Source organism: Python bivittatus, unplaced genomic scaffold (genome assembly GCF_059951505.1).
Source record: "Python bivittatus isolate LINGU-HERP-01145 unplaced genomic scaffold, Pbiv_v1 ctg000180_np1212, whole genome shotgun sequence".
NCBI classification, from domain to species: Eukaryota; Metazoa; Chordata; class Lepidosauria; order Squamata; family Pythonidae; genus Python; species Python bivittatus.
Window position 1 is genome coordinate 344109 of NW_028277047.1, and position 258140 is coordinate 602248.

Below are 258140 nucleotides of genomic sequence, written 5' to 3' on the forward strand. Positions count from 1 at the left end.
ATTCATCTCTGGCCAGGCGCTTTTGCTGGGGATGACACAGGGCACACAGACACCCAACACAATGGGCATATCAGTCATGGGGTCCTCTGAGGCGCCTGGGCACTTTGCATCCATCCAGGCAGAGCTCTGCTGGCTTCTCGGGGGTGTTCCCCCACCTCCCGACAACTTTTCTTGCAGGTCTGGCATGCCACAGCCAAAAGCATTTGGACATTTGGACAGCCGAGTCTGGAGTCCCTGGCGAAGGATGGGGCACAAGGGCCAACAGGGAGGGATCCCGAGGGGCCCCCAGGCAAAGGGTGGGCATGCTGAAGACCAAGTAGAAGCACCAGCGTGCCCCTTCGGCAGCCCTGGATATGGTGGGTTTAGCTTCGGGGAGGGTTGTGAGTTTCTCCAGAGGTGCCAGTTGGGCAAAGACGTTGCAGAGCTGATGGGATCCACTCTATCATCTGTCTGTCTGTCTGTCTGTCTGTCTATCTCTATCTAGTTATTTATTTCCTTGCTTCTCTGGTGCATGTGCTGCTCAGCTGGGAAACAGCCCCTGAAGTGACCCAGAAACATCCAAACCAAGGATTGCAAATTACAAGGGGGGAAAAGCAAAGCTGACTGTGAAAAAAGTGACATCCATAGAGACAGTGGAGATGCAAGGTGAACTTGCCTGGGAGGGCATTCCCTGCATGCAGCCCTCGCCCCAGAGGAGAGTCTTCCCCCACAAGCCAGAGCAGGCAGGAGCACCAGAGAAGGTCCCCTGACAATGGTTTTAATAACGGCCAGTCGCAAAGACGGACAGGAAGGAGTCTGATTTTCATCTGAGCAGGACGAGAGCCCCCATGTTCAGGGGCAGTGGGCTCTGCCATCCTCTGGTGGCCGAGAGGGGAACTGCAGGGGCCGCCGCCCTGACCTGGGGCCGCGCGTCTCTCTCAGCACCTTGGTGCGTTTCCAGGCCTCAACGGGCCCTTGCGCCCTCTGCCTGTGACGCAGGGAACTGCTGGGTGCGAAGGGCGGGCTGGGCGGCCGACCTTTTCTGGGGTGAAGTTACACGTTTTGTGGTTTCTCTTTTCACCAGGACTCAGGTGCTCTGCTCCGTGTTCTCGTTCTAGATAATGATTGCAATTAACCTCCACACGGTTCCTTTCTTCCCAAGGCTATATCCTGTTTCGGGCAAAGCCCTCCTCCTTTTAAAACCCTCTTGCTTCTAAGCTAAATCTACTTCGTGTTTCCTCCTCTGCTTTCTTTGTTTTCAGAGTATACTCGTACCTTCAGAACAGGATGCCGAGCTGTAAAAGAGGCCTGCTTGTTCTGCGTAAACCCCATCCCCGCTTTGGGCCCTGGGAACACCAGCAGTGTCACAGGAGAGCACCGCTGTGGCCGGAAGCGCAAGTCCTTCGACGTTCCGGCCTCCCTCTTCTCGAGCGGCTTTCCCTTGGGTGATGCGTCCCGGGTCCCCAGGAGCACAGGGCAGCCCTCATTCTAGCAGCAACCCTTTGCCCGGAGCAGGTTCTGTGACCCATACCTGACCATGATTCACGGCTTAACAAGCTGGGTCTTGGCTTGTTCATCAAGCCATGATTTAGCAGGCCTTGTGAACCAAGTCTCGGCCATCGGCACTTACAGCCATCTCCCTCAGCTTTGGTGTCGAAGCTTGAAAGCCGCACTGGATGTCCTGGACAGAGTGGCTCGGAAGACCCATCCTTAGCCACAGGGCCGAAAGTGCTGGAGAAAGAGATCCGGTGACCATGAAGCAGAGCAACTCTGCCTTTTTCTCCATGTGCTGCTAGCCCTTTGGGGGGTTTGCCCTGCCACGGCCTCTTGAAACCTGAGGCCCTTCCGGGGGCAGAGACGGAGCCAAAGAACTCCCCAGTGCCATGGGATTTCCTCGTGGTCTCCCATCCAACCATTAACCAGATCCAACCCTGCTTAGCTTTTTCAAGATCAGCCAGGGCTAACTGGGAGCTGCCACTGGCTTTAGGGAAGCACGTTGAGCAAGGACGCTCGAAGGGTCGTATCCCCCACAACTGGGGCTGTGGGCCCTGGAGGGGCTCAGGGGCTTGGCTGGGCTCTCACTGGTTTGGGTCAAAAGTTGGCTTTGCTTCACCATGGGCTGACCCTCCCTCTTTCGGGGAGGAAGAGATCCTCTCCCATTTCATCCAGGTCACCTGTCGGGGCAGGGTGTGGGCGAGAGGGAGTCCAGCCGGAAAAGCCCCCATGGCCCAGGGGCAGAGGCGCATCCATTTCTGGGGAGCGGGGGCATCTCTGGGGCCAAGCGCCCGGCCTCGCCTTCCCCAGAACCAACGGAACCCGAGGGAGGAGAATCTGCCGCCCTTCTGCCCCTTCAAGAGATGCCTCTTTCGCTCGCACTGGCTTGCCAGGGCTCTCAGGAGGCTGCGCAGCTGGGGATCAGGGCAGCTGTGACCCACCTGCCCCACAGGGACCCTGGCTGGGAAGCATTGGTCCGGAGGTGTGCCTAAGCCCATGAACCGCCAGCAAGGAGCCCGCTCCCCTGCGCTGGCTGCTGGTCAGGGGATCTGTGCGCCGCGGGTTTCCACGCACATCCCCGTGCAATTCAGCATCCCAGCCGGAGGACGTCCAGAGCAGTTGCCTTGGTGACGGTAGGGAAGAAAGGGTGCCTGGGAAGGGGGTAGATGACACACATCGGGAGGGAGCGAGAGAAAGAGCGATCCGGCTCGGAGCCGAGCTAAATTTAGGAGGAGGAGGAGGAGGAGGAGCGGGCCCGGGCGGCTGGGTCTGGGCTGCACCCCCGGCCAGGGATGTCCCGAGGGCTGCGGACGAGATGAGCGAGCGAGGCGGAGCGGCCGCAATCGCCGAGTCCGGAGCGCGGAGACGTTTCAGCACCACCAGGTGAGGACAGCGCCGGCCGCATTGCCGGCCCGGCGCGGCGCGGGGCGGGGCGGGGCGGCGCGGCGAGGCTGGGGTCCCTGGCAGAAAGGCGGCTCCGCCCGGGCGGGGGGCTGCGCGCTCGCCTTCCTGTTCCGGGGGCTTCTGAGTCCCCCCAGGTCGCTGGTGCCTTCTTTTCGCAACCCGGGCAGCGCCGGAGTTCTGGCGCCTTCTGGAGCGCCCCTCATTTGGAACGGCAATCCTGTCGGATAGGCCATCTTTGGTGGAATTCGGGGGAGGGGGTGGGGTTGGACCATAGGGGTGCTCCTCATGCTACGAACCTAAAACGTGTGTGGGGCTTGCAAAACAACCCCGTGGAGCAGGAACAGTAAAAGCAAAGGAGAGCTTCTACGGTACTTGAGAGAAACCTACGGCTTCCTCCTATGAACTTTACCGGCTCCCTTTCCCATACGTATGTCACCATGGCTAAACAGGGGCCGTTTCTCACGCACTTTGGGGGAGCCCTGAGCCAGCCTCCAGAGCCAAAGAGAACTGGGGCCTGGTAGGAGGCCGGAGGCAGTCGGGGCCTGACACACTAACGCTACGCCTGCAGGCCCAGCTCAGCTCCAGGGGTCATTTTATGGGCTTGAAAAAGGGCCACGGCCCTGTGGGCCCCTGGCACGAGGGTCGGGTGTGTGGGACCCTGCTGGCCAGCCTGACCTCCATCCAGGCCTCGTTCCCTACAAGAGGCGGAGAACAAGGAGCCCCAGCCACCCTCGGCCTGCTCATCCAGAATGCGACGGTGTGGATTGGCCCCAGGTGGGGGGGGGAGGCCAGTGGGCTACCACGCCTGCAGTGGTGCTGATGGTGGGAGTGGGGGGCCCAGCAGCGCATCCAAACTCTCCCCCCAGCTGTAGAAACACGCTTGATTCTTGGATGGTGTGGGGCCTCAGTGCCAGGACGGCGGGACTTCTGACCCTTTTCTCTCCCCTGACGTGATACGACAGAGCACTTGCCATGGAGGCTGAGCAGGGAGGCCCATCACTCGGCAAGTTTACACCTGCAGTTGCCAACTCACTCCCTATCCTCTAGGGAGAAAGGGGGAAACGAACGGGGGTTCATGAGAGTCCAGCCCTCCCCTCCCTTCCCGACCCCTCCCAGCCCTGGAAAATCGTAAGCGGGATACTAGGAGGAAAAAGGTCTTCGCTAGGGCAGAGCACAGGCCCCTCTTCCCACAGCAGCCAGTTCCTCGAGCAGCTTGTCTAAACGCAGGTGTTGATTCGCCCATCCAGACTCCGTGGCCCGGCCCAGTCACTGGATAACCCGAATTCTAGCATTCGAGGGGGGAGAGAAATCTCTTTTCCTCTGCCGCTGTTGCACACACTCGTTCTCCTCTCTACCCAAAGGAAAAGCTCTCGTGCCTCAAACTGGATCTTCCTCCAGCCACTGCCTGATCAAGGGTCACTTGCCTCCCAAAGAAAGACCCGGGAGAATATTTACAGAGGAGAACCTTTGCTCGTTTAAACCTTTGCGCAGCATCAGTCAATTTCACAGTGTGGGCACTGTTTAAAAATAGCACGCCAGTTAATTGGAGGAGGCCATCTGGGCATCTTCTCTGCTGCTTGGGGGTGCCCTCTGCCTTCACTTCTCCCACTTGCCTTGCAGGAAGTGTGGCGGTGAGGGCCAGTCCTGCAGAACAGCAGCCTAACAAGACAGGCTGTGGGGAGTGCAGAGACAGTGGGAAATCCAACTGTATCTTCCAGGGACGTTGCCCCACCCACCCAGTTCTCTGACCAGTCTTTGTTTGTGTGCAGCAAATATTCCCGCCAACTAAAACAGAGCCGTAAACCTTTGCCCATTTCTTAATGGGAGGATGATGCATCCTTTGGGAGGATGTTAAGTTTCTAGGCCTCATGGTACCAATATTAAATATTAAATATCTTAAAATATTAAATATGCATCGGGAGCAACAGGAGCAGTCTTCCTATTGCCCATTCTAAATACAAGAATACGTTCTGCCTTTGGTGAACGTGCTCTGTGACGTTTCATGGCTATTCCAGCGGGGATGAAGGGGAGCCATTAGTATAAAGTGGCTGCAAAAATTGCTAACACGATCCTAGCTGGCATTCCTAGAAACAGAGCTGCCACTGCGTTCAAGGCATCTCGTTTTTACAAAGGACTTTGGGAAGCTGGAGGCTGGACTGGATGTGAAGAGGCTGGAAACTAAGGCCCTTGAAGAACCAGCGAGAGCCAAGCGCAGAGGACTTGAGGAGATTCAAGGAAGAGGTGCCAGCGAGGCGCCCGCCTGCAGGCATCAGCAGGTCCAACGCACCTCCTGGAGGGTGACCACCTTAGCCAACTTTTTCCCCACGAGGCTCTTAGTCACCAGCAGGACATGCTCTTCCCAAGGCACAAGTTCCCAGTTTTTGAAATCCTTAGCAAAGATGCAAGATAGGAGAGAAATGGGTGCTTGTGAGTGATGGGGCGTGCACACATGCTGGGCTTGCTTGTAGTTGTGCAAAGCCAACCCTTATGGTCAGTGGATGATTCAGAGCTTGCACAAACCCAGAACCTGGGTTAAATCTGGGGCCTGAGCACCACAGGCCAATTCCGCTCCCCTGAGCATCTGCAGACATGCCACGGTCTCAAGCTTTCCTTTCTAGATCAGACTTCCCCTGCCAGCCCAGCCGTAGGCTTTAAGACAACTGCTCCAAAAAGCAGCTTGGTGCCGGAACGCTCTGTTTGCTCCGGGTTCCCCTGAAGAGACCATTACTTTCCAAAATCTGTACGGTTCCTTCGTGCCACCCGCCTCACCCTTTGCTCTGGCCTGTGTTTTCTTGCAGACCCGGAGGACACCCAGCGCTAGCATGGCAAAAGAGAACTCAGCTTTCTCCGCCGCCCCCAAGACCCCCGTCTCCGAGTGCAAAGCACCCCTCCCCTCCCACCCGGCCAAGTCGGCGGCCTTGCGGCGCCTGGGCGAAGGCCCCGAGAAGGCCGAGAAGAAGCGGGGGCGCCAGCGCTACGTGGAGAAGGACGGGAAGTGCAACGTCCAGCACGGGAACGTGCGGGAGACCTACCGCTACCTCACCGACATCTTCACCACGCTGGTGGACCTGAAGTGGCGCTTCAGCCTGCTGGTCTTCATTCTGGCCTACGCCGTCACGTGGCTCTTCTTCGGCCTCATCTGGTGGTTCATCGCGTACTGCCGCGGCGACCTGGACCACCTTGGGGATGACGCGTGGACGCCCTGCGTCAACAATCTCAATGGCTTTGTCTCTGCCTTCCTCTTTTCCATCGAGACCGAGACGACGATCGGCTACGGGCACCGGGTCATCACCGACAAGTGCCCCGAGGGCATTGTGCTGCTCCTGCTGCAGGCCATCCTGGGCTCCATGGTCAACGCCTTCATGGTGGGGTGCATGTTCGTCAAAATCTCCCAGCCCAACAAGCGGGCAGAGACGCTGGTGTTTTCCTCCCACGCTGTCATCTCGCTGCGGGACGACCACCTGTGCCTCATGTTCCGGGTCGGGGACCTGCGCAACTCCCACATCGTCGAGGCCTCGATCCGGGCCAAGCTGATCAAGTCAAAGCAGACCCAGGAAGGGGAGTTCATCCCCCTCAACCAGACGGACATCAGCGTGGGCTTCGAGACGGGCGACGACCGCCTCTTCCTCGTCTCCCCGCTGATCATCAGCCACGAGATCAACGAGCACAGCCCCTTCTGGGAGGTCTCCAAGGAACAGCTGCAGAAGGATGAGTTTGAGATCGTGGTCATCCTGGAAGGGATGGTGGAGGCCACAGGTAGGTGGGTGGGCGCCGAGGGCCCCTGCTGGGGAAGCAGAGCTGCCAAAAGAGCGGTGCCCTTCCCTGATGCTAACTGCTGGGGGGGAGAACCAGCTTTCTGAAGGTGGGCAGGCAGGCAGGCAGGCAGGCAGGCGGCTGCAAGGAGAACAGGTGGCTGGCCACGGAAAGCCACTTCTGCTCAGCTATCTCCCCATTTTTGAGGAAAATATGTTTGGCTTAGTCCCTTAGCCAATGCAGAGTGTGTGTGTGTGTGTGTGTGTGTGTGCGCGCGCACGCGTCCACATGCGCGCAGACTGACACCTTTTTCTGCTGAATTCATATTCCCCCAAAGGTGGCTAGGCTGCATCAAGATTGTTTTGGAAAGAGCCCCCCCCCGCCTTGTATGGGTGTGAGAAGCAGCCACTCAATCATCTCCCCCCAGCACCAAGAAAGAGAGCAGGGCAGGGAGGGCCTTGCTCCCCTCTCCCCCTTCCCCCATGGCAAGACGGGAGAGCAAAGGCGGGGGGCACCCCCTCCAGCTAAGCCAGGCCGTTCTGCAGAGCTCGTGTCTTGGGGCAGAGGCAGCTGACACGGCCTCCGTCTGCTCCCACCCACCCAATTTCCCCGTTTTCCACGCAGGTATGACGTGCCAAGCTCGGAGCTCCTACCTGGTGGACGAGGTCCTGTGGGGACATCGCTTTATGTCAGTCCTCACCTTGGAGGACGGGTTTTACGAGGTGGACTATAACAGCTTCCACCAGACCTTCGAGGTGCCCACCCCCAGCTGCAGTGCCCGGGAGCTGGCGGAGGCTGCGGCTCGCATGGACGCCCACCTGTACTGGTCCATCCCCAGCCGGCTGGACGAGAAAGTGGAGGAGGGGACGGAGAAGGGAGGGGGAGAAGGAGAAGAGGGGGACAAGGAGAGGAACGGGAACCTCACCAGCACCGAGAGCGAGAGCAAGGTTTAACGGGCAGCCGGACCGGGCAGAGCAAGCCAGAAAGCCTGGGCAGTGGCAGAAGATGCCCAGGGGGACGGGGGAGCCATCCGGGCCAATGAAGAACAGGCGCGTTTGGACCTTTGGTTACCAGCAAAGCCTGCACAAGAGAGTCTTCTCCAGGAAGCCGTTCCTAACAATGCTGGCACGTAGGGGACGTTGGCAAACTGAAGCCATCAGGAGGTGAGGTGGAATTCGAAAGAGTATCCAATGGGGGTCCAAACCCATTGCCAGGGAAGACAAGGGTTCCTGGAGGGCCACGGGGCTCCCGATGGCTCCGTAGACGTGCCCGTGCGGTTTTCTTGGCAGCAAGACTGAAGGGGCTTTCGCCCTTCCTGCTTCCTGTTTCTTGGACTTCCCAGCCCAGCCTAGAGTGCTAGCGGTCTCCCATCCAAGGCCTGACCAGGGCTGACCCTACTCAGCTTTCCAGCTCAGCCAAGGTCTGATGGGGAAAGAACAGCATGGGGGCAACCGGGGGACAAAGAGGCATCGAGGGAAGGTGTGAACAGGTGGTGTGCAAGAGGAAAGGAGCGATGACGGTCGAAATCTCCCCGCCCCACCAGCTAGGACCACGAAGGCTCTTTTCCTGTCGCTTCCCGACGTCTCTGCCAGACTTTCCCTGCACTTGCTCAGCTTCTCCCCCCAGCAGACCACGTTGCTTCCAAGTGGACAAATATTTGCATAATTTAGGCAAAGTTTTTTTTAAAAAACTGCACCGAACATTTTGGGCATGCCAAAGACCATCACGGTCCCTGGGGAGGATGCATGGAGAAATATGACCCCAACACAAAGTCCAGAGTGGCTTAAAAACAGCTTTGTCAAATTCACGGAAATGGCCCGCCAACGAGGCCTCTTCTATTAGCGAGTTCTCCCACCCAGCAGGCCCCAGTACGGCTGGCTGTTTCCCCCACAGGCCAAGAAAATAAGTGTGTGGTGGTGGGGTTGATCGATGATATTGACTAGGAGACGAAACGACATTCCGTATTTTGAAATAAACCTTATTAGATGAGTTGTGCAATTTTCCAGTGGTTAATCTAGGAATTATGTGTCTGCGTATATTTGCATGAGACTAAAAATCCCAAGTAGGGTTACGAAGCGGGTTTGATCTTTGGAGTGCACAGAACACATGCAAGAGTGGCGTATCGAGCATTTGGAGGCTCTCGGGGATCTTAAAGAGTCAGGGGAGCTGATGAAACCTGGAACAGATTTTACTTCCACATTATTACTCACCATCACACTCTCATTCCTTAGATATTTGTCCCTCTTCCTCTCCAGGAGCCGAAAGGGGTGGAGAGGGCTTTCCTTCCTCATCGCTTTCCCCACAAGAAGTCCGGGAGGCAGATCAGGCGGGGACACGCGATGCCTCCCCACCTGTGGCATGAACGGTTGCTGGTCCCTTCCCCTCCCCTAGCGGCTTATGCTCAAAACTTGGCAGACCCTTTTGGAAACCGGCCTTCTTTGGCAAGGGACGGTGGTTTACAGGATTGGCACTGAAAAACAGGGGAGGGGGGACTGCATTCCCTGAAACCCAGTTAAGCATCTTGGGCACCCCCCTTGCCCAGCTGGAGAAGAGCTGCAGGCAGTGCCTGGTGGCAGTTTTGCTGCCCTGCAGCGCCTTCACCCCCGGCCAGGGAAGGGTACTGCAGCTCCTCCCAGGGGCCCACAGCTTCTCTCTCAGGGGCAAGAGAGACACGGCCAAACAGCCATGATGGGGCCAAACCTTGGGGCCAAGGGCCCCCCAAGCCCCAAAGCCATTGCAATGAGATTCTAGGCCTGGAGGGTTTGGTCACTGGACGCCTGGTGAGCAAACGCAGCCTACGACAGCCCTGAGATGTTCTCTGCCTCGGGGCCCACCGCCTCTTTCTCGTTTGGAGGAACAGGTCTGCCACGTCGGACGGATCCGTCCCATCCTCTTCGGCATTTCTTCTCTGGGTGCCCTCTTGATGCACTGGGACTGCAACCCCCATAGTTCCCAGCCAGCCTGCTGAGAGAGACGCCTCCTCTCCCTGCAGTGCTGGCTCTTACCCCTCCAGCTTCTTGGTGGCTTCAGAAAACCTGACACATGCGGGGTGCAACTCTGTAGCTCACATTTTTATTTCGGCCCATTCAGGCCTTGCGAACATTACTTCCATAATCGCTCGCGACAGCTGACCGCTTCTCCCTTCCCCAAACTGGGAGGGGCCCCGGTCTTCCTTTAAGCACCATCAGCTACCAGCTGCCAAGCCTCCTGGGTGGGCGGATCTCACCCTCTCCCCTCTGAGCGGGACGCTGGGACAGCAAAAGGCAGAAGAGCCGATCCCAGGGCCTGGCTGCTCTGCAAGTCTGCCCGAGGCTGCTCTTCCGGGATGGGCGCGGGCGCTGCGGGCACAGCCTGGAGCGTTCCTTACTGGCAATGGAAATCTAAAGGGGAGCCAACCAAGGGTCTCCCCCTTGCATGCACACACTCACAGACGACACAAAAATGACTCGCTTCACTTGATGGCACGATGATCTTTCGCGGAGAAACCCAGGGATTCCTCCTCGGATGGTTTGGGAAGTTTGCAGAGTTGGGTGGAAACAAAGTGCGCTACCTGGAAACGGCCTGGCTGGTGGAAACAGCTGCTCTTCTTCTACAGCCAAAACGCAGACATTGGCCCCGCTCTTCCGCTCGGGCTCTCTGCTCTGGTGCTTGTGCCGGGCAGCCTCAATGGTGCTGGGGTGCGGGCCTGTTGCTATGGCATCTCCCTGTGCCCATCGGGGACTCCCGCAGGCAGCTTCCGCACCAGGAAACCAAGGCCAGGGCAAGGGGGTGGCTCAGATCCCCAGAGGGGGTGGCACAGGCGGAAAGTTCCCCAACCCCTAAGCGGGTTCATTTGGCACAATCAGAGTGTCAGAAGACGGCTGCTCCTGCTTTGGGGCTTCTGGTGGGTTTCCAAGGCAGGGCATTCATCTCAGTTCTTGAGCTTTTCTTGGAGGATGGCAAATAATCCTTCCAGCTGGCCTCCGCTGGACCCGCACTGGAGTACAGGACATCTGAAAGCCTCCAAGCTCAACGCTCCCTCTTCCCCGAGGCCAGCAATCTGTGGCAGAAGAGGGGGAGCTGTCTGCTCTCCAGGTCTAGATGGTAGACGTCCTTGGGAAAAAGCCTGCGCCCCATGCCAGCGGGGATCCCTTCCCGGCTCAGGTGCATGAGAGACCCGCGCCCTGTTTTGTGGAAGGGAGGTCCTTCAGAAGAGCTGAGGACCCAGCCAGAGCCCAGAGTCCGTTCCAGAGGGATAAAGACTGAAGTCGCTGCCTTGGTGGAGCACAAAGCAGGCCGCCGACGGTTTTAAGAAGACAGAACAGAGCAGCAGGAGGAGCCTGCAAATGGAGAGGGGGTCGGGGAGTGGGGGGTGAAAGACATCTGAGCCCATCCCCACCAGCCCTCAAGCAAATCGAACTGTGACAACCGACACAGGGCAGAAACCTTTGGCTTGGAAGGCGGCTTCCGGGTAACTGGCGAGATTGAAAAGATATGCAGTGAATTAGGCAAATGCCAAACGCCACCTTGCGCCCCCAGGAAAGCCACTCGGTCTCGCAGTCTCTGGAGCCCTCTTCAGAAACCACAAGCCGGGCGTTTGCTTTATATCCCCCTCAGCCAGGCGCTCATTCTGGCCATCCCTGCTCCTTGGAGCTGCATTCAGCCCCCGCCGCACTCGGCATTTTGGGCCCGCCCAGAATGGATGGGCGCCCCTCTTCTCCGGACCAGGCCCCCCGAGGAAGTTCTGCTCACCTCCGTCCTCCTGGCCCGCCGCGTTCACCTCTTGCGCAGCCTTGCCATGAAGCAACAGGTGACCGAGACGAGGATGGAGACCCCCAGGAGGAGGGCGCTGGAGAAGCCGACTGCCAGAGGGATGACGAGGGTGTCGATGGCTGAGGAAGCAAGCAGAGGGGCGGCGTCCAGCCTCAGGGGACAAAGGCAGCCTCTTTGCAGAAGGAGCAAGCAGACCCGTGGGATCTGCGAGGCCTTTCGCCCCTCCTTTCCTGCCACCCTCAAGCCCCCCTTTTATCACCATACAACTGGGGCTCCCGAGAGAGCAGCAAGACCTTCGGCCAGGCTGCTTAAGGAGTGTTACTGAGGTGACCCGATCCTGCCCAGGTTCCTGTCTGCAGCTGGGGGGTGCTGCAGAGTCCCCCGGGGGGAGCACTGAGAGGAAGGGCCAAGGAGGGGAAGACAGAAATGGCCCGTCGGGGCTCTACTCACGCAGCGTGTAGGGATACACGGTGACCATGTTGGACTTCACCGAAGCGGCTTGATACCAGCTGCGGTCAGGAGAGCGCACCCACGCCGTCACCGCGCAATAGTAATCCCCTTCATCGGACGGCTGGACCTCGTGGAGGCGCAGCCGGTGGCTCTGCGGCCCCACTTTGTCCACGCTCACCGCCCCGCCGGACGGCCGCTTCTGCAGCTGGGCCACCCCCTCGCGGTCCACAGTGGCCAGGACGGCACCAAGCGGGGCGGAGCCCTGCTGCGGCAGCTCTGCCCACCAGCTGAGCGCCAGGTGGACGTTCTGAGCCGACTCCACCGAGACGTTGCACCGGACGTCGGCCGTGCTCCCGCGGTAGAGGGTGGGGAACGGCAGCCAGGCAGTGGCCCCCAGCAGCACCGCTGTGGGGAGAAGGAGGCACCCTGAGAACGGGGCAGGAGCCCAAACGCCCCTCCCCCCGGTGCCAGGAGGGCCTCGCAAAGAGTTTCCTCTACAAACAGATTAACGGCACTAATGATCATGGACTTAATTATAGGATGCCAGGCAGCCCTGAGAGCAAGGCCTGTGGGGAGAGAAATGGCTGATGGGGAATAACATTTCCCATCTTCCGCTTCCCTTAACCAAAGCATGCCAACCCCGACTTTGTCACCCGGTTTTTTAAATCAGCTTAAACTGAAAGATGGCCCAATACGCTGCTTTGTTTTAGCTGAGCAAGCCTCAGGAAACCCAAGGACGATGGTGCAAAATGCAGAAGCTGGAACAAGGTCATTACAAGCCCCGGAAAACCGAACACCCTTTGAGCCCCCCCCAAACTGTGGTGAGCGGAGAGGGGTCTCTTCCTTGCCAAGAGCGTTTCTAAAACTCTTTCGGGTGGCTCCCACAGCACCCCACAGAGGCCTCTGAAGTTTAGCAGGTTATAATTATAATCCTGTCTCTCTTTTCTGACGGGGTGTACTCAAATGACGGCTAATTACTGTGGAGTTATTTAAGCGTTCTGCCGAGTTCCAAAGGTTCTGCAGACTCCGGGAAAATTTGATCGGCGCCTCTGGAGACCACAACCAAAGAGACAATCTGCATGGCTCACCCACTAAACCAAATCTGGCATCTTTGCAGACTTCCCAGGAAGGTCGTTTGACTGGACCCGCAGTGCAAAACAGTGTTTAAAGGGCGGAGGGAAGCCCTGCTTGCCCCTCACGCACATCTGCACGCAGACCGCGCGGCCCACAGGAGGGACCAGGGTTAGCCTCGCAGTAGAAGAGGGAGCGCTACCTTCGGACTTTATCTCCACGCTGACCGCCTCCGAGCTCACGGTGGCCAGCTGGCGCAACTCTGCGCTGGGCGAACGCGCAAAGGCCTGGACCCCGCAGCGATACAGGCCCACGTCCGCCGGCTGGGCCGACTCGATCCGCAGCAGATAAGCACCCAGAGGGGAGGCCAGCTTCTGCAGAGAGATGTGCCTCGTGCCCACGTTGCGGTTGGCGTAGTTCTTGCCCAGGACAAGCCCTCCGCTGGCCTCCAGCCGGGCGACAAGATGCGCTTCCCCAGCAGCATCGTTCCTCAGCTCCCAGCTGACCGCAAAGGCAGCGTGGGGCAAGAGGAGGACCGGGGCCCCAGAGATGTTGCAGAACAGCTGCAGGGCTTCTCCAGAGCTCAGGAGGAGTCTGGGGGGGCTTGCAGACACCGACAGCTGGCTCGCTGGAAGAAAGGACAAGGAGCAAAGCAAGTCACAGGGCCGGGGGGGAGCATCACAAGCCCCGTCTCTCCCCAGAGTTCAGAACACGTGAACACCCCAGATCCACACATGCCACGCCCCACTGCTTGGGCCCCCGAGTCCCTTTCAGCACCATCACACCCTGCCACAGGACAGCCTCAAGGGCCCAGCGGGAGACCGGAGTGTTTTGTGTCAAGAGCGAAGGGAGAGACCCCACCAGGATGGAGAAGGCTGGTGCCAAGTCTGGGAGAAAGTTGCCAACCAAGAGTTTGCGAGGGATGCCCAGCGCGTCCCCTTTAGAATGAGGGGCACAGCTCTGGAGTGCCCCCTTGGGAAACGAGGAACTGGGGGCTCCATGAGGCTCCTTCCCCCCAAAGCTACAAAGGGGTGCTTGAGGGAGGAGCAAACCCACCTACGCTTTGAACCAGGACGTGAGCCAGTGCTACCCGCTTCTCAGCGATCTGCTGCCAGCTGCCATCCGGATCCTGGATCCACTCCCCCGCGGCACAGTGATACGTCCCGGAGTCCTCTGGCCTGAGCCGGCCCAGCACCATCTGGTACTGCCGGTCGCCCAGCTTGACCAGCGAGAGCTCACGGGCTGAGCGCCGCGGGGCGAAACGTCCGGCTGCCTCCAGAGCGAAGTCCCGCCGCAGCCCGATCACCTCCTGCAGAAGCCGGGGGTTGCTGGGGGCCGCGAAGGCAAAGGAGGCCGAGAGGTGGGTGTGTTGCCACGTCCCACTGGCCACGGAGCACGTGAGCAGGAGGTCCTGGCTCTCCAGAAGTGCCAGCTGGGGAGGGGAAGCAGCCGTGGCCGCCCGGCCCTGGAAAGGGGGCTTCGCACCGGAGGGAGGGGCAGCAGAGACAGAGAGCTGGTCTGGGATCACTGAGGCAGAAACAAAAGGAGAGGAAGAGGAATTCTGTCAGTTTTTCTGACCCAGGAGCGGGGAGTCCCTTCCCACCACTTTCCTGACCCCCTTTGAAGATTAACCGGGATTCGGGCTACATCCTGGAGAAGAACAGCTCTAAAGTCTTGCAAGTTTACATCTTTCACAAACCCCCTTGATTTTCCTCCTGTTGTTCAACACCACTTTCCAGATGATTGCACATGTCATTTAAATTCAGACTTTTCACGGATCTACCCAGGGCTGCTGGCTACCCAGGCCAACTGAGATGAATAAAATACCCGTCCAAGGTGGAAATGTTGTTGCTGTTGGGCTTTCCGGTGCGCAACAGCATCGCCAACCAAAGGACGAGCGGTTTGCAACTCCAAGAGCATCTCCCAGCCCCCGGATCAAACCACCTCTGAGGCAGTGCGTAAGGGGCCGCAACTGCACCCCGTTAATGGCTGGGTGGCCGGAGGGCAACAGCAAACCCAACCCAAGGTCCCGGCCAGAACAGCAAGGGGTGCTCCCTCTTCCCAAATCTTGATCCCGTCCCAACGCGGCAGATCCACGGCCCTGGCTGGAGTTACTAGGGGCAGATCCCCGCCCCACGCAGCTTGTAATCGATAATCCGGCAGAGGGGTGACCGTGGAGGAAGGGGAGGCAGAGGAAGCAGACGGACGTGTTCTGGCCTTCCTCCAGCTGTGCTGAATGACCATTGCCAGCGTGCCAGCCAACCTGCCCGGGGAAGTCTAGACTACTGCATCCGGAAGGCGGGCATACCTCTGACCTCCACCTTGGCACTGTAGGTCCCGTGGTATCTGAGATCCGTGGTGGGGGTGTAGCACTCGTAGACACCGGTGTCCTCCACCCGGACCGCCCTCACGCGCAGCTCCACAGCATCACCCCGAACGCGCAGGATGGAGACGTTGCCGGCCTGCACCCGGGGCCCAAAAACGGCGTAAGGAAAGTTGGGGTCTCGTGTGCTGACCATGCCGATGGAGATGTCGGGCGCCGACGGGCGATACAGAAACCACTCGAACTGCTGCAGAGAAGGACCCTCGTACTCGGAGACCTCGCAGGGGATGGTAAGGGTCATGCCTTCCACGCGGTGCAAGGGCCCCGGAGGCAGGTGGACCTTCCTCGCGCTGCTGAGGGCTGGGCAGGCAAAGGAGGGCGGATTAGCAGACCGGTTCGGGCCCCTTTGTCTTAATGGCAAACAACTGCAGGCCCCGAGAGCAGCCATGCCAGTAAGAGGGAACAGCCGTTAATTCTGCTGGAGCACCGAAGGACCCGCAGGTCCGTCCGCACAAGAAAGCCCCCACAGCGAAGAGGGTGTGCGGCTCCTCTGCTTGCTCTGGGGAGAAAGGCCAAGAGTAACAGATGGTTCTGGGGAATGCGTGACCCGAGAGGCAGTTGAGCAGAGCAAAGGCGGCCCAGTGCCTTGTCTGAGAAAGGCTTTCACTGAGGAGGGTACCCATTCCCCATCCTGGTGCCCTTCCCAAATGGCCGGCTGGAGGGGCAGGGGCAGGGGCAGGGCCCTTTGCAAATTGCACGTCAACCTGAAAAGAGCCCAAAAAAGACATTCTTTGCAGGCTCTGCCGGGTTGGAGGCTCGAAGATGCAAAACCTTTCCCTGAAGGTAAAAAGCTTGAGGAAAACCATCCGGACTATTCTGCATTTGGCAGAACTGGAAAATCACCAGGAGGCTCAGCCCGGATCTGGCCAGCCGATCACCCCCCTCCGGCCAATCGAGACGAAAGGGCCTAATTCCACAACAGTCTCATTAAGCGAAATGAGTCCTCTGGGGACCCAGACGTGGAGAACAGCAGGTGCGAAGGGCTTGCCCTTCCCTGGAGCATCCCTTCCCTCCCCTGGCAACTGGGCAAGTGCTGGGAAATGGGGCCTTCATTCATTCATTTATTTATTTACTTGATTTTCACACCCCGACCTTGGCAACTCGGGCAGAGCCCCAGCCTGGCTCCTCGCCTGCTCCTGTCCAACCTCGCAGCAGGGAAGGAGAGTCGTGCACTGCAGGGCTGCAGAGAGCCTGGAGCAAAGGCACAGGCAGCTGGACTGTACCACGTAAGGACCCCCTTCCCAGCAGGCCGCTGCAAGCACGAATGCGTGCACACACGGGCCTCTGGGCAGCAGAGGGGCAGAGGCTTGTGGGAGAAACCCGGTCAGCGGACCCTGGTGGGGGTGGGGTGGGGCGAGGCGGGGCTGCCCACGTGACTGCAGAGCAGCGGATTTCAAGAGCCCCTAATCTCACCTGCGCAAGGCCAGTCTGCCAGGTGCCTTGCCAGAACCGTATGGGAGGCGGGGGTCCTTCCCCAGGGCCGGATCCCAACTCGCTAATCTACGCCCACAAGCTGCTGCGACATCTTTTGGACGTGCTACGGAAAGGACTGTTTTTGCATCATTCGGCCAGCTCAATTTCCAGGAACCCCAGTGGAAAAAGGTTCCGGAGCTTTGCAGCTCTGCTCCTTCTTGTTGTTGTTGTTCTCTGTCTCCAGTAAACAAAGAACATTTGGGGCCTTGCCGGCTGCACTCGCCCAGCCCTAGCGGCAGACAGCTCTGGGGACAGGAAGAGTGCCCCTGGGCCCAGCTGCAGGGCAGAAAGCAAAGGAGGGCCCTTTACCTGAGCTGGGTGAGTCTGCGTTCCCAAACACTTCCAAGCGGGTCCCAGCCCCTAAAATTCAGGGCTTCCTGGCCGCAGCCCAGCTGCTTCTCTGCCCCTAATTTACATCTTCCATGTTCAGGATTAAATCAATGCAAATTAATTATCTGATAAGCCCTTAGAAAGCTGCTATCTGTTCTCTCTTGCAGAGGATATTATTATTATTAGTATTGACATTGTTCTCCGCTCCCATCCAAGGAGTAAGAAAAACGTGAAGGGACCTGGCAAAATCACTTGACCCCCTGCCTGCCCCCCCCTCCCCCAGCCAAACCTCTTTGGAACAAGAGGTTGCTCCAAAACAGACCCCAGGCTGCAGTTTTCCAGCTGGGACTGGACACGCCAACTGCTGGAAACCACTTAGTCCCATGACTGAAATCACTTGGAAACACTTGAAATACATAGCAGAGAAGCCAGTCCACCCAGGGCCAGCCCACCTTTCGGCACTGTCTCCTATTCCCCTTAGCCAGAGGAACACAAAGTCAAGCCTCCAGGGACAGTCCAAATCTACCGTAGGGGCTTCTGATCCTCCAGGCGACAAGAGACTGGAATGGGCACTTCTTGGGCATGTCCAGCAAAGGAGGTGGGAGAGAGGAGGACCCCAGCACATCCGAAGAGAGGTCAACGGCCTTCGAAAGTGCTGGCAGGCCGCGGCTTACGGCTCTCCTCGGCGGCAGACTCGGTTTGAGCCCTGGGCTGCCCCCGCGGGAGGGAGACCGCTCTGGGCGTCCCATTTCTACCCCAAACCAAGAGGAGGGGCGCGGCCGGGCCGGGCCCCCCCGGAAGCCAAGATCCCCCACCCCCACCCGCCCCCGATGCCTCCCCAGCCGGGACCCTCTGCACGCCATGAAAACCCGCAGCCCAGGCAATTCCCAGGCCGGGAGGGGAGGCGGAAGGCGTCTCCGCGCACGCAGAGCCGGCGGCGCAGCTTGTACCGAGCGGGGGCCGGGGGCTGCGGAATCCCACGCCCCGCCCGGCCCGGCCCGGCCCGGCCCGCCTCGCCTGCAGGAGAGCGAGCCGAGGCTAGCTGCTGTCTCCCCGCCCGGCTCGGCCCGCCAGCCGGCCCGCCTCCCTTCCCCGCTTCCCGCCGCTACTGCCGGCCGCGGCCGCAGCCAAGCACATGCCCGCCCGCCTCGGCGCGCCTACGGAGGACCCCCCCCCCGCGCCCCGACCAGCCCCTTCCACGCACCGGCCAGCGGGAGGAGCAGGACGACGAGGAGGCGGAAGCGGCGGCGGCGGCGCAGCGCCCGCGCGGGACCATCCATGGCTGGCCGGGAAGGCGGCGAGACCCGCGAGGCGGCGCCGCCCTGCCGCACCCTCTCCTCGCCGCGGGATCGGGCTGCGCGCGGACCGGCTCTTGCCCGGCCTTGCGGGGCACCGGCTCGCTCAGCCGGCCCGGGCCCAGTGGATGCGGGGGCTCGGCCGACTAGCCACGCCTCCGCCGCTGTCGCGCGCCCGCCAGCTGTGCCTGCGAAGGGACCGGGCGCGCGCGCGCGCGCGCGCGGGGCTGACCAGAGACCCCGGCGCGGGCCGCCCGCGCGCGCTCAGGGACTGTTGCTCGCCTGCCCTCCTGCCGGGGCAAGCGCCGGGGCGGACGGTGGACTCCGGAACGAGCCGGCGAAGGCGGGGGGCAGACCAGAGCTCCGCGCGATGCCCTGTCCACGGAGCCCTCCCTGAGCGGGACCCCCGGCCGGCCGGTCGGCCGAAGCCGCGCGCCCCAGGGCCGGCGCGGTGCAGCGGGTCCCGCGGCCCCCGGGGGGCGCCAAACGCCCTCGCAAAGGGCGGACCGAGGCGGCTCAGCAAAAACACTCGGAAATCCAGCCAAAGACGGGAGGCGGCCCAGAAGGGCCGAAGCGGGGGAGGGGCCCGTCACGGGGCCCTTGAAGGACTGCCGAGCCGTGCTCCTCCCTTCTTCCCGGCACGGGACGTTTGTCTGTGGAACTCGTTGCCACCAGATGTGGCTGTGGACACCAGCTGAGCCGCAAACAGAGAAACGCACCTCCGTGTTCAAAGGCCTCTATCAAGAGGCCCGGCCCTGGGGAACCCGGCTTGGCTCCCCAAAAGATTGGGGAGACAGTGGACTGGACCGGCTGGCTGGTCTGAAAATCAGATCTGCCCAATGGGGACCTATGCTCAGAGCTTTTGAACACCTTCTTCCTTCACAACAGCCCTGCGAGAGGGGCAAGACTGAAGGTTGCCCAACAGTGAGCCTGCCTGGATCATAAGGACTAATGCTGCCCCTGGCTTGGGGGGGGGTCCTTCAGAATCACAGCCCTGCAGGGGTCCTCTGGGGAGGCCCTGGATCCTCCTGAAGGCAGGAGCCCCCCCCCCCCGCTCTCCTCTGCCAACTTGTGGCGTGCCCTCTTTGCAGGCCAGGCTTTTTCTGGAGAGGGAGGGGCTGCTGCCTCTCACAGGCTGGGGCTGAGCTCCCCCCCCAGACAAGCAGCCTGTAGGGCTGGGTCTCTGGGGCAAGTCTCCGAGAGGACTTGGCGCTCTTTCACACAGCGCCATTTATTTACACAGCTTGGGAAAGCGGGGGGGGGGGAGGACCAGCCCCTCTCACAACAGCATTCTTTCCCCTCCAGCTCTTTGGGAGCTGGGCTGTGTCTCTCCCCCTGCCCCCCCCGCTGCAATTTCCCCAGCCCAGCCTGCAGCCTCCTCCGTTTCCCAGGTTGCAGATGTGAAGGAACAAGACCGCTATGTACCCTTCATGATGGGAATCCTTTGCCTGCCAAATCTGGGGCCGCTGAGCGAGTTGCCCCACTTTGTTCCACAGAATGGAAAAGCTGAAGGGGCCCTGGGGGCCAGACTCAGCTTGGTGCCAGACTGCAGGAGAAAGCCGGCCAGGTGGGTGGCTGTCCAGCCCCACCTGAAGCCATCCAGCGAAGGGAGCCTGCTCTCCCCCTCGCCCCCCCCAGCACACAGGCTACCCCAGGCCGGGCCTTCCTTCCCAGGGAAAACCTTTCTGGATCCCCCGTTGTCTTGTCCCCCCAAGTTCCAAGAAGATGGGGCTCCCTAAGGGATTCGGGCGATTTCTGGATTTTGTGGCAAACGCCCCATTTTGAAACAGGAGGCTGGATCCCGCCCTGGTGCTTGCTTCTAACTCGGCGTCCTCTGCATGTGCTTGCGGGCAGAACGCCGTACTTGCGAGGGGTGCTTGAAATCAGAGCGTCTGTGGCTTTGGCTCCGACTCTCCAGCTCTGAAGCCGCAACCTGGAGACTCTCTTCCTCCATGCTCGGGAATCGGTGGGTTTGTTCGTTTCCTTGATCCAGGCCTCTTTTCATTCCGTCCCCATTTGGGAACATTGGCAAGAGACGGGCGAACGGCTTTCATTTTGTCTGACGCACTACGCGGCCCTGCCAGAAAACAGGTCTCTCACATACCCCCTCCTTGTCTTTTTTCCATTCAGATTCCACTGACTTCCTAGGAATTACAATGGAGGCCCAGATCCTCTCAGGCTGAGCCCTTCCTCCCTCTCCATGGGATCCCTTAGCGTTATATGGGTCAAGTGGAAGGAGAAACTCTTCTCACAAAAATAAACCTCGGAGAGAAATGTGAGTTTCCCAGAAACAAACATTTTGTCTTCCTTGACGTGATGTGGAAAGGTTTTTTTGAGGGGGCACCTCCCTCCCCCTCCATATTAACAGCAGTGTAAGGGGGCCCCGATCCTCCAGCTGGAAATGTCATTCAGGCCAAAGACAGCCGGGCTCAAGTTCTGGGTTCCTCACTTTAGGCTCCCAAAGGATATTTCAGCCCCAGAGCTCTTTCCGTGACCTGCCTGGCTTGCAGAAAGCTGTTCTTGCCTCTTTGAGGGAAATTGATACAGGACAGCTTATCGATAAAGCCGAAAAACATTTTTCCCTCTGCTACAATGCTGGAAACTTGGATTGCTGCGGACTTGGGACAGGGAGAAGGAAAGTCTATCGTACAACATGCTATTCAATTACAGAATGCATTGCTGCGAGATGCTCCCCGTTTCTGACCCTTTAAAAAAGATTAGGAAAATGCACGGGGGAGTCAAACGCATCAGCTGGGACTGAATGCCGCCTCTTTGTCCAAAGGCAGGGCCTTCTGAATACCAATTTGTGGGGGGGGGGGGCTGCCGTTACATTTGGACTCTGCTTCCCAAGGGGATCTCGGCAGACGTTCTGCCTCACTCACAGCCATTGCTCCTCTACCGCGCTCAGGGGGCCCGCCAGTCGTGCCCCCTTCTGTTCTCTTTGGCAGCTCGCCTAGCTGGACCACGCTCGATCCTCCATCTCAGGGATGTGCAAGCCTTTGATTTCACAGCTGCAGCACCAGCCCTGGATGCAGCTTTGCCCGCGGCTCTGATCTGCCCCACGCTGGGCTCTGGGCGGGCAGGTTCTGGCCGGAGGAGCGGGCCTTAAGAACGAGCGTCTCTGGAATGTTTTTCTGCTGACACCGCAGGCCGTTGCGGGACCTGGTTGCACAAACAATGACATTCAGGGCCTCCCGCAAGGAAAAAAGCCCGAAGCTGAGGGCAAGGTGCCCGCTGGTGTCCGTCCGGCATGACTGTCCAGTACAAATCAGCAGGCTTTTCCGTGACCAGGAGGCCTGGCCAAGTTTTGCAGAGTCTCAGTGGGAAGGCTACAGCAGCCAAAGGAGAGCCAGCTGCGTGCGGATTTCATACTCCCCCACCCCGCCCCGGACGACGTTTCCGCCTTTGGTCTTGAATCTCCTGCCCGGCCTTGATGCGCGCTGCTTCATCTCTCCCCCAGCCCCCACCGAGTTTTGTAATGTAGGAAACCAGATCCTGATTTGGGGGGGGCTGCCTTCTGTGCCCTCCCAGGCACATTTGCACAGGCGGAACGCAATACCCCCTTTCTGGTCCCTCACCCCCATGCCACCCAATTGCAGGAACTCCCCCACCCAGGAGCTTTGCCTCCTCCATGTGATCATCCTGCTGGGGCAACCCTGCTTGGCCCAGAGGGACACACACAAGACAGCAAAAACACCGCACTGACAACAGCACCCACGAGACACAGCCCGGCTGCTCTTTCGGTCTGGAGGCACGAGGGGCTTTGGTGAGGGAGCGAGGCTGTTTTCCTGCCGTTCGGACACCTGCTGACACGGCGCGCAGCAAGGGAGCATCACCTTACCGGAAACCGCCCGGGAGCAAGGTCACGAAGGGCAGCGCACCCACTCCTAGTTCATCAAGGGCCCCGAGCCCCTGGCGACCAGGGAAGCGCCCCCAAAATCCAACCCAGGCCTGGCTGGCTCGGGCTAAAAGGGCGGCATCCGCCCGCCGCAACTCTGCAGATCACAGCTACCAAGCAAGACCCCGAGGGCGGCCAGCTTTGGGGCTTCGCAGCCCTGAGAGTGAAAGGAGAGGAAGAGGAAGTCAGGTGGCAGTTGGCGAGGTTGTTTGGGTTCACTTGTATCCAGTGGAATATTTGTTTGCTGAACCCTTCATTTAAGCAATTAAGTTCCTCTTGGGCAAGAGAAAGGAAACAGATTTCTGAGAGCAGCAGAGCACACCTGACCTTCCCCTCCAGAGCCCAGCCTTGAAATAAAGGGGCTTCTGGAGATGCCAACAGAAATGCACTGCTTGGGACACACAGACGCCCGACGCACCCACAGGCCTCTCCGGGACGCAATGGGCACCCGAGTTTGGCTCCTGGCTCCAAAACGACATTTCAAGGTTTTTTTTCCTGTCCTCCAGAGGCATATTAAAAAGAGATTTGGAAATAAATAACCCAGCCTCGCAGTCCCTGGAGCTAAATCCTTCTGGAGCAGCAGGGAAGGTCAGATTTCATTAAAGTCAGGAAAATGTGGCTGGCTGGAAGTTTTCCAGCCTTTTCAGTTGCCTTCGCCTGCCTCTGGCTACGAGCCCCCTGCATCCCCCTCCGGGCTGGCAAGAAGGCCCCTGCGTGCCAGCTTGCTCACAGGTAGCCATTCCAAGAAGCTTTCTTTTAGGCCAGCATCCAGGAGTGCTCCGGGTCCCCCTTTTCCCATATAAGCGGCCTTGATTTCTATGATTTGGTCACCCCAAACCAGGGTCTCCGATGGGCAGCTCAAGATCTTGGAGGCCGGAGCGACCCTCGGCAGGTTCGGCCCCCTTCAGAACATTGCTGGAGTTTCCTTTCCTTCCCACAACCCTCATTAACGGGACAAAGATCACACTTCTGTGGGCACTGGCGTTCTGGTTTTGCTCCCATTTTCCTCCCAGACTGCACTAACTGAAAATGTGGTTCACCTTTTGGCTTATAACCACACACTGAGGCGTGTAAACTCTGGTTTAGCATAACGTAGAACAACCCAAGAGCTGTGGGCCAGCAGAAGAGCCAGTCCTGCTGGCGTTCGTTTGCAGGCGGCCCCTCTGTGCTCCATGGGGACTGGCCCCTGTGAAACGCAAGGGGGCTTCTTCCGCAACGGGGTCTGGATTGCTTCTGGCCTTGGGTGCCAGAGGCCTTTGGCCCAGCTGCTCCTCTGCCCCATCAGTTGTTGTCTGAAGGAAGGAGAAGAGACTGTGGGCAACACCTCCCCGCTCTCTGCCAAAGTGAGCCCCGGTCACCAGCTGTCTAGACGCTTGTCTTGCTGGGGGCTGGAGTTAAGCCCTCAAAGCCATTTCGAAGCAGACACAAGAAGCATCAGGGGAATCGTTCCACTTCCGTAGCGGAACAGAAGAAGAGCGAGCTGAGATGCGGAAAGGCCGCCAGAGCAAGGGAGGACTGAGCAAAGATGAAAAGAACGGCGGGGACGCTCGGCAGACGTGAGGATGCAACCAGTTGCCTATTGCTGCACCTTCGATAAGACAAAGAGGGGTTCAGAAACGCTGTCATTTCATCAGGAATCCCCCCCCCCCAATAGTCCCATGAAGCAGGCTAGAACGTAATGCAAGGGAAGAAAAGCGCAGCCTGAAACCTTTCTTCCCATAACCTGGTTAAAGAATGTATGGTTTGGACCTACGCAGAGAGGCAACCCGGATGCCGTTCTCTCAGAGCAAGGCTCAGCCCCAGCCCCAAGTAAGAAGACGCAAATCCTGCGGCTTCCTGAGGATTGCAGCTTGTGCTCTAAAAGCAGAGCAAGTTTCTAGCCCCTGGTGGTGGGGAAAAGGCTTGACAGCAGGGGGTCTCGTGCCAGCTCAGGTTTCAATGTTCTAAGCTGCATATGAAGGGAGGTGGGGAGAATCCATGGGTCGGGGAGACCGCTGGCAGAGGGCTGGGGTTTGGCTCTCTCGCAGGCCAGTTGAGGAGTTCTCGCTAGGCCGGGGTCCCATTTAATCCCCAGAGCGGGTTCTGCCAGCATGGGGCTTCCGTGGAAGGCCACTCAGGAAGAGCCAGGCCCCAGTTGGCACACAGGCCGTCAGCTTGTGATCTGCGACAGTGGCGCAGTCCTCTCTCTCTGTCTCTCTCCAGCCCCCCTCCTATGCAGCGAGGGGCTTTTCTGCAGCTGGTAGAGGGCTAGAGTGCCCAGAGAGTCTTCCTGTGCCAGGGGGGAGGGCTGAGCCAGGGGCCAGCCAGCTCTTCTCTGCCCAGAGAGTGGGCAGAACCAACTCCCCGGCTCTTGAAGGCAGCCTGGGGCGGGGGGGGGGGGGAGAAGAGGGAAGAGGCTGGGAAAGCCTGAGAAAAGGGGGAGGGTCCACGAGGGGAGGAGCCTTCTTCCTTCAAGATCCCCTTTCAACAAGTGCTTCTATCCAGAGAAGGAGCAGAGGAGAGAGGGACGAGTGCCTATTTAAAGAAAGGGGGACTCTGTGCCATCCAGTACCCGCTTGGCCCTCTCACTCCAGGGACGATGGGGAAAGGGGTAAGTAATCCTGGGGCAGTGGCAGAAATGCCAGGCAGGCACTGGTGGAGCTGGGCAGGCCAGGAAGTGGCCCAGAGCTGGTGTCCGCCCAAGAGGAAGGGCAGGGCACCTGGCTGGGCTGGGGGTGCAGCCGGGGGCCTGGGCAGAGTGGCCCCAAAGCTTCCCTCTCTTCTCTGGGAGTCGCCTGAGTATCCTGCCCACTCCTTCCAAACCTCTCTGTCTGCCAGCGTGATCGGATGTCACCAAACCCTGCTGGCAGGAGAGTCGCACTGACCCTCTCTGACAGGGTCGGGGGCAGAGATGCAAGCTGGAGGGGATGAGCAACCCTGGCTGCTGGACCCGTCCCCAGATCCAGGTCCTGGCCTCGCACGCAACCCGTCTCTCTGCAGGGCTCGGCTGCTGACGCTCTCCTAGCCAGCAGCTTCCTGCGCCCTTAGCAATTGGGAGGGGTGATGTTCGAAGCCCATCCAAGAGCACTTAGGGGTCTCCAGTCCGGGGCCATGGGACGGGACTCTCCCTCTCTGGACATGGGCACAGCTCCCTGGGGCAGAAAGTGCAAAAGGTGACCCGGAGCAGTTTCAGAGGAAAGGGGAAAGTGACGGTTGTGGCATGGAGGGTCTTTGGCTCTGTTCTCTTTTGATCGGTACCAGCTGGGAGGCAGCCTTGCCTTCGTGGGGAGGGGGCCCCACATCTTGTGCACGTGCCCAGGGTTGCAACATTTAAAAAAACAATTGAATCTTGATGCTGGGGAGGCTCTTAATTTCAAGCACTGTGATGGGGAGATTTTGAAATCTTCGCATCTTTCAAAAGCTGAACTTTTGGGCTAGGTGGACTTTTTCCCAAGCATTTCCCCCATAACCAGGTTTCAGAATTAGCCCCCCTTTTCTTACATGGGGCAAAAATCCTGATGACATCTGCTGGTGATGTTTGATCTCTGGTTTTGAAAGATTCCAGGGCCAGAAAAGAGGCTGAAAACCACAGTTGCGCATTGCCCCAATCTAGAGAAGAGCCCCACCCCTGGAGTGATGCCCCCGTTCTGGTCCCCCAAGCTCTACCTGGGAAGCGGTGGGGCTGGAGAAGGGGCAGAAAAGCAGCTGGGAAACAGCGAAGTAGCTGTGAGGAAAGTTTAAAAGTTTGGGAGTTTTCTGAGGAGAAGGATGAGGGAAAAAAGCCTGGTATGACAGGAATGGCAGAAAGGCTTCGCGCATGGAATTTGCTACCGCAGTGATGCTGGAATGCCCCCTAGATGGATGGCTTTACCGGAGGAGGAAACAGATTAACAGCACGTACATCTACCTGGAAAATGCCTCCATGCCAAGAGGCAGCCACTCCTCCGTGCAGATGGAGCTGAAAGGGGGCTCGGCGGGCAGACCTTGGTACAGGATAAGAAAGGGGCGCACCCAGCTCCCGCTGAGATGGGGAGGAAGTGCTGGGGCTTGGCAAACCAAGCTTGGCTGCCTGGACTGGCAAGGCCACGAAGCCGTTGGGGGCCCTGCACCACCTGGAAGGCGAGCGTCTTCCTCACCACAGAGGTGGCCCTACCTGCGCCCGGAGTCACGAAACGGGAGCAGCCCCACCCTTCGCTCCATCTCCGTGGGAGGAGGACCCAGGCAGGGTTGGGGGCTACATAAAATTGGTCACTGAACCTGATTTTTAGGAAAGGAGCAGCGAACAGACTTCCTTCGAGAGGAGCCAGCCATTGACGCTCAACAGCAGCTCCCCCAGCACAGGGCAGCACCAAATGTTCAGTCTGTGTGTTGATGTTTTCAGAAGTTTGGCAACATTGGGGGCATAGGGTTTCAGCCTCCAGATGCAGCTCCCGGCCCTTCCGGTGGTGTCCCTTAGAGTCAGAAATACCAGGACAATAATAGTCTGTCCCTGCAATCACGTTCCCAATCAGGGGTTGCCAAGCAGAACAAACTGTTCTGTTGCAACCATGGCGGAAAGGAGGCACGCCGAAGTGGCCGGGTGGGCACAGCTCAAGAGCAGAGAAGGCGCGTCCAGACCCCGGCCGTTCGCTCAGCCCCGCGTGCCTGTGTGTCTAGAGGTCCAGGGAAAGGGCCCCAAAGTTCTCATGCTTTGGGGCCCCTGAACCCCCACTGACTCAGGGCCCCCAAGGGTAAGCGGAGTCACCGCCCCACAGCAGGCAGGGGGGCCAGCAGGGTTTGCGCTCCCTGGCCCACCTTGTCAACAGCCTCTCCCCCTCCCAGACCGGGCGAGAGTCGGCACCCCCAGGGCCCACTGCCGAAAATGGCGGCGGGAAGAAGAAGCAGAAGGAGAAAGAACTGGATGAACTGAAGAAGGAAGTGAATCTGGTAAGGCCGGCCCTCACCAGCATCTCGGGGGGTACCTGGCTGCGGGGTCCCCGTGGCGGCCTCCCCGCTCAGACTCCAGGCAAGAGCTTCTGGGGAGACCGAAGTCTGGGGGAGGGCGGTCCCTCTGACTGAAGAGGGAATCCGGGGGTTCACTTCCTCTCCGAGATCCTTTGCTCTTCTGCCTTTGGGAGAAACAGTTTGTTTATCCTCCTCAACCAGGATGACCACAAACTATCCCTGGATGAGATCAGCCGGAAGTACCAAGTCGACCTCTCCAAGGTGAGTCCCGCCAAGCCTACTCTCGGCTCCTGGCCCGTCTTCCTGCGCCCGGGGATCCTTGGCAAGCCCCCCCCCCGCTACTAGCCCCCCTTCCTCCGTAAGGACGCTTGTGGCAGCCGCCAGAGCAAACTCGGGCCTGCGGGGCCTGGGTCTCTCTCCCCTCCCGTTAAACTCCAGGAGGGGATGCTGAAACAGCATTTTGGCTGAACCCCTGATGCTTTGCGCACTGTGGGAGGGGGATTTCCTCGTTTAGCCTATGATTGATTAAAAACATATTGGTGTTAATCTGCATTAAATAGTTAAACCATTTATTACTTCACCGGATGGTTTTTCATTTCACATGAACTCTATGTTTTGTTTGAATTAATTGAACTTCAAAACACTGGACTGGCCTTTGGCTTCACCCCGAAATTTGTCTCTCTCCCCTCCACTGCATTCGCCCCTTCCTTTGCTGCTCCTTCCCTTCTTCCTGGCCATGGCAGGGCCTGACCAGCGCCCGGGCAGCCGAGATCCTGGCCCAGGATGGCCCCAACGCCCTGACCCCCCCGCCCACCACCCCGGAGTGGGTCAAGTTCTGCCGGCAGCTCTTTGGGGGCTTCTCCATCCTCCTGTGGATCGGGGCCATCCTCTGCTTCCTGGCTTACAGCATCCAGGCAGCGATGGAGGACGAGCCTGCCAACGACAACGTGAGTCCCGTCGCCCCCGAAGAGCAGCCCTGCGGGGCGTGGGAAGCTCGCCTGAGCCGGAGCCACTGGTGCTGAAGCTTCGGGGCCTTTGCTGCGCGTGGAGGCAGGCAGCCCCAATGGGTGGGGCTGCTGCTTTAAAGTGGAGTCCTAAAAACTGCAGGGGGGCCTGCTGGATGCCCAAAGGTCTGAGCCTGGCTCTGATGAGAACCCTGAATTGCACCCTGAAAGGACTGGGGGCCGGGCAGGGAACGGGGGCCCGCAATGGGGCCCGGGCTCCTCCACTGGCTGCGTAACCCCCAAAGGCTTCCCCGCTTGGAAATGATGCAGCCTCTCCGCAACAAATCAGCGACTCCTGGTGAGCTGGGGAGGCAGAGAGACCCAGCGGTTCCTTCCCTGCCCGGCCTGCTAAAATAGCACAAAGCGTTTCATAAGCAGGTGCTGTGGAAATATGAGATCATTCGAACCCTGAGCTCCTGGGCTGGAAACCGGGAGCAGCCAGAACATGAGCTGCGGACGCCAGTTAACGGGGAGCAAAGCCCCACCCAGCACCCAGCTTGAAGCGGGCAAGGGCCAGAATAAAAGCCGGGGAGGGGGCCCAGCCAAGGAGGAGGCGCAGCGGGAGGGAGTTTTGCAGATGCAGCAGCATGTCCAGCTTTCCCCCCAGGGAAGGAGCGTTTCCTTTCACCCCCAGGTCCGCCCAATATTTCTAACTTTCTCATGGCTTTTTCCTCTGAAAGGGCTTTTAACAGCTGCCGCTGTTTGGGAACCTGATTACGGGTTGCAGATCAGCTCCAAACGAGCGAGCGCGGGGGGTGGCAGGGCCCTCAGCGGAGGCTGTTTACGGCAGGTTGGGGAAGAGCAGCAGCAGCAGCAGCAGATTCTCGGTGGCCGGGGAGGGGGCGGCCTGAGTGTTCGGGGTCTGTTCAAAGGCAAGGCGGGGGCGTCTACCGGGTTCTGCTCCCGGAGCAAAGGGCTGGTTGCAGAAAGAGCCCGTCTTGGCCAAAGGAGAGACTGCCTGTCCTGGACCCGGTTTGGGGTGTGTGTTTGAAGCAGACAGTCCTTGGCGGGGGGGGGGGACCCCTCTAAGAGGCATTATTCAGAAAATCAGTTCCAGCAGGGATCCCGGTCAGCAGCGAAGCCAGCTTCCTGCCCCTTCCCAAGCGTCTCTTTGTACAACGGGGAAGCCGACCACACGTCTGAGGAAAGTTCCCCGGACCAGCTTTTCAGAGGAGAAAGGAGGAACGGACGTGAAGGCCAAGCTTCAGAGGCTGTTTTGCCCGTTGCTGTAGACAAGCAAGCGAAGGCAGCCGAGGCCGTTTGCTCCCCGAAAGCCGTTCTTTTTCCCCTCCTTCTGAGAAAAGTTCCTGCTATAAATGGCTTGTCCTCCCAGCTGATTCCTTGCAGGGGAGGCTGCAGCTGTTCCGCCCTACTTTCCCCTTATTCGTTTTAAAGGCGACTTCTTCCCTCCCGCTTTCCAGGATGAGTCTGCAGAGAGTCTGCAGCTCAGCCCTTTGGGGGAGAGGGGAAAGACCCCCCCCCGTTCTCCTCCCACCCTCCGCAGCTCCCCCCGCTCGCCAGCATTTCCAGCAGTGGGCAGGGAGGAGAGACACTGGACCCCCAGGAGCAGCACCCCAGAAGCCCTGAGAGTTGCAGATGGCAATGCCTCCCCTGAAAGCTACAGTCAGCCCCTCGGCTCTTGCTTCTCAAGGGGAAAAGGCCTCTGTGTAAGCTCCTGTTCCTGCGTGGCTCCCCCACTCTCCTTCTCCTCTTACAAAGCTCTCTCCGCTTCCCCCCACCCTCCTCACCCACCCCCAGCAGACCCTTCCACGAAACCAGGTTTTCTGTGCTTCTGACAAGCCTTTTATAGGCAGCCAGGGGGCATCACATGACTCACCTTGGCCTATCAGGTGCAGGAGGGCTTTTCCATTGGTGTATTGGTCCAGCACAAAGCAGGTCCTTCAGGTGTGTGGCTGCACTACAGTTCCCAGCATCCCTCACTGTTGACCAAGCCGGCTGAGGAAGATGGGCGTTGGACCTCAACAACCCTCAGGGGAACCACCCCTGCCCTTTGCTGGTTCATTGCCATTATCGCAGGGTGGGTCGAACCCGTTCCTAACACCCCCGGCTTTGTTCTTTGCCCTGCTCAAAAGCAGCTTGACTCCCCAACAGAAGTACCAGAAACTCTGTGCTGTGGTTAGACTACAGCTCCCAGCAGCCTCAGCCACTGAGTTCGGCCAAGAGGAATGCTGGGAGTTGCGGTTCAGGGCCATCTCAGGGTACCAGTGTGCCCACCTGGTTGGAGGGGCACCATGGAAGGAAGTGTGTCCTTAAGAGCAAGCCGCTTGACCAGATTCCCCCTCTCTCCAACGTTTCTTCCCAGCTGTATCTGGGCGTGGTGCTGGCCGCAGTCGTCATTGTCACCGGCTGCTTCTCCTACTATCAGGAGGCCAAGAGCTCCAAAATTATGGACTCCTTCAAAAATATGGTGCCTCAGGTGAGCCTCGCTTCCTCTCGGGGCTCCCCTTTCTGGGATGAAATGAGGACCCCAAGGAAGGGGGCCAGGGCCGCTGTCTTATTTTTATTTATGCATCGTGCCTCGGCACTGCCAGTCCACAGCAGCGGGGAGGCGGGTCTGGCCTTGGCTCCTTAACCGACGCTGGGGGTGAGAAAAAGGCCTGGAAAACATAAGTGGTCGTAAGTGGAAGGCAGGGGAGCCTGGCCCGTGACGCTCGGTAGGTAGGGCCGTTGCAGAAGAAGAGCCCTCTCTTGGGACCCAGAATCCTTGCTGAGCCTGGGACCTCTGGGACTCCCACCCCCGCAACCTCCAGCCAAATCCAGACGTTCGTTTTTAACTGGAAAACTGCTTCCGAGACTGTGGGGTGAGCGAGAGGATTCCCAGCCAAACCCTGCTCCGTGCTCTGAGGATGGCGTGTCTCCCCCCAGAGTGACCCCCGGAGAGAAAAAGATAGGAAAAAGGGGACCCTACCCCCGGCTGCAGCCTCCCCTTCTGAGAGGTTGCGCAAAGCCAGAAAGATGGGACCGCATGCACAAAAGCCAGACCTGGAGGCTCAGGAACTCCCCACGTCCCCAACACCTGCCGACAGCGGGCACTCGGCCAATGCCAGCGGGCCTTTCATCCCTGGCAAGGGAGGGCAGCCGGTTGGAAGGGGAACGATGGTCCACTGGATGGTCTCTCCCCCCGCAGCAAGCCCTGGTGATCCGGGAAGGAGAGAAGATCCAGATCAACGCGGAAAACGTGGTGGTGGGGGATCTGGTGGAGGTGCGAGGCGGGGACCGGATTCCTGCGGACCTGCGGGTGATTTCCTCTCACGGGTGCAAGGTGAGTCCAGCCAGGAGGACCAGAAGGGACCGAGGGACACGCAGATGTCGGCCCGTGTCTTGAGGGCGGAAAGAGGTGGAAAATCCACTCCATCTTCCTAACTTTGCCTTTTCTCTTCCAATGGGATCCCTGCCTTCGGAGCAGCCCAGGAGTTAGAGCAGCTCTTCGGGTGCCTGAATGCACTGGAATCCACATTTACTTGATTTAAACACTGGGCTCCTGTTTTGGGAGCGGGTTGCCTTCCAAATATGCACAAGGCTGGGTTGTTTGGTAACCTATGGCTTTCCTTCGCTTGGGCTAACTCACTTGCAAAACAGCAGCCGGGTAAGTTGAGGCCACGAAAGGGCTCTCAGGTATTAAAATCCCTCCTTTTCAGCCTCGCGATCCAACATTAAAATAATGGTGGATGTCCGTGACAGGAGAGCAAATGGATCGTTCTGTTCTGGGCTCGGTCTGGCGTCTGGCGAGGGCTCCCACTGGGGCCATTACTTGGGGTGGGAGCCAAGGTCTTCTCTGCCCCGCTCCTTCTGGCTCGGCACAGTGCCTTTGCTCGTCTTGGGGGCTGTCCCTTCCAGGAGGACCCCCCCCAACCCTGGGGGCATTTGGTGGCCATTCCCTGCTCTTCTCTCCCGGGCAGGTGGACAACTCCTCCCTGACAGGCGAGTCGGAGCCTCAGACCCGGTCCCCGGAGTTCACGCACGAGAACCCCCTGGAGACGCGCAACATTTGCTTCTTCTCCACCAACTGCGTGGAAGGTGAAAGGTGGTCAGAGGGCAGCCAGGCCAGAGCAAGCCAAGAAGGCGGCTGCAGGACAGCCTCCGATGGGGCCCTCGGTTCACGCTGGACGGCCCCCGGGAGGCGAGGGCTTGTTAAGCAGGGCTGATGGCCCCGCCCTCACTGTCCCCTCTCCCCCACCAGGCACCGCACGGGGCATCGTCATCTCCACGGGGGACCGGACCGTGATGGGGCGCATCGCCTCCCTGGCTTCCGGGCTGGAGGTGGGCCGCACCCCCATCGCCATGGAGATCGAGCACTTCATCCGCATCATCACCGGGGTGGCCGTCTTCCTGGGCATGTCCTTCTTCATCCTCTCCCTCATCCTTGGCTACACCTGGCTGGAGGCAGTCATCTTCCTGATTGGCATCATCGTGGCCAATGTGCCCGAGGGGCTTTTGGCCACTGTCACGGTAAGCAGCGCCCGCTCCTGCAGGGTGAGTGCCTGGCATCAGGAGGAGGAGAGGTGCCCATTCTCAAGGAAGCTGGGTGGGGCCTCACCGTAGAGTAACATAAAGGGGGAGGCTCCTCCAAACAGGGGGCCGGTGGGGCAGGCAAGAAGGGGGTCGCCTGGAAAGGCAACCGGGCTTCAAGAGCTGAAGCCGAGCGGGCGGGACGCAGGGCATCTCCCAGCAGAGCAGGGCCGGGGGAGGCCAGTCGCGAGGCTGGAAAGGATGCCCCCGAAAGGATGGGTGGACGAGGCTGAAGACTCAGCCTTGGGAGGGCTCGATTCCTGCCTTCTGCGGCGAGCAGGTTCTGTGGACACGCAACTTCGTTCTTGCGATAAAGCGACTTACCTCGCGGCACCTGAAGGCAGGGTGGGGTTGCTGGAATAACAGAGATGTGTAGCCATGTCTGCCCCAGAGCCCCCACCCCGAGTGATCTCGCCTTCCCCGTCCTGGAACGGCAGGTCTGCCTGACCCTCACCGCCAAGCGCATGGCCCGGAAGAACTGCCTGGTGAAGAACCTGGAGGCCGTGGAGACGCTGGGGTCGACGTCCACCATCTGCTCGGACAAGACCGGCACCCTCACCCAGAACCGCATGACCGTGGCCCACATGTGGTTTGACAACCAGATCCACGAGGCGGACACCACCGAGGACCAGTCCGGTGAGGGCTGAGCGCCAGGGCCCCCTTCCATGGGCCCCGCCGCCTGCCCGGAGGGGTTCTCCGAGAGTGGCGGTGGGGCGGAGAAGCCGGGGCCTCCCAGGGCCAGGGCCGCGCGGCTTTGGGGGGAGCAACGGGGCTTCCCTTGGAGGGAGAATCAGAATCGGACCTGAGCGTGAGAGATGAAGAAGAGCATCTCGGGGAGGGCTTCTGAAATGCAGCCCTTTATTAAAATTGGAGGGTGCTTTAACGTTTGTAGACCGTCTTTCTCACCCTCCTGCAGAGTTTCCCTTTTGCTATTTTGAAGCTCCCGTTCATGCGTGGCTCTGCTCTTGTGGATAAGGGTTAGCATTTCATTGGGGGGGGGCGGGGGGGGCAGGTGCTGAGAGCATTGCCCAGAAGGTGCCATTTGGGGCAACGCTGCGGAGGGAACCGGCCTGGGAGCTGCAGTGTCTCTGGCGCTGCTCTGGGGCGCTCACTGGAAATCTGGCTGTCCTCTTCCCTCCCAGGAGCAACTTTTGACAAGCGCTCGCCCACCTGGACGGCTCTGGCCCGCATCGCAGCGCTGTGCAACAGGGCCGTCTTCAAGGCGGGGCAGGACAAGATCCCCATCTCCAAGGTACAGCGGGACGCCCGTCTGTCTTGGCCGCTAGAGGGCAGCACCTAGCCAGCCTCTCCTGGCCTTGAGACAGCTACCCAGGCCCAGGATTGGATAGAAGGCCACTAGGAAACCCCGAGAGCGGGAAGTGGAAGAGGTCCCCCGAAAGGGCAGTGCAAAAGCATCCATGTCCTTGCCAAGAAAGGCCACATGAGTGTTCGTGAAGTCAGCAGGAATCAAGCTTGAGCCGAGGGAGCGTCCGTCTTTCCCTTCCCTTGAAACGCAGCAGCCCTGAGTCGGGGGTGGCGGGGGGCGCTTGGCTGGCCTGAGTCCAGTAGCTCCTCTTCCCCGTTTTGCCAGAGAGACACGGCCGGGGATGCCTCGGAGTCCGCGCTCCTGAAGTGCATCGAGCTCTCTTGCGGCTCTGTCCAGAAGATGCGCGAAAAGAGCCCCAAAGTGACGGAGATTCCCTTCAACTCCACCAACAAATACCAGGTGAGGGAGGGAGGGAGGGAGGGAGGGAGGGAGGAAGGAAGGAAGGAAGGAAGGAAGGAAGGAAGGAAGGAAGGAAGGAAGGAAGGAAGGAAGGAAGGAAGGACGGACCTGGCAAACAACATGGATCACCGAGAGGGGGGCACATCTTTAACACTCAAGCATTCATCTTTGCAACGTCCCTGTTGGCAAAGACAGGGCAGGTGGGCCTCGGATCCACGGCAGATGGGCCGGGGGTTCCCCTTCTCCGTCAGCAGCTTCTCTCCCCCCCCCCGCAGCTCTCCATCCACGAGCCTGAAGACAAGCCGAACGGGCACATCCTGGTGATGAAGGGGGCCCCTGAGCGCATCCTGGACCGCTGCTCCACCATCCTCCTGCAAGGACAGGAGGTGCCCCTGGACGAGGAGATGCGCGACGCCTTCCAGAACGCTTACCTGGAGCTGGGCGGGCTGGGCGAGAGAGTGCTGGGTGAGGAGGCTGGCACGGCAGCCGGCATCCTTGCTTCCTTTGCGCCCTGGATTCTCTCGGCGGCCGTCTGCATTCAGGGCAGGCCGTCAACGGCTTAAGGAACGCCAGGACTTGTCATTACCCACAAATCGCCCTTTGCTTGTTAACTCAGAGGGGATGGCACGGGGGACTCCAGGCCTGGACCTCCATCCTCCGGCCCCACCCTCTTGGTAGCTATGTCGTGCCCAGAGATAAGCCTGTTCTCACTGGGTTGTCTGGGCTTTTAAAAGCATTTCCGACCTAGCCCTGCTCTGGCATCCAACACGCTTGCTGCCGTCTGCCCCTTGCCTGTGGTGGGCTATGTAAATATGCACGCTCAGCGGTTGTGCTCAGGATGGAGGGTTGAGCAAGAAGGGATCGGGGAGTTGCCTGACGCGGGTTGGTCGGAGGGAGCGGGGCCGCGTGTGCCCAGTCTCTCACGCCGACTTGTCTCCTCGCAGGGTTCTGCCAGTTCTACCTGCCCGAAGACCAATTTCCCCGTGGCTTTAAGTTTGACGCCGATGATGTCAACTTCCCGGTCACCAACCTCTGCTTTGTGGGGCTCATGTCCATGATTGACCCCCCTCGAGCAGCCGTGCCGGACGCTGTGGGGAAATGCCGAAGCGCTGGGATCAAGGTGAGGATTCCCTCAGCTCCACGCGGTCGAAGCACAGGCCCCGTGCCCTGGGGGGAGCACAGAAAAGGGCTGCGCTGGCACGACAGGCTCGCGGAAGATGTGCTGCGGCCCCACGGCGGGGATGAGATCCTAGGCTGCAGCGTTCGTTTGAAGAAAATCCTCAGGAGACGCTACAACTGTCTCCTGGCAGGTGATCATGGTGACGGGTGACCACCCCATCACAGCCAAGGCCATTGCCAAGGGTGTGGGCATCATCTCCGAGGGCAACGAGACCGTGGAAGACATCGCCGTCCGGCTGAACATCCCCATCAACCAGGTCAATCCTCGGTAGGTCAGCCTCTCTGCCCCCCGGTGGCCCCTGTCCCCCCGGCGGCCCCTGTCCCCCCGGCTGCTCACGCCCCCGTGGCTGTTCCCCCAGGGAAGCCAAAGCCTGCGTGGTCCATGGCTCCGACCTCAAAGACATGAGCCCCGAGCACCTGGACGAGATCCTGAAGAACCACACCGAGATCGTCTTTGCCCGCACGTCCCCGCAACAGAAGCTCATCATCGTGGAGGGCTGCCAGAGGCAGGTGGGACCGCTCAGCTCTTTGGGCCATGCACACAGCGGGCCAGCAGGGACCTGCCATCCAGAAACCCAGGGTGTGCCCAGCGGCTGTGTCCCCATAAGGAGCTTCACCAGGTCAATGAAAGACCAAGAGGCTGCTGAGACTCGATTACCATTGACCTGGGTGTCCCTGCCAGGGCTTAGTGCCTTGTGTGAAGCCAGAAACGGGGTTCAGTGCCCTGGAAGGAAGGTGTTGGGCCTCTCCCCCCCATTAACCACCTCGCCCCCGGCCTGCAGGGGGCCATCGTGGCTGTGACAGGGGATGGGGTGAACGATTCCCCTGCCCTCAAGAAAGCAGACATCGGGATCGCCATGGGCATCGCCGGCTCCGACGTCTCCAAGCAGGCTGCGGACATGATCCTGCTGGACGACAACTTTGCCTCCATAGTGACAGGGGTAGAGGAAGGTGTGTGCCCCACGGGAAACCAAAAGGAGGGGGCGACAGGGGATTCCCACTGGTGCCCCCCAACAGTCATGGCCTCCCTGCCTGACAGGTCGCCTGATCTTTGACAACCTGAAGAAATCTATCGCCTACACGCTCACCAGCAATATTCCAGAGATCACCCCATTCCTCTTGTTCATCATCGCCAACATCCCTCTGCCCTTGGGCACCGTCACCATCCTGTGCATCGACCTGGGCACAGACATGGTGAGTCTTGGCAGCTTCCCTCGATGGCTCCCAAGCCCTGACTGAACGCCATGTCCGAGGCTTACTGGGCGTCTCCTCCTCCTCCTCCTCCTCCTCCCCTGCTCAGGTGCCCGCCATCTCCCTCGCCTACGAGGCAGCCGAAAGCGACATCATGAAAAGGCAGCCGAGGAACCCGAAGACCGACAAGCTGGTGAACGAGCGCCTGATCAGCATGGCCTACGGGCAGATCGGTAGCCAGGCCTGCTTGGGCTGGGGGGGCCGTGGCCCAGCCCTGGAAGAGGGAGGCTCCGCCAGGAGCTAAGGGACCCCTGTGTGTCTCCCCAGGCATGATCCAGGCCCTCGGGGGCTTCTTCACCTATTTTGTCATCTTGGCCGAGAACGGCTTCCTTCCCACCACCTTGCTGGGCATCCGCCTGGACTGGGACGACCGTTCCAAAAATGACCTCGAGGACAGCTACGGCCAAGAGTGGGTGAGTTGGGCAGTGCCCGGAACCGCAGATGCCCGCAGGAGGGCGCCTGGCGAGAGTTGCTAGCAGCTGTGCTGTAATGGAGCCTCCACTGGCAGAAGCGGCCTCTCTCTGCTTCCCCAGCTGTCTGGCCGGCCACAGCTGGAAGCAGACAGTGGGGCCAGGTGGGCCGTGGCAGGGAGAGATCAGGGGGAGGCCCGCCTCTGCAGGAGGTCCACTCCGTCCTGCGCTTTCCTTCCGCAGACGTACGAGCAGCGGAAGGTGGTGGAGTTCACCTGCCACACCGCCTTCTTCGCCAGCATCGTGGTCGTGCAGTGGGCCGACCTGATCATCTGCAAGACCCGCAGGAACTCCGTCTTCCAGCAGGGCATGAAGTGAGCGCCCAGTTCCTTCCACAGCTAGATAGCCTTCAGGGCGCCCTCCCTCCTTCTCGGGGCCCCTTCGCAGGAGCCCCGTCTGTGCCTTAAGGCCATCCGAGTCAGAACGGCCCTCTCCCAGAGGTAGACTACCTCTGCCCGTGGAGGTTCCCTTCTCACTCCTCCACCGTGAAAACCCATAGATGCTGACTCTCCACTTCTCGCTCTCTTCCAGGAACAAAATCCTGATTTTTGGCCTCCTTGAGGAAACGGCGCTGGCTGCCTTCCTGTCGTATTGCCCTGGGATGGGGGTGGCCCTGCGGATGTACCCCCTCAAGTGAGTGAGGCCGCTCCTCCCTAGCCCTCGAGCATTGGGCTCCTTCCCGCAGACGAAGGGGGGGAATCGTGCCCCGCGCACCCACGCTCTCTCTCTCTCTCTCTCTCCCTCCCTCTCTCTCTCCCCCCCCCGCCTCGCAGGGTGACCTGGTGGTTCTGCGCCTTCCCCTACAGCCTGCTGATCTTCGTCTACGATGAAGTTCGGAAGCTGCTTCTGCGGCGCTACCCCGGGGGTGAGTGTCCCCCCACGGGCCTCCCCTCCAGCCCTTCTCCAGAGGGACCCTGCAAGGCTGCTTTTGGGTGGGGGGGCATTGTAGGACTGGGATTCTCCTTGGCTCACAAGCAAGGCAGCAGGGCAGGTCCAGACCCCTGCTCCCCCCAGGCAGCTGGTCTTCCAGTCACCCGAACGGGATGCTGCTCCCAACACCTTTACCGAACCATGGGCTTCTGAGTCCCGCCTCTGGAAGGAAGCAGGAGGGGCTGGCTATGGGCTGCCCTGGGGGGCAGACTTCCTGCTTCCAGGGCGCGCGCACACACAGACACACAGACACACACAGACACACACCCCCTCTGCCTCTTGACTGGCCTCTTTTCTCCTCCTTCCTTTGCCAGGTTGGGTAGAGAAGGAGACCTATTACTGAGCCCCCGGGCGAAGCCGAACAGCCTCTCGGATCCGCCCCCTGCAGCCTGTAGCCCAAATAGGTAGCGGAAAGATGCAATAAACGTAATCCAGCCATGTCTCCCCCACGCTGCTTCATTCAGAAAGAACACTCGGGTCTAGAAAAGGGGGCCTGCCCCCCCGGAAGCCGAAACCAGGGCTGGCAAGGGGGCTTGGTGGAAAATCGAGGCAAGAGGGGCAGAGGTGGGACGAAGGCACGCTCGGGGCTTGGGGACCCCAAAGGTAGGGAAGCGACAGGAGGCAGAAGAGTTGGCGGCGACTTGGACAGCGGGGTGAAAGCAGCGTCTCCTTCGGCCCCATCCCGGCCTCGGGGCCCTTCAGGGCCACGTCCAAGCCATTCTCCCGCCTCCGGATGGAAGAGGAGTCGTTCTCTTCAGGTGTTGGCCTGAAATATCAGGAATGAAGAAAAGACAACCATTATTTGGGGGGTGGGGGTGTTATCTGGGCGACCGCTTGAGGCTGGGAGGGCATAATTCCCTGGATGGCCTGCTGGGGGTCCACGTTGCTGCTCCACCCAGAAGCCTTCCCTCCACCCCAGAAGAGACCTTTTGGAGGCCTCTGCATGAGGGCTGAGCCTCCCTTTGCTGACCCCCGTGGGGGATGGTGTCCCCAGAGGCTATGGGCAGGTCCTCAGATCCCCCTGGCCATTTTGCTCTGCCTGGGTGAGCCCCGCCCCCCCCGCGAGGTGCCCTGGAGGCCCAGGGGCCTCTGGGAAAGAACAGGCAGCCGGCTGGATTAAAAAGAAGGTGGTGGTCAGCAGAAAGGGCCAAAATAGCCCTGGACTGACTTAAGCTCAGGCCACCGGCATTTGGCACGGATTAAAATAACGGGCAGCTGCCAGCCGGCCGGCTGGGGCTAAAAATAGCCTCCAGGGCATAGCTTGCCTTAAAGACAACCGATAGCCTAGCCTTGCCTCACAGCACCTGGCAGGTCCCCCCCCAGATCTCCATAGGGGCAGCTCTTTGCACAGAGCAGTGTCTCAACTTTGGGGGGCTTGTTCGGGGTGAGTCACAGACTTCCCAAGCCTTTGATGGTGTGACAGGAACGGGGGAAAACGTACACTGGAAAGCATTGCCTCCCCATTAAAGTTCAACGTGCGTAAAGTGATGACTCCATCTTCATGTTTTGAACCCTCTTCCCCTTTAGTCACACTAAAAGTGACCAGGGGTGGGGGGCGCTTGGGGCAGGACCCAAAGCCCCTGGGAGTCTGGCTGTGTTCTTCAGCACCCCCCCCAGAGAAAATTCTTGGGTTTTGCACCCAGGCAAAGGCTTTAAAAAAGAAAAAGGAAAAACTCTTCCATTTTCACGGGGAAGAGTTGGCCCTCTGGGCAGCTGGATCAGGGCAAGAGAGGCAGTGTTCGAGGAGTTGCCCAACAAAGGGGCAACACGCTTTGCGAGCCCCCCTCAATGACGACCAGCAACGGGTTTGAAGGGGTGGGAAAAAAAGCAGACGCCCTTCCGATTCGGCAGTTTCGCAGATTGCGCAGGACCGTCCAGCGCCCAGAGCTTGATTTAGAAGCTGGTCCACTTTCGTTCCCCGGCTGAAAGGCATCTCTCGATGACGAAATGTGCCACCCACTTTATGGCACAGGGGAAAAAGGATGTGCCAGGTCTGACCGCATCCAGCTAGAGATGTGGAGCGGAGACAGCAGGTCACCTCAACTTTGCTTTCACTCTTCCCAGGAGCAGCAGGCAAAGGAGGTTATAAATCACGAGTGACAGCTGTCTATTTGTACACACGGCCAGGGCACAGGCGCGCTGCCTCCCTCACGGGCGGAAGGGCTCACTAGCAGACCAGGGCAAGGCCAACTGGGCCAGCACAGCAACGAGGGGCAGGTTCAGCCCTGCCCTGGGCCAAGAACACGCTGCCCGCCCTCCTTTGCAACGGTGTCGTCCTCTGAGCATTCAGAGACTGGGCCTTTGGCAACGGGAACGCCAACCGGTCACCATTCGTGGGACTGGAGCCTCCGCTGTGATGTTAAAGAAAGATGGAGCCAGCTTTTCCTGCCCTCCTCGGTCTTGAGGGAGATAAATGGGTTAACTACTCCCATCCCCAGCCTTAACTCCCTGCCCATCCTCAACATTTAGGCCCACTGATCCATCATCTGGGTCCACGCCACAGGCTGAATCCAGGCAACTCCAGAGCGGTCTGCAAGAAGCTTGAAACGCACCCAGACCAGCTAACTAGCTACAAAAACCTAATCAGAGTCAAAAGGAAGGAAAGTTAGAAAGTGAGGGGGCTCATCACCCCGGAAAGGAAGGCGAGATTGGTCTTAAAGGGGGGTGGGGGCAGTGAAATGGCTGTTCTTGCAGAAGAAAATCTCCACCTGCCCCACAAACTGACCCCCCCCTTTGCAGGGAAGGGCATCTTCTGGAGGTGCTGACTCAAGTGAACCCAAAATAGTGTTGGGGGGGAGGCTGCAGCAGCAGGGGAGGACCAAAGCAGCCGGATGGAGGGGGGGGTCGGGTTTCACTCACTCACACTGGGGGTTTAAATATCTACCTGGGGTTAAAAATAAGGATGTCCAAACTCAAGGTCGCTTGAAAGCAGGCCTGTTCCTGGGGACACGAATGAAAGGGGGTCCAGGGAGGGGGCAGAGCTGCCAGTTGGGGGGTGGACATGGCGGGGGGGAAAGCCTTATCAAGGATGCTCTATTCCCCCCCCCCCGCTCCAAAGAAGCTGTCCTTGCTCTTGAACTGGGGGAGAGGAATATTCTGAGTGGCCTCCTTTCCTTCTCTTTTGGCCATAAAAACTTCTCGGGGCAGATGGGGAGGGTCTCTCTTGCCTGGCCATAAGGGGGAGCCCACAGCCACAGGCAAGGGCACTGTGCCCCTGAAGAGGGAAGCTCCATTTGGTACCAAAAGCTGTGCCCTTTTCCTTCACGCCTAACTCTTCTGACCCGTCCCAGCCACTGGCATTGCCAGCAGACAATTCCACAGTTCTTTCTACACAGGTTTTGTGGGGAGTCCCACAAAGCACCCCAGCATTGTTCTCTATCAACCAGTCTGCAGGATTAGCTTGCACTGGGGGCGTGCGGGGAGTGGGGTTGAGTGGCTCTCTGGCCAGGGATGTGGGACTGAAGAAAATGCCCTTAAAACCAACAGCCAATCACAGGTAAACCAGCTGCCTGCATTTAAGGTGGGGGGGGGGAAATCCTTCTGACAAGTGATCTTTAATGGGGGTGGAGGGTCTAGATCCCCAGGCAGCCGATTCCCTGAGTGGGCTGCTCCTGCCTTTGCCAGGCTGTGCCCGCCAGGATCCTCTGATGCCAACAGGGACGTCACCCTCCAGCATCAGCCTGGATGCCAGGAAGCCCTCAGCTCAGCACATGCAGACTTCATGGAACACCAAGTGCCCCTGAGGAGCCCTGAAACTGGGCATTGCGCTGCAGAGTCTCCAACGCCCTGAAAAAATTAAACTGAAGCGCAGAGGTTGATGGCGCCTGGTGCCCACGTGGTGACATCAGCTCCCTCACAGATCTGTGAAATGGGGGAACAGCATCTGCCCTGTGCCCGGATCCCTCAGACGAGGAGGAGGCAGAGGCCAACGCCCTGCCCTGTTAATCTCCTGGAAGGGGCGATCCGGTTTCTTTGGCATCGGCTGCGTGCCCGTTTCTCTAACTTCAAGGAGGAGGGCTTGGGCAGGGACGGGGGGGCAGAGGGATTGACTTTCCATTCTGGGCACATCCTGCAGGCCCTGGGTGTGAAGTGGAGATGCCCAGTCTTGCAAGAGGACAAGCCTCCTGTGCACCCCACGGCAGGCCCCAATGGATGGGGAAGCCCGTGGTGTCTTTGCAAGCGGGCCCCCGCCTCATTTGCTCTGCCTGTTCCCCAGGAGCAAAGCTGCTGCAGGGCCACGCGCCCGTGGCCAGGAGCAAGACACGGGAGGGCGGAAGCGAGAAGGCGGCCTCTCTGGCCGGAGCTTGCCAGGGCCTCAGTGGCCTCTTTTCCCAGGCTGAGGCTGCGCAGCACTGGTCCCCAGTCCCCTGACCTTAACAGGGGCCACCTTCCCAGCTTCTTCCCGGCAGCCAGCGGAGCCCTGGTGGGACAGCCCGGTTCCTTCCTCCCGGGAGGTCTCCTAGGATCAGCCTGCCCATGAGAAGGGACTGGGCCCCAGGGCAAGGGGGCCTCTGCCTAGGCTGCTCTCTGCCTCCCCCCCACACACAAAGGAGAGCTTCGCAGAGGCTCCTGCCGTGGCCGTGGCTCCGTCTCCTGAATCCAAGGCGATGACGTTGGCTGGCTGGAGCCCTGCCAGCAAGAGATGCTTGCAAGGGCGAAGGCGCTCAAAGGAATGACTCCCCGAGGGCCCCTCCTCGCTCACACACACTTACCTAACTGCCCCTTGTAACTCAAGAGCCCCCAGGAATCTGGCGTACAGTATCCAGGCCGCCCGCCCCTCTCTAATTTCCCTGCCATCCGCACAAGGCAGTCTTGATTTACCTCCGACTCATCTCCTCTTATTTTTAGCCTCCCGTCTTGCCCCTGGCCTCACATACCTCCTTCTCTGCCCCCCTTCCTTAATATGGCGATAAGAAGATGCCCTCCAATGTAGGCCAGGAGGAAGAGGGGAGAAAACCAGAGGGATCCACCTGCGGGGGGGGGGGGCAAAGGGAGCTCCTGGGCCCCGGCAGCCACAGGCGCAGGGGGGTCCGCAAGGGTCTTTCGGGGGGCTGGCATTCCCCATCAGGTGGCCCGGTCACTACCTTCTCCCCATCGACATATATAGGCAGGGAGCAAGAGGTGGCCGGCTGGGGACGGTGCCAAATATCTGTGGATAAGACAGCCCTCTGGCCCCAGCGCCCTCCCCCGCCCGAGGGTCTTTTATGCGCTGCTGAAGCTTTGCTCCTCCGCCTTTGAGCTTCGCGCCCTTCCTGTGGTTGTCGCCCTCCTCGGCCAGCTCCCGGGGCACCTGCCCGTGTCAGCAAAGAGCCAGCGAGCCCACCCTAGTGCGCGCCCCTGCCTGCCACCTTAAAGGGAGCAGGCGAGAGGGAGGGAAGGAAGGCGACTGAGCGGCCCAGAGGAAGCAAGGGCAGCTGTCTCTCCAGGCCCGTGCCTCGTCTTCAGGAGGACCACCGGAGCATCTTGGTGGCAGGATGAAGTGGCTTGGCCTGATCTTGGCCACCCTGCTGCTGGCCTTGGCTGGCCCTGGGGCCCGGGGCGAGGAGGGGCTGGATTTCCCCGAATATGATGGCATCGACCGGGTCATTGACGTCAACCTCAAGAACTACAAGGCGGTCCTGAAGAAGTTTGACATCCTGGCTCTGCTCTACCACGAGCCGGTGGGCGACGACAAGGCTTCGCAGAGGCAGTTCGAGCTGGAGGAGCTGATTCTGGAGGTAGCGACCGGGGGGGGGGGGCAAGGAAGGGGGGGGGCAACCTGGGACAGGGCTCTACAACGCTCAGGGGGGCCCCACAGATTCCCAGACCCAAGGAGCAGACCCCACAGGGTGCAGGAACACTGCTGGGAGGGGAAGCAGGTGGGGGGAAGGAAATACCCTCCATCCATCAAGGCCGCGTCCTCTGCTGGGGATTCTCCCACTGCCACCGCCATGTCCAGAAGGAAACCAGCCCCCTTCCACCCCATGCCCCCCTTAGCTCCTTCTTGAAGGTCCCCCAGAGTGAGGGTTCAGCGAAACCAGAGGCTGGTGGCTGCCTCCGGGTGACCTTCCTCCCCCCTCCCCCCACAGGCAGAGCGCAGGGGAAGGGGCTTCTGGGACCAGGGGAGGGGGAAAGATGTACCAGGCTTGGACTTGGTATGACTTACTACAGCAGTTGGGATGTGGGATATGCGGGGGTGGGGGGGAACGCCAAGCATTCTCTAACCTGCCAGGCAGGAGACAATATGTTGGCACCACAGCCCTCGTCTCCGGCAGGGCAAGGGGCATCAAGTAAGGCAGGGGTCTGACCTAGCCCCAAATCTGCCCAAACTGCCCCTTCTCTCTCCCAGACAGAGCGCCAGAGAAGTGGGAGGCCAGCAGGCTAAATTTGCCACCTCCAAAATTGGAGCCCCTTGGAAGAGGGGAGGGGGCCGGGCCCACTTCCTTGGGAATCTTGCCCAGAGGGGAGGGGGCAGAGAAGCCAGAGCAGCCTGGGGGCAGGAGATGTCCTGGCTGCAAACAGGATGACCCTAAAAATTGACCCGAGGGAGCAGGCAGCAGTTCAGGGATGGTCTCCTCAAGGTTGCAGCATGGAGGGCCAAAAGTGGGGGGGGAGAGGGGGCAGGCAGCTGATGGAAGGGATTCAGGGGGCTTTTCATGCACCATTTTGGCCCACAAGATTCAAAGTCTCAAGAGTGGTCATTCCCCCCCAAGACACGGTTTCTTGCAGCAGATAAACTCATCTTACCATTCTGCCTTCCTTACTTGTATGGTAAAATATATTTGGGGGGGGTGTCCATCCTCTGGAGGAGAATGTGAGCTAAGAACACAGGGAGGAAATTGCCACTGGACTGCGTCCTCAGGGCTGGCACTAACTGTGTCTGAAGGAAGGACTTTCATGCCACTAGTCCTCATGTCTGCAGCAATGTGGGTGAAGACGGGAGCCTCCGCTGAAGCCTCGCTGAGCCTTCCAGAGATCATGGTCACGCAACCAATGGCCCAGAAGTCCTTCTGAGATACCGGCTTTCTCCAGAATGAAGTGACATTCCCACTCTGGCTTGGGGCTGTCTAGGAGACAAGATCTGATGATCTGGAACCAGGAGGACTGGAAACTCCTGTTGCCTCACGGCCCCTGCTTGTCTGCAGGCGGATCCGCGTTCAGACTGGGCTGAGCATCTCCTGCTGCCAGTCCGTGCAGGAAAACCTCAGCCGGGGGGTGGGCGGGTGGGCAGGGGATGTGACCAGCCAGTGGAAAATCTGCTGCACCAGGAGAAAAGGCAGTTTTGGGAAAGTGGCGATGGTGCGCTGACCCATGCAGGAGAAGGATGCTTGACCCCAAAGATGCCGCTCTAGAAATAACCTCTTTCATTGGACTGGATGCGTTTGGGTGTCCTGCTTGTAAACCAGAGATGGCTCTTTGGGCCAATCAGCACTCAAGAGGATTTGATGCCCAGCAGACCACCATTCATGTTTCATCCCCTGCCTTCTTGGAGCTGGAGGTCCAGGGCCTGTCAGCATTGAGCTCTAAAGTCCCTGGATGGGCTTGATCTAAACGGTGCACGAACCACAAGCCATTCTGGTTAAAAACCAGGGTTTATGGCTCAGTGCTGTGTGGTGAGTCCAGTCAGTCACTGTCAGAATGTAGAAGCTTTGGGGGACCATCCGCTTCCCCATCTAAGACCTGACATAGACTTGCAGTAGCCGGAAGTAATATATCCTCTCTACCAGACTGGACAGATTCTGAAAGAAGGCCAACGTGTGACTTTTTAAAAGACAAAACCAGTTGAAAGTGGTCACCCAGCTTTGGAGACCTTCAGAGACTCAGCTTTCCTCTGCTTGCCACAGGTCTCCAACTCTCCTTCGGAAATTATTTTGTAGTCCTTCAAGGAAAGGAGGAATAAGATTCAACAAGAACCTTCCAGCCATCAACAGTTGGGTTGGGTTTCCCCTGGAGCGACGACATTCAACCGCTTTTATCCCTGACCGGATGGCCAAAGGCCTCTCTTCTCTTATTCTCCCTTGCAGTAATTCAAGGTTAAACCATTCAGAGGGAAAAGAGGACAGTGTCTATCTTTTTTAAAAGCTTTTGCAGAGTTTCGGAGGAACAAGGCGACATGAAGCTTTTACTGAACAGTTGCATTTGGCTATTGTTAAAAACACAGACGCAAGGGGTGTGGAAAGTCAGCAGTTTCATCTGCTGCATCCTCGGTTGATCTGAGTTGCTGGGAGTCAGAAACCCTTGAAGAAAGTCTCTGAAATGTGTTCATTCCCTCTCTTTTCTCTCTCTCTCTTTCTGCCTCTCTGCCTCTCCCTCCTCCGTCTGCCCGCGGGTCGTCTCTTTCTCCTAGTTAGCAGCCCAAGTCCTGGAAGAAAAAGGGGTCGGATTTGGTCTCGTGGACTCAGAGAAAGATGCTGCCGTGGCCAAAAAACTAGGTAATGCTTGATGTCCTTGGAGACCTTTCTTGGCTGATCAAGGTGGGGGTGGGTTCTAGTCTGAAGACCCAAGGTGTGGGTGGCATTTCTTTCTCGCCCAAGCTGAAAGCTAGATTGGGTGGGGATCCACCTTTTCTCCATCAAGGGCCAACCAAGGGACCTTTTCTGCTGGGGCTGGGCTGGAAACAGAGAACTTTGGAGGCCACGAGCCAGCAGAGGGCAGTGGAAACTGCCAGGCGGTGTGTCCATGCAATGCCATCTCCCTCTAGGGAACTTTTGGAATATCACCTAGACAAGTAGGTCTGTGCCCCAGAAGTCCCCCCTCAGGGCAGAATGTAGCCACTTTGAGCCTCTCTTCCAACTCACTGCCTGATTTCTGGGATATTTATAAAGAAGGAAAGGGACCGGCTGGAAAGCAAGTGACCTTTGTGAGACAGATCTGCCCTGGGGTGGGCTGCCCGTTTCCTCAGAAAGGCTGCCACCTCTTCATGCTCAGAGGTCCAAGCGCAACCTCTGGGTGCCTCTCACTGCTGTTTTTGATGCTCCCGCAGGGCTGGTTGAGGAAGACAGCGTGTACGTGTTTAAGGAGGATGAAGTCATTGAATACGATGGGGAATTTTCAGCGGACACCTTGGTGGAGTTTCTCCTTGATGTAAGCAGCCCCTTCACCATCTTCCTAGCTCCCCGCAGCCCCTCCCCCTTCTCCACAGGGGGTAAAGTCCCATAATGTAAAGGCAGGAGAATCCAAGAAGGGTCTCTCTCCAGCCCCACCCTGCTGATGGTCCTTGGGCACACTCCCACCCCTCAAGGGCCTTTTCTGGGCACCAACCTCCCTTGACCAGCTCTTCCAAGTTCTGCAGCTGAGCCAGCTCGGATCTTGTGCCTTCAGCCACGGCCCATCATAGTCATCTTCACCTCAGTTTCATCCAGGCCAGTGGGAAGCATGGCTGGTGTCAGGTTGAGGGTGGCCTTCCCATTTTGAGTTGGGTCACCCAATGAAGGGCTCCTGCAGCACCCTGGGTGGGGGTTGCTGGGAGTTACTCTTCTGCTACTCCCAGTTGGTTCTGAACTGCTGGGACTAAGAGGGGGCCAGAACAACCTGCTTCCAGTCCCTGTGCAAGGTGCTGATGGATGTCCTCTAAAGTGGGCAGAGCGCCTTTCTCCCATATGGATGGACTCCAAACGCAAACATGGAGACACCCCCCCCCCCATTTCCTCGCCGCAAAGGTGGGCCTGAAGCATGGAGACATTTCTGCCCTGGACCCAAGTCTCCTTCCCTTAGAAAGTCAACGATGCCTTGCGGAACAATCCCCTGGGGTGGCCAGGCAGAGATGGCCAGAGAGCAGAGTCTTGGTGCTCCAAAGCCAAGGGCTGACCCTCACCCTTTCCTGCAGGTCCTGGAGGACCCCGTGGAGTTTATTGACGGAGAAAACGAACTTGAAGCCTTTGAAAATATCGAGGATGAGCCCAAACTCATTGGGTACTTCAAGAATGAGGACTCTGAGCGTAAGCACAGCACTGGAGGAAGGGGGTCTCAAGGGAAATGGAGCACCCGAGATTGGGGAGCAAGGCTGACGATGATGAAATTTCAGGGCACCAGAAAATAGCCCACCAGGCCAAGGAAACCAGCACAAGGGGGGAGACCGTCTTCTGGGTCCAGCAGTCCAAGGAGTTGACGCTCTGCCTTCTCTTCCAGATTTCAAGGCCTACGAAGACGCTGCTGAAGAGTTCCATCCTTACATCCCTTTCTTTGCAACTTTTGACAGCAAGGTACCCAGGGCTGGCAGGGAGGGTCAAAAGGAACTTCCCCAAATGTTGTAGAGAGAACAGTCAGCAGGAGGAAAAGGCTGGGCGTCCACATAGACGAGCAGTTCCCTTTCTAGGGACGTAAACACCACATCGACTGGTCTTTTGTGCCAGTCCCGTTTGGAAGAACAGGACCAGGGGACAACTGGGCACGCTTCTATGCTCCTTATACCCCTGGAAGCAAAAAGGTCGGCGATTTCTTTTTTTTAAATAACTCACACGCTCTTAGGGGGGAAAGCCCTGCGTATCAACAGCACGGTGCCTTTCTTAGGGGCAATTAAAATGTAGCCAGTTTGGTTGTTGTTGTTTAGTCGTTAAGTCGTGTCCGACTCTTCGTGACCCCATGAACCATATTGCGCCAGGCCTTCCTGTCCTTCACTGCCTCCCTGAGTTTGCTCAGTTTCATGCTCATTGCTTCAGTGATGCTATCGAACCATCTCATCCTCTGCCGTCCTCTTCTCCTTTTGCCTTCAATCTTTCCCAACATCAGGGTCTTTTCCAAAGAGTCCTCTCTTCGCATTAGGTGACCAAAGTATCTGAGCTTGAGCTTCATTATCAATCCTTCCAATGAGCAGTCAGGGTTGATTTCCTTTAAGATTGACTGGTTTGGCCTCCTAGCAGTCCAGGGGACTCTCAAGAGTCTTCTCCAGCACCACAGTTCAAAGGCATCAATTCTTCGGCGCTCGGCCTTTTTTATGGTCCAGCTCTCACAGCCATACATTACTACTGGAAAAACCATAGCTTTGACTATGCGGATCTTTGTCGGCAAGGTGACGTCTCTGCTTTTTAATATGCTATCTAGGCTTGCCATGGCTTTCCTCCCAAGGAGCAAGCGTCTTTTAATTTCATGGCTGCTGTCTCCGTCTGCGGTGATCTTGGAGCTCAAATAAATGAAGTCTGTTACTGCTTCCATTTCTACCCCTTCTATTTGCCAGGAATTGATGGGTCCAGATGCCATGATCTTAGTTTTGGCTGGGCGATGAGCAAGAGTCAGAATTTTGCTGCTTGTAGGATGCAGGCCTGCAAGAGCGTGGGGCAGGACGTGGCCGAGTCAGCTTCCTCAGAAGTAAACCCCACTGAATTAAGGGGGCCTCTCTCCCTGGGAAGCGCTGCAGCCTTGGTTAGCTCAGGGTCACCCCTGGCAGACCCAGCCGCCACCTGCGTTGCCCCAGCCTGAAGAAGCGCTCTGTGGGAACTGGCGGCTTGCTCACTGCTCTGCAACGTTTTTGCTGGCCCTGCCAAAGAAATGAAAAAGCCTCCTCTTGGTTCTTATGAGGAATAAATAATTTAGAGTCGTGCATTTTCAGGGCAGGCCGGCAAAACCTCCACCCCGCCTTCCAGGAAGGTCTGACTGTCCAGCTTTGTTCTTCGCAGGTTGCAAAAAAGCTGTCTCTGAAGCTGAACGAAATTGACTACTATGAGCCCTTTATGGAGAAGCCGGTCACTATCCCGGACAAGCCGAACAGCGAGGAAGAGATTGTCCAGTTCATGGAGGAGCACAAGAGGTGAAGCCTCACTGCTGCCACCCCCCGGGGGAGCCCTTCCAGCAGGGACCTTCGCAAGCAGCTCACTGTGCCCGGTGCGATGGGGAGGCATTCATCAGTTTCCATGGCAGCCGTCTTAGCAGCAGCAGCAGCAGCACAAATGCCTTCTTCTCCTTCCAGCTGCCATGGAAACGGCACACATTTGGCCCCAACGGTCGGCCCCCCTCCCCAGAGCCCGGTGGCCTTGTGCTGGCGGCGAGCATCAGCCCAGACGTGCCCTGGCCCCGGGGGCAGCAGCAGCTCCTGGATTACTTTGCTGCAGAGTGGGATTAGATGCACCCCCAGGCCTGCCTTCATGGCCCCGAACGGACGCCGTCCGGACTGTTACCCTGGCTGAGCCCAGGGAGGACGGCGTTTCAAAGCCTCTTGCTTTTTACCCTCACCCGGCTGGGGAGCAGCCTCAAATGGGTCCTCCCTCTCCTCCCGTCCCCGAGCAGGGGGTCTCTAGCAGCTCCCCAAGGCCACTGAGTGAGCATCCCCCCAGCTCCCCAAAGGAGGGCCATCCAGGCCCTTCAGAGAGCATACCCAGGGCAACACCACGTACGGTCCCGAGTCTCACTGCCGCAGCTGCTCAAAAACACCAAAGGGAATGGACGCAGGCCCCCCGCCCCAGTCTTGCCCCCTGGAGATACCGCTATCCTTTCAAAGGGCTCTTTTGGAGACTGCAGCACTCACCGTAGACAAATTCAGCGGTGGCCAAAGGAGCTTCGGCCCGCTGGAAGCTGGGAACGCCAAGGGCCTGGCTGTAATTAAGGGGTTTTGTAATGACAGCGTGTGCGCGTTTACACAGGAGCACCTAGCTATTTGGAAAACGCTAAGCAGAGCCAGGGCTGGTTAATATTCGGGTGGGGGGGCACTAGGACGTCTTGGGCTTCCCCCGATGCCAGGGAAATGACATCCTCAGGGGTCTTTCCCCACATTGCCCTGCCCGAAAGGAACCCTCCTCTGATCTGCTGCATTTCCCACCCTCACACTGCTCTGTTACTCTCTCTCCATCTCTTGCAGGCCAACTCTGAGAAAACTCCACCCAGACAGCATGTATGAAACCTGGGTATGTTCACAGACCAGAAAAAGCGGGGAGGGCGAGGCACTGCAGGGCCACCCCCTCCCCATATCCCACTGGGTGCACAGTCGCAACTCCACGGGTTCCAGGCAGCATTTGGCATGTACCAGATTCACCAGCGGGGCCCTTTCTGGGACGAGATCCTTCTGAAAGGGCTGCCAGTCGACCTAACGCTGCTCTGTTATTAAGCAAAAATAATGAGAAAAGGCACTAATTAAATAATCCAGCTGCCTCCCCAGGGGAGAAGAGGGCGAGATGTGGCAATTCGGGGAGAAACAAGTCAAGGAGGAGACTGTTGAGCAACCCCAAAAGAAAAAGAAAGAAAACCTGGGTGCACGCTGGACACTAGATCGCGACTGATCTGGGCACAATTGCTTCGGGATTGACTTTCTTGTAGTGTTTTATCAGTGGGGATAGCAACATCGCTCATAGATGGACAGAATGCTGGAGGCTGGCTTATTTGACAGTTTTATCTCTTCCATCCCAGTCCCAAGTCTCAGGTTTATCAAGTGCGGGAAGAAATCCAACGTAAAAGGAAATAGGACATGGAGGGAGGAGGAACTGACCACCCGCCTGAGCCCTTGTTTTTAGTTACAAAGCCCTTTGGGGATGGAAGTGGTTCAAGGAGAGGAGGACCAAACACAGCCTCTTTCTCTCAGCTGAGCTGAGCTGAGCTGACATAGCATTTGTGCTGCCGGCCTGCTGACTTTTGCACATGAATAGAAGGAAAGATACATGGGTGATGTAAGCTGCAGACGGTTGGAACCAGAGCCAGGCGCAGCGCCGGGTGAATTTCCAGGACAATGAAAGGCATGAAATGGGGGGAGGGCGTTGTTCTGAAGCCCAAGCCCCAAAGGCACAGGAAGAACTGGTCCCGAAAGTCTGGGGAGGCCTCAGGCCTGCCCGAGCCCCCCCCCGGGAGTTTCACAGCTGAGCAGAAAGTGGAGCCCCAAACCAGAGTCCGCCCCCCGCTTCCCCCGATGTGTGGAAGCCCAGTGTCAACTTCCCATGAATAGTATAGAAACAGTACAAAGCCAGCATTTCTGGTGAAAGCAGATACTTCGTCCTGGGCAGATAGTAAATGGTAAATATATCCCCCCCTGGTTTACCTTTAAACATCCAGAGGCATCCACTTGCTCCTTCTGAAACCCTCCAAGACGTGGCAAGTCTGTCCGTGGAAAGGCTCCCTTGATGACCCATGCTGAGCAACTTTCCGTGCAAGGGCACAACCAGCTGGCTTCTCTGCAGCAGCCAGGAACCCGGCAGGATGCCCCCTGGGCGTGCCCGGCCAAAACACTGCTCACTTCTGAGCGGCGTTTAAAGCCTGATTACTAATTGACAAGCCACGGGAAGCTCTGAGCTGCCTTAGAGCAAACCCCTTTCTTCTGCTACAGCGCAGGCCCTGGTCGGGGGAATTGTGGGGTAGGACCGGAAGGGCCAGTCCTACGGCAGGGATCAGATGAGTCCAGAGGGGACCCTACTTTGCAGACGAAAGTCCCCTTGGAGACTCGCTGGCCTTACAGGCTGAGGCTCTCATGGCTGGGAAAAGCGGGCCTGTCAGGTTGCACGATTCTGGGTGCGGCGCTGTTGTGGATACTGAGCAGTTGAATGCTGTTGCTTGCACACCCTGGTTTGGTTGGCAAACCACCTTGTCACCCTTTACTGGGCGGCCTGCCAATAATAGCAAAGCAATGAGAGCAATAAAGCCACCAAGGGTAAGTCTGTCTTTCCCCTCTGTTTAGGAGGACGATATCGACGGCATTCACATTGTCGCTTTTGCAGAGGAGGACGATCCGGGTAAGTCATTCTAGATCGGGGCGGGAGCCTCTCCAGCTTGGCGGGTTGCCTGCATTGACTCCCAAATCCCTTGTCGGTCAGCATTTGTCCAGCTATACACCAGGCTAATACAAGACGGATGAAACAGCAAGGGCGTTCATCCAGGCCCTGGTCATCATAAAAACAAATGGCACGCAGGTCAAATCTGTCTCGCTTACAGTCAAGGTCCCCCTCCATGAGGAACGTTTGAAGATGTTCCGGGGCTGCCGGTTCCTGTCCACCGTGGGCTGTCGGGGGGCTGAGCCATTCCCGTAGAAAATGAGATTTCTGCAAACGGGAGCTGGGAGGAGGCGGGGGGCTTCATTCAGGGGCTCCAGGCTGCAAGGTGGACGTGACGTGTGGGGATCAGAACAAAGGCCGCCCCTCACTCCCCTCTGCTCTCTGTCTCTCGCCTCAGACGGTTACGAGTTCCTAGAGATCCTGAAAGAAGTTGCCCAAGAGAACACAGACAACCCAGACCTCAGTATCATCTGGATCGATCCTGAGGAATTCCCACTGGTGAAGAGTCCACTGCTCCCTTTAGAAGAGAGGGGGAGAGAAGGGGGCTTTTAGAGGCTAATCTGGGGACTGCGTGGGCGCCTTTTCCCCTCGGGCCTCGCCGTTTCTCCTCCCTGCCCGGCAAGGTCCAGGCTGCCCCGGGGGGGGCATCACTTTAACTGCCCCCGTGGAAAGCCTGCTGAGGTCTCAGGGGTGGGAGCCACGGGGCACGTGCTGGGGCTGGCGTTTGTGGGAGGCGGAAGTCTCAGGCATTTTGATCTGGCCGGAGGACGAGGCCAGAGAAGTTCGCAACGTGAAGCGCGGAAGGGAAGCGAGCAGCGTTGCGCAGGGTTCCCTCGGCGGAGGTGGCCTGGGTTGCCCCAAGTGCCCGCCTCCGGTTCTTTAAAAGTGCCAGTTAGCCTTCCAAGTGGTGGGCAATGTCTGAATGGTGCGCAAGACCGAAACCCCAAAGGAAAAGTAATTACGGGGGGAAAGCCGCCGTAATTCGCATTCTGTCCTAAGTTAGAAGAGGAAGCTCTTTACCCCACAGTTCAAATACTGCTTCACCCCCACCCACCCCCATTTCAGCCCCCCAACAAAACCACAGAAGGTGCGCTCTCCTAATGGGTTTTGCTCCCCTCTCTTTCCTTCCTTCTCAGCTGATCCCCTACTGGGAGAAAACCTTTGGCATCGACTTGTCCCGGCCTCAGATTGGCGTTGTCAACGTAACGGATGTGAGTACGGTCAAACACGTGGCTGCCCCTTTGGCTTCACACAGGCCAGATCCATCCATTGTATGCACCCGGGGAAAAAGGTAGCGGAAAACTTTTCCGCACTGCAGGGTGAAAACCAGCCGGCCAGGTTTGTGGAAACCACCCGATCACCACCCTGGATGCTCAACCTGCCTTTAAACAGCTAGTTTTAGAGAATAGCCCGGAGCTGTCACAGAGGCAGGGGGTGAAAGGTAACAGCAATGACAAAAAGTCCATGAAAGGGCCTGAAAGAGGCTCTTCGCTTGCAAGGTTCTCCCAAGACTCTTGCATTCTCTTGGGGAATGCAAAGCGGAAACTTTTTCAAGGATTGGAAATCACTAACTTTTCAAATTACGGAGCGGACCCAAGGAGCGGAGATCCTGCTGAGTAGGCCTGTGCTTTCCCACATGCATGAAATTGGGAAAAGTCTAGAGTATGACTTTACATCACCCATTAGGGACTTAAGGTCTTTCCTGACTTAATATGTGACTGAGACTTAAGAGGGGGGTGAGATGGACAAACGGAGGGGGAGAAGGCCCTCGAGGCCTCGATGCTGGGGGGCAAGAGGTAGGGAGGCCTCAGTCCCGGCCCAGCTGGACGTTTCGCCCACAGCTCATTCCTCTGATGTGCTCCTCACAGGCTGACAGCGTGTGGCTGGACATGGATGACGAGGAAGACCTTCCTTCTGCAGATGAGTTGGAAGACTGGATTGAGGATGTGCTGGAAGGAGAAATTAACACTGAAGACGACGATGACGATGACGACGACGACGACGACGACTAAGGGCTGGCCCTTCCCATTATTCGTGCAAGGCGGGCCCTGCCTGGGAGGCTCCACCCACGTCCCATCTTGTCCTAGCACATCACCCAGCTGACCACAACAGCAGCACATTTGGCCTGCACGAAAATGCCACGGGCCACCAGACCCTAGCGAGAAAATATTTTTATATTGATCTTATTTACGTCCAAGGCCCTCACCGCAGTCTGACCATTTCCCCTCCATGAATACCCCCTCTGGAAACTCCAATCTGCCCTTGACCAGCGCAGGGGGAGAACTGGATTTCTCCAAATTTTTTCCAAAGGTCCTCTCCTTCTGCCCTCGGGCTCCCTTCGTGAGAATGACCCCTTCCTGGGATGACTCCGACCCCTGCCAAATCCTTTTGAGACCCTAGAAAGGTTGCTCTGTTGCAGCCTTCGGGGGGGTGGATTCCCCCCTAGCATCACCAAAGGCGTGATTAGCCCTGTTTGGGGGCTAGATGAATTTCCCATCATGCACCTCAACCCTGAGACTTGGCGCTTGCCCTCCATCCTTGCATTTCTGCTTCGGAGCTCTTTGGGGGCTCTTAATTGGCAAGGCTGCTCTTATCAATGGAGTTCACCTAGGCGTCCCTCTATCCGGGGGGCACGCACAAGGTGGAATGCCAGAATTAAAGTGGCTGCCATCTTCACCAACACCCCCCTTCTGATCCTGCCTGGGTCTTTATGCTATAAGGCTGGGGACATGATGTCAGCATTTCTACTCCGGTTTTGGCTGTGAGGGGACTCTGGCAACCATGTTCTTGCCTTTTCAGGTACATAAACCCACATCACTAGAGGGCAGCAGTTTAATTTACAAAGATATTCAGCCATGCGCAAGGAACAGCAGAAACAGGAAAAGTGGTCAGCAAACTTGTTGTTAACATCCATTCAAAATTGTTCCCCGAGTGATTCTTCTCCTTACACACACACACACACAGACACCCTGAAGGGGATTTTGCTCTCATGCCTCTTACACATCACGAACCTCTCTTATGCCCAACTCTTTTCGGGTTCTGCTTTTTTAGGAAGAGAACTTCTGAGTCATTTGGCCAAATAAACTGAAGAAGGAAGAGATGTGCCCACAATAAAAATCAGATGCAAATTAACTTCTGAGCTTGGGGGCAAAGAGATTCGGGCTCCATGTTCCCGGTCTCTTTCAGGAAGGAGGGGAGCTGGCTCAGCAGGTGGTGGGGGGCGTAATGTACAATTTGTATATTTTTCAACACCTTTGTACAGATCAACCAAAAGCGATTAAAGAAATGAAACAATAAAAGGGTCTGGTGAGGTATTTCCCTCTCCCTCTTGCCCCTCTTTGGCAAACAGGTTTTTGGACCAGACAGTCTGGAATATTCTAAGTCTGGGGGTGGGGTGGGGGGCAGCAGAAGCAGCTGGTGAAAAAACGGGGGGCAGCAGCCAGCAGGGGAGCCGCAGAGAGCCGAGCTCCACTCTCAGGGAGCATCTCTGGATCCTGCGTCCCTCACAGTTTGGCGGGAGGGAGATCTTCAAGTTGGTTGGAACCTGACTCCCCCCAAACCCTGTTCCCCCACCCCCTTTGCGTCTTGTGTTGTCGAGGATACAACAACTCTGCCACAGAAACGGCCACACCGGGAAACCCGCGCATCCGGAGAGGGGCCAGTGCTCTGCGTGCCCCACCCCGCCAGGGAACCACACGAAGGGGTCCGGGGCCGGCATGGAGCTGCCTGGCTGATGGCGAGGCAGCCTCAGGTGACCCACCTCCTCCTCCCCCTCCCTCGAGCCAGCGGAGGCGCCCCGAAGATGAAAGGCCGGTTCTCACAAGTCACCTGCTGCTCCCCAACTCCACAAAAACCACAGAAGCCACCGAGCTCTGGTTGCTGCTGCTCTGACGGCTGTTGCTGCTGCTGTCATTCCACTGCGTGCAAAACGTGGGCTCTGCCCTGAGCTAGGCCCATCCGGACTTTCACTAAAAACGCCTCCGCTGGGGTGGGGGGAGCTTAACCCCCGGCTGGAGCTTTGCAGACATGGCTGTGAAAACGGTTTCAGCATCTTTGACCCAGTTCTGCCCTCCCCTCAGTCAAGAGTCACCCCTCTCCGCTGTCGGGGTTCACGCCAGGCCGGAGGACCTGATCCTTCCTCACCCCACCACAAGGGGCCCGTTCTCGTGTTTATTAGATTCATGTCCTGCTTGGACGGGCCCCAAGTCCCCCCCAGGGAGCTCCCGTGGGTCACCCCAGTCCTAGCCCGACCCTCTGACCGCTGCCCCACCGACTCTCAACCTGACTGGGCCATTCTCTGGCCTTGCTGCCCGGGGACGATGGGAGCTGGCATCCTTTGCGGCCCGTTCTCCCCTTGAAGGCCGCCTGCTTTCTTGGCCCCGGGATGCCAACGGGCGCTGGCTCTCCTTCCAGAGAAGCATGGAAAGACCACGCGACTCCTGCTGCAGGATGCCCAAATGGCCAAGGGCAATCAATTAAAGGCTCTCCTCAGTGGCCCCCGCCTTCGAGCACTGTTTGTGCTCCTTGATGGGTCTCTATGAATAATATATGCTAATAAAAAAGAATATTCAGCCTCTGTCCAAGTTTGCATCCCTGGCAACTGAAAAATGCTCCGTCCATCGATCATTCCCCCAGCACTTAGAAACCCGCTGGCTCTGCAATCCTTCCTGGACTGGCCTTGGCTGCCCCTTTGAGAAACAGGGCTGCGGTTGCTCCCATTTCGCAGAAGGGAGAAATGAGGCAGAGAGAAAGAAGCAGAAGAGGGATAGAAGCGGAGGAATTTGCCCTAGAGAAATAAGGCAGCCAAGCAACTTAAAGCAGCATTAGAGAAATCCATGGAGGAGGATCAACGCATTCTAGCGGCCTCTAATTAAACCTCCACGTTCAGAGGCAGTTTACCTGCATACAAGCTGCCAACGATGAGGAGAGAATTTTTGGTTTTCTATTGCTTAGTGAAAGCAGGGTGCTGAACTTGACTGGAAACCCTCATCTTCCAACCGATGCCAGCTCCCGGTGCAAGGAGACCTCTACTCCCTGCCTTCTGAATGCCGGCCACCCCTGCCCTGTCAGGTAATATTCCTGTTCCTCTGGAGAACCCTTCCTTTGCCCCATAAAGTGGCCGTGGTGGCTGGCAGGCAGAGCTGCCAAAGGCATTCGTTCGGCCAGGCTGGAAAGCCGGCTGGGCTCACGTTTGCATTTCGGTGCCACCAGCTTTTTCGTCCCTCCCCCCGTGCATCAAAAATGCATGAGGAACATTGCCAGTCTATTAATATCAACTCTGGTAAAAGCTTTTTATGCACCCGCTTTGTGGGTGATGGTGAGACATGAGCAACTGAGAGATCTATTCCTATCGTGGGAAAGAGGCAGAGAAGGCGCGTGGGGTCCTCTGGCTAAACTCGCTATGTGCTTTGAGGTGGAGAGGACCTTTGGGGTAGGGGGGCTGTCCAAAGGCAGGTGGACAGAGACTGGCAACAGCTGCTCCTGACCTTGGGTGCAGTCGCCTCGGGGTGCCCACCGTCTCCTCCCAAGAACAGGTCACAAAAAAGGACGGGAGAAAAGCCACGGCTGTCCCCGCCGGGGGGGTGGTGTATTTTAAAGAGCTTCTAGTACGTCTCCTTGCCCCAAAAGCTCTTGTTCCTCCCTCTCACGGCCTCAGCCACCCGAGCAACAGGGCCTGCCATCAACAAACACTCATTCATCTCTACAGTGGTATAAGGAATAAGGAAGCCACGGCACGCCCGACTTGTCCTTCCCTGGGGCTACCGATGGAGTGGCTGAACTCAAGCGTAAAGGAGGAACTTCCTCCAGGACTCAGGGCCAGCTGATCCAGAGATCCTGCGCTCACGCTACGGCATTCGCACAGCACGCTTAGCCTGGTTTCTGAGCTAGCCCGTTTTCTGGCTTTGCTAGCGATAAGCTAAGAAAAGGAGGCGAGGCCAGCAGCGGGCTAAGCCAAGAAGACCCCCCGCCAAGCCTTGGGAGCAGTGCCGGCGCTGCTCCTTCGAGCCAGGGTTGTCGGCCAGGTGTTGCCTCAGGGCTCCTGCCGGGCCCCCTGCCAGCCAAGATGCTGACGGGCCTCTTTTTAAGTGCCTCTCTGGCCGTGCTGGTGGGCAGTGGGGAAGGCCGAGCCCTCCCCAGCTGCTTCTTTCAGTCTCAACTCAGAGGAGACTTCCTGTTCCCTTCCTGGCAGAGCAGAAGAGGAAGAGGAAGCATGCCGCAGGAGCCGTGGATGGGGAAGGAAAAGTGGCCCTCCTCGGCCCACGGAGTCAAGAGGCCCACAGAGTTTTCTCTTGGGCGGTTGGGTTTCAAAATCTTTGGTTCGCATTGTGCTGCTCCTGTCCCTGGGTGTTTTTGGGTTGGGGAAGGAGGACAGGAGATCTATCAGATCTATTTTTAAAACACCCACCTTGGCTGCATTCAGAAGCCCACCCAGCCCCTCTCTTCAGCCATCCTCATGTGTGCCCCAGTCAGAGGAGGACGGTCAAAAGGAGACCCATCCCCCTGGGGGACTTAGTCTGGTTTCTGCAGGCACCCACAGGGAAAAGAGGAGCTGGCTCTTGGAATCTCCCCTCCGTGCACATTTCTTGTTCCCTTGCATGTCCCACAAGCAGTTTTAGGGACACCCAATGGCTCTCCGCCCGATATCAGCAGTGCATTTTTTGATACTTGTCCTGAATTTGTCCTTGAACAGCAGACTTGGCCAGCTCTTAGCTGGGAACCACTCGGAAATGGACTTCAGAGGGCCCCTGCACCGCAGGGGGGCTGCAGGAGAGGGCAGGCTCCCTGGCCTCCAAAGGCATGGCTGCCAATTCTGCCAGATGGCCGAGGCATTGGAGCCGCCTCGGTCCTCTGCTTCTCAAGCCCGGGCAGGGATGGCCTGCTCCCGGTCTTGCAGAATGCCCAAGTCAGCCTCTGGACGAAAGCGGATCCGTTGGCAGAGGAGCAGGAAGGGCCTTTCATCCAGGCTGCTCCATCAGGGGGCTGGGGCCAGCCACGCAATCAGGAGTGAGGGAAAGCCTCAGAGAGGGGGCAGACCATGGGTCTCTTCCCCCAGACCCATCCCCAGGGATGCAAGCTCAAGCAGAACAGCAGGTTGAGAAGCAGAGCATCGCTCGGGCACTGGCGCTGCGCCGGCGCTTCCGATCTGACCGGTCCGCCTCTGGGCAACCGAGGACTTTTCGGCACTGCCACAGAAGAGGGCACCTACGTTCCTCCATGTGGAGGGCGCGAGAGCAAGGACCACCGCGCGTTTGAAAAGGGCACAGAGCGGGGGGGGGGGAGGCAGCGGCGGAAAAGAGCGGCTGAATCCCCCCCCGTCTGCTAAGCTGGACGCCCCTTGGCCGCGCGCTCTCCTTTCTTTGGCCTTCTCCTCCTCCTCCTCCTCTCCTCCTCCTCCTCGGGCGTCACGTGTGAACGCGCGCCCTCTCTCCCGCTCCCTCTCCCGCTCGCTCGCTCACTCGCGGCTTCCTGCTCTCAGAGGCGATCCGGAGCCAGGCGCATCGGCACAAAAAGCCACCCAGCCGCCAGCGCTCTCTCCTCCAGCTCAGCCTCTCCCGCTGACATCACTCGGCACGGAGGAGGAGGAGGAGGAGGAGGAAGGGTGGGGTGAGCGGGAGAAGAGCCTGGGAGAGAGCCGGAGCCGCCCGCCCTGCGCCTGGGCAGCCGCGACGCCCAGCTAGAGGGTAGTCCCGTCCCGCCCCGCCCCGCCCCGGCAGGCGAAGCCAGGACGCCCTTCGCGCTCGGCCGGCGGTGCCGGAGTGCCGGTCTCCTTCTGCGTTCCCAGCCGTCGCTGTGCCGCGGGTAAGTCCGGCGGCGCCCCCCAGCCCAGGGCAGCTAGCCGGTAAACGCGAGCGCGCCCTCCCAGGCTCCGCGGAAGGGGGAAAGGGGAGGGGGCGGGCTCCAGTTGGCGGCGCCGGCGCCGGCCGCTCTGCACATGGGCAGAGGCGGCCGTGGCGCCCCAAGGCAGAGCAGCTGAGCCGGAGACGGGCGCCGAGGCGCCTTCTCCTGTTCCGTCCCAGGAGCCGCCAGGCGCGTCCGGGGACCCTGGCCGACGAGTCTTCTCGTGACGGTGACTCAAACGCGGAACCCGCGTGAATCACTGCCGCCGCCGCCGCCGCTTCCTCTTTGGCCCCTCGCCCGGCTGCTAGCCCGCCCAGCGGCTTGCTGGAGACCGCCGCCGCCGCCGCCCTCCTTCTGGCCCGCGCTGGCTTTGCTCCCGGCCGGCCACTCCAGGCAGCGTGCTCGCTTGCCCGCTTGCTTTCGGAGCCCAGCCGGGCCCGGCCCAGCCCGACCGAGGCAGAGGGAAGGGGGCGCGGCCACCTGCACGCTGCCCGGCGGGCGTCCCCTGGCTCTGCGCGGCAAGGGTGGCTGCGGCGCTCTGCCCTTACCGACGCCGCCCGCGGCGCGCGCCCTCGCCCCCTCCCCCACGGCCGGAGACCTCGCCCGCCCAACCACCCGCCGGCCCGGCCGGCCCTCCTGCGTCTGGGGGCCGCGCAGCCCGTGCGCCTCGCCGTCGTGGCCGCCCTTTGCCCGCCGTGCCTTCCCCGCGCGCTTCCCGGGACCGGCCCGCCCGCGCTCTTCCTTTCGCCTTCGCTGGCAGCGCTGCGCCTGGCCCGGCCTCGGGCTGCGGAAGCCGCCCAGGGCGCCTTCGCTCCGGCAGCAGGGAGCCGGTCGGAGAAGGTCTGGCCGGGGAGACGCGAGAAGCGAGCGCGCGGGCCGGAAGCGCGGTCGCCGGCGGGTTTCTTAGGCGCCTTTTCCCCCGACACGGTCTCCGGCTCAGGGGCACCGGGCCGACCCGCTGCCTCCGTGGGGAAGGGGAGGGCACGAGGGAGGCGGCCTGGAGAAGCGGGCAGGAGCCAGTCCCCATTCCAGCCGGGGCGCGCGGGACAGACAGGGGGGCTCTGAGCGGCCCAAAGCAAGCGAAATGAGCCGCGGAGCTCCTTCTCCAAGATCGGGACAGCCACGACCCGGGGTGGCCTTCAAAGAGGAAGAACTCCGGGCAGACAGGTCTGTCCAAGGTGGGTGGGAGAAACCAGATGCTGGACGAAGAGGGGGCTTGGACTGTCCTGACTCTTGACTTCAAATTCAGCTGTCCAGGGAGGACAGCAGAGAGTAAGCCAGCTGACCCCCACCTGGGCAGCAAGCCCCACCAACCAGCAGCCCCCCCCCCCCCCGAGTCACGGTCCAGGCTGGGGGTGCAGTCTAGGCAGCCCTTCCTCCTCCTTCCCACTACTTGTGGGGTGGCCCCTCTGGAGCAGGCTGCCTGAGCAAAGGAGTCTGGTGCGGCTGGTCCTCATGGGGTGTCCTCAGAGTCCACTTGCTAATGGGCCTCTTCAGCCTGTCCCGCTGGGCCTTCTTAGCCTTTACTTTGCGGGCTGCGTCACTCGAAAGAAGAAAGTAGGACGGACTCAGGAGGAAGTATGAATTCACTGGCAGAACGTTTTCCTCTTTTGCTGAGTTGGTTTTAGTGCTTTGGTCCTTGGTCTGCAACCCATCTGCCTATGGCTGGGACAGGTGGCCGGTGCTCCGTGTCCTGCCTGGGTTTCCCCTGAAGCCTCTGTCCTCTGTCGGAAGCTGATGTTGGGCAACCTGGACCTCAACTTTGCTCCCACCGCGTCCCTCTTTTGTTCTTAGGATACTCTTACAGTTTGGCATCGTTTCTTCGCTTCCCTTCCATTGATTTTTAATGGGCTCTTCCACATTGCTCGGCTTGTTTGGGGTTTCTCGTGAGCCTGGGAGGAGTCTTCTGCTGGCTGAATCCGTCCCTTTGCTGCTCTCTTCTCTCCTGCAATTCCCCTTAGTTTATTCTTCCCCCTGGTCAGCCTTCAGCCTCCGCAGGGCTGTCATTTCAAGGGCTGCCCCAAACTCCCCAAACAGTGAATATGGTTTGGTTTCTCCCGGCCAGGTCCTTTCGACGATCATTCTGGGCTCAGAACAGGGGATCTGAACCACCCTCACAGGTCCTTTCCATCTTCCGATGGAGTTGGTGGCAGTTCTCCTCTTTTTGTCAGCATTGCGTTTCTGCTCAGCTCCAGCACTCGTGGATTTCCTTTCCTCCCCAGTTCTGTCTCCGTAACTGTCTTCTGAGATAAGCTGGAGGAGGCAGGAAAGAGAGAGAGTGGCCGAAGGTCACCCAACATGCTTCCTGATTCAACAGCAGGAATTTGAACTCTAGTCTTCCTCATCCACCATCTGCCCATTATGCCTCAGGAGTTCCTGGGTGACATATTTGTTAAGTGCTGTGCCAAATCTTTAAAAGGAAAGATCTTGGGGTGTCACATAATGGCAGATTGAGCTGTCTTCTCTCCTCCACTGCCAGGACCAGTGAAAGCCAGGCAGTGGAAATGGCTTTTCCTCTTCTGTGCTCAATTTAAAATGTCAGCAGAGAACATTTCAGCCCGAGTCCTTGCAAGGAATGGAACATGGCTGGGCGGGGGAGGGTGGCGGTGGAGATCACTTCCCTCTGACACTTCCTTGGGAAAAGGCAGATTAATACACTCTTCCGCTGTCCAACTGAAACTATTTTTAGAGACCCGGCAGGCAAACATGGTCGCAGGAGTTGGACATCAGTAGCTTGCCGACCTTCTTCTGATCAGTGGCCTGCTCTGCTGTGACCCTGTATCTTATGCCAGTACAATGTTTCTCACACAGATAAGGGAGCTTCATACATTCCCACGAAATGTTTGCCTTCGCTTGTTCTGTGCAGCCCCACCAATGTGGAAGGCTCATTACAAAGCATGGGGAAACAGCTCTTTGTCTCAAGGGGCTTTCAGTCTAGAACTGAAGACGAGGGACACAGTACGATTCCCTCCTGGTGCACATACTTCTGCTTCATCACCCTGATGTATGGAAGTAAGGGCTGTGCCAAAGGCATTACAGAAAAAGGAGGAAGCAAGAGAGCTGGCATCTCGGGGCTGTGGGCCGGCGGGCCGGCAGCTCCTGGGAGAAGGGGGTGAGTTGGTATCTTTCATTCCAGGCTATGAGTGATTTGCTTCCAAGGTGGGCACCTCTGGCCCGTTACAAATTGCTCCTTCAGAACCAAGGAAGATCGGATCCAATTAACTGGCTTCTCCGAAGCAGTGCCACACATTTGCTCTTCCCGCCTGCCAGGCAGGGTGCAAAACAGGTTAACTATTCTCCTCGTGCCCTGAATGGCATCTGTCTCTGGGTGTCAGCATGGATCAGCCCGTCCCTTGTCATTGTCTCAGAGTTTGGGCGCCGGGGGAAGTGAACAAAAAGGCTATTGTTCCGGCATTGCATTGCTCCCCCCTTGCTTTGCCTCGCCTTTGTTTCCATGTCCTTCGATATTCCTCCCCACCACACAGCCCCCAACCGGACATTCCATTCCATTTCCGGGGGTGGGGGTGGGGGTGGGGAGGGAGGGGTGGTGCATCTTTTGGTGGGGCTCTTGCAGGAGATGTGAGAAACAGCTGCATTTTCTTGAAAAGGAGGAACATAAAACGAAACAATAGAAAAGGACGAGGGAGCAGGGAGGCTGGGGAAATAAAAACCAAGCAGAACCAGCCCCGTGCAATTCCCCTCTGTGCAAAGGAAGCTGAACTTGCCAGTCAGGGCAGAAGGCTGGAATTTCAGATTAAAGCATTCCACATCTGCTGGGAGAGGAATTCTAACTGCAGGAGGAGGAGGGACCATCTTTCCTGTTTGGGAAGCAGGGCATCCCTTCGCAGCCCGGCTGCATGAAGCTACAAAGGTTGCCTGGCATTCAGCCAGCCTCAGCAGGCAGAGGTGGGCTTCTTCTGTGGCCACAGCTTCTCTCAGCATTGCCTTGAGCGCAGCCGCCTCCCAGAAGCTCTTGGAGTTGCAAGTACATTGTGGGCCGGGCCGAGAGGAATCCCCGTCCCATCTTTTAGCCGAAACTGGGAACCAGGCACCAGGTGCATCTAAATTCTGCCCCATTTTGATCTGCGTACAGCTGTGAGGATTCTCTTAGAATGTACTTTCTGGCAAAGAGATGGAAGATAGGAGTGCTGCACGGCCTGCCTTGTAGGGCTGTGGTAACAGAGCCAAAGCAAGGTAGAAAGAAGGCAGTCTAAGCATTAAGGGATTGTATCTGTCAGTCTGCCATGGCGCCCCAGAGACACCACCATGCAGAATTTGGGAAAACAGCCCAAGGCCGAGAGGCACACCGTGCAGTGCAGTTGCCTCAAAGGAAATGTGCAAATGTGCAGAATGAATTCAGGCGTCTTCACAGAATGCCATAAATCAACCTTTGGAAACGGACTTGCAGTTATTGTGCTGCACATCGGATGCGGTTATTCGAAGGGGGTGGCCTCCATCTCCTTCCACTCGCCCCTCCAGTACATGTCCCCACTGTTACCTATGGGTCTCAGCAGAGGGGGGAGGGCTGTGGGAGAAAGAAGGGTAAGGCGGGAGGGAGGAAGCTGGGGAGGGAAGCAGCTGGAAGGCCATTTCCTGAGCCTACTGCTGCCCTGACCTCCTGGGGTAGAGTAGGAAGCCTGGGAGCACAACCACCTTCTTGCTCCAATCCTCCCGTCAGCCCCCACCAACGGAGGAATGCACGCCATCTGTCTTTCCAGAATAGGCTTCATCCCTTTGTGGAGCAATTGGCAACTGCAGATGTGGCTGGCAGGTGGCCTAGAAAGAAAGTCCATGGCTGGCTGGCATTTTCAAAAGTTGGAGAACTAAAAAGTTGCTTTATTCCAAACTGGGTCACGGCCCCTCCGGTTCCTAATGGACATTTTCTGTCCACGGGCCAGAGGAATCCCATTCAGTCCTCCCTGGAGGGACTTTCTCAGAATGGGACCTTCCCAGGGCAGTGGGAGAGACAGGCATGCTCTCAAAGCTTGAGGGGTTAGGGGATTTGCCTCCTGTTTTGGGTGAAGGAGGATCAGAAGCAGGGCACAAGTTTGCACATTCTTGCTTGGACAGTCAGCTCTGGCACTGAACGCTCCTGGTCAATCCATCAGTTAATCTTTGAGGGTGCCGCAAAGCCCTCATTCTTTCCTTGTAGCAGCGGCTCTTGTTCTGAACGCCGACTGTTGTTTTGAGTGATCCTTAGGAAAACTGTCCCTTGCTCAGCTGACCTTTCAGGAAAAACAGTCAATATTTAGCCACCAGCACCACCAACTCCAGACCTTGTCAAGTCCCTCCTCTCTATCAAAGAAAGGCCACTGTTTGATGAAAAAGCCTGAAGGGAGATCGCTGGGGTTAAAGGCCAGCTTGTTAACAGCCATATTGTGTCACAAATTAAATTACTGCTTTGCAGAAAAGGATCAAGGGTCTCAGCCTCCACATAAGCGAGAGAGGGACCTCCGCTCACAGCACAATGGCCAAGGACTCCGCCAAGTCGGGAGGGGTTCGGAAAGGAGCATTACTTTTCAGCATGGGGGTTGGATCCACTTCTAAAAATGCTCCTTTGGAAGTTTCTATTATACTGAAATGTGAGTTCACAGGTGGCATGGCAACGGGAAGAGGGCAAAACGCTTGCTGGTCTATGTACTCCATTCCGTGAGTTTTTCTGAGTTGTTTTCCTCCTGAAACTCATACAGACCCAGTTCTCCTTAGATATTAAAGGGATAAATCAAACATTGAAGGAGAATGAAAATCAGAAAGATCAGTGGCTTTTCTTCTCAAGTCCAATCTCTGCCTTTCAAACAAATCCACACACCTCCAAAGGATTTTAGAAATATGACACGGCTCGATTTTTTTCTGGGGAGCAAATCAAGCCAAGTTTGACCTCTAGACCCAAAAGAGAGGGGGCAGGATAGAGAGAAATGGCTCCTCTACCACAAGGAAAGGGCCACCAAAACAAAAGCAAACAAACGAACAAACAAACAAAAAAATAGCCTGGGCTCCATCTGCCTCTGCAGGTATTAAACAGCCCCTGCTTGTCAGGTGCGCCTCCTGGGAGAAATCTCTCCGTCGCAGCGGAAATCACGGCCACACCTGGACTGGGCTCGGATTGCACAGGGATCTTGCTGTAGCCACACCAGCGTGTCTCACCCAAAGAGCAAACACTTGCTGGGCAAAATGCTTTGCTGCCTGTGACACCTCCAGGGCTTCAGATTTAATGGGAAAGGCGATAGGTTTGAGGAGAGAGGAAGAAGGGGGGAAGGGGGAGAGTTTGAAAGGCATATCTTGCTTAGCAGTTGCCATGGCAATTTCTCTTGCTCCTGTAAACTCAAGCTGGATGGCTTTCATTCACCCCCTCCCATTACGCTCCGCTTCCCTCCCCTTTGTTACATGCACTCCTAATTGCTGGGCACACTCTGTCCTTTCTGTTCCGCAAGGGGCTGCCAGTTTTCGCCCTTGCGCTCTGAGCCACTAGAGAAGGGCCAAGAAGCAGGTGGGACCTGGGCACAGATGCCTCCATGCTTCAGGGCAAAAGAGGGAGCAATCCTGCTTCTTTGCGCAGACTGTTCTGCCTGGGCTCCAGAGCCACGGCAGTGAAATCCCATCCTGCTTGCACTTTCCCCTTCCAGGGTCTCCATCCCATTAGGATACAACACCAACTAAACCCTGACTCTCCTTTCGCCCCATTATCTTCTACTACTTCTCTTGCATTCACAAAGCTCCCATCGCTCTTGTCGTCCTTCCTACCCCCACAGCTGGTTCTGCCTGATCTTCTTTTCCAAACCTCCCTTTCGCCACCGGCTGGCTGCACAGTTCTCCTTGCGTGCCGAGTCCTCGTCTCCAACGTATGCTTTAATCTTCAGCTCCATGATGGGTGTTAGTTATAACTTTCACACACATGCAACCCTCAACTTTGGTGAGGATCACGTGGCGAGCTGCTCAGGAGCCAGACGGCCATTTAAGAGTAAGAAAAGAAGATGGCAAATCCACCTCTTACCATCCTGCGAAGCAGCCGGGGACAATTCAGAACCTGACTGGCAGAGAGATCCTCAAGCTAGAAAAAGAAGCCCTGCAGAGAGGTCCACTAGGTGCCTAGTCTTCCGGTCTCCCAAAATTTGCCTCCTACCGGACCCACTGCTTTAGCTCACTCTGAGCCTGCAGAGACAAGCGGCAAATACAGAAGAATACTGTACGAGATTTGCTCTGGCAGATTTCCTTTGGTTCGCTAGACCAGGTTGAGGGCCATCTTTCTGTTGCACAGATGCCTCCGGAAGTAGGTCAAAACCAGCAGACGCTCCTGCCCCAGCTTTCTGAAATGGACACAAGGAGACCCTGACACAGAGGATCCAGGAGACCCTATAAGGGTGTTTCTTGTAGCAGCCTCTTGTCCCAGAGAAGCAGATCTGGCCCTGTTCACAGAGGGTTTTTTGCTGATCTTGCTGCTGCTGCTGCCATTATCACCACTTCATACCACTTTTCCCAACTTTGGGGACATACCGCCGGTGCCTTCAGGGCTGCCCCTCATTATTTTTCTCTGCCTCCCCCCACTGCAGTGAGATTTGGGGACAGAGCCTTGCTTCCTGTTTGTTTGCCTGTGGTGTCCACAAAAAGCTAAATCGGTGCTCCAGCTGAAAGCTTCCAAGTTACCGGGAGGCCATTTTTAACTCTTGGCCAGTGCGGTGAGTTTGAAGGTGGCGCTGATTATCAGTTCAGGACGGAAAGACCTTTGTGTTCTCTCCGAGCTCAGAAACAAACCTCTTTCCCCAGCTCTTCCAGCCCAGCTTTATTTTTTCCCCCCAGGTCTGTGAGAAAATATTCTTGGCAGGACACAAGGAGGAATAATGGCTCTCATCACAGTTCTATTTTCTCCCCACGGGTCCTCCCTCCCTCCGGCAGGCTGCCACCCAGCTGCTGTGCCTGCAGAAGGGCTGATTTTCATGAATGAACTGCCTCATGCATATGGATGAGCCGCTTTGCATAGGAGCCATGAATGGAGACAAAAGACATTGCTCACAACCCCCTTCCGGTAACTGTGTTCCTGCTGTTTTTGTTAGCAGGGCTTGCCCTCTCTCCGGCCTATTCCAGAATAAGGAGATGCTGCACAACTTGTGTGTTTGGAACTGCTAGGAATGACGTTTCCATATCGCTGAGATAGGCTTTTCTTCCTTGCTTCAGCTCCCATAATGTACCAACAGGAGGGCCAGCTGCTGACTTCAATGGTTGCTGCAACCACTCACAGCCCCAAAGGCCTGGGCATCATCGCTTGGGCCATTTGCACAATCCCTTCAAGGCGTAGCAATAGTGCAAGGTGGGTGTGAAAGTGGTGACAACTGAAGCATGTGCACGAGGTGGCCACAACATCTTCACACATGGAGAGGCCCGCCAGGGGTCCAGTCGGGTGTGCAAGCCAGGCAAACAGCTGCTCCTCCTCCTCACCCACCCCTTTAATGCTGCATTGTCATCAACACAATTCCGTCCTTTGTGCAGGTCCAAGTTTAAGCACTTTGCTCAAGCTGTTTTCTTTTTTAAATGATGGGGCTTTGTGGCATATTCAATTAGTTTATCTTGGCAAAAGGTTCTTCCCCCACCTTTCCTGCTACAGCCTGTACAGTCAGGTTGCCACAACCCTGTGTTTCATCCTTTTGGAAGATCTGTGGCCATCGGAGTCATCTCCCTGGCCACCAGCTAGGAGCCCGAGAGAAACAGCAAGACAAGGATCATTAATCCTGTCAGATCCTCAGGGCTCTGCTCTGCATGACAATGGAAATTTCTAGGGTCACCAAGCTAGAAAGCTGATTCACACCTATTTTGTAAGGGAATGAGGCCCATCCTACGAATGAGCCCGAATGAGCCCGATGAAGAGGCAGAATTAACTCCACATTTTTTGGAATGTGCCCTGGAGTGATGCATCTTAAATATCCATCAATGAGTCATCGCAGGAAGCCTTAACCAAAGCGGCCCAATTCCTTACTCAAATCAAGCTTGCAGATTCGTTCTGGGTGCAAAAAGATCCTCTTCTCTCTGAAACGGCTTTGGATGTCCACACGCTTCTCCTCCAGCAAGCTTTTTGGCAATGATTAAAACCTTTTTAAGCCAACTCCTTATGGTGTCCATTACTTGAGTGAAGCCCAGGAACAGTAAAAGACCTCTCCTTTGGGCGTTTTCTCCATTTTCCTTCGGAGTTTACTATTTGACGACTACTGTGAAACCCACCCAATTTTCAGATAAAATCAAACAAAGGCTATTTACTTTAAATGGTGTTATTATATAATGTGAGCTCCTGTGTTTCCTGACTTGGGATGCCCCTCCTCCCACCACAGGTCTGGCTGGGGGCCCACTGAACTAAACAGATGTCAGCAGCTGGAAAGGAAGGATTTGTTCCAAACCCAAAGCAACATCCAGGGCTTTGTGATTAGGGCATGCTAACATGGCTGGATCCCAGCGCTCGGTTCCTCTTCCGATTTGCCGCTCCCGAGAGCAATTACAGACTGTCTCCGGCGCATGACCTGATGTCTGGCTGTGCCTTGCGCCGGGCTTTCCACTCCACCGCCTTCCTTGCTAGGGGCTGGTTGGTACTTCTATTAATTCATGACTTCTCCAGGGCCACAAGATCTGACAATGTGAGAAAATGGAGGAAGGTTGCTGAAGCTCTTTTAGATAGGTTTCTGTTCAGGAAGCTCAGCAGGGCCCTTGTGGCAGGGAAGGAGAGGAATGCATTCTTCATTTTCACTGTGCCCCCTCTGCAACTTTCCGAAAACTACAACTGAGGGGAAGGTAATTCTCTGAAATTCAAGTCCTGCCTGGTCTTGCCATCAGGCACCTAAGGAGTCATAAAATCCTTTCAGTGCCCAGTAAGACTGGGTTTGGCTTTGTTGTTTTGCAACTCACGCAGGAATCGGGCAAAATGCCGTGGCTGGCCAGCCCTCCTCCAGTCAAGAATTTTTTTCGATCTCCGTGTGCATGGCTGGAAGGGAAAGCTGGACCCATAGGCGGTGCGGGACCTCAGTGGCGCTGGAGGGGCTGTTCAGGGTGTCTGTGCTGAATGGAGACCCTGCCTCTGTCTTGCAGGCCGGAGTTCTCCCTCCACGTGGAAAGCAATGCAGTGGTGGTGGGTTTCTGAAATGCAACTGCTGCTCTGTAGGTGAGAGTGCCGAACTGTCTCCCCGAGTTTCAAATGCAAGGCACACCTTTTGCAGTGGAAAAGTGGGAGGTGTGGAGAGGGTTTTGATGGCCAGGAGCACCTGAGTCCAGTTGTCCTTCTGATGGTTTTTCTGAGTGTTTTAGGTTTTGTTTCTGTCCATGAAAGTCTCGGGTTCAAAGCCTTGATCCTTCCAGTCTTCAGTCTGATCCTTCAGGAAAGGAAATTCGTGTTTCCAGAGGGCTCTCCCACATCCACTGGGGCTTTGGCCATTCTCTAGTCTATTGCACAGTCCTTCATCAGCTTCTGCAGCCCCAGCCCATGGAAAAAAACCTGGGTTGCTTTTCCTGCTGATCTCAAACATGGGGCTTCTCTGGCCAGCATGGCCCCGTGAAACCAGTGGTACCACGGACTTGAGGCATGTTGTGTTTTGCAGTACAAGTTTCAATCACTTGGGGGTGACATGGCCAGGACTCTCTCTGGATTCAGCAGGGGGTAAAGCAAGCTTTGAAGGAACAATTGGGAGGAGAAAAGTCCCTCGAAAGGCAACCTTGTAGAAAATGCAGAGGGTCCCGGCTTTTCTTCCTCTTAATGCCTTCTTAATTCTGGATTTCAGCCAGATGCAATTTCATTTCCTACGCTGTTTTTGGACAGGATAACAGATCGCTTAGCTTTTGGGGTCACTCAGCCCAAACTGACTTGTTCCAACAACAAGGTTAAGCACACAAAGCGTGAACTATTGAAAAGGAGTTTGGAGAACACGTCAATGCCCATAGCATCTTTCACTTTTTGGAGCAGAATTCTCCTCCCAACCTTCTCATAAAAGCCATTTCTCTAGAAATTATGAGTTAAGATAGAAATTGAATAAGGAAGTGCGACTGGAAGGTTCCCTCAGAGTAAACTTGAGAGTTGTTTTGCAGACATAATCCTCTATTTATGATACGGCAGCGGTTTGGGGGCTTTAGCACATTGCGGGTAGAATTTATGTTTTATTACCATTGCTTTTTATTGCTTTTAATCATGTTTTGTATTTTTGCGGAGGTTGCGGTACCAGGAGAAGGAGGCCTAAAGTTAGATGTAATTAATTAACAAAACAAAACACATTAGGCAGGAGCTGTTGCTTGCCTCCTAAGTGAAGAACTACAGTATGTTTAAAAAATAAAAAGGTATAAAGCTGGGTTTTTTCCACTCCTGACAGAAGTCCACAGCCTGCCTCTTTTCCCTCCCCAGCTGATTTCTTCTAGAAATTAATCCATATTTAGTAATAGAACAAAGCTAAGTTGCTCCTGGCTAGCGTAGGAAATTGCCAAATGCCTGCATGTGTTTTTATACTTGTGTTTAAGGGATTCTTCCTCTCCTTTTGGAGGCCTGTCTGCGCTGAAGGGCAGCCATCTTGGGAACTGTGAAGGCAGCTGCGCTCCATTTCTTGTCTGAGAAATTTCCTCTTTTTTAATTCCTGTTTTCCTCTGAAGTGCATGCCTGCTTGAGAGACAAACTGGGGAGCAAAGCTGGATAAAGCTTTGTGACTGGAGATTACCCTTTCCTCAGGATCCATCTTGGAGCCGTTCTTGAATGAAGGGAAGTTAGGCTGCTCTAAGAAATAGCTTTCTTTGACGAAGGCTCTCCCCCACAATTTTCACCCCAAGGTGCCCTAAGCTGAGGGAAATTGCTCCAGAAATGTTCATTTTAATTCAGTGCAAAGCGAGGGCAACTTGCTGAAGAAATCCTAGAGCCCCGAGGAAAGGGTTGCTCATCCTTCTCAAAATGGCTTCCCTCACGCCACAAGAAGGCGCACGAGCGAGGGCAAACGGCAGGCCAGCCATTGGCGGGGAAACACGCATTCCCTTTTAGGGATAAAGAGAGCACTAAGCAAAGTATTTTTTTTCTGGCAGGAGCCCAAGCAATGTCTGCCTTTGTGGCGGTTCCTGAGGGCCTTCTAAATATTTCCCTAAAAATAAAGAGAAGCTAAAAATATGGCCTCCAAGGCAGAAACATTTGGGTCAGGGGGAAAATATATCTATTAACTGCATTGGGACTGCAGACCCCTTGGACTTCCCTCAGAAACCAAGGGGCCTTGTCAGCAAGCGCCATCTTGGAAAAAATAGCGTTGTTGTCCTCTGCTTGCGCTTTCCTGAGAAACTGACCTTTTGTATAAATAGAGCCCCCTTTTTCTGACCAAAGGCCGCTCAGCTTTGCATCGGTGAGGGAGAAACCCTAAGTGGCCATAAGTAAGTTGCCCTCAAGGCTTGTCCCCTCAGGAGCCATGTTGAACTGCTGGGATAAGGAGCAAAGCCTGGAAGAAAGCTGAATCCAGTTACCCCTTTTATCCCTTTTCCCCCCCCTTCTACTGAGGAAAACGACCTCCCCTCGGTGTTTGGGGCCTTCAGTGCGCTCTGACTGGAGGGCTGGGGCTTCCCTCAGGAGCCATCTTGCTCAGCCAGCAGGAGCCATCTTGGGACATCTCCAAGGGCCCAGATTCCTGGTCTGCCTGAGGAAAAAAGCACCCAGGCCAGGCCTTTCTGGGTGGAAATTCGCTTTTCCTCCAGATCTGCCTTGCCAGCGCTCCAAGGAAACAAAACCAAACTTAAGACCCCAGATCGGCAGGCGACGCAGCGTCTTGGAGAAGGGCTGTGCCTCAGAAGAAGGCCTGTCCTTTTGTAAAGCAGGAGGAGGAAAAAGAAAACCGCTTTTTCCCTGCTAAGAAACGCACAGGCTCCCTCCTGTCCTCCTGTAAAAATGCTTTCCCGGCCTGTCAGGCCTCCACAGCTGATCCCCGCAGCCATCAGCCATATCCAGCCCTTCCTGCTCTCGCATTCAGCTCACATGCGGCTAAAAGCCCGGCCATTTGTGTATTTAAAGGCACTTGCCCCCGTTTTTCGGGCTACCCTATGCTTGGCATAACTTACCTTCAGAACAAAGCAATCCTTGGCCTGCAGAGTTACAAGGGACCAGTCATAGCACAAAAGGAAAAAGGGGCGGGGAGGGAAGAAGGAAAACCAAGGCTAGCCAGGCTTCAGTTCTTAAAGGGACAGACCGGGATTTAGCCTTTGCAAAGGCAGTGCGGCACGCTTGACCTTGGCAGCTAGGGAGGATGGGGCTGGGGCCCAAGCGCTCTGGAGGGTGGGCAGCTTGTGGGAAAGCTGCCCTAGATCGCCCGGTAATTAAACCCCCCTCCCCGTGCTGCGGCGTGGGATTCAACGGCGGGCAAGCCTTCGGCCCCCAGACGGCCAAAGGCAGCTGGCATGGATCAGGCATTTCAGAAAATGTGCCGATATTGCGAATCTCTCTCTCGTTCCAAGCAAATCTAGGCCACAAATCCTCTTGCAACCCCCTTATGGACTAGTGGATTTAATCTGGGGAGATTGCTGAGGCAAGGGGGGGGCAACCTGGGTGGGAGCGCCGGGCGCAGGAGCCGTGGTGTGTTGCAACGCATGGATGGACTCCGTGGGTCTGCGCCCTCCGAGCTTCTCATCCCACCTGCTCGGCTGGGCCGGCCCCAAGCGCCCTCCCTCTGCCATGCCACACAGTCTCTCCTGCGGGCTCAGGGGCCTGCGAGGGCGCGAGCGCCGCCCATGCCAACTTGTTTTCTCCCGCCGTTATCTGCCGCAGCCCTTGTTTTCCTGCTCCAGCTGCCCGGCAGGCCTGAGAAATGGGCAGAAGGCCAGTGGAGGCCATTGTTGGGGGCCCAGGAAGGGCGAGGAAAGGAGGGCAAGCCCCCAAAAGAGGCAGGCATGGGGCGTGGAAAGGGCGCGCGAGGGCAGAGGGCTCCCGGGCCTCCCCCCTGCCCTCGGGAGCAGGGTACAGGGTCCGGAGGGCAGGGCAGGGCAGGCCCCCTCCCCGGGCAGTCGGCTGGGTGCACGGCTGCCCAGCTCCTGCGTGCCCGGAGGAGACGCGCCCCAGGGGCAGAGGGAGGCAAGAAACGCGGAACAGCCATTTGCCCTGGCTGGAGCCGGCTGGCCTCCCTCTCCCCCTCCGTGGCTCATTGCTCAGAAAAACAGCCATCTGGAAAGGGGGTTGCCTTTTGCAAACAGAGCAGGAATTTCCTCTTCCTAGGGAAGTCGGGAGAAGGCAGAGCAGGTGGGGCAGGCCGGCAGAGCAGAAGGCGGGCGGGGGGAAGAGGAGGCCGAGCGCACCCTGCGCCAAGCCCCTTCTTCCGGGCGCGCCGGCCCCTGCGTTTCCTGCTGGACTGGAACAACAGCTGGATCGGCCTCCCGCATCCCGCACTCAGGACAACAGCCGGCCCGCCGGCTGACGGTGGCCGAGCTGGGCTCTGCTGGCGGGAGGCCCTGGCTGGTCGAAAGGAGCTCTGTGGCCCAAGCCCCCTCTTGGCCATGTTTGTACAATGTTTGGTACCGAAACTGCGGTTTAGCAATTGCCATGGCCACGTGCCCACAGCTGCTGAGCCCAAACCCACACCGGCCCCATTATGGCTCTGTGGTGTCTGGAAGACCAGTTCCCTCTGCAACCTCTTCCGCCAAGGAGAAGTGGCTGAGAAGAGCAGCTGGAATCAACGAGAGCGAAGGGTCACAGGGCTGTTGGGGTCCTCTTGGGCCCCGGAGGGCAGCATTCCTTCCAGGGGTGCCACCAGACCCAGAGGGGGTCTTTAGGGACTCCCCGTTGGTCGGAGCGGCCTCGTCCGGCATCCTCCTCCTTGCAGGCTCTCCCGAGTGCCTCTCCGTGCCCAGTGTCCCCCGGGTGGCTTCGCCTGCCTCGCCCTCCAGCGGCACAGCCGACAGTGGCGAAGGCTTAGGGTCCTTGTGGCCCCCACAGCGGGCAGTCACGTGCAGGGAATGCCAGGAATTCCGTGGGAATCGCTCTGTAGGAGAGGCCACGCCAAGCAAGTGAAAAAGGGAGAAGGGAAGGGGGCAGGAGACCAGACCCTGGTTTTGCACACTTCTGGGTGCGCAACTGGGGCGTTTACCTTTGCCGACGGAAACAAGCACCCGCTGAAGCTGAATTTGTGTGGTTTCTTCTGGAGTCTCCGGGGGCTTCCCCCTCCCTCGGCATAGGCGTGGGTGGGGGGTATGCAAAGAAAGTCATGTGCACCAGAAGTGCAGAGAAGGAACGTGGCAATTTCACCTGGGGGGAAGCAGCCGCTCACGAACGTTGTGTCGAGAATGTGCTCCTGTTGAACCGCCGAGCCTTTTTGGTGAAGGGGGATTAGGAAACTGTGGCAGGTACTACAGAGATGTTGGAGCAGCGGAAATAAATGTTTTGGTGTGCGTGGGGAATGATAAGCGGCCGTGACCAGGGCACGAGAGTTATTGCACAGGAGAAGGTTAATTAAAGCGGGTGTTCTGGTCAGGGAGCATCCCGGAGATGAATGGCATCTGTTGGCTTGCAGGCAAAGACTTGTGGTTGAGGGGCTGGAGGTGGACAGACAGCCACTGTTTGAGGGGCTTCTGGTTCCCTGGTCTCTCTCTGGGCCTGAGTGCAGCCCCCCACCTGGCAGGAATGTGGGTCTTCAGGAGGGGGTGCCATGTGGGAAGCTGGGGATGTGCATGCGTGTGCTTCTGCTTTAAAGGGCACAGGAAGGCGGTCCATGGCACGCATAGGCAGAACTGCGGTGGCATTTATATTAGCGCACGTGAGCCTTTATTTCCTAGCTGGGCAAGAACACAATTGTCGTAAAGGGTGTGAGAGCTCATACAACTGCGTCGGTGCCCTGCGGTGCGTCTAGGCACGATACCTTGGGGCATACGGATCTAGATTTCCCACAACTTCACATTTTTCTTCTCCCGCTAAAGAACCGAGTCCCTAAGCAAGGGTTTCTTTTAAACAAGTACATTTTTCAAATGAAGAAGTAGGCTGGGTGGAATGAGAGCTCTTAACCGCTGTCTGGAAATCCAACTTTTTTATTTCCCATACCTCTGGATAATAAATCACTGGATTTTGCGCAGCATTAACAGGGAACAGCAACTGCAGTGAGATAGCAAACAACAGATTTAGGGCATGTTTCTGAGAGAGATGAAGAGAGGCAAGGTATGTTTGGCTCCACTGGTTGTTTCGGGAAAATAAATGCATTCGTGCCTCAAGAATATACCAGAATCTGCTCTCACGTTTGAGAAAACCGTGTGGGAAAGGAATTTGGATGGCCCCAGTTTCTTTCTTCTTGCGAAGGCAGATCTAAAGCCTGTCAGTTCTGCCCTGTCTCACATTCAGCCCACCCTGCCTTTCTGTCAAGCTCCCAGAGGAAAGAAAGGGCTACACACTTGGCAGGGAGGGGTTGAGCCCCCCCCCCCCCCCCCGCAGAAGCTAGCAACACGTTGAGATTTGATCAGGTCCTGCTTGGAAAGCAGCGATCAAACTCAGGAGCAAGTGCCAAGGAAGTGGGCGAGCTTGGGAGAACCCGCAGACTTCAGCTTCTGATGCAGGGCGAGAAAGACGGAGCACGTCCAGGGTTTTTAAGGATGTGGCACACCTCTTGAAGGATGGTGCCACAAGGAATCAGGGTCAGGTCCTCGGTGGCTGACAAAGCCTAGCGGAGACACAGCAGTGGGTGCAGTTGTGCTACCTTCCTCTTACAAAAAATAGCCACGTTCTCGTGATCCACAACTGACCCACCCCATCCCACCCAGATGGCACGTGGTCAGGGATTCTGGACTGCCCTAGAAAGCTGGGTGATGCCTCTGTCTGGAAATTATTTCCTGTTGTCTTCATTTTCAAATTAAAAGGCTCTAACCCTCATCACTAATCTGCTGGGCAGAGCTGAAACCAGACTTCTGTTGGGATGCAGAAAGTCTATTCTCCAGGGGGAAGCGGGAGACCAACACAGTCTGCGCACCGTTTTTAGTTGGGATTTTATTCTGTCCATTCGAAGGCACAACTTGCCATCTGTGTTTAAACCACCCAGGCAGCCTGCCTAGGTCCTCTGACTCCAGACTCAGCTAGGTGAGGAGCTACAGAAGAGGAAGGGAGGGCAGCCGCCGCCTGTGCCCGCAGAGCAGCAGAGTTAATGGGCCCTTCCCCAACCCCAACCGCCTGGCAGCAGCCGATGCCCAGCCTGACAAAGGCAGCACCGCCTTACCTGATGAGGGGTGGAGGGTGCACCGAAAGACCAGCGCCCAGGGTGTGGGGCCTTAGTCCATCCCTTGGGGCCTGACCCACCCCTTCTCCCTTGCAGAGATGGCAGAGTACAGCGCCCTGCTGGAGGAGCTAGCCGAGAACATCACCAATGAAGACCTGGACCAGCTGAAGTCTGCCTGCAAGGAGGACATCCCCAGCGAGAAGCATGACGAAATAGCCACCGGCAAGGACTGGTTTGGGTTCCTTGAGAAGCACAAGAAACTGGACAAAGGTGGGGAGGAGCAGAAGGGGAGGGAGGATCTTGGGGTGAGAGCGCAGCGGCGCCCTTGCCCATGTGCCGCCTGGGAGGCAGAGTGCCTGCTTAGAAACTGGGGGGGGGGTGAATGTCACTGGGGCTGTGGGTGCGTGTGAACCAGGTGTATGAAACCACTTGTCAGACGTGCCTCAGAACTAGGCTCCCCTGGGGCAAAATGCACAGGGCGAAGGGAGATTTCCTCCCCCAGCAGCAGCAGCAGCAGCAGCAGCAGCGCGAGATTCTCAAAGGCTCTGCTGGGTCCAAAGGCTCTGTTGGGCTCCCAGGTGATGCCAGTCACCTTCTGGGCTACTCACCCCTGAGAGGGCCAGCAATGCCGAGGAGAGGAGCTCAAGCGCTGCGAGAGGGACGAAGGGCAGCCGGGTGGCCGGGGTCTTTGGGAACTGACAAAGGGGGACAGGGAGGTGCGAGGAGCCCCCGAAACAGCCACAGGCTCTAGGACGGGCTGGGATTAGCGCCCTGATGCTTTTGTCCCCCAGGCGCACCTGCCGGGGTCTCTGCCTCCCTCGGGCAGGCGTGGGCCGTATCCAGCCTCCCCGGTTGGACAGCTGAGCCCTTCCCAGCGTTCTCCTGCTCTGCGGGAAGGAAGAGGAAGGTACAGATGGTGCTCTGGTGTTAGTGATGTCATTTGTTTTTGAGCAGAAGAGGGCTGTTTTCGCAGGGCTGTGGGCTGGTTCCCTTCGCCTCCTGGATGCATTCAGCAAGAGTTTGCACATCACCCACCCACCCTCCCCACCTTTGCACCAGCATTGGCCACCCACACACCAGCGCCGTGAGCAGCCTCACACTGCCATGCGACACCCACACAAGCCCGTCATATGACTCCAGAAGCGGCTCTGCCAGGAGGCGCACGCACCTGGAGGTCTGCCGCCGCAGCAGCAGCAACACACACAACCTGTTGCCCGCGATTGCCCAGGGCCGCGTGGAGGGAGCCCCCCCAATGCATCCAGCCTTGAGGCAGCTATTTGCCTGTTCCCACCGGCGATGCAGCCTCCCTCCCTCTCTCTTCCTCGTCCCCTAATTGCCCACCTGTGTCCCCTCTGCACAGACAACCTTTCCTACATAGAGCACATCTTTGAGATCTCCCGTCGCCCGGACTTGCTGACAAGGGTGGTGGAGTACCGTACACAAGTGCTGAAGATCTCGGAAGAGGACGAGGTGGACACGAAACTGACCCGCATCCCCAGTGCCAAAAAATACAAAGGTCAGGAGCTTCTCCACACGGGAGGGCAGGAGGGCCGGCACTGGGACAGCTCCGTGTACCTCTTGGGCCCCTATCTGGAGGCCCTGGAGGGGGGCTGGGCGGGCTGGGCGGGCTGAAAGGGGGCTACCTGAATTCCTCCTCCCCCCCCCGGGACCTGCCATTGCAGGAGCCAGACCTGGCGCTGACCTCGAGCCCGTCTTTCTCTCCACAGACATCATCCGGCAGCCCTCAGAAGAAGAGATCATCAAACTGGCTCCCCCACCCAAAAAAGCCTAAAGCCAACGGGGGGGGGGATGGAGGGGCACAGCCCCAAGGACCACTGCCACCCCGCCCCTCCGCTCCCCCCGGCTCAGGCACTTTGCAGCTTCCCCTTCGCCCCCTCTGCTTACGCTCCTCTCTGCCTTGTCCAAGCCAGAGGACCGGGGAAGGGGGGACGTAGGGGGCAGCCAGCCGCTGGGCCCCTGCCTCCCCCTCCCCATGTTTCCCCCCTCAGCCACTGTCTGGTACACGTTTTAGGAGGTTGCTGAGGCCTGTTTGGGGCGGGGGCTGGAAGGCTGTGGCTTGGGAAGCCCTCCCCGCCGCTGCTGCTGCTCCAACACAGCCACCCCCCACCCACTGGGCAGGAGCAGACCCCCGAGTGGAACAGGATCGCAGGCCAAATTCGCAAGGGAAGAAGGAGAGAGGAAGTGGGACAGAGAGAGAGAGAGAGAGAGAAGGCAGCAGGTGGGGGTGTGTGGAGAGGGCCCCTGGGTAGTGCCAGAGGAACGCCGGGCAGTCTGCCCCCAAGCAAGTTCCCCATCACCTCTGCCACAAGGGTGCGGGGGGAAGCAAAGGGGAAGGAGGAGCTGAAGGGGGGATATTGCTCCTCTAGCAGGCTTTGTCACCATCCCTTGCCAGGGACCCCAGGATTTTCTGCAGGAAACCCTGCAAGAGACCCCCTGCCCCCCCACACGTACCCAGCGCCCTGTAGGAGTCAGTGAAGGCTGTGGTTGCTTGGCAAAGCTGTGACTTTAGAAAGCCCTTGGGGGAGGGAGCTGGAGGGCTGTGGCACCCCACTCGTAACCCAGGCACAGAGCCCCTCTTTTCAGGGGACGGGAGGATAGGGGTGCAGACGGCTCTTCCAAGAGCGCATGGGGGTGCAGGAAGCTGGCATGGGAAGCAGAGGAGGGACCGAGCAAAGGACAAAGGGAGCAGGAGATGGGTGGACACGAAAGGTCTCAAAGGGCGGTCAGATGGGGGCGTCTGCTCCTTCCCAGCTGGCCCAGGGCCCTGAAAGCAGGGGAGCAGAACTGCAGTCAGGGTGCCCCGCCACAGACCCCCCCCCCCGCCCGTCCACAAGGTGCCTTCCCTGGGTTCCCGACCCCGGTGGCCTCTCCAGGCGTTCCCACGGGTGCCTCCTTTTCTACTCCCTTCCTGTGCCTCTGGTGGGGGGCAGGGTAAGCTGCCCATCTGGCCACGCTTGCACACAAGGTCTAAGCCACGTTGCCCGTCACGGCTCTTGCTGGAGTCCCTGCGCTGCCCCTGCACATGGCAGGTTGGGGGAAGGAGCAGCCCCCTCCGATGCACCTCCCACCCCCTTGAAACCAGCCCCTCCCCACTGGGGGGCTGGAGCCCCCCGGGAGGGGGGTCCCAGGATGCAGAAGGGGGCCCAGCTGACCTCCATCCTGCCCCAGACTGAACTCTGGCAGCCCTTGAGGTTTGGGGTGGCAGACTCAGCTCCCACCCCCTTGCCGGGCTGCCTCCCTGCGCTGCCCTCGAAATGGCAACAGCGTGGCCCTCGCACATGTGGACGCCCGCCAGCGGCTTGCACGCCTGCCTCCGCTCAGAAAGAGACCAAGGAGCTCCAGCCTCCCGCGTTGTCTCCTGGCACACGAACAGGAGGCACTGAGCGCACCCAGGTGAGAAGCGCCAAGCAGCCATCGACGAGGAGGAGGGCTGATTTGTCGTCTCCCCACCCCGCTGGAGGTCACGGACACGGACTGGCGGTTGCGGGGATGGCGTGCCAGAGGCTGGGCTACTTGGGCTGCGCTTCTGGCTCCTCCAGCATCGAAGAGCTTCTGGCTCCCTGCGCTGGCCTGCTGGGGACGGAGAGAGCTCGGAGTCTTAGGGAAACGGCTCTCGCGCCGGACTGCTAAGGATTTCTGTTTAATATATTTTGGTTTAGTCCCGACATCTGCGCATCTTGGCTTCCCGAGCCCCTTAAAACGGCGTAACCTTTCCCTGACACTGGTGTTGTGTTCTTTGTGTTGCGTAGCGAGAGCTGGGCTAGACTGTGCTTTTAACAGGGTGTCCCGTCAAGGCCACCTCAGTGTCTCCCGCTGCTCCTTCCCCATCTGTCCACCACGCACAGCCTCCAGGGCCACGTGCAGCGCCACGACTGTTGGAAAGAGCTGGCAGAAAGGACAGGTGCCCTTCCAAGAGGGAGGAGGAGGAGGAGGAGGAGGAGGAGGATTCAAGCTCTGGGACGTGCTTCGTTCAGTATCTAGCTAGACTTCTTACATCTCCCGCGTTACCAACAGTCTGTCTTCAAGCGTGTTGTGTTGTAGCAGGCAAAGTCTGCAAGAGATGGGAGTTGGAGGAAGCAACCAAGCTCTGCCAGCCACATACCACAGGGTGGGAGCAGAGCAGACCCAGCCCCAGCCCCCCCAAAGTCCCCCTCTGGCAAGCCACACCCGCGTGGGTCAAGCCTTCCCACAGAGGCTTCACCCTTCGCCAAGGCTCTGCAGCACCCCAGGGGCAGCCACGGGTTCAGCCTGCATCGCCCGGGCTGTTCTCCATCACCCAGGGCCAACATGGAAGGTTCATCTTTGTCTTAACTGGCCTTAAATTAGTATTTTCCTCTTCTAGTGTTTACAGCTAACAGTTGGTGCTGATCTCACTGCAAATTAGCACCAAGTAAAAATAGTATTCTGGGGGGGCGGGAGGGGGGAGTGAGCGAATTTCTCAAAACAAAATGAAGAGCAAAGCAGCTTTAAAACCTCTATCCGCTTAAAACTGGCTCGTCTGCACTGCTGTGCCAGAAGCACTTTCTTAGCTCAGGTCTCTCTTTGGAAGTTGCGCCTTGCAAAGGCTTCCCAACACGCTCTTGTCCCGGAGGGGAGGTTTTTGGAGACTGGAAGGGGGGGCACAGCAGAACAGCACTCCCCCGGGACCATTCGGTGGCTTCACGATGCCCCTCGATAGATGCACGCACAGACACCGCCCCCCCAATTGCAGCAGAGCCCAGAGCCCGCTCCCACCCTGTGACCTAGTGAGCCCCAGCCATCAAATCCCCTTGACCCAGGCCAGCTTGGCCAGTTAGCTTTGCCCACCTCCCAAGAATCACCCCCAGCCGTATTCCGCACCTGACGAACAGCGCAACGGTTGCAGCTGGATGGGTCCTCCCAGGGACTTGCAGCTCCCAGGAGCGACGGAAGGGAAGTAAAGGCACAAGTCCTGTCCTCTGCTGCCAGCTCTCCACTTTCCCCCCAACTTCCCCAACCCTGATGCTCAGACCGTGCTAACTGTGTGTACATACATATTATAAATATATGTATATTAAATATAATATGGAGTGTTCAGTGTTAACTTATTTTCTTTGTCAAGTGGACCAAAAATAAAGGAAAAAAAAAGCAAAGAGGAATTGTAACAGAATAGTTGTTTCTAACTTCAATAAAACATTCATTTCTGATTATAGAACTATTTAAGAAAGAAACCAGATATGCTGCTGTGGGGCGTCACAGACAGAAGCGGGATTGGCTCATTACAATCTGAACAGGTTGCACAGAGAGGCATGAGGGCCCACCCTGCAGGACTGCCGAGTCCGTAAGGGCATGGGGGTGCAGTCTGAAAACCCACCTCTCACGCAGCCACCTTCCAAGCCAGAGTTTCTAAGCTGATGAAAAAGACGCACGACCCGCCCTCCCACCCTAAGCCAGCAGCAGCACCTCCTGGAAGGCCCTTAAGATCGAGGCCACTAAGATCAGAAAGCGAAGCGCACCTGTCTGATCCTGCCTCCCGTCCTTGGCTGGAGTTTTCACCCCTCTCTTCCCCAATACGCACCCCTCCGAAGCCGCCCTGGTGGCACCGACTCTGCCTTAAGCTGCTTTTCCAAATCCCAGCCAGCCACACTGACCAAGTTAACAAGAGACCCAGCTGTAATGGATCCCGCTGTGATCTAGCTGAGTTTAGGCCCAAGGATATGGCTTCACAAATTGGGGGCTACGACACTAAGCAACGCCCCACTCAAGTCCTAGGTGTCAGAGCATCAAGCCCCCCCTCCCCAGCATACAAGGGCACCCCCAGCATTTGCGAAGAGTTTGTCGCTCAAGGCTTGCTCAGAGTTGGAAAAGAGGTTTTGTGTCTGCAGAGGAAAAAAAACGAAATTAGTTCCTGCTGTGTTTATTCTGTCATGCCCCCCTTTTCTCTCCAAAAGATGAAGATAGTCAACATGCTAAGAATCAAAATAACACTTGAAGGTGTTGTGTATATAGCAACTGACAATTATACAAAATGCAATTCTTTTCTCTCTCGCTCTCTTTTGGCCTGGGCTGGCCAGAAAAAGGGTGGGTGTCCATCTCGCACGTACCCAGACACAGAGAAGCCCTTTTTCCTCTGTAGTTTTCCCAAAAAGCAAAGAAGGCAACTGCACACTCCTCATCAGCTGGAGGGGGAGAAGGGGGTAAAAGAAGGAGGGAGGGGACGACAAAACCCCAGGACGAGGGGCAGGGGAGACAAACAGAACAGTGAAGACACGCAGAGTTTGTCTCCGAGGCCTGAGGCAGTCGCAGAAGAGCAAGGAATAGCGTAGATGCTGGCCGTATACCACCGGGTCTCTCTCTCAATTCATTTATTGCATTTATATAATATATATATATATTTAAACTTTTACAATAATTTTAACTTGATAACATCCAAGTTTAATTTGGTTCTTGTCTTGTTTAATACATATAAAATTAGGCCTCTAAACAGCAATCAGGGAAAAAAAGTTGCTTTCAAAACCAATAGATTATTCTTAAGATGAAGGAAAAAACAACTCTTCTGGCAAAGCTGGGGTGCCAGAGCATCTTCCTCGCGGTGACAACCAACCTGCCCCCTCTCCTGGCTTAAAGGTCAGGGGGAGCTGCCAGGCTCAAGCCTTTTAAACGTTATGCTCCAAGGGGTACGGCGAATGGGCATTCTCGACAACAAAGGCGGCTCTGGACGGCCGAGGGAGGCCCCTCACGCCTAGAGCTGCTGAAGAAAGAAACACACCAAAAGAATGAACCCAAAAAAAAAAAAAAAAACCCAGAGGGAACAAAGCTCCCGAATTTTCATCGAAAAAGCAGAGTCCAAGTTTGCTCATCCTGGAAGCAACATGCAGCAGTCGTGTCTTTGGGAGGGGAGAGGGATAAAAATACATCTCCAAGAGGCCTCTGGAGGGCCCCCCTCCCCCACTTTAAGGAGAGGAGAGGAACCAGGGCAGCTCACCCCCCCACCCCAAAGAAGCTTCGCAGGGAATGGGTGGCAACTGCAGTGAGGCATCCGGCCCCCCACCTCTGGGAAATCTGGTGCTGAGAAGAAAAAGGCAGCCGAGGCTGAAAGGGAGAGAAGGGGGCCGCCCCCTCCCCTCTCCTCCCCTCCCCGCTGCAAGAGCGAAGTCCAGGGGTGGGAGCCGCACCAAGCCAGTCTCCCTGCTAACCAGGGCTGGCAGGCAGGGAGAGGGGCAGGTCTCTCATCTAAAGCAGGGAGAAGGGTGCTAATTCAACAGGGCAGGCTCTTCGCCCTTCCAAGCGCCCCCGCAGCCTTTTCCTCGTCTTCGGGGTCTCAGGAAGGCATGCATTGCACCCGCTCCGGGCCCTCCTCGTCTTCGTCCAAGGTGTCGGACGAGCTGAGGGAGTCGTCGGAGTCGCTGTCGGCCGGTCCGGTGCCCGGATCCCTCTGGCGCTGCAGAAAAGGAGCAGCATCACGTCACGGGCACGGCAGGGGAGAGGGCTCTGGTCTTTCCAGACCATGCCCCATCTGATACTGCAATGCCATTTTAAAATCAGCTTCCAGGCCTTCGAGAGACACAGCTGCTGAGCACAGGCAAGACTTCCTGCCCAAGGGCCCCAGCTCCCAGGCCGCTCAGGGCGGCCTGCAGAAGGGCCCCACTCTCCCCCCGCCAAGAGTCAGCCGCTCACCCGGTGATGCTGAGGTCGAAGGTGATGCATCAGGAACCAGAGCAGGTGGCTCTCGTACATGTCCGTGTGATGCAGGCTGTCCTTGTCACGCTCCCGCTTGTTCTTCTTGATCACCTAGAGAGGCAGCAGAAGAGGATGCAGCCAAGGGGCCCCACATGACTGATGGGTGCTTGCGGACCCACGCATGCACCGAACCCCTTGGCTCAGAACTGCCCGGAAGGCGTCGACGATCCCAGATCCGGGGGGAAGAGGACGCGCCATGCCCCGGGTTCTCTCCCCACCTCCTTTAAGCCAGTGAGCTGGGTGGGCATCTCTGCAATGGGGGCCCAAATCTTGACATCGTAATCCAAGCCGCTGGTGGCCAGAACCGGGAGGTGAGGGTGAGGCTCCAAGCAGTTGACCTGCGAGTGCAAAAAGAGAAAGAGAAAGAGAAAGAAAGAGGAAGGGACTACAAACACTTGCAGAGGGGCCACCGAGCTCACCAGCTGCTCTTCTCATAAGCTGGCGGCAAACAGGCACTCCGAGGGCGCTGCTTGTTCCTTGCCCTGGCCTGCCTTCTTAGAAGGAAATGTGAAACGTAAACCCAAATAGCGACAGAGAACCCAGAAGGGAGGGACGGCCACTGACTCGCGTGAACCGCTCCTGGCTTTCTTAACCACGTTTCCCCACAATCTGCGGCCGCAGCCCCTTCCGAGTCCTGAGGATGGTCCTTCTCCCCACCTGCAGGGGCAGGGAGAGCCACTTGCAGGGTGAGGGATACAGGGCACTGGGCACCGTGTGCATTTCTGGGAGCTGGAAAAAATGGCACCTCTTTGGCTCGGCCCAAGCAAGATCCCCCCTTCTCCTGGGATGCTGCCCAAACGGCCCCCAGCAGTGGGCAGCCACTCACCACTCCGCCTTTGTCGCCTTGCATGAACTGCACAACTTGGCAAGAGGCCTTTTCCCACAGGAAGATGTGGCCGCAGTCGCTGCCGCTCACCACAAATTCGCTCTTGGGGCCGTAGAAGTTGACACCCTTCACTGAAAGCAAACGTGGCACCTCAGGCTGGGCTGGGAGCCACCTGTCCCACCGCCTGGTCGTGCCAGGGGGCCGAGGGAGGTGCCCCCGTTAGTCTGGGAGCATGGGCTCTGTGTCCCCCTCCTGGCCGGAAGACAAATCCGCTCGGTTAGGCAAGGATTCGGAGAGGGAGAAGTCCCGTTTAGAATAACTTTGCCGTCTTTTATGCTGCTGATTTAAAATGGTTCACTTGGAAGTATGACCGGAGCTGAACGACCGTGACCGATCTTCCTCTCTGAGCAACTGCGCCTCTCCAGATGGATCCCCAGTGGCACAGCTAACCTCCAGTTTGCACGTCCCCCAAGTCAGAACGAGCTTTCCACAGCCACCCTTGTCTCCTCGGCCAGAAGCCCCCTACTCTCCAGCTGCCTTTGCCAAGGAGATCCCCCACTCTCTCCTCGGTGACCTCCCCAACTGCACGAAGCCGCCCACGGCCGACTGGGGAGGGACCCGGGGCAGGCAGGCCGCACCTGTGGCATTGTTGCGGTGGCCCTTGTATCTCTTAACATACTCCGCTCCGTCGCTGTGAGACGAGTTGAAGAGATAGATGTCCTCGTCGTTGTAGCTGGCCAGGAGCTCTGCAAGACACCCACAAGCAAGCACCTGGAGGCAGCCGCACAGCCCAGGCCCCAGGCCCGAAGGGGGATTGCAGCTCTGGCAAGGAAGAGGCGGCCCCCGGCCTCCAGCCTCGATCCGTGATGGGTCTGCGCAGCACAGACTCTCTCTGAGCCTCGTGGCTTTGCACTGGGCAGACCAGCCAAACTGCCCCCCCCCGCAATCTCTGTTCAAGAGCTGCTCTAATGTCTTGCGCTTGGAATGGGCCCCTGCTGGGACCCAGACTCCCTGCACCCCCATACCTGAGCCATTGTGGTTGTAGACCAGGCAGGTGATGTTGGCTTTCGACTCGCTGTTCACCTAGAAGGAACCAAGGGAGAGAACTCAGAGACATGCGACTCCCTTGCAAAGATCCTTTGATCAGGCAGCCAGTTTTCCAAACAATCCAGACGCTCGGCATGGCCTCGTTTCCCCGGCACGGGGAGACCTCCTTTCCCTGATGGTGGCCTCCCGCCCTGAGACCAAGGCAGGGAGGCACCCCCCAGCTTCCTGCCAAGACAGGGAAGTCTCCAGCTCAAGGGACCTGAGAGGGGGCAGCTTCCCCAGGGCTTCTGATCCCCCATCAACAGCTCCTGCTTGCTCCTCTGCACTCCCCTTCCCCAACCATTTTTGGCAAAAATGGAATCCAAGACTCATGAGGGGACAAGCCACGGACCCCAGGAAGGAGATAGTGCCTGGACAGCCACAATGCTGCGGGGGGGACCTTTGCTTTCCCCGTGTGAAGCCGGGGCTCCCTCTGGAAAGGGCCCCTCCGGCATCTCTTGCGGGGCCAAGCCCTCAAGCCACTTAGCGCCCCCGCTGGGGTCAGAGAGATGAGGCAAGCTTGCTGGTGGGGAGCAGCAGAAAAGAAGCCCTCACCAGGTGGTGGGGGCAAAACTTCTTCAACACCCCATTATTCTCATTTTCGTCAATCTTCCGCTGATCGTAGATCCTATGCAGGGACAGGCAGAAAAAGAAAGCTAAGACCAGCGACACAAAGGAAAGTCTCCATTCATCTTGTCTGACCCATTGCAACGGGGAGGCAGAGATTTGCATCGCCCCTAACGGTGGCACAGAAAGAAATGCCAAGCTCTGTTCTGTGCGCCACAAGCCTCGGTGTGCCCTCCGACAAGCTTCCAGTCCTCAGACTAATGAGAATGAAGGAGTGATGAAGCCCAAGGGTCGGGAGTAGGGCAAGGCGGGGGGCTCCTTCCTGCTGTGGCAAGGGCCTGAGTGAGGCACTGCAGCTAAATGTCAAGGGCCCCAAGCCCAAACCCGGGCGGGGGGCTCCACAGACCTGACATATTCATCTCTGCCTCCAACAGCAAACTGGTGCGTATTGGCTGGGTTCACATAAATGGTGTAGAGACCAACTTTCTTGTCTTTCTCTTTCGTCACGACCAATTTCCTAGGAAACAAAGGAAAGGTCTAGATGGGTTCAGGCCATACCCTAAACCAAGCAAACAAAGCATAGTTTCTGTTGTTCTTGTGCGTGCTCTGCCCACAGATAAGCTCTACGATGGCTTCACATCAAGAACAGGCAGAACCCCAAACCACGCTCCTCCTAGCCCTTCCTCACGGGTTGTGAGAACCTGGCCACTGACGGTGGGAGCAGAAATTAGCCAGAGCTCTTTGGGCACTTTGGTCAAGGCTCCGGACACGTGAGCCAAGTCCAGCAAGGAGACCTTCAGCGCACTTAGCTGCTTCAGCAGCAAACAATCAGCCGCTCGGGGCAGGGCAGGGCAGGGCAGGGCAGGGCAGGGCAGGGCAGGGCAGGGCAGGGCAGGGCAGGGCAGGGCAGGCAAAGAATGGAGGGGGAGCAGCAGTGAGACAAGGTTCCGTCTGCACTGGGGGGCAGCAAAAACAGGGACTACAATCTGCTCCAAGAGAACTGGCCAAGAGGAGGTTTGAAGGCCTGCCAAACACCCGAATGCCAAGGGAGCACTTCAGATCGGCAGTGGCGCTGGCAGCAAAATGCCTGCCCTCCGGCCTTCTCCCTGACCATCAGCCACTGAGCGAGAGGGAGGCCCTCGGCAGCCCACTTACGAAGCTGGTCGGTCTTGTCTCAAGTCAATGGCAAAAACAACAGCGTCTTCGCCCGCTGATAGGAAAGTGCAGGGGGAGTCTGGTTCCAGGGCAAGCTGGGGGAGAGAAAGGCCGGGCTGAGTTGCCTTCTTTCACTGAGGGAGAGATGCTGACCTGAATTTGGCAGGCGAAGGCTCCAGGAAGCCTCTGGAGCCGCCTGGCTTTGCACCCAGGCCCCAAGATTTCAAATAATTTTGCAGGAAAGCCCCGTGGTTTAAAAATGTGCTGCCCTGCATGGCTCCTCTAGAGAGAGCAACTGTGCCTCCGCAGAGTTATCGAGAGGAAAGGACCGGGCGGCTGCGTTCGGCATGGCAGCTTCTCGCAAAGGTGCTGGCTCACCGGGTGCACCGCCCTGCGCCGGGAACTGAGAGTCTAGGCCTGGGTTTTGGGGAATGGGCAGCCAAGCGGCCATGGGCCCTCCTGGTGAAGTTGCTCATGGCCAATGCTAGGAGCTCCCCCCAGTGGGGAGCAGGCAGGGGTAGCAGAGGAGACCCCACTCACCTTGTGGGACGCGCCCTTGTGCTGGGCCACCCGCTTCGTGGTCTTGCAACACTGGGTGGCCGAGAGTTCGGCGATCCGGACTTGGCCATCCCGAGCACACATGGCCAGGGTCGAGTCTCCGCTGTTGGGGAGGAACTTGGCCTGGGAGGGGAAAAACAGCCAGGCATTGGTAAGAGGCGGCCAGCTCTTGTCCAAGACTGGTCCTCCCTCCAGCCCTACGAGCCAGCCGAGGCGCCCTGCAGCGCTTGCTCTGAAGGGGAAACCAAGTCCGAATCAGAGTCTCTCACGGCTCAAAGCTTCTGGGGAAAGCGAGAAGCAAAACCCCTCTGCCTCGCTGCTGGCGGGGGAATTCCTCCCTGATCCCTGAAACCACAGGGAGGCAGGGCCCCCTGCAGGTCCCCCGCCCCATCTCCGAGACCAAAGGCTCACCCCAACCCAGATCCACCACGAAAGCCGCCACCCACCTGGAAGACGTTGCTCTTGTGGCCGCTCTCAAACTCCAGCACCGGCTGCCTCCGCACCCAGTCCCACACCACCACTTTGAGGTCGTCGCTGCCACTCGCCAGCCAGGCCCCGCGCTGGTTAAAGTGCAAGGTGTTGACGCACCCACTGTGGCCTTCCAGGCTGTACTGCAGGCAGAAGCGCTGCACGAAGACCCGGGAACCGCAGGCGTCGTAGATGAAGCGGGCGCCGGAGCCGAGCTCCCTCTCCCGCAGAGCCTGGACAGCTCGCCAGCGTGGCAGGGGCAGCGCCAGCGTCTCCGAGGCCACCCAGTCCTCCAGGGCCCGCTCGTCGTCAGAGGAGTCCCTGTCCTGGTTGGGGCGCTTGCGCTGCGGCCGCCAGCAGAAGCGCTGGGCCTCCATTTCCACCTCCTCCTCCTGCTGCTGCTCTTCCTCCTCCTCCTCCTCCGCCGCCGCCTCCTCCTCCTCCTCCTCCTCCTCGGAGTGGGAGCGGTCGTAGGTCCGATTCATCTCGTTGATGGAGTAGTGGCCTGTGTCCTCCATGCTGTCCGAGTCCTTCTCCTCGGCAGAGCTTCCTGTGTAAGTCTGGCTGGGCCCCACCTCCTCTCCCATGAGGCTGAGGCTCAGGTCGGAAGCTTCCACCTCCACCCCGGAAGACGTCTCAGGCCCCTCCGTGGTTACAGACATCTCTTCCGGGCTGCTGGACAAGCTTCCTGCACAGCGGAAGCCACATCCGGGTTAGAACACCGAGGAGCCTGGCTGGCCTTCCCTCTATCCTTGTTTGTGGGGGCCTCTCCCCAGCTGCTTCTGTGTCCAAACGCCCACCGCTGCAGAGAAAGAGCTGCGATCCTGCCAGCACTGGGAGCAGCTCCCCAGCATGGAGGTGGGCGGAAGCGGGCTTGTGTAGGAGGTGGGCTGGATTGAGCCCATCTGCCCCGGCATTGCCCACTCTATAATCCAGACACAGCTCTGGCTGTTAGGTAAGTTGGCACAGATCCCTGCACCGTCCCGCAACCTGCCTCAAAGCACTCAGAGAGAGCAGCAACAAACTTCAGAAATTCTTCTGCTCGCTTGCCCTCTCTTTGCTCTTACCGTTAGGCATATCGGTTTTCCCATCTGTGCCATTCCCTGTGTCTGACATCTTGCTTTTTTTCTGAATTCACCCTGGGGGGGGGAGAAAGAGAGAGAGGAAACAAAGCAGTGGGTGAACTGACCACCTGAGGCACAAAGCATTCACCAAAGTGGAACCGTCTGGATCCCCACAGCTTTCTCCCCTCTTAGAAAGCAGAACAGGACACCCCTTGAGGACCTCTGAAAAGCTGAGGTTCAGAGAAGTCTCCCCCAGAGGAAGATCCAAGGAGGACGGGGAAGAAAGCTCAGGAGCGGAGAAATCCATCTTAGTGAAGAAGCTAAGCCTGCTTGGCATTTTGCTTTTGAACAGGGACGACGAACCCTTCCGAGGCTTTGGAATTTCCCTTTCGAGAGTGCTCCTCGGCCAATGGTGGTGGAAAGGCCCCAACTATGAAGGATTTCTCCAACCTAACCTGGGTAGCAAATTAGGGTCAATGTAAATCTGTGCTAAAGGATGCCGAAGAGCCGCACTGCCTGATGGACTGACAACTCACTGCGGTAGGAAGCCCAAAAGAAAGATCAAGACAACACGCAACGGAAGCTTCCACACTACGGGAGATAGGAGGAGACCGAAGGAAAACAGCTGGAATCACGCTGCCCATAAGAAACGTGGGGCAAGGCCCCTCAGAGACACAGAACACTCTTCAGGTTCCTCTCTCAGAAAATCGGGAAAGGGCAAATCCAAATGAATAACCAGAAAGGTTAATCCACCCCCCCCAACTAAGGATCCCTCACGGGTCTCCACAAGTCAATTTTGCCCCACCCCCACCCCTGGAGAGCTTCGCCCAACTCCACCCAGGCGAAGGAGGCAGCTGAGTGCACAGACACCTTGAGGAGCTGCAGCCCTCCACGCGCTCACACAAAGCGCCAGAGCACATGAGCCCTGCAGAATCTGGACCGCCAGCAGGCACGGCACCGGGGCCCTTCTGTTCGGAAAGCAGCTGCTCTTACGCCCTCTCCCAAGAAGGTCCCAGCAGAGGCAGCAGGGGGCACCCTCTTCAAGCTGAGGCCCTATATTCAATTCCCATCAGCTAGGCAGGAAGGTCCCAAAATGCCTCCGTGCCCCACCAGACCTTGATGAGCAAATCCTAACTGCAAAGAGGCTTTCCGGACTGGGATCTGCAGCATTAGATTCCAGAGTTTATTTTTCTGTTTGGAGCATGTTGTTGATCTGAGATATTTCACCCTACGTACAGCCAGATGGTTGCCAAGATGGCTTATAATTAACAAAATTAACAACAAACATCCCTTTAAAGACACCTACGCTTTTGAGCAACAGTCACCAAGTAAACAGGGGTCTCCAAATGCCAGGCGAGATCTAACGCCTTGGTGCTAATAACAGAGATGATGCGCGCACATACGTGGGGTGCAATTTTCACAACAACACTCTCTGTAGAAGAAACCAGACCAATCTCCAAAACAAAGGCAAAGGCAGAGCGCCAAGGACAAGGACTCTGGGACCAATCTTAACCTTCTGGGCAGTTTATGTGGATGCAGGAAGTGGTCTTGCTCGAGGCCCATTCAAGCTGAAGCCTTCTCTCTGGGAAGGCCCACAAGGAAGCTGCGGAGCCCAGCCTAGGAGCTGTTCCAGAAGGCCAGTCAGTGCCTCCTTGGATCATAGCCCACCTTCTACTTTGCTCCAGGAAGAATCCTTTAGGAGGCCTAGGGGTCGGATCGGCACTCTGAACTTGGTAAGACAAACTTGGGTAAGAAAAGCTGAGCTGTTTTCCTGCTTTCCCTCATCTTTCTAAGGTGAGAGCATAAAAAACAAAACCCACACTCAGTAATCCCCTGAGCAGATAAGGGTCAGAAGCTGGCTCGCCCGCAGCTTTATCCTAGAGCACAACGCAATCCTGAAGAAGGATGGAAAAAGCAGGCTAATAAAGAAGGAAATAAGCCAAGGAGGGAAGAGGAAGAATGCAGCTTTTCCCAGAAGGACTAGCGTCATCTGTGGCAGCTCAGCCAAGGCAACGAGATTTCTGGCTGTGCTGAGCTGGTCAGAAAAAGATAAGAAAATAAAAAACGAGGGAGGGAGGGAGGGCAAAACAAGATCACCAGCTTCTCACTGGTGAGACAGCGAGAGTGAAAGACGTGGGCAAGCAGAAGGAAAACTGAACCAAGCAGCTTTCCCAAGCGGGGGGTGAGGGGTGAGAAGTTCTGGCAAAAGAGGAAGGGCGTGAAGGCCGCTCTCTTTAAGTCTAGGGCCCCGGGACCCCGTGTCACGGCTGGGACGGAGGGGACTCCCAAACAAGCCCTGGCGAGACTTACACTCCCACCCCAGAGGCAGGTGACAGAGGCAAGACGTTCCCAGCCCCACAGGCCCCACAGCTACGCAAACTGACCAGCAGAGCCCAAGTGGCTGGATTACAAGACCGGGACTCGGCTGCCCTTCCGCCCTCTTCGCACTCGCTCTGCAACCACATCTCCTGGGGGAAGACCCAGACCGCCGGAAGAGACCCCTAACCTATACCTGGGGGGGCTTCCCTCCAATAAGCTCCGTCAAGACTCGGAAACTCACCCGGAGGCGGGACGCCGCGACTCACCTGTCCCGCCGCCTCTCTTCCGTCGGGGTTGACTTAGGGGTATCCGCGAACTGGCGCTGGGGAATTTGCTATCAGACTAAGCGGAGAGAAAAAAAGGCATCTGAGGGGGCCGGGTTTCTCCGGACGCTCCGGGTTCCAGGCGGGGAGAAAGGCCGGGCCCCCGAGCAGCCCCTCAGCGCTGACAGAACGATCCCGCATCCCCGCGCGGCACCGAGAGCGAACCCCAGGCCTGGCCGCGCTTCGGGCAAAGGCCGAGGCCTCCCGCCGACCCTCCTGGGCGGCCGAGCAGGAGCCGAACCGGGCCGGGCCCCGCCGCCCTTCCCGGCTGCTCCGCGCGCAGCCGGCCGCCGCTCGGCCGCCATTCGCGCCCCGACCCGCGGGGCCGAGGCGATCTGGGCTCGGCGCCGCCCCCCGCCCTGGGCGGCCTCCTCCCCGCAGGGGCGCCCGAGGAAGCTTCGGGAAGGCGGCCGAGGCTCCGCTGCCCCGCAGGCGGGCCCGGCGCTCCCCGCCAGGCCCTGCTCGGGGAGGCGGCGCCGGGGGCCGGGCCGGGCCGGGCCGGGCCGGGCCGGGCGTCCACCGGGCCCGAGACGCGGCTGCCGGAGGGCCGGGCCTGGCCGGGCCAGCGCCCCCTCCGGCCTCCCCGGGTACCTCTGGCGGAGGCGGCGGCTCCCGCTCCTCCTCCTCCTCCCGCCGCCCCGTCGCCGGTGCTGCCCCCGGGACGCCCAGGCGCCGCCGCCATTTTGTCGCCCAACCGGCGCCGCGCGTCTCCTTCCGCCTCCTCCGCTCTGCCCGACAGCCGCGCTTTACGGCCCTTCGCCGCGTTTTTACGGCAGAGGCGGGGACACCAGGGAGGCCCAGGAAGTGCCCTAGAGACGACTGCCCAGAGCGGCCCCTCCGGACGGAGGCGGGGCAAGAAGAACCACAGAGAAGGCTCTGGATGCTGGCGGAAGGGAGCCCGGAAGCGCCGCGGAGCTCCTGGCCGATGTTTACGTGGGACCGCGGCACCTGCCCGGGCAGGGCCGCAGCCACCCAGATACAGCCGGTCTCCCGCTATTCGCTTGTGACAGAAACAGATCGACTTCCGACGGTTGACTTCTGCTTCCGGCCCTTTCAGACGTTCACATTGTGAGCGCTGGGGACCCCCCCGCATCCAAGACTCGCTGACCTTTGACCCTTGTATTCCCCCTAACGAGCCGTACACAATTCTGGAGCCCGGGACTCTGCCCCGGAGGCAACCTCTTTCCCCATCGCGCCCCTTTCCCGGGCAGCCTGTCAGCGGGTGCAAAGTCCTTCCACGCTCCTTAAAAACAGCAAAGGGTCTCTGTGCCAAGATCCCTGCCCCCAGGGCAAGCCTCCTCCGGGCAAGCAGAGGAAGCGCCCCGAATGGAGCACCAAAACCCCCAGAGCAGCGGCAGCCGCCAAAAGCTCAGGCCATCGCTGCAGCCCTCCCCATCTTCCATTTCCTGAGGTTGGCTAGGTGTGGAGGAGCACCCTCTTCCCTTGCTCGCGCTAGTTCCTGAGCAGCCAGCAGCCCTAGAAGATGGGCAGGACCACCCCCTGCTCAGGTGTAAGCAGAGGCTAAGACAGAGCACCACCCCCTCAGCCAGTTCTCACAAAAGCCAGGCCCACTGCAAGTCCTTCAGGGCTGCTTCCTCCCCATTTAGGGTTGCATCCCAAAGAACACGCTTCTTCGCTTCCTGCCACAAAAGAACAAGGAGCATCTGATGATCTGTGTGCGTGTTCAACGTGTCTACAATTTGGAAACACCCTGATTAGTCCTAAAAAAAGCTATTACTACTCCACTGCCGATTACCCATTTTCCCACACAATAAAGGACCTGTGGAGCTCACAACCATAAGCTGGGCTGTTACAGGCTCCCCCTGCTCAAGATTTGAAACTGGCAGGCTTCCTCTGCTCATAATGATTAACAGAAATAATCACAACTTCAAACCATCGACCTCCACTTTTATTTCAAGAATTACCCTTCCCAAACCCATGTTAAATTCGGCCAGACACAGCCAAGGAGAGCAGCTCTCCTTCCTGCAGGCAGCTTGCTCCCCAGCCGTCTCCCTGTGCAGGCAGTTCTCGTGAAGCAATAGCGTTAACATACAGCAGGGGAATATTAATACTCTGGCCTGCAGCAAAAAAACCCAAGGAAACAGCTGGCCTGGAACAGCTGGAAGCCCCAAGCTGAGCAGGAACAGCTGTGGGCAAGTACAGGGAGCTGGTCAGCCTGCCAGCCATTGTCGAAGTGTGGCCTCTGGCTGATTCAGAGACCACGACCTGCTGGGGCTCAAGGGAAGGGGCAGCTTGTTGCAGATCTAAGCTGTGGGTCTCCAAAGAGAGCGCCGCTGCCAGAGCTGCCACAAAGGAGCAGCAGAGCTGTGGCCTTTCGGAGAGGATGGAAAAGGTCTCTGTTAACCCAGAGGACTCTCTCGTGAGTCGCTGCCTCCTCCCTTTGCCTGACTAGTTTCACCAACAACCACCCCGTCCCATCCGGAGAGCCTATCCTTCAACCCAGGGCAGGAAGGAAGAGACGTCCCTTGGGCACTCCAGTGCAGTTAGCCTTTTCAGGAGCCAAGAGGAAAGGCCGGGTACCTGACCTCAAGGCAACATCACTCTGGCTTGCTAAATCCCTCGTGGGATCCGTGCAAAAAAAACAAACACGTGCCATATTTAGCAAAGGCAGCCCAGCCTCAGGCACCTGGTGATGACAGAAAAGAGAGGGGAAAAAACACCTCGCCCCACCACAGCACCCTCCCGGCTCCTCCGTTCCCTTGGCACAGGAGCAGGTCACATAATCTGGCACTGCTCGCCTCCAGCGCCTCCAGCATCGGGCAGATTCAGTCCTTCAAGGTCGAAGTTCAGGCCAGGAGGCTGGAAAAGGAGGAATGTTTGTTCACAAGAAAGAAGCCTGCAAACGTTTCTCTACAGAGAGCGTATGCTGGCTATGCTGCTGTGGACGTTGCCCCTCGAGACACTGCAAGATCCTTCTTTTGCTGGAAAGAACAGGCTGTTATCTGGCTGTAGGAAACACCTGCAGGCTCAAGCTGCCCTACGAAGCATCCTCCAGAACCAAGGCACATTGGGGCATGGCAATGCCCCTTTTTCCACCTTTGCCCTCTTCGTTTTGCAACGCCAAACCTCACCAAAGCTGCTGGCAAGACCCTGGCTCCAAACCCAAGCCTCAGGAAATGGGGGGGGGCAGTGGAGCAGACACTCACCGACTCTCCTGCAAGCTCCTTGGGAGGGTGTCCCAGGTCCTGGAGCTGGAAGGCAAAGAACGCCATTAGCCCCCAGCCCTGCGCATCCCCCACGACCCGGCCGACCGGGCCCCTCACCTGCTGCATCAGGTCCAAGACCATTTCAAAGCGTGCCCTGTGCTCTGTGTCACCGTCCGTCGGCAGCTCAGACTCGAACTGTTCACAAATCTTCCCCATGATGTTGTGCTGCTCCTGGTATTTCTCGTACTGTTCCTTGGGCAAGGAGTCTCGGTGACTCTGTAGCCACTCCGGGTACTGTGGGAAGGGGAGAAAGGTCCACCCCGCAGGGTCAGGGCCACGCATGCCGGACTGCCCTCCTTTCCCAGGAGGTGGGGCGGGAAGAGCTGCGGAGCCAGCTCTGGGAGTCGGACTGGAAAACGGCGGTTTCCGTCCAGCGGGCGGGCGGGCAGGCGGGCAGGCCGGTCCCACTGAGCGGTCTCTTACTTTCTCCGTGATCTCCTTGAGGGACGGGTAGAGCACGTCTTTGGAGAGGAGGTTCTGCATGATGCTCTGCATGAAGGGCCAGAGGGTCCCTTCGCCGCCATCCCCGTCCTCCAGCCCGAGGCCCTCCATCGTCTTGGTCAGCTCCTCCTCGGATACCCCGGAGCTCTGCCGAGCGCAGCCGGGTCAGGGCCCGCCAGCAGGAACGCCCCCCGCCGCCCTCTGACCCGCTGCCCCAGCCCCAGCCCTTTCCGGTACGGACCCGCAGGGTGCGCGGCTCCCCCGGCGCGGGTGAGCTCCAGAGGACCCGCGGCCCCCGCTGCCGCTGCCCCCCCGGCCGCGACAGGCCCACCTGCAGGCCGTCGGCGTTCCTGGCCAGGCCGCTGAGCGTCTCCTTCAGGCACGAGGCGAACTCCTGCCGCGACGAGGGGTCGCTCCCTGCGGGCGAGGCGGAGGCAGAGCGGGCGGCTCAGCAGAGCGGCGACCCCCGGGCCCCGGGGCGCCCCTCCCGGCCCGGGCCCGCCCGCCGGGGCTCACCGACTCTGCCCGCGGCGGCGGAGAGCTTCTGGAACTGCTGCACCAGCAGCGGCTCCTCGGCGGCCAGCTCCTCCATGGCCCTCTCGAACTCGGCGCTCGCCTGCGAGGCCAGCTCGCCCTCGAAGAGCTCCTGGAAGAAGGTCTCCTGCGCGGCGAGGAGGCGGCCCTGCGGGGGGCGAGACGCTGCCACCGCTGCCGGGAGGGCCCCGCCGCCCCGGCCCCCGCCCGCCCGCCCGGCCCCGGGCCTACCTGCGCCGCCGGCCCCGGCTGCTCCGCGCCGCCGTCTCCCGCGGGGTCCCCGGGCGCCGGCGCGGCCCTCTCGAAGTCCTCCAGCGCGCCTGCGGAGAGAGAGGGAGCAGCCGCGGGTCGGGTCGGGTCGGGCGGGGGCCGGAAAGGCCCCGCCGCCCGGCCCGGCCCGGCCCGCTCGCTCACTCGCCAGCAGCTCCTCCAGCTCCGCGTCGGGCTCCTGGCCGGGCACCGCCATTTCGGACTCGCACGGCCACCCGGGCACGCGCACGCCGCCGCCGCCGGAGGCGGGAGGGCGGCCCCGGCTCGTGCCCGCGCGCGTCTCCCGTGGAGCCGGCCGGGGCGGGGCGGGGCGGGGCGAGGGGGCGGCTCCCGCCGCGCGCCGCTCTCGGGCCGGGGGCGTGGCCGAGCGGGGCGGCCCCGCCCCCCGCGCGGTTGCCGGGCGACGGCCCCGCCGCACCTGCCGGGCGCCAAGATGGGGAAGAAGGGCGAGCGCGGCGCCAAGGAGAGGAGCGCGGCGCTGGAGGAGGAGGCCCGCAGCGCCGCGCGCAAGGCCGAGCACGGCGAAGGTGCGCCGCCCCCCCGCCCCGCGCCCCCCGCCCCCGCCCGGCGGCGGCGGCGGGGCTGACGCGCGCGCTCCCCCCGCAGAGGAGTACCAGTGCAGCGGCGCCCTGGAGCAGGACTTCCCCGAGCTGTGCGCGCGCGCCGGGCTGCAGGAGGCGCCCCGCGTGGTCAGCCGCCCGCACCCGCCCGCCGCCTCGCAGGCCGAGGAGCCCGAGGCGGGGGGCGCGGCGGCGGCGGCGGCGGAGCCGCGGGAGGCGCCCGCGGCGCTGGCCCACATCCAGGGCAGGTTCGCCTACTTCCGCCCCGTCGTGCAGGTGGAGCTGGAGCACGAGGACCCCAAGAGCGCGCGCGAGGTCTTCATCCGCAGTGAGTGCCCCCCCGGGACCCCGGGACCCCGACCCCGCCGGCGCCCTGCCAGCTCTCGCTCGCTCTCGCCCTCCCGCAGGCTGGAAGATCGAGGAGAAGATGCTGGGGGTCTTCGCCAAGTGCCTGCCGGCGCTCGCCCACCTGCAGGCCGTCCAGTGAGTGGCGGGCGGGGCGGGGCGGGGCGGGGCGGGGGGGAGGCAGGCACCCCGGCCTCGACCCGGCGCCGCCCAGCCCCGCCTGCCCTCCCTCCTTCCTTCCTTCCCTCCCTCCGCTGCAGCCTCTGGAAGGTCGGCCTGACCGACTCCACCTTCCTGTCCTTGCTGTCCGTGCTGTCCGCCTGCGCCAACCTCAAGTAAGTGCCCCGGGCTGGGAGGGAGGGAGGCGGGCGGGCGAGGGCGACGCCGGAGGGCCGGCCGGGAAGGGCAGCTGCACTTCTCCCCCCGCAGGACCCTGGTGTTGGAGGGGAACCCCCTGCCCGAGCGGTCCTTCTACAGGCTGGTTTCGGAGGAGAGCAGGTGAGGCGGGAGACCCCCCCACGGGGCAAGGACCCCCGCCCTCTCGGAGAAGACCGGCCATCCCCTGGCCCAGAGGGTGGCTCGGTCCCCATTCCCGGGCCCGGCCACTTGGGCAGAAGGGGGGCCCTGCTGCAGCTACCGCCACCGGGTCCCCTCCGGATCCGCTGGCCTTCCTCAGTTGGCCCCCAGGAGGAGCAAAGGCTGAGTGAAAGCCAAGCCAGGAGGAGGGGGCATCCCCGGGAGCCCAGGTTGAGCCGCCCCCCCCCCCCCGTGGCCCTTGCACGGCCTGCCCTGCCCTCTCTCTCTCCCCAGCTTGGCCCACCTCTCCCTGCGGAACAACAACATCGATGACCAGGCGGTCCTGCTGATCAGCCAGGCGCTCTCCTCACTCTGCAGCTCCAACAAGAACCTGGTCTCCATCAATCTCAGCTACAACCACATCACGGACACGGGCGCTACCCACCTCGCCAACGTGAGGCTGCGGGGGGTGGCCAAGGGATGGCCCTCCCTGACCTGGACTCTGGCCGGGCATCGACTCCCCTGGGGTGAAAAGGCTCCCAGAGAGTCAGGGTTGGGGTCTGCTTTGCTGCTAGGTGACGGGGAGGCCGGCTGTCCGGGCAGGGGTGGCGTTCTCTGCAACGGAGGCAGCTCAGCCTGGCCTTCCTCACTCTGGTGCCTCTCCTTCCGTGCAGGGCTTGCGCCTCAACCGGTCGCTGCTCTCCTTGTCGTTGGCGCATAACGAGATCGGGGATGAGGGTGCAACAAAGCTGGCCGAGGTCAGTGCCCAAAGGCTGCCTGATCCCTGCGAGGATGGCTGCCACAAACTCCAGGGCCCCGGGGAGCCCAGGGGCCAGCGACGGCAGACCTCTCAGCCGGTTGCTCACTTTGCAGGTGCTCGGCCCCTTCGCCCTCACACACACGGAGGTGGTGGAGAGGCGGCGGCTTCTGCTGGAGAAGGAGGCCCAGGAGAGATGCCGTCTGGTAAGCGGCACCAGGTGGGGACGGACAGCTTGTCCTTTGGGCTCCGGGCCACATGGATCACTGCCCCCGCGCCACGATGGAGCTTCTCACTCTGAAAGAGAGGCTTTGCTGGCACGGGCACCCCTGCCCCCTGGGTCGGGAGGCTTTGCGGAGAGGCAAAGTCTGGGCTCCTGGCAGCCCCAGGCACCCCCCCAATTCTGAGCCAGCCCCCCTTTTCCTTCTGCCCCAGCCCCCGAGACACTCGGATTTGAAGAGCGACCGCCCCTCCAGCCACGTCAGCAACACGACCATTGACAAGCTGCAGACCGCCAAGACCAGCAAGGCGCTCAACAAGAAGAAGGCGAGGCATCCCGAAGACGGGGAGGGCTGGGGGCAGAGAACAGGGGGGCTGGAGGGGGGTCCCCACTCCCTGTGCGCTTCCCAGTCTCCCTCTCGCAGGTGATTTTCCAGTTTTAGCCACTGCCAGCCGGTTCAGCCCCCTGGCAGAAAGGCAGGGGACAGAGCACCCCAGCAGGCAGAGACCAGTGTTTGGCCTCTTCCAGGAACCCGCCAAGAAGGAGGAGAAGGGCCAGGCGAGCGGAGCCCCTCCAGCGCAGCCTCCGGCAGCAGCGACAGCAGCAACAGCTCAGGCCAAGAAGGAAGACGCCAAGCAGTCGAAAAAAGGTTCTTGCTGGGCCACCATGCTGCCTCCCCCTCCCCGGGTGTTGGGCTTCCCCCCAAGAGCCCTGAGCTCTGCTTTGCTTTCTGCAGCCGTCCCCCCTGTTGAGTCAAAAGCCATTCGGGGCAAAGGAACAAAGCTGAGCTCCAAGGACAAACGGAGCCAGATCTTGGAAGTGGAGGTGAGGCCCCCCACCCAATGCCCCGGGTCCCAGCTCCTGGCTGGGCCAGCATGGGTGCCGGTACCCCATCCTGGGTGCCAAGACAAAGGTCTGCCCGTCCTCTGCAAACGAGGTTGCCCTGGTCAGAATCTTCAGTGGCCATGCAGCTGTACCCCTCCTCGCCCCCACTCCTCTGGCTGCCATACCTTCCTGGCTTGCCCCTCCAGCAGATCCTGGAGCCCACCGAGATGATGAACCCCCTCCTGGAACCAGCAGAGCACCGCGACGGGCAGGTTTTCCTTCAGGGGAACCGCGTTCTTATCTACCTGAACCTCATCCGTACGTTGGGGAGTGCATCTTGGGGGGTGGGGGACACCTCAGCAGCCCCTGGCATTCCCATGGCTCCAAGATGGAAGAAGGAGCTTGTCCCAAAGCATCACCCTCTCATCCTCGTCTCCTGAAGGCAACCGCATCACGGAAACTGGCTTGAAGGCCTTTCTGGCCACGGTGGAGTACCAAGTCAGCCGGGTGGTTCCCGGGGGGAAGGGACCAACTGGCCTCCTGCGCCTCTCTCTGGCGGTGAGTCCCCTGCCGGAAGGCTCTGCCCCAAACAGAGGGGGCGGGCAGGCCCCCCACACCACCAGGAGTCCTCAACCCTGACCCTTGCCACCCCTCGGGGTCCTCACGCTCCACGTCGACCCTCCCAGAAAAACAACTTCCCGGCCGAGAGCAAGACCTACAGCAGGATCCAGGAGCTCATGGCACCCCGGGATCCCCTCCCCAAGGCCCCCAAGGCGGAGGAGGAGTTGCTCACAGCTGCCCAGTGAGCCCTGCCTGTGGCCAAGCCCGACTTCTCGCTGCGGATCCTGCACCGGAAAGCTCTATAGTCCAACCAGCAGGCAACTCCAGCAGGTTGGCCTCTCCCCCAGGACAAATTCAGGAGCGCAGAAGAGAAGCCCCACTCGCCAGCTTGGTCCCTGCAAAGCTGGAAAGAGAGTTTTTATCCTGCCCATTAAAAGCCATGCAAGAAACCCTGAAATTAGCTTTTTTATCTTGAGAGTGAAAAAAACGTGTTAGACATGGTGGTATCAGAGGGACCTCCTAGTTCAGCCACGCACGCCCTTCCTCTCTGGCTGGATGATCCGGATCCAAGGGTAGGCCCGCTAGCCTTCCTGGGGCCTAGCCTGCCTCCTTTCCGCCCCCTGCCCTCCAGAGTTGGCATCTTTGCTTTTCAACAAAAAAGCAGCAGTCGCTTTTGAATGGAAAAACAGGCCTCTCTCGCATGCAAGAGGTTGAAGAATATTTTACTTTTTTCTTTTTAAAAAATCTTTCACCACTAAAAGCAATAAAATAAAATGGGCTTTCAGCAAGCCCACAGGAAGAGATGGCGTCCTTCCACCTCCTTTTACCTGCACTGTAACTGGCGCAGCACGTGCCACAAACTCCAGGACTGGGAAGGGGTCCCATGACAACTCGCAACTGAGAGCGAGGAGAGCCGGCCTTTCCTGGGGTCTGTTGCCTCAGTGGGAGCCTGGCAGCCCCTTGCTGCTTCACCCAGCACAGCAGACAGGGCCGGGGGTCTTCTCAGCCCCAGACTTGCCCCCCATCAGACCAAACCCTTCAGCAAGAGGGGAAATCGGCATGGAGACAAGTAAAAAAAAAACCAACCACAGGGAAACAACCGTCTATCATATTTACAAAAACTCAATGCACATACATACATATTTATATCCAACGAAAAGGTCTGGAAGCAGCCGGGGCCTCCCCGGTGAGATTTTCCTCACCGTGGAGAGGAAACGTAAAGGAAAACCAAAAAAAGTGCAATTATACAGAATATATTCCAGCTGTCATGTACAGTGGAAAAGCAAGTCTGCAGGGTGTGTGTATATCTACACATCTCTCACGTTCACACAAGCGTGCACGCACGCCATGGATTCCTCTCGGGGGAAAATGGAGAGCCGAACCCTAAAGTGGGCCAGCAGAGAGACCCACACAGGCTCCTTATGTTTCAGGGGAAAGAGCTGAGAGAGTCGGCTCGCTCTCACTCTAGCAAAAGCTCCAGTTGGGGAAACCTCCAGATGTTTTCATAAAAGAGTTCACGTGAAGCCAACGCAGGGGCTTTCAAACACGGCGGGATTCCAGTTTTCTCTGCTTCCTTCTTGGTTTCACCATTTCTCGTACTGGCAGCTGCTGGTCCCATCCGTGGCCGCCTCCCACCTTTAGCAAACCCGGGGACGGGTGGGAGGGCAAGGAGCCGTCACCTGGAGGCGCGTTTTCCTTCCTTCCTTCCTTCCTTCCTTCCTTCCTTCCTTCCTTCCTTCCTTCCTTCCTTCCTTCCTTCCTTCCTTCCTTCCTTCCTTCCTTCGCAGAGGCCCTCCTTGCCCTACAGGGTCACTTCCTGGGAGCTATCTTCAGGGGGGGCGAGAGAAAGCCCATTCAGGTCTGCAAAGACAATGGCTTCGGTCACCCCGGGCAGACAACGGGCAAGGATGGAGCACCGGGACCCTCAGGCCCTCGTACCAGGCTCGGCGGCCACCGGGTACTGTGGGGAGGTGGGCAGGGAGTGGTGGCTGCCTCTGGACCCCCGGTGGCTGCTGGGCGACATCTGGCTCGCCTCTGGCGACATGCTTCCCTGCCCGGGCATGGCTTCGGTGGCAGAGTCCCCCCTCGGTGACTGCTGCAGGAGCAGCAGCCGCTGGTAGGCCCCTTCCATGTCCTGCAAGAAGAGGAGAGAACTGCAAGGGTGGAGTAAGGGGCAGCTAGGACCTCTCCCTGCCTCCCATCTCCACTCTGGGCATTCAACGTGCCCATCCGCTGTCTCATTCACGCATCCCGCCTCACCTTGAGTTTGGTCAGCTTCAGCATGAGTTGGTCTATTGTCTGGAAGATCACATCCAAATCTTGAATGCCTTGGCTAGATCGAGGGAGCTCTGCCGCGCTTGGCAGCCTGCTAAGCCACCCTGCCGGGGTCTCCCTGGTGCTGCTCTCCTGGCAGCCGGGCAAAGGCATGGCGGGAGGTGAGGATGGTGCCCGTCTCAAAGGATCAGCTGGCTCCCCGATGCTCTCGGCATCAGCGTGGGGCTTGTCAGAGTTGGCCGGCAGGCTTAAGTAGAAATAGTTTCCTGGGAGGAGGAAAACAGATTTGCAGGAAAGGTGGCTCAGAGGTCCAGGACCTGTTCTTGGGACGGGGCTCCCAGCCGTGAAACACCCCAGCTCATTTTCAGTCCGTGGCGCAAAGCTTCTTGTGGCAGAAACAGCCGCCTGAAACCGCCCCTGCTGTGCCAAACCCGCCTATAAGAAGTGATGCAAGACTCCGGGCCATTCTAAAACTCCCTAACCATCGGTAGCAAAGCCACCACCCCACCCAATGGAAAGTATAAAACTTCACGGCTGAAAAACATATATTAAGACGTGCACTGGGGGTGGGCTACTTGATGAAAGCGCTTTTTCCCTTCCGGAGAGCGTTCCTGTTTAAAAACTCCCATCATTCTAAAGTTTCCCCTTCGTCAGCACCACTAAAGCCACACTGAACTGTTTTAATGGCATTTTAACAGCTTTATTTTAATTACGTTGATCATTGGTTTTGTGCTTTTATTGGTGTGCACTGCCCAGAGTCCCCAGTATGAGATGGGTGGCTCTATCAATTTAACAAATGCATAAATAAAATACCCCACCGACGCTGATGGGAAACAGACGCTCGAGGGCGGTCCAACAGCCCCGGCCCCTGCGCGGACGACTTGTCTCCCCTCCCGCAAAGGCAGGACCGTGCGCAGGACCCTCCCCAACGGCAGCAGGACCTGCCCGTCCTCCCTCGCCCACAGCCTCGGGAACCAGAGGTGACTTTTGCTTCCACCCCAAGGGCGCAGAAGCCCTCGGCCTAATCTGGTAAGAAGAGGGGGTCTAGTTTTTGTCTTTACCATCTGCATTATCGGGGCCTCCAGCGTCAATTCCCGCCCGGCTGTCTTTCTCCAACAAGAGCAGAGCACCTTTATTTCCCTCCACCTCAGCTGTGCAAGAGACACCAGGAAAGAGAAAGTGTGTGTTGCGGGGGGGGTTGGGGAAGGAGAGGAGAAACAACAGTGGTCACAACTCAGAATCACAAGAGGCTTTCAGTCCCTGTCACCCACAGAGAAGCAGCGAGGCGCGAGGAAAGGAAGCCAAAGACAAGCAAGGTGAGGAAAGGCTGCGATCCCAAAGCCACAGGAATTGGGAACCGGTGGAGGGGACCCACCGACTCCAGCTGAGCCCTTTTCATGCATTCTTTGGCCCCTGAAGGGGGGGAGGTCTCAGTGGGGGTCTGAAGATCAGCGGTAACTAGCTGCAGATCAAGCCAAGGTACTAAGCTCTGTTGGAGCCTCTCCCCGCAAGCCGCCCAGGGTGATGGGACCCCAGTGCCCTGTCGCCAGTGCCCAACACTCATCTCAGGACTCCCCCCCCCCCCCCAGTTGAGTCTGTTCTTGAGTCAGTCCTCTCTCTCTCCTCCCGCTGCGGTTACCTTTCCGCACCACCATATAGCCGCTTGGAGCTTCAGCCTCCTGGACCGCAGGGGGGCCCACCGCATCCTGGCACTCGCTGGGCCCAGGGTCACTAGTGGGGCCCAAGGACTGGGGCCGGATCCCGCCGCCCTGCAAGTCCGGCGGCAGGGGGCCGGGGGCAGCAGAGGCGTCATGGCCCTCCAGGGGCTCCGGCGGCTCCTCTCGGCTGGCAGGTGCCGAGCCCCAGTGCTGGGTGGGGCCGGCCCCCGAAGGGGTGGGGGTCAGGTCGTCTTCCAGTTCAGAGTCCTGGCAGGGCAGGAAGCTGCGCAGGAGGAGGCGCCGCAGGGTTTCCACTGCGAGGGGGGGAAAGGGAGAGGGCCAAGTGGTTTCCTGTCCAAATCAACCCTTGACGCACCCCCCACCCCTCAAGCGCAGGCAAGGAGGCCCATGGGGCGCAGCCTGGCCTGGTCCCATAATGTACCCTGACAGAATTAGGAGGGGGACCAAAAGGGCTTACCGTCCCCCAGGGCGGATTCAGCCATGCTGTCCACGCGGGGAGGCCCTTGAGGGGGCCTGCCAGAGGGGGCTTCCTCCAGAGGATGCAACGGAAGTGCTGTAGGTGGGTCCCCTTCCTCCTCCTCCTCCTCCTCCTCCTCCTCCTCCTCCTCCTCCTCGTCCTCTTGGTGCCCAACCTCCGGCTGCTCAGTCACAAAGGCTTCAGTCGGGGTCTCATCTGTGGGGGGGGAAGGGAGCCTGAGAAGAAGCATGGCGCAAGGGGGGCTGAGAGCAAGATCCGCCCCTCCCACCATGCAAAGGGGAAGAACTTGCCAGATGGGAGCTGGCAGGGAGCAGGCTGCCTTGTGCCACCCCCACAGCCCACCCCCACCCGCCAGGCCCCCTACCTGACGCCCCTCCCTCCTCCTCGGCTCCACGGCTGGACGGCCTGTTCCCTCGGCTCAGCCCGGCGGCCATCTCGGCGTCCTGGAACACGAGGCTGGGGAGAAACGACAGAACGTCCCACCGCAGGGAAGGGAGCCCAAGCGGAGAGGGCGCGCAAGGCCTGGCCCTCCCCCTGCCACCCCACCCCCGGCAGGACTCTGGCCCACCTGGATGGGGCCGGCCGGTGGGGACGCAGCTCCTGGGCGTGGCACTGGGGGGGCAGTGTGGCCTTCCGCATGGCACTCTTCACCGCCTCTTCCAAGAGGTCCATCCACCTGCCAGGGAGAGCGTGGGAGATGCTCTCAGAACCCCCCAGAGACCTTCTTGAGTGGGGCAAGTCAAACCGGGGGGAGGAACAACTCTGGGAAAGCCACCTGGTGGGGGAGCTTCAGTCCTGCCTGAGCCAGCCAGAGTTTAGTACAACAGAGGAACCCAGGACGTGTTCTGGCCCGGCCTGACCCAAACAGATTCAACCTCCCCCTCTCCCCACAGGAACAGCCCCGCCTGCCATCGGCCCTCCCTGGGGGGCAGCCCCAGCTGCTTCCCCTCCCCCAGTAAACCGCCTTCTGCTCTCCTCTCCTCTCCTTTCCCCAGGCCGGCGCTACGAGCCGTACGTGTTCTTCTCCAAAGACGTTGACGCGACCAGCTCGTAGATCTGGGGGCCCAGTTCCGACGTGCAGATGATGAACAGGGCGCGCTTATCTGCGGAGGGAAGCAAAGGCAGACACGGGCCACGCTCAGGACCGGTCAAGACGGCCTCGATGCTCGGGCCGAGCCGACTGAACCTGCCTTCCCGCCCCACCCTCTTCCCAGCTGCAGGAGACCCCAAACCTCAGCACAGCCCCCCCAAGCCTGGTGGGCGGGCGGGCGGGCAACGGAAGCTGCGGCCGCACAACACGCCCGGGGCTTTGAGCTTACCGGTTGCCACGGAGCGGATGAGGACGGAGTTGAGCTTCAGGATAGGGCTGAAGGTCTGCTTGGTGTCCGAGGAGCCCAGCGCCATCTTGCTGTGGCACTTCAGGACCAGCTTCTCATCCTGCCGCTGGAGCAGCACCAGCATGTCCTCCAGCAGCAGCACGTGCAGATCTGAAAGCCAGAGAGCGCGAGCTCTGAGCACGCCCCCGCTCTTCTCGTGCCCCCCCAGCGCCACGGATGATTTGTGGCCCTCGATGCCTCCTTTCCCAAAGCGGGCCGCATCCTGCTCCTTCCGTGGAAAAGTGGCGCGGGGACGCCAAAAGCATACCGGACCTTCCCCACCCCTTTGCTTCCGCTTCTACAGACCCACAGTCTTGTCCTTGCTGATGCGCCAGGCCAGAAGTCCTTCGTGGATCATCCGGCGGTTTCGAAGGTCAAGGTTCTGGGCAGGACAGGCAGGAAATGAATCAGTTGCGGGTGGGGCCGCGCAGGGTATGCCCGCCAGGCCCCAGGCTTACTTTGAATTCGGTCGCGATGGGGTTGCTGGTCCGCTCCAGTGAGGTCGCATCCAGGCGCTTCTGGTAGGCCTCCAGGCGGTGCTGGTTTTCAGCCTGCTTGACCGCCTCGTTCACATACCTGAGGACCTCGCGGCAGTGGTCTCGGGCCCGGCAGAGCTTCCGGTGCTCCAGGGTCTGCCCTGCGGGGGGGCGGGGCACAGGGAAGGGGAGCCGGTCAGCAGAGGGGCTGAGCGAGGCAGAAGGCGGCCGTCTCGAGGAGGACCAGCCACCCACCAGAAGTGTGCTTGATGACGCTGTCCAGGAGCAGCGGGTACTTGGTCAGGCGCTGCATCTCGGAGATGATGAGGTCCTTCAGCTGCAGACGCCGGCACTGGGGGTTGCTCTCGGCCTCCTGGGAGGAGCAGAAAGCGGGCTGGGTGGATCGGCACCCCCTGCAGGCCTCTTCCGCTCCCCCCGTTCATCCGCAAACACCCACGGCATTCCGCACGTGCTCTACCTGCTAGATCTCTCTGTGTGTTGTGTGTGTTTTCCAGGGGTTGCCCTTATCGATCTCTCCCTTGGGTGCAGGAAAAGCCCCCCAAGGACTCCTCACTGCTCCCGAGGGTGCGTACAGCCCACCTGCATGAACAGCTGGAAGCGCGTCTCCTTCCGCTTCTTGGTTTTGATCAGCTCCAGCGCCATGGACTGGTAGGCGCAGAACTCGGCCGCCACTTGCTGGAATTCTTCACGCGCAGCCCCATCGAACTAGCGGGGAGGAGGAGGAGGAGGAGGAGGAGGAGATGATGACGGGGGCGGGGGGTCTCAGGTCCAACTCGGGGCAAGGTCTGCTCCAGCGTGGCCCCGAGACACAGCCCCATTCCAGTGGCTCACCCGTGAAAGCATGAGGTCTCCGATCTCCTTCACCACGGGTCCCTCCTCCCGCAGTTTCTTCATCGATTCCGACAGGGCGTCTGGGGAAGGGAAGGTGGGGCAGACTAAAAGGAGCGAAACCTCCAGAGGAAACACGCACACACCCCCGTCTCCCCAACAGCACCCCAACCAGGTCCTGGGCGGTGCCCAGACGCTGCTGGCTTTCTACTGAATAAACCGTGGGAGGTGGGTTCCAGCCGATTGGGAGCCCAGCCCATCATCTCACCCCCACCCTCCCAGTCTCAGCTGCAGCGCCAGAAGAGGGTCAAGGCAGTGCCTGTGCCCTTCTTGGACGGCAGAGGGCGGGCTTCTCAGTTCTGCAAATCCAGGGAAGACTCGTTTCAAGCCTTTCCTGTTAGCTCCTGTCTTTCTGCTCTGCTCCTCTTTTCAGACGGCGTCTCTCATTTCTAAGAAAAGCTTTCCCTTAAAGCTGAACCCAGCGGGACCCCCGGAGACCAAGGGGCCTGGGGCAGCCTTACTGTGAATCTCGATCAGCTCTGGAAGGTTGGGGAACAGCAGAGCCAGCTCCTCCCGGGAAAGCAGGTTCTCCCTCTTCAGGCGCTGGTAGAAGAGAATGTCCAGCACGCGCAGGATCCGCAGGTGGGAAGCCTCGGTCACAAACAGCTCTGGGGGGAGGAATGTCAGCAGGAGGGCCAAGTCAGATCCCAGCTGGGCACCACGGGCCATGGGAGGAGAGCCAAGCTTGCAGACCCCCTACCCTTCCAAGTCCTAAAGGGCTCTCCTCAGCCAGCATGGACAGGATCTGGGCCTGGAGGACTTTTCCAAGACTTCTCTTCCTCCACCAAACCGTGCAACCAGGGTTTCTCTGCCAACACGTGTCCTCTCCCCCCAGGGACCTCGCCGGCCCAGCCCCCTCATTCCTCCTTCCTCACCATTGATGACCTCCTGGCGGTCAATCTCCCGCTGAGACAGGTGGGCTGCGACCTCTCGGCCGACCGTGTGCTGCCAGTTTTGGGAGTCCGGCTCCACCTCCAGGTCCGAGAGCTGGCCGAGCTCGTCCTCCAGCAGGTGGGGAAGGAAGGTCTCCGCACTGAAGCCCAGGTTGGGCGACTCAATGCTCCTGCGGAGGCAAGAGGGCGAGAAGGGATCAGGCTGGGCCCCCTGGGGACAGGGAAGGCACCCCAGATCACCTTAGCAACAGTTTTACAGCCCCTCTACCTGGGAGAACAGGGAGGGGGAAGAAAACCAAACAAAGACTCATCCAGATTTAAAAATGACGATTTAAAAAATATGGGGCTTGTCTGGGGGTTTGCAGTCACCAACAGCTGCCAAACGTAAAACTGACCCACTGACTCCTGGATGGGAAAATCTCTCCTGCCCCTTGCTCCTCTTCCCTCTCTAACTGCTACGCACTCACCTGCGCCCCATTTTGGGGGTGTAGGGTGGCGTGGGGTTTTCCAGAGACCTGGAGACGGGAAGACATTACAGGATCAGCCCACAGCCCCTCTGAGCCGCCGCAGGATTTTGATCCAGCGGCATCCTTCTGGGGAAATGCCAACCCTGCACTTCATCAACCCCCTCTCTTATGCCTGGCAGAACCCCAAGTCCAGGAAGGCACAAATTCCCTTCTCCAGCAGCCTCCAGGTTCTGTTCCTCGTTTTACCCTCAGCAAGTAGCAAAATCTGGCTGGCCTCCTCCGAGCTCGGATGCCCAAGAGATGCCACGGCCACTCCCCACAGCCACCCAGGCTCCAGCAGGGTGCAAGGAGGCTCCGCTTTACCGTGTGGAGAGGCTGGACGCTGAGGACGATGCCGACTGGTGAAGCCGGGCAGCTTCAGCGGCAGCATCCATGTCGACGTCACTCCGGGAACGGGGCACGTTCTCTGCCCTGCGCAGCCTCTTCAGCTCCTCCCGCCCCTTCAGGCTCTCCGACCGGCCCAGCCTGATCTCGGCCCTGGAACTAGAGGGAGGGGTGAGAATTTGGGAGCTCCCCAGGACCAGCCCCTCCATGCCACCGTTTCCCAAAGGGCTCTGGCATCAGCGGGCGGGCACAGCAGCCGGGAGACTGAGAGCTGATGGCCAGTTGTTCACTGGGGAAACAGAGGAGGGTCACCCAGACCTGCCGAGAGATCTCCCCGGGGGAGGAAGGATCTCCACCAGAGCCAGCTGAGCCCCTCACCTGTCCGAATCCAGAAGGTCTTCAGGGAAGCTGCCCGTGGAGAGCCGCTGCAGGCTGGCCTCTGGCCCGTCGCAGTTCTGGCTGTTCTCAAAGTGCTGAATGATGGTCCTCACGTTGCCGGGCTTGACTGATCAAAGAGGGGAAGCCATTAGAGCGCGGGGGATCCACGATTGAGCCCAGCACTCCAGCAGTGCGGGGGACCGAGCAAAAGACCCAGGACCCCCACCGGCCCTCTCGCTCGTGGGCGCCAGCCTGGGACCGGGAGGAGCCCGAGAAGCCGCCGCAGATCCGCACGAAAGCCCAGGACCGCTTCGACTGCACTGCAAAGGGTCTCTGGCTGCCGTGCCCTGCGGGCAGGGAACAAAAATGGAGGAACAGGCATTTCTCGGAGCAGGCAGAGCCATCTCTGTTTTACCCAGGGCCTTGGGGACATCTCAGGGCAGCGCTCAAGGAGCCGGAGGACTGCAGCCTCCTCCTGGCCGCAGTCCCAGCTGTCCGAGGGGCCCCAGCCGCCCACGCTGGGGCCTGACGGGGGCAGCGAGGCAGCCAGTGGCCTCCCTGGGCTCACGCTCACAAGGTTCCGCAGCCGGGGCAGTGCCAGGCGAGAAGGTTACAGAAACGGCAGGAAGCCAAGCCCGGTTCCTGCACAGAGGGAGGCCCCTGTTGCAAAGTGCCCCACCCTGGCAGAATCTGGGTCCTGGAAGTTGCTGCCACTGCCTTTGGGAAGGAATCACGCCCTCCCCAGTTGTGAAAGCAGCAGAGCGGGGGGAGCGGGACAAGCCGGGTGGGGGGGGGAAGGAAGGGAGACTGTGTTTGTGTTTACCTTCCACAGGGGACAAAGGGACATGAAATGCTGAAAAGAAAAACAGAAATGGGATGTCAAAATCAAGCGGGAGCAGTGCCGATGAAAGGCCAAATGAAAAAGAGGGGGGAGACGGCGGGACCCGCCCGGCCAGCCTGCGGGACGGAGGGGGCTGGGAAGTCGGGGTGGGTGTCACTTGCCGCAGAAAGCCCCAAACCTGCCCGCTCCCTCCCTCCCTCCCCCCCCAGCGGACTCACTGCTCTGAGAAGCGCTTTTGGGCTTTGCGATGTACTTGAGGATGGGGTTTCGCTTCTTGTCCTCAGCTGCAGCCTCCTTCTCCTTCTTCCCGCCGCTGCCCTGCAGCCCCAAAGAGAGGGAGACGGGTCAGGACACCCCGAGCCAGGGGGCTACAGGGTCCCCCGCTTTCCGGCTTCTGCGCCCACCTTCTTGGTCTTGGGGAAGAAAGGCAGCCACTTGTCCTTCTCCTGGGACTTCTCTGGGCGAGCTTCCCGAGGGCAGATCCCCACGTGGGTCATATAGGTCTTCAGGGCAAAACTCATGGGGGGGCTGCCGCAAGAGAGGGAGACAGTCTGGCTGGAGCATCTCTTAGCGTCACCCTGAAACCGACCCCTTCTCCCAGCTCCGCCTCTCCGGAGGAGGGGCGCCTCTTCCCATTGGGACCGCCTATCCCATTCCGGGGGCTGAAACCGGGGCCCCGGACACACAGAACAGACCCATCTACTCCAAACCCCAGGCGGCTTGCTAAGTGTGGAGGAGCAAGAACCACAGAGGGCACTTTGGGAGAACTTTGTTCTAAAGGAAGGGCCTGCCAGAGGCCACGTTTCCTCACAGAGAAGAGGCGGAGAATACACTCAGAAGCTGCAAAGTGTTCGGGGGGCAAAGTCAGCCCACCGCTCTCTTCTGCCACCCCCCAACCCAGTTCTTCAACCAGTGGGTTCCCCTAGTCTTGTGCCTCCCGCGGGAGCAACATCTGTGCCCTTGCAGAGCTGTCCTTGGTCCTGAAGAGGCCTGGCCTAAGTTTGTGCCTATCCAGACACTTAATGAAGTGGTCCCAAGGAATGCCAAATGCATTCTGGGAGGGAGCCTAGGATATTCACCAAGGAATAGTAGGGATGTGCTCTGTTTTTGAAGGGGTCCTGAATAGTTCCTGCAAGTTAACAAATTAGTAATTTACCAGGAATAACCTTAATAAACTTTTCAGCAACCGATTACTTACATTAATATTGTTAAGGTAGTTTCCTGAAATTTCCACGATATGTAGGACTGAACACTCAGAAAGAAAATATACATTTAAAAAGAAAGTAAACCGGGCCAGCAAAAACCAGGACCACAACAAGATGTCCCAAGGTGCTGAGTTCACAGTAGCCACTCACCTCCGATCTTCATATTTGGATCTATAGTGGGGAAAAAAAATACCAAGTCAGACCGCTCCTAAGCCGGTCTGGGCTTAAAGGCACCCCGTTTTCTCTTCTTGTCCATTTAGCGTAGATCAATGTTTCTCAAATTCTGCAACTCCAAGATGTGTAAACTTTAACTCCCAGAATTCCCCAGCCAGCCACTGATATTTGGACTGACCCCTGGCGAACCCGTCTGGCAGCAGAGAATACCGCTATCAGAGGAAGGCCGAGGCAAACATCCCAGAATCATTCTTCCAGAGACGCCAACCCCAAACTCAGCCCCAACACCCACTTCCCTCCCTTCCCCCCCAGTGGGACTCACAGGATGTCTCCCAGCTGCGCCATCTGCTTCTCGGCCACTTGGCGTTCCTTGTGGGGCTCTCCGTCCAGGTCCAGCAGGTCATTCTCCCCATATAAGCTTCCCAGACCCATAGTACGCTTTGTCCTGCAAGCACAGAGAAGGGAGAGGGGCCACAGGAAGTTCTTCCCCTTTTCTCTGCTTTATGTTCCTTTTCACTCTCCCTTTCATTTCCTGCGAGGAGCCATCTTGCCCCAACAACTTCCTGAAAACTGGGCAGCCCCTCATCACACCTCCTCCTGACCCACCGTACGCATTCAGCAGCCAGTCTATTACAGAGCTCTGAGAGATCCGTCCACCCTGATTTTTCCTTTCAATTTCCTTTTAGAGAATCCCTTGCTCTCTGAAACCAACTGAAAGCCACTAGAGCAAACTTCCGCCTGCAGAGCCATCAAATCCGTGGTCGCTTTTTTCCCAGGTTCAACCTCAACCCTTTTCAGTTGGACCACCGATCATTTCAGCTGCTTTTTAAACTTGCATTAAGAGTCATTTTTTGTTCATCTATTAGCCACCTTGAGCGTCCCGGGGGTGGAAAGATGGGGTATAAAACGAGAGGAGGAGGAGAAACGGTGGTGGTGAAGGACGGGGGAGCTCGGCCACGATTGAAAGGAAGAGAAGAGGAAGGGAAACGAAGATCTTCCATGGATCGACTCTGTGCTGACCTGTAATCTTGGATCTGCTCCTGGATCTCAGGCATGACAGCCTCCTGAACCTCCAGGAAAGCACTTCGGGCGTCCTCTCCATTCCGCAGGCGAGACTCTGAAGGATACAAGGACAGCAGCGGGCAGAAGGTGGGTAGGCTGCTGAGAAGATGCCCGAGGAGGGCACAGAGGTGGCTCCCTTACCAACCCTGCAGGCGGCTGTCCAGGACACGGCACCAACGCCACCGCCTCCCGCCCTGCTCAGCCACCCCTTGGCCCCACTGGAATTCCTAGGGGAGAGAGAGACACCTTAGCTGGCTTGGACTCAACGGCTGACTCACCAATTTCTGCCAACAACTGATCTGAGACCTTGACTCTTAGGGGCTGTGGAAGTGACAAAACAAAAACAGAAAACAAGGTTGACCATTCGCAGGGACCTCTGAATGTTCCAGAGCACTGAGAGTGGGGTCTCCCTTTCCTGGGGCCACTCCACCCACACCCTCTTCTGAGAAAGCTGCAGTTCACTGAGGAACCGCACACGGGCAGATGCAAGCACAGCGGGGATGCAGTGAGAAGCGACTGCACAGACTCACCGCAGCTCTGTCCAAGAAGATGTGCCAAATGTCCTTGCCCAGCCCCCGGGCTTCCTTGAGGCTCATCTGCTGGTACACGTCTGCGCACAAATACAGGAGCTACAAGGAGAGCAAGCAGGAAGCATCACAGCACAACTGCAAGCAGTGAGCAAGAGGGAGCTGACGAGGACGAAGCAGGTGTGGAAGGGAGACGCTGCGTTAAAAGGAAGCGGAGTGAAACTGCACTTCCCCAGCCCTGGGAAAGGGGAGGGACCGCACAGGACCGTACCAGGGGACTTGGATCCGCTTGAGAGAAGATGTAGCGCAGAAAAACTCCTAAGTGAGCTGGCCGTGTCTTCAGCTTCCCCAAGTCTTGGAAGAGGGAGTCATTCTGCGGTGGGGGGAAAGAGATACTTACCCAAGGAACAAGTACAGAGGAGCTACCCACCAACTAGGCCTCCCTGCACCTCAAGGACCCTGACTTCAAGGGAGTGCCCCACTTCCAGAGGCATTTCCCAGCAAGAAAAGCTGTGAACGGTGGTGGATTCCCCCTTGCTGGATGTTTTCAAATGGGGGCTGGATGGTGTCCTGTGGGGAATGGCATGGACAGCCTCTCTGTTCCCATTTATGGAAGACTCTGTAAGCTGTCTGTGTACATATGCACATGTGTTTGTGTATACATGAGAAAGAGAAAGCACACTACCTCATTGTCCAAGTATCCTGGATCGTAATCCTCTTCCGGGCCGATGATGGTAGTTCTGAGCGTGTGATCCGAGCTCTGCAGAAAAAGGGGATTAAAACCTTCCCAGAAAAGAGACAGAGGTGCCGAGAGGGCCGGAGAGGGGCAGCCGACGAAACAGCTGCGCAATTGAACATTTCCATGTTCCTACTTAAAATGAAGTGAACAAGCAAACAGAGATAGCAAGCAGAAGGCACATGGCCTGAGGCGGCTCAGGGTCAAACAGCAAGAACAGCGACCGCGTGGTCTGGTCTCCTGAGGGTGCCCTTGGGGGGGATTCCTGAGGATGGGCCCCGCCTGCCCTCACCTGCTCTGCAGAGGGAGAGAAGGGGGTGTCCGAGCCTTGCCGTCGGTGGTGTGCAAAGAGCCGGGAGGCGGCCACAGGCGAGGTGTGCGGACTGTCTAGGCCAGGATCGGAAAGGACAGAGTTCCGGTTGAGGGAGACCTGCGCCAAAAGAAATGGCATTCTCGGGTCAGCGAAACACGGGCACCTTCCCTGGCAAGGTGGGAAGGACCCGCCTCTCCACACTCACTTCACTCACGGAAGGGAAGCGCTCCGTGCCCGAGTCCAAGCCGCTGTCGCCATCCTGGGAGTCGACCGAGAGGCACCCTGGGAGGGACACATTGACGAGTTACAGCCCAGAAAAAGCTTTCTAACACCCGGGCACACTTAGCCTCAAGAAGGGAAGGTGAAGGGGAGACAGGAAAGCCATCTTTAGAAACCGGGAGGGCTGCCCCAGGGAAGGGGGGGGCAAGAACCCACAGGCGGGAGCTTTAAGACCTCCGAGGACCCTTCCCACCCTCCAAGTCTATACCTCTGAAAAGGAACAGCAGCAAAACTCACCATCCGTCACCCGGGAGCTGAAGGAACCGGAATCGCTGGGGAGGCGGGTGGAGTCCTGAGAGGCAGAGGGAGAGTGGGTGGGCGGGAGGAAGCTGGAAGCCCCGTTGGTGCTTCCACAGCAGGGAGAAGTCAGCCTCTTCCGCGTGACGTGCAAGTCCCGAGGACCACCTCCTCTTTCTCTGCCACCCAGCTGGCAGGCATTCAGGCGGGGCCTCCTCAAACCCAGCCCAGGAAAGAGCCTTCCGTTCACCAGCCGCTCTGCCCCCTCTGACTCACCACCAGTTCTCCCATCTCCTGCCGAATCTTGAGCTGCAACTGGCTGACTCTCCGCCGAGCCCCTTCGATCTGCTCCTCGAGCAAAGAAGCAGGATTCTGGCTGTAGACCTCATAGCATCGCTGCTCCAGAAGGAAAAGCCGGGAGGGTCCATAATCAGTGGTTGTGGGCTAGTTTTGGAACAAGACTAACTGGAGACTAGTAGGCTTCAAAGAGCCAGGATCCTTCCAGAACACTCCCTTCGTTAGGAAACTGGAAGCAAATATTTCAGCAGGCTTACGACTCCCAGTTGGTGCTACTCGGTTAGTAAAATCCAAGGATCGAATGGAGTGTGGGGAGGGGAAGGCTGGAGAGGGGACAGGGCAAGAAGGGTCCAGAGTCTGCTCCTGAAGAGGATCCAACCCCGCCTCCTTTCGAACAGCCCAGCAGAGGTGGACCGTTTCCACACGTACCTGCAATTCCGCCTCCTCCTGCTGCAGCATTTTTCTAAGAATCTGCGTGGCGTGTTTCTGGACTTCTGGGTCCTAAAGTGCGTAAGGCCAAGGAGGTGTGAGTCCTGCTCTCCAATTCTGCACCCGCAGCGCCCGTCCAGCCCCCTCTGCAGTACCTGTGGTGGCTTTGGCCCGGCGGTGACACGCAGGGGAGGCGGGGGCAGCGGCGGGGGCGGGGGCAGCGGCGGACACGTGAACGCGACTTGCGGGGTGCCCGTCTGTTGCCGGTCATGCTGCGATCCCAGGAACCCCGTAAAGGAAGGAGGGGAGCCCAACAGAGTGAGAGCAACGTAAGCGCCAGCTTGGAGGCAGAGGGGAGAAAGAGAGAAGCAGATGTGGGGCGGGAACACCTCGAGCCACTTCCAACCCAGAGGAAGGGATGACGCTTCCCGGGGACAATGTGGCTGCAGGGGACCCCCTTGGTCACTGTCCCTAGCAGCCGCCGCACCGGGCTCCCCCAAACCGTTTGAAGGCCGGCCTCCTCGGGCCCTGCATCCCAGTCCCAGCCCAGCCCACTCACATTTGATGAGCTTCACTACTTCAAGGTGGGAGGTGTTGGTGACCACCGTCCCATTCACCTGCCAGACAGAGCGAGAACCAGGTCAGGCCCAGCAGCCGGCCAAGAAGCTGCGGGGGGCCCAGGGCGCAGCCCTCCCGGCGGACTGCAAGTTGGGCCGCGTTTCTCGGGGAAGGGGCAGCAGAAGACGAGGAGTCGGGGCGGCCCTTGGGGACACAGCTCACCTTGACAATCCGATCGCCCTCCTGCACCCCAGCCTTCATCGCAGCTCCACCTGCAGAGCCAAGCACAGAGAGAAAGCCATGCGGGGGCCAGAAGGCGCAAGAGGAAGGAAGAGGCGCCTCTGGAAATGTGGATTCCTGCGGGGGGGAAGCTGGCGGTGGGAGGCAAGAAGGTGGCCTTGCAGGCCCTTTAACCAGGGCACAAATGTTATCTATAACGTGCCAAGTTAGGGTGCAGTCCTTCCAGCAACCCCGTAAGGAGGTCAAAACGAATACCTGCCCCACAACTGCAGGTGGGGAAGGAAAGGGGGCGCAGGCTCCTAGCCCCCTCCGAGTTCAGTTCCGCCCGATCCCCCACTGCCCTCCCCCACCAGCAGCTCGACTCAGTTGGGGCACCGGGCCCAATGAAGCAGGAGCCCCCCCACGCAGATACCCGCAGCCCCTCCTCACCTGGCCGCACAGACTGCACCAGGACGATCCGGTCCCCGCTTACGGTGAAGCCAAAGCCATGCTGGTCTTTCTGGATGATGACGCAGCGCTGGACCAAACCTGCCAAGCAAAACACGGCCTCTTTGGCGCGGACGTCTTTTTCTTCGAAGGGGCTGTCCGCTTATTGGTCGTTTCTTCCGTGAGCGGAAGGTCAGTGGAGCCGATCCAGGTTTGGGTGTCAGCCTCCCCCACCCCAACGCCACTTTGGCCAGACTCACACCCCCATCATGCCCTGCCGGCTCAGCCCCCAGGGCAAATCCTGCTGCGCCCCAAAAGAAGCAAAGGACTCACCTGTGCTTTCGCCGGAGTCGGACGGCTGGCGGTGGTGGCTGGGGGAGCGCCGTTCCAGAGCCGAGTCCCCCAAGGAAGACAAGGAGCCCAACCTTCGCGGAGGGAGAGAAAGAGGGGAAGACAGGCAAGGCTGCGGCCCATCGCCCCTGAATGGGCCATGAGGGTGCCCCCGAGACCCCACTTCCTCCCCACAACGCTGCTCGCAGGCCAGAAGGAAATCGAACAGTGAGTCTGAACATGAGGAATCAAAGCCGCTCCTCCCAGACTGACACCATGCCAGCGGGGATTTTGAGGGGGGTCCTAGGGCTTGAGCCCCGAGCCCCTGAGCTTGGGGCAGAGGTCAAACTGAGCTCTCCTCAGCAAAGGGGGGCCGAGCGACCCCCAGCTCGGTCGTCTCCGAGGTTAGACGCTCTGGGCCTCAAGGAGGCGTCTCCTCTTTGACCAGACCAGCAGACCAGCCGCCCCCTCCCTTGCGTGGCTTCGCTCCCCTCCTACTCCCTCCTGAGATGAGCAGGATCTAACCCGGGCGGGGGCCAAAGGAAACATTAGGAAAATGGTGCAGCATGCCAGCAGAAGCGCCAAGGAGGCACACGCGAGATGCTCGGGGGGGGGGGGGTAAAGCCAGGCCAGACTGCAGAGCACACACTGGGAGAGAAGATGCCCTCGGGGGCGGAAGACAGGCAGGGAGAGGAGCGTCTGATCTTACCAGGCGGCAATGGGGCTGATGGAGGGCACAACACAAGCAGCGGCGCGTGGGGAGACAAACGAGAACGGAGAGTTAATAATGCCTGCCAGCCCTTTTGCCTCGAGCAGAGCCTCTCCGTGGGGCACCAATGCCAGGTCTCCAGGCAAGAGGCCGTGGGGACCCACCTTGCTGTCACCTTTGCCTGTATTCCTTTGTTCACTGAGATGGGCAAGCCCAGCTGACCGTACAGACGGTTTGGAAAAACAGGGAGGCCCTGATTTCAATTTTAAAAAGCCCTGCTCCGCCTCCCGTTAATTGCTTTTTATACAGCTTCATGTTTTTAGGGAGAGCCGCCGAGCATTTTCAAATGGAAAACCCGGGCGCTTAAGAGGCATCTGAGCATTCAGATCTAAGCTTTCTGTCTGAGGCCAGCTGCTCTTTATGCATTTAAATCAACAGTTTCAGACTTCTGACCAGGCTTGGCTTCTACCTGCTGTATTTTTATTAAATGCTATTAAACAGATTAGCGGGAAAAGCCTTCTGAGCTGTCTGCACCTTCTCAAAAGTTCATTCTGCAGCTCTTAGAAGGCCAGTCAGTGCCCATCACTTCCACAGGGCATTAAAAAGGGGCACTGGTTTCATCTACTTTCCAGCCGGGCTTGTAATAACTCCAGATTGATTTTTATTTCAGCGACCACGCGTAAGCCCTGTGGAGCCTGTAAATTTAATAAGGAAAGCATACGGTGGGTTTGTCCTTGTGACGGAGTTTCTTCTGTTTTATTTTATTTCAACGTTTAGCCTGGCTGGACTTCTGGCTGGCCGGTTTCTGAAAAGGCAAATCCCATCGGATGGATTTCTCCCGTTCGCCTAAAGGGCCCAATTCTGGTTTCCAGCCTCTCGCTGGGCTGAACGGGAGCCCGGAAAAGGCGAGAGAGATCCGACTTCGCAGGCCGAAGCCGTGGGCCCAGCCCCGCCTGCCCTTCTACAACCCGCTCAAGAGGGACTCGGCTAAGAGGGCCGGGGGCACCCACAGCTCCCAGGGCCCGGGGAGCTGCTTCGCCTGCGGCCTACAGGGAGGCGTCCGAAACAGGGCAACGTTCCCCTCCAGCCCATCGTCCAACTAACGCATCAAGTTTCTACCCAGGTTTCCGAAGCTGCTCTGAACATTTTTATTCCACCCCTTCGTGTCCCACTGAAAGCCAACCAAGCGATGCCAAGTACCGCAAAACAAAAGCATGTGGCTGAAATGAAAACACGAGAAGAACGGAGCGCTAACGCTGCCCGTCCCGGCAGCCAGGCCTGGGCCCCCGGCAGAGACCCATCCGCCCGCTACAAGCACCAGAGCCCTGCGCTGGCCAAGCCGCCGTGGGCGATGCGCATGGCTGTGCCTCCCCTAAGGAGCCCAGAGGAGGAGCTACGCCCGCAGCAGGGCTGGAGGAGAAGCCTCTCCAACTGGCCCCACCCTGGACGCATCGGCCCCAGAAGGACCCAGCAGAACCCATGCTGCTTTTCCTTCCACATCCACCCGCTGTGGATGCTCTCCCCGAAGGAAAAACATCCCTGCGCTCCAGGCTGGGAGGATCCCAGGAGGAAGATCGTCCACTGGGCTCCACCGAATCCCGCTGGGACTCCCCCAGCACCCTTTGTCCTCCCCAGGAAGGCAGGGCCCCCAGACCACCCTGCCTCTTGGTTTATTCCCACTGAATGAAGAGACGCCCACAAGAGCATGGTGGATGACAAAGCACATCAAAAATGAGAATAAAGCAACAACCACCACGTCATACAATATGCTTGGGGGCTCCAGAAAGGCTGGACCCTGCTGTCGGTCTGAGAAAATGACCCACATTGGCCTAGCCGCGGAGTTAAAACCAGGACCGAGGAACGCCGGCAGCAGCTCGGAGGCCAGGAGCGCCCTTGCAGCAGCGCTGGCACCGGAGGTCTCCCCAAAGCCCCATAATATTCCACCCCAGTGGAGACATGGCATCTGTCAGTGGCAGTTTGGTCCTCCACCCCAGTTCTCTCCACGCTGCTTCCAGCGTCAGTTGGGCTCTGGAACTGCATTCAGTTATGCAAATGACGCCGGGGGGCACAGGCATCCGCCTCCGGGTCTGTGCAAGGGGGCTGGCCACGGGGAGCTCCGGAAGGGGAGGCTAACCCCTCGCGGTGTCTGGGGGGACCCAGCGGAGAGAGGAGGATCGCTGCTGTTTGGGAAGCCCCTGCGGCTCAGGAGCCCCGGCGACGAGGTGGGTCTTACCTGGGCAAGCGGGGGTGCCTTTTACTGGCGCGTCTGCCGTAAAGAAGAGAAAGACAGAACTGACACCAAGGAGAAGGCGGCAGCGGCCGAGGCAGCATGGAGGGAGACAGAGAGAAGAGCAGACAGACAGACGTGAAACACACACAGAACGGGGCGGCCCGGCTGAGGGGCTTCTCTTGCCCACACTGCTTCCCTTCAACCAACCGGGTTGCTTTTAATAAAACCCACAGACCCCCCATTTCTCCCCTTTGGTAAATAGGACTGGCTCTTCTCTCGGAATCAGATGCGAGGCCAAAACGCTCCTGAGCTCGTACAGAATGCTGCCTACTCTCGGCCCCTTAAAAGATAAACCCAGAGCACGCAGACCCCGATCTGGCCACCCGCTTGCCCACCCTTGCCCCTCTCCTGCTCAGATAACGGGGCGAAGTCCAAGGCGAACCAAAAATAATCCCTGGCAACTGTGTAGTGAATTAGTTCCAGGGACAAAAAACAGCCCCGCCGTCAGTGCTACCCACTGGACCAGATCTGCAGCAAGCATCAGAGGGAAGTGAGAGGGCAGCGCAGGTGGACCCCAAGAGAACGGCAACCTCGGCCACCCGTGCAGGCCAGGCCTGGGCCCTCAGCCCCGCCACATCTTCCCTGCTTCCATTAACCCACCAAGTCTAAAAAGAGAAAAGCGAGGACCGTTTTGGGGGCTGGAAACAGAAGAAGGAGGCTGGGAGGCGGCTACAAACACCTCCCGCCCATGAGGACTGGAGCATATCTTTTTAAAGACAAAGAGAAGCAGAGCTGGGAAGAGGGGCCACGCTGAATTCCCTGGAAGGTTTTTAAAAAGAGAAGCTTCATCTAGCACGTGCAACAGACATTCAGGGAAGCGTCCAATAATCCAGACCCCATTTCTGGCCTGAAAGGGACAGCAAAGTATCTTCTCGCTCTTAGATAGAAATAACCCCATTTAAATACCCAGGGGTGTTCTAAGCCCTCTGCCCCCAAGGGGAGAAAACCAAGCCCCAAAGGGCATAAAGAGGGGCTGACTTCACCCTCCAAAATGACGCCTTAGCAGCGAAGGGGTATTCGTGCAGATAGGGGAGGGAGGAGTCTCAAAGCAGCCCCCCTCATGCATACGATCCCCTCAAAAAAGGGGCAATTGCAAAGCAACACCGCCTCCCCCACCAACAGACGGGGGGGCCCTGGGGCAGCTCAGCCCCGGAGCTCTGCTGCAGCAAGCAGATTTCTGCGACGGAAAGTCGGCCAGCGACCACAATTACAGGCAGAGGGAGGTAATTACATCTCCCTTCCATCCGATCAGCATCCTTTACCCCCCACTCCCCGTCCCGCTAATGTTGCGCTGGGGGGGTCTTGCATTTTTTAAAAATCAAGCCTCTGTCAAGCCGGAAAGCAGCAGCAATTTTCCAGCCGGGGTCCCCCTCTGCATCTCCTCCAGGAAGGATAAGCACCCGACAGAAAAAGGGGTGCAAAGGAAATATACAGAGGGGGGCAATGCGCCGCTAGAGGAAGCCATGACGGGTGCCCAGGACACCAAAAGGGAGATCCCAAGTTAGGAAAGGAAGCTGATTGCCACACGCCCCGCAGGTTTGCTCGCAGGGGGAAGAGGAGGAAACGGTGAAGTTGGAGGGAGAAGACGAAGCCCCCCACAGTGGCGGCCATGGGAGAGCTGGGGCCCGCCAGCCGTCCGCCACGCCTCAAAAAGCCGAGATTCAGGCAAGGCGGCAGAGGCAGCACTGCCTCTCTGGAGGCAGGGTGGCACCAAGCCCTACAGGCTGCACAATTCGGGCATGGAAGAACGCCAGGACTTTGCTGAGGAGACTCAGGCCCCACGCGTGGCTCGGAGGAGACCTCGAGCAGAGCCCCGGGACCCTCCCGCTTGCAGTGTTGTACAGGGGCTGATCGCCAGGCTGGGGGGCAAGGCAAACAGAAAGAATCCTGCCGTCGTCTTCCAACCTCGAGGTGTGTGTCTTTCGGCGCTATAAATAGATTTGAAGCCACACACAAACCCGTCCACGGGAGGTTCTGGGATCCTAGGAGGATCACCCCTGGTGCCTTGCAGTCTGTCAACACATCCCGGGATCTCTCTCTCTCTCTCTCACACACACACACACAATGATGGCTTGCTTAGGCTTAGCTTGTAGAACAACCCACCATTGGCTGAGCTCACACAACCTGCCAAGCTAAACAAACGCTAACCACAGGATGGCCTCATTCAACGGAGAACCAGTCAGAAACTCGATCCCTGGGACGTGTCCTCGGTGCCTTCCCACCAACAGCTGCCTGGGAATTGTGGGGGCTGAAGTCCGGCACATCTGGAAGGACACTGGCTTGGGTAAGGAAAATACGCGTGGCTAGCGCAGCGCTTGAACTCTTCCTCGGCTCCTCCAGATACGCAAATGTAGAAGGCTCCAAGAAAGATTTTTCATGTTCGCCACGGTTCTTGGCTACTGGGAGGGGGGGGGGGAGATTAAAACCCTCCCCATCCAGACAATGCATCTGATCTCCTGTGGCCAACCTTGGAGCCCCACGTCTGGTGTTCAACTCCCCGCCACGCAAGGACCAGCCCATTAAGTATCCATGGCCAGACCCTGGGCAGACAATTTTCCAATGCTAAACTGACAACTCTGAAGCCTGGGGGCTCCTCTTCCCGCCCAGGCCCCGCTTCTCCCCTGTGCCCAGCGGCCCTTCTGCAGGACGCCCCCAGCGGACGCCAGCCGGTTCTTCAGGTGGGAATTCCCGCAAAGGCACCACACCAAAAGCGGCGCAGGAGCAGCCCAGCCGCAAGTCACTCTCTCCTGTGCGTTACACAACGGCAACGATTTAATTTCCCTTTTTCAATAAATGCGCGTTCACCTTTTGGAAACAGCGGAGGTTCTGCAAAGAAGCTACTTGCTTGCTAGGCATTAAAGCAGAAGTGGGGACTCGTGGGCCCGGCCCTGCTGATGGAGTTGTGACCAAGCCCAGATCCCCATTCTCCGTCCCTGCCTAAAAGAGACGCATGCCGATTCCTGACACGCGCTCCGCAGCATCTTTGACTGCCTGATGAGAAGAGCTGAGCAAAGACCTTCTTGAAAGATGTTTCCAGCTGACCCTTCACCAGAGAAGCCTGTGCTCCAAGACGCAGGAAAATAAAATAACTAAAACTCCAGATCGCCAAGACGGACACGCGCAAGTTTAGAACTTTCCTCTCCTGTGACACAAGAGCACGCAACGTTTAGGTGGCAATCCTCTGCCCGCTTCCCCAAGACAAAGCTGTACGGTAGGAGGGTCTAAGTGCAGTTCAGCTCAGGATCGCAGAATTTTTCCAACTATTTAACTCTGCGTGAACTAAAGAAAAGAAGATTGCCAACTCCAGGGGCAGCACCCTGCTACCTGTGGTCGATTTGGAAAAAGCTAAGCAGAGCCGGAGCTGGAGAGCCCTTGGATGGGAGACCACGAAGAGATCGAAAGCCTAAAGCTCTTCTCCAGGTGCCCAGGCATTAGCAGGTTCAAATCACAGCCAAACTCCCAATTGGCGGCAAGCGGGTTGCCTGGGCTTCGCTGGCTGGCACGTTTGTGGGGATGGCACTTCATGGGGGGAAAAAAGTTATTTCCCATGGGCGTCTCGTCGATAATCACACACGCCACCACACGGACCAGAACAGTGGAGGACTGGTATTGAAATAAACGTTATAAGTCTGTGACCTTACAGGGGTTTCGGCACGCTGCAATGCCCGCCAACAGCAAGCCTGTTTTTTGAACAATTTTAAAATTCACAACAGGTGTAGGTGCAACAGCAGCAGACAGCACACTCGCTCCCTGAGCGAAAACCTTCCCGCTGACTCACCTGCAAGGAACAGACCACGTTGGTTAGACGTGGAATAACGTTCCATCCCCGGACGTGGCCTCCAGCGCAGCGTTTTGCAAAGAGAGCGCCAACGGGCGCGCACCGGCTAGGCTGGTACCGTTCGAAGGCAAAGCCAGGAAGCAACGCGACGGCTACGTGCCACACGGGAACCCCATCCAAAGGGCCGAGTCCCACATCCTGCTACGCCATCCCCCCCTTAACCACGCCGTGCCGAACGAGCCACTACCGCTTAGGTCCACGCGAGATGCTGAGCCACCAACCATGGCCGCTAAACCTCCAGGGCTAAAGTCGCTCCTCCCGCCCGGCCACAGCCAAGCGGGTCACGCCACGGTCCTGGGTTCAAGGTAAGGATCCTGCCCCTCCACTCGCAGGGAACCCCCCACCCCGCCTCTGCTGTCCGTCCTGGGACAATTCTGCGCCCAGCGAGTCTGGGGCACCGTTCCTGGGCCCGGCCGGTGGGTCCTGACCGAGCGCGGCCCAACGCGCCCAGGGCCAGGGCCGGGAGCAGCGGCCGCGCTCCAGACCGGCCCCGGGACCCACCTGGGGCTCCCGGCCTGGCCCACCGGGGGGCCACAGAACCGCGCGGCACAGGGAGGGAAGGGCCCCTCCTGCTCCGCCGCCAAGCGCGCCCAGCCCGGCCCGGGGAGGGCAGCCGGCCGAAGCCCCCGCCCCGCCCGCCCCGCCGCACCCCTGCAGGGCGACGTACCTGTCCAGGGCAGGGGGGCGCATGTTCATGGCTTGCGGTCGGATCCGGCGCCCCGAGGCGAGGTCCCGGCGGCGGCGGCTGCGGCGGCGGCGGCGACGGTCTCCCGCGGGCGGCCCGGCCGCGGAGGGCTACTTGCCCGTGCCGGGCCCCCGGCCGGCCGCCATCCCGCCGTGCCCGGCCTTCCCTGGCGCCCCGGGCAGGGCCCTCGGCCGACGGTTCCTGCGGTCGGAAGGGGAGAGGGGCCGCCTCTCCCCGCGGCGCTCAGACGGGCGAAGGGCGCGGCGCGGGGGCGCCCCTCGGCGGCGGGAAGGGGCGTCCGGCCGCAGTCCGGCGTCGCTCCTCGGGAAGGGCCGGCCGGGCGCCGAGGGGCGCCTCTGCGGGGGGGGCGCGGCCGGGCCGGGGGTCTCGCGCGGGGCCCCCGCCCGGCGCCGCGCCCCTTCCCCGGCAGGACCGGGGGGCGCCCCCCCCGCCGCTCCCCGCCGAGGGCCGGGGAGGGGGCGCCGGCGCCCCCGGCCTCCCCCCGCCCCGCCCTGCCCTGCCCGCGCCCGGGGCGCCCGGCTGCGGCGAGGCGGCGAGGCCTGCTGCGGCGCCCGAGCCCCGCGCTCGCCCGCCCGCCTCCCCGCGCCCGCCTTGCCTGCCGCCGCCGCCGCCGCCGGCCCTGCGGAAGGGCAGCGGGCAACCGGGCGTCTCCTCCCGCCGCTCGGCTCGGCTGCTGCTCCGGCCGCCTTCCTCCTCCTCCTCCTCCTCCTCCTCGCCTCTCCTCCTCCTCCTCCTCCTCCTCCCGCTGATCCCGCCCTCCTTCCTGCGGGAGGCTTCCCTCTGCAGCAGGTGGGAGGGGGCTCCTCCGCCGCCCCCGCCCCACCTCCCCGCGGCTGGTGCAAGCGCGGGGGCGGCCCGCGCCCCCCGCCCCGCCGCCCTCCTTCCCCGCTCCGGAGTCGCCCTCGTCAGCCCCCCCTTCCCTGGCGCCCTCCCGGAGGGGAGGGGAGGGGTGGGCCTTCTCAGCCCCCCTCGAACCCGCGGCCTGGGGGTTTCCTAGTGGTCTCCCGTCCCAATGGGTCACCCGGAGGAACCCCACCCGGCGATGAGTGAGTCAGGGGAGCTGCCTTGTGTGGCCGGGGCGAGCTGAGGGGCAAACTGTTTTTGCCCCCCCCTTGGTCCTTCCCCACGTTACCTGCCAGGAAAGCAGGCCAGCCCGGACCCCTCCCGCCAGCAGCCCACGAGGCCCCCCCCACCGGGTTTGGGCCCCTCCGTGTCCCCGGGGCTTTCCCACCACGGGCCTCCGTCGGCTCAGGGCCCACGCAGGGCCGCCCTCTGCCGTCCAGGCCCGCCCAGGCCGCAGCCAGGTTCCTTCGGGGCTTGAGGCGGCGTGGGAGCCTCGGGTGCGGGTCTGCCCCAGAAGCAGGCCTGGCTGGCGCTGCAGGGCATCCGTGCCGTGCCGTGCCCAGGCCCTGGGCCCACAGCACCCACAAGCCTTGGGTCCGAGGGCGCCGGGCAGAATTGGAGAGGCGTCCAAAGGGAGGGGGAGGCCGGAGCCCCCTTCTAGGGCAGGGCCCGGAATCTCCAAGGGGAGCGGGATGACAATGCCCAGCAGCCCCAGCCGCCCTGCCTCATCAGGGCAGGCGTCCCCAGGCCGGGAAGCGCTTCTCTCCTTGCAAACCAGCGAGATGCCCAGCGGGCTGGGCCGGACTGGGCCGCTTTCAGTCAGGAAAGGGGGGGGTCTTTTTCCCGCTCTTTGAAGGGGGCCAAAGGGGCGAGCAGGTGGAGAAAACGTTTCCTCCCTTTCAGTTTGCAGCGATGGGAATGGCGACGCTCCCTCCTGCGACGTGCAGGGGAAGCGGAGCCCAGAGAGGGGCAAGCGGTGCCCCAGAAGAGGAAGGGGCATCCAGGCTGCTCCCCCCACGCCACAAACGCCCCCTGCATCCTCCTCCGCGGATTTCATTTCCTCGTTTATTAGTAATGCGACTTCTCACTACCCAAATCTCTCAACTTTGGCCGACGCTCTTTATTACGAACACAACTTTGAACGTTTCTCTGAGTAGAAAACCGCCGATGCGGCTGGGCTTGGAAGCATCCTGGGCCCTCCGGCAACCGGTCCCCGGTGACGTTCAATGGCGAAGAGCCGAGCCTCCTGCGGACGATCCTGATTGCGTCCTAGATTTACATCTCACCTTTCCGCAGGAGGAGGCCCCTGGAGTATCCAGCGAGGGGGAGAAAATAGTTACAAACGCAAGGAAACCCACGGCGGACGTGACTTCCCCGCCGATCTCACTTATGGTGGCTTAAGAAGTTCTTTTTCTCGGCCAGCCGTTCCTCGCCGAGGAAATTTCTGTGGCTTGGTGCCACAGTTAAAATGGCCAGCGGAGGAGTTGGTTTTCCTATCCTGCTTTGCGGGCAGGCTGCGGATGAAGGGAGCTAGGTAAGGGCAGACCCGCTCCCAGCTGCCCACGCATGCATGCGCCATCTGGAGCAGGAAGGACGCTTCCTTGCAGTGAGGCCGACCGGTCACCAGAGGCTGCTGGTGCATTTCCTTAGGCTGGGAGGCAGCAGACGGGCCTGAGAGACCGAGCCCCCCTCGCCCTTCCTGGCAGCCAGGGCCTGCGCAGAAAGAACCTGGATCCATCCGGCCCTCTTTCCTGGAGGATCCCTTCCATGCGAAGCGACGGGCACTTCCGTTCCCCCGACAGCGGCCTTGCCTTACCGAGCGAGGCTCGCCGTTCTGCACCTGGTTAAGAAAAACCCACAGAAGAGATCCTTCCTTGCCCCCTGCTCAGACTTTCATGCCCCAGAGGGTCCCCTTTGTCGGTCATTAATTACATGGCAGCCTCTAAAGCGTCGTTTTAACGGTTGCGTCTTGTTTTTAAGGGTGGTGGGTTTATTAGGGAGGTTGGATCCAAGAGGGTTTCCCCTTGTTCCTGGCAGAGCACTGCACGGCGTAGGAACGAAATGGCGAAGGTTTGAATATTTTTTGATCTCAGAAATTCGACTGCCTGGAATGCCCACCTCGGCCAGAATCCGGCGAGGGTTATTCTTGGCCTTGCTCAGGTGGTTGCTCCTGCGTGTAACGTGCAAGTGTTGCTTAGAGGAAGAATTCAGGACCTAAAATGGGGGGGGGGGCGTGAACGCGTAGGAGACCCAGACGGTCTTTGAGAAGTTACCACAGGCCAGGGAGTTAGGAGAGTGTTTAGGAGTCACGTGCGACGTATCTGTCTCCCCATCACATCTGCACCTCAGGCTAAACCGTGGTTGGGTTGACTAGGTTTACACATGTTTGCCCAAGAGTAAAACCAGCACATTACAGAAGGTGGAATGTGTGCATGAGAGTCCCATGGACAGCATCTTCCAAGGGCCTTCCCCCCCTTGCCACCCCCTTTGAGCTTCTCTCCCCAAGCCTCAGTAGATGCAACTGAACTGGACTGCCCCTTCCATGGATCCAGCCCTAGACTGCAAATTCTGCTGGAGCCCTGAGCCCTCCTTCCAGCCCTTATGCCGTAAAGCCCCCCCTTTGCGTGTTAATCGCACACCTTCCTTATTTGCATTTCTACCTGGCCGAAGAAAGACGGGCTTAAGACTGTTTTGCACAGATTCCCACCTCCGCCACATGGTGGGCACTGCAAAGGAATGCCAGGAGCAGAAATGACCCGAGGGGGGCAGGGGGGATTGGAGTTTCTGTTGCAGTATAATTCTAAATGCGTTCAATGTATTTCTAAATGCAGGAAAGGTCCACAGCTGGGTGCCAAGGAGGAATAATCCCGTGTTCCCCATGCCAAGGAGGAGCAGCACAATTCCTTGAAGTTTCACCCCGGAAAATGCCACGGAAGCACTTTGGGGCAATCCTGTTTGAACAATGCCGCGTCACTCCTGTAGAACAAAGTAGGCCAAAAGGAGGGCGTTGATGTGCACGCAGTGGGGGGATTGCAGGCCAGGAGGGTCCCCCACTGCTTTATGCAATGGAGGATGCCCCCCAAAATCCCCCTTGCACAGCTTGGTGGGGCGGGGTGCACAATCCCAGCCAGACTTTAGTCCTTGCTCCTGTAGCTGGGGCTCGTACGGGAAGCGCTGGGCTGAAATCTGCTCAGCCGTGGGGAGGGGAGCAGATGTCTACCTGCCACGGAGGGATCCAGGAAAGGCAGCCCCGTCCCAGGAGCCAGCCTGCAGGGCTGGCACGGTTTTCCTCCAGAGCCCGGGACCAGTCCTCCCCAAAGGGACCAGCCCGTTGATCCTCTCGCTGGTCTCCCATCCAGGGTGGCAGAAGCGAGTCAGGAAGGCTTCCCAACCTCCCTGGCGTGGTCACGTGGCCATGTGCCACCAGCGGAAGCCCAGGGAGGGTCTTCTGTGCTTCCCCTCTGGCGCACGCATGCCCAGCGGGTGGGAGTCCGCTTTAGAGGTCCTTGTCTGGCTCTGGAGCAGGGCTCTTCTTTCCGGGGGCCTGGCAGCCTGGCCTGGGTGGAAGAAACGGTCTGAGTACTGCCAGCCAGAATGTGGGGCGAGGCCTGCATGGGAAGGGCCCCCATGGGGAGAGCTGCAGAAGGAAGCTTATCTTGGGGCCTTAAGCAACAGCAGGCACTGAAGAGGCAGAAAGGTGGGATGATCCCAAGGCTGGAGAGCAAACAAAGTAGGGTGTAAAGGGTGCCCAGGGCCAGAGTTAGCTTCAACTCCCCCAACAGCTCGAAAAGGATCCCCAAGTAGCAAAGATCCCCCACACACACGTCAGAGCAAGCAGCAGCCAAATCGTACATGGCATTCCCTTGTCATGCAGGAGGGAGCCAGCGCCGCCAGGAAGACGGGAGAAGCGTCTCTTGCTCCGGAGCGATGATTCTTATCCAGGTACAAAGTTAATTCATTAATAATAAACTAAGCTTGTTTACTCAGAGGTGAGTTCTGCTGGTGCTGGCTGCGAAGCAGAGCCAAGATTGCACCAGGAGGCTCAAGTGCTTAAGCTGGTGAGCACCCTCTGTGATCAGCCTTGACTGAAAACAGTCAGTTAAAAAAAACAGGAGTGGGCCTCTTCCTCCAAAATGTGGAAGGGGGGCGCGGGGACAACTGCTGGCGAGATGCATGGTTGTGTCTGGAAGCGGTGGGGACAGGACACTCATTATCTTTTCGCAAAGCCCAGGCAGGGAAGTCAAAGTGACAAAGGAAGCAGCTATTAAGCCTTCAGAATACATTATCATGCTAATTCTTGCTAATTGGTCATGCCAAAATATACAGTAATTACAAAGGCCTCAAATTACCTTGTTCCACAACCCTTGTGAGATTCTCCACAATATTTAAATTAGCACTCATTTTGCCTAGAATTAATAAGATGGCCCTGGATCTTCTATCTTTCACAGGCGTCGCCCCCACCCACCCTGTTGAGCACCCAAGGGGACGCCCCCCACAGCTCACCCAGACCTAGCTGGAACTTGGTGGTCTCTCGTCCCCTGGACCTTCCGTCTCCCGGATGCCCCCAGGAAGGGCGAGGGGCAAAGGGCAGGCTGCCCAGGCTACGGTCACGTGGGGGAGAAGCTGGCAAAAGCAGTGGCCCAGAACAGAGTTTATCCTTTCCCCAAACCCTGCCTGCCAGCATCCAGGAGGCAGGGAGCGTTCCACGGGATGCACGAAGCAGAGGGCGGCTGGGGGCCTCCCTCTGCCTCCGCCCCACTCGTGTGCTCACCTCTGCCTGGGCGCCAAGAGCCCTTCCGGGCAGCCCGAACCAGCCCGACCAGGGAGCAGAAGGGTTGATTCGTCACTGTCACGCTTTCGGAAGGATCCGTCGGGAACCGAGGTGCTGGCTTGGGAAGGGGCCGCCAAGACCCCCACTGCTGTGTCCTGCCCACCTACCCCTCAAGTGGGGGTCCTTTCGAGGCAGGAAGCCCAGGAGACAAGAAGAGCCCCTCTGCTTTGAGGGCTTTAGTGCAGCCCATCTCCACATATGAAGGAGAAAGGAGTTAATCTTAAATCTTCTTAGCCCTGCGCAAAGTCTTGATGCAAGAGAAGCTCTGGATCAGAGATTTTCTTCCTGGGGAGTAGCTTGCGGGGGAGGGAAAAGAATAAACTGGCCTGTCTTTAGAATACTCAATAAATACCCGAAATGGGCAAGGCCCACGTCTCCTATTAAAGCAGGGGGGATTCACCCCCAGGTGACCGAGAGGGAAGGGATTAAAACTGTGACCGCTGGAGAGAATCTGCTCGTCTTTCGGGTCCTCCTTGGCAAGCAAAGAGGATTTTAAAAGCCAGATTGTGTGCAGGTGTCACGAGGGAGGTGAATTCCCCCTCCCTTCAGGAGAAGCAGCTGCTCCAGCCTGGCCTTCTGGAGGAAACGATGCCACAGGCACAGATCGCGGGCGTGCGCCCTGGATCGTTCCCTCGGTTTGTGACAGAAGGAGCGCCAGGATGAGCAAAGGCACCCTCAGGCACTCCCAGCCACGGACCGGGCCAGAAGGGGTGCCGTCTGCTCGCTGCAGTCTGACGGCGTCAACAGTGGGCTTAGCGAACTCTCGGAAAGGAATTACACATGGAGATCCATTCAGATGGATCGGCCTCCTTCTTCACACTTTCCCCAGCCTCTGATTTGGGGCACCGGCAGGTTCCAACAGGTGGTTTTCGCATGCATAAATACATGTTTTCCTTGCGAGGGAAATTCCAGTTGAGCCGGCCTGGCGGGCGTTTAGGAAGGCACCAGCTTTGCCTTTGCCAGAGAGAGTCCGGAATCGGCTGGCTGCCCCGCAATCTGCTTAGCCCCACTGAGCCGAGCGGGAAGGTCAGGGGCTGCTTGCCCAAAACCTCTTACGGCTGCTCCATCAAGCTGGAAAGGCACCCTCCAACCCCCCCCCCCGCCACACACACACCTTCCGTGTATCTTCTCGGCTTTCCAAGCTATCCTGAGCTGACCTGATTAAGCAGTGTGTGCTAGTTCATTAACAGCGGCGACCAGCCAGGGGTTCAAAGCACACCCGATATCGGCCGCTGATGTCCCAAGCACAGCCTGAAGAAACCAGCCCAGGGTGGGGGGCAAAGCCGGGGGGGAGGATTGAGAACCCGCTGGGATACAAGGAGGGCAGATGCTTTGAGCAGGGGCCCAGCACCCCAGGAAGACAGAGCAGGCGAGGGCAGATTTCCTCTGAAAACCTGGCTCCAGATCCCAGGGAAGGGCGGAACCAAAGCACACCTCTCTGTATGGAATCACTGCCCTAGTTGGGCACCCAGAGGAAATTTGGCTTATTGAAGATGTGGCAAGAAGAATTTCGAGGAAGTACAGTATCCTGCTAGAAGGGAGGCAGTTCCCGAGCTACCGAGGGCCCTGCTGGAAAGTGGTTTGGACACTCTGTCTGGAGAGGAAAGGGGAAGCTTGCACGGTGATAAAAATCGTGGGGGTTTTTTCCCCCTGTGTTGGGCACGCTGTACCCACAAGCATGGTTCTTGTTTTCCATGTTTCTTTAGGAAAAACAAGAGTTTGTCAACCAACCAACCAAAAGGGGAAAAAAATACCCCAACCTTGAGAGGGGGGTCAAAAGAGCTGGAGAGAAGAGGAGGAAGGCCCTCAGCGCAGACCTCACTCCTCAGGGCCCCTTAGTGGCAATGCAAGTGGACAGCTGTTGGCCGAGACCCATAGTGGCAGACAGACTCCAAGCAATAAACCCGTTTCGCTCACATTTCTGCGCCTCCCAACGCTCTGCAGCCACCCGCCCACCCCTGGCACAGTGTTTTCTGGAGACAGAAGTGCACCCACAGGAGCTGCTTCCTCAGTGGGGCCCGATATCTGCAGGCCGGGACAAGGCGCAGGACGACCTCTCCATGTCTTACACGGGCATGGGGGCTAGTGGTGGAACCACATTTCCCCCAACCCCAGACCATGGGGCTAATGGCAGGGAATCGGGGAGACTCCAGCAACCTCTCGAGGCTGTGGGGGCCCCACCCCCCCCAGAAGCGGGGCCGGGGCTGGCAGACATGGCTGCCTGTAGCCTTTGGCATACCCCCCTTCAGGCACAAAATTAGGGGCAGGCTGGTGACTTGCATGCCCCGCTCTCTGTGACGCAACGGCTTCCTGCTCCCTCAACCCAGCCATCATGCTGGGAGCCATGAAAACACCCACCTTTTGCCAGGAAGGGCCTGGTTCAAGGCCCCCCTCGCCAACCCAACTCTTCTCCCCAAGGCCCACTTTGGTTTCTCTCAACTCTGTTGATTTTCCAGACTGTAAACGGGCCATGTTGTTTATTCCAGACTCATGGATTTTAGGACACAGCCAAGGATACAAGGGATGGGCGGGCAGGAGAGACTGGCGCTCAGAGCAGTAAAACCCACGCCAAGGAAGCCCTTCAAAGCAACCACAGCGGCTTTAACGCTCACTTTCCCTGCGACGCCCCAGAACAAAAAGGGTTCTAGAGGGCGGCTGGAAGCCAACAGAAACGTTTGCTCCAGCAGCTTCCTTGGAACAGGACCTCCTCTGCGTACCGATGCACACAACTATCTGGAACTTGCTCCAGGGCCAAACTGCTCTTCAAACTCTGCAATGCTTGGCTGAGCGGGAAGGAGGGGAAATTGGGAACAGCAGACCCCAGGCTCTGAAGGACCAGGACGCTCCGTCCAAACCTTGGAAATCTGGCAGCCCCCAAGACGCCAGTGGGGCAGCGGTAGAGAAATGTGTTCTCGGTCCCCCCCCCCAGCACTCAAGGTCTTTGGCCGCCCTGCTGTAAAAATATCTGGACCCCCCAGCTGCCGTGCCGACGAACAGGAGGAACTGGCTGTTTCGGTGTGTGCCGTCCCTGAAGCGCCTTCCGGAAGCCATCAGAGGAGGAGCTGATCCGGAGGCAGTTTTCATAACCTTGTGCAAGATAGGAATTATACAAAAGGCTCCGATTTGATTTCGTGTTCTTGGCCTACTTGGCTGAAGCCTGCAGGGGAAGACGCCGAGCTCCTGCTTGGAGCCTCCACGGAGCGCATTCAGGCGGCTGAAGCAAGGGAGGCAGGATGGGCCTGCCAATTTGTTGATCTTAGGGTTTTTTTTATTTTCGCAAGCTCACCCAGTTTGTTGACCCGGGAGCAGGGCCGTGACTTGCAACAGGCTGCTGCGTTTTCATGGGAGTGTTCCGGAGCATGGCTGCTAAAGGTGGTGCATCTTCAAGGGTGGGAAGGAGGCAGCCAGGAAAGGCACCTGGGGTGCCAAGAAGAGGCGGGGAGCCGAGGAAAGATCTGACGCACCCGGTTCTGTTGGCTAAAGTAAACACACACACCGGTTTCAAGCCAACGTGCCAAAGGGGTATCTCCCCAACCGTCCTCCACGCAGCACTGACGCTGCGCTCACGTGTTCGCTCCCCTCCGCCTTCACGAGGTCCAGCTTGCACTGCCGCCTGGGACCCCAGTGCGACTCCCTCGGGGACAGGCTCCCCTTGGGGACGGTGCTGGGAGCCAGGCTGGAAGGAAACCTATTCCCTGCCCTCCTGCGAGATTGGGGTCAGAGGGAAGAGCTTAGAGGCGCTCCAGGGAGGGAGTGTGAATCACAGCCAGGACGGGAGAACCTGGGCAAACCCAGGGCTTTCGCTTGACCAGAGGCCACCCGTGCGACTTCATACAGCAAAGCAGTGCCACCTGAGCCCAGCCCCACTTCAGGGGGTCAGGAAGGGCTACTGCAGACGCAGGCTGGAAGTCCCCCCTCAGCTTAAGGCTGCGACCTCCTCCTCTGCCCCTCACTTCTATTGCAGGGGTCTCCACCACTCCCATGTTGCTTGCACCGCATCGAGCCGGCATGGGCAGACCTTTCGTCGCCGAGGCCGTAAAACCCTTGCAAACGATGCCGCGGGTCTTGTGAACGAACGTCCAATTCCCCTGCCTTGGAGCAACTTTCTCCTTGCAGCTCCCTGAACCCGGGTTGAAACGTTCCCAAGACATCAAGCTGAGAAAAGGTCACTTAGCCTGACACAGGGTCCGGCGGGGCCTTAAGGACCTCTGATGCGGTCAAGGGTCCACCTTTGCAGAAAAGCCGTTGGGCAGGCTTCTTCCAGGTCCCTGGACCCAGGTGGGGTCTCCATCTTGCCTGGACGGGATCCGACTCCTCGCACTTCCATCCTCCTTGCAGCACAGACGCCAATTCTGACATTCACCGCGGTCTCCCGAAAAAGCAAGAGACTGAAGGAATCCCAGCAGACTTACTTAAAAGGTTTATTTAACTTTTTTTTTAAAATTTGAGGTAAAATATTTCATATCAACTTCCATAACAAAATACAGAGCTATCAGATACCCCTGGAAAAAATATGTATATTATACATATATTTCTATAACATTACATCATATATATAATATATATGCAAACTTTTTTTTTTTGAAGACTTTATAGAAAGTGGAACGTCTAAAGGCACTGCACAAAAGCATGAGGACTACTTACATTTTTTTTTTTTTTACACACAATTTTAATCCTGCTTTACATGGACAAATACCTGTTTAGTCCTTCAGTCAGGGCCATCTCATGAAAAATTGTTTACTTTTTTTTAAAAAAAGGAGTGATCAGTAAATACTTTGCCACTTTTAACACTCTAAAAGTTGAACTTTTTTTTCTAAAAGAAAAAAAGAACCTAAGGGGATGCCCCTCGAACCCAAGACCAAATCTCCCTTCTCAGGTCCACCCGCATTCCTAAGGCGCAAAAGAAAAGGAGACACAGCAAAGCAGGGATGGAATAAAAGGCCCCCCCCAGGTAAATTCTCCCATCTGAGGGGAACACGGCACAAGGATACATCTCCCCCCTCCTCGTGTTCCCAAACAGGGAGGTAAGGGGTCTGAAGCCGCTGCCCCCCAACTCAGTGGCTTCCCTGCTTTGAGACCCCCTCCCACGCTGAGAATATCTTTGCCAAGGCCATTTGGTCAGCCTTTAACAGCTAGAAGTGGCAGCAGCCCCTGTTCACCCAGCCCCCCACCACGAAATTTCCTGGGGAGGGGGATATGGCAAACTCAATCTTCTTTCTAAGATTCTCTATGGCTACAACACATCAAAATAGCTTCCCAAAGGTACGAATGCGTCCTCAATTCGCGGCAGGCGGGGTCCCAACCCTCCGCACCGGAGCGGCTTAATTATTTGGCACAAAGAGCTGTCTGGGGGGCCGGCCCAGGTGCTCCCCAATGCAGCTGGCCAGGAGAAGGGGCCACTCTGCTGCCCCCCAACACCGGGCCGGAGGCACGCCCTCAATGCCCGTGGGCACTTCACAGCCCCCTCCTCCCCAGCCCCGAGCCGGGCCCTTTGATCCCTGAACAACATGGCCACCGCCCAGGGCAGGGGCTCGTGGGGAAGGGGATCCCCCGCCCCCCCAAACCCAGCTGCAGAGATCCCAAAGGGCACCAGGCGAGGCTCATTCCCGTTTCAGCTTTCTCACCCCCCAGCCCTCCAAATGAAACCTGCAGCCCCCCACCCCGCGTCCCCATCAATTCTGGCACTTGGGTTCAATAGAAGGAAAGTTTGCAAGTCCTGGTCAACGAAGGCCGTGCGTTTCAGTTCCTGAGTTTTGGGCCCGCCGGTCAGCCCCCCTCCTCTCAGGGCACCCTCGGAGGCCCTTCCCTTCCCTCCCCTTACCCCACCCCACGAAGCAGAAAGGGGTCTAAGGCTTTGACATGCAAGCGGGGGAGACGAAGCAAAGGGGGAGGGAAGAGCTTTCGCACCGTCGCCGGACGCGCCGCCCGCCTGCATCTAAGAGCAGAGCCCCGCCCGCCACCCGTCCACAGAACACACACGCAGCGCCCCCCTGCTCAGAGCCTCCTCGAGCGGGTCTCCCAATGGCTTTCTTCACATGCTACAGAAAGTGAACCCCCAGAAGCAGCCGGCCGAGCAGAAGGCCGGGGCTCTATTCACACGTTCTCCCGTGCACCCAGAAAGCATGTCCCAAGCAACTAACAGCCGAGCTTGGCAGAAGAGATGTTCAAAGAGGGGCACCACGACTTACAGCCTCCCCCCATCTTCTGAACCCAGAGGAATCTTAAGCGCCTCTTGCAAGGGAGGGCAAAGTCCCTCATGGACCCAGGAATGCAGAGAAGAGGGACGCTCTGCCTCCCTGCAAACCCCCCAAAGCCACCACCCACCTTTCCGTTTACCTCCCTACTCGAGACGTAGCGGTCCCCCCAGCTAAGACGCTTCCCGCACAAGGGCCACGTAGCAGCTTGAGCCCAGCACCTCAAGCCCCGGGCACTCCTGCTGCTTGGGCAGACGCCATGGAGAAGGCCCACCTCGGCCAGGTCCCCAGTGCTGGTGTTGCAAAGGTGCCACGTTAAGGCAAGATTCAAAAGGGCGGGGGGCCGCCCTGTGCTGACCCCTTCTCGGGTGCCCACACCTCTTTCTCTGTCTGGAGGCCCCCAAAGACCGGAACCAAGGAAGGAAGGAAGGAAGGAGCAAAAAGGGGGTGTCGTTAAAGGCATCTGGGTCTCGGTTTCGCTTCCTCTCCACGTCCCTGAAGGTTCAACAGCAGTACTCGTCATGGCTTCTTCTACAGTCGAAAAAGGTTATTTTAAAGGCGAGCTCCCCCCCATCCCCCCTCCCAGGTCTAACGTTTATGAAAGTCACCCCGCAGGCCGCCAAGCCCGCACGCAGCCAGCTCCTGCGTCCTTCGGCTGGCGAGCCGTCGACTTTGTCTTGCCTCCCCACGATTTCTGCTTCCAAAACTTAAAGACAGTCCAACGTCCCAGCCCCCAGCCCGAGGCCTCGCCCAGTGCGTCTTCCCCCGCAGACGCGAGAGAACGTCCAGTTCTGGCAGGGGAGGAAGGCCCCCTCTCCTGCCCCGCCGCACTCCCCAGAAGGAATGATCAACATTCGGACAAGCTCCCCCCGCCATCAAACCCCATAGAAAAAAGAAGGCGGGTCCGTCAGAGGCTCTGCTGCATTGATTGCGTAGAAATGGCCGAGGGGAGGGGGCTTTGCAAGCCACGGAGCCCCCCTCGGGACATGAAAAACTGGATTTCACCTGCAATGCACACGCGTGCACACGCATACACACACACACACGCACACACAAAGCAACCCCCCCACCCCGCAAGTTTAGTGAAGCCATCCTCGCCCTCCTCCTGCCGCCCCAGCCAGGAAAACCTTGCTACATTACAACCCAGAGCCGCCGGCCGAGCGACGGCCCCTCGTTCTAAGTATCCACTGCGGCCTTGGGGGCCAGGAGGATGTGCGGCGTGTCCAGGCTGCTGGCCCACGAGGGCTTCCTGCTCTGGGCCTCTTCGGCGGCTTCGGCCAGCCGGTCTCCGTTCCAGCGACGCTTCAGGCGCAGCTTGGGGGGCATGACGGCGTCCTCCCTCCTCTCGGGGGCTCCGGGCTCCCCCCCGGGTTCTTGGGCAGGCAGCTTCTCAGCAGCGCCTTCCTCTTGCTTGAGCTTCCTGACCGGGCCAGGCACGAGAGAGGCCCCGGGCCAAGCGGGGGCAGCCGGGTGCAGGAAGAGAGTCTTCTCTCGCGGCTCCGGACGCCGGGGCAGAGGGGCTGTGCCCACTTCTTCCTCCCACCCCGCCGGGACCCTCTCCGGGGAATCGACGCCGCTTGGCTCCTGATCCAAAGCCCGCTCCAGCTTAACCCGGGGGGGTGACGCGAGGGGCTGAGGCCCGGAGCCCCCACCACTCTCGTGTCGCTCCCGGTTTTTGCGCCCGGCAGGCGGGGGCTGCAGCTTAATGGGGAACTGAGGCTGATCCTCAGTGGGTAGCTGGCACGGCAGAGGGGGCACGATCAGGCCCGGATAGCGAGGGAAGGTCCTCGGGCTGAGGTGGTAGTTGAAGACGGAGCAGGCCTGAGAGTGCAAGTAATGCTTCATCTCCTCCGGGTTGAAGGAGAAGCAGCTGCTGCTGGCCGCAAAGGGGCTCACGCCCGAGGAGGGGCTGTAGGAGAAGAGGGTGGGCGTCAGCGACAAGGCGGGAGAGAGGGGCACGTTGAGGACCCCCCCACGGGGAGGGAGAGGGGACCCGGCGAAGGGGCTGTGCGCGTCTGGATAGAGCCCAGCCCGGCCGAAGAGTGGAAGCACCAGGTCCGACTTGCGTTTCGGGTGCCCGACCGCGCCAGAGGCGGCCGCCGTGTTGCGGGAGGCCAGGAGATCAACCCCGCGGTGCCAATCCGGAGAGCTTCCATCCAGCTCCAGCGCCGGAGATGACTTCTCGTCCACGCTGCCATTGCTGAGGGTCTCCTGGCCCGGCGGCCCCAGGGGTCTGCCGGAGAAGCGGCTCGGCTGGGAGTCTTCGGTGGGCGACTGGCCCTCCAGAGGGGGAAAGTGGAACCGGGAGGAAGCCGTCGGGACGGGAGGAGCGCTCTGTGGCACAACGCCTGGGGAGGAAGAGGAGAGGAGGGGTCAGCAGGAGGGTCCCCCCTCCAGGACACAAGCCACAAGCCTCCGAACTGCTGGGGGGCGGGGTCGCCAAAGAAGTGGAACTGGGCCCTCTTTATTTGGGGCTCCCCAGGAAGCAGGTTCCGGAAGTTGGGAAGCTCCCTCCACGGCTGCTGAATGCCTCCATTAAGATCCAGGCCTGGTGACAAGTTCAGGAGGGGGCTCCTCGATGCAGCCCCCTGCCCTCTTGGTAGACCCAGGCCCGTCTTCAGCAAGGACGCAACGCTAAGTTCACCCGAGCAGAAGAGAGTGCACCCAGAGCTGGGCAGCCAAGCGAGGGGGCAGAGGAGGCGACTTTCCACATCCAGGATCCAGGAAACACGTTCCTGGGCCCTCACATCCGACTCCGACTCCGACGCCTGCATCTGATCTTCCTCCCTTGCAGCTTTCTCCCACCTGGCAGGAGAGCCACCCGAGGAGATGCAGCCCTGGCCCTCTCCCTCCTGAGCAGGTTGGGGCGTCAACCTCCCCAGGCAAGAGGAAAGAAAACAAGCTATAATCACAGGGCAGCTTCCAGGGCTCCAGCAGCCTCTTCTGCTTACTGCCAGCCTCAGGGAGCGCAGGGTGTGTTCGAGAGGAATCAGGGTGAGCAACTGCCCGGACTTGTTCCTGCAGATGTCCGCACCACGGGAGTGCAGCTTTGCGCTCAGTGCCCGGCTTTTAGCTGAGGGCTGCTAGATCGGGCAGCCGGACCCGCTGCGTAAGCAGCAGTTCACGCTGTGGGGTAACCTCTACCCTGCCGTAAAACCGAGAGCTCTTAATCAGAAGAACAAGCCAGCCACCGTGCCCTAGGTGGAACACAGCAAAGACACAAATGCCTTCGAAACAAGGGGGAGAAGATGGTCACGGGAAGAGAGGTGCTTCCTCCCCATGGCGAGGAGAGAACAAGCGAGCAAGCCGCACAGGCCGGAGCCACGGATGACATGGCCTTGGCCTAGGCCGCCTGATCCTGGGGCAAAGAGCCCTCCAAGGGCCGGGGGATGGATTTTGGCCAGAGCCAATCCCTGCATGCTCTGGGCCATCCTGGCACAAGGTCTCAGCCGTGCGCTGTCACACTGGCGGAGAGAAAAGGCATGATTGCTGTGAGAAGCTGTGGAAGAGAGCTCAGGGCCTCCTCCCTTCAGGAAACCCACAGCTCCGAAAGTCCACTTGGAGCATAATCCTGGAAACCTGCTGGGCCCTCCCTCTTCCCAACCACACCCTCCACAGCCCGAAGCGTCCTTCAGGGAGACAGAGGCTCCTCTGCCCCACTTCCAGGCCTGGGGCGGCTACCGGTTCCCACACCAGGACAAGGCGTCTCTCTCGACTGCTTTTTCCAAGCCCAGCAAAAGCAGATGATCTAGGGTTCGCAGCTGCTCAGCTCAACCCTTGCTCCGCCAGCGGCCAAGCGCTGAATGCGTTACTACAACTGCGAGGAAAAAGGGCCTGCTGTGGAATTGATTTCTGAAGAGGTGCTTCAGAAGCAGGAGAGGGGCCCATGACAGGAACAGGCAGGTCCGGTCAGCACCCGGAAATAACCCTTTACAAATCAGAACGTGAGGCCAGCCACATCCCCACCGCCAGGATATTCCTTGTCCGCCATATCCAGACTCAATGCAGGGAGAACCAGATGCACGAAAGAGCCACTCCTGGATTGGGGGGAAAGTCACATCCCTGGCCCCCCAACGCCAGAGACCCAGCCAGAGGGAGGAACGGAGACCAACCACCTCCACCCTATTCCCACCCCCAGATGCTAAAGGAAAAACTGAAATACGGCAACTGCCAAAGACTGTCTGCACGTACTGGTGTCCTGGCCTTCGGACTCGGTGAACTGATGGGTCAATCGGAGAGACCCAGTTTCAAGTCCTGCTCAGCCGCAGAAGCTCCCTGGGTGGCTTTGGGCCAGTGACTGTCCCTCAGCCCAACCTACTCCACAAGGATTTGAGAGGGGAGGTAGGATATTCGCCATACACAGTCACTTTTTGGAGATGGGTGGCCATACAAATTGAATAAATAAATACATATCTAACCAACCAACTGGTCACTCCCACCCACCCCCAGCTTCGATCTAGCAGGGCAAGAACCCCCTGATTGCTCACCGGTGGGCCGGATGTTAAGGAAGGGGTAACTGGGCATCACGAGTTTATTGAAGTTGAACTTGTAGGTGAACCTCTTCCCTTTAGTCTTGTGGAGAATCCGCTTGTTATAATAGTACCTGCCAAACAAGGAAAGCCAGACGTCACACGCTTTGGGAGATGCCCGGGGAGAGATAGAGCAGAAGGGATAGGGATAGGCCCAGGCTGGCAGCCCTTTGGTTCGGCGAGTAGGGGCTTTAGAGCTGAATCCTGGGAAGGACACGCACACACAGAAAGGAAGAGCTCTGCAAAGCAGAGGCTTCCGCTCCATTATGCAAATGCAGGTTGCACCTCCTTGTTTGCTCTCCCTGACAAGGGACCAGAGGGCAGGTGGCTGTCAAGCGTGCTTAGCCAAGCCTCAGCTTCCTGGGAACAAAAGCCAAGGATGTGCCAACCGGGCCACCAGCGTTCAGCTTGGCGCCGGTTCAACTCCTCTGCCAACAGAGGGCGGGGCACAGGGAAGATCCTGAGAAGGCAGCCACAGGGACGCCAGCAACTTTGCCAGAGCTGAGCAAGGACCCCAGAAGCTGGAATTTTTTCATGCAGGCGGCTCCTTGGCAACACAGACACACACACCCAGGGAATCTACCCAGGACCAGGATCTATAACCCAAGAACCTTACAACAGGCAGGATCCTTGCCTGGGTCAGCCCTTCCAAACTATGGGGAGCCTCCAGGGGTATGGGCGCCAGACTCATTATATGCCAGGAAGGGTGAATAAATGGGCTTGAGTCACGATTGACAGGATGCAAGGTCTGATGAGTGCAAATGGACTTTTCAAACAAATTCAAGCAACTTTCTTAACAAAGGAACCCAGGGCTCAAGACACCGGATGGCAGGCCTGTTCCATAACCACCTCTCCCGGGTGTTTACTGTAAGACAGCTGGCTTTCACCAGGCCGTGGGTGGGCAGGGGGAAGAATCACCGGAAAAATCTCGAGATCCATCTACACCTGATGGCATTTGCTTCACCCTGGGTTACTTTCAAGGGTCCCTGGTCAACACTCCTGACCCCTCTTTCTCTGCCCACATCAGCCTCACCTGAGAGCCCGGCTCAGCTTGTCGTAGTTCATCTGGGGCTTGCACTTTCTCCGGCCCCACAGCCGAGCCACCTCGTCCGGGTCCTTGATGACAAACTCCCCGTATTCGCCCTGCTGCCAGGCGATCACATGCCGGAACTCCTCCTTCTGCAGCAGCTCCAGGATGAAGTGCCAAAGCTGGATCTGGCGGGAGCCCGGGCTGGATTCGGTCTTGTACGCCCAGTCAGGGAAATGGTAGCCTGCAAGAGCGAAAGGCAGAGTCAGAGATCAGAAGAGAAGCCAAAAATCCCTCCTCCTTTGAACAGACAGCTTTCAGCCTGGCAACCCGGCTAGCGTTCATTCAGTTGAACCACCCTTTGGAGACCCCCAGTACCTCTCCCCACCACCCTACCTCCTAAGTGGCTCCGAACAATTCATTCAATAGAAGAGAAATTTAAGCATGAGAATTTGTGGTTGATAAGGCCTATTTCCAACAGCCACCCCTGGGATCCCTTATTCTTCAACCACGAAACAGTGATCTATGGCCAAAAGCCCAGAACCGCAGACTCAATCTGATGCTGAGCTGAGTGGTGGAGATGTCACACTTTCTGGGGCACACCCCTCCGGCCCCAGAGCACTGCTCACTGCCTAGGCCGAGGCTGGAACGAAGGGGCCTGCCGCGGGAACACCTCAGGCAAGAAGGGAACAGTCAAGCTCCCATCTTCAGCTTGGTCCTCAGACAAAGGCTTCGCCATCTTCCCCACACTCCAGAGAAGCCGGAGCCCAAAACAGACCTGCCCAGGAAGCTGCCTTACCTCCGCCTCCTTCTGGTTTCTCCACGATGGGACAGCCTGCCTTCATTTCTGTGCTCCTACTAGATGTTCAACAAGGGTGGCCGGAGGCAAGGAAAAAATAGGAGAAAAAACCACTATTATCTCTCAATGCGTTATTACCGCACGTACACCGCGCATCCTCACCCAAGGAAACGTCCTCCGATGAGCTCCCACGAAGCACAATCCAGGGTTTCTTTCACTGCTTTATCAAAACTGTAATCGCACCCCACCCACCGTTTAGCTACCAATTGCGACTCCCGGGGCTGACACGCCTGCAAGGAGAAAGGGGGTCCCTCGCCTGCTGGGGCAGGAAGGGGGCCCAACCGCGTCTCCAGCTAAGGACAAAACGACAGCCCGTTCAGCTACCTTCTTACGTAAAATCCACAGGCTTCTCATCCACACGAGCCTGAAGGAGGAAGTTTAACCTCTGGCCGCTCTGCCCTCCGTGAACCACAATCAGCGGAACTGCCCCCGCCCCCCCCAAGCGACACAGATCGCAAGCGGGGAGAGCCGAGACAAAGCCCGGAGCCCGCCTGGGACGGCTCGACCCCGAAGCTTCCCCCCGCAGTCCTGCCCTGAAGGAAGCGGCGCCCCCTCCGCGCCGGAGAGGGGCCGGGCTGCAGCGGCGGCGGGCGGGGACCGCCGGCCGGCTGCCTGGGAGGAACGAGGTGCCTCCCGGGCGAGCCAGTCCGCCCTGTCTGAGGCAGCGCGCATTCTCGCTGGCTTCCTTCCCCTCCACCACGCCCGTGTTTGAACAGTGAAGTCACCGGAGATTATCCAGAGCCGAGGAGCGCGGCCGCCGGCAGACCCCCCCCGCGCCCTGGGCCGCCGCGGGAGCGAGCAGCGCTGGTAAAGGGGCCGCAGAGGGGCCGCCTGGCCCGCGCGGACAATGCCAATGCCAATGCCAATGCCAATGCCGCCGCCCCGCGAGCCCTCTGCCCGCGCGGCAGCCGAGGACCGGGGCGCGCGGGGGGCTCGGGGGACGGCCCGCCCCGACCCCGCGGCGCCCGCCCGGCCGAGCCTCCCGCGGGCGGCGGCGGCCCCCGCCGGCCCCCTCCCTGATCCTCTCCGGACCCCCGCCGCGCCGGGGGGGCGGCGCAGCAGGCGGCCGCCCGGGGCGCGAGGACGGGAGCGCTGCGCGCGCCGGGAGGGGAGGATGGGGGCGGGAATGGGTCCCTGCCCCCGGCCGGCGAGGGGCGGGCAGCGCCTGGCGGGGCAGGCCCGGCGCGCCGCCGGCCCCGGCCCGCGCTCACCTGACCGCGGGCCGGCTGGCCGGGGCTCCGTCGGCGGGTCGGTGCGGCCTGCCGGGCTGCGGCGGCTGCTGCTGCTGCTGCCTCCCGTCGCTCCTTCGCCGCAGCCGATCCCTCGCCCACCTCCAGCGCCAGCCACCGGAAACGGAAACGCCTCGTCGGTGGGTCGCCCGCCCACACGCCCTGACTCACCGCGCGCCACTTCCGGGGGAGGCGCCGGGCGGGCGGAGTGGGTTCAGGCGGCGCTTCCGGGGCCGCGCGCGCCACTTCCGAGCCGTCAGGGCCGCGGGGCGCGCCACTTCCGGGCGAGAATGTCTGGCCTCTCTGTCCCCTCCTCTCTATTGTCGGAAGTGTCTTCGCCCGTCTTCGTTCTGCGGGCGCCCATTCGCCGAAGGGAGAAAGGCGACTTTATCCCGCTTATCCCACGTTATTACGAAATTTCCCCCATTTTCCCAAGGTGCTCCTTCAAAAGGAAGGAAAAAAGATAAAGTTTACGGGCTAGGGAACTGTTAAAGCAGTGTTTCTCAACCTTGGAGACTTGTGTGGACTTCAACTCCCAGAATTCCCCAGCCAGCCCTTGCTGGCTGGGGAATTCTGGGAGTTGAAGTCCACACATCTTCAAGTCGCCAAGATTGAGAAACCCTGTGTTAAAGTATCAATAGAAGGCATCTTTTTCTAAACAGCCTACAAGGAGAAACCATCCAAATCTCTGTTATAAGCAGGACCAAACTTTGTATCTGGGGTGGGCTGTTTCCAAGGCCACCCCAGCCAGCCCCAGGCCGAGGGTCCGGCTTCTTTGCTCCGCATCTTGCTCAGCTGCGGTTGCTTCTCCAAGAACCCAGGCCGAGGCGCAGGGTAACCCTCTGCACGGACTCCGGAGGGCAGGACTGGCTGCGGAAGGAAAAGCTTCCTTCAACCCACGGACCTGCGACCTGGAGAAGGAGTTCTCCGAGCAGATTCCTGCCCTCTGGGCCGCGTCTGCCCTGGGCTTCGCCCTGGAGTCCCTGGAAGGTGAGGGGAGAAGCCGTCCTCCTGCTTCTTCTGAGGCAGCAGCACCTCACTGTGGGGAAGTGGCCAAACAGCAGGGCCGGCCTGCCAGCAGCTGGAGCGCCTCTCCAGGACTTCCAGGAGGGGCTCCTCCGCCTGCCGTGGCCAGGGGCACTGCGGGGAAGCCGCTCCCCTCAGAGCGGCTGCTGCCTTGCCCAGCACGTTGTCCACCCGGGAGAAATGAGGGACGGGGCTCTGCTGGCCACCGTTCACAGCCTCCAGTCGGGCCAATCTGCGCAGAAGGTATAAAATCCACGGTGCGCCTCTTCAGTGCCCGAGCTCCATCCCCGGGTTCTCCTCTAAACCCCTTCCCAAGGCCAAATAGGAATTAGAACCAAGGTTCTCTAGGGTGCCCCATGAATCCCGTTCTCTGGTCAGTTTCACAGCTGACCTAGCTGGTCAATTCCATTACCTCTTCAAGCCAGTTTTGGAAGCCTGATAGAAAAGTCCCTCGCTTAAGTTTCCCTCCTTATATGAGAGTAACTTAATACATTATTTAGACCACTGAGGCGCAACTAACTAGACAACAGATAGTCCTGCGCCACGTTCTCTCTGGTGTCGGGACTTCTCTGCCACCGCGATGGAACCAGGTCAGGGGTTTCAGCGAAAGTTTCAGACTGATCCTTTCCCTGGGAAGCAGGCAATGGGTTGTGTGTCCCCAGGGCGTACTTCTGTTGCACCCACACATTTCGCAAGTGACTCAGAGCAAGGCATGACCTCATAGCCATGGTGGAACCCAGCAGGCTCGGTTGCCTTGAGACCCGTGAGGGTTCCAGGGGCATCAGCTCAGCTGGCATCAGGATGCAGAGCTGGTTCTCTCTTAATCGGCGCCTCCGCAGGTAAGGCCAAATGCCCAGGGGATGACCTGTGGCTGCCTTGTGGCCAAGGTGAGTCTTTCACAGCCATGTCTGTCTGGGCTTGGGAACAAGGCAGCCCAGATCAGCAATGGCATGCTTGGGATCTCCCTTGGCCATTTCCGGATCATCCATGGCACCTTCAACTGGAAGGAGCGCTGGTCCATGTAGGCAACGTTGGTATCTGGGCACTGGTGGGCTCAATTCCCTGGCAGCCAATATTTGTACCTCTCTTTTCTTCTAGATCCAGCTATGAGAAGAACAGACGGTAAATATCTGCCTCTTTGTCTTAGTAAGGCAAGGCAAATGGGAGAGATCGTGGTGCAGGAAGGAGAAACCGGCTTCGGAAATCCCAGCCTTCTCTGGATATTTCCAAGTCGTTGGTCACCACGGATCTGCGGGCGCCTTTTGAGTGACACGGCATCACACGTGCTTTGCTTGGCATTTGCAGGCTTTCAGAAGATGATGAACATCAGAGGGAAATCCAGAACGAAGTCGAAAGAGACACCGTTGTAGGGGAAGGTGAGTGAAGGTTCAGAGGACAGATTTACTTCCAGGGCTTTCTAAAGCCCCACAAGTTTGGGGGCTCTGGAGAGATGCCTGCTTTAGATGAGGGCAGAGGGTGAAAGGCAAAGCTCGGTGGGTATGTGGGGGGCAGAGAGTGCCAGCTGACGTGTTCTTTGCTCTTCCTTTTCTGATCTCAGGTTGTCTTCTTCAGCTGCAGGCTGAACCAGGTCCAGCTGCTGCAAGTGGTAAGCCCCAAAGAGGTGGCCCCCAGCCCAGGTGCCCAAGCCGCTGCCATTGCTAACTCTGCCTCTCCTCCCTCAGCAGGTGATCCAGAAGCCCCCAGCAAGGCTCGTGCTCCCCCCTTGGTTCCTGACTCCTTGGCCCCCGAGGACACTGCCCCGGAGTCCGCCCTTCCAGCTCCTGTGCCTCCACATGAGATGGTGGCCCTCATTCAGGAGCTACAAGCGGCACACGAGTTCCAGTCGTCTCACTTCCAGGAGCGTAAGTTGGAAGGATGCCTTCCCCCGTTGCCCCCACCCTGCCTCTGTCGCTCAGCCCCTTGCGGGGGTCTGAGCCAAAAAGGCCCAGAAGGAAACATTGGGAGGGAACTTCAGCCTCAGGAGCTTCCAAACGCCTAGCCTGCCATGTGCTTGGCGGTGAGGGTTTCAGCGCCTTTCTGGAAAACCAGAATGCAGCCCCTCCGAAGAACAAGGATTTTGTGGACCAAATCTGGCCACCTGCTCCGTTTGCAGACATTTGCTCCCACTGGGCTTTGCTCCTTGCAGGCAGGCAGGACCTTCGCAGGTGCCACGACTGCCTGAAGTCTCTGAAGACCCTGAAGGAGCACCTGCAGGCAGTGAAGACCAGGCTGTGGCACGTCGAGGCGGCGCTGGGCATTTATGTCCCGCCTCAAGAGCTGGATCCGGAGGACGAGCTGGAGGGCCCGAGGGCCCAGGAGAGTCCCTGCGGCCCAGACTTCCCTCCCGCCCCCCCCTTGCCTGACGGAGGTGCCTGAGAGGGGAGGGGAGCAGGCGGGGGGCTGGCGAGCCACCTGGGAAGGGGGCAGAGGCCGGAAGCAGCATAAATAGAGGTCTGTGGTCCAGCCACACAGAAAATTCAGGGTGGTCTCTTCTTTTGCGCGCGGTTTCTCCAAAATTTCCTCTGCTCCTTCCCCCATGGCGGGGGGGAAGGCAACCTGGATAACCCTGCAGGAGCAGACCCCAATTCGGGGGGGGGGGGGTCGGCCAGGCAATCTGTAGCCGAAGAGGGCCGTTTATCCTGTCACCCTGTAAATGCGTTTTCTTCGGCAGCCTGCCACAAAGCAGAATGAAGACCGTTCAGGATAAAATAGGAGAATTCACACACACCCATCCCCAGCCAGCAGGAAGAAAAGCGCTTGCGTGCTGGCTGGGGAATTCTGGGAGTTGAAGCCCACCCCTCTTTAAGTTCCCAGGGGCGGGGAACCCTGCCTTAGACCCTGCCCAGGCTCCTTCTCCAGTGACGGCCGTGTGCGGAATCGGTGCCCGGGAGAGGCAAGGCCAGGAGGGCACCAGGGGCATTCTCAGGGCGCTGAATCAGCCCAGCCGCTGCCCCCTGCCAGGGCCTCCCTCCGGGCAGACCCAGCGCTGCCTCCCGGGGGGCTTTACCGCCGTCCTCGTCACCCTCCGATTCCAAAGAGAGAAGAGCCTCTCTCCTCCAAGGGCCGGGCAGGAGCGAAGGAGGGGGCCTTCCCCAGCCCGCCCGGGGTCGCCCTGCTTTGGACCGGAAAAAAAAAAATCTCCCGCGTTACTCGCGGCCGCGGAGGGGCGCCCCGCTCTGCCCTTTTCGTAGCTCCGGGGAGCGCCGCCACGGCGGCGCGCGGACTGCGAGTCCCAGGGTGCACCGCGCGCGCCCGGCACGCGCCCCGCCGGGCCGGAAGCGCTGCGCAGCGCGAGCAGGTGAGTCGCGGGCGGGCTCCGGGCTCCGGGCGCGCGGCGGGGGCGGCCCCGGGGCGGGGGCCTGGCGGGGGCGCGCGCCCCGTCCTCCGCTGGGGGGCCAGGGCGGGGGCCCGGCGCCCGGCGCGGACCCCCGCTGCCCTCCCGCTGCCCGTCCCCAGGCACCATGAGGCTGTCGCTGCTGCTGGCCCTGGCGGAGAAGGCCGCGCCGCCGTGGGCCTCGCGATTCGGCCCGGCCGCCGGCCGGGAGGCGCAGAGGAGGAAGGCCGCGGCGGAGCGCGACTGGAAGGTCTTCCGGGGCGACACGGTGAGTCTGCGCTGCGCCGCCCGCGCCGCCGCCCGCCGCCCTGGCCGCCCGCCGGACCGCTCTCGTCTCCCCCGCAGGTGCAGGTCCTGAGCGGGAAGGAGGCCGGCAAGCAGGGCCAGGTCGTCCGGATCGACAAGGAGCGCGACGCCGTGCTGCTGGACCGCCTCAACCTGGTAAGCGGCCCGCCCGTCCCGTCCCCCGGCGCGCGCCCCGCGGGTCGCCCGGGCTCAGCCGCGCTGCTCTCCGCAGGGCTACTACTACGGGGACAGCGCCAAGGACGGCCGCGTCATGTTCGCCACGGAGAAGCCCCTGCCCGTGAAGGACGTCGCCCTGGTCGACCCCGCCGACAGGTAGGGCAGCCGCTGGGCCGGCGGTGGGTTCGGGGCCGCCGGGCGCCGCGTGGGCGGCTTCTGTTTGCCCCCCCCCCGCGCCAGTTCTGTCGCTCTCTCTGGGGAAGGGCGCCCCCAGAGCAAGCCGGGTCCTTCCCGCCTGAAAATTGGTTGCCCCCTAAGAACAGGCGGGGTGGGGGGGATTTGCCAATCAAGACGCCTCTGCTTCCAAGCATCCTTTTGGAAAAACATCACGCCGAGATTTTCGTGGCGTTTTGCTTCTCGCAAACCCTCCTGGTGGGGGAGCAGGTATCGGCCTTCTGTATTTTTAGTATTTGGATGTGGTATTTGTAAAAACATTGGCGTTTTCTGCTTCTTGTAAGAAATTTTGGCTGTAATTCTTTGTTCTCGTGGCAATTTCTATTACTTTCACTTTGTTTCTGCTTTCACTGTAACTTAATGTAACTGCTAAATGCAACTGCCTCGGGCCTCTCCTGGACGCTGCCCTTTGTCCACTTTGCCCGACCTCAGGCTGCCCACCGAAGTGGTTTGGCGCTACACGGAACAGGGTGAGCGTGTGCGAGTCTCCGTCCGGACGGGCAGAATCATCCCCAAACCCATCGAGCAGAGAGAAGACGGCATCGTCCCTGAGCTGTGGGTCGGTAAGCAGCTGCTCCATCGAACAAGGAAGGAGGAACAGAGGGAGGGTGGGAGCTTCACCTGGGAAGCACAGCTTGGACCGTAGGGTGCGTCCATGGCTTCTGCTAGACCGTCCCCTGTGGTCAAGTTGTTCTCAAACACGATGAGGACTAGAACCTTAAAAATAAGTACTCTTGCCTAGCATAACAAACTCCCCCCACCCCGTATCTGGCCCTCGTTCCCTGCCAATTCAGACGGACCAAAGGACACTTCAACCAAGGATGCCCTGGAGAAGACCTACGCTCCCTCCCTGAAGACGTTCCAAGAGGAAATTATGGAGATGATGGGAATCGTAGAGACACGTCGGCACAGGAAGTCCTACTGGTATTAAGGCTTCTGCTCCCTCCGAGCCCATTCTCACTTCTGACGGCCTTATAGAAGATCCTCCCCTCACTCCTGGCACGCGTGCGAGGCTGCCCTGCTTTGGGGTGTTCTTCCTTCTCCAGGGAGGGGGCTACAGCAGTGCAGTTAGGGGGAATCAGAGGAGCTCTGCGTTCACATGGGTGTTAAAGGGCTGTCCTTTATCAAAGAATAAGAGGCAATCAATAATAAATATCCTTTATAGAAAAAGCAAGTGTACGGTCATGAGAAATGCGCAACAGATGGGAGCGACATAAATGTTTTGGTCCCCTCAAAAGTCCACTGCAAAGGACTTATCCCTGGCCCATTCATTCGTCCATCTCCAAAGGGTTGACCACGCGCTTGCACGGCTGGGGTGCAATGAGACACTCTGCAGGCGGCCAGTCCTCGTCTCTCTGGCTGTGAGACCCTTTTGCTTTTTCTGCACCAGACACTGAGAAAGCCCATCTAGGGCAGGAACCTCCCCCACTTAGTCTTCTGCAGTTAGGCCCCAGAGGTCGGAGGGCAGCTCCTTCTTGGCAGCCACCAGCACAAGATTCCTGGCGGAGAAAGTTGGGTTGAAGAGAGGGATCAGCTCACACGGGAAACCTGTGGGGAGGCAAAAGAGGGGGAGTGGGCTTGGGGCGGCCTTGTCAAAGCCAGTCAGAAGCGAGAAGCCACGATGTAGGCCCCCCCCAGGCCCTCAAGCAGGAGGTGGAATCAGAAAAGAAGGACCCAGCACCAAGCCCTGGCTGGCTGGGCCACGCAAGCATCCGCGCTGTACCCTGTGTGCCACAGCGCTGCCCATTTTGAGGCAGTGAAGGCACGGGAACAGGAGAGTCCAGGTGCTGAACATCTGCGCCTCTGAAACAGATCTCAGCTGCTAGCCAAGGGAATCTCAGCACGCAGAGGAGCGTGTCTCTCCTGCTAGAGCCTCCCATCTTAGAAAGCAGCAGCCTCAAAAGAAGCCAGCTCAGCTTCTGTGTGCTCTGACCCTTCTCTGTAAAAAAAGGAAGGCTGAATTAGGGTGGGGTGGGATGAGCCTCCTCTCCTCAGATGGCCCTGAAGACACCAGCCACGCACAATAGCGATGGTGCTATTTCAGAACAGCAGTGCAGAATTTTCCTGAGCTTTTGAGTTGGATACCAAGCCCCCTTCAGACACCTCTCCCCTTCTGGGCAAGGTCCCACACCCAGCTTACCTTGCTCCTGCAGGTAGATCATCCGATCAAGGAGAATAAGGGTCTCCACCAAAGGGGCCAGCAGGAGAGCAAGGCTGAAGAAGACCACCACCTTCTGCTGTTGGGCCAGAGATGCTGGCTCTAGAGGCCCACTCGGGCTCAAGCAGACACGTTCCAGTCCCCGGCGAGCATATCTGCCAGGGAAGGAAAGGCTGCACTCGCTCTCCTGAACAGAGGACATGGGGTGTGACAGGTATCTGCAGGAAGGGCTGTTAACCATAGCTGACATTTTGGGTTGCATAGCAAAGGCATCAAAGGGGCAGCGGAAGTCCCACCAGCTGGGGAAGGTGCCCCTGCAGCTCCTAGAAAGGATGGGGTCACTCACTGCTCAAAGGTCATCTCGTGGGCCTTGGGGATGGCCTGCACCCCGATGCGTTTCTTGGCTGGGTCGATGGCCCGGATCACCGTCTCCAGCCTCGCCCGGAAGCAGTGTGTCTTCAGAGAAGGACTGTTGCGTTCGAGCCGCAGAACGTAGTCCTCGATGGCGTGGCAGGCCCCTTCCCGGGCCTTGTAGGAGAGCTGGTGGCCCGGCAACCCAGACACCCAGGCGCTCAGGGGGTAGCCGGGCTGGGCCACCTCCCCAGTGCTCAGCTTCATGTAGCAGCAGGCCGCCGAAGTGATGCCGACAACGTGGGGACAGGCCACAAAGAGCCGGAGGAGGGTCGCGCTGAGGTCCCCGCAGGCATGCAGGCCGGTGAGCAAAAGCGGCTTCTGGGGGTGCTGCGGTTGCAGGCGGGCTGGCGGGCTCCATTCCAGGGAATCTGGGACACCTTCCCCAGGATCTGCACCTCCCTTTCTGGCCTCAGTTTCTCTGAGCTCGCACAGCACAGTGGGTTGGCGGCCTGGTGCTTCTCCCCGTGCGCTCCCACCTCCTGCAGCGTCCCCCCCTTCGGCCTTCCCAAAGCGCAGCAGCTCCAGAAACTCTGGCCATGGAGAGTCGGGACTGACCCAGCCCACCACGTGGCTCGGCCCCTGGACAGAGAGGCTGTCTGGAGCCTGAGGGAGCAAACAGAGGGGTATCAAGCGTCACGCAGCCAGAAACGCCAAAGCCAGAGCAAGCCCAGAATTTATCTTGAGCGGGCTCTTAGTCAGCCCTTGCCCCCCAACAAGTAGCGTTTAGGGAGCAAGCTGTTTCCCCCAAACGTTGGCGTGTTTTGGCAGAATCGCACTCAGCGCAGAGGAAGCAAGAACCCAGCATCGTGAGACTCATTTACCCACAATTCTTCAGCACAAAGAATAAGTCTCCTCCCTCTTAATCGGCCAGCGCAGCTCCCTCCTCTCCGCCCCGGACCCCTCTGCTCCGCCAGGAAGACCCTCCCCGGGACGCGGCTCTCCGTCCTCACCTGCCGCCTGGCCTGCTCTTTCTGCAGCCCCCGAACCAACTCTCGGTCAAACCTGACGGCCTGGGCGACGAGCCGGGGGTCTCCCTCGACAGCCGTGACAGACAACCCCAGCCCGAAGGCCAGGAAGCGAGAGAGGTGGCCCTGCCGGAGGAGAGAGGCGGATGGCCGAGGCTCTTTGGGCCGCTGGAGCCCGCGGGGCCGAAGCCGAAGCCGGGGGGGGGGCGGCGCCCCCGAAGGCTCACCTGGCCGGAGCCCACGTCCGCCACCCGGCGACAGCCGGTGAGCTCGCTCAGCCTCTTCACCACCTGCCGGAAAGAGGGCGATCAGGCCGCGGGAGGGGGCCCCGGCGGCCCCGACGGCTCCCTCGCCGGGAGGGCCGCGCAGCCGCCCCCGCCCGAGGATCGCGCGCTCCAGCCCCGCACCTGCGCGAGCCGCCGGACCTCGTGCTGCTTCTTGGGCTTCAGGTGCCTGCAGAAGAGCGGCGGCAGCGGGCCCTCGCGGGGCGCGGCGGGGCCCCTGGGGAAGGCCAGGGCGTGCGCGGCGGCGCGGAAGGCCAGCAGCGACAGCGGCCACACCGGGCGGCGGCGGGGCGCGGCGGCGGCGGCGCGGCCCTTCCGCAGCAGCAGCGCGGCCACCTGCGGGGGCGAGAGGTCGCCCAGCGCCGCCTGCCAGCCGCGGGGGAGGCGGCCCCAGAGGTCGTCGGTGAAGAACTCCTGCGGGCGGGACGGAGGGAAGGAGAGCGGCTCAGCGGGCGCGGCGCGGGGAGGCGCGGCGGCCCGGCCCGGGGCGCGGCGGGGCGGGCGGCTTACGATGATGGAGGCGTCCGTGAGCGGCCGGTACAGCGAGAGGACGCGGGCGAGCCCGGCGGCCAGGCGCTTCTGCTCCTCCAGCGGGAAGCCGCGCATAGCGGCCGGGCTTGGCCCCGGCCGGCCCCCGTCGCTCGCGCAGCCGCGGCAGCGCACTTCCGGCTTCGGCCGGAAGCGCCGGCGCGCGGAAGGGGCGCTCTGCCCGCCGCGCCCCTGCGACTCCGCGGGCGCTGGTCGCCTGACCGGCGACGCTGGCGCGCTTGTCTTCTCCACCCCGCAGGCCTCCTTCGAGGGCCGAAGAGGCGGCCGCGAAGCGGCGTCGGCTCTGCAGCTTCGAGGAACGCCGGCGGAACGACTTCCGGTGGGACCGGAAGCTCCGCGGCCGGGCGGAGCTTCCGGTTCCGGGTTGGCGGCGCGGATGCCGTCGCGGCGGAGGCGAGGTGGGCGTGGGGTTGGGAGCGCCGGGAAGCCCCTCGGCCGCGCGGGTCTCCCTGGCGGGCGGCGCCCCGGCCTCCCCTGGCGGCACGCGGCCGCGCGGGCAGCAGAGGCCCCCCGCGGCCGCTGGGCGGAGCGCCCGGTGACGCGGCCGGCGGGCCCGCTGTGATGCCGGCGTGAGATCAGCCGCTGTCACAAACCCGGCCTGCCGGACGGCGGGGAGCCTGCCTGGCGCGGGGGGAGGCCGGCTGGGAAGGAAGCCTGGCCGGTGATTGCCGCCACCGCCGCCTCAGCATCGCCCGCGCGCTCGCAGCCTGGACGGGAGCGGGGCAGGTGCCGGGCCCCGGAGGGGACGAGGGGGGAGGCTCGGTCTGGCCTAGGATTGCCGGGCGGGGGTGGCGCCCCCGGGAAACCCCCCCGGCCGAAAGAGCCTTGGCTTGCGAGGCCAGGGCTGCGTGGCTCCCTTGTCGCCCTCCCCCGGGCTCTTTGGGCCTCCTTCCGAAGGGTCGCGGGAGCGAACGGACCCCCAGCCTTTCGGGAAAGGGGCTTTTCTGAATTCAGCGAGGCCTGGGGAAAAACGGGTGCTTCCCAGAAACCCGGGAATTAACTTCTCCTCCTCTTTCTTCCTAGGGGAGACATGTCGACATGCCTATTGCCGTGTGCCGCCAGGTCTCTTTAGAGAGTTGCCTGCTTCTGGCTCTTTCCCCTCGATGAACGGTTGCCTCCGGTGGACACCATGTCCGATATCTTCATCAACCTGGACACGGTCCTTCACCCGCCTGCCAAAAAGGGCTCCGTGGGGAACAAGAAGCACCAGCGCTTCATCAAACGCCGCCAGTTCCTAGAGAGAAAAGGCTTTCTGAAGCAGAAGCAGCTGCCCTCCCAGCCTCCCCTGCCCAGACGGGACCCCTCCTACAGCTGCTGCGCAGGACCCAACCAGGGCAAGAAGAGGCAGAAAGTGGACAGGCAAGGGGGCGGCAAAGCCATACGAGAGGATGGCTCCCCCCGCCGGCTCAAAATGCCTCCCAAAGACAGCTCCAGTTCGGGCACTACGGATGCAGGATCCCAGACCTCCAGCCCCTCTGGAGCTGCCTCAGCCTCAAGGAAAACGGGGAGCAGTGCGGGGAGGCCCAACGGGACCCTCACCCACTGCAGCCGGGGGGATATCCCCCGAGTCAGCCTGCTGAACGAATTCAAGAGCGGCCTCCCCGAAGCCCCGGCAGCAGTCAAGCCCAGCAAAATGGTGGCCATTGACTGTGAGATGGTGGGCACCGGGCCTGGCGGGCGCAATAGTGACCTGGCCCGATGCAGCGTGGTCGGCTACTATGGCGATGTGATGTACGACAAGTACATCCGCCCGCTGAGCCCTATCACCAACTACCGGACTCGGTGGAGTGGCATCAGGCAGCATCACATGAAAGATGCTGTCCCCTTCAAGCTCGCCCAGAAAGAGGTGAGGGCAGCGCGCAGCCTCCTCGCCCTCTTTTTAGGGGCGTCTTCTGGTTTAGAGCATTGTGGACTTCCTGCGTGCCAGCTCCCCTGAATATCCAGAACGTCGGTGTCATTTGGGAGCACGAGGGCATCTCCTCTTGTCTTGGCTAGGAGGGTGTTCTGTTGGGAGGCTGCCGGTACGTTCTTGGCGCTTCGGGGGCTGACCAAGCTTCCTCCTCTGCTTGCCTTCCAGATTCTTAAGCTTCTCTCTGGGAAGATTGTCATTGGCCACGCCATCCACAATGACTTCAAGGCCCTCAAATATTTCCACCCCAAATCCTTGACCAGAGACACTTCAAAAATCCCTCTGCTCAATCGGAAGGCCGGCTTCCCCGAGAATGAGTCGGCCTCCCTGAAGCGACTCACGAAGGAGCTCTTGCACCGAGACATTCAGGTAACAGTGCAGGTGCCCAGGCGTGTCTGCACAGGTATTGAGCCTGGCTGCTCTTTTCCTGGGAGCTGCAAGGTGAAATGGGACCATTGTTCTCTGAAGCTGGGGGGCTGCTCTAAGGTTCGTCCTGTGGGGAGAAAGAGAGAGCGGATAGGCACCCTGTGGCCAGGGAGCAAGCTCTGGGGCAGGGCTGTGGGTGAATCTTGCCGTGAGACTTCCCTTCCCTCCCTCCCTCCAGGTTGGCCACAACGGCCACTCCTCGGTCGAAGATGCCCGGGCCACCATGGAGCTGTACAAGGTGATTGAGGTGGAGTGGGAGAGGCACTTGGCTACCTCCCCACCCCAGGATGGGCTGCCTGGCACCACGTGACTGCCCTTGGCCAAGAACAAGCTAGCCTGGACTTATGGGGCGAGAGCTGCAGATGCTCCAGAAGCACTTTGGAGTCTGGAGGGGAGGGGGCAGAGGAGGGAAAGAAGGTGTAACTGATCTGAGGGGCGGGGGGTGAGAAGAATGAGTCCATTACATTGTTTCCAGCTGAGGCCCGCATTGGTGTGTTCCTTGCAGGCTCCGTGGCTTCTTGGAGACGGACCTTACCCTTAAAACTGGGGTGGGGAGGAAGGTCTGCCTCCCGGTGCTCCAGGGGTGCTGGTGCCTCCCCAGAGTGGGGGAGATCGTAGCTGCCTCTGAGGGGAGGGAGCAGGAATGGGACCAGGACCACAGAGGGTCTGCCTTTCCTCAACCAGTAGGGCATAATCCTCCCCAATGTCACATCGTCCTCCTTGGTGCTGAAGGCTGGGGGTTTGACCGTTGCCCCATTAGAGACGGTTGCCCCAGTATCGCCAGGTGGGGGAGTCTCCCTCTTGTTGGATGGTGTCTGGAAAGTGATGCCCCAAGTCGCCCCCCGTCATCTGAAGCTTGGGGGCACCCCAGGCTGCAGGGAGGCCACTCTGGGAGTGCTCCCTTCAGGAGCAGCCCGGGAGCTGGCATCAGCGCCTGTGCGTGCAGAGAGGAAGCAGGGCGGTTCTCCTGGTCTCCCACTTCGTCTTCAGTTGCAGGACTTTGTCTTCCAAGATGCACTGGGGACTTTTATCATCACCACGCCTTCTGACCTTAGCACGTCGTGTCGTGACAGCACAGTTAGGGAGGACGTGGATCTGTTTTTATGACTTGGACTGCCAATACGTGGTGTCGGGGGGGGAGGTTGCTGGATAGTTGTAGTAGTAGAAGTAGCAGATCTGACTCATGAGCCTGCCAGTGGTGACTGTAATCGGGTTTTATCCAATAAAAAACCGCTTACCCCAAAACAAAAGCAAAACTTCACCTAACTCTATCCCTTGGGTGGGTCCTTGAAGAAAGCAGACCTGCTTGGCCTGGACTCCTCGACAGATTCTGCCTGGAAATGGAAGCTGCGCCCCCCATCTGAACACTAGGGACACCCCTCGGGTTGAGTGGGGTCTCATGAAGATTACATTCAGTTTGAGGGAGGCAGCTGTTCCTGTTGGCAACAGTCTGGGTGGAAAGGGGGGTACTGGGAAGAGGGGCTGCCCCACACCTGGCAACCCCAGGGGAGGGGTCCCTGGACTGAGCAGGGGGATCAATGAGGCTTGTCTCAGGGTTTGGCCGGCTAGGAAGGGGGGGAGGCTGCAGCCCCGGGGGCTGGAGCTGCAAGACTGACTCAACCGGGAGGAAGTTCCCAAAGCAAGTATGCCAGGATGGTGTTGGGGGGGGCGTGGTGGTGGTCAGAGCCTCCCTTTTCCACAAAGGTGTCTCGATGCGATGTGGAGAGCCTTCTGGCACAGGAGGGGGGTGGACTCCAGGGAAACTGCAGGCGAGAAAGCACATCCTGTCGGAAACGCCTGGAGGGTCCTGGCAGTCCAGAGTGGGTGGTGGGGCTTCAGCAGGAAGGAAGGCAAAAGGGTACCAGGCCCGGCTCCTCTGCGGAACCCCTGAAGGTTCCAGGGCCTGGAGAAGCCTCTGAGTGCCTGCAAGAGGGTGAAGTGGCTTGCTGGGAGCGCCAAGGGCAGGCCCAGGGGCAGCGGGAAGTTGGCTTTAAACCAATAGCCTCTTTAGAGTAATAAAAAACCCTTTGCATCCCCAAGTCACAGAATAGGTTTTTAAAGGGGGAGCCCCTTCACTTGCTGGCACCCCAGAGCCCTTCCTGCTGCTTAGCGCACTCCAAGGGCTGCCTTGCCTTTTGAGCAGCTGCGGGGGGGTGGTGGTGGCTGCTGGAGGGTCCAAAACCGGGGAGGCCGAAGAGCTCGCGGTGGATCTGCAGGCGCAGAGGAGGGAGAGAAGGAAGCAGCAAGGCTTGCTTTGGGGCCGCCGCTGGCGAGGACCTTTTTGGTCAGGAAGGGGAGGCGGGCGATGCGGCCCATCGGGGGGGGGGCTCTGCAGACAAAGCTTTGAAGCGTGAAACATTGCTGGTATGATGGATCGGCCGCGCTGTGGGTGGCCCGTCTGCTTTGCGGGTGTGCGTATCCTCTCCCTTCTGAAGCCTCTTATTGGTCAGCACAACGGGGCTCCCCCCCCCACGAAAGCCTTCATGTCAGCAGTTAGGGATGCGCTTAGAGCCAGCCCCCGCCCACGAGGTCCCCAGCAGGTCCACCCCGAAGGAGGGGGTGTCTCTGTCGGCCAGCATTAATGTTTATAACATTCAGCAGTTCATAACGTTAGAATAACACGGGGGCTGCGCCTTTGCTAGCTTTCACTCCGCTCTCTGCGTTCCAAGCATTAAGGAACGGCCCTCGGAGGTATTAATTGGGGGGGCTCTCTTCCCCTCTCACACACAAATAACTTGTCGGTTTTGACGGGTCTTCTGGCTGGCGGTTTCCAAGCCCCAAGCCTCGTCGGCCCTTGCTTCTCCGAACCAGCTTTGTAAGACTGAGGACAGGCTGTGGGGTCTTTGCAGGCAAAAGAGAGGCAGCCTTGGCCCAACGGGGGCTCCTGCTCACCCCAGCACCCTGGGGCCAAAGCAGGCCCCCAGGGAAGCCCAGCCCAGCCGCCTCCCTGAGAGCCGGACCCCACGTGGGCCGGCTGGGCTCGGCTGAGTGCCAGGTGGCAAATTAGCAGGCTATAAGTCTGCCCCAGCCAGGATTAAGTGGGCCCTGGGCATTTCCCCAGCAAGGAGAGGAGAGGCAGCTTTTGAAAAGGGAACTTCACGCCTGTCTACGACCATAATAAAGACTTGATTGATTGATTGATTGATTGATTGATTGATTGATTGATTGATTGAAAAGGGACTTGGGCAGGCTGGGCTCATGGTCAAGGGGTCAGGCCGGATCAAGGCCCATCAACAAACAGCAGCTTCCGAGGCGAGAAGGTGAGGTGCGTCCCTGGTCTAGGCTAAGTGCTGAAGAGCGGCTCTCAGCCCTCCTCCTGGGGAGGGAGTGCAAGAAAGAGCCACGCGGGGCACAGCTGAGACCCATCGCTCAGGAGTCTGCTGCCCTGCTGGCCCCCCCGCCCCTCCGCCTTTTAGCTAACCATTAGGCACTTCTGCCCAGGGCTATGGGACTGAACCTCTGAGTCTGAGAGACCGTCAGTGGGTGCAGGCGAGGGGTCTAGAAACATGCTGGCTCCATAAAAGCCGGAGTGGGTCAACAAGGGGCAGAGAACCGCTGCCCGCGCTGAGGGGATGCATGGCCCAAGAGTCCCACCCTCCCCTTTTAGGGCTCGTTGGGGATGATGGGACCGACCCAGGCACAACTTCTCTGCAAGGGCCCCTCCCTTCTGCTGCCAGCCCAGCTTGTCCCACCTAATTTTCCTGCCTCCGAGGCCAGCACGTCCCCTTCAGCCTCGAGAGAAAGAAATGAAAGCGATAGATAGCTTCCTTCCCGGGAATTCAAACAGGAAGTCATCGAAGTGAGTAAGAGTCTGGGACGTAAAAATGATGCCTCGCTGGACAAATATACAAAGGCCGGAAGCACACTTCTCCTCCCCCACCCTTGCCTGCAATCCCCCCCCCCCAGCATTGGCTCATTCCCTTCTGCTGTCCCCGTATATTATTGGAAGGGGGGTCCCATTTGATTTGCGTGGGACGGGATCCATGTACAGCAAGGGTCTCCTGCCCCAGTCCACCTTGTGCGTCTCTCCTGGTGGGTTGCTAAAGGGGGAGCAAAGACCCCCATAAGGGACATCTTGGGGCCACATCACCCCCAGCCCCTTTCCTGGATGCTTGAGCCGAGATTCCCAAGTGGATCTCCTGCTTGGTCCCCTTGAAAGAAATCGCCCCCTGCCTCAGCCCTGCTCCTGTGGATTGGGGCCCTGCCCTACAGCAGTCAGGCCATTGACAAGGAGGGCCGAGGAAGCTCTCGTCCAGTATCTTGTAGACTGCTTCAGAATAAGGAGGTTCTGTTTCCCACTCCTGTGCTTCTCTGGCGCCTGGGACTCCTCCACCCGTGGCAGACAGAGCCACCCGCACCTCGAGCCAGCCGTTTCCCGGGAATTGTCCCCAAAGCATAGCATGACGGGGGTGGGGGCAGGGAGCTGCTGGGCTGCTCAGCCCAGCATGTTCCTTCCCCGGCTGGGTCAGGCTGCCGTTCACTTATCAGCCAGAGCCAGGAGCCCACTGGAAGCCCCTGCTGGGTCCTGCCCCTCCAAAGAGCCCTGCAAGGCGGAAGCCTCGCCCTTCCAGCCCCAGCACTTGGGCTCACCCCAACTTTCTCTGGAGTGGGCCATTTGCGATCCAGGCCATGCTGCCAGGGCAGCTGCAAAGAGGAACGCCAGCAGTGGGGGTGGGCAGGGCTGGGGGAAGTTCAAGCCTTATCTTTGGCCCACGAGCCAAGGAGCCAGTGGCCTCAAGGCTGTAGGCGGTTGTAAAATCTCCCGCCCTCCCCTGCAGGGCGGGTGTTCAATGCGCGCCCCAGGCTTGGACATGCCTCCCCAGGGGCTCTTGGATAGGTTCGACCCCGCTGCAATGTCCCGTCTAGAGCCATGGCGTAAGTGCGAGGACAGGTTCTCCAGTCACGCTAAGCCTCCCCAGAGGAGCTGCTGATTCTGTCACTGCTTTTGCCAAAGTTCAGTTGGACTCTGCGTGGACGGCTGACCGGGAGGAGGCCCTTCAGGCGTCCGGGGTGACTGAGTGGCTCGGAGTGGCTCCTAGGGCGCTGAACTGCTGCCTGCCTGCCTGCCTGCCTGCCTGCCTGCCTGCCTGCCTGCCTGCCCAGCCCTGCGGGGACCTGCCCTTGACTTCGAGGGGGAAAAGACCACCCAGCAACTGCAGCTTAGTTCCCTGGCTGGGCTGCAGAGACCCTGTAATTACCAAGAGTCGCTCAGTGTTTATGGAGATAAGCTGAAAGATGTGATGCTAAAAATTAATACCAGCTGGAAATCTCACACTTCATTTCTTTCTCTTTCCCCCTTGGCCCTCCACTGCCCCCTCCCCCTGCAGCTTTTGGTCTTCCCAACCTCCTATTTATCTATTATTTATCTTGCCGACTGTTTCTTTAACCTGCCCTTGAATGAGCCAAGGGCAATGGGGTGTGGTGGGGGATGTCAGTTCTGAACTTGGGAAGGGTCTCTCTCTCCTGGCTGGGGTCCTTGGCAAATCCTGAGTCAGCCCTTCCTCTGCCCAGCTGGTGAAGGAGCTCAGATTTGATGCCCACGTTCCCCACTTGGAGAGGAACATTCACACTGCAGATGATGGGCGGTGGGGTGAGCCAAAGCTGCTTGAAATCGCCAACACTGTTGAGTGGCACAGCCAGGATGGTTGGGGGGGCTCACACCATGTACCAGCGGCAGCTTCAGTTACCAAGGGGTACCTGCCCTCCAGAAGGAGGTGGCAAGTCCTTACTGGCACGTAAAGAGCAGGAGAGCCTGTAGCCACATCAGCCTCTGCATTTTTTGTCTGTCCCTCTGTGCTGGGGATGATGGGAGTTGTTGCCAAACACATCTGGACGGCACCAGGTTGGGGACAGCTGTTCTACTTAATCCAGGAAAGAGGCAAGAAACAAAGTGTAGATGGGGGAGCTGAGCTCTTTGTGTAACCTAAAACTTCCCATGTTGTCTTAAAAGTCAGACCTCATCAAACTATAAAGCAGGAATGTCTCCTGTGTGTCTGTGTGTCTGTGTGTGTGTGAGAGAGACTTGCATAGAATTTGGGGGGGAGGGCCCTGGAGGTGAAGGGTGGAACTGTACGCAGTTTTTATGTCTGGCCTCAATTTGGAAACAATTAAACCAGAGGTTTACCCTCCAGGTTATATAAATGGCCACTCATTAAAATGTGTTCGTCAGTTGGAGCCAGGCAGCCCCCTCCGCCCCCCACCCCGTCTTGCCTGCAGATGGCCGCCCAGCCCCCTGCGCTGAGAGATGGAGACCCAAGGCTCCTCTTGGCTCCTTCAAACTCAGCCTTTGGGCCTTGTGTGAAGCCATCCAGGGTTGTTTATTCAGTAAACCCTGGTTAAGCCAATGACAGCTTGGCCAGCTGGCTAAGCCCATCTGGTGAGGGGGCTTCGGCATACCTTCCGCTGTCTCTGGGGCTGCAGTCCCCTCACCAAGGCTGGGAAAAGCTGCCGGGCAGCCCAGCTAGAGGGCAGGTCACAGATAGCCCTGGTGCCTTGCCCCTGCTCTGCCCCCTGCCCAGTCCCAGAGCAACCAGCTGGCCGTGAGCCACCCAGCTGGGCTTCCTTCCCCTCCTGAGCAAATCATCTGAGCCGGCCAGGGCCAGCTGACGGCCGTCCAGGAGCCCAGGATCAAAATGCTCCCTCCATGGCAGCCAGGGAGGGGGGCGGAACGCAGCTGCTCCCTCCCTTTCTGCTTCCTGCCAGGCGGCCAGGTGCTTTTCACCCTGCGCCCGGGCCAGCCGGGTTTTCCATCTGCGTATCAGTTTGGCCTGCCTCCGTTGCAAGTTTCACTTCATCTCCAGTTCTTGCAGCTCATCCTGATTAGTTTCCCGAACTTGTACCATTACTCAGTGGTAGACTGTCCCTGAGATGGGGGCTTTGTTGCCCTCTACTTGCCCTTTCTGAAATCTCTGCTGACTCCGAGACCCACGGGGAAGCTGACCTGGGGACTTTTCTGATGCCTTCCAGGACCAGAGGAATGCTGCTCCTGCCTCAGCCTCCTCTTCTCCCAAAGGGCAACCTGACCCCATTCAGGCAGCCAAGAAGACCCCCGTCCCATCCCTCCAAGAGCTTGCCCCCAAGAACGAGCTCATCCTGAGACTCTCCCCAGCTCCGCAGTCCGCTGAGGACGGGCCGGAGGGCCAACCGTTTCGAGCCGGGTTCAAAACAGCATCGCGGCCAACCAGAGCGGGAGGGGCGGCACTCCGGGGCAAGGAGGGGGCCCACATTCCTTCCCTCTTTTTCAGAGCTGCAGCCTCCTTAATTGAAAGGGTCTGTTGCTGTTGGGCTGAACTTCTGCGCCGCCTTGTTACACAGACCCTGAGAAAAAAACCCTTGCCATAATCACATTAAGATGGGAAAATTCGCCCGGCTCAGACATCAGGAAGCCTTGGAGCAGGGACATCAAGGCAGCCTTCTCCTTCCCCAGGAGGCTTTATCTGACCAGGGGGAGATTACACAGACGCACAGGGGAAGGGGGCTTCCTTTCTGGTGCTGGGGGGGCGTAAATTAACGCGGCTCTGCCTGGAGATATTGAGCCAAGGTGACTCAGGCAGCCAGTCCTGAGATAAGAAACCCCAAGGGAGGAACCAGAGCAGAGCGGAGCCCTCGGTGGGGAAATTCTCAGGTTGGGGATCAAGGGAATCAGCACCAGGCAGTTGCTGCAAAGGTCTTCCAAGGTGTGGATTTCTGTTTGATCCAATGCTTGATAGGAGAGAGACGCCCCCCCCACACCACCTGTGACCCCCGTCACAGCTCCCCACCTCTCCTGCCTCCTTCCTTGGCTGCAGTCAGGCCCCCCGACCTGGGGTCGCTTGGGCATTGCTTGAGGACTCCATCTGCACGTGGGGCTCGGTGTGGGAAAATGTGGGGCTGGATTCCTTCCCACCTCCACCCCCCCTTCTCCTCCTCGCTGTGTACAAAAGGCTTACCAAGGCTTTATTTACTACTGTGACCAGCATTTGAGATAAAAAAAAAGAAAACGGGTGTGATTTTAGTATAACGGGAGAGAGTAATTTAATCATTAGGGCTTAGCCGCCCTTACTGAAGGGCAGCTGGAAATCACCCAGATCCATCCATTTATAGATCCGAAAAATGGGCTTTGGAGTCCTGCAGTGGAAGAGGGGAAATAGTGTGAAAACGGTGGGAGTGGGCGGAGACACGTGGCAGGATCCCAGGTTGGCATCCTTCCCAGTTGTGTGAATTCTCCAGGCTCCCCAGAGAAACAAGCTTTTCTCTCTGGCGCTTATCAGCAAGCAGAGAGAAGCAAAAACAAACTGAGATTGGCGTCTGTGTAGGGACAGCCCCACATCATGACATGCCACAAAGTTTGAGAATCCTGGTTCATTGTCAACCAGCCGCTTGCAAGCCATGTTGTTCTCCTTTGATGGACGAACAAGAAGCGCCCTTCTTCGTCCCCCAACAAGCCCAGCCTTGTTCTTGCCTTCTGGTTTCTGATGTCCTGGGAAGAGACCAGTTTCAAGAACTCCAAGGCCCCAAACTGACCATCATCTCAGGTTATTGGCCCAAGGTCTGGGAACCAGGGCACGCCCTGTTGTCAGGACAGCCCCAGACCCCCGGCCTCATGCAGGCAGGTGTCCGAAGGCCCAGTGAGGCCCCCCACCATGCCTGCCCAGCCTGTTGCCAAGGGTGTTCCTTCGCTGAGAGAGCCGGCCATGCCCTGCCCTGCTGCCCCCCGCAGCAGCAGCTGTTTCCAGAGATGCGGCCACAGCCTCTCCTGCCAGTCCAGGTCTTCCATCTGGAGAGGAAGAGAGGGTGAGGTGTCCTTCCTGACCCTTGTGCCCCATGGCTAAACCCGGCCCCAGGCTGGCTCTCTCATCATCACGTCATGCTGGAAGACCAGCTCCTCTCTGGCCTGGCCTGGTTCCCTAGGCTTCCAGGAGGTTGGAAAGGGCAGGGAGGAGGCTGGGAACCGGAGAGGAGAGAAAGGAAAGAATCCTGTGGGAAGCACAAGGGGGGCGGGTGGGGTCCCACACGTGCTGCTGGCTGCCCACCCAGTCCAGAGCTCGGCCAGCAGAGGCTCCAAGAGCCTGGAGGGGAGACGGGGGGCTGTCCCTTCAAAAGCGTACAGAAAGGGGAGGGGGGCTCAGCTCAACCAGTCTTGCAAGCTTCAGTTATTATAGCCAATCGATAACATTAAAAATTCATCATAATAATTTATTAACTTTATATGCTGCCCGACTCCTGAAAGTAGTTTTAGCCTTCCTGTGGAGGCTTTCCTGGTCTGGTCTACCCAGTAGGGCTGGCGTTAATCTTGCAAGTCTGATGGTGCTGTGCCTCCTCCCCCACCTTATACTCCAGTGAATCAGGGAGGTGTCTTCCAGATGTTAACTCGTAGTTCTGGACTTAAAAAAGGCTTCAGCCCCTTTTGCAACGGAGCCTGCGTATCTCTGCCAGGGTCATCTGCTGGACTCTGAACAGTGGTGGAATTTGGGTGGGAGAAAGGTAAGTTGTGGGGGGCAATTGCCAGGCTGGACAGGTGTCACCCCTCAACAGGGGTACTGCTACGATCCAACTGAGTGCACTGGTCTGCTTCCCTCTCCCCTGGGTCTTTTTGGACTTTGGGAGGGTCATATATCTCAGGCCCCATAGAAATTAGGGTCTCCTGGCACTCCTTCTCACCTGTTCTGTGCACAGCTGGGCCAGGTGTGAGACAGTTGCCTTGGCCAGGAAGCTGCTAGTCCAGGCGGGAGCTTCCCAACCACCTGCAGAAACGAGCCGGGGAACGGGCCAGGTTTGGATGCGTCCAGTGGGGAAGCGAGGTTTGGACCTAAGACACTCCAGCTCGCCGCCGCCACTACCCAAGCCTCCCTTTCGCAGGAGGCCGGATTTCTCCCTGGAGCCAATTAGGGCAAGATTCTGCTCATCTAATGATTTGCACATGGCAGGCTCTGGAACTTCGACTGCACACTTTGAGAAATGCACTGTCTCACAGGCGCTGCGCCAGACTTTTGGCTCTCCCTTCCCACCTTTATATCCTTGGGCAACGCTTCCTATTCCTCCAGAGTGGGGCAGCTGTCAGGAGCTTGGAGGGAAGCCCCACGCATTCTGCTTCTGCCCGGGCTCTGCTGGGGCAAGGGCCTTCAGAGAAGGGGCAGACCAGCTGCCTGGGGCTTGCCAAGCAGCGCAGGGCCTGCCTTCTTTCCCTTGCAAAAGGCTGGCTGAGAAGCTCTGAGCCGCCAGCCTTCATTAGATCAAGGCGAGCCTCCCTGCGGCTGCCGAGAGTCCTGGAAACTTGATTGGGGGCTGGAGGGTGGGAGGGAGTCCCGAGTGCGAGTGCTTGAGTGGACCGCTAGGCAGGGTCTGTCTCAAAGGCTCGCACGGCCTTGGGAGGCAGGGATCTGCAGGCTTTGGTGCCTTGGCAAGGGAATCAGGATGGCCTCAACACTACGGGAATCCCCTGGTTTTTATGTTCTAGGCAGTCTTGTGGAGGTGATGGGTTTCCGCTGTGGTGCGAGACGTGCCCTCCCATCCACACCTCGTGCCCCGGAGCAGGCGGGCAGGCGGGCTTCCCCCTCTCTGGTCCACGATCTTGATGCAGCAGACAGCTGCGGGTCAGGTTCTACCATCGCCCTTCAGCTTCCCCGTCCCTTTCCTTGCGGAAACTTGAATAGAAAGAACTCCCCCTCCGGGCTGAGAATGTTGGGGGGGTTCAGGAGGGAAAGGAGGGTAGCGAGGAAGGGAAAAACGAGCCTCGATGCCCTGCCCCAAACAGCTGCTTCGTGCAGGGGCTTGTCCTCTTGCCCTCTGAGAGCTCGGAGACAGTGACCCTCCTGGGCCCCCTCCCCGAAAAGTGAAATCCCAGTGCGGAAGGTTTGCTGGGCTGAGGGACCCTTGATAGTCTGCGTTGCTGGACGGATTACATTTGCAGCCAACAGCAGAAAGAAAAGCCCCATGGCTGATCCAGGGCTAGGCCAGGAAATCTTCAGGCTCTGGGCAGGACTGTGTTTTGTCTAGACCAGGATTTAAGGTGCGCCATTGGGTCACGTCTGTGCCAAAAATCTGCAGCATCACGTCACCCTTTTAATGGAAGCGCAGCTACTAGTGCTGGAGCCCAAGTGCTCCGTCGCTTCGGGAGGGGCCTTGTTAAGGCAGAGCAGGGACAAAGGTGCCCTTCAGCGTCTCTCCTGCCGGTGCTCAAAACGGGGGCAGCATGAATGCCCCCTGGACAGGTCTTGCTGGCATCCCTCTGGGCCATGACTTTAGCAGAGAGGAGAGGAGAGGAGAGGAGAGGAGAGGAGAGGAGAGGAGAGGAGAGAGCCACGCGGCAGGGAGTGGGGAGGCCGGCAGCTCGGCTGGCACAGGCTTTTAAGGGCACCAAATGGATCTGGGCAGGCCTCAGGTCCACCAAGGAGCACTGCGTGGCCAAACCTTGTGCAAACAAGTTGAGGGTCTTTTGAAAGTGGCACCAGCCCCCTCCCCTGCGTGAATGATCTGACTGAAAAGTCACACGACTACCCATCTGGGCTGCGAAGAGGGCGAGAGTCATAGTTTCATACCTCAATTACGCACGGGTGTGTGTGTGTGTGTGTGAATGTGTGTGTATGTGCACGCCAGGTTGCTCAATCACGCATGGCATGTTATTTGGGAGGGGGGAGGGCTAAGCAAACAGAGGGTAGGTGTCTTCAAGTGCTCTTCCCCGCGGTGCTTCTCCTGCCAAACCACACAGACACACAGGAAGAGCACTCAGGCAGAGGGGTTGAGCCAAGGGGGCCTGGCAGGATTTAGGGGTGGGGTTGCCAGGATGCTTGTGCTGGGAAACAAGAGGGGACGGGCCACAATTTCAGCTTTATCCCCACACCTTTTTGGGGGGGAAGAAGCCCTGCAAGGCCCAGCGAGAGGCCCTGAGCAGCGCCAACTCCACAAATATTGGAGCCAATCCAAAGAGGCCGAAAATGATTGACCCGCCCTGCAGGACTTTCCCTTTTCCGTTCTCCAGCGTCAGGCGCTCATCTTCTTTACATCCCCTCTCGCACGGCCTTCCCTCCCTTGGTGTCTTTTGGGGTTTGGGACTGCAGCACCTCCCACGGCTGTTGGTCAATCGCGAGGCCACCAGACCGGGCACCCGGGAGTCTTTCTTGCGAAATTGACCAGCGCAACTGACCAGGCCCTCTTGGGCCAGTTACAGCCCAAGAGGGCCTGGTCAGTTGCGCTGGTCAATTTCCCCAGGCGTGCTGGCTCTCCAAAGAATGAAGAGAAAACTGGGGGGGGGCCTTCTGCACACCCTCCCTGGATCAAGAACCTCGCTACAGCCAGGAGGGGGAGCCGGGGGAGCAGTTTCCATTGCTCTCCTGAAACAACAGGCCTCCCTTCTGCACTGGGGGGGCTCCCTTGTCCCAAGGCCCTCTGCCTCCGTGGCCTGCCAACCCAATTCCTGCCTGCTCTCGCAGGTGGGCAGACGAGGGGGCAGGTTGGAGTCTGACCACAGCAGCCACCAGGAAAAAAAGGGAGGGGGCTTTTCTTGAACCCTCTTTTACCCCAGCAATCCTGATGCTGGAAGGGACTCATCAGTGGCACAGGCACAAGCCAGGGGGAGAGGCTGCATGGGAAGCCAGCGGTGGTGGTGATGGCACCCCAGTGGGTGTTTCCTCCCTTCTGAAAGGACTCTGAGTGGTGGCTGGAAGGAGCGTTTCCAGAGATCTCCCGCGAAAGGTTTGGGTGAGTTTTCTACCCCACCCCCAGAAGCATTTTCGCAAAGGCAGGTGCCCCACAAAGCCCAAGGAGGAGGGGTTGAGTTTCGGGGAGGGGTCTCAACTCCTTCCCCACATGGCAGGAGACAACGTTTTCTTATTTTTCTTTAATCCTCCCGTGATCCGCCAACTTTCTGAAAGAAAAGCCAGTTTTTTGCCATGCCCAGATTCTTTGGGCTGCCCTCGCGGCGGGAGGGGGGAACCTCTCCCCCACGCCCCCTTCAGTGCAGCAGCCCATCACCCTCCTCAGCGAATATTCTGGGTCTTCCTGTCATGGGAAACCTGCCAGGAGATCGGAGAACCTGGGAGCCTCCCTCCCTCCAGCTCCTGGTCCCAGAATCCCATCTGTGGCCAAGCTGAGCAGCCCCTCAGTGGAGACGCTCTGCCCCCCCCCCCCCCCGGCCATATCCAGCCTCCCCAGTGGAAGCGTGTGCAGGGAGATGGCCAAGGAGCATCATTCACTTATGAAGCTCGCTGCCCCGAGGGATATATTTGATTAATGAAATAAATAAATGGGATGTGGTTACAGCTCCTTCCCCCCCCCTTTTTAAGGGGAACTGGAGGACTGTAAGATGCCAGAATGGGGGTGAGGGTGGGGGGCACTTTAATTCTCCTTTAACTGCAAAGATGGCCTGAGAAAGGACTGAAGTTTTTCCAGACAAAGGAGGGAGCGTGGACTGGGATCCCCTCAATTCCTGCTGGCTGTTTTCAGTTTAGGCCCACTCTTTAGCTTGACCAGGGACTGACATGAAACCCCAGAGCTAAGCACCCCTCAAGGGGGCACCAGGCAACCAGTCCCTCCAGCCTCCAGACCAGCCTGACCCTGGGTCCCCCAAAAGGCTCACCTTGGAAAGCAAGCAAAGAACCACAAGGAGCCAGTCCAACTTTTAAGGGCCACCCAAAATGTTGCCAAGTGGTGAACAAGCTGTGTGGCCGGGGGTGCAATTCCTCCTTCTGGGGGGTTTGGCTAAGAAAAATGAAACGGGGGTGGTGGTGGTGGATGTGGAAGAGCTTTTCTTTAGGAGAACATCTCGGCTTGCACCAGGCACCACCCCCAGACCAGAAGTGGGGTGCTCTGACTTGGAAAGAGGGGAGCCGGCCGTCCAGCGGAGCACTCACCGTTGGAATGGGTTGTCCCTCGCGATCCCTGCCCCGACACCGAGGCTCACCGGCTAGTCCGACGACCCTTCGGGAGAGGACCGGAAAAGCAGACCCCTCTTCCCCCCACCCCGGCAGGGTCGCCTAGACCGACCCTTTCAGGAGGCCAGGATCCAGGAGGGCGCCGGGGCCTGAATCCCTCCCGGCCGGGGCCGCCGCCTTTCTCTTTCCCGCGCCGCCTTTCACTCCCGGTGAACGGGGCGGCCCTCAAGCCGCTCAGCCTTCCGGGGCGTTCCTTCAGGGCCCGGGGGGCTGGAAAGCCCCTCGCAAGGGCGATCCTGGGGCTCTTCAGGGAACCTGGAAAGGATTCCGGGGAGCGGCGGAGCGCCCAGGTGAGCAGGCGGCGCGCTTCCTCCTCCTCCTCCTCTCCTCCTCCTCGGGAGGGGAGGGGCGGGTGGCTCTTAAGGCGAGGCGCGCCGACGGGAGCGCGCCAGTCCCTCGCGTGGCCAGCGGCGTGCCTCTTTCGGCGCGCGGGGTGCCGAGCGGCAACGGCGGCGAAGCAGCTTTCTCTTCTCTCGAAGGAGCTTTGCTCGGCACTCCTCCCGCGCCGGACCAGGGACCAGCCCGGCCGTCCCCGCCGCCACCATGCCCAACTTCACTGGCAACTGGAAGATGCGCAGCTCGGAGAACTTCGAGGAGCTGCTGAAGGCGCTGGGTGAGCGGCGGGGCCGGGGACTAAGGCGCCGGGCTGTCAGGAAGCCGCCGCCGCCGCCGCCGCCGCCGCCGCCGCTGCCATTTACGGGGCGGCGAGAGCCAGAGGTGGGGGAGAGAGCGAGGCTGCGCCCAGGGGCTTGGCGGGGTGAAGGGTTCGGGCGCGGCCGCTTCTCCCAAGGTCCGGGGACCACGCGGAGAAGAAAGGAGACGGAAAGCCTCTCCCCGTCCCGTCGCCCGCGGGCTGCAGGGTAGAGCCGCACCGGAGCCCTGCGAGAGCGCGGCGGCGGCGTGGCAGCCAGGAAAGGCAGCGGCCCGGCCGGGAACAGGTGGCTCTTCCCTCCGGACTGGCGGGGCTTGACTCTTCTGATCCCCAGAACCCCCGCGGTCCGGCGCCCTTCTGATCATCTTGCCGGCGCCCCCAGAGCCGGGCGCCGGAGAAACAGGGCTGGGGGCAGCTTGGCGTGGGTGGGGCAGAGTCAAGCCCTTGACTCTGTCCGAGTCTGTCCCCTTCAGGGAGGGATTGGCGGGGGCGGGGGGGGGAGATCCCGAGGTGAGCCTTTAGGACTCCGTCTTTCTTTCCCTCTCTTGTTCCGAGGGTTCTCGGAACTCAGAAAGCACAAAAGGAGAACCTCGCCGTCCTTTGACCCGGGAACCGAAGCGGGAGCAGAAATTCTGGGAGTTTTGCCCCGCTGGGGGAGGCCGAAGCGGGAGACTAGGCTCCGGGTCTCCCGGGGGCAACCGATTCAGCCCCAGTGCAACGGCTTTGCCCTGGTTCTTCCCTGATCGGGACAGTCGTCGGTGAGGATGGCTTTGTATTGAGCAGCAAGGATGGAAAATCCGCCCCCCCCCCACGCTTTCTCAGCTCTTCTCCCATCTTGCCTTCCCTCCCCCGGCCTTCAACTAGAAGAAACCCCCTTTGCACCCTTCCCAGGCAAGCTGGAGCGCGCGCACACACACACGCGCGCACACACACACGGAGCTAAGCAAAGCTGGGGAAACTGAGGCAAAAGACCCCCTCCCCAGGTGCCTGTTCCCAGGGAGATGATTTTGGCTCCTGGCTCCCCTAACTCAGACCTGCCCCCTCCCTTTCCCTCTCTCTTTCTCTCTCCAAAGCAGAGGGCGGGGGGGGGAGGGGGGGGAGCTCTGCAAATTCCTTCCAGCTTGGGGAAAGCACAACATACTTCAGGATAATTATCAGGTACTTAAATTTCCTCTTTCACGTAATTCTTTCCGTCTCCTGCCCCCCATATGGGGATAATTTGAGGCTGGAAGCCTCAAGAGGCTGGAGGAGGGATAGAAGTAGAATTCAGATGTGTTCGTGAGTGTGTGTGGAAGTTCGTGAGTGTGTGTGGAAGAGAGGGAGGGCGCGGGAACAGACGCGGACCTGCAACAAACCAGCGCTGAGAGGGGTTGAGCGGTTCTTTGGGGAGGGGGTGCCTGATCCTCCATGAAGAGATTCCAGGGGGTGCATGAAAAAGACCTCAAGATCGTCTTGCCTTCCAGTCCCTATTCCCAGGCGGAAATGCAAAGGCAAGTCTGGGCTGGAGCTGCTTGGGGGAAGAGCTAAGTGAAGCCCGCAGACCTAGAGGCAGTCTATCTCTGTGGCCGATCCAGCACTGTGGCCTTTGGGGCCCTAGTTTTTCTCTGCATGCCCACGAAAGATGTGAGTGGGCCCTGGAAGGGCCTGCCCCCTGAGCAACCCCGTTCCATTGTATTTTCCTTTCTTTCAAGAAAACACACCAGGCAGAGAGGTTTCTCTTTTAACCTTGCCACTCCCCTAGTAAAACTGCCATTTTTGTTCAATCTTGTGATCAGTCCTCACCAAGGGAAACTTGGCAGCCGGTGCGACTCCAGCCAGCCAAGGGCCACGCAACACGTTGTTTTTCCATCCAGGCAGAGGCAGAGTTGCCCCCCTTTCTCCTTCGAAAAGGGCGAGGCTCCTCAGCGCTCCCGCTGCTCCATTGCCTGCTTAATCGGGGAGAATCTAGGTCCAGTTATAGGGCGGGATAAACGCAGCTGAAAAGAACAAAAGCAGAAATGGCCTTCTCTGTCCAGTGCGCTCTAGGAAGCTTCAGCTACAGCACTGATTGGATCCAGACCTGTTAGAAAATTTGATTTAATAACAAAATAAAAGCAGCACGAGCCAATCCAGAGCAGAACGTCTGCCTGTTTTCTGCAAAAACTGGCCCAAATGGGATGGGATGGTTTATACCTTCCTGGACTTCATCAGGGCTGTAAGTTAGTGTCTCGATTTTCCCATGGAGCCTCTATCACTTTTTCCTTTCTGCCTCTTCTCATGCCTCATGTTGCACAATCGTTAGTGTGTACAACACTGTAACGCTGCTTCTTCTGGGGAAGCTGTCATGACTGATGGTTGTGCAAGTTCTTGATGATGACAGTCTTCTCAAGGAGGACAGATGGATAATGCCCCCCCCCAATTCTTCTTAAAGGCTGTCACTGCCTCACACTCAGCTCCTTCAACCTGGCTGAATGCCCACATCTGCAAAGTATTTATCAAATATGTGTGTGTCACTGGTACGTGTGTTTTAAGAAAGAAAGAACAAAGAGAGATACAGCTGAAGCAGGAGACACCTTAAAGACTAAGAGGTTTGTTGTAGCATCTGTAAATTTTGTCATGCAAAGACACGCAGGAATGTGTACATACCTGGGGGAGGGGGTATTACAGAATAAGGGCCCAGAAATTTGAGATCTGGGTGTGTCCCCCTTGCAAATTAAGCCCAGATGTAAATGCAATCCATTCAGGAGGAGCAGAAGTCCCATCAGAGTGGGTGTGACTCACTTCTGCAGGGTAAGCAATTGAGAAAGCTAGGTGAATCAGCCACAGGCCTGTTCTGGGTCAATGGGGTCAATGGTGGCCCTTGAACCCAAGCCAGAGGGGGCCAGGATTGCATCAGCAGAAGTCAGCTTTGCTCCAAAGTTTCTAAAGATGCTTGGCTCAACATTTCCAAAAGTTCTAGGAAGAGAGGTCAAATGTTCTCCTGTCTGCCCAGCTGGTTGGCTTCCAAGAGATTCGGTTTGCAAAAAGAGGGGATCCAGCTGGTCAGGATTCTTCAACCTTGTGCCCCATAGCTGGGGAATGCTGGCCCATTCGCTGTGGACCCCAGATACAGGCCTGTGGGGAACAGGTTTAGCCCAGGGAAGGGGAGGCTGCCCCCAGTTCAAGCAGGGAGACCACATCTCACCAAGGATCAGCCAGAAGGTTGGGACTGGCTCACCTTGGCCACCATCTTCCAGGGGTCAATGTGATGCTTCGGAAAATCGCGGTGGCGGCTGCCTCCAAGCCGGCTGTGGAGATCAAGCAAGAGGGAACATCTTTCTACATCAAGACCTCCACAACGGTGCGCACCACGGAGATCCATTTCAAGATCGGGGAGGAGTTTGAGGAGCAGACGGTGGACGGAAGGCCTTGCAAGGTGAGGGGCAGGCAGAAAGAAGGCCGTGGCTGTAGGAAAGGCAGTCTCCCTGCGGTGCCCCTTTGCTCTGCCCAGAAAGGGAGAAGGGCCTCAAGCTGCCCAGCCAAGGGGAGGCTGGTGACATGGGGACCTTACCTGCGGGGACCAAAGGGCCCCAAGAAGGAGCTGTGTGTAGCCATGGCCCAGCTTTCTCCCTAGCTGGAACTGCTGCAGCAAAGGTGGGGAGCAGCTGGCCTTGCCAAACAGGCAGAAAGGCGAAGCGGGGCAATGGCCGAGTGGGGGGGGGGGGGAGCCATTTGCTCCTCTGGCCCTTCCGCCCTCATCCCAACCCTTTCTGCATCTCAACCCAGGGTGAGGCATTCCTGGCCACCCCTTGCCTTCTCTGGCCCTGTGCAGATAGTCAACCCCAGCAGGGGGTCTCCCCCACCCCATGGCCCTTCAAAGCCTCTGCCCTCTTGCTCTCTCTCGGCAAGCCCTTCGCATGATGGATGGGCTGCCTGGCGGAACTGGAAGGTGAAACAAACGCCGCGCCTCCGCCTTGTCCTGCCGGCCGCCTGCCGAGTGACAAATGAGTGTGACGGGGGGGGGGATTGTGTGTCTTTGTTGCCTGTGGCAGGCAGGCCCCTTTTCTCAAGGGGGGGCACTTTCTTTCTTTCCCGACCCAGAGTTTGGCCAAGTGGGAGAATAATAACAAAATCGTGTGTGAGCAGAAGTTGCTGAAAGGAGAAGGGCCACAAACAAGCTGGTCCAGAGAACTGACCAACGATGAGGAGCTCATTCTGGTGAGGACCCCCCTCGCTTTTGGCAACGGGGGCCCAGCCAACCCTCTGGCTCGGCCTTGCCACCCTGCCTTCTCAGCTGCTCTCTTTCGTTGGCCTTTGGGTGGTGTGGCACAGACGTACGCCAGGGTCGGCACCTGGGAGACGCAGCTCAGCATCCAAACTCTTTCAGGACCCCCCCCAGATGGCACAGGATGTGGGGACTGCAGGGAAGGAACCCCATTTCCTATCCCCCCAGCGGAAGGCAGGAATGGCAGAATCTTGGGGTTCCTCCCATGCACCAAGGTTCCGATTCTGGGGAGTAGACCCTGGAGCTCCCCTTGCCCCCCCTGCCCTCTTTGCTCCCCAGCCTGGAAGAGGATGAGAGCCGGGGACAGCTGCTTCCCTCTCAACTCGCCCTCTTGCTTTTTCAGACCATGACGGCCGACGACGTTGTCTGCACGAGGATCTACGTCCGGGAGTGAGAAGCCTCCGCTGGTGCAAGACACTCAGAGTGGCGATGGGGGGGCAGGACCAGACAGTCCAGGAGGGTCCCATGCCAACCTGCCCCACTGCCTGGTCCCTACTCTCTGTCTATGCTCAGAGGCATTACCTGCAACAAGACTTAACAAAGCCGCTGGCCCTTCAGAGCGTTCTCTCTGCTCTGGGAGGAGGGAGGGGTGGCTGAAGGAGCCTCTCCCCTTCTGAGACCCACTCCCTCCCTCCCTGCTCCACCTGCCTTGGCTCCCCCTTTGCCCTGGAGGAGGCGCACACAGGCCTGCCTTGTTTGGGAGATTAACTGTGGAATCTGGGGTCAGGCTCGGGGGTCAGGACATGGCCCCTACAAGCTGGAGGCTCTTCCCCCCTCTCCCATCTTGGGTGGGGGTGGGGCTTCCCCTCAGCTCCCAAGTGAATCTGTGGGCTCCTTGGCAGCAGCAGGTGTCCCCGCCACCCCCTCCAGTTTGCTCCTGGCCGGTTGGTGCTCCTCGCGCTGAACCACCCAAGTGGAAAGTCTTGTTGCAGAGATCACAGAAGGGTTCCTGGTCCCCTTTCCTGGTAGGCCGAAGTCTGTAATGTTGTGAAGATGCCTCCCGTTCCCCCAAATTCTTCCCCCCCATTAAAGCCTTCCTAGTCTTTTTCCAGGTCTACTGCCTTCATCGTTTCCATGATTTGGGAAGTACTGATTTTCTTGGCTCCCTTGCTTCAGCCAACTCACCCACCCCCTTTGCCAGAATCTGCCCTCTGATCTTCGGCTCACCAAAATGCAAGCCTGGCGCTTTGTGTCTCCTGGAATTAGAATGCCAGGAGCAGCCCTTTTACCTCGCCGCCCCTCCTCCCCCGGGCTCCAGAACCCCCCAACTGAGGGGTGGCCAGGCCAGACTGGCCCCTAGCTGAGACCAGGGTGGCAGGCCCCTAAGGCAAAGCTCTTTGCTGGTCCATTTTGAAAGTAGGTGGCTTTGAATTGGATGTTTGCTGCCTTTGGGACCTCAGAGCAAAAGCAACTTCCCTCTGGAAGCTAAATCCAGAGCTGCCCCCCTCCCATGAGGGAGGGCTAGGGGGGGTCAGAAGCAGCAGCCTGAGGGCTGCCCCCCCATTGCGCTGTCTGCCCTGACTGGCTGGCAGGCCCCCCAAGGGGCATGGTTTGAATCGAGGGAGCCGCCTACCCCCAGCCAGGTGGGGCCCATCCGTCGAGGGCTGGGGGGGTCCTCCAGTCCACGTGGGAGAGGCCCAGCGCTTCATGAAGCCCCCGCCGTTGCTATGACGAAGCCAGGGACCCCTTCTGCATTTTGCGCCTGGGCGCCTTCTGCGTTATCCCGGGCAACCTCCCTCCCTCTCAGGCTCCCAGGAAGGAGAACAAAGAGCCCCCTCCCTCCCCTCCCCTCCCCTCCCCTCCCCTGAAAGGGGCACCTTTCACTCTGGAGACAAAGCCAGCCCAGCCCCTCCATCTCGGCGCCCGGCAGGTCAGAGGCCCCTGAGGCTGGCGGTCCCCCCCCCCCCCAGCCTCCCTGGCTAATGAATAGGGAGCACTAATGGGGCGGGGGGGGCGGGGGCTCTGGCCCACCTCCTTCCGAGGCGGCTGACGGAGGGTCCGCGGTGCTTCTGAACAAGCGCGTCGCTTTCTCCCCCCGCGCCCGGAGAAGGCACCGAGCCCAACCCCTTGTCGCAAGTGGCTCGCCGACCCCCACCGCGCCCCTTTGCAAATCCTCGCAGGGGCAGAATTCGCCGATGCATGAAAGGCTCTCGCCCCGTCCCCTCACGCCCCACCTCGCAGAGCGGAAGGGGCTCCGAGGCCGCGCGATCAGGGGGGCAGAGCATCTCGCCGCAAGCCGGGAAGGGGGCGCAGCCAGCGGGGAGGCAGGACGATGCTCCGGCAGCAGCAGATCGCTCACTGCCGAGCGGGGCCTTCTGGTCCCACATAGAAAGCACCGACACACGGGGAGCCGGTTTAACAACAAAGAAAGTGAACAGGCTATACTTGTTCCATCCTTTTTGTTCAGAATCCAGGCGCAACCCTTCACCATCACTTGCAGGAATCTCCCCTTCCCTTTGCAGTTCCCCAAGGAGTCCACCGGGGGCAGCATTTGCTGCCTAGGCAATCGCTGCTCCAGGGGTGATCCCTCCAGGAGCCACCAGAGGGCAGCATTCGCCGTCGCTCAGCTTTCCATCAGTCCTCCCAACCCGTGAGATCAGGCTGCATCCAAGGCTGGGGGGGGGTGTCAAACACCCACCCACCCAGGCTGCGCTTGCTTTGCTCTTGCATGGAGGTGGACTGACAAACCCACCAACAGGGCCTCTGAGAGGGCGCCTCCAAAAACTTGTGGGAGTCCAGCCCCTAATGTGGACCCTCCCTTCCCCAAACAAGGGAACTTCTTGCCCTGCTCCTTGTGCTTGGAGAAAAGAGGGACCCCCCCAAGTGAGAAAAACCTCAGCCATTTTTATCACCCCTTTGGAAACGGAAGAGATGTGCATGCTGGGCCACCCCAGGTGTTCTTGGTCTCCCCACACCCTCCCACCCCACTCCACCTGACCCCAGGTCATCTGCCAAACATGATCAAGGAACTGGGGGGCCCGTGCAACTCTCTGCACGTGCCCCAGAAGCCAAACCCACCCTCGCGAGGAAGACAGTGCACCCTCTTCCTGTAACGTCCACAACCAGGTAGCCAACTCTGCACTTCCCGTGCTTAAAAAAGCCAATTCAATTCTGCACCGTTTGGAAATGGAACCACACCGCGGGCTGAGAAAAGCGGTTTTCCGCAGCACAGAAAACTTTGGCAAATCAGCTTGCTTTGTGGAATTTCTTTGTTCTGCAAAACCTCCCCCACTCCGAGTTATTGAATCAAGATCCTGATGCCCGACGTCTGGAGGCTCAGCACGCCCCTTTCCCAGACTCTTGACTGCTTTCCTGCAGCCTGGAACTTGGTCCCTGCTCAAAAGTAGAGCTGAGCTTTTGTGGGGGGGGGGTGCCGGCTGGCCCACCACGGATCCCATGTTTGCTTCCCGGGGGGAATCGGCTTGTAATAACCCACAGGTGGGCCACCCAACCCAGAAGCTGCAATCAGTGTCCACGGCTGCATTCGCACAACACCGATCCGGATGGAACCGCAGCTTGTGCTGAGCAAGCGAGGGGGTTGTGGGCCCCATCACGCTAAGCCCCGAACAAAGCAGTTCAGCCAGGGCACAGGACGAGGAGGAGAGGGCTCAATAAACAGGCAGACAGGCATCTCGAGAATCACCTTTTTTTCTTGAAACAAATTCCAACTTAAGTTCTGCAGGCCTCTGAGGGCCATCCTGGAGACTTGTTCGACTCCCACAGAAGCACAAATGTCCTGGCGTTTCTGCCAAGTCCCGAGTTGGGTTTGCAGAAAAGAGGCAGTGCAGAAGCGGGGGGGGGAAAAAAAGAGGAAAAGGAAAACGTGGGGTGGGGAACGGACCCCAAGGTTTCCTTAGCAGACACCAAGCCTCGCTGGGGCTTTGGAAACAAAGGTGCGACTCTCTTCTCTCCTGCCCCACACGCCAGACGGGGGCTTGGGGCAAGCAGGACCGGCCGGCCGTCTGGACGGCAACCGGATGATACCGAGAGCCCACAAACTGCTAACACCTAAACACCACCTAAACACCGACTACGCTACCTGGGAAGGCCAGCTATTATTGCTAATGGAATTGTAAACAGAGGAGGGGGCAGTCCCTGCTCAGCAGCATGAACAGGAAGGCACTTAGCGTGAAGACGAGCCTCCACGCCCTACAACCTGGAGACAGACAGCCGAGCGGCTTCCCCAACGGAGGAGCCTTGCCCTCAGGGCCGCCAATCCGTGCTGGGATCCAGCTCCCCGCCCACCAGTCACCACCTTGCTTGCCTGCAAGACCCCTGTCCTTGTCAAACTTCGAGATCTGGAAGGCTGAGACATCAACAGACGCCAGGGGTCAGCCAAAGCAGGGAGGGGGCTGCGTTCCCGCGGCCTCCGGGGCTCCTTGCCCGTAGGTTGCAAAACCAGGGTCAGGACTAACCCTGCAAGGCACCGCGAGAGAAACGGACACGAGGGAAACCAACTTGGAGCAGATGGGGCGGGGGACGGAGGTGGGTGCCTGAATACTTCGTTTCTCGTTCGGAGTTACGGTTCCCCTGGGAAGAAATCAGCGTCGAAACCCAGGGAGGCGCAGAGCAGCTGGGCAGGATGGGGAAGACGCCTGGGGTGAGGCTCCAAAGTTGATTTCTAGGCCAGAATGCCGGGGGGCCTTGGGGGACCTAAGGCTCCCTAAGCTAGACAGGGATCTGTAGACACAGCCAACCTCCGGAGGGCCGGGGGCCCGCGGCCAAAGAGCACCTTTTGCGGCCGGAGGGACTCCCTGGCCCTTGACTGCTCTGGCTGGAACAGCCCCTGGCTGTGGCATTTTTTAACGCCTCCTGGGCTTGCCCGCCCCTACAAGGCCACGCGGGGCTCCACCCATCGTGCTACGAGGTCTGGCACTGGACGTTGTGCCGCGTGGGATCCTCGAAGTCGTCTTCGTGGTAGATGTCGCTGTGGAAGCACCGCCTGCCGAAGTCCGGCTGGGGGAAATACTCTCGCAGTTCTACCTCCTCCATGTCTTCGGTGGCCATGACCTCTTCGCGGTGGGGGAAGAAGGCCTGGAACTGGCGGAGCTGGTGCACAGGCAGCCAGCCGGGGTCCGGGAATTTCACCTGGGCAGCAAAGGGGAGGAGGTGAGGGGGCAGCTGGAGCTGTGGGCCCCAGGGCTCCTCCTGAACAGGACCGATCGGCAGGAATTTGGGAAGATGAGGGACAGAAAAAATGGGAAGCAACTACCGGTGCCCCAAGATGGCCAAAGGCTCTTCCTCTAATCCACAATCGCTTGCTCAGATTGTGGTCTGTAGCAAACCACGTTTGGTCGAGCACTTGCTCTCCAAGCCAGGATCAAGCTGGCTATATCCACCCCACACACTCAACCTGATTGCAGAACGAACTCGTTTTCTGGATCATGCAGCGTCATAAGCTAAATCCAACAGGCCGTGCTGGAGAAGCAAAACTAACTCAGACTAAAACTAGCTAAGCGTAGCATGTTGGAAGTCCCCACCGAGACTTTCCAGAAGGGGCTGGCTGGGGGTGGGGTCAGGGGCCTCCGTACCTCGAAGCGAATGACCAGCTTCCCCTTCTGGGCAGGGCTGCGGTAGACGGGCATCCCTTCGTTCGGGATGCACCGAACGTCTCCAGGCTTGATCACACACCCTGCGGAGCAGAGCAGGCAGGGATCATGGAGGAGCCTCAGCCAGCGACGGGCAGACCAAGGACCCCCTGTTCCTGCGGCCCAAGGGATCCCCCCCAAGAGGATCTGTGGGACCCATTTCGGCTGGGGAGCAAAAGCTTCCAGTTTGAAGGAGCCAAAGGGCCGGCTCCTCCTTTCTCGCAAGCCCAGAGGGCCCCCCACCCCCTCACCGGGCCGGGAAGAGACCAGGAGCCTCCTGTTGTCCAGGGTCTGGATGACCTGCTTGCAGCCACACAAGGCGTCCACCAGTGGCACTTCCCGCTGGACAATCAGGTCGTTGCCCCTGCGCTGGAAGACGGGGTGCTGCTTCTGATCCAGGACGATCACGATGTCTCCAGGCTCAAAGCCAGGCGCCTGGTCCCCCTCCTGGTGGAAGGTGATCTTCTGCCTGTCGGCCATGCCTGTGGAGGGGACAAGAGCTGTGGGCTAAGAGGGGCCAACCATCAAGGGGGCGGGGAGCCTCCGATTACAGCTGGGGCATGGGGAGGGGGAGACCCCCTCTACCCAACGAGCTGAGCCCGTGGAGCCGCTGGTGCTCTCCGAGCTGGGTGGTTGCAGACACTACATTGCCCAACCAGGTCACATCATCGGGGCGAGGGAGGGTGGGGTTTGCTCCCTGTTTACATACATAGCTTGCCCTGCCAGCGTGGGTGAGGGTGTGGTTTTCTCCTTGGTAGTTCCTTGATTAGGGCATTGTTTTCTTTTTGAGTGTCTGTCTGGAGTTATTCCCTGCAGAGCGCATCCATGAACACCAACGCGCAGTCAGCAGACGCGGTGAAAACACCTTAATCTCACAACACAGGACAGACTCAACTGTAGTTTCAACTGGGAAACTGTCAGCATCTTAGGCCAAGCTAAATCCAAAAACGCAAGGGAATTCCTGGAAGCTTGGCATTCAGACAAGTCAGCCATCAATAGACACACAAACGATATATACACACCGTTCAAAAGAGAGAATAAAGAAGCAAAGGAAAAAACAGAAAGACCAGAACACATCCCCTCCAGCAGCCTACACCCAGATAAGCAGGGATGAACACCAGACAAACAGTCGAGCAGAAAACAATGCCCTAGTTTTGTGGCACACTTGGTACAAATAGCTCCCCCCACACTGGTGAGCATGCACACCTCTGTGTGTGTGTGTTAAATGCTGAGAATTGCTTCAGATCCTCCCTTCTCTCTGTCTTCAGTTGGTTTAGGCCCTTGAAGTCAGAAAAGCAGCTCCAAGGAGTGGTTTGAAAACAACAAATGCTTTGGTTTCGCAGGGGATCAAAGATGCTGCAGGAAGAGTCAGCTCGGCGGCAGAGAAGAGAAGAGCTTGACCTGCTCCACCCTCCTGTTCGGGGACGCTTCTGAAAGCCCACCTGAGACAGGATGGTCAGAAAGACCAGAACACATCCCCCCCAGCAGCCCACACCCAGATAAGCAGGGATGAACACCAGACAAACAGTCGAGCAGAAGACGATGCCCTAACTGAGGAACTACCAGGGAGCAAACCACACCGCCACCCACGCGGGCAGGGCGAGCTTCTGCACATAGACAGGGAGCAAGCCCCGCTCTCCCTCGCACTGAAGGTGTCACCTAGCCGGGTCATGAAACGTCTGCAAGCAAACCACCGAGCTCAGGGAGCATCGAGGGCTCTGCAGCCAGAGATGCTCTTCTGCTGGAGCTGAGCCTGCTTCATCCGCCATGTGAGTTAATCTACTAAATCAACTGCGGGGATTAGAAGTAACCAAGGTTACCCTAATCTATGCTGCAGGGGAAACCGGGGTGGCGGCGGCGGCCGTAACTGAACCAGCTCATCGTGGCGTGCGAACGCAGCCCAGGAGGGAGGAAAGGCGGATGCAGCAAGGGAGCAACGAGGGTGGGGAACCCCGGTGCCAGCAAGATTCAGCTTCCCCGCCCTGCGGGGCTCACCTTTGTCCAGGTGCACGGTGAGAATCTTCTTTTCCCGGATGACCTTCCGGCCGTTGCAGGCGAGGCAGCGGTCGAGGGGCCGCATCCATTCTCCGTGGCCCTGGCACTGCGAGCACATGGCCTGGATGTGGTGGACCACGTTTGGCCCCAGCTGGTGAACAATGACCTCCACGCCGGAGCCGTGGCACTTGGGGCACCTTATGTCGAGGCCCTCCCTGCCGCCACGGCCTGCGAAGACAGAACAGACCCCGGCAGGCCGTCAGAGGCCGCCAGGATGGCCGTAGTTGGGGCCCTTGACACGCCGCCAGCCCCTCTCCCTCCTCTTTAGACTCTCCCCCCCCTTGATTTTCTTCAGCCAGCGGCAGAAGACCACACTGCTCCTCTCCCGGTTGCAGGTCCTACAGCGCAGGGACAAGCCCGTCTCTCACCCTGCCCCACAAGCACAGCTCTCCCGCCCAGGACCCCATCCTCCCTTGCCTGAGGATGGCTGTTCCCCCTTAGCTGTTTGGGTGCCTGGCTTCTGGTGGCCCCCGAGCCTCCAGAAACAAGGGGGCCCTCCAGAGACAGTCACTGGCCTCACCGTCCTTCCGGAATCAGCGGATTGCTGAGAAGCAGGGAGCCGCAGACCCAGAAGGTTCCGCCAAAGACCCTCACGGTGCCCAGCAGCCGGGTTCCCGGTACCCGCTGAGCCAGTCCAGCCCAAGGCCCGCAGCTGTGGCTGTGCCAGAGCTCAGTTCGGCTAATTCCAGCTCCGGAGGATTTTTGTGGCTTGCCGTGCTGCTCCTGCACACACCCAGCCCGATCGTTCGGCGTGTTGTGCAAACCCAGCCGATGGGTTAACTCAGGTATCGGCCAAGCCTTTGGAGTTTTGCCACAGGTTCAACCTGCTCCCCAAGTCACGCCGTCTCGCCCTGCGCCCCGCTCACGGCCCCACCAACCTCCCCCCGACCCAGCCCGGGCCCAGGAGGAGAGCCCCGCTCGCCCCACTCACCCGCGCAGCTCTTGCAGATGACGTTCTTCTGCAGGGACAGCTTCCGCGTGGCTCCCTTGTACAGGTCCTCCAGGGTCACGGGCAGTAGGTGGACGGCCGTTTTGCCTGCAAGAGGAAAAACCCCGGAGACAACGGCTGCTGCAAGTGGGAAAGCAGCTTCCGGGCGGGAGGAAGGACGGTGGGGAATGGCGGCTCCAATTACCGAGCCCCTGGAATTTGGGCAGGATGAGGCTTGTTGGGGCTGACTGCGCGAGGAGGATGTAGGCCCCCTTGGGCTTCGCGACCCACCCCTGCCTCGCTTGCAGCACACAAGCAGGAACAGGGGAGTTTCCCAGCGAGGCCAAGCCCCCTCCCCACATCTCCTGAAGGCTCATAACCTTCTGAGAGATGCTGGCTGGGACGTGGCAGGGGAATCGGACCCCTGTTCCAACTCTGGGTCAGGATCTCCTTTCCTGCTCCAGCCCCAGGACCCAAGAGAGATCCACACGCCCAGATTCGCACAGACCCCCTGCCCGCATGCGTGGTTCCAGGACCCTCTGGCCAGGCTCCCATACCTCTCCTTTCAACCCGGGGGCCATGAGCACGGCCCCCTCCTCCAAAGAACAAGTCAAAGATGTCCATTGGGGGCCCAAAGCCGCCTCGGCCAGCCACACCACCCTCCTTCATGGCCCGTTCCCCGCCTCGGTCGTAGAGGGACCTCTTGTTGGGGTCTGAGAGGACTTCGTACGCCTGCGAGATCTGCTTAAACTGGGGACGGAGAAAGAGGGAGGGGACGCTGAGCACCATTCCCAAAGCCAGCAGAACCACCCAGGGCCGTGCCCACCTTCCACGGGGCTGCCTCTTGCCACGTACCCGGTCCCCCTCGCTGGGGTTCTTGTCTGGATGGTATCTCAGCGCCAACCGCCGGTATGCCCGCTTGATCTCTTCCATCGTTGCGCAGGGCTTGACGCCCAGCAGGTCATAGTACCCTGTTTCCTTCACCATCTTTCCTCCGGAGGGGGTGCTGAGGAGGGAGGGAAGGCCGTTGGGGTGGGGCAGCCCTGGAGTCCCCAGGTGATCCAGCCAACGAGATGATCAGTCAGAGACCCAGAAGGCTCTTTGCCCCATTGCCACACTCCAGCCACCACCCGACTCAAGCCGCCGCTCAGTTCAGCACCCCAGCGGCTGGCAGGTTTCGACGAAGGGAAGGATCCACGGGAGACCACCAGCCTGACAGCGCACCCCGAAGCAGCAGCTCGGTGGTGTTTTCTCCAGCGGCGCGTCTGCGGCTCAGGCACTCAGCCCAGCCTCCATGGCAGCCAAACTTAATAGCCTGGCAAGGAAGCTGGGAGAAGGGCGTGGGGCTGCGTCAGCATCTCAAGGTGCTTATTAACTGGCCTGCCTCACAGGATGAGCGTGTGTGATTTTTCGGCCTTGCAGGGTGTGGAGGGCAGATGGAGGAGGAGGTGGCGAACCCACTGGCTGAGCCGGCTCGGCCTGCCCTAGTTTTGCCTCTCCTCAGTCTCCATTCTCGGCAAGCCCATCGCTCTCCAGCCCAGGGGACCCAAGGTGAGGTTCCCAGGGCTGCCTTCCCTGGGCGAAGCTTCCTTTGACCCACCAGGCCCAGGCCCTTCCCTCCCTCTGCAGCCCCACTGCCCATTTCTTGGGTCCCTGGCAGGCAGGGCAGAGGTGGGATCCCAAAAGCATCTTTGGGCAGGAGCGCGAAAGAGTCCTGCTAGAAATCCTTCGGGGCTTCTGAGTGCCAGACCCTCCCTGGGTGCAGCAAAGAGGACTGGGTCAAAGCCCCCCTCTCCACACGCCCCGCTGAACCCCAAAGGAAAAGGCACAGACATTCTCCAGGCAGCCCTGCCACCCCGCTGTGCCATACAACTGCCTTTCCCTTGCCAACCTCCCACAGGTGCCCTCCCTCATGCAGCCACCGATGAGGCAGGTCCCCGCACGATTATCCACCTTCTCGTGAGTCCTCCCGGTGTCTCCTCAGAGAACACGAACCCCGGAGGCCTGAAATGCCCTTCTTCCCTGGAAATCCTCAAGGGCTGCTGAGGGAACAGTCTCTCACCCGGACGGTTCCCCAAAAGCAAGCCTGTGGGCTCCGCGAGGCGCCCAAGTGCAGGAAGGAGGGAGGAGACGCGACTGCTGCCACCACCCACACAGCTGCTCTGCCCCGTCAGCTCTTTCTGAAGCCCCAAAAGCTGCTTCTCACAACCTTGCCCACAGCAGCTTGGCAGCTGTGGAAAGAAGCACCTGATGCTGCAAAAGCTGAGCTCCTTTGATGCTGGTGGGGCGCACAAGAGTCCTGGGCAGTTCAGAGGGATCCGGCCCCGTGGTATCAGACCCTTTTGTCTCTGCACCCAGGCGCTCAAAGGAACTGCCAGCAGGCCTCCGCGGCGCAGGGTGCCATTTCGCCCTTGGCAAAGGATTTGCTTCTCCTCTAGGCTCTGAGGAACAGTGGAGAAATGCCAACCGCCCTGGCGTACCTGATGGGCTCACCCACAACCTGAAGTGCAACTGACGCTGTACAGCGGCAACCCGGTGGGCACCCGCAGAGTTACTCACGCATCCGTTCCAAAGAGACCCGTGCAATCGGCCTGCTCCCCCCCCCCCGCCGTCTGCCTCCTTATTCTAGGAGGCCAAGACCCCCAGCGCCCACCTAGAACTGAGGGCCAAAGCCCCAGGCAAAGCGTCACAGGTCACACGCAGCCGGATATCCACCATCTGGGGCAGAAGGATGCCCCCCAGGGAAGCGGAAGGGAGCCTATTCATTTACAATTCATTACGGTTTACAAACTGAGTAAGGGGGGGAGCAACGGCTTCCTTCCCAAGGAATGGAATGCCTTGGGCTGTAGTCAGTCTCTCTCTCCCTCACTTGCCTCTGCCTCCGGGGTGCGCACGGGGCCCCCAAGCCCAGCTCTGCACGGAGGACGGATGGGAGAGGCTGGGAAACCAGGCCTGTTTTCTGGCTCCTCCTGAGTAAGCAAAACCAGCCCAGGCACAGGGCAGGCCCGGCCTTTGATCTCCGGGCTCTGGACTGCCTGGCCGGCTCACAGCTCCCGCTCGGGGGCAGAGGGCCCCGGGGGCAGAAGCTGGGAAGGGTGCCCCACATCAAGCAGCCCAGCAGCCCGGCTCCCTGGGGCGGCTTGCAGTTTCGGGAGCTGCCGCTGCGTTTTTCAGGAGCTCGGCCCCACAACAAAGCGAGGGAGCGTTCAGGTCCGGGGTTCCCCCCACCCCGCGAGCTTTCCAAGCGGAGGCAGAGCCGCGAAGAGGCGCTCCGAAGGGCCCGGGCAGAACGAGACAGACGGCCTCGGCCTGCGTCAGCCGGCGCCCCTCGAGCGCGCCCGACCCGAGCCTGGGGAAGGGCCGCGGCGAGCGCGCCGAAGCCGCACGTGCGATGCGGGGGGCGACCCGCGCGGCGTCCCGGGCTGAGCGACGCGCTCGGGTAATCGCACAGACGCCCTTCGCAGGCGAGAGGCGGCGGCGGCGGCGGCGGCGGCGGCGCCCACGTCCCGGCGGGCACAGGCGGGTCTCCAGCTGGGGAAGCAGAGGCGGGCGGGCGGGCGGGCAGGGCGACCCCGCCCCAGCTCCCCTCCGGCTGCTCCGCTCCTGCCCTCCCAAGGGGGCGGCGCCAGCGGGGACCCCCCAAACGGCCGGGAGCCCCCCGTGCCCCCAAGCGCGGGGCCTGAAGCGGGGGGCCCGCCCCTCTGCCCGGGCTCGCCTGCCCTGCCGGAGCAGCGGCCGGGGGGCCCGGGGAGCCCCGCGGGGGGGGAGCCAGAGGACCCAGGCGCCCGAGGGGAGGGGCCTGCAAGCCCTTCCGGGTGGGCGGGGGACCGGCCGAGCCCGGCCTTGCACGCCGAGGAGGCGGCGACCGAGCGCAGACGCGCGACCGGCCGAACGGGATGCCAGTCCGCGAAGCTGCGCCAGCCGGGCGCCCGCGGCATCGCACCTCCGCCGCCGCTCGCCACGGCCCACCCCGGGGAGCCCGGCCCGCTCGGAGCCCCGGACGGCGCGCCGCGGCCAGCCAGCGCAGCCCCGCCCCGCACGCGCCCGCCCCCCCGCTAGCGCGGTTGGACTACACCTCCCATCCTCCCCACCGGGCCCAGCTGGGGGGCAGCGGGAAGGACCGAGCGCCACTCACCGCCTGCTCGGAACTCTCTGGAACGGCGGCCACGCCCCCGCGCGCCCATTGGCCAGCCCCGCCTGCCCCGGGAGGCCCCGCCTCCTTTCCCCGCCCCTCCCGGGGAGGCCCCGCCCTGCGCTGTCGCCATTGGGCTGCTCGGGCGGGACCGCTCGCGGGCCGGGATCCCGCCCGGCGACGTCCGACTGCCCGCTTCCGATTGGGCGCGCGTGGGCACTGCGGCTACGCTGATTGGCCAGGGTGAGGTGTGGGCGGAAGTAGCGCGAGTTTGCCCTTCTGCGCCTGCGGACGCTTTCCCTGAAGTTGCCCCTTTCGGACCTCCAGTCTGGGAGACGGGGAAGGAATGCAGCCGGCGGCGTCTGGCGGGTCCCTTTTCAGCTGTTTGCTCCTTGAATTTGCGGAGGGGGAGGACGTAGCCGCCCAGAGTCGCTGGGAGCCGGGCGGCATATAAATTCAATATATAATCCCTGCCTGTCCATAATAAAAACATTGTTCTTTATTAAATTTATATGCCGCCCGGCTCCAGCGACGCCCAGTGCCGGTTACTGTTATGCAGGGAGGCTTGCTCGGGCGCTCGTGCGGCTCAGCCGCTGCTGCCTCTGAAACCTCAGTTGGGTCTTCCGGGCAAGGGGCCGGGGGAGCAGAGCAGGCCGGAGGAGGGGCGCAGGAGGGGCCTCTCCACCTGGGAAACCCCCTCCCGAGGGCGCCGTGCTTGCGGGGAGCCCTGCGGGGCTGGGCAGCCCCGAGAGCCGCGCCCCCCCGGCCTGCAGGGGGGCTCTCCCCACCGCGCTGCTCGGGCTGGGCTTTCTCCCTCGCCGTGCCGGACGCCCCCTCCCCTCCTTGGGCCAAAGCGAGGCGCCCCGCCGCGCTTCCGAGCAGGCCCCGCAGCGGGCCCGGCGGGAGGATGCCCGGCCCTCCTGGGCACGCGGGCGCTCCTCGGGAAGGCTGTCCCGGCCGCCGCTGGCTGCTGGAGGGTCGCTAGGGGGCAGCCGGCCCCCTCGCTTGCTCCCGCGGCTCCCCATCGGCTGCCCGGCTTGGTTCGCTGGGACGGCTGGCCGGGCTCCGCGGCGGGGGCCAAAACACCCCGCGTGGCTGATGCGGCCGGGGCTCGCTGCTGCCCGCCGAGGCGGGTGGGAGAAGGGGGTGGCCGAGCCCTGCCCGGGTCCGGAGCGCCTGGCCCCCACTGCATGGGAAGGGGCCACGCCCGTTTCCAGCTCTTTGCGGAGCCAGGGAGGTGCTAATTCCCAGCGAGCCGAGCCCCCTCCCCGAGGACCGATGGGTCGGGCCGAGTGAAGTGCCTGGAATCTGCCTGGAGGAGCGTCCCTGCGGCCGAAGAGCGCGCTCCTAGCCCTCTGGAAATAGGACACTTACAAAAAAAGAAAAGAGACAGCCACTTTTAGCACCCCAAAGAATAGGATAAAAATAGAAGCATTTTTCAATGTCCCTTTTCACTGGGGGCTGAGTAACTTCCATCTGGGAGCAGAGGAGGAAAACAGGAAAGGGACTTCCAGCCAATCTCTGCGCGACCTTTTCTCTCCCTTCTTTCTCTTCGGAATAATGGCATTTCCAGACCTTTTCCGAGAGGCATTACTCAGCGGCGGGCTGGGGCTGATGTCATCCCATTATCTGCAGAGGCTGCCAGGGAGGGAGGGGAGGGGAGGGGAGGGGAGGGGGCGGGGATGCTGGGCACCAGAGAAAGGGGGAAAGCTGCACATTTTCTGGAGCCCACCGAGACACGGCCCCTCTTTTTCCCCCTCTTCCCCCTCCCTCCCTCCCTCCCTCCCTCCCCAGCTTCTTCATCCGCTGCTGAAAGCTGGCACAGAAGTGGGGAGAAAGCCCCCGCGTGTTCAGGAAGTTCACAAGCATCGGTGCAGCGAGTTCCACAGGGGGACATCTACTCAACCCCAACTTAACTCCTAGTTGTCTATCAGGGTGGAACTGGTTGCGGGGTGGGCCCGGCTGGCCAACAGACCCAGGGCGAGAGTCCTGCCTGCCTGCCTGTCCCCCCCCCCCCTTTCGGCTCCTGCAGTGGCCCTGAGAGCTCTCTTGTTTCAGGGGAAAGCCGGAAATGGAGGTAGCCCCAGGGCGATGCCAAAGGTTAAGGTTAGGGTCTTTGCTCCTAAGCAGCCACAGCCCACCCCAGCTGGCTGCCTGTTCTTCTGCGCCTGTAGGAGTTCTCAAGAGGGCTCCTGTTCAGCTACAGAGTATTCCTTCTTATCTGCCTGGGGATGCTGCTCCTGCAGCACCTTGTCTGGAGGACCCGAATGGCACAGAGTCACCACCCTGGGAACCCACCAGCCTCTTCCAGGCAGGAGGATTGTTTCCCCTCTGCTTGGAGGGAGGAAGCCACCCCCCCCCCAACATGCACACACCCAGATACACACGCCAGCCTCAGCTGAAACCCAACCCGGGCAAGCAGTTGGCACCAGCTGGTGTGAAAATAAACTGGTCTCCTCCCCTGAGCAAGCCAGAGAGTCCCTTGGATTCCTCTTGGCTGCAAGCAAGATCTGAGAATGTTTGCAAGAAGCTGACCCACAGGACCCCGGGGGCGGGGGCGGAGGCAGGAATGAAGCTGACCAGTGCAGCTGGAGAAGGGCCGGTGATGGAGGCCCTGAGGCTTCCTGGGCGGGGGTGGCTGGTCGCTGCCCTCCCTGACCCAAAGCTGGTGGGATCTCCTTCTATGGCCTGCAAAGCTGCACCGAGGGCACGGGGTCCCCATGGCCCAGAGACCCCCTCTCCAGTCCCCCTGATGAGAAGGAGCCCTCCCTGCAGTGCCAGGAGCTCTCATCTGGGGAAGCCTCGTGGAGGGACTCCCGCAGCTTTGCGCCCAAGGAGCAGCAGCGAGGGTCTTAGCACCCCCTCACTAGCCCATTTGGATCCAGTGAAGTCAGGGAGGTTCCGTCACCCACCACGAAGCCCCCTGGATCTGTTTCTCTTCCGGACCTCAGCAGGTGCCCAGAGCCCTATGCCTGCTTCCTCTGGGTCTTCTCTGCCGAATGGCAGGGTGCCCAAGGGCGGGCTTGGATGTCTCCCGTGCCCAGCTGGCGAATGCACCTGCTGCCTCAAACCCCTGCCGCCCTGGGGCCAAGGAGGAGCAGCTGGGGCGGCCAGCCGACCGGTGGACTTGCCCCCTCCGGGCATGCCATTCCAGTCTCCCTGGAGCGCCCGCTGCCCCCCAGCCCTCCCCACTGCCCGCTGCCCTTCCAGGCTCAGAAGGAAGCCCCCAATCAAGCTGGCTTTGAGCTCCCTCGAGGGGATTCCGGGGGGGCTGAGGTAGAGCTGGGATCGCCTCCTCCCCTCCTCTTGGCCTCCCCGGCTGGACTCATAATTACAGAGAAAGCACCATATTTACTGCTTTGGAAACGGCTGGCGCCAGCGTCGGTCCTTCCCAGGTTGTTGAGACACATCCTCAGCTCCTCGAGTTTGCATCCCATGGCAAACCCAACAATTTTGGGGTACTGTAATGGGCACCCTCCCCCTGCTTCCCAGGCGAGATTCTCAGGGGACGACAAAGAGCCCTTGGCACGAGGCACACAGGGAGGGCCCTGCAGCCCCCCAAGGGCTCCTTCAGGGCAGCCCCCGGCTCTGCCAAATGGCCCCCTGGCAGGAGGGGGCCCTGGGAGGGAGCCAAATGCTGACTGAGCCACTGCTTCGCCTTCCCTTCCCGGACACGGGGGTAGCAGGCAGGGCTGGAGAAGCCGCAACATCTGCGGCCCGCTCCCCAATTTCCATGAAACCCGAGCGCTCGGCAGCTCAGTTACTCCCCTTGCCATGACCCCTTCTCCCGAGGGTTGACGGATGGCTCCAGGGCTGCATTCCAGAGAGTCCGTATCCCCTCCCCACACAACTGGTGGGGCCTTCATCCATCGCCTGTGGAGCCCCGTCAAAGGTGAGGGGGTCTCCTGTGATCTTGGCCTCCCCTCCCCACTGCGTGCTTCTCGGGGGGCCTGATGCAGGCAACAGCTGCAGACAGACGGGGAAGGGCCTGCGGTCAGCCACCGGATGGAACCGCGGCCACCCCATGTTTGCGGATGCCTCTCTGCTTAGAGAGGGCCTCAGAATAGACCTGGGGCCAAAGGATGCTGCGCCTCTTCACTTGTGGTGGCTGTTGCTCAGGGCCTCCACTGTGGACGTTGCCAGGCCAGAAGGCAAACAGTGGCCTCACACCAGTGGCAGTTCCCAGAGGCAGGCAGACCACGGGGGCAAAGGACTCCCAAGTCTCTCCTTGTGCAGAGACCCTGGGGGGACGGGGCAAAGGTGCGGGGGGAGGCTGGTCAGTTTTGCCCAAGTATAGCAAGCTGAGAGCCCCCCTGAATATGGATGGGAAAGTCTCCCTACTGAATTCACTGCAGCAAAAGCTTGGCCAGCAGTAAGGGCCTTCCTGCAGTAAGGGGGCAGGCCCCCGGCAATCACACTGCTCCCTTGCTTTCAGGGGCTCCCAGTTTGCCAGCTGCCAGGGGCCCCCACTTTGCCCACGGAGCAGTTGGCCTTCCCCGGAAAGCCCTTCCTGGCCTCGGCACCCAAGCCAGGATGCCCCTTGGCCCCTCCATCCCCCTGGCCAGCCTTTAGAGCTGAACCCTCCAGAGCCCCAGCGCAGCCTTGGTTCAGAGACGGGCAGGGCCCCTCGCCACCCAAGTGGCTTGCTTCCCGTCGACTGCGATGGAGGAACCAGAGAGCCAAACGATGGCCACGCAGGGGAGGGAGAAAAGCCTGCCAGCACGTCCTTCACACACTTGCTTCCACTTCGTTTTCTCCTCCTCCTCCTCCTCCTTGGCGTTCCTCCAGAACGAAAGGAGTCTGCCTGGCACATTTGCTGCCTCCCTCGCTACCAGGCGGCGGGCGGAGTGGGGCGGGGGGAGGCGTTGCTCCATTGTTCCCTGCAAGATGAGATTTTTCAGGAATTGGGAGAAGGAGCCAACTAACCGAGGGAGCCGGCGCAGCAGTGGCGAGAAGGCGCAGGAGGCAACACTCAGTTTCGACTGAGCAGCCCTGGAGAGCTTGAGATATGCGAGGCTACAGGCACAGGACTGCTAATCTCCCCCCCCCCATTTTCTACGCCTTGTGGGTTTTCAGAGTTGGCTGAGTGAGGTCATTGCCTTGAGGTCATCGTGGCCCCCCTCCACTCGCTCCGTGCTTCCCGGCCCCCACTGAAGCAGGCCACAGAGAGCTCTTAATCGTCTGGACTCCGGCCAAGTGGGGCTGCAGACAAAGGGAGGCCATGGCGGCGCAGAAGACTTGCACTGGGCAGCCCAGGCGGGGTGGGGGGGATGGAGAGCGCCCGAGAGAGGGAGAAGGAGGCAGCGCGTCATTTCCGCATCCACCGCAGGGAGACCCTCGCCAGGTGGCCAGAGGCCTCTTTGCATGGCCCCAGGATCGCCTGCCAGCCTTGAAGACCCCCGGCCTCTCCAACTGCAGTGCTCAGCCGTGGGGAAGAGGGCTTCCGGCAGAGCCATGGGGGTCATTCTTGTCATTCGGGATGGGTCAGCCCAGCGTGGTCCTTCTGGGCTGAACCTGCAACACCCCTCTTTATCTGCAGCGGCTGGGGAGGGGGCCTGTGGTTCCTTCTGCCCCCTTCCCAGCCCTGAATCTGCCGAGACTGCCAGGAGCAGCTGTGCTGTTCCAGCCCCTCTTGCTGGCCATCTTCCGTCTCCCCACCAAAGAGCCTCTTTCTGCTCTCTGGACGGATGGACGCTGCATTTGCGGGGCATCAGTTTCTGCAAAGGTCCCCCTTCTCTGCTCGCCAGGGAGGGGCCCCGTTCAGTGCAGCAGCTGTTGGTCCCCTCCCTCCCTTCAAGGTGGCAGAGAAGCTGGTTCTCCTTCTCCTGAGCGCAGGCAGGATCCTTTCCCTCCCATGCACCCCTGCCCACGAGCGGCTGGACTGCTCCGGCTTCTGATCTGCCGCTTTCCCAGCCAACCCTCCAGAGTCGTCTTCCTTCAGCAATGGCCGCATGCCTTGCAGGGACCCAAGGCTAGCACCTTGTCCTGAAAGCACGGAAGCAGGGGCTGGACGGAGCATCCGTTTGCAAGAGTTAGGTTGTCCGGAGGCAGGAAAGGCCTCTCCAGGGCACGAGGCGCTCTGCCAGTTCAATGTGCCAAGGCCCTTTGTCGCTGCCAAAGCCTGGCGCCCACACGATAAGGGCAACGCCAGAGAAGAGGCACCTGGCGAGCGTATCTTTGGCCGGCAAGCAGAGAGAAAAAGCAGAGTTAGCTCATCCCGGTGATGCCAAGGCCTCTGAGTCAGGTCTGGTTCTCGATAGAAGATGGAGGCTTTGTTTTCCAGTTCCATGACTTGCCCTTAAAAGGACTGGCTGGGCCGAGAGGACAGAGTTTATCTGACTTTGGAAGGGGCTCCTGGGCTGATGCAACCACCTCCCGGCTTCCAAGCCCTCCAGCCTTTGGAAGGACCTGGGATCCGTCAGAGGAGGCTGCGGGCCCAGCCCAGCCCGGCCCTCCTCCTCCTCCTGCGGCTGAGAGAGCGAGCAGGGGAGGAAATGCAGTGTCTGCTCAGGTTCCATCCAGTTCTTCCCTGATCATCTGCCCTTGAGCGAGGAGATCTCGGCCCCTTTTGGATCCCCCCACCTCCCTTATCTCTGCCCCCCCAGCCGAAGAGCTGCAAATGCCGTTGGCCAGCTGGTCACCCTGGCAACTTTTTATCAGCCTCAGACTCTCTTGCGCCTCCAACGAGAGCCTGCCTGGCCCTGGCCCTGGCCCTGGCCCAGGCCTGCTTCCGGAGAGATCGCCTCTGCCCTTCTCCGCCTCCAGGGACCGCGCGGAGGAATTGCCGGAGGCCTGGGGAGGGCCAGCGCTGCCTGGCCGCTGGAAAACCAGCCAGCTGGATTTTTCAGCTGGAAATTTCCCTGCTTCAGTGTGCTGGCCGGTTTCAAAGGGCACCCTTTGCTAGTTACTTTCGATTTTCAAGAATATTATTGTTATTCCCGCTGTTTGTTTCTGTTAAAGTTGCCCTTTCGGACACTCTGAATCCAAATTGTTTGCCCTGCGGGGGTGGATCCTGGCCATACTGCGTCTGCTTCAGTGTTAAAAACAGACACGAGTGACGGATGCCAGTGGCTGGCTTCAGAAACAGGTGGTGCTTTGGAGGGTGGGTGTCCATTTTTGTCCCCGGGAGGGGGAGGGGAGGCGGCCACACTTAACTCTCTTCCCCACTCCTCCAAATATTTCTGCTCTCCAGGGAGCTGACGATTCGGCTGCATCAGTCAAACGCATATTTTAAGGTCCTCCATCACTTACGCCGTCTGGCCTTTGCTATAAAAAGTGCCCCCTTCCCTGTCCATCCCCCCAGAGCAGGGGAGGAACGACGATGACCCTGTTCTGTCCACAGTTACTCAGAGCACCTGTTCTTTGCAGCATTTGCAAGGATTCTATACACTGACTGGCGAGAGAAGATGCCACCCTGTTTTCTAGCACTCTCTCGCCCTTCCTGGGTTAGAAAACTGGCTGCTAAATATCTGACGTGCGACCTGCACATCAGCAAAGCGCAGCTGAGAAAGAGGAAGTGGGTTTTTTTAAAAAACAGAAAAATGCTGAAAACAGTTGAATAATATCCCTCTTTTCTGCACGCACATCGAACAATCGTTTCACCCCTATCTATTTATGCATCGGCTTTCTTTCAGCATGGATGATCATGGCAGCAGCCCTCCGTCCCCCAAGAATGAGAATGAGGTGTTGCTTTAAGACGTTAAGCAAGACACAGAGAATTTGTACGTGGTAGGAAATCAATTGCTTTATTAGTGTCTCAGAGGCACCGACGGAGAGCTCAGGTGGTTTATCGTCTTTACTGTAGAAGGCACTGATCAGGCGTCAAGTGCAGGAAAAAAATTACACCGGAAGCAACCCTCTCGGTCCCCATCCACAGCTCTCCTCTACCCTTTGGGGAACACTGCCCAAGGACTGAGGTTGGGCTGGGCCTGGATTGGTGCTTGAATCCTTGTCGTTCAAAAGAGAAAGAGAGGGAATCAAACTCACATTTGGGGAAATTTCTGTTCCCGCTCTGCTACGCTTCTGTAGTCTTGCTTGAATCTTCCGAGGCCAAGGTTTCATCAGCACAGCTGGATTTCGCCCTTCAAACCCTCTCGTCCAAAGCAGGAAGCCGATGCTAGGGGACTGTCGTTGGCAGAGCCGGGCATGTAAAACGAGGCGGGGGGAGACGCGCACTGGTTCTGAGTTTGTTCCAATTCCTGCCAGCAATGGCTGTGAGTTCTGGGAACATCAGGGCTGGCCGGCCGAGACCAATTTCTCCTCTTTTCCATCACAAACGTAACTGGAGAAGGACCAGATGAAGAACTGGATTTCTTTGCTCAAAGCCGTGGATCTGGACCATCTCGGGTGAGCCCTGATATCCTGAGCATCATGGCCGAAATGGAAGTGGGAGTCCCATGCGCGGTTTCTCTAAAGGGAATTGTGGCAACGCTCTGCAGGGTGTGGGGAAAATGCCACACCGGGTTAGGGGCCCACCTGATCCCCCCTGGATTGCTCCCCAAAGCCAGTCCAAAGCCCCAAGCAGGTCCAAAAGGAAATTAGAAGAGCCTTGCCCTGGCCGACTCCCCAGCCAAATGCAGGTGCCTCAGAGACCCCTCCCCAGCTCCCAAGGCCACGCTTTTCGGCTTACCAAACACTCAGGAGCAGGTTACCGGGGGCTTTCAAGTGCTGTGAGTTTCCCCTCCCTCTTAAAAGCAAAGGAACATCCTGATATTTCTACAGAGAGGAGGGAAGGGGGGTTGCCAGCGGTCTAGATCCATCCCATTTAAAAACAATGGCACATATGCCAAAATGGGTGTCCTGACACCCCCCCCACAGATAAATGGGGAGGGGATAACAGAAAAAAATGATTCCTGAAAGATCCAGTTAAGAGAGAGAACAAAGGGAGGGAAAGGGAATCATGAGGATGCTGAAAACTCCCAGACTACTCCGGGGTCAACTCTTAGCTAAACTTCCTAACGGCTCTCACTTCTAGGCTGATCCCTTTACCCTTGGAGCAGACGGGAGCACAGCTCTTTTACCCAGGAGAAACGGCCTGGTGCAAAGCCTACGCAAATTTCTGAGCCCCGCTTTGAAGAGAAAGGGGTGGCTGCTTGGGAAGCCGGCCAGTGGGCTGCTCGATGCTCCTCCTGAATTTGTTCCTCTTTTTCCTAGAGTAAGGCACGCCGGTATGTTACAGGCTTTGCTACCAGAAAAAGTCTCAATCTTTACGATGTGTGGACTTCCGCTGCCAGAATTCCCTAGCCAGCATGCTGGGAAATTCTGGGAGTTCCACAGCCAGCATGCTGGGGAATTCTGGGAGTGGAAGTCCACACATCTTGAAGTTGCTGAGGTTGAGAAACTCTGCTGTAGATGAAGCACTTCTGACCCGGTAGAGGGGGCATCGTAAAAATCTGCTGGGACAACTCCACAGTAGCAAAAACCCAAGAGGTGGGAGAAAAAATGCTCCAACATTTTTGCATCAATAATGCAGCCTCCAATATTTGGGGCAACGTAGTTCAGAGGTTGAGGGTGCCACGCTTATAAAAAGGGGGTGTGACATTGGATCTTACTAAACAACTCATTTTCCTCCTGGGTACAGCTGGGAGCAGATGAAACATAAGATTTTCTTTTTTTAAAAAACGGCTTCCCAAATTGCTGGTTACACTTAAGGTGAACACGACTGCTCCCTTGCTATCAGACTCTGGACTCGAATGCCTTTTTTCTTTTAAAAAAGAATTTTAAAAAAGCCTATCACAGAAAATGTTAAAGGGGTGAAAATGTTGCCTAACCAAGCTTTTGATTGTCAGTGGGACTATCTCGAATTTCAAAGAGAAGGAAGGGAGCTAGGAAAAGAAAAGTTTGTGGAACTGAAAAAGAAGTGATGCATTTAGCGGGAATTACACTGTTTGTCACTGGCTGGAGTTAATGGCTGAAAGGCAACCTTTCAGTTGTCTTCCGAAGACTGGAGATCCATGTCCCCTTCAGGCCGGAATTCCAAGGGTTGGCGGTGAATCTCATCACCAAACAGGAAAGGCATGGCCTCCAGCTCGGTATCCTTGCCTCCTTTCACACAGGTCTTCTGCCGTAGGTCATCCAATATGTTCTCATCTAGGGTCTCCAGGCCTTCCTGATCCAGGGAGACCTTCTCAAGAACTTCAGGACTGACCTCCCCACTTCTAAACCCTTTTTCGCTGGCTGGCATTGGTGGTGGACTCTGGCTTACGGTCTCTGCCATGGGGAAGTTGTCCAACCCCTCTGTGCAGAACTGTGGGGTGATAGTCACCTCCTTGATGAAACCATCTCCAGAACTGTCTGTCTTGTCCTGCCCAATGCCGTTGAGAAGTTCGCTTGTGAACTCTTCCAAGCTGGGTTCCTCCTGCAGCCCATTAGCGTTGCTTTCTACCAATGGATGGATTTGTTTTGGGCTGCTGGTCATGGGAGAAGAGCTTTTCAGAGCCTCTGTGGAAACCTGGGGTTGACCCTGGTCCAGAGATGAAGGGGGAACATGGAGAGACCTATCTTCTGGGGAATGCTGGGCGTCCTTGCCAAGGGCTCCCAGCTCATCCCCAGCTGCCTTGATCAACTCTTGATTAAACTCTAGTGCTTGTTCTACAATTTCTAGAATATCATGGTCTCTCCTGCTTTCTAGTGAAAGGCCCACCACATCCTCTGGGAAAGTTTTGGGGAAGCCTGTGCCTGATGGATCTTCCACAGCCATGATTTTCTGCTGAATCAGATCTTCTGGGTCTGAGACGTGGAAACATTCGTCCTCACAAGATACCAAAACGTCAGATTCTACAGCCCCTTTTGGACCAGACAAAGAACCTTCTCCTTCCAGCACTATTTCTCCCAAATCAGCAACACTGGTCAGGGGTGAAACCTTTGTGGGGGCCACATCTGTAGGATCTTGGTCGCTAATTTCCAGGGGGCCCTCCTCCTCCTCCTCCTCCTCCTCCTCCTGCTGGGTGTAGCTGGGGTCAAACCCATCTGCTTGGAACACACAGTGCTCTTCTAGTTCTAAAGCAAGTTCTGAGTCCACCTCTTCCTTGGGAACCTCGGACCCTTTTTCCACATCGCCCTCTTGCCATGGGTCTTCCTCAGGATCTCTGCCAGGTACCACTTCCAGTTCTTCATGCTCCTCCTCTCTTGTCACCTCAGCCTCCACCATGCCCTGATCATCCTTCTCTCCCATGAATGGTGATGTTTGGATCACAGCTTCTGCTAATCCCTCTGCAGCCAGAGGCTCTTCTGAGCAAGGCCTGTCTTCCTCAGGGAGAGCCTGTGGACTGCAACCCCTTTCTTCTTTTGGAGCTCCTCCTTCCATGCCATTTTCCTTTGCTAGCAGAATGCTTGCGCTGTCTTCTTCTGAAATAGGTGGCTCATCTTCTTGGGCCAAAAGAGGCATCTCTTCCCTTTCCAGAAAAGGAACGGATGAAGTCTCAGTCATGGCCAGCACCTGCCCGTGGTACACATGCAAGGCAGTGTGATCTGGCAACGTCTCCTCTAGCAGGATGACGTGCTCCTCTTCTGTCCCATCTCTCTCATTGTTGGAGTTTGGGCTGGATTCTAAATGTTCCAGGATCTCCTCAGGCCTTGAATCCTCCCTCTGGAAAATGAGGTCAGCTGCAGGTCCCTTGGCCTCTGGGGGGGATCCCAGCTCTTGGTCTTCTTCTGGGCACGTGGTCTGTTCAGTCCAGGGGCCTTCAGCCACTGATGGCTGTTCTCCTGCTTGATGATTGTTAAGCCCAAATTCCTTGTCTTCAGAGCACTCAAGGGCATTTTCCTTTCTTTGCAGTAAGTTTTCTCTCATGATGGTGCCGGTTACTTCTTCCACCTCCAGGGCATCTGTGACTTCTTCACTTTCTGGTGCTTCAGAGGCTGTCATCAAGTCTCTTTCCTTCAACTCGCTACCTTCAGCTTGCAGCAGAGACTCTGAGAGCCCTCCTCCTCCTTCCTTCTGCTCCTCCAGTGGCTGTTCTTCAGGCACCTCTGTTCTTTGCTCTTCTTGATGTGTCTCCTGCACCTGAAGGCTTGCCACATCCTCACCTGGCAAAATAACACCCAGTTCCAAGGTACTTTTGGGTGCCTCCAAATCTAAGTAACTTTCTCTCTCCACTGTTCCTTCATCTCCCATATCATCTCTGAGAAGACTTTCGGATTTGAAAACCTCTTCTCGTGCCTTCTTCTCATCCTCTTCTGTGATTTCCCTGCTCTTGATCGCCTTTGGCTCATCTGCCAAAGTGCCATCTTCATCTATGGCAGAGCTTCTGGGCAGGGCATCTTCCACACAGAAGACCTCAGAGTCTAAACCCTTCTCCTCGTTCTCTTGCTCTGGCAGAGCAGAATCGGTCTCATGAAGAGGCTCTTCTTGGCTCTCAAACTTCTCCTGCTCATCCTTCAGGAAGAGAGGCTTTTGGTGTTCACCCGCAGACAATGCCGTATGGATGGTGGGTGACCAGTCCTCCCTTGCTGAATTCCCTTCCAACTGCAGTTGTTCCCTCCCCAGCAGCTCTGCCTGCAGATCACTCTGATTATTTTCTCTGGGTGGACTCCAGGGCTCTCTCGTTTCCTCAGGCAGATCTTCTGTGCTCACCATCTCCACATCTTCAGCCTCTCCATAGACCTCCTCCATGTTCACTTCTGAGGCTCCTCCAAGAACATCAGGCTGGAGGCTGCCACGCTCCCAGCCCTCCTGGTTACTGCTATCATTTCTCGGTGCCTCTGTGGCAGATTCAGGGTGCTTGGGTGCTTCTCCCAAGTCATTCCCCAGCGCCATACCCAGTAATGTAGGCAACTCCTCATCAGTATCGCTTTCTTTCCACTCCGGAGATCCTGTTTCTTCATAAGTCTCCTTTTTTCCAGTGACCAAAACTGCTACATCTTCCACAATTCTCTCTGCCCTGGGCAATTCTGCTCCCAGGGGCAATGGGGCCTCTGCACCCAGAGCCGGCCAAGCCTCTTCTGTTCCTTGCAGCTCAGCCCAGGCTTCCTGGCCACCGTTGACCTCAGCAAAGTCTTCACAGGCCTGGAGGTCCTCTAGGAGATTGGTGGGTTGACCCTCTCCCATGCGGTCTTCCTGGGCCATCTCCAGCACCTCGGTACTTAGGGGAACAGCGTCCTTGTTCTCCTCTTCCAGGGATGAAGGGTGGCCAAGAGAATCATCTGCTTGGCTTTTGACCGCGTTGAGCAAGCTGGGTTCAAGGTGAGCCTCTTTTCGGTTCACTTCCTGGATGGCAGTTTCCAAAGCTTCTGTGACCATCTGGCTGGGAAAAGGCCCATTCAGGACTTCTCTCTTTCCCAGTGGCTCAGTGCTGAGCCATCTCTCTTCGTCATCCTCCATCTCCTTTTCTCCAAAGGCTTCTTCTTCATTTCCTCCTGTACCTTCGGCCTCCCTCTGGGCCAGGGCTCCCTTTTCGCCCTCCTCTCGTTGCTCGAGGCTCTCAGCGGACCTTCCCGAAACCTCCTCCAGCTCAACGGAGTTGAAAGGCAGAGGGGTGTGTGTGTGGAAGACGGACTGGGCCACACTCTCAATGTGGGTGACCTTCTGGCTTTGCTGAGAGGAGTCCAGGCTAAAAGCAGAGGCCTCCTTTGGCGGCAACGGCCTCTCAATGCTTTCGGTGGGCTGAGAGTGCCGGAGGGCGGTGTTGGCCTTCTGGAACTCCCTCGCTGCGGAGCTGTGGTTCTTGGCCCCCAGGGGACCGAGGCTGGCGGAGACCGACTCGGCTTTGCTTTGGAATCCACGAAGCTTTGGGGCCCCCTTTGGGAAAGCGACAGGGCTGGGCCGGACATCCCGGCTCCCCGAGCGCCCCCGATCCGTCGGCAGTCCCTGCAGCTTGCCTTGAGTCGCTTCCGCTGTCACATCTGCAGGCAACACAAATGGGGAGAATGAGAGCACCACTCAAAGGCAGCCGCCGATCCCTCCGCTAAGACTCATCTGACTGAGCGGACGGATCTGTGGCCCTTTGCAGGTAAGAAAAGACCCGGTCTATGGAGGGGGAAGGACAGGGTCGCTTTGTAAACGTCTGCAGGCCAGTGTCACAGGAAGCATCGCAAAGTGAGGGTTTGTTATCCTCTCCCTGATGGGAAAGAGCAGCAGTAGAGGGTGTTCCTAGGAATCCTTGGGTTAAAGGTAATTCAGCACAATCTGTGCTTTCCCCGGGAAGCAGAGATTAGGAAGGGCTGCGCATTGCATATATCACCAGGGAGATGCAACCCAGGGAGCGTTCTCTCTGGGCCAGGCTCTCCCTGCTGAATGGCAGCTCTGCCATGGTGGAAAAGCGTCCAGACGCCTTTCATTCTTTAGGCCCCCCCCTTGGAGCCCCGGCCGCACCCGTACCTCGCAGCCCCCTGGCCAGCTGGAACTCAGCGCCTGGCATCTGCAGCCTCGTGCTCTCAGCTTCCAAGAGGGTCCTGCAATGCAAAAACGGAGGATTCTTGAGCACGGAAAGTGCTGGAGGGTTATTTCTGGCGGTCCGAGAGGCCACCAGGAATGTCCCCCAACAGCTGCCTCCCCAGCCAGCATTCCTCCACCTTCCCAGCGCGGGGAGGCTCCCCCCGCCCTCACCCCGTGGATCCGGCCAGGCGGGGGCTAACACTAGCAAGCTGGTGGTGACATCATGCGGAGTCTGCTGGCCTCCCTCCCTCCCCCGCTTACCGGCAGCGCTGCCATTCTCATGCTAATGGAGCAGGACCCCCCCCACCTCCTTTTGTGTGGGAACCGTCTGGGGGAGGAGAAGGGAAGGGGGCAGAGGGGAGGGTCAGTCCGGTTCCCATGGGATTCTGCTGGGGGAAGTTGGGAGAAGTGAAACCGTCTGCGAGGAAGGAGGCCCGTTCGCAGATGAGGCGTGAGGGCCTCCCCCCACTTTGCGCAGGAGAAAGAACCAGGTCAAGCGCTCTTCGGCCCTTCCAGCAGGCAGAACGGCCGGGGGGGGGGGGGCTGTGTGTGCAGGGTGATGGCCGCCCCCTGGCCTTATTTGGAGGGCAAGAGCGGTGCTCCGTCCAGCCGCCCCTGTTGCAGGGGGAGCTGTTGGGGGGAAGCTCCGGGCTGCTCTCCTCCGCAAGGAGCCATGGGGGGGTCCTCACCTATAGGTGGCCACTTCGAGACTGAGCGACATCTTCAGGTGCATCAGCTGCTGCCTGTCCTCCAGCACGTGGGAGATCTGCCCGCGCAGCGACTGCTTCTCCTCCTCCAGCGCCTCCATGGCCATCTGTTCGGGCAGAGACGGAGACGGCAGGGTCAGCGGCCCCCGGCCCCGGAGGGCTGCTCTCCAGGGGGAAGCGCCCCCCCGGGTTTCCCCCTGGCACACTGCAGGAGGCCTGGCGGATGGGCCAGCTGGGCTGGGGGCAGGACCGCGCAGGCAACTAACTGCAGGGGGATCGTCCCTTCCTGCCATGAGGGTGGGTGTGGCAGCAGACCGCTCCGTGCTCCACCGTGGCAGAAAGGACTCCTTTTGTTCTGCTTTACTCCCGCATCTGATCCCAGCACAGCCCTTCCCGAACTCTCCTCTGGGCAGCTCAGCCGAAGGATACGATTCACCGCTGATTTCGCTCAGATTTTGTCGAGCAAAGCGATTCAAGAGCCCAGGCCAGGCCAGGCCAGGCCAGGCAGCAAACTTTCTGCTTTGCGCCCCCTCCTTCCCATTCCATGCAGCCCCCGTCTGGTCACAAAACAAAGCTTGTCAATTATCTGGTGAGCCCTGAGTGGGGCAGGGCAGGGCAGGGCAGGGCAGGGCTGGGCGTCCCCCCTCCCCCCAGCTCTGCATGTTGGAGGGCCCGGAGTGGCTGACTGCTGCACATCAGCGTTGGAAGGATAAGCGCAGAAAAGTTGAACGCAGCTTTCTTTTCCTCGAAAAACATCCTGACTTTTTGGACGGGCTCCTTCTCAGCTCCCCCACACCTCTGCAACTGGTGGCTGCTTGGGCAAAGGTTTAAATTTGCATCTGCTGGGGGCACCACAATAAATCTACAATAATTTTCAGGGACTGGAGGCAGGAGAAGGAACTGAAATGAGGCGCATCTTAATTAGTGGGTCCTTCACATCCAGGAAGCAAAGGGGCCAAGAAGGCCAGCGGGTCCACACATCCAGAGGGAAGCATCGGAGTGGGAAAGCCACATCACGATGCTTCCTCCTGAGACAAAGAGCAGGGGAAGACTTTGTAACTGGACCCAAATCATGATGGGCCTGTGTGCTCAGGTGGGGGCATGGTCCTCCCTCCTCAAGCACTGCCCTCCAACTGCCCCAGGGGGCTATGAATGAGGGGTGCAAGGGAGGGTATCTCTGGGGGGAAACACGCTTCCCAAGAGACCACTCTCCCCCAGCCAAGAGGAAAAAACACCCAGATCTCTGCACCCTTGCAAAGCTGACATGATCCCCACCCATCCTCCAGCTGCTTCCCCCCCCCCCCCACTGCCAGCCCTAGCTTCCACGTCTCCACAAGATGCAGGTGGCTGGATCAGAGCCTTGGTTTTTGAGGAAATGCTGACAGTTCAACCCTTTGGCCAGCAAAGTTTGACTGAGTGGCCACGTCCTGCGTACAAGCCACTTTTCCAAGCCACCACAGCCCTCGGAGCTTCCAGTGCCACCAGTGGACCCCAGAGTCAGCTGCCAACCCGTGACCCCACCGAGCTTCAGTTAGGAGCAGGGCTGGACCCACAGCCCCCCCCAGCCCTGTTGGATTCAGAAGGGGGCTCTGGGCCGGCCTCCCTGACCCACCTGCAGCTTCTCTGCGTCCCCCTGCTGCTGGGCCCACTGCTGGGAGAGGCTGTCCTCCAGGCTCTTCTTCCGGACCTTGAGGCTGGCCAGCTCCTTCTCCAGTTGTTGCAGCTGGAGCTGGTTCTGCCGGTTGCGCTCGGTGGCCTTCCAAAGGTTCTCCTTGGCTTCGCAGAGGGAAGCCTCCAGCTGGGAGACCTCCATCTTGTAGGTCTCCACCGCTCCCTTCCAGATGTTGGAGAGCCTCTTGGCATAGTCTTCGACTTCCACGGGCTGGAAGCACACTGGGCCCGCACGGAAGCTGTCAAAGGTCTGGGAGAAGCTGGCCATCTCTTGGTCCAGCCCTAGCAACTCCTCCTGGTGGGCCTCCACCAGGGCTTCGATCTCCTTTTCCAACTGGGTGGCTTTCTCCCTCAACCAAATGTGGGTCCGCTTCTCCTCCTCCATCTCCTTCTTGCTGATGGACAGGAACATCTTGGCCTCTTCGTGAGCCGCCCTCTCCTTCTGGCACCTGCTCTTCACCTGTTGGACCTCTTCGTAGAGGGAGTCCCTGGCCAGCTCCACCATGCACTTCTCCTGATACGCTTGATCCAGAGTAGCCCTGAGTGCCACCACCTCCTCTTCATACTTGGCCCGCCAGGAGTTCTCCGCCGAGCCCCCCTTCAGGCCTTGGATCTCGGCTTTCAGCAGCTCATTCTCCTCTTCCAGGAACTTCACCCTGGCCAAGTAGGCCTCCAGACGCTTGTTGAGGTCCCACATCTGGAGGGACTCCTCTCCCAAGGACCGCGAGCTCAGGAAACTCTCCATCTTCCAAGACGCCTTTCGGAGGCAGAGCCCAGCGAGAGCGCGGCGGGTGGAGGCAGGCGGGCAGGGAGGCAGCAGCCTGGCTGGCGAACAAGGGCTGGGCAGCGCCGCACCGCTATTCATACCGAGGGGAGGCTCTTGGCCAAGGAGGCTGGGCTTATCCCCCCCCCGCTGCATCGCCTGGGAAGAGCAGCATTCCTCGGGAAGCCGGGTGGGAGGAAGGAAGCCTTGCGGGAGAGACGTGCCGCCTTGGAAATGCCTCAGCAGCTGCTCCTGTCTGCTGGCAGTGCCCCCCCAAAGAACACCAAGAGGGTCCCCAGCATCTCCCTGCGTGAAGGCTTTGTCGCTCTCTCCCCCTCTCCCTCTCCCCCCAGCACCACCCCCCAATTTCTTTCTGAATCCACACCACCTCCCGCCTTGGGAGAAAACAATGCCGTCGAGAGGGATGGACTCTAAAATATGCGGAGCAGAGCATGCCAAAAGGGCAAAGTGGGGTGGGAAGAGTGGCTCAGAGGGGAACTCCAGAGCGCCCAGAGAGCTGTGCTGGATCTGGCTCCAGGCGGGGCTACGCTGGACTTTCTTGCTTCTCCACAAAAGGTGTCGATGGCATCGTGCTGGGGTCTCCGTTCTGTGCAGCCCACCTATTGCTTCTGGTCAAAAAGGCAGGTTTTTAGGACGGGGGGGCAAAGGTGTGTGTGGAGGGGAGAGAATGGATGAGGTGTTGGGGAACCAGGGTGGCCTTCGAGGGGGACCAGGCTGGGTGGAATCCTGAGCGCTCCCTTCAGAAGGGGAGGCAGCCTCCCCAGAGAGTGCAAGGGCGCCATCTAGTGGACAGAAGGCCCAAGGTGGCGCTGAGAAGCCCCCCCACCCCACCCCCGGAGCAACTGCAGCTCCAGAATTCCCCTTTCCCTTTGGGATCTGTCTGTCAGGGCCTGATGAAGAGTGCTGTGCAGATCCGAGCTCCAATACAGTGCTTGAGAAGCCCCCGGCTACGGGGCTGGAGAGAACAAATCTTCCCCTGTTTCCCTTGCAAATGATGAGATGAGGGGTCGATTGAGAGACCGCCCTGCAGTCCCATGAAGTCACTCCAGGTGAGTTTTCTGGTGACAGTGCCGGGTCTTCTCACTTCTAGCACTTTTTTCTTTTTCAATTTCCCACTGGCACTTCTTTGGTGCCAGGTTTCTCGCCCAAGCCTCCACCTAGCTTCGGTCTCCAGCCAAGATCAGCTGAGCTGGGCACCGTGGCCCCTGGCTGTTGAACCCAGGCCCCATCAGCTGCTCAGGGAAGCCTCTGGCACCCTCTGGCTTCAGTTCAGCAGCTTGGGATCCACCCTGCATGCTTAACCTCGCTATGAGTTTTTGCAAGTGACATAATAGTATTAATGTTAGCCTCTGTTCTTCACTTTTTACATTATCGGCTCTTAATTTTGTTAGCCTCCTTGATCAGAAAGCTGGGGTGCAAATCAAGCGCCCTTATTCTGGAGGTCAAGTGCACACCAGCCCTGCCTGCTTTTCAGCATGCAGCTGTAGATCCGGATTTCTACTTTGGCATTCAGGATCCAGCATCCACAGCCAGACTGGGCCCTGTAGTCCTTCATCCAAGCTGAGCCTCTCTTCCCTGAAAACAGCTTTTACTCAGCCTTGTGCCGGAACAAGAAGAAGCACAGTATCACACAGGTTCTTTCCCTTCAGGTTTTCTTCATGACTTTATCAGTAACAAACAGCCCTGAGATGTTTGGGATGGTGTGTGTGTGTGTGTGTGGTGGGGGGTGTTATAAAGATTTTAATTAGTACACAAACACTAGAACCGAAGGCAATATTTGGAGAAGAATTGGCAAAGTCTGTGGAGGAAAATTGAGGTTCCAAACCATCCAGTAACTTGTCTTTGTCACCACTTGTAGGAAGCATCTCCAAATTCTCTTTCTGGGGGTCACCAAAGCAAAGCACCTCCTTCTCCCGTCAGGGTGCGTTTAAAAGACCCACCCCCACTCCCCACCCGCGGGCTTGGTTTCAACAGCAGACTTTCCAAAGGCTTTATTGAGGGCTGGCCGGGAGCTCAAGTTCCAGCCGCTGGCCGGCAGTCGCTGGATCTGCCGGGGGCGCGCTCTGGGCGGCGGCGGGCGGCGGACTCGGGCCCCTCCCGTCTTCTCCCCAGGCAGCCGGCAGCGCGGGGGGCATCCAGGGGGGCCCGTCGTCGTCGTCGTCGTCGTCCTCCTCCTCCTCTTTCTCTTCTGCGTCGTCCACGGAGAGCTCGCGCGGGGGGACCTGGATTCCCAGCTCGGCTTCCACCCTCCAGAGCCGGCTCCGCACTCGGCGCAGCTGCCTGCGAAGCGTCTTGATGGAGCGGAGGCACTCCTGGCAGCTGCGGTAGTCCCTTTGGCCTGGGGAGCGGGAGGAGGGGAAGCAGAGGACAGGCCTCGGGGCTCCGCCGGCAGCAGCCTTCCCTCCACCAGCGCCCTCTCTCGGAGCCCGGCGCCGCCTGCCCGGGAGCCACCGGAGCGCAAAGGAGAGGCCGAGGGCGCGGGGTCCCCTCCCTCGGCCGCGGAGCCGGAGCCCCCCGAGCCGGCCCCAGGGACCGCTCCGGCCACCGGCGGCTTGCCCGGAGAAGGCGCCCCGCACTGCCGCACTTACGCTCGTGGAGGTGGCGCGCCTGGCGGTCCAGGAAGGTCTCCAGCGCCTCGTGCAGGTCCGGGAGCTGCGGCGGCAGCGGCGGCGGGGGCGGCGGCGGCGGCGGCGCGGGGAGCAGCAGCAGGGAGCAGCTGGAGAGGGTCGACACGGCGGAGAGCCCGTGGCGCGAAGAGGCCAAGGCCAGCAGCTCAGACGGAGACGGCGACTGGCACCTCTGGGGAACGCCTGCCGGAGGAAGGGACGCGTCGGCCGATGTCCCGGCCGGCTCGGAGCGGCGCCGCGCGCGGCTGGAAACCCGCAAGCCCCGGAGCAGCGGCAGGGCGCGTGGGGGGAGGGGGCGTAGGGCGCGGGAGCTGCCCGCACCCACGCGTACCTTCTTTTTCCCGGCGCTGCAGGCGGACCTCGGCGCGGATGAGTCTCCGGCGGCTGCGGCAGATCTGCAGGCTGAGGGCGCGCAGGGCGCGCGGGAAATCCCGGGAGGTGCGCCGGATCCGCAGCTCTGGAGCGGAGGGAGAGCGAAGGGCAGAATTCGGCGGCGGCGGCGGCGGCGGCCGGAGGGGTCACTGCCCCCAGGACTCCGGATACTTACGCCCCCGAAGGTACTGGCCTTGCAGCGCCTTCAGCACCTCCAGCCGCTCTTGCAGCGCCTCCAGGCTGAGCGAGGGGCCCGGCACCCGCTCCGCTATGTGGGTGGCCGAGGGCGGCGGGGCTTCGGGCTCGAGGGAGCCGGAGCCGGAGCCGGAGGCCGGCGGAGGCGAAGGCGAAGGCGAAGGCGGAGGTGGCCTCGCTGGAAGAGGCAGGAGAAGCGGGTCAGCCCCGGAGGTGAGGGGTCCGCCTTGCCTCGGCAGGAGAAGGGGGGGGTCGGCGCCGGGGCCAGCCCCGGGGGTGCTCTTGCACGGGGGAGGGGGAGGGGGGCAGAAACAGAATTCCAGTCCCTGCGGGCCGCCACTCACCATCTTCTACCTCTTCTCTCTTCCTGGGGAGGCTGCCAAGGGGAGCAAGAAAGGTCAGCAGGAGCAGAGGCCATGCGAGAGTCCCCGGTGTCAAATCCCCCCCCACTCCAGCATCCTCTGCCCGGCCCTCAGCCCACCCTGAGCTGGTTGGGAGACCTCTGGGGTGGCCCAGGAGATGGTTACGGCGAGCCGAACTCTGCTAATGCCAGGGAAGCCTCGGTGAAGCCGCCAGGATTCCAGCTCCCTTTGAAGATGGGGCCATTGCCTCCACTGGATTCCCCAGCCCACCCCTCCATTCTCCAGAGGCCCTGCCAACATGGGCGCGTCTGGGCAGAAGAGCTGGGGAGGAAGGGAGGGAGACAAAGAAGCAAACCGCCCCCCTTTGAGCCCGATCTGATCCGTCTGGAGGGATGCTCTGGGTCCAGGGGCCACTCACTCAGGGTTGCTGTCACGGCTGGGCCTACAGGAAGAGCAGGAAAGGAGGGTGCGGTGAGGCCCAGCTGCATGCTCGGGGCACCCCTCGGTTGGAAGAGGAATGGCAGCCCAGGGACCTGGAGGGCAGGGCAGCCGCAGTCCCACAGAACGGAGGCAGCTCTGCCCGGGGGTCTGTCAGCCTGCAGCAGGGAAGGGCCAAACCCAGCTTGGCTCCACTGAGCACCCTCAGCTCTGGCTCGGCCCCCTTCTGGGTTGAGAGCAGCTGCTGAAGGTGGAGTGGGCGGGGGTCCTCTTCTGTTCCTGCTTGCTGGTGTGTGCTTGGGAAGAGGCAAAGAGGGGGGACTGAGGCGCCAAAGGGCCTTTCACCAAGCCCGGCCTGCCCTCCAACCCAGGAGTTCTGCAGCGGCAGGGAGCCTGTTCATCTGAGGGATGGGGCAGACCCGCCCAGCGGTGGGGGTCCCTGCCTCCGTGCAAGGGGCCTTCCTGCCTCGCTCAGTACCTGCTCCCTAAACAGGACAGCCAGCTTCCCATCCCACAGCCGAGGGGCCGGTCTGAGCTGGTGCTGCTGCTGCCCTGCTGCAGAATCCCGGCCGCCTCCAGCCATCGGATTCCGAGGCTTTATGAGGTCAGAGCTGCCGGCCCCGGCCCCCTTCAAGGCTCTGCTCTGCTGATGGGAGAGGAAGGCCGAGATCACCGGAAGAGGTAGCTGCCTCCGTCTCAAGCCCCCCCCCTGCCCAATTGCTCTGGTCAGTCTCCTGCCAGCAAGGCCATCTTTCTGCTGGGAGGAAACGCCCAGCAGGGCAGCAGGCAGCAATGCGTTTGGGGAAGCCTCAAACTCACCAAAGTCAATTCTGGGAGTTGAAGTCCACCCATCTCAAAACATGCTGGCTGGGGAATTCTGGGAGTTGCCCACTCATCTTAAAGTGCCCAAGGTTGGGAAACACTGCACTAAACTGTGCAAGGCAACAGCAGAAAACCTGGACCCCTCCCAGAGGCCCACTTTTTGCAGGCATGCGGGAACAAGCCAGGTTGGGGTTGAGCTGCCTTCTCCTCCTAGGAGGGCTCAAATGAAGCCTTTCCAGCAGGTAAAACTCTTCCTCCTCCTGTTTTGGGACACCTCTTCCTCCACCAACCTACTGCAGTGGCCAATGAGCACACCCCACTCCCCACAAAAGCGGGGCCAAGAGAACTGCTGCTGTTTAAACCAACGTTTTGCAAAGCAACTACACAATGCTCGGGAGGCCGAGCGATACCCAAACTCTGTGCGCAAGGCGGGGGGGGCAGCACCGTTGCCACCCTCCACCCTTTAGAGGAGCGGAAAACCTTTTGGGGGAAGGAGGGGCCGTAGCCCCCACTTTCCAAAGAGGAGCAGAGAGGCAAGAAAACGAGAAGCCGGTGTTTTTTTTTAAAAAGGCATCCAACTGCTTTTATTCCAAAGTGACTGATCAGTATATTCCCTCTAGAAATTATTACTAGCTCAAAGCGTAGGACCGGCACGATGTCCGGCCAGGAGAGGTGCGGGTTGGCTGGGCAGAGACCGTTTCCTATTCCTGCTGTGGAAATGTTGGATCGCGCCCCCTTTCTGCCGAACGTCGGAGACGGAAAGGCGAGGATGACGGAATCTGGTTCGTAGCACCGGGGAAACCAGGAGGCCGGCTGGGGCCGGAGGGCAGACGGCCAGCTACAGGCTGGTGGAGCAAAAGAAGGACGGGGGGAGGACAGGATAGACACTGAGTCCTGCGTAGGAGTCAGACGATTCTGCCACCCATCCTAGCAGGTGATATTCCAAGATAGACTCCCTTGAGGCAGGGAAGCTCCACCCAGCTCCCCTGGCTGGACCATTCTCCGCTTTGGGTGCCTACCTCTTCCCGTGATCTCTGCTTTCCTGCTCTTCCTCTCCCTCCTCCTCCTCCTCCTCTTCTTCCTCAGGGGCATCTTTTTCCTTCCTCTCTTCTGCTCCTGGCACGTTGACGGGGCTCCCGCTGCTGCTGTTCTTCCCCTCCTCCCCTGCCTCCGGCAGAGCGGGCTTCTGATTCTCAGCCTCCTGGGCTGCGTCCTCACAGCCCAGCTTCTCTCCAGCCGCTTCCGCCTGGTCCTCCCCGTCTTTCATGCGCTTGGGAGAGAAATCCTGCAAGGGAACACGCTGCTCTCAGCACCCCTTTGGGACGGATGTGAAGGAGGGGAGCCAAAGAGAGGTCAACGCCGAGGCCGCGGGATTGGGCAGGTGCTCTCTGGGGCCGAAGATCTGCCTCCCCTCCCCGGGCCACCCCACCGCCGGGGCCCAGATGCCCTACCTCCAAGGCCCCCGCGGCTTTCCTCTTGTGGGCAGCCTTCTCGTTCTTCTCCTTGACTTGCTCGTCGATCACCAGGTCTCCCTCCTCGTGGCTGCTCCCTTCGGGGCTGCCCTTCTTCCCCGTATCAGGGTCCTGTTCAGCTTTGCCTTCCTCCGTGGGGTGCTTCTTCTGAGCCGGCTGCCAAAGAAGCTGCAATCAATGGGAGGCGCTCGGAGAAGGATGAGCGGGCAGGCTGGAGAAAGCGAGGCAGCTGCCGCAGGGCCGAGGCTGCCTCAGTGTCCCCAGGGGAGCAGAATCAGGCCCAGCTTCTCTGTTTACTCCCCTCATCAGCGCATTTAATGCTGTATGGTCTTTTGCCACCCATCCAGCAAACACTCTGTCATTGCACGGGGTTAAAACGTCAGAACCAGCAGGTGACCCGGCTAAGTCAGCCCAGGGCCGAAGCAGGGCAGATCTGTGATCTGGCCCCCGGTTACCTGTTCCGAAACAGGAATGCCAAATATTTCTGCTGAGATCAGACCAGTGCTGGGGCCCTCGGGGACTCGAACGGGGAGTCCAACCCAGACCCGGCTGAGACCTTGACTGATCCTGGGCTCAAGGGTCAAAGTTGGTGCCTCCCTTTCTTTGCACCAGCAGCTTGGCTCCTATCTAGCGGACACCGCCCCCCTCCCTGCGCAGCAAACTGATCCCGCCCACCCGCGGCCCACCTGGTATCCCGAGGCCTTGACGGTGGGGTTGTTTTCGATCTCCCACAGGCCTTCACTGAAGCCTTTCCGCTTGTTCGCTTTGCCAAACTTCACCTTGCACTCTTCGTAAGGAAAGAGGTCCTTGGCGCCCAGAAAGGCCCTGTGGGGGGGCAGAGAGGGGTGGATGGTCAGACTGAGCGGGCGCTAAAAGGGCATCTGAAAATTCAAGGGAGGGCACCTTTCCTAGCAGCCGGGGACAAGGTGGGTAGAGATTCCCCTCCAGCATCAGAAGCAGTCTACCTTTCACTCCCAGGGGCTTAGGAAGTGACGATGGCTGCCCCATTCTGTGGGTGGAGGGTTTTCCTGTGGGTGTCTTCTGGGGAGCAGGAGGGCCCTGATCCAGCACGGCTCTTTGCATTACTCACGTTTCATGAGTTCCAAAGAAAAAGACCTGGTATTTGTTGGAAGCTGATTTCACAGCGGATTCTGGCATTTCATCAATCTGTGTGGAGAAAGTGGGGGGGGGGTCAAACGTCCTCTTGGCCAGGGGCCCTGAGCGAGCGCCGGGGCACAGCCGGCGTCTCCCCACCCCTCCCTCTGTACGCTCCAGTCTAGACGCCCGAGGCAGAGCAAACGCAGCTCGTTTTGCAGCACCCTGGAGGTGGAGGGGCTGTGGGGAGAGCAGCAGGGAGGACGAAGGGGCCTGGGCAGACCCCAGCCGGAGGGCCCCCCGCCCTCTGCAAGGCCCTTGACTCACCCTCCTCCGCATCCCCTACCCAGCCCAGCGGGTTCCCCAGGGTTCCTCTGCAGGTCGGCTGCTGATGCACAGCAGAGTGCTCCCCTTCCCACATTGGACAGGAGTGGTTAATGCTGGGGGGGGAGGTGCTGAATTAACCTGCCCCACCCCGGGCAGTCTAACCAAGAACCTATTCTGGGCTCCCCAAGCAAGAGAGAGGCCAGAAGGAGCCATGGCTATTGGGATCAAAGGGCCCCCTCCCTGCACGGTGGCTGCTTCAGCACCGCCTGCCTCTTCCTGGAGAAGCCCCTCCCTGCCTGAAACCCCCTCCCACCTGCCCCTTCTCTGGAGGCTTTGTTTGGAGCGGCAGGTGGGAGAGGAAGGGGGCCCAGAGCGATCACGAATGACCAAGCGGAAGGCGGAGTTGCAGCTCAGGATGTTGGCGCCCCTAATTCTGCATTTGTGGGCAAAGACTTGAATGCACTCCTCTGTTGCCCACAAGCCCCTCACAAAGCCCCCCACGTGGACTGACTCCCAGTTCACACCACTTCCTCACTTCCAACTCTCCAGACGACGCAAACTCGGAATGCGTAAAATCAAGAAAAGGTGAACCAAAATGAGACCTCTCACAAAGTGAAGCCTAATTCCTCCAGTGCCAAGAAAACACATATTCTCCCTCACCCACACCCCAGGTCAGGAGATGCTAATGGGGGAGGCATCTTGGTGTTTTGCAGCTCTTGCATGCAGGTGTTTCATCTCCCCTCCCCTGCAGGGGCGCACCCCAAGAGCCACAATCAAGCTGGCGCTTCAAAGAAAGGAGTAAGTCGGACAGCAAGGCAGATCCCCCAGGTCCAAAGGCAGTCTACCTTTGCATGCTGGATGCCAGCCGGCTCCAGCAGGTGCCAATCCGGAACAGGCTTCCCCAGATGTCAGCAGCAGACTTTGCCCAACCAACAGCCCGGCCCAGCACTGTTAAATATTCAACGTTGGAGACGCAGTGAAACGGGATCAGGTGACCCGGCCGGCTCTTCCTCCAAGGAGGCCTGGCTGCTGGCAGTTCCTCCTGACTCATGGCTGCGGTGGCTTCTGCTTAGTCACCGCTGCTCCCACCCAACAGGCCAGCCCACCCCCTCCGGGACTCAGGTTTCCTTGTCTGGCCAGCTAGATCCTGCAGGAAGGCCTGGGCTGGGCTGGGCCAGGAGGGGGGCAGCCTGTTGCAACTGGGGGGCAAGGCAGGGAGGAGGAGATATTCAGCAAGGAGGGCAAACCCTGGGAGTTGCTGGCTAGGCCCACCTGTTCAAAGTCTGCCTGCGTGCCTGGGGGATTGCTGAGAGCCAGTTGCACGTTTAACCTCGGAAACATCTCCAAAGCTCCAGGAGGAAGCACGCACATGGGGGCACTTCCCGCCTGGCCACAAGGAGGAGGCCCAGAGGGACGGGGGGAGCCTTTGGGCACCTCCGGATCCTCCTAGGAGGACTTCTGCTCCCCTGTCCAGGTTTCTGGTGAATCTTGACCGCCACTTGAGCGCATCCCACCAATTTCCCACCACCTATTCCAGGCATCTGAAAGTTGCAGAACTTTATTCAGGGCTGCCCCAAGATAGCGTGTCTTTCTGACTCGCAGGGACCCTCCCAGACCACGGTGAGAGACTCCTGGCTCTGCCTTCGGACCCTCCCGGCACAAAGGCAGCTGGCATTCAGGGCAACGCCCCCAGCTCCGTCCCCCTCCGCCCTGTGTGGGTTTCATCCTTTGCCCACTGCCCCGTGCTGTGCTGAGATCCTGCAGAGTATAGGCTCGCTGCTCGTGCACAGAGGGAACAAAGGCACCCATTATTGCCTCCGGAGACGGGTGGGCATGCCCCCCCTTCCCATCCTGCCAGCTAACAATCCCCCAGGCACACAGGCAGACTTTGAACAGGTGGGCCTAGCCAGCAGCTCCTGTTCCAGAGGCAGATACAAAGGGCCTGGGTCCTGTTTTACGCTCGATGAGCTAACCACAGAACGAGGGGGGCTAGTTCCATGCACGTGCCGAATGCCCAGCGCGAGCACAATGCGGTCACGTGCCCACAGCCCCTTGTTGCTTGCACAAACAACCCCAGCATCATTCAGGCCTTAGGCAGCCTAAGGCTGCCCTCTGGGAGAGACTCTACGCTTTTCAGCCACGAGGACCCACCCAGGGAAGGCAAAGACCGCCTTGCTTTGGAAGATGGACCCCCAACTTTCCAGGTCTCCTGCTCCCAGCTTTGCTAGCCCTGGGCATGATATGTGCCTGTTGGGAATAAAAAGCCCAACCAGGTTGCAGAGATGGAAAAGCTCTGGGGAGGGCACAGAAACCCTGCCCAAGCCAGCCAGGTGGCTGGGAGGTCCCTCTAAGCCCCATGGAAGCTGGGGGGCAGGACGCTATCATGGCTGGGAGGAGCCCAGAAGGGGCCCCTGGGATAAAGCCCACCTCCCAGGTTTGGCCACAGATCAGCTCTGTGCTCTGGGGAACTGCACAGCCCAGCAGCAGGATCCTCTTTCTCTGCCCTCCCCCGCACAGAGGAGGCCCCTTTCCCCTCCCCTCCAACAGTCAGGAAGGAAGCCCAGCTGGACTTCGGGGAGGGGGGAGAGGCAGGGAGCAGGTTTTTTCCCCAAAGAGGCGAGGTGGCTGCCCCATGGAGCCCCCTCCAGGGCTCTGGGGCAGCCTTACCCCTCCCTTTCAGCGGGCTGAAGGCTCCAGTCTGGATGCCGCTACTCCAAAACACACTCCAGAGCCTGCAGGGAGGAAACTAGTTCCCTTGAGACCCCAGGCCCACAGAGGGTCCCAAACTGGAGAACACACAAGCCCCCCAGAAGAGGAAAAGATCCCCCTTTTAGAGCAGGAAGTCTGAGGATGGGAATTATGGGCCAGGCTGGCCTCTGGCCCCTCCAGGCTGGTTCTTGCAGGGTCAGACAGACCTTGGCTGTTTATCCAAAGCGCAGGCCGACTCGGAAGCCCATTTTCCTATCAACCACTTCACTTCTGCTTGGCCGCCATGGGGGCTTTCTCGCCCATCAAGGACCCCCAAGCCAGGCACTCCCATGCTCAGAGGGAAGGCCTCAAGTCCTAGCGGTGGCCAGATGGTTCTGCTGCTTGCCCGTCTCTTTCGTAAAAGCGATGCTTCTAGAACCGGATCCTCCACGCGCCGCACTTGGTCTTAGCTAAAACACCGAAGCCAACCCTGCCTTTACCTCCAAACGCATCCCTGGCTTGCACTGGTGAATACACGCGCACAGTTCCACTTACAGCCAAAGTAAGAGACTCAGATCCATCACACACAGCACAAAGAGCCTTTTCCTTCCCTACCAAGGGTCTCCCACATTCAGCTGTTCTGCCCAGAAATGGGTGGCCTTTACTTTTAGCACACCACCCCTTCAAGTAACTGGCTGTGCTTCACTTTCTGGCAGGCGTACGGAAATTAGGCTTTTCACAATGGCTTCTGGGGAGCATTCAGCCCTCTTCTGATTTAGAAGCGAGTATGCTCCCTTGCTGATGAACAGCTAGCGTCCCCAAAACAGGAGTGGATTTGTTTTTTTGACCCAGGAACCATGAGTCCGATCCTGCCTTTGAGGCAGGCAAACTGAAAACCCACCTCCACAACGGGAGGCAGAAGACATCCCCGTTGCGCTCAAGAAACCCTAGTTCAACCCTTGGCTTGATCAAAGCAGGAAGAGCCCCCAAACCAACCCCAGCAAGGCTTCCTTCATTTGCCTCTGAGTGAGGGTGGCTAGACAGAAGGGGTGTCCCACCCAGAATCTGCCCCCCAAGTCCCTTGACCCTGAGCCACCTGTTTGGCCACTCGGAGAAGAGGCTGCCAGGAGATAATTTACAGCGCTGGGAAGGAAGCTATGCGAGGCCTTACCTTAGACCACAGTAATACCAGAGCAAGCAAGCCATACCACGCTAAACAATGGTTTTGAGTAAGCCACAATTTGCAGAGTTCACCCACTGAATAAGCCGCGTTACAGCCCAGTGCAGTGTTCCAAGTCCACGGGCGATTGTCTCGAATGCCAACAAATCCAGACGTAACATCCTTGTGACTCTCACAGCACCCACGGGGACAAATACTCCTTGCAACTGCCCCAGCCCGGTCCCTGGAAAAGCCACTCTTCCCCCCCCCACTTCGCTGACTGACATTTCCATGCTTCTGGTGAGGTCCCCTGGAGCTCTCCAGGTGCCAGTGGAGAAAGCTGGGCCCTGATTCTGAGAAAATCCCCAGTGATTCGCTTTGGGTGCTGAGTGCTTAGCTTATCTCTGCTTGGCCGATAAACTGAACCAACTCTCACGATGCAAACGCAGGCAGGACACGCTATGAAAACTCCCCGAGTTAGCCACCTTTGTTAGGCGGGAGCCAGGCACGCAGCGTGCACAACTTAGCAGCCCTGTCCTCAAAAGGAGGCCCGCCTGTCTTGGGTATGGAGCTTATTCCCAAGTTAGCAGGCGTCAGAGAGCAGGCCAGGAGGCCTGGCCCAACGGGGAGGGCCTCACCTGCGCATAGACAAATAAGTCTCTTAATTCAGTCGGTCAGCAAGGCTGCAGTGTCCTTGAATCACTGAACCTGGGATGACTTTATATCAAGTTAAGTCCAACCTCAGCTATATTTGCATAAGAACCAGGCTGTTGGTTTGATTTGATCAATTTGTTTAAAAAAAAAAAAAAGGGAAAAAGCCATGTTTCTAGTCCTCAGGGTTACAAAACACGCTACAACTCCAAACCAAAAACCACATGTGTATCTCGTAAGTACCTGCCACGTTCTGGGAATCCTACTTAGTCACAGTTACAACATTCCTGGGAGGGAGGAATGGTTATTATTAAAAATGTGTTCTGGATGCAAGAGAAGCGAAGACCAGGAATGTATCTAGAGGCCATTCTTCTTTTCTCAGCTGATACCAAGCCTGTGCCTTTTCGGGCAGGCCCTTGTAGAGGTCACGCCGCTTCAAGCCAATTTTTGTGGAGCGAACCGCTGTTGGTTTGATTCACTCTTCATGTGACACCATAAATCATGGTCTATAAGTGAACTAACCACAATTCCATGTGGATGGTGCATACATTCGATGCTCAGTTATTGGCAGAAAGAGCATTTGGGAAGAAAGGGAATCGGCTTAGGCACCCTGAGGCACCCTTCGCGTCCCCCCCACCCCCCACTAGGGACGCCCCAAAGAACAGGGCATCACCTCTGCCGATCGTTTAATGCAAACCGCAAATCCCGTTTCCGCAAAGGCAGACCCTCCCCCCCCCGCAGTGAGTCCCAAAGAGGGGGGCTGCCCCAGAAAAGGCCCCGCTGCCCAACCGGGGTCCACCCGGGTCCGCGCGCTTTAGTCGGTTCCGGCCTCCGCCCCGGGGCTCCCCGTCCGGCCTCCGCGGACCCAGGAGCGGAATTCGTGCATTCGGTTACTCGGGACACGGAGCAGGATGCCCGCGGCCGGAGTCTCCCCGCATGGCAGCTAGAGGCCTGCGGGCAGCTCTGCCGGGCACAGCAGGGCTGGACGCCGGGCTCTTCCCAACTTGGCACCCGCCCGGGGGCTTTGCAAAGGCAGCCGACCCCCGACCCCCTCCTCCGGGCGCCCGAGGGCTCTACCCCGAGCAGGGAGCCTGCGTTTTGCCAATGCGCGAGGCCGGCGGCCCGAGGGCAGCTCCGGCTTGGCGGCGGCGCCGCGCAGGCCCGCCCGCGTCCCTCTTCCCGCCGCCGGAGAAGAAGTTGAGCGAAACGCCCGGAGAGCCGGGGAGCGCGCCCGCGCCCGCAGCCAGCCCAGGAAGCCCGCCGGCCCGCCCGCAGGCAGCTCCCAGCGCGCGGAGCGGGGCCAGGCCTGGCTGCACGGCCGGCCGCCCGCGGAGCTCGCAGGCGCCCGGGCAGCACTTTCCCGCCGGGCGCCACTTCCTGGCGCGCGATCGCCTGCCCCTGCCGGGCGGGAGGGCAAGCGGGCCGGGGGGCTCCCACGGGCTCGCTCGCCCGCCCTTTTGCTCGCCCGCCCGCCGGCCTGCAGGCGCCCCGAGCCCCGCCGCCCTCGGCCGCTTACCCGGGCGGGCCAGTGCGGGTAGCCCTTCATCTTGGCGAAGACCAGGTCGCCGCACTTGTAGTCGCGCGGCCGGCTGGAGCGGGACATGGCGCGGGCGGACTGGCCGCACGAGCGCCCCCGCCGAGGCCGCCCTGGCCGAGCGATCGCCGGCGCCTCCCGCGGGCCGCCGAGCAACAGGCGCGCCAGGGGCCGCTGGCCGCGCTTGGCGACGCTGGGCGCCTTCTCCGGGTCCGGGCGCCTCTCGCTCGCTCGCTCGCTCGCGGGCGCCGCGCTGCGCTGGGCCGGGTGCCGCCGCCGCCGCCGCCGCCGCCGCCGCTTTCCCCACCCCCTGGCTCCAGCGCGAGCAGGCGGGGCGGAGGCGCCTGGCGAGGCCGAGAGCGTCGCGCTACAGAGCGCGGGCAGGGCACGGAGGAGCGAGGGGCGGGCGCTGGCGGCGGGGCCCGCGGGGTGGGAGGGCCGGGCGGCGGGGGCCCAGGCCGCCCCCTCCGCGCGCCTCCCCCGGCGGCGGGCCCTGCGCCCGGGACGGAGGGGGCGCCGGGCTGGCCGCCCTCCCCCCGGGCTTGCAGGAGGCCCCGGGCCCCGGGCCGGGGGTTCAACGGCGGGCTTCCGCCCGGGCAGCTGGAACCCGCTCGGCGGGCGCAGGCCGCGCGGACCCTCGCGGTCCGGGGAGGGCGGCAGCTGGTTGGCTACTTAGTGGCGGGCGGTGGCAAGTGTTTCCTCGCCCGCGGGCTCCGCGCCCCGAAGGCAACTGTTGCAAGCAGCCGGGAGCGGCTCCCTTCCGCAGAGAAGCCCCTTCCCCGGAGAAGGGCGGCGGCCGGCAGCGAGGCCGGCCTCGCTCGGGGGCCCCGACCGGCCTGGGGCCCCGGGCCCCCTCCAGCCGGGCGCGCTCCCCCGTGGGGCGCTCCTGATGGGTACGGCAGGCCCCCCGGTCGCCCCAGCCAGAAAGGGCTGGGAGGGGGCGTATGAGGGCCGCGGCGGCCCCGGGCCCCGCAGACCCCTCGCTGGGCGCCCTCGAGAAGCCCCCCCACCGGGTTTCCCGGGCGCCCCCTCCAGCCGCGCAAGGGCTGACGGGAGCAGAGGCGTTTCCTGGAGCGAGGCGAGGAGAACCTCCTGCCCGGGCTCGGCTTCCCGGCAGGCCCCGCGCGGCCAGAGCGCGACGAGCCAGCAGCGGCTTCCGCCGCGGGGGCTTCTGGGAGCGGTAGTTCCCCTCCCTGCTCGGGCGCGGAGGAAGGCGGTCGGCGGGCGCGGGGCCCCTTTCTGCTTCCAGGGAGTCGCCGCCGCCCGGGGCCGAGGGCGGGGGACCGGCGGGCCGCTCGGCCTTCTTCCGGCGGGCGCCGTTGCCATGGGGGGCGCCGCGGCCTAGCGCGCGGACGAAGCCTGGGACTCGCGTAGCCGCCGCCGCCGCCGCCGCCGCCATGTCCTTGGTGGCCTACGCCAGCAGCGAGGAGGAGCGGGAGGAGGAGGCGGAGGAGGAGGCGGCGGAGGAGGAGGAGGAAGAGGGGGGCGGCGGGGGCGCCGCGCGGCTGGGGGGGCTCCTCTCGGCGCTGCCGCCGCCCCGGCCCGGCCCGGCCCCGCCGCGGCGCCCGGCGCAGCCCGTGCGGATCGCGGCGCCGCGGCTGCGCGAGGAGGTGAGCGGGGGGCGCGGCCGCCCCGTCCCGTCCCGTCCCGTCCGCCCCGTCCCCGCCGCCCCGCCTGACGCGCTCTCTCTCCCTCCCGCAGTCCGACTCGGAGGACGACGAGCCGGCGCCCAAGAGGCCGGCGCGCCCCGGCGGGCTCTCCGCGCTGCTCCCGCAGCCCCGCCGCGCGCCCGCCGCGCCGCCGCGCCGCCCGGACCCCGCCGCGCCGCCCTCCCCGTCGGCCATCAAGGCGGCGGCCAAGAGCGCGGCGCGGCAGGTGGCCCGGCAGGTGGCCCAGGAGGGCGAGCCCGAGGCGCCCGCGCCGCCCTTCTGCCCGCCGCCGCCGCCCGCCGCCGCCGCCGCCGCCGGCTTCCCCGACGACCTCCCGCCCGGGACCGAGCCCGACGGCCAGGACGGCGCCGCGGCCGACGCGCCGCTGGAGTTCCGGACGGCGCCCGGCGCCCGCCCCGCCCCGCCCGGCTGGCCCCCCGCGCCCGGCCCGGGCTACGGCGCGCCCTACGCGGTGAGCGCGCGGGGACTCGGGGGGCGGCCGGGGGGCCCGGCGGGGCGCCGCTCTGAACCGTCTCCTCCGCAGGGCTACTACGGCGGCGGCTACTACGCGGAGAGCGACCCGGCCCTGGGGGCGCCCCCCGAGGGCAGCGCGGACGCCGCCCCCGCCTCCTTCATGGACGACGAAGCGGTGAGCCTCCCTTTCCCGGGCCCCCGCCCCGCAGAGCGGCTGGGTTCCCTCTGCGCTTCCCCACCCGGTGCTGGACTCGCTGGCCCTCCGTGGGACAGGTGCCTTCTGCGCCCCGCGGAGGCCGGCGGCGACCCCCGCCCCCGCCTTTGGGGCTCTGCAGAGGCCCTTCCCCAACCCCGGTGTCCCTTTCCCTCCGGATCAGTTCAAGCGTCTCCAAGGCAAGCGCAACCGCGGGAGAGAGGAGATCAACTTCGTGGAGATCAAGGGGGACGACCAGCTGAGCGGGGTGCAGCAGTGGCTCACCAAGTCCCTGACCGAGGAGCAGAGCATGAAGTCCTTTAGCAAGGTCTGTCGGGGGCTGCCGCCCCCCCCGTCCTGGGTGGGAAGGGGGGTCCTCTTTGCCTCTGACCTTCCGTTTCCCTTCAGAAAAAGGGGGAGCAGCCCACGGGGCAGCAGCGGAGGAAGCACCAGATCACATATCTGATCCACCAGGTGAGGCCCTTGGTTTTCGTGGGTTGGGCCGGTCCCCCCCCACGTGGGCCCTTCCCTGCTTACACTTAAAAGGGTTCAGGCCCGCTACAAAGGAGGGCTCCAAGGGCTCGCTGGCTGCCAGGAGGCAGGGCCGAATTTCCTGTCTGGTCCGGGTGCGGGTGGGCTTTGGGCCCCGGAAGGCGGGTGCCTCCTTGCTGACCCCCGATTTCCCTGGCAGGCGAAGGAGCGGGAGCTGGAGCTGAAGAACAGCTGGGCGGAGAACAAGCTCAGCAGGCGCCAGACGCAGGCCAAGTACGGGTTTTAGCGCCCTCCCAGCAGGGTGGCCGGCCGGCCAGCCAAGGACTCTCCCGAGCAGGATGGAAAGCCCAGGAGCGCGCTCTGCGAGGCGGCAACACTTGGCGGCCTGCGGGGAAGCGGCTGGCGGTGCGTCCAGCGCCTGGCCAAACGGCCCCCGAGGGGCAGAGGGAGCGTGTCCACTTGAGTCTGGGGGCTCCCTTGGCTCACGAGACTGCCTGGTTTCACTCCGATCCCTCTTCTTTCAAGTGGCCACCAAGGCATGGGGGAGCCCTGTCTGCACAGGGCTGGCCGCCTGCCCCACCCCACCCCTCAGCACAGCCTACCTGGGGCGCAGCGGGCTGTTCTGGCTACTCTGGACGGCTTGCTTGGCTGTGGGGCTGCTTCCCCCCCCTTAGCGTCTATGGGTGTTTGTGTTCCCGACTGTGTCTTGGTCCTGCTGCTGGCCAAGGCAAGTTCTTGTTTTCGTGAATTGGCAACGCTCTCCCCATTCCGATTTGATTTTGCAGATTGTCCTCAGAGCCTCCCCAGCTCAGGGTTTCAACACCAGAGACGGGGTGGGGTGGGGTGGGGTGGGGGCTCACGTCTTCACCCGCAGAGCACCCCCGGCGGTCAGCCCTCTCGCCCGGTCCGTGGCTGCCCAGGAGTTCCTTTCCCACCCCGAGGAAGAGCAACCAGGCCTTTTAAGAAAGTAGCTTTTTGAATTTGTTTTCCTTAGCCCGGTCCCTAAAGGGGGAGCAGTTTTCCCCTTCGCTGGGCGGGTGGCCTTCCTTGCCTGCCGCTCTGCTCCTCAAATGCCAGATGAGCAGACTCGGGAGGGCAGGGGGTCTCCTGCCTTTCCTGCCCCTCTGGTGAGCCTTGCCCCTCTGCAGGAGTTGCTCCTGCAGCTGCCAGCGGCCTCAGCTGCACCTTCCCTCCCGCTCCCCTCCCCCTCCCCCTCCCCCCTGCTTCCGGTGGTCTTTGTTCGCAGGCACCCTGTTCGGATTGTAGCTGTTTTCTGTTGAGAGGACGTCCATCTTTGCTGCAAAGTATCTGTATTTAGGTTTTTTTTTAAAGGATCTTGGTTTATTTCCCTGGACACTTTAGTACTTAGGAAAGCTCCCTGTCCCTATTTTGAATATTCGAAAATAAAACTCATTCAGTAATTTTGTTTGTATTTTATGAATTTGTCCTGGAGAAGAGGTTATGGGGGAATAAAACATGGACTTGAACTTGAACCCCCCCCCCCACAGAGGGGTGGCCGAGATGGCTGGAGAGGTCCAGGGCTGCCATCCAAGGACCTCTCCTGAGGAAGGGGAGGTGAAGGGGTGGGGTCCTGGGGCCTGTTGGGGGGAGGGTCTTGTGTTGATTGCAGTTGCTGTGCTGGACCACCCCCCCACATCTCTGCAAAGCCAGCACACCTTGACCGAGCGGGATCCTGCTAAAGAAAGGGAGCCCCCCTTCTGGCTCCAGCTGCCCATGCGGGGGCTGCTTTCCCCTCCCCAGTGGGAGTCCGGGGCCCAGAGCAAAACCCTCATGAGCCTGACCTCGGTGGGCTGCGTGTTTCCCCCGGACTTGGCTCTCGGGACGCTCATCTCGCCTGAGCACGGCGGGGGTGTGTGTGGGTGTGTGCACGCGCGAGTCAGTGTCACTTTCAGTGTCAGTCACATCACAGTCACAGCCACTGGCAGAAAATAGGGCTTTAATGCCCAGCTCTGCTCCGGCCTTCTCCAACTGCTTTCCCCCAGAGCTCTTCGCCTGCGACCCCCGGCCTGGGCAGGAAGGAAGAGGAGCAAGGCTGTAAGGTAGACTGCCTGGCGCGGCGGGGCTCGAGGGCTCACTGCCAGCCCGGGCAGCGGCGCGGGGGGCGGAGAAAGGGGCCCGGCGCAAAGTCGTGGCGAGGCGAGGCTGAGCCCGGCCGCGTGGGGCCTTCTGTGCGCCCCCTGCAGCGCTGCTGGCTGTCGCCTGGCCGGGGCCTCGCCGGGCGCGCCGGCTCCCGAAGCCCGGGGGCGCCCCCCGCCAGGCTGTAGCGCCGCTCCTCCTCCAGGAGGGTCTGGCCAGCAGCGCAAAGGGGCCGAGCCGCCCCGGGGGGTGGCCGCTGTCCCGGCGCGGGGGCGGCTTGCAGCGCTCTCCGGCGAGGAAGCGGCGGCGGGCGCTCCGGACCGCGCTGCCTCTGGTGCTTGAGCCGTAGGTACCCCGGCGGGCGGCGGGAGCCCTGGAGTGCAGCCGCCGCAATCCCTGGCCGCGGCTCGCTTTCGCCGCGGGGCTTTGGCGGGTGCTCCGGTCCGTGGGCGGGCGGCTGGCCGGGCGGCGGCTGAGCGAAACCAAAAGCGGTCGCTTTCCTCCGAGGGCGCAGCGCGCCGACTCTCAGCGTGTCCGCAGCCGCGGGGAGGTCTGGTGCTGAAGAAGCGGACGCCTTCAGGCGGGCTCGGGGTGTGTGTGGGGGTCCGATTCTGGGGGGCGGCGGAGAGGGAAGAGCCACGTCCGGGGGGAAGATGCAGGCGGCGATCACGGCCGTTTTGTCGGTGGCCGTTCCGAAAACAGGTGTTGAGTGCAGCGCCTGGTCTGCGCCTTGCAGGGTTCCGTCCAAGCGAAACGGTTCAAACTCCTGAGAAATTCGGCTCCTTTGTTTTGTGCCAGGGTATGGAGAGAGAATATAAAATCCACCTGTCCAGGTAGCCGATCGCAGCCTAGTGTTTGGACCTCTCCTCCGCGCCTGGGGGTGGTCTCGGAAATTGGAAGCTCCCTCTAAATCTGGCGGTCGGTCGTAGAATTTCTGCCTTTCCCACGGGCAGAGGAAGCAGCCTGTTTCCAAGGTTGAAATATGACTCAAGTTGCAAAAAATGCTGGCAGATTTTGTTTTTTTGTTTTTTTCCCACCAATGGGTGTTTTTTGCACCCTGAGATAGTGGGCTGTGCTGGGAAAGGATTAAACCGCAGAAACAGAATATGCTTGTTTGCAGGAGCGGGAGAATGGGGGCGTTTTTTCCTGGAGGTCGTTGCTGAAGGTCTCTCTGCCCGAACCGAGATGTGGGGCTTCTAAGAGAGCGCCCCTTCCCCAAGCCTCACCACAAAGCTAGGCCTCTGCCGCGCCTGCTTTGTCCGTGAGCCAAAATCCCCTTTATTTATTAAATCCCTGGCCTGCATGAAAGTGCTGGAAGAGCGTCAAGAATCTGGGAATTGCAACATGGTTGGCTGTGTAAGCGCTGGCTCTTCCTTCTGCCTTAAATGAGGCGTTTGTTCTTCTGGGGTGGAATACAGAACTCCACCGCGGGAATAATAGATGGGAGATTCTGGGGAACAAGACAGCCAGGTCCGGTTTGGAAAGGAATGCACCACTGTGGCCTGGCTGGGGGGGCTCCCTCTGCCCTGGTGAGTGTCCACGACTCCTTTGGGGACTGCTCCCCCCATCCAGCTGGGACGTCCCCTTGAGATCCTCTGAAGTCTGCGCGGCTGGGAAGTCTGGCATCGGCTGGGAAGCTTGGCATGGTGGCCGGTGCTTCAGAGAGCATCACCGGACGCGCTCTTATCAGCTGGCTTTGCTGGAGGGCCCCTGGAGATTCTCCTCTTGCTCTCTTGCCCTTTCTGAAAGGCCGCACGTCCCACTCCTTTCTGCCTGGCGGCTCCCACACTTGCCCTCCCAGCCCCTCGCCTGCTGACCTGCATCTGCCAGTTGGGCAGGCCTGATCTGGAGGCCCTGCAGAGATGGGGAAGGGAGCCCCCAGTCGCCAGGGTGCCCTCTTGTCTGGCAGTGGCAAGAACAGGCCGGCTACATTCCAAAGCCATTTGGGGTGCACCTCGGTCCCTGGGGAGGGAGGAGGTCAGGGCCCTGGGAAGGAGGGCAATCAGACCGCATTCGGAGAGCCTGCCCCGGGGCTTGGCTCTAGGCGGGCAGGCAACCCACCAGGTGCCTGGCTTCCTTTCCTTGCTGTCTTTGCATCTGCTGAGCGATTTGCGCCTTCCTGCCCCCCACCCGCCCCACAAGCGAGGCTTTGCTCACTCCAGCCCCGACCTGGGGAGGGGGGTAAGAAGGGGAAGCTGCTGCTCAGGGAGGCTGGGGAAGTGGGGGGAACTGAGACGCCCCGACTCGCAGGAAATGCAGGCTGCTGGCGGGGCGGGGCGAGACCAGCCCCTGCTCTGGCTGCCTTTCCTGCCTCCGCCCTCTCTGGGTGCGCGTGGCCCCCGGGAGCGTTTAGGGGCAGCTGGTTCCGCATGGCCCAGGCGGGCGCGCAAAACGTCTCCGGCCCGGCTGGCTGAGCGATTCTGGAAGCGCGAGCCGGATCGGTGCAGGGGAGCCCATGGCGGTGCCGGCTGGGAATTGTAGTCCCTGGCAAGTGGGGCCCCCGCTCCTTTGGGGCATCTGGGAAAGGGCTCCTGTATCACAGAAAGACCTTGCGGGGGTGCGGTGGAGTCCCTTCGGGGCTCCGAGACCTCCGGCCAAACTCCGGGGGGCCCCGCTGGCGGGGCGCGGCGGGGCGGGGCGGGGCGGGTCTCCCTCTGCAGGTGCGCTGCGCAGCTCCGCCGGCCTCCCGCGGGGCGGGCGAGGCTTCCCAGCACCAGGAAGCAGAGGCGGCCGACTGCCCGCCCTCGCTGGGAGGACCGGCGGGGAGCCGTTGCAGCCGTTGGCAGAGGGGCCCTCCCGGGGGGGGCGGGGAGGGGGAGGAGCTTCCTGCACCGGGTAACGGGGCGCGTGGGTGGCTTTGCCCGGGCTCGGAGCGGCCAGGTTGGGCGGGCGCTGCGCCTGGTGTGCAGGATCCTCAGCGTGAACTCGGAGGAGGGAGCCCTTCCCCTCCCCGGGTTTGTGTCCAGCTGGGCGGGGCCAGGCCTGGGGTGCGGAAGAGGCCCTTTTGGTTCCAGTAGGGTCACCCCCTCCCTCAAGGTGTCCTTCCTCCCCGCCTCTGGGAGCAGCCTGGCAGCCTGATTTGACCCGGGTGGGCTAGATTGCACAAAGAGGGGCCCCTCCCATTTGGATAGCGGGGGGGGGGCGTGAGGCAGAGCGAAGCCGGCCTGTTGCCTGCAAAGAGCAAACCTCCTCCTTTCTTCTCTCTGCAGCTGATGGCTAAAGATGGAGGAGGAGCCCAAGTCTGCCCTGGCAACCAGGTGGCTGCAGGAATCCAGGTGAGGGGGGCGCTGGGACCCAGGCCTCCCCTGCCCCCGGATTGTGCAGGGCGTCAGGAACAGGGTGGAGGACGTGGTAGGAGGAGAGCAGCGATCAGGAGGCGTCTGGGAGCCCCTTTCCCCTCTGATTTGATTCAAAGGCAGGCGTTTTCGCGAGCTGCAACTGCATAGAACGGCCACAGCGATGTAGGATTTAAGTTGGGGGGAGGTGGGGGGAGGGAAGTGGTTATGCAGAAGGAGGAAGCCTCACAAGCCCCTTCTGCAGATTTTGACTGCAGGTCCCCCAGAGCTCAGCCGCTCCTCTTGCTGGGGAACCCGCTGTTCACCCGGCCCGCCACGGCACCGGTGCTATTTCCCTTCTTGCCAGTTAGGCCCAGTTGCGGGTCCTGGGGGGTCTTGCTGGGTGAGCGTCTTTGCCCGCTCAGCCCCCATTCCCTGCTGCTTCAGGAGACGCCGTGCAGCCTGGAAGACGACGAGGTTTTTCTGAGCGCCGAGGCCCCAGCGCCACCCAGGCCCAGCGCGGCCCCGGCGGATCCCTTCCGCCACTGCAGCGTGGACGAGCTTTACGAGCTGCTGGAGACGTTGGGCAGGTGAGGCCTGCAGGGCGTGGAGACCAGAGAGACCGGCTCTGCCTCCTCCTCCTCCTCCTCCCCCTTGCGCTGGCAGCACACTGTGAAGGCAGCGAGGGCAAACGGTGCAGGGATGGCACCGAGCCCCAAAGCCCATTGTGCGTCTCCTGGGCCCTTGTAGCCCCACCTGGGCCGCCCCTGCCAATAGCTAGCCACGCTGCAAGAACAGGGGAGGGATGACGGTCCTGCAGGAGTCAATTGAACACCTGGCTTTCCCCCCTGCCCTGCCCGGGCTGCTTTCTGCCTTCTCCCCCTTCCAGCGGACACTTCGGAGTAGTCCGGCGTTGCCGGGAACGAAGCACTGGCGTTTCCTATGCTGCCAAGTCGGTCAAGATGCGGAAGCGCAAAGGCAGCCGGCTGGGGCTGGACCGCGAGCAGGTGGAGCGCGAAGTCTGCATCTTGCAGCAGCTTCAACATCCCAACATTATGCGCCTCCATGATGTCTTCTCCAACAAGGCCGAGATGGTGCTGATCCTGGAGCTGTGAGTGCCAGGCAGGAGGAGGGGTCCCGGGGAAGCCCCTCCACCTGCCCAAGGCCCCATTCCCCAACAGTCCCCCCGGTGCAAACACATGCAGGCCCAGGGGTTGGGATCCCCCCCTTGGGTCAGGTGGGCGATGCTGCAGGCCATGGACCCTGTTCATTCCCCTGGGTTCAGACCCCGGAAGACGTTCGTGGAAGATTCAGGCGAGCATCCGAAATTGCCTGGTGCAGGATGAGCCCCGTTTGCTCTCTGCCTTTCGGTTTCTCTCTGCGACCTGAGGGGAGAAACAGCGGTCCGGTCCGTATTAACTGGTCATCCGTCCCCGTCCTGTCCGTTTTTCTGCGCGTAAAAATAAGGGTTGGTGATCAGATGCTCTTCAAAGTGGGCATAACAGTTCCCCCCTCAGCTCCCGGGGCTGGGTGTAGTGGGGCGTCCTGCGTAAGAGCCCTTGTGCACCAGATGGGGCCTTCTGGGGGATGGAGGGCGAGCCCCAGGAGCTTCCATGGGGCTTTGGGGTGTGGTGCTGTGCTTCAGAAGCCTTGGGGCACTCCGCAAGGGGGCGCCTCCAGCCCCTGACCCCCCTGCCTCCCCGCAGCATCCAGGGCGGCGAGCTGTTTGACTTCATCGCGAAGAAGGAGCTGCTGTCCGAGGACGAAGCCATCGAATTTCTGCAGCAGATCCTGCACGGCTTGGCATACGTGCACTCCCGCCGTATCGCTCACTTCGACCTCAAGGTACCACCCCGCGGGCTTCTGGGGCACCCCACACCGGAGCCTCGTTGGGCTGAGCATGGGCAGCAGCACCAACCCCCTCGGTCTCCTGTCTCTTCCGCAGCCTGAGAACATCATGCTGCTTCAGAAGGACGTCCCCAACCCCAGGATCAAGATCATCGATTTCGGGCTGGCGCAGAAGCTGGAGGAAGGGGTGGCCTACAAAAGCCTCTGTGGGACCCCCCAGTACATTGGTACGGCTTTGGGTCAAGGAGAGCGGAGAGCGCTCGCTCTCCGACTGGGAAAGGGAGGCTGAGGAAGCGCCAGCCGAGCCCAAGGCAGCCTTGGTGCTGTGCCCGGGCTGCCCTGAAGCCCAGCTCCTCCTTGAAGAAGGAGGCGGGCACCTTTGCAGGGACACCCAGAGTGTCTCTGGGAGAAGCTGGAGCTGCCTTATAGCCCTGACAATGCCCGCCAGGCGCCCTCGTAGCTGCAGTGGAAACGGGATTTCGGCCGCTGGGAGGGAACACCCTCGGAGGTCTTGGGAATGACACGTTGCCGCTTGGTTTCCTCCTTCCCTCTCTCGATTTCTTTCCCCCCAGCTCCTGAAGTGATCAACTACGAGCCCCTGAGTACAGCAACGGACATGTGGTAAGAGGCAGCCAGGGGGGCCTCTTGGTGGCATCGTGCAGGCCTTGGATAAGCCTGGTGGGGAGAGGAGGGTCAGGAAGTGGTTATGGCGGAGTTTCTCTCTCTGGCGCTCCGCAGCACGCTGCAGAAAGAAAAGCCCGTGTGCTAACCCTTTTCCTGGAAAAGAGGGAGGGATCGGGGGGGGCTTTCTTCCACCCCTCCCTGTGCGTACGTCGACAAGACAATGTCACCAAGGTCATCCGGCTGGAGAAACGACCTCTAGCCGAGGAGAGTCCCTGCTGCGCCTTCAGCTCTCCCCTTTCTTCCCTCCTAGGAGCATCGGGGTGATTACCTACATTTTGTAAGTACCTGCAGCTCTTTTTTGGGGGGGGGCTTTGAGCAGATCCTCAGTTACGCCCCTGCTGTTCACTTAGGAGGGAAGCTGAGGAGAGCCATGTCCTCCTGATGGCTTGCAAAAGGAAACTTTTACTGGAGTTTGCCAGCTTTTAAAAAAATAAATAGAAATGAGATGGTACCTTTAAAGCTGGCGGATGGATCCCTCCCAACACCCCCTTTCCCTGCCTTTCTTTGGAACTGCCCCTTGACTTCTAACCGGGGGCTCCTGTCCAGTGCCAGTCGCCTTCCAGGCTAAGGATCGATTGCTCGCATGGCGTGGCGGGCTCTGACGCTCCCCCGAATCGTTCCTCCCCCAGGCTGAGCGGCATGTCCCCATTCCAGGGGGAGACAGACGAGGAGACCCTCTCCAACGTTGTCTCCGGGAATTACGAGTTCGAGGAGAAGTATTTCAGCCAAACCTCGGAGATGGCCAAGGACTTCATCCAGAAACTCCTGGTGAAGGAGCCCAGGTAACGCCCGACCCAGGGGCTGCAGGGGTCCCCCCAGCGCCTGCAAAGCAGGCGTTGTGTCTACCCCATCCAGAAAAGAGATGCAGGAATAGCACTCTGGCTGTGGGGAAGACCGTTCCTTGGGGAGGAAATAACAACAAAAATGAAAGTGGGGAGCGGCATGCATTGCCAGGATGCCCTCTCCCCAAATGGGGTCTCTCCTTCCCTTTCCCTGCCCCCCTTCGGCCTGCAAGAAGCCGTGCGCGAAAGGAGGAAAATGGATTTTGGTGTCTGTTTCAGGGAGCGAATGACAGCAGCTCAGTGCCTCCTCCATCCGTGGATCAAGGTAAGAGAATGAGTCCTGTCTGTCGGTCCGTCCCTTCCTTTCCTCCCTTCCGCTTTGAGCCCTCCTGGGCCGGGTGTGGAGGCCCTGTTCTGTGGTTCTCCGCCTTGGCAGGGGCTGGCCATCTGGTACCCAGGGCTGGTTTCAGGCGCTTGACTTTTTCCCTCTTGCCCCCTCCAGCCCCTGACCCGGAAGCAGGCCGTGAACCGGAGTCGCTCCTCCATCAATATGGAAAACTTCCGCAAATTCAACGCTCGCCGGAAGTGGAAGGTGAGCCGGGCGGCATTTCCGGGGCCGTTTCCCCCGTCTCCCCCAGGCTTGGCAGCAGAGGAGCCAGCTTGGTGGCCCTAGGCCCGTGAGCCTGCGTCTCCCCCATTGCCAGGCAGCGTGCCTCATGGGCCTTGTAGTCCAAGGCCTCTTCAGGCGGCAGTCAAGGCCTCAGCCCCCCTTCCTTTGCAGCTGTCCTACAACATGGTCTCGGCGTGTAATCGTCTGTGCCGGCTGCGACTCCTGTGTCAGCAGACGACAGAGGAGGAGGTGACGGCCCTGGTGGGTGCAGAGAAGCCCCTTCACTGCCTGCTGGCTGGCATGGAGGGGCTGGCGGGGCAGGGGCAGCTTCTTCCCCTCGCCTGACCCTCCTTCCCTTCTTTGCTCCGAGCAGCGGGACTGCGAGAGCGACCAGGAGGACGAGCCCAGCAGCCCGGTGGTCCTGCTCCGCAGGCGCCGAAGCATCTGCTCCTGAGCGCGACGGCGACTCCCGCCCGCCCGCCCCCCGTCCTCTTGCCTGTGCTCAGCCGGGATGGCCGCGCCCCCGTTCTGAACAGGAGAAGAGCCTTCCCAGATGGAGGCAGCGCTTTGCCCTCCTGAATGGTGGCAGCAAGGGGGCTCCTGCCGCCTCCCTGCACGCGCAGAGTGGTGCTGGCTCCCCTTGCCCTGCCCGAGGGGGTCCGCGGGAGCTCCTTGCCCGGCTCACAGCCCTGTCCAGCATGCCAGCCCTCCCTTGGCTGCCCCACATGCGCCCCTTGCAGGAGGCCCTGCGAGTGGGCTGGAGGCTCCCCTTCGAGATGGGGGAGCTGGAAGATTCCCCGACGGGGAGCCTCGCACACCTCTTTCCCTGCTGCGCTCCCGTGTGTTTCTGTGGCCGTGGGTCAGGCCCTTTTAATCCCTCAGTTCCCTCTCCTTCGTTTGGAGAACAGACGCTCTCCCCGAGCGCCCGGACAAGAACAGGCTTGAGCAAGTGCTTGGCTGGTTGTAATTAAAAAAAATATATACATATTCACCAAAGGGGGAAAACACCATTAGAAGGTGTCCATTTTTGCATTTCTTTCTGTTCTCTTTCACCGAGCTTGGTTCAAATTCAAATTATGAAGCGGTCACAGCAGTGAAGCGGTGGGATATGATCGTGATGTGAGGAGGCAGCGGGGAGAGGCAGGGAGTGGACAAGAGTCCAAGCTGGCCAGGCCTGGAGCCACGAAGTCCAGGAGAAGGTGGTGGTCCTCCTCCTCCTCCTCCTCCTCCTCCTCTAACCTGACAGGGAAGTCCCAGCAGGAAAGGAAGACAATTCCAGCTGGCTGCAAGGGCCAGGGCTGGCCACCAGGGGGCACCCCTCTCCCAGAGCTGAAGGGTCTTGTGCAAAACCACCTATCTGGCCAAAAGGGCAAATTTCTTCCAGGACCCGACCGCTGGACAGGATCGGTGCTCGCACTGGCCAGAGAAAGAAGACACGGCATCCCCAGCTTGGCCAGTCTGTGGTGGAGAGAAAAAAACCCCAATTAAGGGCAGCCGCAAGCTTGCACACCACCGTTCTAGATTTCCACTTCTTGCTGGGCGTTCGCATCCAGGGGGGGAAAACGTGCGTGGAGGGAGAGGCGTAGCTGCCGTTTAAGGTGCCCCGGCCCCAGACTCTGGTGGAGGTGGCAGACTTTCAAGCGGGGCGCTATCGAAAGGGGGGGGCAAAGCTAACCGCCGCCTCGCTCGGCTACCCAGCACGTCCTCCCAGGTTGGGGGCACAGAGTCCCAGAGAAGGTCTCTCCGAGGTCAAGAGCCAGCCCCGAGGGCACGGCACAGAGAATCAGTCACAGCTGGGGGCTCTGGGCTGGGTACGGAAGGGGTCTCTCGCTGCTTTCTTTTCCCAAGATCGATTGGTCAACTGATGGATTCCCCAAGTTAGAGGAGATCTTGGGCTTTTCCCTCCTCCCTCCCTCCTCAACCCACCTCTGTCCCCTCTTGACCAGTGGTTTCAGGGAGTGGAGACTCGGCCTCGGAGGAGTCCCCCACCTGACCCCTTTGGGTGTGTCGGGGGCAGTGCCTTCCCCAGTGTGCTTGCCGGGGGGGGTCTCCTCCCAGCCCAGGGTCTTCCTGGGGAAAGGTGCCTCTCAAGAGGCACCTCTGCCTCTCCCCCCCCCTGGCTGAGTTGAAAGACCTCTGGTGCTTTGTCTCTCCGAGGATTGGGGGGCACCTTAGAGCTGTCATGTGAAGAGGCTGGGGGGGCACCTTTAGGAAGCCACCTGAGGTGCCCACTCACTGCCTCCATCTTCCTGCTCCTCTTCCCCAGGCCTGGCCACTCCCTTGATCGCCGCCAGCTCAGGACCCCCCCGGACTGTGACCCCCTCTCCAAATCCTCACCTGCGCCTCCCCTGGGTAGGGGTGGGGGGAAGCCGCTGCACCTGTTGCTTGTTTCTCTCCCTCCTTATTGACCAAACAAGAAGGACACCCACTCCCTGCGCCTGACCCCATCTCGCCAGAGTTGTCAGGCTAAATATTTTGAATGTAACATGAAAACAGCCCTTGGAACAGATCCAGCCCCAGCAGGAGGGCAGGCAGGGCCGGGGGGTGGGGGGCGTGCACAAGGGAGGAAAGACGCCCGGCCCCACCCAGCCTCCTGCCACACCTGGGGCTCCGGACTGGCCATGCCTCCATTTTCCCACCCTTTTCACTGGTGTGCAAGCTTGCCAGAGGATGGTCGCGGGGGCCCTGCCAGTCAGGGACAAGGCCACCCTGCCTCCCAGCTGCAGACCAGTGGCCCTGCGGCAGGCAGGGCACTCCTCTCTCTCGGGGCCCCCTGGCAACAAGCAAGGGTCCAGGGCTGCTGCCAACTGAGAAGCCAGCCCGGACCCCAGCCCCTCAGAACCACCGGGAGCGGCCGTGCCTCACGAGACTTGCTTTCCCTCCGGTGCTGGGCCGTTCATGGACCATGGAGATGAAGGGGACAAGGGGCGTCCCTGCTGCCCCCCTCTGGCCCACTCGGGGGGCCCTGCTCTTCCTCTGCCTGCTGGGGCTGAGCCCTGCACCAGCCACTGCAGAAAGTAAGTCCCTCCTGGGTTGGGGGAGGTCAGCCTCTGGCTGGGCTCAAGGGCACAGCGCTCAGTTGCCCCGAGCCCAGGAAGAACCCTCCCTGCGTGCGGTGACTGGGGCACCCGCCTTGGCACAGGGCAGGGCAGGCAGCTGGGTCAAAGCTGAGCTAAATGGGGGCTGGGCTGGATTGCCCAAGAAACCCGGTGGCGGCTTAGCGTGCAGGTGGTGTGAACCCGCCGGCTCCGTTCCGGCTGAGATTCGGGTTGGGCAGAGCATCTTAGGCACAGCTAGCCCTGCATTCAGAGTTTAGCATCTTGTGTGAACCTAGCTAGTAGCCCCAGAAGACATAGAAAGGGCCTGCTGGAGTAATTCCGTATCTGGGGTCACCCGTCTGAGAGAATTGGGGACTGTAAGGGAGGAAGAAAAGCAGCAGGGCTCCTTGTGTTTGGCTCTGCCGGTAAAAACGATGCTAAATAGGGGGAGAAACCTAATAGGCTAATCTAGCTTTAAAGTCGTTTTCCTGTACCTAGAAAATTATTCATCGAAGACCGCTAAATGTCAGTGCTTTGCTCCATCTTTTGATAACATCAGAAGAGAAAACCGGATTAGCATATTATCTGCAGTTGGCATCTGAAGATGCGGTCAAACTGCAAATAGAGCAGTCGTGCTTTTCCGCTCAAGCCGGAACAGCTTGCCTCTTAACAGCGAGGTGTTTCTGCCCGACGTTTAGCAACCTCCCCGCTCAAAACCAGAGTGGAAACCGAATGTTATTTCTGTAGGGGGGAAAATCCAGCCAGGTAGGAATTTAAATCCAGAGCAAAGAGGCTGTCAAGGGAGAAATCTGTCCCTGGGACCCGATTCGGAGAAAGCCAAGAGGCTTTTCCCTGGCTACACTTTTGGATGGAGGGTTTTGGGCAAGAGTCACAGATCTTGTTTCCACTACTGGGCCGTGATGGTGGCGGAAGGCGAATCCCCAACCCGCGTGCACTGCTCCCTGTGCCACTCTGTAGCCCTTTCCCCTCTTTGACATCCTGTCCTAACTTTTCAGCCGGTTCAGGATCGCGCAGGGAGGGTGGGAGACGTATGGCTGAGCTACTGTGTGATGGTTTCAAGCTGCTTCTGCTGTTGCTCTGGAGTGGGGCCCTGGGGTGGCAGGGGTAGGAAACGGGTGCCCCCTCACCCCCGCGCCCGGCCCTCCCAGGGCTCGGAGCGAGACCTCTGGAGATGAGCAGGAGAGAAACCCCCGTGCCCTGATGAGAGCTGGAGGCGCATCCCACCCTGTGAGGGGTCCCGGCCTATCCCGGGCACACCCGCCCTTCCTGTTTTCTGCGCTCCCGCTGGGTTTATAGGCACAAAAGATACTTTCTCTGTTGCCAAACAAAGCAGAACCAAAACACCGCAGTCGTCAGAAAGCCACTTTAGCTAGTCTGGCTGGGTGAGGGGGAGGGTCCTTCCCCCCCACCCCGGCAGGAAGGAGAGAGGGCAGGAGTATTTCTCTACGGACCGGCTCCCCCTCCCCCATTAAACATTATTGAGGCTCCTGGCTGGAATCAGGACGGCAGCGGGGGGGGGGGGGGGGAGACCTTGGTTCAGAAGCTGGCAGGGGTGCCTTTCAGCAAAGCTGACGGGCACCTAACTAAGCATTTCATCAATTAACAAGTCCTTAATTAGCAGCATCTGCTAATTCAGAGACTTCCTGCCAATCTCTGCATTTTTTAAAAGGAACGGAGTGGAGAGACAGGCACGCTGGTCCTCAGCTTTTACTGCAAACCCTACAGCGGTATTTGGGGTCCCTTCCTCTTTCATGCCCCCAAAGAACAGGCTCAGCCAGGCCCATCAAGGGCTTAGCGGCTGCATTCACACAACGACATGCTTGTTTTGGTTACTGTAACCTGGGTTAGGATTTGTTTACTGTTTCTGGGGTGGTGTTGCAGGTTGTGAAGACCCACCGGTGGGTTCCTTTGTGGGCTCGTGTATTAACTCAACCTGCTTCTGTGGCTGAGGACAGGCTGGCACCCGTGCCAGGTGCTTCCCTTCCTCCCTGTGCCCCATGGAGGAGGGTTCGGGGTTAACGCCACCACTTTTGATGTCGCTTCCTCCCTTCCACGAGGACTTCCTTCCTTCCATCCCTTTCAAAGGAGAGGGGACGTGTTTTGGCCATGGCTGCCCAAGGAGATGGGCTGGGGGCCGGGCATTACTGCCAGGGTGTCTGCTGCTGTGATGCCAACCCCACCATCTGTGAGGTCTCCTCCTCCTGCACCAATTCCTCTTGAAAGCCTCAGCAAACACGAAGCTAGCTCCAAGCCGTGTGCAAGCAAACATTTGGATCTCCGCGAATGGGGAACAGCACCTGTTTAAACAGTAGCTCAACCCAGCCCCTTCTCTGTCCTGCCCTCCTCTGCAGAAGGTGCTTCCCAGGGAGGAGGGGGCGGGGGAGATGCTGGTTGGCCACCAGCTCCTTTCAGGGCTGGCCTGGCATCCGTCTCTTGTGCCCCCAGACCTCTGGGCAAGGACTTGGCCAGTAATTGTCATCACTACCTGCTGAGTAGAAGCAGAAACAGATGGGGGAGGGAGCTGGGGGTCCTCTAAGTTCCCTTTCCAGAGCTGAAGATGTCTAGAGCCCATCTACCCTGGAATCCAGCTGCCAGAAAGGAGCTCCCCACAGCCAGCGACGCCTCTGGACGGTGCCAGGCTTGGAGAATGCTAGTGTTGGCACTGCAGCCAGGAGGCTTGGGGCTCCTGTGCAAATACCAGATTGGGGGGGGTCTCCAAGGCAGGGACCAGACAGCAGCCACCGTCTCTTGGGGCTCTGCCAGATGGCTTCTGGGTGTGCTGAGAGGCCCTTCTGGAACAGCTAGGTAGTTGTCGCAGGCCAAGGTGGGCCAGACCCCCGCTCCCCCCTCGCCGCAAGGGAGCAGTGCAGGGACCCACCAGCCCCTCTAGCCTCACTCCCTGGAATGAAGGCACCTGCTCCTTTACCAGAGTTACCCAAGGCAGCCAAAGCGGGGGCGGTTCGGAGCCTCCCTCTGGCGGCTTTTCCTTGACCGCTCCTGTTTCACTGCGCCTCATCCTAAGCCACGCAGGATCACCACCGACCCAAGGCCCGTCCTGCATTTTTGCCCGTGGAAGGCTGGACAAACGGGGCGGCTGATCGTAACGCTGAAGCAACGTCATCTTTCAGAATTGGGCATCGTTTTCCAAGAGCGGGGAGCAGAGGGTAGAAAAGCCTTTCGCGGCGCGCTAAGCTGCGCCGGAGGCGGCTGGAGGCCACGGGGCCCTCCGGCCGGGAGGGAAGGGTCTTCAGCCCCTCCTGGACCGCCGAGCCCCCTAACTCCCCGCTCCGCCTCCCGCAGTCTGCGAGAGCATGGACATCCGCGTGGATCCCGCGCAGCTGCGCCGCCTGGAGAACTGCTCCGTCATCGAGGGCAGCCTGCAGATCCTGCTCATGTTCACGGCCAGCGGCGAGGACTTCCGCTCGCTGGCCTTCCCGCGCCTGGTCATGATCACCGAGTACCTGCTGCTCTTCCGCGTCTACGGGCTGGAGAGCCTGCGCGACCTCTTCCCCAGCCTGGCCGTCATCCGCGGGGCCAGCCTCTTCTTCAGCTACGCCCTGGTCATCTTCGAGATGCCGCACCTGCGCGACATCGGCCTGCGCGGCCTGACCAACGTGCTCAACGGCTCGGTGCGGATCGAGCGCAACCAGGAGCTCTGCCACATCTCCACCATCGACTGGGCCCTGCTGCAGCCGCCACCCGCGCTCGAGCACAACATCATCCTGCACAACAAGCCGGCCGAGGAGTGCGCCGACGTCTGCCCGGGCATCCTGGGCGCGCAGGAGCCCTGCGTGCAGACTCCGGCCGGCCTGGCGGGGCCGCTGGAGTACCGCTGCTGGACTTCCAGCAACTGCCAGAAAGGTGCGTCTGTCCGGGGCCCCAGCAGGCCCGCAGGCGACTGCGCGGGGGGTGGGGGGCAAGGGCAGCCGGGCCGTGGGAAGGCGCCCGAGTGCGCATACACGTGCACGGCGGGCGGGGCGTGCGCTGGGGTCAGGCTCTCCCTCCTTCGCTCCGCTGCGTCGGTTCGACTTCCAAGCGGAGGAAGAAACTCAGGCCCGCGGCTGGAGGGGGGGCGCAGGCGCACCGCCCTCCCAGACCCGTCGGGGGTAAGCCCGCCGCGCAAACGAGGAGGGCGAGGAGAGCGGCCGGCCCGGACCCCGGTCTCGTCTTGGCTTCCGCCCCGGCCACCGCCGCCGCCTCCCCTTTGCCTCTGGGTCTCTCGCGGCGCACCCCCTCGACGCCTCCCCGGAGCCCGTTTGCTGTAAACAGGAGAGCGGCGAGTGCCAAGAGACGGGCAGCGTTTGGGGCGGGGAAGCTGGCCGCTTTCCCGCGTGGGCGCGTCTCTGTCGGGGGCAGGGAGGCCGCGGGTCTGCCTTTGGGAGCGTCGCCTCTGCCTCTCCGCTGGAGGGGGGCAGAAGTAGCAGCCCCCTCCCCTCCCCTCCCCTCCCCGGGCTGCCTCCGAGGGACGCGGGCAACATGCAGGCAACCTTCTGGATGAGTAAACCAGCCGCCTGGCCTCGGTGGCCACAGCCGCGGATCTTGGTTGGTCTTAAGAAGCCAAGCGGGACTGAGTCCAGATGGGGGAGGGCGGGACAACCCAGGCTGGGGGGGGGTAGACCCAGGAGTCAAAAAGGTGTCCCAGAAGAAGCAGAGAGCCCGCCCCCCCCGCTAAAAAACGGACAGCGATATGCCAAGGGTGAAGATTTTTTTTTTTACAGCGATCAGCTCTGGGTAGAGGATTGCTTTAAAAGTGTCCTTGCTGTTCAAATGTTTTGCTTTGAACCTATAAATCTGATGTTTCCAAAGCGTCAGGGGGGTCAGACTCCAGAGCCACAGGCAGCTGTGGGAAGATTTGATAAATAAAAGGAAGAGGACTTTGGATTTTTTTCCTCCTTGTATCTGGTTTGGGGTTCCCAAGGAGCAAGATTCAGTGGATGGTACCTATTGATCGGTTTGATTAACACCAGCCTCCTTATGCAAAGAGCTGGAGGCTGCGTGTAGGTGTTGTTGCATAAGAGGGGGCCACGCATCTAAAGGCCCGTCTTCCTCCCCTCCAGCAGGGACCCCAAACCCTCCAGACCTGCTAGTGAGTCTGCCGAATCTTCACCTCAAAACCTGGGAAATGTAGGAATAAGGTTCACTGTGTGGCAAGCAGGGAACATTGGCGCTCTCCTTGTTGCATAAACACCCAGTCTTAAAATCCGAAAATGACCAAATCGAAGAGATGGAGGGAGGAAAGTGTGGAGCTCCGTGACACCAAATAAAAGAGCCATATTTTGTAAATAGAAAGGGATATACATTTTGACACAAATCTTTACTAGGACACGGCAGGCAAGAGACCAACAACAGAAGCCGATCTCAAGGTGTGGATGGGGCTGAAATTGTACTTTAGGCAGACAGCCAATTCGTTGACTCCCCCCCTTGGACAGGTGGGGTGTAAATCTGCGCTTGTGAATTTGGGCTGGGAAGGAGTTCCAGATCAGAAGGGCCCAGCTCTCTAAAGGGGCAGTGCAGTGAGAAACACGCCCCTCTCTCCTGAGAACTTTGTGGGGGATTTTCACCGGAAGGGCGACTGGAAATCAGCAGAGCAGCAACAGCAGGGGGAAGGGGAGGGGAGGGGAGGGGAGGGCGGGGGGGGGTCCGTGTTGTGCCTAAATCCTTGCCAAAGCCATGGTGCTGAGCCACTCACGCCCTGTCTCCTCCCCTTCAGTGTGTCCGTGCAAAGTTGGAGGTGCTGCTTGCACACACAAGGCGGAGTGCTGCCACCCGGAGTGCCTGGGGGGCTGCAGCCGCCCTGGGGACCCCCAGGCCTGCGTTGCCTGCCGCCACTTCTACTTCAACGGGGGCTGCCTGAGCTCCTGCCCGGACCTCACTTACGAGTACGAAGGGTGGCGCTGCGTGACCGCCGAGTACTGTGGCGGCCTGCGCAAGGTCTCCGAAAATCTCCGGGACTCCTCCAGGTTTGTCATCCATCAGAAGCAGTGCCTGTCCGAGTGCCCCCCGGGCTACCAGAAGAACGAGAGCAGGTGAGGAGCGGGCCCCCCCCCCCCCCGGTGCCAGTTTCCCCGTGGCTTGGCTCTTCTGCCGTGGCTTGTTTCATCTGCCAGTTGAAATGTTTGTAGAGACAAGTTGATGCTTGAAGCGGGAAGTCTCTTCCTTCATTAGCACAAGTGTAAGCACTTAATAACTGCTGGCAGAGTCCTAATCTTTAAAAACCCATTAAGCTAATTTCTTCCTCGTCACAGTCATCTTTAAAGTTGCTTAACTTCCGTACACAGCAAGTCTCACCACCTTTGCTTTCAAAAACCTTCCTCAAATCTCAAAAGCCCTCAACTGATCCGATGAGGAGATATGTTTGGGGCCAGAGAAGTTTTCAAACTCAGAGCTGCCTCTGAGATACGAGGGCCCACCCGTCCTGGCTTCCTGACACCTTTGGGGGGTGCTAATTAGGGTTGGCAATTAGCATTGGAGTGGAGGTGAAGGCCTGCTGCTCCCTGCGGGGTGCGCGGAGGGAAGATGAGCCACGCATCCCTTGGCAAGAGGGCCAATTTTGCATAGGAACTTGGAAGAACGGGGCGCGTGGTCCTCAGCCCCTCTTCCTTTTCTTTCCTGCCACTTCCAGCCTCGTCTGCCGTGAGTGCGAGGGGTTGTGCCCCAAGGAGTGTAAAGTGGGCACCAAAACCATTGACTCCACTCGGGCAGCCCGGGACCTGGCCGGCTGCACCCTCGTCGAGGGGAACCTGATTATTAACATCCGCCGGGGCGGTGAGTGCCGTCACTTCTGCTGATGCACTCCAGGGAGAAGGCTTGCATTCCCATCAGTGCCCCTATGACTCCAACCCTCCCCCCACTTGTGGCTACCTCTTGCTCACCGCCTGCCTCTCTTCTCCTCCTGCAGAAAATCTGGCCTCCACGTTGCAGAGCAGCCTCGGCCTGATTGAGACCATCACAGGCTTCCTGAAGATCAAGCACTCCTTTGCTCTCATCTCCCTGAGCTTCTTCAGGAACCTCAAACTGATCCGGGGGGACTCCATGGTGGATGGGTGAGTGGGGGCCAAATGAGCAGATGCTCGCCTGCTAGCGGAAGGAAGGGGCGCCCAGCATGGCAGCGGCGCCCTCCTCCAGCAGCCTTCTCTGCCCCATGGAGGGCTAGCGAGAAGTGCGGGGCTTGGCTGGAGAATCGGGTTGTGGGGGGGCAGGGGGCAGAGGCTGGGCTGGGGAAAGGCCTGACCCTGCAAGGCACTGCCTGAGCCCCCCACCTCCCGTGGCTTTGCCCCCAGGAACTACACCCTGTATGTGCTGGACAACCAGAACCTCCAGCAGCTGTGGGACTGGGGTCAGCACCGGCTGTCCATCCCTGTGGGGAAGATGTACTTTGCCTTTAACCCCAAGCTGTGCCTCTCGGAGATCTTCCGGATGGAGGAGGTCACGGGGACCAAGGGCAGGCAGAACAAGGCGGAGATCAACCCCCGGACGAATGGGGACCAAGCCTCTTGTGAGTTAGTGGGGAAGGCAGAAGCAGTCATTGGGGAGAGGAGGGGAGGGGAGGGGACCCAGAGATTTTACCCTGCTTCCTTTCAGGCCACAGTTAAGAAGCTCAGCTGTGACAGCAAAATCTCCATGCTGCTTCTCCCCCTTCCTCAGACGCTTTCTTAATGAAAACAGTTTTTACGATCCACTCCTTGCATAGATAGAAGCCTCACTTTGCTCTTTTTGGCTCACATTTCCCGCTGGCCTGGCTTTTGCCTTGCAGCCGCTCTTATCCCCCCTTGTCCTTTTTGAGGGCCCCCTCTGAGTGGTTCCTTCCCCCTCTCAGGCAAGACCCAGACTCTCCGCTTTGTGTCCAACACCACTGAATCGGACCGCATCGTCCTCAAGTGGGAACGCTACCAGCCTCCTGAGTCCCGGGACCTCCTCAGCTTCATTGTCTACTACAAGGAATCGTAGGTGCTGGGGAGGGTCTTCCCCCAGGAATCCTCCCTATGGGAGGGGGCTTGGGGCCCCTCTGTGACCGAGGGCTTTGCAACACTCCCCCCAACTGAGGCAGGCCCAGACTCGCCCTGGTGGGGGCCAGGCTGCCCTCGCCTCCAGCTAACCCTGGTGTCCTCCCCGCAGCCCCTTCCAGAACGTGACAGAGTATGTTGGGCAGGACACCTGCGGGGCCAACAGCTGGAACGTCGTGGACGTGGAGCTTCCCCTGAGCAACGACCAGGAGCCGGGCGTGACGCTGCAGAACCTGAAGCCGTGGACGCAGTACGCCGTCTTTGTGCGGGCCATCACCCTCACCACCGCCGAAGAGAGGCGCAACTTCGGGGCCCAGAGCGAGGTGGTCTACGTCCGCACCCTGCCTGCAGGTGAGGGAGCAGAGGCACGAGGGGAGGGGCCCAAAGCGTGAACGTGGTGGGGAGGGAGTTCACTGACTCTCCGCCAAGTTGATCTCGCTGAAGGGCCATCTTGGAGCAAGAGCCCGCTCTCGGCTCTGGCAGCGGTAAAGACGAACGCATTTTGAACGACACTTGTAAAAGCCAAGAGTAAAGCATGCGGAGGAGAAGGGAGGCTGGGAAGGAGGAACGTGCAGTCCCGGACCGGGAGGGGCGAAGGGGCTAGATTCTGGCCCTTCTCCTTCCACCTCCCGGCTCCCACACTCCCCCCTGCTCTCCGACTGCAGCGCCCACGGTGCCACGAGAGGTCATCTCCATGTCCAACTCTTCCTCGCACCTCATTGTCCGGTGGAAGCCACCCTCGCAGCCCAACGGGAACCTCACCTACTATCTCGTGCTGTGGCAGCAGCTGGCCGAGGACTCGGAGCTCTTTGTCAACGACTACTGTCACAAAGGTGAGGCCTGGGGCCACTTTGGCACCTGGGGGCCAGCCCGACCCTCGGCTCACGGCCCGCTTTGTCTCCGCTTTGCTGCCCCCAGGGCTCCGTCTGCCCACCAGCAGTGCAGACACCCGCTTTGGCACGAGCGACAGGGAGAGGCACGAGGACCCGGAGGATGAGCAGTGCTGCCCCTGCCAGAGTCCCGTTGGGCACAGCCAGCCCAGCGTGGAGACCGTGTCTTTCCAGAAGAAGTTTGAGAACTTCCTCCACAATTCGATCATCCTGCCCAGGTGAGTCGAACTGGGCGGGCAGATTTCCTGCGCGGGGGCTAAGAAACAGAGGCTGGGAACTGGCTGGCTTTCTCGGTCTCCCTCTTTCCGCAGACCTCCCTGGAAAGTCACCTCCATCAACAAGATTTCTTCTTACCGGTAAGCTTAAGACCTTCTGGAAGACGGGGGCCCATGTTTGTCTTTGTGTGGAGGAAATTGGCTTTCCTATAAGGGGGGCAGCGGGCCCCTAGTCTTACAGAAATGCTCTTGGGTCTGCTTTGGGGTAAAGCATGCCCCCCTTCAAAGCAGCAGGGCTGCCCCTAACCTTTCTCTCCCTGGCTGCGACAGGGTCCCCAAAAGGCGCAGAGACACCCTTGCTGTGACAATGGCCAGCCAGGCCTTTCCCAATGCCTCCTCGCCTCCTCCAGGGAGCCCAAGCAACACAGCCACGGCCCACCGGGCTGAGTTCGACTCTAAAACAGAGAAGGACTTCCGCATCTTTGAGGATAAAGTCGTTCGGGACCGGACAGCAATTTCCAACCTGCGCCATTTCACTGAATATCGGATCGACATTCACGCCTGCAACCATGCAGCGCAGACCGTGGGGTGCAGCGCTGCGACCTTCGTCTTTGCTCGGACAATGCCGGAAGGTGAGCAAGAACGGCTTTGCTCTTTTCTTGTGAAAAGGAGAAAATTACCGAACGGGAGATAATTAACCTCAGAACAGTTCAAATTCAAGATCTCTCTTAGTCGCTGCCCTCCCTTTCACCGGTCATTGCAAAAAATGTCTCTCAGTTGTTGCAGCCTCACGGACGGGGAGAGTTGCTGTGCTCTGGGCTGGCCCAGATAGTTCAGGGGTCCTGCATGAGTTCCGAAAGAGGTGCAGAGGGCATGTGGTGCCCCTGGCACCAGCTAGATAGCCCCCTGGGCACAGGAGGCCTTCAGAACATCTTGAGGAACAGATGGGTGGCCCACTCATAGGGTGTCCTGGAAAGTCTTTGGTGGGACAGTGCAAAAGATTTGTGGAGGATAGACCACCACCACATATGCCCCCCCGCCCCCGCGGACAGCCATTTTCGCCTGCTCCCATCTCTTCCCAGCAGAGAAATTGCGGGAAGACTCCGGTTGCTAGTCCAGGGACACCCCTCCACCTTTCTAGCCTTTGCCCAACGGCTTTGCTCTTCTCCTGCCCAGCTCAAGCTGACAACATCCCAGGAAACCTGACCTGGGAGCCGGCCAGCAAAAACAGTGTCCTCCTCCGGTGGCAGGAGCCAAAGAACCCCAATGGCCTCATCCTGAAGTATGAGATCAAGTACAGCCGGGAGAGTGAGGTGAGGATTGCTGGTCGGGGGCAGGCTGGGACCCAGACAGCTTCTCGGCGTTGCTCCCCATGAGTGGCTCATCCTACCGTCTCTCAGCCTGGCGGATCCCCTCTCCAGAACTCTCAGCCCTGGCCCAGGTTGAGGGGACTCTGAGAGCTACAGCCTGGCACCGGGTGGATGCCACCCTGGGCAACTCTGACCAGCTACGAAGCAGCTTTGCTTCCTTGCAGAAAGTCATCTCTGTGGTCTGCGTGTCCCGCCATCGCTATGCCCGGTACGGGGGCTACCATCTCGCCCTCCTCCAGCCGGGAAATTACTCCGCTAAGGTTCGAGCCACCTCGCTAGCAGGAAATGGTTCCTGGACCAGCCTGATGAAGTTCTACATTCTTGGGGGAGGTGGGTGTCTCTTCTTAAGTCGCTTTTCTTCCTGGAGGACCTTGTGCTGGTAAAGGGGCACGAGATTGTTCCTCCCCAGGTCTCGTGAACCCAGCAGCCCCACGGAGGAATGCCAGGGGCCTTAGCTTACCAACATCCGCAGGGTCAAAGTGAGAAGATGCTAGGATATGTATTCATTCTTGCGTTCGCTTAAATCTGCCTCTCCTCTAACGAGGACGGGGCCCAGAGCAGCCTGCCTAGGGGACTTCAGCTCCCAGAATTCCCCAGCCAGATTGGCCGTGGCTGGGAATGCTGGGAATTTAAGTCCAGACATCTGGAAACTGGCCAGGTTGGAGAACATCAACATAAATGGTAGATGATAGATAGATAAATGGATGGATGGATGGATGGATGGATGGATGGATGGATGGATGGATGGATGGATGGATGGATAGCTGTAGGGATATAAGTAAGAGAAAGGTAAGGCTTAGTATTAAATTCTTTAGTGGTTTTACTTTAGAAAATGATTGTGAACCATTTATAAATGAAATAGACCTTAGTAAAAAAAAGGTTCAAGCACAAATAATTCTTCAACGTCTTTTAAATGCCCCCTCAAAAGACACACCCCTCCCCAGGGAAGGATAGAAAATCTTCCCCTTAAGTTTATTTCCATGACATTAGTAACAGACCGCAGACTGGCCAAATAGTTATGAAACTCGTCTGACGAGGCGGCTGGAAGTATGTTGTCAAACAGAGGGAAAAGTAACAACAGTGCAAAAGGTTTATTTGGCATTGCAAAAGGGAGCAGGAGAAAATATTGCCTAAATAGATTACTAGATGAGGCGGGGAGGAGGGAGCCGCTGCAGAGGGTGGGAAATCACGCGCAGTCGTGGCTCAGCCGAAGCGCTTTCCGGGGAAAAGCAAACGTTCCCACGGTTAGAGTGGTTTGTGTGTGTTTCTTCGTTTGTGATTCTCTTTGGTCAGTCGGGGTGCGATAATTACATTTCTCTCCCCCTTCCTCCCACCCCTCCTTTACGACCCCCCACCCCCTTTCCAAGTAGAGGAAGAGGAACCCGGAAATTTTTACGTGTTCTTGACGCTCACCCCGGTGGTCCTGATGGTGGGGATCACGTGCCTGGCTGTCTTCGTTTTCTTGTACAACAGGAAAAGGTAGAGCCCGCCTGCTGGGCTTCGGGGATCGGGGGCCAGCGGTTACAAAGTTGGGCTGGGTTAAAAATAGGGGGCCGGGGGGGCTGCTGTCTTTGCTGCTGTCTCCCAGAGGCGCGTCGCTTTCTCAAAGAGGCGGGCGGTGGGAAGTGCGGAAGCCGAACGCCAGAGCAGGATCGGCCCTTTGAGACTGCAGTTTCGGGGGGATCGTGCCCGTGAACGGCTTCTTCGGATCAGCTCTTCATCTGAGCGAGGTCCCCCTTTTTTGGGCTCCCAGGCAGCCACAAGGAATGCCGAAGCCCCTGAAAAAGCAACGTGCCCCCCCCCCGCCCTGATCTTTCCTTCGTGACCCTTGCCTTCCAGGAGCGCCGAAGGGTACCCCAGCGGCACGCTGTACGCCTCCGTCAACCCCGAGTACTTCAGCGCCTCCAACAGTGAGTGCCAAGGCAGAGGTGGGGAGCGAGGTCCAGCCAGCATGACGGTTGGGGGCTACGTGGGGCCGCTGGGGAGGCCGTGCAAGCGACTCCGGGATCTTCTGAGCGGGACGTTGGCAAACGCCTCTGCCTTTTCCCCTGCGGTTTCCCGTTCTCAGTGTACGTCCCCGATGAGTGGGAGGTGCCCCGGGAACGGATCACGATCCTGCGAGAGCTGGGCCAGGGGTCCTTCGGGATGGTCTACGAGGGGATCGCCAAGGACTTGGAGCAGGAGGGCCAGGAGACCCGGGTGGCGCTGAAGACCGTCAATGAGCTGGCCTCCATGCGGGAGCGAATCGAGTTCCTGAACGAGGCCTCTGTCATGAAAGCCTTTCGCTGCCACCACGTGGTAAGGGAGCAGCGCCCAGAGCAGTGCCCGGGAGTCGGGGGCCAGGAAAGGCCCAGCTGAGCTCCCCTTGGGCTGCCCGCTTTTCTGCGTCCATCGGCCTGTGATGCAGGTCAGGGTGCACGCATCCAAAGGAAGGTGGAGACATGTTCAGTGCACCCTCGACTCTGGACTTTGCGGACATGCTCACCTCACCAATCATCCGGAAAGGGGGATCGTGTCTTTCCCAGGGTGGATTTTTAACTTCCCGGTCCAGAGGTTTCCTGGGGATTCCCCCATCCTGGCGTCGCACTCGCCTTTTCGTGAGCCGCTGGGGTTGTGCGCCTCAGGGAGCCTGAAAGGCCTGCCAAGTGCTCTCCTTTGTCTTTCGGGCCCCAGGTCCGTCTCCTCGGGGTGGTGTCCCAAGGCCAGCCGGCTGTGGTCATCATGGAGCTGATGACGAGGGGGGACTTGAAGAGCTACCTCCGCTCGCTCAGGCCGGAAGCCGAGGTGGGTCTTTCCCCACCCGTTAAGGCTCAGGTTGCAGGCAAAGCAACCTGGACTGAACTGTCTGGAGCCCAGCAAAAGGCTCCTAAAATTTGGCATCGGTTTCAAAGCAATACCAAGAGAAAGGCAGGACTGGAAACCTGATCTTCCTTGTCACACTTCCTTTTTGAGTCTGGCTTCAACTGACCGTCTCTTTCTAACAGCGAAAAATGGAGTTGCTCTGGGCCCTTGAGTTGATAAGCTTTCCTAGCGACCCCCCACTCCCTGCCAAACTCCCACCTCCCATCGTAGAAGTCACATGGGGTGCCAGGCTGCCATCCGTCTGGTCCAGCTCCCCCAGGGAAGAGGCTGTGTGGTGCCTGGCCACCCTTGCCACAGCCTCCACACCGTGCTCCCCGAGGATCCCCCCAAGATTGCACTGACTACCTTGTTACCTCTCCTCATAGAATAGCCCCGGTTTGCCTCCCCCTTCGCTGAAGGACATGATCCAGATGGCTGGGGAGATTGCCGATGGCATGGCCTACCTCAATGCCAAGAAGTTCGTCCACCGGGACCTTGCAGCCCGCAACTGCATGGTGTCCGAGGACTTCACAGTGAAGATTGGAGGTGGGGCTGGGGCTGGGGCTGGGGCTGGGCAGGTTTGGGGGAGGACAGTGGCTCCCCACAACAGCCTGGGCTGGCTTGGGCACTAGGAGAAGCTGGGATCCAAAGGGGGCCAGCCTCTTCTCTCCACCTCTGCCCCTCAGTGGGCACAGGAACAGCTCTGTGCGTGTTTAGTCCCCCTCAATGATTTTCTTGCTCCCCAAAGATTTTGGGATGACGAGGGACATCTACGAGACGGACTATTACCGCAAAGGGGGAAAAGGCTTGTTGCCGGTCCGTTGGATGTCTCCGCAAGCCCTGAAGGATGGGATCTTCAATACTCAGTCGGACATCTGGTGAGCCCGTGGGGGCCAGAGGGGCGGGACGCAGTGGCTTGGCTTTTTTAAGCCTGCGTAGTCACGCATGGCATAGAGATGCTGCCGGGGTATTTTGTAGCCCAAATGGCAGGCTGTGCCCTTGGCTGGGGGTGAAGGGCTCGGCCTCGGAAGGAGGCCCTATGCAGGGCCAGCATAATCCAGCTGGAGAAGAGAAACCCAGGTGGGGAAGGGTGGCTGTGGGGGCCCAGGGCCGCCGGTGTGGAAGGGCCCTCCGGCCAGGTGCTTCTTCTCAGGCCACCCTGTTGCAGGTCCTTTGGTGTGGTGCTGTGGGAAATCGCCACCCTGGCGGAGCAGCCATACCAGGGCATGTCCAACGAGCAGGTGCTCCACTTTGTGATGGACAACGGGGTCCTGGAGAAGCCCGAGAACTGTCCCGACAAGCTGTGAGTGGCCGCGGGTGGCTTGTGGGAAGGCTAGTGCTGGGCAATGCTTCAGCCACCCTTCCCCTCCCTCTCCCCCAGCTCTTCAGAGAGAGGGTGGAATTGTTTCTGTGGTCTCCCTGAGTGAAGCCCAGCAACTTCCTGAGCATGTTGAGATAGTTTGCTTGCCTTCTAGCAGGACGTTTTTCTAGCTTCCCGTCTGACTCTGGTGGTCTCCCATCCAACGGCTCCCTGGCCCCAAAACTACTTAGCTTTACCAGCTCAGCCAAAGACAGCAAGTGGTTGCTTCTTAGCAGAGCAACAGTCACTTTCTGCCCAATTTATTGATGGGGCTGCCCCCCCCCTTCCTGGAGAGAGAGTCCCACACACTGCTGACCTGGCCTCCCATGTCCCTGGCTGAACAGTGAGCTGCCTGCGAAGGCGGGAGCCCGGCCCCACATGGCCTCCTTCCCTGCCTAGCGGCTCCTCTTCTCCCCCTTCCCAGGCACGACCTGATGACTTGGTGCTGGCAGCAAAACCCGCGTCTGCGCCCGTCCTTTGTCCAGATCCTGGAGAGCATCAAAGACGACATGAGCGGCAGCTTCCGTGCTCACGCCTTCTTCTTCAGCCTGGAGAACAAGCACAGCAGCTCGGGAGGCGCTCTGGACACCGAGACGGACAAGCTGCTGGAGGAGGAGGAGGAAGAGCCGAAGCCGGCGGCCCCAGCCCTGGCCCCCCGTGGCAGCAGCCCCCGGCTCGTTCTCGGCCCTGGCCAGCCCACAAACTGTTGCCCTTCCAGCAGGAAGCCACGCCTCTGAGGCTCGGCCAGCCGGGCAGCAAGGAGGGCCAGACACCCTGCCGGTCGGGGGCTGTGTCCCAGATTGCTGGCCCAGTGGCGAAGGACTCCCTGAAAGCAAGTGAGAGTGGGGAGACTTTGCAGAGGAACTGCTTTATCACTCGTTTTTGAAAGACAGGAGCAGGGGCGCCTCTCTGTGCGGGCAGAGTCTGACTGGCATCTGGGCACGCGACCTGCCTGGCCTGGGTCGTGTGCAGCATTATCTCAGGGCCAGCAGCCAGCCGGGCTTGCTCTTCTTCCCTCGCCAGGCTGCGAGGCTCTGCCGCAGCTCCAGCTGGGGGGGCAAGGGGGGGCTGTTTCCAGAATCGACACAGAGGAGAAATGCAACCACCCAAATGTTTTTATTCAGCTGTTGGAGGGACCCAGAACAGCAGAAGGCGCCCCGGTGCTTCCTTCCATCCGCTCTGCTGGACCCGGTTCCCGGATGTTCTCTTCGGCCGGCGAAGGGACAGGGACCCCTCCTCACTTAATTCTGCCCCCAAACTGGTTTTCTGTAGTCAGAAAGGGGAGTTGGAAGTGAGCAAACCCATCAAGAATTGGACGAGTGGTGGGGGCCACAGTTAGGCCAGGGAGACGGAGCCGTTCCAGCTGGGGCTGAATTCCAGTGTCGGGGTCCGGTTGTGGCTTCTGGGAACTGTAGCTCAGGCCAGGGAGGGCAGGAGGGGCAGGCTGCGGCCCCTCCCCTTTGGAAACTTCCCTCTTCGGGCACCCCTTCCTAATGCAGGCTTCGAAACCGCGCCCAGCAGTCCAGTCCAAACCTGAGAACTTTTCTCACGTGGCACAAAGGCTCTAGAGCAGTGTTTCTCAATCTTGCACGTCGAGTCAGTGCCACCCTGAAGATGGGTGGACTACAACTCCCAGGATTCCCCAGCCAGCATGGGGAATTCTGGGAGTTGAAGTCCCCCCATCTTCAAGCGGCCAAGCTGAGAAACACTGCTCTAGAGACACGCTCAGTGGCCACGGTGGTGCCATAAGAGGGTGGAGGGAGAGAGCCTGCTCAAGCCTCTGAATGCCAATGGCGAAGTCCGAGAGCCCCGTGGACCGACCTCGGGGAATGGTTCCCAAAGCAACTCCCCAGCCCCAAATCCAGCCGTTCCCCTTTGGCAGAAGGAACACGCAGGCCCCAAGGAGATCTCTGACGGGGGACGGTCTTCCTGGGATACCCAACCCCGCCACTTGCAGCTTTTTCCGGATCTTGGCCGGTGCTTCCTCTCTGCAGCGGGAGAGGTGGGATGGGGAGGGACCGAGGCCCGGAGGCGAGGCCAGGGCTTGCTCACCCCTCCCTTGGAAGCCGGGCTGGAGCGAAGCCCCCCGACACCCCAAGTGGGCCTGTCTCGCCGAGCCACGTCCGCTGCCTCTTTGTGGAGGCCGTCCCACGGTCCATTGCTGATGCACCAGCCATCCTGGCTCACAGTCCTTCCCTGCGGAGATCGCCCGGAGCAGGCAGCGGCGAGCAGGCGGAGGCCTCACCGGGCTTGCCTTCGGAGTGGAGGCGACGGCGGGTAGTGCCGGACCGGAGGCACGTCGTAGTGGCTGGGGATGTGGCTGTTTTTGGGAGAATCGTAGTGGTTGGGGGGGATGGCTGGAGCCGCTTGCAAGGCGCCTTCTGCGGCCAAAGCATTCGCTGGGGGGGGAGAGGAGAAAAGAGGATGAGGGCAAAGGAGAGATGATGCCCACAAACCGTCCCTCCTTCCACCTCCAGGCACTTCAACCCCCCGACCCAGCGCTGCTTGAGTTCCACCTATCTACGGTTCATGGATTGAACCACAGCCACGTCTAGTCCACATTTCACATGAATCCCTAAGACCAAGTTTCCCAAGCCCCAAAACAGGGTTTACGCATTTGTGGGGGCTGAACCTGAAGCCCCCACAAACCCCGCTGTGACTCAGGGCAGTTTCCAAGTCCAGCTTGTGTGAAGAAACAGATAACAGGCGTGCTGCAATTTGGGGTATCTCAGCATCGAGAAAGTCACGGGGGTCGGGGAATTTCTCTAGGTCATCGTGAGCCGGAGGGGTGCAGGAGGGGGGAAAGGAGCTCCGTCGTTCTGCTGCTCCACCTCATCTCCCCCTCCCCAATTTTTTTCTTTTTTTGAAAAAGAAAAGACTCCTGTCATGCTAACTTTTGCCCTTTTTTATAGCAGCAAGTTCCAGCTGTTAGGGCTGCAGATCAGCCTTGAAAACTGCAAACTCGAAGTGCAAGAGGATGCTTGTGGACCTCCCATTAAAAGTTGGACATCCAACTTTGCCTATGGACAGCCCCGCCGTCGCATCTTAAACCCCTCCCCTTTGAAAACCTTTCCCCCTTCAAAACCATCCATTGCTCGCAGATGTCATGGGTCACCATCCCTTGAATCCACCAAGATTTCTTTAAAATGGAGTGATTGGCCTAAAACATGGGTGTTTTTTTTTTTTAACTGATCACAATGAGCTTATCTTCTATTGCGATTTTATGGTGTTGGGGGGATGTTACGAGTTTATATTTCTGCAAAAACACCAGGGCCAAAGGCCAATAAATGAAACCCAACCCAGCCAAGCTTCTAGGTATGAATGCCGCTCTCTGGAGCCAGAAGTTGCAGAAAGGGGGCATGGTGGTGGAAGCACCCGCCGTTATGCCCCGCGTGGTGGAGGCACCCTGCCGATATTGCCCGCCCCAGTACCTTCCTCTTCCTTGCTCGTGGGGCTGCAGGAAGTCTCTTCGAAGAGCCCAATCTCCGCGTAGGACTTCTCACGCTTGGAGGGGGACTTCATTTCCATGTAACTGCCCTCCAGGAGCTTGCCAGTGGGGCCAGGGCAGTCCTTGATGGTGGCGTAGGGGTTCTCGCTGCTTAGCGAGCTGTCACTCTGACCCCAGGGCGTCTCCTTGGCGTGCACTAGGAGCGAGAGAGGCCAGAGGTCAAGCGGGGTGTTGGCTGGGTCTGGCAGACCAAACCTTGGCACTGCCAGTCTTGCAGGCTCAGCCCAACTTTGGTGTGGTTGGGGAGAAGGGGACAGTGCCAGAGGACGATCCTGGCTTCTCTTGGTGGACCTAGTTAGGCCCCCAAAGCAGCCTCGCGTCCACCTAGAGCAGTGTTGTCCAAACCTGGCCACTTTAAGATGAGTGGACTTCAACTCCCAGAATTCCCCAGCCAGGGAGTTGAAGTCCACTCATCTTAAAGTGGCCAAGTTTGGACAACACTGACCTAGAAGGCTGCTGTTCCAGCAGCAACCAGCGGCTATGCTCGGCCACCCAGCAGCCATTCTCTCCCAAAAGTCATGGGAAAGTCCACCTTTGCAACTCGTTACCTTGGCAGCGGTATTTCCCAAGGCCGTCGGTGTAGCTGCAACTCCGGTCCAGGTAGCCTCCCCCTGCAGAAAAGGGAGCCGTCCGATCAGCTGGAATTGGCTTTGGGGCTTGGAACAAGGGGGAATGGATGCGCAAGAAGAACGGGGGCTGAGGCCCTCGAAAGAACCTCCTCCCAACCACCTTTCCGTGGTCTTTTTCAATTTTCTCAAATCATGGAAGACAGCTCTGGGATATCTGTTCTGAGGGAAGTGTTGATGTGTGCAAGTAAGAAGGAACGCCCTAGATCCCCCGTGAGCGCAGCTGCGGCGTGGTGGGCTAGTCTTGGTCTGTAGAAGAGCAGCAATTTGGGCCAAGGGTTAGGATTAGGAGGTTGAGTGGCTAACGGGGCTCTGGTGCAGCGCTTTCCTCTCCCTGCCCAACCTGCCCCCCTCCAGGCACTCACCGTGCCCCCTGCCGCTGAGGGCTGGGCTGCCCCGGTGGTGCTTCCAATCGCTGGGCAAGGTGGTGTTGCAGTCGGCTCCGTGCAGTCCTGACCAGTCCCGCTCCAGGCTCTGTGGATCGGAGCAAACGTGGCTCTTGGTGGCTTGCACGGGTTGGAGGAGGAAGGGCCGTGAGGGGAGGTGGGGCAAAGGGGGCCAGGCAGGGCCCGGCCCGTTGTGTGGGCCAGAGAGCGATGCACCATGGGGGGAAGAGAAAGAAAAGGGGCCATCCATCCAATACGAAGTTGCAAGCGGAGGAACGTCCGCAGAAGGAAAACGCTTTGAATGCTTAGGGAGAAATCCAGGGAAGTGCAGATTACAGGATAAGAAAGGGGCAGCTTTCCCACGGATGCCCACACCTGCCCACTCGAAGCCTTGCCCCCAAGCCACCTCTTCGTGTCCGTGGAGGAAGCCTGTTTCAGCCCTACGGGGTCCTTACCTTGCCGGGCTGCTCCGAGCTGCGTGGGAGGGGGAAGCTGGGGGAACACGGTGAGAGGGTGTGGTAACTGGGGTTCGAGTAGTAATGGATGTGGCTGGGAGGCACATCTGGAAAGACAAGAGCCGTTTGCTCGGGTTATAGGCTTGGGAATGTGCTCGGCTTCGCCCACGTGTCTGGAAAGCTCTCTGAGGGCGCAGTCAACCGGGGCACAGAGGAGCCACGCAGAGGTTGGCACACACTGGTTGCCCATTCTGGGGGGCTGTCCCTCTCCCCTCTTAACTCGGTCCCCAACATCCTCCCCTCTCCCCAGCCACGCGCTCACCAGGGACGACGTACTCCGAACTGTCCGTTCTCCCCGTGGTGTAGGCCACGGAAACGTGCCGGTTCTCCTTCTCCTTCTGCCACTGCCGGTAACAGAAGAACAGCACCAGCACAGCCGCCAGCAAGGCGGCCAGGATGACGATGCCAATCACGGCACCCAGGGAGGAGGTGGCGGCTGGCGAGGCTGGCACCATGGTGAGGGGGTGATCGGGGCCGCCTGTGAGGTGTGCAAGGAACAAGAGAGACGTGGTGCGGCTTCTGGCCAGGAGGGCGAGGGTCTCCTCAGCAGGGCCAATGGGGACCACTTGAGAATTGCGTGGGTGTGGTGGGGGGTCTTTTCCAGCCTTCCTCTCAAGACCACAAAACCCCTTTATCTTTGCCAGGGACACTCGGACCAAGTGGCGGGGTGGGCAGCTGTGTCTATTTAGAGCCCACGTTCACTCAAGGTTTGGCTTTCCTTCGGGGGTCTGCCTCTCCTGCCCAGAGACTGTCCTCCCACATCAGTGCCCCCTGGGTGGTCAAAGCCCCCAAGAATTTCTTTTGCCCTGGTACAGTCTCTCATTCCCTTTCAGGATAGGCAAAGACTGCCCCTCCAGGAGGAGATGAAAAAAAAGAAAGAAAGAAAGAGAGAGAAAGAGAAAGAGAAAGAGAGAAAGAAAGAAAGAGAAAAAGAAAGAGAGACAGACAGACAACCAGGAGCATCCCAGGACTGGGTTATGTTTACTTTGCTCATTCCTGGGCCCGAAAGAGGATTCTGGAGAAGATGGGACGTGACTCCACGCTTACCGGTCTCACAGTGAGTGCCAGTGTAGCCTGCTGGGCACAAGCAGACACCTGTGCCTGGGTCACAGAAGGCCCCGTTCTGGCACTGGCACCGGGAGCTACAGTTGTTCCCAAAGGACCCGGCAGCGCAGCCTGCAAAGAGACCCGGCGGTTTGGCACATGGCACGAACTCGTGGATTGCACCAACCCACAAAATGAGTGTTGGCTGAGCAAGGTTGGGACGTCCCCGAGGAGGCTCGAACGACACCGCCCTGCCCACAGACTGAGTGGGAGAATGCCCCCCTTCCAAGACCCTTCCCAACCGTTGTGGGGCATCGCGGGATATCTCAAGCCAGAAGGCCTGAGCCCCCACTCGGTTTGGCCCCTGGCTTACGTCTTGAGCAATCGCTGCCCGTCCATCCAGGAGGACAATCACAGGAGCCATCCACGGGGTGGCAGATGGAGTGATTGGCACACTTGCAGGGCACAGAGCACTTCTTGCCATAACGGCCAGGTTGACAGGCTGCAGGGAGGGCGGGGGCGGTGGGGAGGGGAAGAGGAGGGGGATCAGTCTGCTGGCAGGGAAGGTGTGTGTCAGAGGACCAGCTCGACTTCCATCCTTTGCCATGAAGAGCAAAGACTGGCACTTCAGAGATCCGGGCAGGGAGACAGATGCTGCAGTTTGCAAGCAGGCCTGCCCCCCATCCCCTCCCCAGCAGTTGAAGTGGGGGGGGGGATGCCATCTAAAGCCCATGGCTGCTACCCAGGTCTCCAGAGGGTGAGGGTGATTCTCTGAGCTGCCCCACAGAGGAAGGAAGGCTGCTTTACTTACGCCGCTGGCAGGTGGGCCCCCGGAAGCCAGGGGTGCACTCACAGACCCCATCCTTGGGGGAACAGCTGGCACCATTCTTGCACAAGCATGGCTGGCGGCACTGGTCCCCCCACAGGCCCTCTGCACACGGCTGGCTGCAACGGGGTCCTGGGGGAGAAGGAGAGAGGTCACAGGGCCTTCCCCCCACACCCCACGGAGCCAGATAAACTCGGCTGCCCGTCCTGCAGGTGGCACGAAGGCTCTGCCAGGTTTGGACTCAGAAGAGACCCGGCTTTTCCTTTCCTGGGGCCAAAGTCAGAAGGGCCTGGACTGACCTGCCCAAGCTCTACCGGGTCCTCCTCCAGCAAATGAGATGGAAGCCCCCACCAGGCCCGCCCCGGCCCTTCAGCTGGCTGACACACCAGCCGGCCTCCTCCCTACCTTTCCATCCAGGGAGGCAGCGGCATTGTCCGGTGACAGGGTCACAGCCAGCGGCATTTTCGCAGGCGCACTTCCCGCTGCAGCCCAGCCCGTAGAACCAGTTCTGCGCGTGAACAAGGGCGACAGG

The 258140-nt window shown here is 59.5% G+C and overlaps 24 protein-coding genes and 1 long non-coding RNA gene across 82 annotated transcripts in view; 14 read left to right on the top strand and 11 right to left on the bottom strand.

Annotated features, from left to right (window-relative positions):
* Positions 1–5699: 5699 nt before the first annotated feature.
* KCNJ9 (potassium inwardly rectifying channel subfamily J member 9) lies at positions 5700–7583 on the top strand. Of its 2 annotated transcripts, XM_007429081.1 has the most exons (3): positions 5700–5744; positions 5832–6633; positions 7255–7583. In XM_007429081.1, exons 1-3 carry the CDS (start codon positions 5700–5702, stop codon positions 7581–7583), a joined length of 1176 nt encoding a protein of 391 aa, XP_007429143.1. The 2 variants fall into 2 exon arrangements, with proteins under 2 accessions (XP_007429143.1, XP_025022970.1); XM_025167202.1 differs by having other exon boundaries at positions 5700–6633.
* Positions 7584–10810: 3227 nt separating this feature from the next.
* IGSF8 (immunoglobulin superfamily member 8) lies at positions 10811–18506 on the bottom strand. Of its 2 annotated transcripts, none has more exons than XM_088137038.1 (7): positions 18294–18506; positions 15212–15586; positions 13960–14430; positions 13106–13531; positions 11833–12237; positions 11362–11501; positions 10811–10949 (listed from the first exon to the last, which is right to left on the bottom strand). In XM_088137038.1, exons 1-6 carry the CDS (start codon positions 18367–18369, stop codon positions 11386–11388), a joined length of 1869 nt encoding a protein of 622 aa, XP_087993164.1. In that variant the 5' UTR covers positions 18370–18506; the 3' UTR covers positions 10811–10949; positions 11362–11385. The 2 variants fall into 2 exon arrangements, with proteins under 2 accessions (XP_087993164.1, XP_087993163.1); XM_088137037.1 differs by having other exon boundaries at positions 10889–11084.
* A 6211-nt stretch (positions 18507–24717) lies between these two features.
* On the top strand, positions 24718–39760 carry LOC103051176 (sodium/potassium-transporting ATPase subunit alpha-2). Its single transcript, XM_088137039.1, has 23 exons — positions 24718–24872; positions 27083–27187; positions 27407–27466; positions 27949–28152; positions 30533–30646; positions 31358–31492; positions 32130–32247; positions 32411–32679; positions 33177–33375; positions 33882–33991; positions 34331–34465; positions 34741–34930; positions 35410–35585; positions 35776–35912; positions 36004–36154; positions 36427–36595; positions 36684–36838; positions 36945–37068; positions 37163–37308; positions 37549–37679; positions 37897–37998; positions 38139–38230; positions 38610–39760. The coding sequence occupies exons 1-23, from the start codon at positions 24861–24863 to the stop codon at positions 38636–38638; spliced, it is 3063 nt and encodes a 1020-aa protein (XP_087993165.1). The 5' UTR covers positions 24718–24860; the 3' UTR covers positions 38639–39760.
* A 3740-nt stretch (positions 39761–43500) lies between these two features.
* Positions 43501–57976, top strand: CASQ1 (calsequestrin 1). The gene is made up of 11 exons (XM_088137041.1): positions 43501–44012; positions 46622–46706; positions 47258–47358; positions 48101–48212; positions 48403–48476; positions 49887–50017; positions 51062–51107; positions 52862–52916; positions 53353–53453; positions 54092–54166; positions 54824–57976. Exons 1-11 carry the CDS (start codon positions 43770–43772, stop codon positions 54965–54967), a joined length of 1167 nt encoding a protein of 388 aa, XP_087993167.1. The 5' UTR covers positions 43501–43769; the 3' UTR covers positions 54968–57976.
* Positions 57977–60508: 2532 nt separating this feature from the next.
* Positions 60509–83016, top strand: PEA15 (proliferation and apoptosis adaptor protein 15). Its single transcript, XM_088137042.1, has 4 exons — positions 60509–60755; positions 78050–78223; positions 79314–79469; positions 79681–83016. The coding sequence occupies exons 2-4, from the start codon at positions 78052–78054 to the stop codon at positions 79743–79745; spliced, it is 393 nt and encodes a 130-aa protein (XP_087993168.1). The 5' UTR covers positions 60509–60755; positions 78050–78051; the 3' UTR covers positions 79746–83016.
* Positions 83017–84280: 1264 nt separating this feature from the next.
* DCAF8 (DDB1 and CUL4 associated factor 8) lies at positions 84281–94792 on the bottom strand. 4 transcript variants are annotated; one of them, XM_088137052.1, is made up of 14 exons: positions 94630–94792; positions 93957–94057; positions 91400–91471; positions 90311–91020; positions 89847–89987; positions 89307–89401; positions 88558–88668; positions 88140–88212; positions 87524–87581; positions 87137–87244; positions 86499–86629; positions 85891–86010; positions 85610–85723; positions 84281–85373 (listed from the first exon to the last, which is right to left on the bottom strand). In XM_088137052.1, the coding sequence occupies exons 3-14, from the start codon at positions 91446–91448 to the stop codon at positions 85254–85256; spliced, it is 1830 nt and encodes a 609-aa protein (XP_087993178.1). In that variant the 5' UTR covers positions 91449–91471; positions 93957–94057; positions 94630–94792; the 3' UTR covers positions 84281–85253. The 4 variants fall into 4 exon arrangements, with proteins under 4 accessions (XP_087993178.1, XP_087993177.1, XP_025032919.2 ...); XM_088137051.1 differs by having other exon boundaries at positions 93982–94057; positions 94630–94791; XM_025177151.2 differs by lacking the exon at positions 94630–94792 and having other exon boundaries at positions 93957–94606.
* A 1137-nt stretch (positions 94793–95929) lies between these two features.
* PEX19 (peroxisomal biogenesis factor 19) lies at positions 95930–98813 on the bottom strand. Of its 2 annotated transcripts, XM_088137072.1 has the most exons (8): positions 98655–98812; positions 98472–98560; positions 98223–98388; positions 98038–98123; positions 97689–97853; positions 97323–97499; positions 97206–97250; positions 95930–96858 (listed from the first exon to the last, which is right to left on the bottom strand). In XM_088137072.1, exons 1-8 carry the CDS (start codon positions 98704–98706, stop codon positions 96775–96777), a joined length of 864 nt encoding a protein of 287 aa, XP_087993198.1. In that variant the 5' UTR covers positions 98707–98812; the 3' UTR covers positions 95930–96774. The 2 variants fall into 2 exon arrangements, with proteins under 2 accessions (XP_087993198.1, XP_087993199.1); XM_088137073.1 differs by lacking the exon at positions 97689–97853 and having other exon boundaries at positions 98655–98813.
* Positions 98814–98894: 81 nt separating this feature from the next.
* On the top strand, positions 98895–103095 carry LRRC71 (leucine rich repeat containing 71). Of its 16 annotated transcripts, XM_088137066.1 has the most exons (14): positions 98901–99037; positions 99117–99398; positions 99478–99553; positions 99676–99750; positions 99845–99913; positions 100226–100385; positions 100606–100689; positions 100805–100894; positions 101124–101234; positions 101437–101557; positions 101645–101733; positions 101943–102051; positions 102176–102291; positions 102420–102751. In XM_088137066.1, the coding sequence occupies exons 1-14, from the start codon at positions 98944–98946 to the stop codon at positions 102537–102539; spliced, it is 1596 nt and encodes a 531-aa protein (XP_087993192.1). In that variant the 5' UTR covers positions 98901–98943; the 3' UTR covers positions 102540–102751. The 16 variants fall into 16 exon arrangements, with proteins under 16 accessions (XP_087993189.1, XP_087993190.1, XP_087993185.1 ...); XM_088137059.1 differs by lacking the exon at positions 102176–102291 and having other exon boundaries at positions 98896–99037; positions 101940–102051; positions 102420–103095; XM_088137060.1 differs by lacking the exon at positions 102176–102291 and having other exon boundaries at positions 98896–99037; positions 102420–103095.
* A 28-nt stretch (positions 103096–103123) lies between these two features.
* On the bottom strand, positions 103124–127532 carry ARHGEF11 (Rho guanine nucleotide exchange factor 11). 8 transcript variants are annotated; one of them, XM_088137048.1, is made up of 44 exons: positions 127401–127532; positions 126767–126985; positions 122205–122237; positions 119972–119986; positions 119266–119357; positions 118936–119034; positions 118489–118538; positions 118268–118325; positions 117864–118048; positions 117709–117780; positions 117259–117378; positions 116983–117037; positions 116672–116748; positions 116446–116583; positions 116103–116177; positions 115689–115790; positions 115421–115519; positions 115169–115211; positions 114849–114945; positions 114151–114273; positions 113805–113825; positions 112854–112977; positions 112668–112767; positions 112432–112461; positions 111609–111735; positions 111210–111389; positions 110847–110894; positions 110362–110549; positions 109948–110094; positions 109430–109509; positions 109178–109303; positions 108833–108950; positions 108560–108738; positions 108408–108483; positions 108045–108212; positions 107741–107828; positions 107294–107401; positions 107090–107181; positions 106705–106920; positions 106208–106540; positions 105630–105719; positions 104554–104834; positions 104233–104428; positions 103128–104154 (listed from the first exon to the last, which is right to left on the bottom strand). In XM_088137048.1, the coding sequence occupies exons 2-44, from the start codon at positions 126793–126795 to the stop codon at positions 104096–104098; spliced, it is 4737 nt and encodes a 1578-aa protein (XP_087993174.1). In that variant the 5' UTR covers positions 126796–126985; positions 127401–127532; the 3' UTR covers positions 103128–104095. The 8 variants fall into 8 exon arrangements, with proteins under 8 accessions (XP_087993172.1, XP_087993170.1, XP_087993171.1 ...); XM_088137047.1 differs by lacking the exon at positions 127401–127532 and having other exon boundaries at positions 126767–127372; XM_088137044.1 differs by lacking the exons at positions 126767–126985; positions 127401–127532 and having other exon boundaries at positions 103125–104154; positions 111210–111383; positions 122205–126703.
* On the top strand, positions 108396–114842 carry LOC148216339 (uncharacterized). Of its 4 annotated transcripts, XR_015795508.1 has the most exons (6): positions 108407–108533; positions 109093–109246; positions 109860–110068; positions 110322–110497; positions 114515–114604; positions 114695–114842. It is a non-coding gene; the product is annotated as an uncharacterized LOC148216339 (long non-coding RNA). The 4 variants fall into 4 exon arrangements; XR_015795506.1 differs by lacking the exons at positions 114515–114604; positions 114695–114842 and adding an exon at positions 111026–111162 and having other exon boundaries at positions 108396–108533; positions 109127–109246; XR_015795507.1 differs by lacking the exons at positions 114515–114604; positions 114695–114842 and adding an exon at positions 111099–111231.
* Positions 127533–129188: 1656 nt separating the features above from the next.
* LOC112541903 (uncharacterized) lies at positions 129189–137137 on the top strand. Of its 3 annotated transcripts, none has more exons than XM_088137074.1 (4): positions 129189–129718; positions 130480–130636; positions 131523–131590; positions 134186–137137. In XM_088137074.1, exons 1-4 carry the CDS (start codon positions 129710–129712, stop codon positions 134738–134740), a joined length of 789 nt encoding a protein of 262 aa, XP_087993200.1. In that variant the 5' UTR covers positions 129189–129709; the 3' UTR covers positions 134741–137137. The 3 variants fall into 3 exon arrangements, 1 of the variants encoding a protein (XP_087993200.1); XR_015795504.1 differs by having other exon boundaries at positions 129190–129808; XR_015795502.1 differs by lacking the exon at positions 134186–137137 and adding an exon at positions 132097–134162 and having other exon boundaries at positions 129195–129718.
* On the bottom strand, positions 137134–146658 carry LOC103067945 (ETS translocation variant 3). Of its 3 annotated transcripts, none has more exons than XM_088137071.1 (5): positions 146489–146658; positions 145029–145087; positions 144236–144473; positions 143161–143276; positions 137134–141021 (listed from the first exon to the last, which is right to left on the bottom strand). In XM_088137071.1, exons 2-5 carry the CDS (start codon positions 145072–145074, stop codon positions 139850–139852), a joined length of 1572 nt encoding a protein of 523 aa, XP_087993197.1. In that variant the 5' UTR covers positions 145075–145087; positions 146489–146658; the 3' UTR covers positions 137134–139849. The 3 variants fall into 3 exon arrangements, with proteins under 3 accessions (XP_087993197.1, XP_087993196.1, XP_007438458.1); XM_088137070.1 differs by lacking the exon at positions 146489–146658 and adding an exon at positions 146300–146434; XM_007438396.4 differs by lacking the exon at positions 146489–146658 and adding an exon at positions 145413–145804.
* A 666-nt stretch (positions 146659–147324) lies between these two features.
* Positions 147325–150349, top strand: LOC148216340 (uncharacterized). 2 transcript variants are annotated; one of them, XM_088137085.1, is made up of 6 exons: positions 147325–148182; positions 148442–148465; positions 148649–148719; positions 148902–148949; positions 149026–149205; positions 149490–150349. In XM_088137085.1, exons 1-6 carry the CDS (start codon positions 148070–148072, stop codon positions 149717–149719), a joined length of 666 nt encoding a protein of 221 aa, XP_087993211.1. In that variant the 5' UTR covers positions 147325–148069; the 3' UTR covers positions 149720–150349. The 2 variants fall into 2 exon arrangements, with proteins under 2 accessions (XP_087993211.1, XP_087993212.1); XM_088137086.1 differs by having other exon boundaries at positions 149029–149205.
* A 154-nt stretch (positions 150350–150503) lies between these two features.
* On the top strand, positions 150504–152543 carry MRPL24 (mitochondrial ribosomal protein L24). Its single transcript, XM_088137087.1, has 6 exons — positions 150504–150641; positions 150800–150945; positions 151023–151118; positions 151195–151295; positions 151806–151936; positions 152168–152543. Exons 2-6 carry the CDS (start codon positions 150805–150807, stop codon positions 152302–152304), a joined length of 606 nt encoding a protein of 201 aa, XP_087993213.1. The 5' UTR covers positions 150504–150641; positions 150800–150804; the 3' UTR covers positions 152305–152543.
* METTL25B (methyltransferase like 25B) lies at positions 152233–155922 on the bottom strand. Of its 8 annotated transcripts, none has more exons than XM_088137076.1 (7): positions 155318–155922; positions 155138–155200; positions 154896–155036; positions 153878–154548; positions 153514–153686; positions 153097–153312; positions 152233–152921 (listed from the first exon to the last, which is right to left on the bottom strand). In XM_088137076.1, the coding sequence occupies exons 1-7, from the start codon at positions 155798–155800 to the stop codon at positions 152803–152805; spliced, it is 1866 nt and encodes a 621-aa protein (XP_087993202.1). In that variant the 5' UTR covers positions 155801–155922; the 3' UTR covers positions 152233–152802. The 8 variants fall into 8 exon arrangements, with proteins under 8 accessions (XP_087993202.1, XP_087993203.1, XP_087993206.1 ...); XM_088137077.1 differs by having other exon boundaries at positions 152233–153312; positions 155318–155608; positions 155705–155920; XM_088137080.1 differs by lacking the exon at positions 153097–153312 and having other exon boundaries at positions 155318–155608; positions 155705–155917.
* ISG20L2 (interferon stimulated exonuclease gene 20 like 2) lies at positions 155909–159341 on the top strand. 3 transcript variants are annotated; one of them, XM_088137083.1, is made up of 4 exons: positions 155909–156141; positions 156767–157589; positions 157821–158021; positions 158257–159341. In XM_088137083.1, exons 2-4 carry the CDS (start codon positions 156873–156875, stop codon positions 158386–158388), a joined length of 1050 nt encoding a protein of 349 aa, XP_087993209.1. In that variant the 5' UTR covers positions 155909–156141; positions 156767–156872; the 3' UTR covers positions 158389–159341. The 3 variants fall into 3 exon arrangements, with proteins under 3 accessions (XP_087993209.1, XP_007438453.1, XP_087993210.1); XM_007438391.3 differs by lacking the exon at positions 155909–156141 and adding an exon at positions 156148–156469; XM_088137084.1 differs by lacking the exon at positions 155909–156141 and adding an exon at positions 156148–156465.
* Positions 159342–172187: 12846 nt separating this feature from the next.
* CRABP2 (cellular retinoic acid binding protein 2) lies at positions 172188–177927 on the top strand. The gene is made up of 5 exons (XM_088137088.1): positions 172188–172275; positions 172465–172598; positions 175853–176031; positions 176697–176813; positions 177224–177927. Exons 2-5 carry the CDS (start codon positions 172529–172531, stop codon positions 177272–177274), a joined length of 417 nt encoding a protein of 138 aa, XP_087993214.1. The 5' UTR covers positions 172188–172275; positions 172465–172528; the 3' UTR covers positions 177275–177927.
* A 2587-nt stretch (positions 177928–180514) lies between these two features.
* LOC103066321 (dnaJ homolog subfamily A member 1-like) lies at positions 180515–189736 on the bottom strand. 2 transcript variants are annotated; one of them, XM_088137090.1, is made up of 8 exons: positions 189587–189736; positions 186307–186457; positions 186009–186201; positions 185455–185559; positions 184464–184691; positions 182720–182950; positions 182412–182512; positions 180515–181968 (listed from the first exon to the last, which is right to left on the bottom strand). In XM_088137090.1, the coding sequence occupies exons 2-8, from the start codon at positions 186436–186438 to the stop codon at positions 181741–181743; spliced, it is 1218 nt and encodes a 405-aa protein (XP_087993216.1). In that variant the 5' UTR covers positions 186439–186457; positions 189587–189736; the 3' UTR covers positions 180515–181740. The 2 variants fall into 2 exon arrangements, with proteins under 2 accessions (XP_087993216.1, XP_025029059.1); XM_025173291.2 differs by lacking the exon at positions 189587–189736 and adding an exon at positions 187405–187940.
* A 7571-nt stretch (positions 189737–197307) lies between these two features.
* NES (nestin) lies at positions 197308–207178 on the bottom strand. The gene is made up of 4 exons (XM_007438387.3): positions 206277–207178; positions 204647–204771; positions 203901–203974; positions 197308–203425 (listed from the first exon to the last, which is right to left on the bottom strand). Exons 1-4 carry the CDS (start codon positions 207078–207080, stop codon positions 199509–199511), a joined length of 4920 nt encoding a protein of 1639 aa, XP_007438449.2. The 5' UTR covers positions 207081–207178; the 3' UTR covers positions 197308–199508.
* A 1470-nt stretch (positions 207179–208648) lies between these two features.
* LOC148216341 (uncharacterized) lies at positions 208649–211696 on the bottom strand. The gene is given in 6 exon segments (XM_088137540.1): positions 208649–209457; positions 209708–210072; positions 210074–210203; positions 210294–210491; positions 210658–210853; positions 211592–211696. Coding segments are annotated over 6 exon segments (1341 nt in total). The 3' UTR covers positions 208649–209110.
* Positions 211697–212488: 792 nt separating this feature from the next.
* HDGF (heparin binding growth factor) lies at positions 212489–221163 on the bottom strand. The gene is made up of 6 exons (XM_088137102.1): positions 220844–221163; positions 214498–214574; positions 214094–214232; positions 213387–213563; positions 212955–213220; positions 212489–212780 (listed from the first exon to the last, which is right to left on the bottom strand). Exons 1-6 carry the CDS (start codon positions 220928–220930, stop codon positions 212774–212776), a joined length of 753 nt encoding a protein of 250 aa, XP_087993228.1. The 5' UTR covers positions 220931–221163; the 3' UTR covers positions 212489–212773.
* A 226-nt stretch (positions 221164–221389) lies between these two features.
* Positions 221390–225091, top strand: PRCC (proline rich mitotic checkpoint control factor). The gene is made up of 6 exons (XM_088137101.1): positions 221390–222471; positions 222563–222982; positions 223055–223159; positions 223362–223505; positions 223586–223651; positions 223869–225091. Exons 1-6 carry the CDS (start codon positions 222259–222261, stop codon positions 223953–223955), a joined length of 1035 nt encoding a protein of 344 aa, XP_087993227.1. The 5' UTR covers positions 221390–222258; the 3' UTR covers positions 223956–225091.
* Positions 225092–225836: 745 nt separating this feature from the next.
* On the top strand, positions 225837–233975 carry LOC103062088 (death-associated protein kinase 2-like). 7 transcript variants are annotated; one of them, XM_088137099.1, is made up of 13 exons: positions 225837–226111; positions 228976–229041; positions 229489–229631; positions 229931–230152; positions 230748–230886; positions 230987–231116; positions 231462–231510; positions 231824–231850; positions 232203–232355; positions 232635–232680; positions 232858–232947; positions 233137–233226; positions 233339–233975. In XM_088137099.1, the coding sequence occupies exons 2-13, from the start codon at positions 228979–228981 to the stop codon at positions 233417–233419; spliced, it is 1233 nt and encodes a 410-aa protein (XP_087993225.1). In that variant the 5' UTR covers positions 225837–226111; positions 228976–228978; the 3' UTR covers positions 233420–233975. The 7 variants fall into 7 exon arrangements, with proteins under 7 accessions (XP_087993225.1, XP_025028483.1, XP_025028481.1 ...); XM_025172715.2 differs by lacking the exon at positions 225837–226111 and adding an exon at positions 226202–226357; XM_025172713.2 differs by lacking the exon at positions 225837–226111 and adding an exon at positions 228602–228720.
* Positions 233976–234127: 152 nt separating this feature from the next.
* INSRR (insulin receptor related receptor) lies at positions 234128–251659 on the top strand. Of its 2 annotated transcripts, XM_088137092.1 has the most exons (22): positions 234128–235982; positions 239325–239885; positions 241735–242050; positions 242647–242789; positions 242923–243067; positions 243305–243519; positions 243841–243967; positions 244140–244378; positions 244693–244860; positions 244946–245135; positions 245229–245273; positions 245463–245764; positions 246309–246445; positions 246667–246832; positions 247873–247981; positions 248342–248412; positions 248571–248800; positions 249176–249286; positions 249730–249889; positions 250092–250221; positions 250512–250646; positions 251128–251659. In XM_088137092.1, exons 1-22 carry the CDS (start codon positions 235871–235873, stop codon positions 251438–251440), a joined length of 4125 nt encoding a protein of 1374 aa, XP_087993218.1. In that variant the 5' UTR covers positions 234128–235870; the 3' UTR covers positions 251441–251659. The 2 variants fall into 2 exon arrangements, with proteins under 2 accessions (XP_087993218.1, XP_087993217.1); XM_088137091.1 differs by lacking the exon at positions 234128–235982 and having other exon boundaries at positions 236281–239885; positions 247870–247981.
* Positions 251660–251800: 141 nt separating this feature from the next.
* Positions 251801–258140, bottom strand: part of PEAR1 (platelet endothelial aggregation receptor 1) — a 17067-nt gene continuing 10727 nt past the window's right edge. For all 5 annotated transcript variants that reach the window (XM_088137095.1, XM_088137093.1, XM_088137097.1 and 2 more), the window contains 10 exons: positions 258014–258116; positions 257594–257740; positions 257156–257284; positions 256786–256914; positions 256001–256216; positions 255679–255785; positions 255203–255311; positions 254760–254822; positions 254135–254347; positions 251801–253102 (listed from right to left, as the gene is read on the bottom strand). In XM_088137095.1, the coding sequence (XP_087993221.1) occupies positions 252945–253102; positions 254135–254347; positions 254760–254822; positions 255203–255311; positions 255679–255785; positions 256001–256216; positions 256786–256914; positions 257156–257284; positions 257594–257740; positions 258014–258116 (1374 nt within the window). In that variant the 3' untranslated portion in view covers positions 251801–252944. The remainder of the gene's footprint in view (positions 253103–254134; positions 254348–254759; positions 254823–255202; positions 255312–255678; positions 255786–256000; positions 256217–256785; positions 256915–257155; positions 257285–257593; positions 257741–258013; positions 258117–258140) is intronic.

Bases quoted from the DNA above. Each gene is read 5' to 3' on its own strand.
- CRABP2 (XM_088137088.1), top strand. From the start codon at position 172,529: ATGCCCAACTTCACTGGCAACTGGAAGATGCGCAGCTCGGAGAACTTC. The intron at 172,599-175,852 runs GTGAGCGGCGGG...ACCATCTTCCAG, and splicing joins GGAGCTGCTGAAGGCGCTGG to GGGTCAATGTGATGCTTCGG. The intron at 176,814-177,223 runs GTGAGGACCCCC...TTGCTTTTTCAG, and splicing joins ACGATGAGGAGCTCATTCTG to ACCATGACGGCCGACGACGT.
- PEA15 (XM_088137042.1), top strand. From the start codon at position 78,052: ATGGCAGAGTACAGCGCCCTGCTGGAGGAGCTAGCCGAGAACATCACC. The intron at 78,224-79,313 runs GTGGGGAGGAGC...CCCTCTGCACAG, and splicing joins GCACAAGAAACTGGACAAAG to ACAACCTTTCCTACATAGAG. The intron at 79,470-79,680 runs GTCAGGAGCTTC...TTCTCTCCACAG, and splicing joins CAGTGCCAAAAAATACAAAG to ACATCATCCGGCAGCCCTCA.
- LOC103067945 (XM_088137071.1), bottom strand. From the start codon at position 145,074: ATGAAGGCAGGCTGTCCCATCGTGGAGAAACCAGAAGGAGGCGGAG. The intron at 144,474-145,028 runs GTAAGGCAGCTT...TCGCTCTTGCAG, and splicing joins GAAACCAGAAGGAGGCGGAG to GCTACCATTTCCCTGACTGG. The intron at 141,022-143,160 runs GTGAGCAATCAG...CTTCCTCCCCAG, and splicing joins CCTTAACATCCGGCCCACCG to GCGTTGTGCCACAGAGCGCT.
- LOC103062088 (XM_088137099.1), top strand. From the start codon at position 228,979: ATGGCTAAAGATGGAGGAGGAGCCCAAGTCTGCCCTGGCAACCAGGTG. The intron at 229,042-229,488 runs GTGAGGGGGGCG...CTGCTGCTTCAG, and splicing joins AGGTGGCTGCAGGAATCCAG to GAGACGCCGTGCAGCCTGGA. The intron at 230,153-230,747 runs GTGAGTGCCAGG...GCCTCCCCGCAG, and splicing joins ATGGTGCTGATCCTGGAGCT to CATCCAGGGCGGCGAGCTGT.
- PEX19 (XM_088137072.1), bottom strand. From the start codon at position 98,706: ATGGCGGTGCCCGGCCAGGAGCCCGACGCGGAGCTGGAGGAGCTGCTG. The intron at 97,854-98,037 runs GTGGGCCTGTCG...TGCGCTCGGCAG, and splicing joins GGAACGCCGACGGCCTGCAG to AGCTCCGGGGTATCCGAGGA. The intron at 97,251-97,322 runs GTGAGGGGCCCG...TTTGCCTTCCAG, and splicing joins TCTTGGACCTGATGCAGCAG to CTCCAGGACCTGGGACACCC.
- ISG20L2 (XM_088137083.1), top strand. From the start codon at position 156,873: ATGTCCGATATCTTCATCAACCTGGACACGGTCCTTCACCCGCCTGCC. The intron at 157,590-157,820 runs GTGAGGGCAGCG...CTTGCCTTCCAG, and splicing joins TCAAGCTCGCCCAGAAAGAG to ATTCTTAAGCTTCTCTCTGG. The intron at 158,022-158,256 runs GTAACAGTGCAG...CCCTCCCTCCAG, and splicing joins TCTTGCACCGAGACATTCAG to GTTGGCCACAACGGCCACTC.
- LOC148216340 (XM_088137085.1), top strand. From the start codon at position 148,070: ATGGTGGAACCCAGCAGGCTCGGTTGCCTTGAGACCCGTGAGGGTTCC. The intron at 148,720-148,901 runs GTGAGTGAAGGT...TTCTGATCTCAG, and splicing joins AGACACCGTTGTAGGGGAAG to GTTGTCTTCTTCAGCTGCAG. The intron at 149,206-149,489 runs GTAAGTTGGAAG...TGCTCCTTGCAG, and splicing joins GTCGTCTCACTTCCAGGAGC to GCAGGCAGGACCTTCGCAGG.
- HDGF (XM_088137102.1), bottom strand. From the start codon at position 220,930: ATGTCCCGCTCCAGCCGGCCGCGCGACTACAAGTGCGGCGACCTGGTC. The intron at 214,575-220,843 runs GTAAGCGGCCGA...TTCTCCACACAG, and splicing joins ACCCGCACTGGCCCGCCCGG to ATTGATGAAATGCCAGAATC. The intron at 214,233-214,497 runs GTGAGTAATGCA...GCCCCCCCACAG, and splicing joins TTCTTTGGAACTCATGAAAC to GGCCTTTCTGGGCGCCAAGG.
- KCNJ9 (XM_025167202.1), top strand. From the start codon at position 5,700: ATGGCAAAAGAGAACTCAGCTTTCTCCGCCGCCCCCAAGACCCCCGTC. The intron at 6,634-7,254 runs GTAGGTGGGTGG...TTTTCCACGCAG, and splicing joins AGGGATGGTGGAGGCCACAG to GTATGACGTGCCAAGCTCGG.
- LOC112541903 (XM_088137074.1), top strand. The intron at 130,637-131,522 runs GTAGGCCAAAAG...CTTGTCATGCAG, and splicing joins CGTCACTCCTGTAGAACAAA to GAGGGAGCCAGCGCCGCCAG. The intron at 131,591-134,185 runs GTACAAAGTTAA...ATGTTTCTTTAG, and splicing joins GAGCGATGATTCTTATCCAG to GAAAAACAAGAGTTTGTCAA.
- ARHGEF11 (XM_088137043.1), bottom strand. From the start codon at position 122,443: ATGGGGGGTCTGTGGGTTTTATTAAAAGCAACCCGGTTGGTTGAAGGG. The intron at 115,791-116,102 runs GTAGTGTGCTTT...CCCCCACCGCAG, and splicing joins CAGGATACTTGGACAATGAG to AATGACTCCCTCTTCCAAGA. The intron at 106,921-107,089 runs GTAGGGGGCCTG...CCCCCCCCACAG, and splicing joins GGAGGAGGGAGGGGCGTCAG to ATGAGACCCCGACTGAAGCC.
- LRRC71 (XM_088137054.1), top strand. From the start codon at position 98,944: ATGGGGAAGAAGGGCGAGCGCGGCGCCAAGGAGAGGAGCGCGGCGCTG. The intron at 99,554-99,675 runs GTGAGTGGCGGG...CCTCCGCTGCAG, and splicing joins GCCCACCTGCAGGCCGTCCA to CCTCTGGAAGGTCGGCCTGA. The intron at 101,734-101,939 runs GTGAGGCCCCCC...TTGCCCCTCCAG, and splicing joins GCCAGATCTTGGAAGTGGAG to CAGATCCTGGAGCCCACCGA.
- INSRR (XM_088137092.1), top strand. From the start codon at position 235,871: ATGGAGATGAAGGGGACAAGGGGCGTCCCTGCTGCCCCCCTCTGGCCC. The intron at 248,413-248,570 runs GTGAGTGCCAAG...TCCCGTTCTCAG, and splicing joins GTACTTCAGCGCCTCCAACA to TGTACGTCCCCGATGAGTGG. The intron at 248,801-249,175 runs GTAAGGGAGCAG...TTCGGGCCCCAG, and splicing joins CCTTTCGCTGCCACCACGTG to GTCCGTCTCCTCGGGGTGGT.
- LOC103066321 (XM_088137090.1), bottom strand. From the start codon at position 186,438: ATGGTGAAGGAAACAGGGTACTATGACCTGCTGGGCGTCAAGCCCTGC. The intron at 184,692-185,454 runs GTGAGTGGGGCG...CTGTCTTCGCAG, and splicing joins CATCTGCAAGAGCTGCGCGG to GCCGTGGCGGCAGGGAGGGC. The intron at 182,951-184,463 runs GTGAGCCCCGCA...TCCCCTCCACAG, and splicing joins CACCGTGCACCTGGACAAAG to GCATGGCCGACAGGCAGAAG.
- METTL25B (XM_088137075.1), bottom strand. From the start codon at position 155,800: ATGCGCGGCTTCCCGCTGGAGGAGCAGAAGCGCCTGGCCGCCGGGCTC. The intron at 155,201-155,317 runs GTGCGGGGCTGG...TCTTTCCGGCAG, and splicing joins AGGTCCGGCGGCTCGCGCAG to GTGGTGAAGAGGCTGAGCGA. The intron at 155,037-155,137 runs GTGAGCCTTCGG...CTCCTCCGGCAG, and splicing joins CGGACGTGGGCTCCGGCCAG to GGCCACCTCTCTCGCTTCCT.
- NES (XM_007438387.3), bottom strand. From the start codon at position 207,080: ATGGAGAGTTTCCTGAGCTCGCGGTCCTTGGGAGAGGAGTCCCTCCAG. The intron at 204,772-206,276 runs GTGGGTCAGGGA...CTGCCCGAACAG, and splicing joins GGGACGCAGAGAAGCTGCAG to ATGGCCATGGAGGCGCTGGA. The intron at 203,426-203,900 runs GTACGGGTGCGG...TGTTGCCTGCAG, and splicing joins GCTGGCCAGGGGGCTGCGAG to ATGTGACAGCGGAAGCGACT.
- LOC103051176 (XM_088137039.1), top strand. The intron at 32,680-33,176 runs GTAAGCAGCGCC...CTGGAACGGCAG, and splicing joins GGCTTTTGGCCACTGTCACG to GTCTGCCTGACCCTCACCGC. The intron at 33,992-34,330 runs GTACAGCGGGAC...CCGTTTTGCCAG, and splicing joins ACAAGATCCCCATCTCCAAG to AGAGACACGGCCGGGGATGC.
- IGSF8 (XM_088137038.1), bottom strand. From the start codon at position 18,369: ATGGATGGTCCCGCGCGGGCGCTGCGCCGCCGCCGCCGCTTCCGCCTC. The intron at 12,238-13,105 runs GTAGCGCTCCCT...TTCTCCCCACAG, and splicing joins CGTGGAGATAAAGTCCGAAG to CGGTGCTGCTGGGGGCCACT. The intron at 11,502-11,832 runs GTGAGTAGAGCC...TTGCTTCCTCAG, and splicing joins CGTGTATCCCTACACGCTGC to CCATCGACACCCTCGTCATC.
- MRPL24 (XM_088137087.1), top strand. From the start codon at position 150,805: ATGAGGCTGTCGCTGCTGCTGGCCCTGGCGGAGAAGGCCGCGCCGCCG. The intron at 150,946-151,022 runs GTGAGTCTGCGC...TCTCCCCCGCAG, and splicing joins AGGTCTTCCGGGGCGACACG to GTGCAGGTCCTGAGCGGGAA. The intron at 151,296-151,805 runs GTAGGGCAGCCG...GCCCGACCTCAG, and splicing joins CTGGTCGACCCCGCCGACAG to GCTGCCCACCGAAGTGGTTT.
- CASQ1 (XM_088137041.1), top strand. From the start codon at position 43,770: ATGAAGTGGCTTGGCCTGATCTTGGCCACCCTGCTGCTGGCCTTGGCT. The intron at 47,359-48,100 runs GTAAGCAGCCCC...CCTTTCCTGCAG, and splicing joins TGGTGGAGTTTCTCCTTGAT to GTCCTGGAGGACCCCGTGGA. The intron at 48,213-48,402 runs GTAAGCACAGCA...CTTCTCTTCCAG, and splicing joins CAAGAATGAGGACTCTGAGC to ATTTCAAGGCCTACGAAGAC.
- PRCC (XM_088137101.1), top strand. From the start codon at position 222,259: ATGTCCTTGGTGGCCTACGCCAGCAGCGAGGAGGAGCGGGAGGAGGAG. The intron at 222,472-222,562 runs GTGAGCGGGGGG...TCCCTCCCGCAG, and splicing joins CGCCGCGGCTGCGCGAGGAG to TCCGACTCGGAGGACGACGA. The intron at 222,983-223,054 runs GTGAGCGCGCGG...TCTCCTCCGCAG, and splicing joins GCTACGGCGCGCCCTACGCG to GGCTACTACGGCGGCGGCTA.
- DCAF8 (XM_088137052.1), bottom strand. From the start codon at position 91,448: ATGTCAGACACAGGGAATGGCACAGATGGGAAAACCGATATGCCTAAC. The intron at 89,988-90,310 runs GTGGGTGGCGGC...TTCCCCTCCCAG, and splicing joins ACAAGAGCAACGTCTTCCAG to GCCAAGTTCCTCCCCAACAG. The intron at 88,213-88,557 runs GTCTGTGGAGCC...GTCCCTGCATAG, and splicing joins GGCAGAGATGAATATGTCAG to GATCTACGATCAGCGGAAGA.